Source organism: Pelophylax lessonae, assembly GCF_965119305.1.
Source record: "Pelophylax lessonae genome assembly, chromosome: 1".
Taxonomy (NCBI): Eukaryota; Metazoa; Chordata; class Amphibia; order Anura; family Ranidae; genus Pelophylax; species Pelophylax lessonae.
This window is the reverse complement of record NC_138768.1, coordinates 406893920-407113655: the sequence shown is the minus strand read 5'-3', so window position 1 is coordinate 407113655 and position 219736 is coordinate 406893920. Positions and strand designations below refer to the sequence as shown.

At 44.1% G+C, this 219736-nt stretch overlaps 1 protein-coding gene across 5 annotated transcripts; it reads left to right on the top strand.

The window, feature by feature from the left end:
* Nucleotides 1-21164: 21164 nt before the first annotated feature.
* Nucleotides 21165-174980, top strand: FSD1L (fibronectin type III and SPRY domain containing 1 like). 5 transcript variants are annotated; one of them, XR_014225833.1, is made up of 15 exons: nt 21165-21345; nt 57370-57465; nt 63566-63697; nt 71268-71369; nt 85963-85985; nt 98384-98505; nt 104876-105085; nt 110589-110687; nt 120499-120628; nt 129062-129091; nt 138497-138597; nt 140074-140325; nt 158532-158620; nt 166334-166508; nt 174627-174980. XR_014225833.1 is itself a non-coding variant. In XM_082270803.1 (14 exons), exons 1-14 carry the CDS (start codon nt 21331-21333, stop codon nt 166454-166456), a joined length of 1521 nt encoding a protein of 506 aa, XP_082126929.1. In that variant the 5' UTR covers nt 21165-21330; the 3' UTR covers nt 166457-167329. The 5 variants fall into 5 exon arrangements, 4 of the variants coding, with proteins under 4 accessions (XP_082126929.1, XP_082126928.1, XP_082126930.1 ...); XM_082270803.1 differs by lacking the exon at nt 174627-174980 and having other exon boundaries at nt 138500-138597; nt 166334-167329; XM_082270802.1 differs by lacking the exon at nt 174627-174980 and having other exon boundaries at nt 166334-167328.
* The last annotated feature ends 44756 nt before the right edge of the window (nt 174981-219736 follow it).

Genomic DNA, 219736 nt, shown 5'->3' with positions numbered 1-219736 from the left:
GGGTAAATCTTCATACTGTCGGGAAGTTTTAAGTGAAAGGTAACCAAGTTGATTTCAGCAGAAATCTGGACAGGACCCACTAACTTTTGGCACAACTTTGCAGATGGAACATTCACATTTTCGGTTGTGTAGCACCCTCTAGTGTGTGTTAGATGTAAGATAGATTTTGTAGTGTAGGTTTGTTAGTGTAGTGAAAATTTAGTTTAGCTCAGGGCTAAGTCTGAGCTGTGAATCTGGGTCAGGGTTCAATGACTGGATGACTCATCCTGACAGCTCATCTGGTGCCTCCACCTGGTTGAGAAAGTTCTAGAAACTTCTATAGCTAGTGGGTTTAGGTTAGGAGGAGCTGTTTGGAATATTTATGAGGGCCTCAGCTAATCCTCAGTTAAGGGCTGGCAGGGGGCAAGGGTTACCTCATAAATAGGCATGAGCCATGCCAGCAGGGGCAGTCGGGTGGAAGATTGCAGTAACCCTCTGGGGTACCCCCTAGTCTGGGGGGGGGGGGGATTACCTTGGGCTGGGGGTCGGGTGCTGGAAGCATCCTTCCACAACACATGGAGGAAGCCCTTCCTGGAGGCACAGGAGCAATTGAGATTGAGAGGACAGTGTGAGTAGAGCAGCACTACTGGGGACTTACAAGGGGGGAGACTGTGACATGTAGCCAGTTCTCCCTGAAGACAGCGTTGTACCAAGTCTTCATCTCTTCCCTGGAAAATCACCTGCATGGTCAGCCAGGTGGGCTGGAGGACGGTGGAAGAAAGCTAGCCAGGAGGGATGGTTAAAGAGGTAGCTGCAGCCAGGTGGGTTGGCAGTGTCTGAAGAGGTGATGCTGGGACCAGTAGCCACAGGAGGGAGAGTGCAACCTGATTACTGTGTTCTGCTGCACAACAAAGGGCTTCAAGTTCATGCCTTCAAAGGGCCATTGCTAAATCTGACTGTGCCTGTCAGATCCATTTCAGTGATTCAGCTGGAGTCTGCAAGCAAGTAAAGTGCAGGAGGAGTGTCAAGGAGGATGTATATAGACTGGACATAGACTTTGTATAGACACAGACACCACATGATGAGGAATTCCATGTAGTTAAAATACTTCTCGAATCAATACCTCTTATGTTTGTTCAGCAGAAGGTACCCCCTTAACAGGTATAACATTAGCCATCTTAGTGAGACGGTCGACGACAACCAAGATAGTGGTCATTTCTTTTGACGGAGGTAAATTTTCCACAAAGTCCATAGAAATTGACCTCCATGGTCTTGATGGAATAGGGAGTGACTTGTGCAACCCCAAAGGAGAAGCTAGGGGAGTCTTATTACATGCACAGGTCAGGCACAAGGTCACATATTGTTTGACATATTTCTTATAACCAAAAAAACATTCTTCAGTCTTAGATACCCCAAAATGCCCCGCAAGGTTTGAGTAATGTACCAACCTGAGGGCTTCAACCCGAGCAGATTTAGGACCAAAGAGACAATGTGCTTAAGTCCAAAAGCTGTTCTTGTACTCAAGGTAAATAGGAGAATGATTGAGAAGTGGGTCATTCTCATAACCCTCCTTGAGGAGTCTCAAGAATGTCTTGAAACTCGTAGGCCACTAGGGAGTTTATTTGAGGCAGGGTTGTACATTCAGAGTTGCCTTTGTGGAGAGGTTCAGTCAGAATCCTTGATAAGCTATCAGCTTTACCATTACTTGACCCAGGTCGATACAAGATAATAAAATTAAACCTAGAAAAGAACAGCGACCAACGTGCTTGTCTAAAAGAGATCCTCTGCAGAACAAATGAATTCTAGACTTTTATGATCAGTGAGAACAGTTACCGGATGTTTAGCCCCTCCATGCAGAAAAGGCTTCCTCAATTGTCAGCAACCCCTAAGGCCCCTTTCATACAGGCGGACCGTTCAGATCCACCTGTCCGTTTTTCAGGCGGATCTGAACGGATGCCCCATGCATCTCTATGGGGCATCGGATGTCAGCGGAGACATGTCCGCTGACATCCGATCCGATCCGTGAAATCTGGAACCCTATTTTCCATCCGTCCAGCGGATCGGATGGGATCGGATGAGAACGGACAGATGGTCCGTTCCCATCAGATTCCCCCATAGAGAACAGCGGGGACCTGACAGCTCTGTCTCCACACACAGCGCGGAGACAGAGCAGCTATCCGCCGATCCCCCGCTGAGAAAAACGGAGTCCACCGATGGACCCCCCTGTGTTAAAGGGGCCTTAATCCTAATGTCATAATTCCTTTCAGCTGACAACATTAAGGGAGAGAAATACGCACAAGGATGAAGCTGCATCTTTTCTCCTTTTTGCTGAGAAAGGATACAGTAGCTCCTATGGCAGAGTCTGAGGCATCCACTTCCACTTTAAAAAGAAATTTAGCATCAGGATGTACCAATATTGGTGCAGAAGTGAAAATTGTCTTTAGCTTAAAAAAGCAGCCTGTGCCTCAGGTGACCACACAAAGGGCATCCCTTTCTTTGTTAGCTGTGCAATTGGTGCTATCACCTTACAGATGTTTCTTATGAATTTTCTGAAGAATTTGGCAAATCCAACAAATCGTATTTCCTTAACATTTCTAGGGGCAGGACAATCCACCACTACTTTGATCTTCTTAGGATCCATGCTTACTCCTTTAGGAGAAATAATATATCCCAAGAACTGCATCTGGGTTCGTTCAAACTAACAATTCTCCAATTTAATATAAAGTTGTTCCTTCCTTAACCGCAACAACAGTGTAAACATGGTTGTGATGCTCCTCCAGGTTATTAGAAAAGATAAGAATATCATCCAGATAAGCAATCACAAACTGGTTTAATAGATCTAGAAAATCATCATTGATGAAGTTTTGGAAAGTTGGAGTAGCGTTGCAGAGGCCAAAAGGCTTAACAAAATGCTCATATCTGGTTCTAAAGGGGGTTTTCTATTCTTCTCCTTGACAAATTGGGATATGCACCTGTAGGTGTCACGTACCTGACGGCTGAGCCTGATGTGCAGAGGTAAGGCCTCTCCTACAACCCAGGCTCAGGGAGACCACCGATGTTGTAACAGTGGCCACGAGAGCGTAAGGGTGTATGGGTTCTTGGATCATCTTCAGTGTGGTGGATATATCACCAGGGTGGACCAGAAGGTAAACGGCAGGCATTGGCAGAATTAGCAGATTCCAGACTGGTTGCAGGAGGCAGCAGGGATCAGGCAGGTGCATGCAGAGCAGAAGAGACACAGGGTGCGAGGTGAGACAAGCCAGGGAGGTAACAGATGATCAGCTGCAGGCATAGACAGTGGCAGTGGCGGCCCGTGCATAGGGGGCGCCAGGGCTCCGCCCCCCTACCCCTAAAAAAAAAAGAAAAAAAAAAAAGAAAAGAAAAAAAAAAAAAAAAAACAAAACGAACAAATAAAGTTGTATAAAAAAAAAAAATTGGGTTCGCCGGCCTGAACCCAAGGAACTGGTGGCTAGGGGGGGGGTTGGGGTTACGTCCCAGAAGAGGCGCCAATTGGCTGCCTTCTGGGGGGTAGGGGGGTATCCTGGGCGCAAGTCTTTGCGGTTGGACACCCCCACTTTCTGATATCCTGGCTGTGATTGGTCCAGTCTACAGCCTGGACCAATCATCATCCAGGATATCGCTGACGTCGCAATGGGGGCGGTGCCGGTGCGTGCGTCAGTCACTCACCGTCACCGCCGCTCAGAGAAGAGGAGAGGCCGCCCGCCGGTTCCCGCCGCTGAGATGAGGGAGGAGGACCCGCCGCAGAAGAGGAGGAAGAAGCTGAGCCGCGCCGCCGCCAGGTAAGTTTGAACGGAGCACGCACGCTGGCACTCTGCATCGATTGGGGGACAATGCTGTGGCGCTCTGCAATCATTGGGGGACAATGCTGGCACTCTGCAATCATTGGGGGACAATGCTGGCACTCTGCATCGATTGGGGGACAATGCTGTGGCCCTCTGCAATCATTGGGGGACAATGCTGGCACTCTGCAATCATTGGGGGACAATGCTGGCACTCTGCAATAATTGGGGGACAAAGCTGGCACTCTGCAATCATTGGGGGACAATGCTGAGGCGCTCTGCAAACATTGGGGGACAATGCTGTGGCGCTCTGCAATCATTGGGGGACAATGCTGGCACTCTGCAAACATTGGGGGACAATGCTGTGGCACTCTGCAATCATTGGGGGACAAAGCTGGCGCTCTGCAATCATTGGGGGACAATGCTGTGGCGCTCTGCAATCATTGGGGGACAATGCTGGCACTCTGCAATCATTGGGGGACAATGCTGTGGCGCTCTGCAATCATTGGGGGACAATGCTGTGGCACTCTGCAATCATTGGGGGACAATGCTGTGGCGCTCTGCAATCATTGGGGGACAATGCTGTGGCGCTCTGCAATCATTGGGGGACAATGCTGGCACTCTGCAATCATTGGGGGACAATGCTGTGGCGCTCTGCAATCATTGGGGGACAATGCTGGCACTCTGCAATCATTGGGGAACAAAGCTGGCGCTCTGCAATCATTGGGGGACAAAGCTGGCGCTCTGCAATCATTGGGGGACAATGCTGGCACTCTGCAATCATTGGGGGACAATGCTGTGGCACTCTGCAATCATTGGGGGACAAAGCTGGCGCTCTGCAATCATTGGGGGACAATGCTGGCACTCTGCAATCATTGGGGGACAAAGCTGTGGCGCTCTGCAATCATTGGGGGACAATGCTGTGGCGCTCTGCAATCATTGGGGGACAATGCTGTGGCGCTCTGCAATCATTGGGGGACAATGCTGTGGCGCTCTGCAATCATTGGTGGACAATGCTGTGGCGCTCTGCAATCATTGGGGGACAATGCTGTGGTGCTCTGCAATCATTGGGGGACAATGCTGTGGCGCTCTGCAATCATTGGGGGACAATGCTGTGGTGCTCTGCAATCATTGGGGACAATGCTGTGGCGCTCTGCAATCATTGGGGGACAATGCTGTGGCACTCTGCAATCATTGGGGGACAATGCTGTGGCGCTCTGCAATCATTGGGGGACAATGCTGTGGCGCTCTGCAATCATTGGGGGACAAAGCTGGCGCTCTGCAATCATTGGGGGACAATGCTGGCACTCTGCAATCATTGGGGGACAAAGCTGTGGCGCTCTGCAATCATTGGGGGACAATGCTGTGGCGCTCTGCAATCATTGGGGGACAATGCTGTGGCGCTCTGCAATCATTGGGGGACAATGCTGTGGCGCTCTGCAATCATTGGTGGACAATGCTGTGGCGCTCTGCAATCATTGGGGGACAATGCTGTGGCGCTCTGCAATCATTGGGGGACAAAGCTGGCGCTCTGCAATCATTGGGGGACAATGCTGGCACTCTGCAATCATTGGGGGACAAAGCTGTGGCGCTCTGCAATCATTGGGGGACAATGCTGTGGCGCTCTGCAATCATTGGGGGACAATGCTGTGGCGCTCTGCAATCATTGGGGGACAATGCTGTGGCGCTCTGCAATCATTGGTGGACAATGCTGTGGCGCTCTGCAATCATTGGGGGACAATGCTGTGGTGCTCTGCAATCATTGGGGGACAATGCTGTGGCGCTCTGCAATCATTGGGGGACAATGCTGTGGTGCTCTGCAATCATTGGGGACAATGCTGTGGCGCTCTGCAATCATTGGGGGACAATGCTGTGGCACTCTGCAATCATTGGGGGACAATGCTGTGGCGCTCTGCAATCATTGGGGGACAATGCTGTGGCGCTCTGCAATCATTGGGGGACAAAGCTGGCGCTCTGCAATCATTGGGGGACAATGCTGGCACTCTGCAATCATTGGGGGACAAAGCTGTGGCGCTCTGCAATCATTGGGGGACAATGCTGTGGCGCTCTGCAATCATTGGGGGACAATGCTGTGGCGCTCTGCAATCATTGGGGGACAATGCTGTGGCGCTCTGCAATCATTGGTGGACAATGCTGTGGCGCTCTGCAATCATTGGGGGACAATGCTGTGGCGCTCTGCAATCATTGGGGGACAATGCTGTGGCGCTCTGCAATCATTGGGGGACAATGCTGTGGCGCTCTGCAATCATTGGTGGACAATGCTGTGGCGCTCTGCAATCATTGGGGGACAATGCTGTGGCGCTCTGCAATCATTGGGGGACAATGCTGTGGCGCTCTGCAATCATTGGGGGACAATGCTGTGGTGCTCTGCAATCATTGGGGACAATGCTGTGGCGCTCTGCAATCATTGGGGGACAATGCTGTGGTGCTCTGCAATCATTGGGGACAATGCTGTGGCGCTCTGCAATCATTGGGGTACAATGCTGTGGCGCTCTGCAATCATTGGGGTACAATGCTGTGGCGCTCTGCAATCATTGGGGGACAATGCTGTGGCGCTCTGCAATCATTGGGGGACAATGCTGTGGCGCTCTGCAATCATTGGGGTACAATGCTGTGGCACTCTGCAGTGATTGGGGACAATGCTGTGGCGCTCTGCAGTGATTGGGGACAATGCTGTGGCGCTCTGCATTGAAAGGGGCTCGCACGCTGAACTCTGCATTGATGGGGGCACGGAACAGTTGCATTGAAGGGGGCATGCACGCTGAACTCTGCACAGTGTTTATTGCATTGAAGGGGGCACAGCACAGTTGCATTGAAGGGGGCATGCACGCTGAACTCTGCATTGTGGGGGCACAGCACAGTGTTCATTGCATTGAAGGGGGCACAGCACAGTTGCATTGAAGGGGGCATGCACGCTGAACTCTGCATTGTTGGGGCACAGTACAGAGTTCATTGCATTGAAGGGGGCACAGTGTTTATTGCATTGAAGGGGGCACAGCACAGTGTTTATTGCATTGAAGAGGGCACAGCACAGTGTTTATTGCATTGAAGGGGGCACAGCACAGTGTTCATTGCATTGTGGGGGCACAGCACAGTGTTCATTGCATTGAAGGGGGCACAGCACAGTGTTTATTGCATTGAAGGGGGCACAGCACAGTGTTTATTGCATTGAAGGGGGCACAGCACAGTGTTTATTGCATTGAAGGGGGCACAGCACAGTGTTTATTGCATTGAAGGGGGCATGCACGCTGAACTCTACATTGTTGGGGCACAGCACAGTGTTCATTGCATTGAAGGGGGCACAGCACAGTGTTTATTGCATTGAAGGGGGCACAGCACAGTGTTTATTGCATTGAAGGGGGCATGCATGCTGAACTCTGCATTGTTGGGGCACAGCACAGTGTTCATTGCATTGAAGGGGACATAGCACAGTGTTCATTGCATTGAAGGGGGCACAGAACAGTGTTTATTGCATTGAAGGGGGCACAGCACAGTGTTTATTGCATTGAAGGGGGCACAGCACATTGTTCATTGCATTGAAGGGGGCACAGCACAGTTGCATTGAAGGGGGCATGCACGCTGAACTCTGCATTGTGGGGGCACAGCACAGTGTTTATTGCATTGAAGGGGGCATAGCACAGTGTTCATTGCATTGAAGGGGGCATAGCACAGTGTTCATTGCATTGAAGGGGGCACAGCACAATGTTCATTGCATTGAAGGGGGCACGCACGCTGAACTCTGCATTGAAGGGGGCATGTACACTGGTCTCTGCATTGAAAGGGGGCATGTACGCTGGTCACTGCATTGAAAGGGGGCATATACCATCTCCTGTACCATGACCTGTGACATGCCTATACCATATCTGTGCCATGCCTATACCATCACCTGTGCCATGCCTGTACCATCACCTATGCCATGCCTATACCATCACCTGTGCCATGCCTGTACCATGACTTCAAAGTCACGCAATTTTTTACTGCGTTTTTTGACGCGAAGCAATACCTATTACATTTTTCTTTTTGCGCCCCCCCAAAAATTTTGAGCACCAGCCGCCACTGGACAGTGGGCAAAGAATAGTCAGGGTACAGGCAGAGATTGGCAACGTGGGTTCAGGCAGATGGGCAAAAGATCACAGCAAAGTCCAGGTGCAGGCCAAGATCAAGGTGGGAGAGATTCAACAGTCAATAGCAAGCCGGGTAAAACACAGGAGTAACAGGATCAGGTGTCAGGAACACAGGTACAGCTGCAGATCAGACAGCAAAGAATTAGTGCAACTGCTGCACTTACATACGTACATATGGCACTTGGCACCAACGTCTATTGCGCACGCGAATATTTGTGCGTATGCGTGCATTCCTGTACCTGACACGATGGGAGCTTGCGGGATTGCACATGCGCATTTGCATCTGCCTTTGAGCAGTAGTAGCACTATGGCCAACATGTCCCTGACAGTAGGTCTAGTTTTGTAAAGACTTTGGCAGAACAGAGTCTGTCCAACATTACAGAGTCTAAAGGAAGTGGATAACAGTTTTTTATAGTGATTTTATTCAAGTCCCTGTAGTTAATGCAAGGACGCAAGATAGATTTTCAAAAAACAACAGGGCTACCCCTGCAGGAGATGTCGAGGGTCTAATGAAGCCCTTCTCTAAATACTCATCAAGCCACTCCCTGAGTACCTTTAATTCAGGTTCTGACAGATTGAAAAGGCAACCAAAAGGTCCTGCACCTGGGAGCAGTTCAAAGGGACAATAATATGGAAGATGAGGAGGTAACTGATCGGCATTCTTCTTATCACAAACCTCATGAGGCAGGTTGTCATATGACTTCTCCACAATATTCCTTGCAATGAGGGGATGTAAAAATTATAATCCGTGCTTCTCAGTTGATAGAGGAATTATGGGCGGAAAGCCAAGGAATGCCCAGGATGACAGGAAATTTGGGTGATGTAATCAGCTGAAAACTGATGGTTTCACAATGGTCAGCCTCAAATTGGAGTACCAGAGGAACTGTTTCATGGGTAATAGGTTGTCAGATACCATAAACCAGGCGGAGACAGAAAAATCTGTTAAAATCACACCTTTAATGAAATAGCAAAAATAAAACCGTTCAGGAACGTAGTCAAAAACAGAAGTTAGGGTTTGGATGCCAGAGTGAGTAATCAGACGAGCAGAGATCAGGAAGCCAGGAGTCAGCGAAGTGAGGAGCAAAATCAGGAACAGGTAATGGAAGTTCATACACAGGAACACAAGCAGGAACACACAGAAGATATTGACCACGCATGGGCAAGGAGAGAAGGAGATGAGCTGCTTAAAAAGCCAAAAGGGGCTGGCTGTAGGCTGGACTAATGAGGCAGGTTAATGATAACCAGGTGATTCACTGTGGAAACGAGTGGCTGGCAATTAACCAACAACTGAGCAGCTCTGAGCACTGAAAGAAAAGAGCTGCCCATAAGTAGCAGAAGCCAGCCCTGAGAATGCCCCCTCCTCAATGACTCCTCGCCCTCAGGGGGCCCCAGATCTGAGGGGAAAGCATCTATGGAAAGCACGGAAGACATCAGGGGCATGTACTTTGAGGATGAGAACCATGAGCGTTCCTCCAGACGGTAACCTCTCCAGTGAACAAGGTATTGTATGCGTCAAAAAAAAGCTATGGGAGTCAATGACAGATTGTATCTCATATTCCTCATGGTTGTTAACCTAAACCGGGTGAGGGCGTGGTGCTGAGGTTGTATAGCAGTTGCACACCAAAGGTTTTAATAAAGGAAACATGGAATGCGTTAGAAGTACACATGTTGGAAGGAAGATCTAATGCGTGGGCCACTGGGTTAAACTTACAGAGTATGAGGAAATGCCCACCTTTAGTGAGGGAACACAGAGTCGGTATTTACGGGAAGACAGCCTGACCCTCTCCCCGATTTGGTAGGAGGGCGCCTTGGTGGTCAGCATGGAGTCTGTACCTCTCTTAAGAGTGTTACAAGGATTCTTGGACCTGCACCCAAGTGGAACGAAGTTCCCAACGATGTTCCTCTAACGCAGGAATTTCCTGCAGAATGAATGTGTCAGGCAACATGGATGGCAGGAACCCATAGTTCCCCATAAATGGAGATAATCGTGATGTGGCATTGATGGCGCTATCGTGAGCAAACTCTGCCCAAGGTAACAGGTCTGACCAGTTGTTATGGTAGTAAGAAATATATCAAGATAAGAACTGCTCCAAGGCTTGGTTGGCCCGTTCTGCAGCCCCATTGGACTGCAGGTGATATGCCAAGGAGAAGGAAAGCTGAACTCCCAACTGTGCACAAAAGACTCTCCAAAACATGTACACAAACTAGCTATCTCTGTCCGAGATGATAACTTTAGGTAACCCATGTTAGCTAAAGAACTCCTGAGCGAAAATTGATGCCAGTTCTTTGGATGTAGGCAACTTCTTTAGTGGAATAAAAAAACATTGTAGAGGACGTAGACCTATAGGATAAGGCCACTGTAAGACTGCAGCTAGTTTCTCTTGGTCCATTGAAATCTGCAGTACAAATGACATAATGCAATACAGGTTGTTATATCTCAACCTCTGTAGCACATGGGAAATATCTGTGTGGTGGTTCTTTCCCTAAATTCCAGAGACCAAAGGGTATTACGAGGTATTCATAGTGTCCGGTCCTAGTATGGTATTAAATGTAGTTTTCCATTCGTCGCCCTCTTTAATCCTCACAAGATTGTATGCCCCTCTCAAATCAAGCTTAGTGAAGACCGTAGCTCCCTTGAGGCGAGTAAATAATTACGTAATCGATGGAATCGGATAAGCATTTTAACAGTAATGCGATTGAGACCCCTATAATCGATACAGGGTCTCAGTTCACCACTCTTCTTTTTCAAAAAGAAAAAGCCAGCATTAGCAGGAGAAGAGGATTTGCAGATGAACCCCCGTGATAGTGAATCCGCAACACACTCCTCCATAGCCTTATCCTCCGAGATAGGCAATGGGTAAATCTGGCCATGAGGAGGAATGGCTCCAGGTTGAAGGTCAATTGTGTAATCATAAGGCCGATGTGGCAGCAACATACCAGGCTTACCTTTGTAAAAGACATCACTGAATTCATGGTACTCTTCTGGCAATGAAGTGACTGAACACGGGCACCTTAATCACTTTCTAAAAACATATATTAGTGCATTGTGGTGACCATGACAGAACCTTTGCACTACACCAATTTAAAAGAGGGATTGTACCTTTGTAACCAAGGATAACCAATGACAACCGGGTAATGAAGAGAGGAAATAACTTGAAATTGGATTATCTCATGGTGAAGAACCCCTACAGTCATGGTCAATAGAGCAGTTTTATGGGTCCCACGAGCAGGCTGTAGAGTTCTCCCATCAATAGCCTCAATGGCAAGTGGGGAGGCATGAGGTGGGGAGGCATGTGGTTGCAGAAGTATCAAGTGTTTTGACACCAATGCACTATCTATGAACAAGCCTGCAGCCCCAGAATTGATTAGTGCCTGGATATTGATGGAAAATTCAGACCAGGAAAGGGTGACCGGAACTAGAGGCTTATCCTAAAGGATAGCTGGGGACACAAAGACGCCACCTAAGATCTGTCCCCTACAGGACCCCAGGTACTTGCCTGGCCACAGTGGCCACAGTAAAGGCACAATCTCTCCTTCCTCCTAAAGGCCCTCTCTTCAGCAGAGAGACTTGTGAAATGGGCTCTTTTTCACTGGAGGACTCAGGCCCGGGAGGCATGGGAGGTGAGGGAGGCATGGGTGGGAATGCAAAGTTCGGAGCCAAACGTACAGGAGGCTTTCCCAAGCGCTCCTTAAAAGAAGGTCTCTTTCGGACTCTGGTATCAATAAGAATGGCAAAGGAGATCAACTCCTCAAGATTCCTAGGTATATCTCAAGCTGCAATCTCATCTAATGTTATCATGCTTTTTCCATGGGAAAAAGCACCCACAAGGGCCTCATTGTTCCAACCAACCTCTGCTGTCGCAGTAGGGGATTTGTAGTTGGCAGCAGTATGAGAACTGCGTAGTTGGCAGCAATTCTCATACTCTTTAATGGGCATGAGGCTTTTGGCAGCAGAGGTGGAGCGAGCGGAATATTAAATACCCTTTTAAAGGAGGCCACAAACTCAGGGTAATCATCAAAAACCTGATTCATGGCGGTCACAAAAAAGTCTCAAAATTATTCAGAGTGGCACTGTCTTGTTCTATATAAGGGGAGGCCCAAGCTAGAGCTTCCCCATTTAGGAGGTTGATAACAAACATTACATTCTGTTTTTCAGAAGTAAATGCAGCAGGTCGCATTTGGAAATAAATGCGACGCTGGTTAGGGAAACCTCCATAAATAAATTCGACACTGGTTAGGGAAACCTCCATAATGGCGGTTGTCTCCATTGAACTAGGTTGGGTAAGGCATAAGTTCATTAGCATCATCTCGGGAGCGTACATTCAGCAATTTTCTTGGTAGGTAACACCAAACTCATGCAGCTCTGCAATTATTTTTTCCCTTAAAGGAGCCACGGCATTTGCTATAGCGGTCTCCATGTTTTGGGCCAGATGAATTTGTCATGATCAGGGGTCAGGTTTGACAACCAGTTGATATAGCAGTAGCGGGACTACCACTGACTAGCAGGATAGGTACACAGGCAGTCACCCTGGTGGATGACACAGGCTCATCTGAGGTGTGGAGTCTAAGTACTAACCAGTGTTTACCAAAGCTCCTGAAGGCAGAGATGGATTTTGCTGTGTGTTATTACCAGGTTGCGGTCCTCAGGATTGTCCCACCAGGAGGTGAGCAGGCAAGTATCCAGTATTGGATAAGCAGGTAAGGATCAAACAAATATTTAGTCAGTAAACAATCCAAAGGTCAGTAACAAGTAGTCGCAGGTTGGGATCAGGCAAAGCGTAGTTGAGGAACAAGCCTAAGGTCGATAACGAGTTGTAGCAAATTATGGACGGCAGCAGGGAAGACAAGAGCGAGATACTTTCTAAAGAGAGCACAATAATCTGGCAAACAGGAAATGCAGAGACATTAAATCAGGAAGATCGTTGGAGGAGCAAGGTTCAGCAGAAGTCAAGGCACAAGACAGGGTTGTCCAAGTGATCAGACAGGGTGCTGTTCAGCATCTCAGGTACAGTAGCTCAGCGAGAAGAGTCATTTCCAGACACAGTAGAGGTCCCAGGTTCAAGTCAAGGCCCTGACAGTAACGCTCCAGACATAATACCTGAAACTCTACTACCTGGTGTGTTATGCAAAAATGTATGCTGTTGTACTTTGCTTGTTTTAACACTATTTGACAATACAATTTGTTATCTCACCACAAAGGCGTATACTCGAGGTGCCAGGATACTAAAGCATTTGCCAAGGTTGAGGTAAGAACAGAGGACCCTACATAACCAGCAGCTTCTGCGGGGATAGCGCTACATACCACAGACAGTATAAAGTTAGTAGAATCCAAAAAAAAAGTATGGCTAAAATTAATAATTCACAGCAGGGAGAACTATATTAGAGGCCTATTGTTCTTCCTTTGTTGTAAACCAATATACTATGGCCCTAAAGTGGGTAAGTGGCATTAGGAAAAAACAACGCACTAACTGTTCCTCCTACCCCCACCCATAAACATTTATCGAAATCTGTCAGCGATCCAGTGCTGTCCCTGGCTGCAGGTCTTCTTCGTTCACATTCTGGTCTCACAGGAGACTCAAGTAACAGAGGGACCAATAGGTTCAAATCCTGTGTGGAGGAAGCAGGGGCGTGTTTGCTGACTCACACAGCACAGCTTGGGAACACACCCACACGGGTTCCCCCATAGCATATGGCTTGTTACGAGGGAACCCGCAGGAAAGGATGAGAACATTTATGGCCCCAATCTATGCTGCAGCGATGTGACTCCTGTGCGCATATGCTAGATTGACATCATCACGGCCTGGCCTATCAAACGGTCAAAAGCATGGAACCTGGAAGGAAGACCGGGTAAAGATGCAAGCACTGGGGGCCTGCTGGATCGATTCCACTGCAGTGCTTGAGGGCACTTTTTGACAGGTAAGTATGCCATATTGTACTTATATGCTGGACACATGGAGCGGGCTTGGAAGAAAGCGTTTTGCTATGAGGGCACTTGGCAAGGACGGGTGGAAAGCAGGTGCGTTGGCGGGGGACCAAAAAAGAAGTGGATCGGGATGCAAAACCATTGCACAGAGAAGGTTAGTATACTTCTTTTTCTATATAAAATAAATAAATACTATGCTTTTGCAATCACTTTAAAGTGAAGTAAACTTGTTTTTTTATTCAAATGGCTGACAGGCAGGGTATTTATGACAGAAAATACCTTGTTGGTCTCTTCTGCCATAAATGCTCCTTCTGCCTGTCAGCTGTCATGTTCACTGAGCCGCAAATGCACAGCTCAGTGAACATTTATGGCCCCGATCAGCCCCCGATCCGTGCCGCAGTGATGTGACTCCCGTGTACAAGAGCGGGAGTGGTGTCACCGCGGCCTGGTTTATCAAGTGGCTGATGGCACGGGACCCGGAAGGAAGCCTGGGCGAAGATGGAAGCACTGGGGGCCAGCTGGATCGGTCCCAGAGCTGTGCTGGGAGGACACCATATGACAGGTAAGTCTGCCATAATGTACTAATATGCTGTGCAATTAAATTATGGCATAACCCACCTGGGGGGCCTTGGAAAAAAAATACAGCAAACTTTACTTCCACTTTAAGAAAATATTTATTTTTTGTAAATCTTTATTTATAGCGTACTTCTCACAGTGGACAATATTAAAAATCAAAAGGAGAATCAAGTGAAGGAATATTTGTGACAAGGTGCATGGAAAAAAAAGACATTTTAAAAGTATAACTAAAGGCAAAATTTTGTTTTCCATTTTGGATAGAGTGGAGACAGATTAGAACCCCTGCCTATTTTTATTGATGTCTGTGTCTCTGTTAGGAAAATGTACCCTCTCTATTTGTCCTGTTTAACATTATCTTTGAAAGTGAAAGTAAGAGAAAATCCCAAATTTTGGGGACACTAGTTCTGGTGACCTGGAGGTCCCCAAGGATTTCCCTTAATTTGCATGCATTTCTTCTCACTTCCTGTTTAGCTATGGGACAGGAAGTGAAGGGAAATCTCCCCAATGGGACACAGATGGCAAAACAAAATCTGACAGGGGTTATAACCCTCCTCTGCTCTATCCAACATGAAAAAAAAAGTGCCTATAGTTATACTTTAAGAAAAGTATCTTTTCTGTTTTGTCCAAAGTCGGGCTTTTAAAGTGGTTGTAAACTCTCTATCTCAACTTTGCACTGTGCAATCCTCACTGATAAAGCTATCCATCGCAGACTGTTAAAGTTTCCTTATTTGTTTCTTCTTCTTGCAATCCGTCCCGCAATGTTCGATTACGTCACCAGCGCATGTGCTTCCCGTCCTTTGATTCTTGGCATGCAGTGTGTGCCGTCTCCCCATCAACATCATGCCATGTATGTGAGTTCAGTTGTCTGTGGCACATCTTAAAAGCCTTATGAGACTGGGCATTCATCCCCAGCTTCCTGGTTCTCCCGTTGTGACTTTTGTGACGTTACACGGGGAGTAAACCAGGGCGTCAGAGACACATCCATAGTGGCAATCTTCTGCAGCTTGCAACTACTGACAGCCGCAAAACAAAGTAAAAACGCGATTGCGCATGGAAGGGAGGAAATTACCTCCACAGGGGGAGACAGAAAACATTACTCAAGATGGCGCAGTTTAATCCCGGAAGACGATTTTATTAGAAACATATATACAATCTTTTTACATACATTACACTATGCAATGCTTGTAAATACTCTTTCAAATCGAAAAACATGAAAAGCGTGATACAGAATGCAGAGTTTACTTCCTCTTTACACTCATGCACACTGGATGTTATAAAAACCGTTAGCTGTAGAAAGCTGTAGCTGTGGAGTTTTGCAGCTTTTTTGCAGTAGCGTTTTTCAGCGTTTTTTTAGCTTTTCTTTAGCAAAACTATACTCCCATAAAAGATTATGACTCAAAAATGTTGATAAACGCTGAATAACCATTTTCAGCTTTTATCAGAGTTACAGTGTTTTTACAGCTGAAAATCCACTAGTTCTGGGGGTTTTTTTCCAGCGAGAAAACACCACTGCAAAAAAACGCTAATAACAGCCTATGTGTGCATGGACACATAGGATATCATGCTGGGGAGTTTACTGGCTGCAGAAAAAAAAACGTCTGAAGCCAAAAACAGCAGCTGTCAAAACGTCCAGTGTGCATGAGGCCTTAAAGCGTATTTCTAGTTGCTACACAAAAAGTGTAGCTGATCACTTTTTAATAAACACACACTCACCTGTCCCACAAACCAGCGATGCGGCCACCCAAACCCTCAGTTCTCTCCTTCACCTCGGCATCGCAAGTGTGGGCACCAGGCTGTGACAGCTTGTGGCGCACAATGCACTTGTGCGAGTTGCCCTTCGCCTCCATAATGGCTGGGCAATCTTCTGGGACCCGTGATGTGTACCGGAAGATTACAGGGAGGGAGGGGGAGAGGGGAACTTCCCAGGCAGCCCGAGCAGAAGTGGGAGCTGGGTACCTGTCAAAACTAGGTACCCACTCCCCCCCCAAAAAAAATGAAATGCCAAATGTGGCATGTAAGAGGTGAGAAATCCTTAAAGCTAGGGTTGCCACCTGTCCGGGATTCACCTGGACAGTCTCGGTTTTGAATCTTGTGTCCGGGTTTCAGGCAGACTGAAACCCGGACACATTATTCAGACCAGGCTGTGGCTCCCCAAATAACCAAGATGGTCACACAGAAATTTGTTGCCACCCAGGAGCTGTGGGCGGCTGTCTGGGGCCAGGTTTGGCATCCCTGGGGGGCAGGACGATGATATCAGCAAGAGCAATTTGGCTACACCCCCTTTTTGCTACGGCACACTATGCGGACTGCATTTCTGCATTACTACTCTCCTTGGGGCACCCAAGGTGTCCCAGGCCGCTAAAGTGCTTGGGTTTGGCTTAAAGAAAAGGTGGCAACTGTACTTAAAGCCGAAATTCCACTTTTGGGTAGAACTCCGCTTTAACCACTTACTGACCAGCCGCGGTGTATATACTGCGGCAAAGTAGCACTATTGTGCAAAATGACAAACCTGTGCGTCATTTTGTTCAATAGCCACTAGATGGCACGATTGCTCCACCAGAGGCATGATTGTGCAGCGATTGGCTATCAGGGATGTCCATTAACAGGCCCCCCGGGAGAGGCAGAACGACGATCTGCCTATGTAAACAAGGCAGATCACCATTCTGCAAGGGGCTAAGTAGAAACAAGAATCTCTGTCTTTCCCCAATCAGTGCCCCCACCCCACAGTTAGAAAGCACCCCCTAGGGACACACTTAACCCTTTGAAAACCGCTGATATTAGCCCCTTCCCTGCCAGTGTCATTAGTACAGTAACAGTGCATTTTTTTTAGCACTGATCACTGTATTAGTGTCACTGGTCCATAAAAAGTGTCAAAAGTGTCAGTGAGATGTCCAGTTTGTCTGCCGCAATGTTGTAGTCCCACCAAAAAACGCTGATCCCCGCCATTACTAGTAAAAAAAAAAAAAATGATATAAAAATTTCCCCTAGTTTGTAGACACTATAACTTTTGCACGAACCAATCAGTATACACTTATTGGGATTTTATTAACCAAAAATACAGTATCTCACAAAAGTGAGTACACCCCTGACATTTTTGTAAGTATTCTATTATACCTTTTCATGTGATAACACTGAAGAAATGACACTTTATATATATATATACACAGTCAGGTCCATAAATATTGGGACGTCGACACAATTATAATCTTTTTGGCTCTATACACCACCACAATTGATTTGAAATGAAACAAACAAGATGTGCTTGAGCTGCAGACTTTCAGCTTTAATTTGAGGGTATTTACATCCAAATCAGGTGAAAGGTGTAGGAATTGCAACAGTTTGTATATGTGCCTACCACTTTTTAAGGGACCAAAAGTAATGGGACAATTGGCTGCTCAGCTGTTCCATGGCCAGGTGTGTGTTATTCCCTCATTATCCCATTTACAAGGAGCAGATAAAAGGTCCAGAGTTCATTTCAAGTGTGCTATTTGCATTTGAAATCTGTTGCTGTCAACTCTCAATATGAGATCCAAAGAGCTGTCACTATCAGTGAAGCAAGCCATCATTAGGCTGAAAAAAAAAAAAAAAACCATCAGAGAGATAGCAAAAACATTAGGTGTGGCCAAATCAATTGTTTGGAACATCCTTAAAAAGAAAGACCCGGCCGGAAGACCATGGAAAACAACTGTGGTGGATGATCGAAGAATTCTTTCCCTGGTGAAGAAAACACCCTTCACAACAGTTGGCCAGATCAAGAACACTCTCCAGGAGGTAGGTGTATGTGTGTCAAAGTCAACAATCAAGAGAAGACTTCACCAGAGTGAGGGTTCACCACAAGATGTAAACCTTTGGTGAGCCTCAAAAACAGGAAGGCCAGATTAGAGTTTGCCAAACAACATCTAAAAAAGCCTTCACAGTTTTGGAACAACATCCTATGGTCAGATGAGACCAAGATCAACTTATACCAGAGTGATGGGAAGAGAAGAATATGGAGAAGGAAAGGAACTGCTCATGATCCAAAGCATACCACCTCATTAGTGAAGCATGGTGGTGGTAGTGTCATGGCGTGGGCATGTATGGCCGCCAATGGAACTGGTTCTCTTGTATTTATTGATCATGTGACTGCTGACAAAAGCAGCAGGATGAATTCTGAAGTGTTTAGGGCAATATTATCTGCTCATACTTAGCCAAATGCTTCAGAACTCATTGGACGGCGCTTCACAGTGCAGATGGACAATGACCCGAAGCATACTGTGAAAGCAACCAAAGAGTTTTTTAAGGGAAAGAAGTGGAATGTTATGCAATGGCCAAGTCAATCACCTGACCTGAATCCGATTGAGCATGCATTTCACTTGCTGAAGACAAAACTGAAGGGAAAATGCCCCAAGAACAAGCAGGAACTGAAGACAGTTGCAGTAGAGGCCTGGCAGAGCATCACCAGGAATGGAACCCAGCGTCTGGTGATATCTATGCGTTCCAGACTTCAGGCTGTAATTGACTGCAAAGGATTTGCAACCAAGTATTAAAAAGTGAAAGTTTGATTTATGATTGTAATCTGTCCCATTACTTTTGGTCCCTTAAAAAGTGGGAGGCACATATACAAACTGTTGTAATTCCTACACCTTTCATCTTATTTGGATGATACCCTCAAATTAAAGCTGAAAGTCTGCAGTTAAAGCACATCTTGTTTGTTTCATTTCAAATCCACTGTGGTGGTTTATAGAGCCAAAAAGATTAGAATTGTGTCAATGTCCCAATATTTATGGACCTGACTGTATATATATATATATATATATATATATATATATATATATATATATTTTTTTTTTTTTGTAAGATTTTAACATATAATTCTTTATTGGGTTTTTAAAGCAATACAACTATGTAAACAAGTAATATCCGTCACAGACAGGTAACATAGAAAGTTTTATCCATAGGAAAGACATACAATGTTTAATTAATCGACAGTTCAAGGAGAAAGAGTTTTTTTTTTTCTTAAACAAAGCAGCATCTGTTTGATCATGTATAGACCTGACAACTGTGGCACCTCTAAAGATGCTGACAATCGTCCCGGCCCTTGGGCACCCTAATAGGGTTCTGAGACTGTGCCCGGACGTGGGGATGGTGCTACCCAATATAGAAGAAACAATGCGTTATAATATATTAGCCGGGATGGGTTGTATTCCAGATAATCCAAGGTTGCCACATTACGTTGACATGTTTTTTTTATCAAAAATATATATTTTTGATGAATAAATTTGATTTTTTAAATTATTTTTTATTGGCTGTGTTTTATAGCAGGAAGTAAATATATATATATATATATATTTTTTTTTCCAAAATTGTCGCTCTTTTTTTGTTTATAGTGCAAAAAATAAAAGCAGCAAATGTGATCAAATACCGCCAAAAGAAAGCACTGTTTGTGGGACAAAAAGGACATCATTTTTATTTGGGTACAGCGTTGCACAACCGCGCAATTGTCAGTTAAAGTAACACAGTGCCGTATCACAAACCATGGCCTGGTCATTAAAAATGGTGTAAACCTCAGAAAAAAAATACTTACCTTAGAACAAAGCCCCTGCAGTGCCACCTGCTCGCCAGTGACACGGCCAACATATTCGGCCATCCAGCTTCCTGGTTTACGTCCTCCGACCATCTGATTGGCCAGGGGCGTGATGACATCACTCCTGTGCATGCGTGCAGGAGCCGCTGTTCACGGAACAGGGCTATGAAGGAATGGTACGGGTGCATGCAATGTAAATATCTCCTAAACGGTGCAAGTTTGGATGATATTTACAGTACAGGTAAGCCTTATTATAGGCTTACCTATAGGTACAAGTTATTAAAGTGGAGTTCCACCCTATTTTTATACTTACCTCCATCTTCTCGCTCCGGGTCACCTGAAAAAGAAATGGATAATCGCATATTTTTTTTTTTTTTTACTTACCTCGTAGCAAAGAAAATATACTTACCTTACTTCCTTCTTCCTCCTTCCTCGGCCGCGGCCCGTCGTCACTTCCTGGCTCTGCAATGATTCCTGGGAGCTGGACGTCATAGCTCCCAGGAATCATTGCGCCTGCACCGGCCCCGACGTCAGTTCCGGGTCGCGCGCGTCATCCCCTTCTAAACAGCTTCTGGGCATGCCTGTGGAGGGATGACGCGCGCGACCCGGAAGTGACGTCGGGGCCGGCGCAGAGCATCGTGGGACCAAAGAAGGCGGACGAAGACGCAGAAGAGGACGCGCTGGCTTCAAGCTGCCCACATCTGAGATGGCAGCGCTGGACAAGACGTTTGCAAGGTAAGTATTTGTCCTAACAGGTAAGTGCAACCCGGGACAGATCAGAGGCTAGCCATTGTGGAATGCACTAGCCCTGACTGTCCCGGGGGTATTAAAAAAAAAAAAAAAATCCAGGGTGGAACTCCGCTTTAAGGTGGATTTACAATCTCTTTGAGGGGGTAAATGCTTCTGGTCCAGAAGTGGTTAAGGAACAGACAAGTCAACAATGCAGTACTATCTCTGTTATCTACCCTTGCTAAAAAAAAAAAAGCATAAACAAGACTGGGTGTGTAGACGTTCATACTATTACATTCTGACACTGTCAATATTTGCAAAGCAAACAGTGCCCTCAGCTAAAATGTCTTCCTTTAGCTTCAGCAAGGGCTTTACGTCACGCCCCGGCTTGTCTCCCCACTCTATGGTCCAGTGAGAAGCCGCTCTGCTCCCCGCCCTCCCAGTCATCTCTGTGGTCGCCCTGCTTTCTGTGGTACTGCGCTGTGAGCTCTCTGCAGCAGCCGCTGAGCAGATCAGGAGGAGGAGGTGGAGCTGAGGCTGCTGGCTCATCAGCCCTAGTCTTTTCTTCTTTATCTTCTATTCCACAAAAGCTTGCGGGGGTTCCGGGGCCTGGCTATGGATACTCAAAAAGTAAGTGTTTTTCACCATTCACACCTATGAAGAAATAGAAAGTTGGCGGAGCGCAGCCCCCCTCCGCCCCTGCACGGTGAAGTGTGAGCTCGGGAATAGGCAAGGCGGGTTCGTTCATTCATTGCTGAGGAGATGCTGGCTGATGTAGAAGCGGGCGAGGCTGGCCTGTGGGGACAATAGACACCATCCTCCTCACCGCATCATGTGCATTGTGATAGATGGAGAGATGCTGGAGAGAACACTATGGGCGTGGGTCGGAGGAGGGTGAGGGATGCTTAGCATCATGTCTGCTTCTACCTGTCACTCATCCAAATCCCACTACCACAGACATCATCATACACTAGGGTTACCACCTCATCCCTTTAATTCAGGACACACATATTCATTACACAGGTTCTGGGGCTGATTAGGGAACTCACTTAGTGCCTTATGTGCATTATATCAGCCTCAGAACCTGTGTCATTCATATGTGTCCTGGATTAAAGGGATGAGGAGGCAACCCTAATATACCCCCCCCCCCCATCATACTTCTCTAAAATGATTAGATCTTTATATATAATACATTAAGTAGTATTAAAGGTGTGCAATTCAACATACACACAATGCATAGCTATGCATGCCCGCCCTTACAATGGATCACTCTGCTCCTTGCCCACTTTTATTGAATAAACCTTGTATATGAAATAGAAGACATCCAATGTTTTCATCTGGTAACCCTAATCTACACCCCAACCCATCATACTTCTCAAAAATGATTAGATCTTTATATATAATTCATTAAGTGGTATAAAAGGTGTGCAATTCAACATACACAGTGCATAGCTATGCATGCCGCCCTTACAATGGATCACTCTGCTCCTTGCCCACTTTTATTGAATAAACCTTGTATATGAAATAGAAGACATCCATTGTTTTCATCTTTGATCTGGGCGTGGAATGCCTTGTAAAAGGTTTACTGATGCTCCAGCATCATCAATGGCCTAGAAAACACCAGCCTCAACCCACTCCAGGTTCACTGTGTCCTTTTTACATCAACTGCGACAGGATGGGTAGACACATGGGTAGTATCCCATCCTGGCTTGTTGTCTCTGCACACACTGCACAGCAGGGAGCTGGTGACCTCTGCTAAAACACCAGCCTCAACCCACTCCAGGTTCACTGTGTCTTTTTTACATTAAAGCGGTAGCATTGGAGGAGTATACTTAACTGTTACCTATAGGTAAGCCTATAATAAGGCTTACCTGTAGGTGAAATGAATATCTCCTAAACCTGCACGGTTTAGGAGATATTTGCCCTGCATGCAGCCGCTGACACCAGCGACGCATGCGCTCTGAAGGTCTGACGGACCTTCAGAGCTTCTTGCCGGAAAGGGACCTCCTGCGTGCATGTGGGGAGTGATGTCATTGCGGGTCGGGCCGGAGCCGCCGAACCCGGAAGAGACGCCGAGGGAACATGACAGCACCCTCAGCGTTGTCCAGACAACCGTGTCGGGGCTTCGTTCTAAGGAAAGTATTTCATAATGAGCTAGTATGCGATGCATACTAACTCACTATGCCTTTTGTCCTGCAGGGTTTTTTTTTGTGAGGATACAACCGCTTTAACTGCGACAGGATGGGCAGACACGCCAAAATATGCTTTGGACGCCACGGTGGAGATGCTGCAGCCTGGGTGCACCTGATCAACAGTTGATTGTGTGCTTCTTGGAAACCAAGAACTATTTTTTTTTTACATCATTTGTGTTTAAAAGATACATTTGGGATTTTAACCACTTTCCTACGGGGCACTTTTACCACCTTCCTAGCCAGGCCAATTTTCAGCTTGCAGATTTGTCGCACTTTAAATGAAAATTGCGTGGTCATGCAACTCTGTACTCTTATGACATTTTTTTCACACAGATAGAGCTTTATTTTGGTGGTATTTAAACCCCCCACCACTGGGGTTTTAATCTTTTTTTTCTAAACAAACCAAAAAAGGCGGAAAACTTTTCTTATTTCTGTTAAAACATTTTGCAAATAAGGTCAATTGTCTTTGCTGATGAGGCTGCACTGATGGGCACCGATAAGCTGCACTGATGGGCACCGATAAGCTGCACTGATGGGCACCGATAAGCTGCAATGATGGGCACTGATAGGCTGCACTGATGGGCACTGACAGGCTGCGCTGATGAGGCGGTACTGATAAGCAGGGATAGGCGGCATTGATATGCAGCACTGATGGGGCTGAACTGATCATCAGGACACTGCTCTAAATATCAGTGTGAACTGTGTGCTGACATTCTTGCCAGTTATCAGCAGTCCGTTCCTCACATAGACACAGCATGGAAGGAAAGGACTGCCGATAACCAGCAAGTATGTTTACATGTGATCAGCTATGATTGAACACAACTGATGACATGGTAAAGGGCCGCTGTGATTGGCCCTTTACCCGGATTTGAAATCAGCTGTGTCAGAAAGTCACAGAGCACACACGATGCGTGCCATAGGAGGTGGGGTTCTGGAAGGACATCTATTGAAGCCCTCCCAGAACTATAATACCGCACTGTAACCATCTTTTGGCTATAGCACGTTACTAAAAAACAAGCAAATATGCTCACTAAGGTGAATATAGCATAGATCTGATACTGCATCTGTCTCCTGCCAGTTCTGCAGTGAGAACTGAGCCATCAAACACCACTGATCGCTCAGTTCTACCCTCCAGGCTGAACAGAGAGCAGTGACTGTCTGTCTGCAGCTCTCTGCTCTCCTATCCAGCTCTCACTGGAGCACAGGGCTGTGGAGGGAGCGGGAGGGGCTGGCTCAGACTATTGGCGGACCTCTGAGAAACTTAGCAAGGTGCTGGTCCAGACTTCTGGGTGGATACCAACCATATGATCGGGATTTTTCCCAAACCTAAAACAGCTGAGTGATGTCAGCCGACAGTGGACTTTAGCCCATTGGTGGCTAAAAATGGGTCAAAGGAGTGCAGAACAAACTCCACTCCTGTAATCCATAGAAGAAGCTTTGATCGTACTTCTTTAAAGCAGGTCTTCACCCTAATGCAGGGTACACACGAGAAGTTTTTAGTTCAATCCACTCCAGCTTCTATAGAACAGACAGCTGTACACATGGGCCAAAAGTCGTCTGGTTACTGCAGAACCAACGTTTTCGGCCAGATTTTAGCCCGTGTGTACACAGCCTAAGGTCTCCTGCACAGTGGATGTTTTTGCTATTGCCCCTAGACTCCTTTCCTCCTGGCAGCAGTGTTTTGGCAGAAAAAACAGTTAATACTTGTAAACGCATGTATCGCTTTTAGGCACGTCAGGTGCTTGGGTGTTAATTTTATTGGCCACAATAGTATCGTGCTCTGGACATAGAAATGAATTAACACTCAAGCACTAAATGGGCCTGGCATTCAAATGCGTTAAGATGGATTTACTCGCATCAAGCATTTTTCTGCCAAAACGCCACTGCTCCTGGATGAGCTGCCAGTGTTTTTTTTCTGCCTCCAAACTCCTCTCACCCCTGGTTCACATCCTATAAGATTTTCGGAAGCTGCGTTTGCTCGGGCACAGCAGCCCAATCATTTGAATGGGCTGCTGTACCAACAGAAATCACAGGGAAAAGGTCCGGGGAACCAGCTGCGGTTTTCAGTGCGCAGGGTTGCCTTTAGGATTAATGGTACCCCCACGCATCTCTTACGAAGCAGCGCATTTTTCTCTGTGGGTGTGGGAAGGTGTGCTATTACATGCCTTCCCACGCCTACTCAGATGTGAACCTAGCTTAAACCCCTATGCGTGCATGGACACTTGCAGGAGTGTTTAGAGGCAGAAAAAAAAAACACTAGACTCCCCTAAGAGCAGAACTAAAGAGCACATTGGGCTGCCCTGCTTCCTCCCTCTCCCTGTCTAAAAAATTATATATTCTCACCTAGGAAAGAAATTCTCCCTGCCCTCTGCATGTGCGCAAATGTGCTGCAGGGCTCAGGAGAGCCTTGTGGTACATCTGTGCGCACACAGGGTCCCCCAGGCATCTTCACAATCACAAAGACTGTAACAAGGGAAGGGTTAAAATGTCTCTGTCTTTGCACATTTTTGCTAAATCACCTGCGCATGTGCTGACGGACTCTGCCAAGACCCTAAGGCAGGGCAGAGCATTATATATATGTGCATTCACCAAAATAGTGGCATCTGAAGGGGCAGAGCCACCTTACAGGCAGACTTCACTGCCAGCAAAGTTCCACTTGAAAGTCAAAATTGCTAAGTTCACCTTTGGAACATGCTACATCCATATTTAGGGTGCAACATGTGACATGCTGCAGCTCGTGACCAGTTCACTTCTCCTCAACCTTTCCACTGTGACAGTGTGCGGGGGATCTTCTCCCCAAACCCGCTGTCACATTTTAAAAGTGGCATGGCTGTGCAGTGCTCCCACCACATAGCCATGTCATTCATTCACAGTAGTCTACAAATGAAAGAACTACAAGTCCTGTCTGCCACTGCGATGGATGGCTTGTAGTTCTCAATAAACTATGAGGACACTGAGGAACGCCTTCTTAATTCATTGACACTTCCTCCAGCTTTCTAACAGAAAGCCTGTATGGAAGTACAGGCAGAAAGCTGGAGTAAAGGCCCGTACACACGATAAGAAAATCTGAAGGGAAAATTCGTCCGACGACCGATCTGCCGATTTTCGGATTGTTAGTATGGTGCTTTCGACTTTTCGGCTGACAAAATCCTGATGTGCAGGCTATAAAATTTTTGTTGTCCGTAATACAACGTCCCATTTTTGTCTCATTAGTACAGATTTAGACAGAAAAAATCTTAAGAGCAAGACTAGGCATGCTCAGACGAAAGAACACATACAAAACAATCCAACACATGACATCACTTCTGAAGTAGAATTCTGTCGTACGGGAAAATTCGTATGAAAATAACCTCTTCACTTTCCACATCACACTATCATGCCACAAAAAACGGACGACAGATCGTTCCATAATCTGATCGTGTGTATGGGGCTTTAGTATCTGTAGGAGTCTTACATTGTACCCTGTAGGAAAAAAATAAATGCATATTTTTTTTGGCAAAAATATGTACGTCCATTATTTTTTCCCAAAATATGAACTTAGCCTTTAACATTGTGAATCATTATCCCTGATTTGACAATTAACTGCATTCACACCTAAGTGATTTTCAGACATTTCTTTATGCATTCATATGCATAGTTATGCTGAGTTGCCCAACACTCAAATAGTACTGTACATCATAAGAAGAAAATGAGGGAAAAAAAAGGAAACAAATAAAGCCACCACATTGAGCCCTGGTTCACACTGATGCGATGCAGGAAATGCACAAAATTTCCTGCGTTTCTCTGCATTGCATCGCTTAGGAATCGCACAGCGTCTATGCGATCTGCTGCAGGTGTCATTGATTGATTGACACCCCGAAACAGATCGCAAAACGCAGTGCGATTGCCAGAATTGCATTGTGTTCACATGCGATTTAGGTGCGGGGAAAAAAAGGGTCCTGCACCATTTTATGGCCTAAATCGCACTGCACAGACATGTGATGTGCACAGAAATGCAGACCATAGTTTACTGCCCCATGGCTGCCCACTTGAATTGTTACAACTGGATAGGGCTGTACCCATGCGGCCACAGCATTTTTAATTTGGGGTGCAGAGTTTGATAAGTTGCAGTGCTTGTCAACCTTGCACAGGGTTAAATCAAACGGTGAGTAGGCGATATATATATATATATATATATATATATATATATATATATGGAATATTATCAAACACAGACAATAAAATTCTTATCTGTGTAAGTTGAAGCTAGTTTAGTTAGCTCAGTAAACTGAGATAATGTGACATATCCAGCAGCTGTTCCATGAGACAGGACTTACCTGTAGCTTTTCATAGCACTTTAAAATAGAATAGGTACAATAGAGCAGGCGCTGACCCTGGAAGGATCTCCAGACTGTGTTACACATACTTTTTATAGAAGGGAAGAATGCAGTTGCATGGCCTTAGTTAAATATACATGTAGCAGTAGATTTCATACCATATGCATCAAGTTATCAGCTAGGCTTTGTTCGTGATTATTTAGACTCCACAAATTATTTTGCTGCATGGTTTAATTTATGTGATGTAGCAGAATGTATTTTATGTAGCCAGGTCTGCACTAAATGCATAGGCAGGTGTAGTTTAGGAGAAATTCACTTGTGTTTCTTATAGGTGGGGCAGGATGCTGATGAGATCATCCCTTTTGTTCCCTCTGTTCTCTATTATTTCCAGTGTTAGTACTGTCAGCACATGTGTAAGCAGCAAAATCCGATTGGTCTCTTGTGCTGACCTTCCTTCTCCCAGTGACAGTGTTGCTGTTTAGTGGGTAACAGGAGGATTGTATTAAGGCAAATTTAGGAACATGTGCTAGTAGCATTAAAGTAAATAAATGTGTTCATAATGTATACATAACTACAGTCATTGCTACTTTTTTTTATTTTTCATATCTGCCTGTGTTCAGTAATTACAAAATCTTTTAATAGAACTGACCTCTTGAATTTGGCATATACAGTATGTGCCTGTATTATACCGTATTTTCTAATTCGATTGTTGTAAAGATGGTCCCAGATACACATCATCTGGGCTTTTAGTGTGATGAACTGCTCATTTGTCTAGTGCTGTCATTAAGGATGGTCAGGATCACTTTAATTAGAAGGAATACCTTCCTCTGTCTTCTCTTCTTCCCTTGGTTTCTTTGCTTGCCATGTGGTACAAGTCAGACATAAAGCAACATCCTCAATACAGTAATATGATCTTTGCATATTATGTTCTGTACAATGTTTATAGGTAATGACGGATAGGATAGGGCCAGGCAAACTTTGGAAACTACTCCAGAGTCCAGACCACTCGGCAAGTAAGGCAGAGCCAGCCGGGTGCTGGAACCTGCTAAGAGTTCCAGAACAAGCTGGTAGAATGTGTACCCCCTCAGTTCTCTCCACCTTTTGCCAGACAATACACAAATTAAGTATTGGGTACTGTTCTAAAGAAATGAAGACAGTTCTGTAACCATCCAATGGAGATAAAAGTGTTCTCCCGAAATCATAACATGTCTTGAACCTCCTGGAATAATCATTTCATTCAATAAACAATATGTAATGACCCAAAAATTTTCAACTTTCACATTGTTTGCTTGGTTTTGCCTCACCTAATGACAACTCTGTGGAGCTCTAGGCAGACAGTCATGGACCCACTGCTACTGACTTCTCACTAGGGAAGCATAAAGTTTTACTGGCCTTTGTGGTATCATGAAGTACCAGCTGGACTCTGTTTTCAGGACAGGAATAAATCTATACAGCAAACTAAGTACATTTCTTCATCCTGTTCTGTTCCCGTTTTACCCCTTTAAGGCCTCTTGCACACGATACTCCTGTTTGAGCATCTACTTTTTCCAGACCATTTTTTTGTATGTATTTGCGTGCATTGAGGCTTAAATTACTGACCAAAAATGCAGATTTTTCTATTTTGTTCTTACTGAAGAATGCAAAGCGATTGTATACGCGCCTGTGTGCATAGGCACATTACAACTAATGGGCTGTATTTTAGCTCAAAAAGCTGTATTGAGCTTTTTCAAGCCGCGAGATGCTCAAACAGGAGTATCATGTGCAAGAGGCCTAACAACCCTGCATGTGCAGAAAAGTATGCACTCTGCTCCTGATTCCTGGTGTGGGTTGCCAAAGCACAGGATTTTGTGGACTGGGTGGTGTCAGCCCTGCCTAGTTTTTTTTTTTTCTACACTACTGAATAACACCCCTTCCTTCCATTTCCACAACATAAGCAGTAGTTGATCTCTAGTTCTAGATAAGAACTGAAAGGGCTAATCAGGCTCCTTAAGATCAACCAGTATTTTTGGCATTTATTGCACAGAAAAAATGCTTTTTAATTATATATTTAACAGACCAAAATTTTATATTCCTTGGAATATTAGCTGGATCAATGCCCTGGAACTTGCACCCTTGGGCCACTTAGGCAAAGATTCTCTTCTATTCACCAAAGCACTGGACCCTGATCTCAGGACAAAGTAAGGCTCCATGTACACTAGCGTTTTTTTAAGCTAAAAAAAAAAAATGCTGGATAAAAATGCTGGTAATAGCTTTTTGTAGCAGCGTTTTAGGAGCGCTTAGGAGATTTTGTGTTTTATTATCGTTTTTGAAGTTCCTTAAAAAAAAAAGAAGACAAAAACGCCATTAGTAGCATTTAGCAAAGTTTAGCAGCGTTTATGAGCAATTCTGCTGGAAAAACACTCCAAGAAACTCGACAAAAAAAAAGCTCAAATAAACACTAATAGCCTTAAGTAGTGTGCATGGACACATATGATAAGACTTTTTAGCTTCTAGGAGCAGAAAAAATGCTAAAAACAGCTTCTAGGAGCTTATAAAAATGCTAGTGTGCTTAAGCCCCGTATACACGCAACGATTATCGGCCGACCGGTCGTCCATCTTTTGTCCAGAGTGGTGTTTTGTTGGTTGGAATGTGCCTAGACTGCACACAAATTTTCTCGCCCGACAAAATTCTACTTCAGAAGTGATGTCATGTGTTGGTTTGCTTTCTTTGTGTTCTTTCTTCTCTGAGCATGCCCAGTCTTGCTCATAAGATTTTTCCCTGTCGAAATCTGTGCTGACTGCACGAAAATCGGCCGTGTTTTGACGGCGGACAAAAATTTTATAGCCTGCACACCAGATTTTTTTTGGCCGAAAAGTCGGAGTCGGTTGTTGGAAGCATCATACTAACAAGCCGAAAATCGGAAGATTGGTCGTCGGATGAAAATTCCCTGACGATTTTCGACGCGTGTACAAAGGCTTTAGCCTTTACAGCAGGGATGTCTGTAATACATGAAAACATCTAATTATTTCCACATGGGATGTCTTGTTTTAGCTCATGTTCACATTGGTCCAATTTGACATGTCAAATTGGAACCAATTGCTGGCAATGGCACCGTCTAAATCGGCGTGACGCTGACTTTGCGGCGCCGGACCAATTCCCAAAAGTAGTTTCTGCACTACTTTTGGCGACTTCAGGGGCATTTTCAATAGACATCTATGCAGGTACCTGCACAGATGTCTGTGAAATCGCCCTCCAAGTTGGACTGAAAATGCCAGTTTGAAATTGTGCGAGTTTAGCTGAACTCCAATGATTTCAAAGCCGCCTCTGTATGAACCTAGGCTTAATCATCCTTGTAAGATGAACTATAGCTGTTTGTTTCTATTTTTAATAAAATCTCTTAAGTTTATATACAAACACAGCTACTATCATAGGAACTCCTGGACTTTAGGAATCTTTTTGTTAAACATTTGGTCAGTTTGACACCATCCCTGGTGTGTTTTCCTACTAGCTGCTGGGGACAGAGGCACAAGACTCTACAAATCTAAAAATGACAAGCACTTAGGTTGTATGTTTAGGGTAACTGCAGACAAGTAGGTTTCTTTTCAGAACAATGGTCGAGAGAGTAATTTGCAGGACTGGCACCCTCTAAAATTCGCACCCAATGGTGACAGCAGTGTGTGAACAATACTTTGACCTAGCCCTTTTATGTAGATTCTTAAAGGGAGATTCTATAAAAAGTTAGCAAATCTCCCAGTGTGGTAAAAAGTATCTTGTTCATTATCGCTTCCAGAAAGTAAGAGATGGCCCAATTATTGTAAGCGGTGATAACTTTTATGGTCGCTCTTAACAGTTCCAGCAGTGCTGCATATGTCATCCTTATATAAGAGCTGGCCTTGCCTTACAGTGTATGCTGAGACTTCCATAGTAGTTCCATAAGCTGCATACTGCTGGTATGGTATAGGTATGCTGTCAGAAATCATAGAAATCTTTCTGGATGGAATCAATTTGATAAGCAAATTGAAGGCAAGTAAAAGAAAGTAATGTCTAGGTGCTGTTAAATTCCTTCATACGTAAAGAAGATGAACACCAGTTTGTTACAATGTTATCAGAGCAGGTAGTTGGCAAATACCACTAAACGTTATCCTAGATTTACCAAGCTGACCAGGTTAGACATTGTGACTAAACACGTAAGGAAAGCTTGGCATAATTTAATTAACTTGCTCATCTGCCATAAGGATAAAATCCATTTTAATTCTGCATGCATTAGTTAGTGTCTCTTTATAGAGCTATGAATTAGTTGTTTACAGTGTTGAGCTTTGTTGGTGACACACATTGCTTTTATTGGTCTCAGTAAACTGGACCAACCCTGTACATAGTGCTAGTTCCAGGGCATAGCAGACTTATGCAACATCATGCACAGTTCCAGCGCTAAAAGCTGCCATTGCTCATCAACCTGGAACTAATCTAAATGCAACCGTTATTTACAATGGAAGCCGTGGTTCTGACTGGGATCAGAGGATCTAACAGATCCTTTTTACAAATGCTCTTGTTCACCTTAAATGACCTAAAGTGTATTTCCACCTTTGCAGCCAAACTTGAGAAACCACCACTTTATCTTTATGTGCCCCTCTTCACAAAGCATACCTACAAATATTTCTTAAGCTTGCTATACACACATATATATATATATATATATATATATATATATATATATATATATATTTCTTTTTTTGTTCAGCTTGTGGGTTAAATGAAAGAAATCTAACAGGTCCTTGCTATACAGCGTAGATGGATGAACCTCCCCTATCATCTATTGTATTCTTACAGCCACCATGCTTGGCGATACATAGCTCAAACTTGATCCATGTATAGCCAGATTTACCTTCCTAGTTTATTTGTAGCAGGATTATACATAGAGATCTATAGGCAGCTAGTATTGTTTAGAATAACTTGCAGTGTGACAGTTCAGGGACACTAAAGCCTAGTACACACGGGCGGCAAAAGTTGGGCTGCATTTCTATTGAATCGTCCGACATTCGGCCGTGTGTACTGGAGTAGGTCCTACAGAAGCCAGCCCTTCGGCCGGCTTCTGTTGAAGGGGCATAAACGAAAAAGGCCTGCGGATTGACTCCTGATCAAACTCCCTGAACCGGTGTGTTCTACTGGGAGGGCGCCCCCCTGTCAGAACACAATAGGCCAGCAGGAGAGAATGCTGTACTAACGCGGGATAGTTAGTACTGTGAATCCTTTTTTTCGTTCAGCCCTTCTGGGTTGAGGGGAAAAAAACTACTGCTGTTTACTAGGCTTAAATGTGCATTAACATACAATGCAGAACCCAAGTCTTGATATTTTTAACACTTTGTTAGGACAGACAGGTTGAAAAGAGAAATATGGGTTTGGATTTTTTTTTTTTAAATCATACCTAGCTAGGTGGATGCTGCATCTGTCCCCTCTGTCTCTAAGGGTGAGAACTGAGTGATCAAACATTGCTGATCGCTCAGCTCTCTTCGCTGCTCTGAGCACAGAGCTGGTGACTGTCAGTTATTTTGCTCTGCTCTGAACCCCCCCCCCCCCTCCACTGGAGTGCTGGGCTATGGAGGGGACAGGAGTGGCTGGCTCAGGCTCTCAGCTGAGTCAAGGCTCCTGAGTAGATCCCGAGTGTGCATGAGCTTTGGCTGTACTTCTCCTTTAAGTATGGCAAACATTAGTGTCACTACCCCCTCCGTATCATTACATAGAAGGGTAGAGCTATGTAGGATTTTTAAGCACGTAAAATGCACGTAAAAAGGTAAGCATTTTCTTTTCAAGTTATGCAATGTTATAGGAATATATAACAAACATAAAGTAGGTGTTACATTTGGTTGCAAAAGTAGAAATACACTTTAAATTATTTTAACATCTTTGCATTATTATACAAGGAAATCCATTGTTGCTGAATGATTCAACGATAATAACACAGTGCAAGCAGAAATCTGAAATACCAAGAACAGAAAAAAGATTATTATCCTGATAGTGAATGTTGCAGTGGGGATACTATACACTTGCTGAGTTTTCTGTATCACAGAGCCTGTGGTCTGGAGTTTCTGTAACACGCTTTGTTAGCTTTAGAACTCAGAGACTTAAAGATGGATAGAATTTCATCTGAGGATTATGGTGAAGTGACTTGAACGGTCAATTTAAAGCTTCAGATGCTATGTACACTCAATTTAGTTGCTGGAATTCAGTCCTATAGTTGCTTTAATTCTGATATTCATTAGCTCGGTGGTAATTAAACACATATACTATTTGACTTAAAAAAAAAAATGGAAGCTAGATCAAATGAGGCATATAGCAAAATTAGATTGCAGCTTTACAGTCGGCTGTCCACTGTGCATGGGCGAGCCATTCTATGCTTTGTGACTGGTCCCGCAGCTTTCTGGGACATGTGATGTGTCCCAGATGACTGCGGGGAGGGAGAGTCTCCTAGGCGATCCAAGTGCAAGTGGGATCTGGTCTAAACTAGGTACCTGCCCCCCCCAAAAAAAAAAAATGACCTGCCAAATGTGGCAGAGGAGGAGGACTTAAAGTGAAACTTACCCTTTTGGGTGGAGTTTAACTTTTCACTGATGTTGGGGTTGATTTTCTAAAGACAAATAGACTGTGCTCTTTGCAAGTGCAGTTGCACTCATTTTCCTCAGAGCTTAGTGAATGTAGTGAAGCTCTGCTGATTTCCATCATCCAATCATGTGCAAACAAAAATGCTGTTTTTTAATTTTCCTTGTACCTGATTGGGTATTCTTTACAAAGTGAAGCTTCACCACATTCACTAAATTCAGGGAAAAAAGTGAAAGAGTGCAACTGCACTTCCAATGTGCACAGTCTATTTGCCTTTAGTAAATCCTCTTCAAATCAAAAAGTGAATCTGTTTTGGCTATGCAAAGCAACAGGTTCACATTAATGCAGACCTTCACAGCCATTTATACCAACACTATTTTCAATCACCTAATGCTTCATCAAGCCACTGGGAGTGAAAAGAAAGCACTGTGTAGCCTACAAATCATATCTTACATATGGCTAAGGATCCTTTGTGTGACTGTGCTGATTGGCAGAGACCCGTCTCATGGCACAGTCACTCTATACTTAGAATTAACAGGCATTTCAAGTGGATCCTGGGGATAAATGCAGCAACAGGGGTGCAAAAAGGTAAGTATATGCTGTTGGGGTGAGGGGGCAATAGACCATATATTTTTAAATACCTTCCTCTTCAGTTCTCATCAGTTCTCAGTGTGAAAACGTGCCATGCAGTATAGTTGCCTCTAGTTCCAGGCTTAGACCAGGGCTTGGGAAATTCCTGGCGTCAAGTCGCCATAGCGATTAGAAATTGTGTTCTGGCACCTGGGCTGCTGCCCGAATGCCCCCCCCCTCCCCCGCTATGTATCCCGGGCTCAGCTTGCCCATCTGCATGCCCAGGTATGGCATAGCGGGTGCCGCTGGGTAGAGGGGGGGGGGAGAGAGCAGATGCACGTCCGATCTCCTCCCCTTCTTGTTGCTGACCCGAAAGTAACGTGTATAATGTCACTTCCGTGTCCCCCTTGTAAGTTTCCACAAACATCAAGGCCTTCTTATGAAAACGTTGTTTGGGATACACATGTTACATATCGCCACGCACGCCGGTGTTCCGTGAAAAAACCATACCCGTGAGAAAACCATACCCTCGTCACTTCCGGTTCCGCTACGGAGGGTATGGATTTCTCACGGTAGTTAAACTTGCGGCGGGTACATTAAAACACTTCGGGTGCAACATAAATCATGTCCTCTCCTATCGCTGTAACTTCCCTCATCTCCGGTAATAAATATAAAAGCGGATCACGGAGCCGCGATCGCCGTCACATTTACGTCTCATACACCCGCCGCCGCTTTTATATTTATTACCGGAGATGAGGGAAGTTACAGCGATAGGAGAGGACATGATTTATGTTGCACCCGAAGTGTTTTAATGTACCCGCCGCAAGTATAACATTAGAGACAGTGCCGTGATAATTTCATGCCCACCGAGCATGCGCACTTCTCAAATTCTTTCTTCTTCAATCACGTATCCGGGGCTCTGAGCATGCGCACTACTGCGCTGCTCAGCTGTTTCAGACCGGAAGTGACGAGGGTATGGTTTCTCCACGGGGTATGGTTTTTTAACTTTACACCGGAATGAGAGCAATAATTTTAGCACCAGTCCCCCTTCATAATGCTAAATAAAGCTTTGCTAGTTAAAAAAAAAAACAGTCTCTTAACTTTTTTAGCTGGCTGCATAATTCAGAGTGAGTTTGCCAAGCCTTGGTTTTGACAATATTGTAATTTATTAGTGGATACTTTTTAACAAAAATTAAGGGATTTAGTTCAGGTTTGCTTTTGTATTAATTATTTGTATACTGCGAGTGTTCATACAAGCCTGCTCTGTGCTTGTGTCAGCTAAAGGTTATAACTGGCCTGACGCCACTGCTTATAAAACCCATGCCATATTGACAGACGATCCTCTGTACACTTCCTTCAACTCATCTGTTGGGTTATTTATAGAGGCACTGCTCAGACATTGGCTGGCCACTTGCTTCATTTCTGATGCAGAGAAATTAGAAGCTGTCTTGGGAAGGATCTGTGAATTTACATATCCTAGAAAGCTGCAAGGTTAACTTTGAGATTGTTGTGCGTGCGTTGACATAGGGAAAAGTCAAGGGGAGGCCTGCTGTATATATTTGCATTGCTCCGCATACACACCCTTATATTTCCATGTTTTGTATAGTATAATGTTAGAGCAAGCAAGTTTTGCAACACATTACAAAGCAGATAGTTGTAAAATTAGTGTTAGCCAACTTCCATTTTCGCAGGCGCTAACCCAGGACGTAGGCAAGCCATACACAGAGCAATGCTCTGTCCTGCGACCACCAGACAGTGTTGATTTGGGAATCCCTCCTGCCAGGCCATTGTCTCCTCCCAGCAGGGGCGGGGGAACTCACAAGAGAATCCAGAAGTCTGGTTTTAACCAAGTTGATTGATCGATCAATGCTGAACTGGCCGAGATTCAAACCATGTATGGCCGGCCTTACACATAAAATTACCTTTTACACCCAAGCCTTGAAAACTTAGCCTTGTTGCAAAAGAGTAGTGCAGGCAATACCTACAGTATATCAACCAATTTGGTTAGTTCCTTAATGCTTTGACTGACATTTAAAAAAAGAAAGTTGATAGAATCTGATTGGTTGCAGTGCATAACACTTTTATAGAACCCCCCCCCCCCCCTATTTGTCTTTGCATTATTCCCTCCATGTTTATTTTCACTTTGTGATTCCAACAGTAGCTATGGGATTCCCATAAGATGTGCATGTACAAGAAAAAGTATGTGAACCTGGTTTCTGCTGTAATTTACCATAAAATTAGATCTTATCCTCATCTGAGTGAACAATGGACAAACACAATGTGCTTAAGCTGGTAACACGCAAATAATTCAAATTTTTTATGTCTGTAAACACACCCAATAAATGTTCACCGGGATGGAGGAAAAAGTAAGTGAACCATTGGAGTTCATAGCTGGTCAAATCTTCTTTGGCAGCAATGAGTTCAAGCAAGCACTTTCGGTCTTCCTGGTTCAGACCTGCACAATGTTCAGTAGGAATTTTTGACCATTCCTCTTTACAGAACTGCTTCAGCTCAGATACATCTGTATGATGTCCAGCTCTCTTGAGGTATTTTCAAAGCATCTCTATTAGAGCTGCACGATTCTGGATAAAATGAGTATCACAATTTTTTCCCCAAAAAAAGTAGACCACTGCGCAAATACAGTGTGACATAAAATATTGCAACAATCACCATTTTATTCTCTAGGGCAGGGGTGTTAATCTCAATTTAATCGTGGGCTGCATCAGCATTATGATTGCCCTCAAAAGGGCCGGTTGTATCTGTAAGACTAGATGTCAAGAGCATCTCCTACCCTTGCATAAGACGTCAAGAGCCTCTCCACCATCAAAAGTTGAGTCCCCCACCCTCCCTTACATCACAGTGCACCTCCCTTACCTTGTGCTGCTGCTGGGAAGAAGCTGGAGGCATTGCTGGAAAGCAGAAAGTATAAGGTCTGGAGGAGGACTGGAGCTCTCCTGCAGCTACAGGAGAGGTGCGAGGGGCACCTAAAATGGCCTAGAAGGGCCGGATTTGGCCCGCGGGCGTTGTGTTTGACACCTGTGCTCTAGGGTCTCTGCTATATATATATATATATATATATATATATATATATATATGATGTTTGGGGGTTCTAAGTAATTTTCTAGCAAAAAAAAATACTGATTTTAACTTGTAAGCAACAAGTGTCAGAAAAGGCTAATGCTGGCCATACACTATACGAAAAATCATTCAAACTCATTTTCGAAAAACGAAAACACTCGGCTGTGAGAGCAAGCGATCGTGCCATCATGTAATGACCGATAAATCGATAAATGAATCAATTGTCTGTTAGTTTTTTCACATATACCTAGTGCAGACGAGAAACACATTAACCTTTAAATTTATCGTTCGTTCGGCAGAAAATTTCCAAACTTGTCCTTTCGGTTAAAAAGTGTCACAACCGATTACCGATTAGTGCCCATTAACTGGCCGAAAAACGAAAGAACTGTCCAAGTGACCGAATTTCGGCCAATTTGCCACATTTGTTTTTGACAGGTACTCTGTCCCCACTTCCGTCGGACCTTGCCGCGGTGAGGTACGTTAGAAGTTTGTCCCCCTCCTTCTTCCTCTGCTTCCAGGCCAGTAACCGAGCACAGCGTGCTTTGCGCATGCGTAGTAGGGACCCGGCCATGAAGTCGCAAGGCTACACTGCCAGGTTCCCATAGCGGCAATGGCGGCGGCAGCACCTGACAGCCGATGGAAACATCGGCTGCAGTGCCAACATCGCTGGATTCCAGGACAGGTAAGTGTCCTAATATTAAAAGTGTAACTACTGATTTTTCATTCTTAGAGGGGGTGGCCAGAACACCACCTTAAGAGATTAAACTGCTCTCTTTTACAGATGGAAGTTCATTCCTTTGATCTAAGGCTACGTTAACATCTAGGCGTTGCTATTTTATAGGCGTTTTTCAGGCGTTTTCCAGGTGTTTTTTATAGGCGTTTTACAAGCGTTTTTATAGGCGTTTTTTGCATGTGTTTGGAGAAAGGCATTAACATCTAACAAAAATGCCTGTAATCTGCCCAAAAAGAAGCTCATGTAGTTTTTTGGATCGTCGGGCATTTTGCTCAAGGCGTCGGAACGCTCAGATGTGAACAGGGGCCATTGAAATGAATAGGATTTGTCTTGTTGGGCGTTTTTTGAGCTGATCCTTAGAGCTGAAAAACGCCCCAAAACGCCTACATGTGAACTTAGCCTAAGGCCCCGTTCACACTGGGGCGATCCGACTTCCCGGGACGACCTCACAGGTCGCGGCGCGCAGCTCGCACCGCGACCTCGGAGTGGCCGGCAAGGACTTCATAACATTGATGTCAATGCAGGTCGCTCCAGGTCGCCCCAAAGAAGCTCCAGACCCTTTTTCTAAGTTGGAGCGACTTGTGTCGCTCCTATTAGAACGGGTCCACAGCTTCTCTATGCCAGACGACCTACGGCGACCTGTCAGGCGACCAGGTCGCCTGACAGGTCGCCCCAGTGTGAATGGGGGGCTAAAAGAACATAGTTATCTTGCAGCCTTAACAATGTTGATAAACATTTACCAGAGGCTCTTTTTTTTTTGACAGCTGTGAGTGAGCAGAAAACAGCTCTGCAATGAATCGAGGTAATGAAGTTTTAAAATCGTGAAGGGGGTGAAGCGAAATCTCAATTTTTTTAACAATTAATCGGGCAGCTCTAATCTCTATGGGTTTAAGGTCTGGCCTCTGACAGGGCCACTCCAAAAAGCACATTTCTGAAGTCAGTCTGTAGTGAATTTACTTCAATGCTTAGGGTCATTGTCCTGCTGTATCACCCAACTTCTATTAAAGTTCAGCTGGCAGGCAGCCAGCCTGTTATTATCCTGTAGGATATTTTGATATACATGGGAATTTATTTTCCCCTCATTAATGGAAAGTGGTCCAGGCCCTGAAGCAGCAAAGCCAGCCCAAATCATGATGTTTCCTCCATCATACATCACTGTTGGGATGATGATTTGAAGTTGGTAAGCTGTTCTTACCAAACAATATTTTTTTAACTTTTGTTTCATCAGTCCACAAAACATTTTGCCAGTAGCATTGCAGTTTGCCAAGGTACTCTTTGGCAAACTTCAGGTGCACAGCAATGTTTTTTTTTTTTATAGAGCAGTGGCTTCCTCTGAGGTGTTCTACCATGGACATCCTGCCTGTTCAAAGACCTACATATGGTAGACTCATTACCAGGGATGTTTGCCAGTTCCAGTGATATCTTCAAGCCTTAAGCTGTTACTTGTGGGTTCTTCTTTACCCTATTGAGGATTCTGTGTTGTTCCTTGGGAGTCATCTTGGCTGGGTGTCCACTTCTAGGAAGAGTTGCCACAGTACAAAACTGCCTCTATTTATTGGCAATTTGTCTGTCGACTGATGGATGCCTAAACACTTTGAGATTACTTTGTATCACTTTACAGTCTTATGCAGATCAACTACTCTTGATCGTATGTCTCCTTTTTGCAAGTCATAGTTCACTTCAGCTGATGCTTCTTAATAACAGCAGTCCTAAAATGTTTTAGTGTAATTTATCAATTACCTACAAACTCATTTCATTAAATGATGTGTGCAAACTGCTAACTCCAATTAGCTTTCATTAAAATAATTAGTCTATTATGTTTTCTCTAGCACTGTTGTGAACATTTATTGAGTCCCGCATCACACTTCTGCGATGCGGGAACGCTGCGAATATGCAGCGTGTTCCTGCATCACAGCCGCACCCCTGGCAGTTCACACTGCCATATGCCATATGCGATACGCAGGGGGAGTCAATTAAAAGTTAACGACACTCCCAGTTGAGATTGCATATCGCAGTGCGATCTGGCAGTTCACACTGTCATATGTGATACGCAGGGGGTGTCAATTAAAAGTTAATGACACCCCCAGTTGAGATCACATATTGCAGTGCCATCTGCAAGTTCGCGCAGAATCGGATCGCACAAGTGTCAACCACCATGCGATCCGATTCTGCTGCGGATAAAAAAAAGGGTCATGTGCGTGTTTAGTGCGATTGCGGTGTGAATTCAGCCATAAAAACTGTATGGCTGAAATTTGCACCACACAGAGATTAGGGAACCCTCGACTCTAATTACAGTACCACAAACAAGCTTTTTTTTTTTTTGTAATACCCAGTTAGCTTCCATCTTAATATATGATAATACTAGACTTCCAGAAATTCAAATTGTACATTGTGCAGTAAATGGAAGGGGGGGGGGGGGGGGGCTAGGGTGCGTTGCTGCATACAGAAGGGTTTTTTTTACCAACATGCATAGAATGCATTAGGGTTAAAAAAAAAACCTTAAGACTTTACAACCACTCTAAAGCAATGTGCAAATGAGTAAGGCCTATTCCACACTTGTGCAACCTAAAAGTCGCGCCATTTTGCACCGCGACCTCAAAACGCATCAAAGCCGGACCAAAGTAGTACAGGAACTACTCTGAAGTTGTTGCGACTTGAAGTCGCACAGATATGAGCAGTACTCATTGTAAATCATGGTACTTTGTAGTCCCAAGTTGCATGACAAGTTGCACAAGTGTGAAAGGGGCGTAATTGTATCAGATATTTTTAGATGTGGTCCTGTTCTCAGGTATGATTCTAGAGGTGGCTCAAAACATTCCTATATGACATGATGAGCTAACCTGTGCCACTGGAACAACATAACACTTCTAAACAAGTTAGAAAAGGTTTGATTGTGCGGATGACTCTATCAATCATAGTACCTGAGCTCCCTTCTTTTATGGAGCAAAAACAGTATTTATCATATAATTAATATTTCAAGCTTCCCTTTCTAAATTTAATGTAAATGGGATTCTGGTGACACCAAGTTATAACAATGTCAAACTACATGATTCCCCCATTCACACATTTGAGGTGGATGGAGGAATCCTCCCGCAGAGCTATTGTATTCTGACAGCAGGAAGTCTTCCCTGCTGTCAGAATAAACTAATCAGTGCTGCTGGCTATAGCCTGCTGATCGAGCAACAAAAAAACAACAGGGCGGTTGTACAGAAATCGATCAGTAGATCAACTTCTCTACAACCTTCTTGTCCATACATGGATCGAAATTAGGTTGAGCCCTGCGAACCTCCTCTCCTGGCTGCTCCTCCCTTTCGAGTGTGCATGCTATGGGGGCGCTTGTCTAGGCTTGATCCCGAGCCAGGATATGTGTGTGTATTGACACACAGCACAGCTGTGCTCCGCCCCCTGTTCCCTCGTCTCAGGATTTGATTGATAGCAGCAGGAGCCAATGGCTCCCACTTCTACCTCCATGCCCAGTAAGCACTGCTGCTCTCCGGCACAGCTCTAGATCAAAATCAGGTATGTATTTAGGAGGCCTGAGGGGGAAGCTGATCACAGAAGGTTTTTTACCCTAATGCAGAGAATGCATTTAAAAAAAACCTTCTGCCTTTACTTTATGGATTTAAGAGAATTACATAAAATAGAATTATCTATGGCACTAATAATATCTTACATATCCTATACACAATGTACAGTGTGCTAGTTATGGAGCTCTTCGTCTGTCTAGGTAGCACACAAATCTGTAGAGTCATGACTTTGAAAATGGAGATATACCCGTCTTTGATTGCACAGTTTTTATTGTTGCTTCTTTCTTTTGCATTGTTGCATTTATAGCAGGTCAAAGAGCTCAGCAACTTCTCATGTAATTGTATCCATCATTCAGTTCTCACTTGCACTTAGCATTGTACTCTTCGTCAATGCCAACTATCACACAACAATGCACGTGGTATTATGTTGTGCAAATGCTCTACCTGCTAGTTATCAATAACACCCCAAAAATTGAAATGTGGAACACCCTTAGGTTATGTGCAAAAATATCTAATCTGAATAATAGTACAGAGTACAAATAAAAGACTTTTATATATTCTATTCTTCACAGGTTCTTTTCACATTCATCCAGACAGATGTGATGGATGAAGGTTTTCTAAGAGCTTGCTTCATTAACATAAGAATGAAAAGTCTGGGACTCATTTTGTTGTTGGCTTTCCTTTTGTATTTCTACTAATTATGGCTTGTAGTCTAGGCATGCGTGGATAAGGGTAAGGTGAGAAATGCATCTGCCAATGCTTAATTGGATCCCTAAAGTGCCATGTTTCTCACACAACAGTGACCACTGTTCTGTGGAGGGACCTGGTTGTGTTTATTTGCTGATTTTAGGTCAGAAAATCTTTGTGCAATATTGGGAATCTCTGACAGCCAATAATGATTATTATCTCCATCTAGGAGGTCACAGATGGCTTGATTATCACAAGTTCTTTTTAGGATGGCAGCATCTGTGCTAATAATCTAAATTCTAAATCTTCAACTTTGTTTCAACTACACAGTGACCAAAGAGAAGCACCACCTTAGATGATCTGCCTAGTTAGGCTAACATCAATTTTTAATTCAAGTTTTCTACATAACCAGTATGGCCATTACAAGGGAGCTGTACTCTTCCTGCTGAAATTTTAATGTATTATTTATCATGAAGATTGCAACAGGAGTAGGAACATGCAAAAGTGACTTTACCACCGGAGGATTTTGCTGTCTTATGTTCAGGCCACTTTTTGCGATTCGGCACTGTGAGATTTTAACTGACAATTGCGCGGTCATGCAACGCTGTACCCAAACAAAATTTACGTCCTTTTTTTTCCACAAACAGAGCTTTCTTTTGGTGGTATTTGATCATCTCTGTGTTTTTTATTTTTTGCGATATTAATAAAAAAAATGCGAAAATTTTGAAAAAATAACAATATTTTTCTACTTTGACAGTTAAAAAATATCCAATATATTCAATTTTTGTCATATATTTAGGCCAAAATGTATTTCTTTTGGTGGTATTTGATCACCTGTGCGATTTTTACTTTTTGCGCTATATACAAAAAAAGAGCAACAATTTTGAAAAAATAACAATATTTTTCACATTTTTTTATATGAAATTCCCCCCCAAAAAAATGTAAAAATCAAAATTTTTTAACTTTTTTTGCCAATTTGTTTTCTGCTACATATTTTTGGTAAAAAAAATTGCAATAAGCGTATTTTGATTGGTTTGCGCAAAAGTTATCGCAGCTACTAACTACAGGAAATTGATGTCATTTTTATTGTTTTTTTTTTTAACTAGTAATGGCGGCGATCTGCGATTTTTTTTGCGGTACTGCGACATTGGGTGGACAGATCGGACCCTTGACTGACATTTTTGACACTTTTGGGGTTACCAGTGACATTTCTACAGTAATCAGTGCTATACATGTGCACTGTCACTGTAAAATGACACTGGTAGTGAAGGGGTTAACGTTTTTTGAGAGGGAGGGGTGGTGTGTGTCCCTAGGGGCGTGATTCTAACTGTGATTGGCTGTGGCTTGAGCTGTAGGAACAGTGATCAACGGTGCTACATAGTAGCACCGTATGATCACTGTTTCTACACAGGGGAGAATGACAGGGGGCTTTGTTTACACTAGCCGCCTGCCTTTCTCCCTCTCCACCGACGATCGCCGAGTGACCGGCGGACGTCGGGTCCGCCGGTCACACGCGCAGGGGGTCCGTGACCGCGCGGGAGCGTGCCGCCGGCGGCGTGCGCTCGCTCCCCAGAGCCTCACAGGCTAGTGACGTACCCATACGTCACTTTGCCTGCGAGGGGCTGACCGCCGCAGTATATGTACTTGCGGCGGTCGGCAAGTGGTTAATGCATAGAAAAACCTTCTGTGCGGCATCTGGTTATCCAGCTAGCAAGTATTTTGTTTTTGAAAGCACAAGCTCTCCAACTTTCCAGCAGAATGTATCAGTTTACATGGATAAAACAAACAACTTAACACTGGCAGGGGTGAATCAAATGATCAGCATTTATTTATCCATACAAACCCTTTATCCCAAAAAGAAAAAAAAAGCTGTTTGCTGTAACTAATTATGAAATGTGGGCTGGAGTTAGTGCTAATACTAATCTGCTAGTACATTTAACACTACCCCCCGACTGACAATGCTGATGTCTGCTGTACCTCCTCTTCTCATTCCTCCAGAGTTGTGTCTCACTAAAACAGGAGGTGTGTTACTGGCCAGATCACCAGGTGAAAAAAAAGAGGAAAAAAGAAAACTGATGCAGCCACTATATCTAATGATTTGTAAACTGCAACATAATACATTTTTGGTTTTGGGTTTAATACCGCTTTAAGGGCACTGTTAAGTGGTTGTAAATCCTTACATATATCCAGTGAAGTGACTAGCCTCAGGTGATACACATGAATACGAATACCCCTGAATAAGTTGTACCCATTTATCAGCAGCCCTCTCTTCTCTACAGCTGTTCAAAGTACAGAATTTAGGCAGCTTTTCTGGGCCTCAATAGTGAGGGAGCAGGGGTTCTCATGCCATGCGTAATCTGAGACTTGAGTGGAGGAAAATAACACACCCTCTCTACACAGTATCATAGGGAAACATGCCCAGGCTCAAACTGTCAGAAGCAACTCACGCAGATAGAGGAACGAGAGAGGGGACGAAAAACACACTTGGTGCTTTGGATTAAGGCAAGCACATACTATGGAGGGATATGCTTTGTTCTTTTTTAATTTCAGAGGTTTACAACCACTTTAAAGTGGAACTAAACCCTTCCACCCTGTACAACCAAAGACAGTGCCATGTTAACCTCTATTTAGACTACAGTTGACATGGTGCTGCACATATGATCAGCTATGACACCAGCCATCTAAGGGCTTGAAAGTTCATTTGAGAGCCAGCACAAACACACTGGCAACTGTGACAGTTATCACCAGAGGCATTTCATGAATAAAACTGTTTTAGGAAACGGTCATATCAGTGGGTTTAGTCCTGCTTCAAAGTGACCCTATGGGTACAGTACTGGCAGCCCGTATAGAAAGATTCTGTATACTCAATTTTCTGGCAGCTTGTTTGTTAAAAATACATTGTGTTTCTGATCTCTAGGTTTCCGACAAATTCTGGTTGTGTGGAATGTCTGCTCCCTTGTCTTGTGCTGTGGTTCCTCCTGCCTACTCCTATGTCAGTACAGAATGTACGTGTCAGTGAGAGGAACTACAGAACACCAATGGGGAAGCAGGTATTCCACTGTGTGGGGCAAAAACAATAGTATTCCATATATAATTGTAGTAGGAGATAAAGCTTTTTTGGACTAGACTTAAATTGTTAAGCCATAACCCTCATTATGTGCCACTACAGCCATTATTCTCAGCATTGACAGCCAATGAGAGCTGGAAACAATGATTGTTATGGAAAAAAAGGTGTTCTAGATTATTAAATGAAGCCTATTGACCTATGGATTCATTACTACAACAACAACGGACTGTTACATACAGTCCATTCAGTGGCAATCCGTCCCCATCAGCAAATCAAATCACCTCCAGGGATTTGACATTGTATTACTTAACATATTATGGTAATTTTTATCCTGATAGCTGGTTTTCTTGAAGTATTTTGGAATATCGGTGTAATTGTTTTGTACTTTATTTGGAGGTGTTTGAGAGCAGCTTTCTTTGTGTATAGCAAGCTGCTGTCTGCATTGCTGTGATATAATTCTTCAGTAATTGGTTTATAACCCGGCTACTGACTGCAGTGTGATTTTGACCCCGATCCCTCTGTTGACATCTGCTTTGGGTAGACTGGCCTACAGCTTTTTCGGTTAATACCGTAATCAAGTTGAGCAAATACCCAATCAATATTTAAAATGAGTTGTGAATTTGAAAACATTGTTTCTATAAATGTCTAACGAGGCAGGAATGTTTAAGCTGGACCCCAGGCCAACAGCTAAATACACAGATGAAATACATGTGAGAACTGTTTTATTTGCCAATGGGTTTGTATTTCTGCTCACCAAGTACTGAGCTATATAATGCCCTACTAGACTTCAGCGCCAGGTTGCTGACCTGAAATTTGTTTACTGCAGTTATGCGAAACAGCAAGGTCACCTCCCTGCCATGGGTCTGTGGTTGGACATTGAGAGAATGGCATGAGCATAGTGATGAGTCAACCTTCTTTTCACTTTCTTCTTTTCTACTACAAGAATATTCATTGCAAGCTCATACTGTTTGTCCTGCAGCACAACTTATTGGCTCCCAGTGTTGCCCTCCGTCACTCCGTCAGAGGCTCCATTGACATCTGATTGTTCTGGGAATGTATATTCCCAGAAGGCGTGAAAAGCATGCCAACACATGCATTGCGCTAGCAGTACCATTACATCTTAATGGCACCCCAAATGTGACTGCTAGCAGACACATGTTCTGTCACCTTAAAAAAAACTCACACGCCAAGCTCTGCACCCAAAAAAGGCACAGGGTTTTTTTATTTTTATTTATTGGCTGTAGGTGTGCTGTCATGTTAAAAACACAGGGAAAAAAAGTGCATTAGCACCATGTGCAGATGGTAATGGGGCCTGAGTGTTCCTGAACAGGGGACCACAAGAGGCTAATGTCAAGTCAAAAACAGGTACTTGTAGTAGCTTTAAAAATAAATGAGCACTTAACTGCCGTCATTAGTGTTTATAGCAGGGTTTCTCAACCAAGGTTCCGTAGAACCCTAGGGTTCCTCCTGAGGTTGCTAGGGGTTCCTTGAGAAATGGGCAATTTCTGCCTCTCAGATAAGTTTCCAATGACACCATTGTTCCTTTTAGCTATCTGTAAGGGGGTAATTCTTCCCAATGATGACAAGAGTAAGGAGCATTCTTCCCACTGACTATTACACTAATGTGTCATGAGTTGTAGATTTTTAATTTTTAGTAGGGGTTCCCCAAGACCAGAAATTTATTTCAAGGGTTCCTCTGTGTTGAAAAGGTTGAGAAAGGCTGCTTTACAGTTTATGTGTGCAACTAAACCCCTGTTTTTAACGCACACTGTTAGACAAGTTAATTTGGCTGGTTGCTGGCTGGTTGGTAAGTAGTGACTGGAAATGCCTTCGTTTTTGATCTGCTTTACAGTTTATATCTGGAGATAAAGGAACACTTCACCTTGGTAAAGTTATCCTTTTAAGTATAAAAGGAACTATTGGTTCCATTGGTCCTCAGCAAGCATCCATGTATATAAAATTGGGACTGTGGAGATACAGTATCTCACAAAAGTGAGTACACCCCTCACATTTTTGTAAATATTTTATATCTTTTCATGTGACAGAACTGAAGAAATGACACTTTGCTACAATGTAAAGTAGTGAGTGTACAGCTTGTATAACAGTGTAAATTTGCTGTCCCCTCAAAATAACACACAGCCACTAATGTTTAAACTGCTGGCAACAAAAGTGAGTACACCCCATAAGTGAAAATGTTCAAATTGGGCTCAATTAGTGATTTTCCCTCTCCGGAGTTATGTGACTTGTCAGTGTTACAAGGTCTCAGGTGTGAATTGGGAGAAGGTATTGTGACAGGAAGTCAGGAAAATCTATGGGTGTTGTCACTGACGGGAGATATATTTCTGCTTGGTTTAGACAATTCACTAATTGCTATCAGGTGTCGGCTGCAGAGGTAGGCAGGAAGGTGTACGGAAGTTGAGAACACTTTCAGCTGTTCAGAATGAGGCAATTAAGATCTCTATAACTGGTCCAAAGGGAGTCTATTGATTGCTGTCTCCTGAGGCTGTGTAAGCTGGGGAGAGCAGTCAGATGAGAGACTTCTAAAGGTGAGGTGTTGAATTTTTTCTGTGTAAAGAAAACACAAATGGACATTTGAGTGTCTGCTGTAGAACCAGCAGGGTCTGCCCAAAGAGTAGGTTGGGAAGACTCCTTAGATAGGTTCCGGTGTGTGAGAAGGTAGACGCCCACAGTGGCCAGGATTTATTTTGTGTTTTATTTTATTTTGATGTTTTTGCTGCATGCACTGTTTTGAAGAAATTGGAAGAATAAACCATAAACGGTTGTTTTCAACCACTCCTCGGCTATCTCCCTGTGTGACGAACCCCCCCCAAAAGGGGTTATCCACACCCGCTACCGAGCTAATCCCTCACATATGGTGGAGTGCCGCGGGCAGTTAAAGTAAACCCAAAAAAAAATGGAGGAAATACTGAAACAACTGATTATATCGAATGCAGCCCAACAGCAGGCAAATGCAGCTCAACAGCAGGCAAATGCGGATTTTCAGCGGAGCTTTGCAGCTCAACAACAAGCTCACCGAGAGGCCATTGAAGGCGTGGAACAGAGACACCAGCAGCAAATGGAGGCCATTGTGAAACAGCTTCAGAGACAGCAGACCGAGGTTGGGAGTCAGGCCAGTAACATACCGACTTTTCGGGTACACCACTTATTGCCAAAGATGACTACAGATGAGGACCCTGAGATGTTTCTGACCACGTTTGAAAGAACAGCGGAGAAAGAGAGTTGGCCTAAAGAACAGTGGGCTGGACTAGTGGCCCCCCTATTAGCTGGAGAAGCCCAAAAGGCATATTTTGACTTGGAACTTGCAGATGCAAAAAACTATGATCGATTAAAAGTGGAAATATTGGCACGTTTTGGGGTAACCTTGGATGTCCGTGCTCAGCGGGTCCACAATTGGAGTTATCAGCTGAAGAAACCACCCCGGTCGCAGATGTATGACCTCATCCATTTGGCTAAGAAATGGCTGCAGCCAGAAATTCTGTCCGGACCAGAAATTTTGGAGCGAGTAGTCATGGACAAATTTCTTAGGTCTCTTCCTAACACCCTGCAGAAATGGGTAAGCCATGGTGGTCCGGAAACCGCAGACAAATTAGTAGACCTGGTCGAAAGGTACCTAACAACTGAGAATTTGACCTCTTTTTCCAGAGATGCACAGACTTTTCACCCCAAGACCAGACCCTCCCCACCTATAAGTAAGACTGCGTCAGGGGATGGGGGTGGAGAGAGGATCCAAAGAGCAACTCGAGGTGTTAGTAGGACTACTACTAATGTTTGGCGAGAGCGACCTGGAAGACCCATCCCACAGGAGAGGACTGGAAGGTTGATTTGTTACCGTTGCCGGGAAGAGGGACATGTAGCAGCAGTTTGCCCAGCGGTTTGCCCAGTGGATGATGAACCCATGCATTGTGACTTTCTGACAGAGAGACGACAGTCTTTTTTTGCAACCACATACACTGCAGTAAAGGGGAATGAGAAACCTTTATATAGAATGTGTTTAGATGGTAAAGATGTTGTGGTATTGTTGGATTCAGGTAGCCTGGTTACCTTAGTGAGAAGTGATCTAGTGGTGAAAAAAAACGTACATCCTAGGAAAATGGCGGTAGTTTGTGTACATGGGGACACTCGAGAATATCCGGTGACTACAGTTTCCTTTGAAACCTCCCTCGGTAACTTGTGTCACCAAGTGGGTTTAGTTCCCAAACTGCCACATGACGCCATTGTGGGAAGGGATTTCCCAAAATTCTGGGAACTCTGGGATTGCCCAGATTCCCCAGTAGGTGGTTCTTCTGAGCCTGAACCATCTACTCCAGAATCCTCTAACTGTGAGGATTATCCTGAGTTTCCGTGCTCAGTCTTAGCCGGGGAAACACCAGTCCCTAGGGAGGAGCCTGCTACCTCAGAAGAGGAACAGCGGCCGTTAGGGTTGGATGACCTTAAAGTGCACCGAGAAAATTTTATCACTGAGCAATTGAGGGACCCCACATTGCTAAGAGCCCGGGAGAATGTAGTGAAGATAGATGGGGAGCTAGTTAACCCTGACGAGAGGATTGCCCTCCCTTACTTCATTATTGAGAGGGACCTCTTATATCGAGTGTCACAGAGGATAGAGGACACTGTTGAGCAACTGGTAGTACCTAAACCGTACCGCAAGATGGTTTTGGAACTGGCCCATGGGCACATTCTTGGGGGACATTTGGGAGCAGAAAAAACCCGGGAGAGAATCACCCAGAGGTTTTATTGGCCTGGGATCACTAAGGAAGTGGAATTGTACTGCTCTTCCTGTCCAGTGTGTCAGATTAATGCACCCATGCCCCATTTCCGTAGTCCTTTGGTACCCCTGCCCATTATCGAGGTTCCTTTTGAGAGGATCGCCATGGATTTGGTTGGGCCCTTACTGAAGTCCACAAGAGGGCACCAGCACATCTTGGTGATAATGGATTATGCCACCCGTTACCCAGAAGCGATTCCTCTCCGAAATACCTCTGCTAAAACCATAGCCAAGGAGTTATTTCAAGTTGTCACCCGGGTGGGTCTACCTAAGGAAATCCTAACTGACCAGGGCACCCCGTTTATGTCCAGGGTGACAAGAGAACTTTGTAAACTCCTGAAAGTGACCCAGTTACGTACCTCAGTATATCACCCTCAAACAGATGGGTTAGTGGAGAGGTTTAATAAAACGTTAAAACAAATGTTGAGGAAGGTGGTGGATAAAGACGGAAAGAATTGGGATTATCTGCTCCCTTATCTGATGTTTGCCATAAGAGAGGTTCCCCAATCATCCACAGGGTTCTCTCCGTTTGAGTTGCTGTATGGGAGGCACCCCCGGGGCCTACTTGACATTGCCAGGGAAACATGGGAGAGTGAGAGTTCCCCTCATCGAAGTGTGATTGAGCATGTTGCCCAAATGCAAGATAGAATTGCCCAAGTGATGCCGATTGTGAAGGCACATTTAGCCCAAGCCCAGTTGGCTCAACAAAGGATTTACAATCGTGGGGCCCAGGTCCGTTCTTTTGCACCTGGTGATAGGGTGTTGGTGTTGGTCCCCACGGTCGAAAGTAAATTCCTAGCCAAATGGCAAGGGCCCTATGAAGTATTGGAGAAAATAGGGATGGTGAATTATAAAATTAGCCAACCAGGAAGACGAAAACCTGAGCAGCTCTATCACGTGAACTTGTTAAAACCATGGAAGGATAGAGAGTCCTTGGTCGCTGAGACTACCCGAGTTTCTGCTCCAGTTCACCTGGCTGTCCCTGAAGTTGGGATAGCAGAGACTCTGTCCAAACTTCAGAAACAGGAGGTTAAAGAATTTGTGCTCCGTAATAGGGAGAAGTTTTCAGACCTGCCAGGTTGGGTCTCGGGAGTTAAACATGACATTATCACCACCCCAGGGGATAAGGTCAAGTTAAAGCCTTATAGAATTCCAGAAGCCCGGCGAGATGCCATTCGCCAGGAAGTAAAAAAAATGCTTGAGTTGGGGGTGATAGAAGAGTCAAATAGTGATTGGTCCAGTCCCATTGTCTTAGTGCCCAAACCAGATGGAAGTTGGCGGTTTTGTAATGATTTTCGCCGCCTGAATAAAATCACTAAGTTTGACACCTATCCTATGCCCCGCATAGATGAACTAATTGATCGCCTAGGCACTGCCCGGTACATGACCACGTTAGACCTTACCAAGGGTTATTGGCAAATTCCTCTCTCGGGGTCGGCCAGGGAAAAAACAGCATTTGTAACTCCAGACGGATCTTTCCAATATCGGAGGATGCCTTTTGGGTTACAGAATGCTCCTGCCACATTCCAACGCACCATGGATAAGACCCTTCGGCCTCATCTAGCCTATGCTGCTGCATACCTCGATGACGTGGTCATTCACAGTGAGGATTGGGACTCACACTTACCAAAAGTTCAGGCTGTGTTGGATTCCATCTGGAAAGCTGGGTTTACAGCCAATCCAAAAAAATGTACCATTGGGCTAGAAGAGGCGAAGTATCTGGGGTATACCATTGGTAGAGGTCTAATCAAGCCCCAAATAAACAAAGTTGAAGCTATTAAGGATTGGCCACGTCCCACCAGCAAGAAACAGGTTCGTGCATTTTTGGGGATTGCAGGTTATTATCGCCGTTTTATTCCCCATTTTGCCTCACAGGCTGCTTCCCTGACCAATCTGACCAAAGGGAAGGAGTCTGTCATGATCAAATGGACTCCCGAGGCAGAAACAGCTTTTCAGGCTTTAAAACAGGCCTTATGTAGCCAGCCAGTTTTAAAGTCGCCTGATTTTTCACGAGACTTTGTGGTCCAGACAGATGCATCAAATGTGGGTTTAGGAGCTGTACTGTCCCAGATTATCAATGGGGAAGAACACCCTGTTATGTACCTCAGCCGAAAGTTGAAGGCCCATGAAGAGAATTATGCCACCATTGAGAAAGAGTGTTTGGCGGTGAAATGGGCCTTGGATTCTCTCCGATACTACCTCCTGGGTAGACAGTTTGAACTGGTGACGGATCACGCCCCATTGAAGTGGATGGCACAGAACAAGGAGACCAATAGGAGAATAAATAGGTGGTTTCTGGCCCTTCAGGAATTTAGTTTTGTGGTAACGCATCGCCCCGGTGTTCAAATGGGGAATGCAGATGGTTTGTCCCTTGCACATGCGTGCCTGTCAACCTGTGTCCCAACCCTAGGGTTGAAACAAGAGGGGGGGGTATGTGACAGGAAGTCAGGAAAATCTATGGGTGTTGTCACTGACGGGAGATATATTTCTGCTTGGTTTAGACAATTCACTAATTGCTATCAGGTGTCGGCTGCAGAGGTAGGCAGGAAGGTGTACGGAAGTTGAGAACACTTTCAGCTGTTCAGAATGAGGCAATTAAGATCTCTATAACTGGTCCAAAGGGAGTCTATTGATTGCTGTCTCCTGAGGCTGTGTAAGCTGGGGAGAGCAGTCAGATGAGAGACTTCTAAAGGTGAGGTGTTGAATTTTTTCTGTGTAAAGAAAACACAAATGGACATTTGAGTGTCTGCTGTAGAACCAGCAGGGTCTGCCCAAAGAGTAGGTTGGGAAGACTCCTTAGATAGGTTCCGGTGTGTGAGAAGGTAGACGCCCACAGTGGCCAGGATTTATTTTGTGTTTTATTTTATTTTGATGTTTTTGCTGCATGCACTGTTTTGAAGAAATTGGAAGAATAAACCATAAACTGTTGTTTTCAACCACTCCTCGGCTATCTCCCTGTGTGACGAACCCCCCCCAAAAGGGGTTATCCACACCCGCTACCGAGCTAATCCCTCACAGTATGTTAAATTTGGTTTTATCACTTTCACTCTCTTATACTGGTCACTGGAAGTTCAACATGGCACCACAAAGTTACATAGTTAGTCAGGTTGAAAAAAGACACAAGTTCATCTGTCTCAACCAATAAAAAACAAAAAACAGTAAAGAAAACCCATCCATGCAATCCCATATACACAATCCTGTACCTGCAGTTGATCCAGAGGAAGGCAAAAAACCCCAACAAAGCATGATCCAATTTGCTACAGCAGGGGAAAAAAATTCCTTTCTAATCCCCCGAGAGGCAATTGGATATTCCCTGGATCAACCGTACCTATAAATGTTAGTACCCGTTTATAATATGTACACCTAGAAAAGAATCCAGGTCTTTTTTAAAGCAATCTAGTGAGCTGGCCAGAACCACCTCTGGCGGGAGTCTATTCCACATTTTCACAGCTCTTACGGTGAAGAAACCTTTCCGTATTTGGAGACGAAATCTCTTTTCCTCTAGACATAAGGAGTGCCCCCTTGTCCTTTGTGTTGAACTTAAAGTGAATAACTCAACACCAAGTTCTCTATATGGACCCCTTATGTATTTATACATGTTGATCAAAACCCACCTTAATCTCCTCTTCTCAAGAGAGAAAAAATTCAGTTCCTCTAATATTTCCTCATAGCTGAGCTCCTCCATGCCTCTTATCAGTTTGGTTGCCCTTCTCTGCACTTTCTCCAGTTCCCCGATATCCTTTTTGGGAACTGGTGACCAAAACTGAACTGCATATTCCAGATGAGGTCTTAATAATGATTTGTACGGGGCCAAAATGATATCACTCTCTCTGGAGTCTACGCCTCTGTTAATACAAGAAAGGACTTTGCTTGCTTTGGAAACCGCAGTTTGGCATTGCATGCAATTGTTAAGCTTATGATCTACCAGGACACCCAGATCCTTCTCCGCTATGGGTGCCCCCAGTTCTACTCCCCCTAGTATGTATGATGCATGCATATTCTTAGCCCCCAAGTGCAAAAAAATTACATTTATCAACATTAAACCTCGTTTGCCACATAGTTGCCCAATGAAACAGTGCACTTAGGTCGGTTTGTAAGTTGGAGACATCCTGTAAGGACGTTATTCCACTGCATAGCTTGGTGTCATCTGCAAAGACTGAAATGGTACTTTTAATCCCAGACCCTATATAATTTATAAAGGTATTAAAAAGTAAGGGTCCCAACACTGAACCTTGGGGTACAACACTGATAACCTTAGACCATTCAGAGTAAGAATCACAAACCACTACTCTCTGAATTCTATCTTTTAGCCAATTTTCTATCCATTTACAAACTGATCTTTTCAAGCCTGTAGACCTTACCTTACACATTTGCCGTGTGTGGGTAACTGTGTCAAACGCTTTTGCAGAATCCAAGTATACTACATCCACAGCCACCCCTCTGTCCAAGGTTTTACTTACCACCTCATCATAAAAAGAAATCAGGTTTGTTTGACAACTTCTGTCTTTCATGAATCCATGCCGTCTGTTGCTTAAAATATTTTTTTCCAGCAAGAACTCACCTATGTGGTCTTTTATCAAACTCTCCAGTATCTTCCTGACTATAGAACTTAAACCAACAGGTCTATAGTTACTTGGCAAAGACTTTGATCCATTTTTAAATATAGGACCGCATTGGCCCTATGCCAGTCCAGTGGTACTATTCCAGTCCTTAACAAGTCCCTAAAAATTAGAAACAAAAGCATTGAAATTACAGAGCTCAATTCTTTTAGGATGTGTGGGTGGATGACCTCATGGCAAAGAACTCTCTGAGGATCTGAAAAAGAATTGTTGCTCTACATAAAGATGGCCTAGGCTATAAGAAGATTGCCAAGATTCTGAAACTGGGCTGCAGCATGGTCGCCAAGACCATACAACAGTTTAACAGGACAGGTTCCACTCAGAACAGGCCTCGCCATGGTTGACCAAAGAGGTTGAGTACACATGCTCAGCGTCATAGCCAGAGGTTGTCTTTGGGAAATAATCGTAGGAGTGCTGCCAGCATTGCTGCAGAGGTTGAAGGGGTGGGGAGTCAGCCTGTCAGTGCTCAGACCATACGCCGCACACTGCATTAAATTGGTCTACATGGCTGTCGTCCCAGAAGGAAGCCTCTTCTGAAGATGATGCACAAGAAAGACCGCAAATAGTTTACTGAAGACAAGCAGACTAAGGACATGGATTACTGGAACCATGTCCTGTGGTCGGATGAGACCAAGATAAACTTATTTAGTTCAGATGGTGTCAAGCGTGGGTGGCGGCAACCAGGTGAGGAGTACAGAGACAAGTGTGTCTTGCTTACAGCCAAGCATGGTGGTGGGAGTGTCATGTTCTGGGGCTGCATGAGTGCTGCCAGCACTGGGGAGCTACAGTTCATTGAGGGAACCATGAATGCCAACATGTACTGTGACATACTGAAGCAGAGCATGATCCCCTCTCTTCGGAGACTGGGCCACAGGGCAGTATTCCAAATAACGACCCCAAACACACCTCCAAGACCACCACTGCCTTGCTAAAGAAGCTGAGGGTAAAGGTGATGGACTGGCCAAGCATGTCTCCAGACCTAAACCCTATTAAACATCCGTGGGGCATTCTCAAACGAAAGGTGGAGGAGCACAAGGTCTCTAACATCCAACAGCTCCGTGATGTCGTCATGGAGGAGTGGAAGAGGACTCCAGTGGCAACCTGTGAAGCTCTGGTGAACTCCATGTCCAAGAGGGTTAAGGAAGTGCTGGAAAATAATTGGTGGCCACACGAAATATTGACACTTTCGGCCCAATTTGTACATTTTCATTTAGGGGTGTACTCACTTTTGTTGCCACCGGTTTAGACATTAATGGCTGTACACTCACTACTTTACATTGTAACAAAGTGTCATTTCTTTAGAGTTGTCACATGAAAAGATATTTACAAAAATGTGGGGGGTGTACTTACTTTTGTGAGATACTGTAAATGAATGAACAAGAGACAGCACATTCATGGTGATGAACATATGCTTCTGCTTTTATACGTCCCTGTGAGATGTCTATACATCTATGGTCAGCCTTCTAGAAGATGAGTTATCCTATTTATGATGATAGTGGTGCTGATAATATAAAATTGGAGCAAAGAAAGCTGCCTGGGTTGCTAATAGTAGCCAGTCCAATCTCAGCTGTCATTTTGTAGAGCAGAAAAAAACTCTACTCTGTAAATGCTGTAGGCAGCTCTGTCACATTCCCACTTGTCAGTTTTAACACAATGCTTAGGGAACTTCATATATGAAAGTGCATCCACCAGTGTGGGATTAGAACAGACCAGTTATTGTTAGGCAGCAATGTCTGATTCTTTATTCCAGACACTTTAGTACATCTTTTTGTAAACCAGCCTTATTGTTGGCTCAGGCGATTACTTTTTGTATTTCAGATATTGCTTATACTTTATTTCTGCAGTTTATAGAAGATTGTGTTTAATCACCGTGACCAGTGTTATATCTTTCAAAAGCAAGCAATTACCTGGTAACAGCTGTTTTAAGGGGGGGAGACACAATCAAAAAATGTTCTTGCTCTTGTTATTAAAGTTTATTTCCATCCAAAACTACCGTATTTTCTTTATTTTGGGAAAGGATTAGAACCCCAGGGCGCTGAACTCCTGTGCTGCTGACATTTTATTGGTCAGGAAGTGAGGGTTGCTTCAATATGGGAACTCCAAAATAATGGCAATGCTAAAAACTTTGTTGTGCAATGGTAACTATTTTTGCACGTATGCATATACCTTGGTATCCATGAGCATATGACCACATAAACAAACACTAAAATCCCAAGGTAATGTTCTTAAATGCTTTTAATTAGGCAACTGTTCATTAGGCAAGTCCTACTTTGACCTGATGTCCTGCACTAGCACTGCCCATAGATTAAATTGTGTTCTCAGAGGGATTATTGCTTATATGGAGGAATAATGAGATTTGTTCTGTAAGCTGTGATTTCACGCTATCTCAAAAAATCTCCAGCTGCGTTGCATCACTCACTGACTTTGTTTTGTGTCTACAATAGAATAGGATATAATAAACAAAAAATATTCACTTGTCCTCATTCATATCTGCCCTGTCTTTAGGAAGCTTTGCAGAGGATCATCACAACGCTTGCCAACAAAAATGATGAAATACAGAACTTTATTGACACATTAAGTCATGTACTTAAAGGCGTGCAGGTAAGTGGCAAATCTCTATTACTTTTATTTAATGTTAATATACATATGATTTATATTATTGCTATCTTGGAAGTGCAGGACGTTTTCCAAGTATCTTAACACAATATTATGTTGTATGCAGGGCCGCTCATAAGGGGGTACCACCGGTCTTCCTGTAGGGGGCCTGACGCCATCAAGTTAACAGGGGGGCCACAGCTTTAGGTTTCTTTAAATGTGCAGGCAGACTAAGCAGTTTATACATGCTTCTCCTGCAGCTCTCAGGTAGTTCAATATATTACATTTCGCTGAGCCCCATCAGTTTATTAGAGGAGGCTGAAGTAGAGAAGGAACTTTTATTTTCAGGCGCATAGGCGGATTAACAAAAGCCGCAGATGCCAATACTAAAATCAAAGTCCCGGCCAGCAGCCTCTGTCCCGGGCAGAGTGAGATCACTACCTTCCTGTTTAGTAGGTAAGTGCTGAGGAGAGGAAAGGCAGTATCACTGGGCTCAGTGCTTTCATGAGGTGGGAGATAGACAGAGCTGTGAGAACAAATCCAGCAGTGTTACCACCAGTTCCAGCTGTAAGAGAGGGTGAACAGTGACAGGTGTTGGTCCACACCCAAAATGGTCCTCTCCCATGCGATCCGATTCCTGTCCGAATTCACAGTTCGCACTGTGATCTGCGAGTGGACCTGGGGGTGTCATAAACTTTGTATTGACATCCTCAGCGGTTCACAGAGGGCAGTGTAAACTGCCGGCGAATCAGGTGCGATGCGGGAACTCACACTGGATTTGCAGGGTTTTCCGCATGTGAACCTTCTCTAATACCGTGTTTAGGTACAATTTTTTACTTTTTTATGTGAACTGCTGCTTTTTGACATCGAGGGGGGAGGCGGGGGTGAGTCATTTTATAATAAGCAGACTTTCCATTTAGGTGCAAGGTCCACTTTAAGGTGTACCTGTGTCTAGATAATGGACTTTAAAAGATTTACATATACTTAACAAGCAGTAACAGAGGTTTTGCACAAGCCAATTCTGACATCTAAATCTGCATGGACATTGAAGCAATTCATTCTTAAAGTAGAAGTCTGGTTTAAACCTATCTTTTTTCCTAAACTTGCTCCAACCCGCATTCTAAGCTCCATACTAACTAGCCTGTAAAGGAAAGATGTGTATCGTGATCAGCTCCCAGCGCTGCCTTCAAAGCAGAGGAGGGACAGCGGACAACAGATGCCCCATAGTAAGTCTACAGGTGACATTACTGCCCAGGCATTGCAGCTGTTGTCGCTGCTTTCTTCTCTCCCCTGAAGCCGGACACTAGGGAGATCACATGACTGTTCCAGAGTGCTGTATACACATCTTTCCTTTTCAGGCTAGTTAGTGTAGGACTTAGAATAGGGGTGGGTGCAGGTGTAAACTTAGATAGGTTTAGGCTGCACTTCTACAAAACCAATTGCAAAAAAGTTGGGATATTGTATAAAGTCTACATAAAAATAGAATGCAATGATTTGCAAATCTTATTAAACTGATACTAAAGTCTCTTTTTTTTTTCTTTTTTTTAACCACTTCCCGCCCACTATATAGCAAAATGATGGCCGGGAAGCGGTTGCTCTTTCCTGACTGGCCGTCATATGACGACCAGCAGGATAGACCAGAGCAGAGCGGCGATCGGTGGTGCGGTGTGTCACTCTGTCTCACCACATCTCTGTTCCCGGTAAAGAGCCTAATGACGTAGGCTCTTACCATGTGACCAGCTGTATCCAATCACAGCTGGTCACATAGTAAATAGCAAGTGCCGTTGATCGGCTTTCCTCAGTTCGTGCCTGACAGGCATGAGTAGAGGAGAGCTGATCGGCGGCTCTCCTGAAGGGGGGTTTGTGCTGGTAATCAGAGCATTGATTACCAGTGCAGACCCTTGGGGGATGCCACTAGAGCCACCAGGGATGCCCACCCATGACCACCAGGGATGCCCACCCATGGCCACCAGGGATGCCAATCAGGGCTCAGGGAGCCTTTCAGTGCCCTTCTCATCAGAGCTGCCCATGATTGCCATCTATCAGTGCCGTCCACCAGTGCCCATCATTGCCATCTATTAGTGCCATCTACCAGTGCCCATCAGTGCCGCCTATCAGTGCCCATCAGTGCCACATATCAGTGCCCATCAGTGCCGCCTATCAGTGTCCATCAGTGCCCACCAATGCTGCATATCAGTGCTACCTATCAGTGCCACATATCAGTGCCCATCAGTGCTGCATATCAGTGCTGCCTATCAGTGCCCAACAGTGTTGCATGTTAGTGCCACCCCATCAGTGCCTCCTCATCAGTGCCTGTCAGTGCGGCCTCATCAGTGCTCATCAGTGCAGGAAAAAAACATATTTATTTACAAAATGTTATAATATAAACAAAAAAACGTTTTGTTTTTTTTAAGCTTTTCAGTCTTTTTTTATTCATGTAGCAAAAAAGAAAAAAAATTGCAGTGATCAAATACCACCAAAAGAAAGCTCTACTTGTGGGGAAAAAATGACATACATTTGGTTTAGGTACAGTGTGGCAAGACCGTGCAATTGTCATTCAAAATGCAACATCGCTAAAAGCTGAAAATTGGCCTGGGCAGAAAGGGGGTGAAAGTGCCCTATATTGAAGTGGTTAAAAGTAATAAACATGTTATACTTACCTTCTCTGTGAAGTGATAGTGCACAGAGCAGCCTGGATCCTCCTCTTCTTGGGTCCCCCCCAGTGCTCCTGGCCCCTCCTTCCCGTCAAGTGCCCCTACAGCAAGCCGAGCTGCAGCTCTGTGTGTCTATTCAGACACGGAGCTGTGGTTTTGCCCCGCCCCCTCTCTCTCCTTATTGGGTAACTGGCTTTGATTGACAGCAGTTGGAGCTGAAGGCGCCACTACTGTGTCTCAGGCAATCAGGAGGGAGAGTCCCGGAACAGCCAAGGCACGTGTGCACATAGCTGGATCGAGATGGTGCTCAGGTAAGTATTAAGGGGGCTGAGGGGGGCTGCTGCACACAGAAGGTTTAATTATATTAATTAGGAATAGGCAAGGCCGATATATATCGGTATTGGCCCCAAAACTGGCCAATATTACTGTATGTAAAATCCTAGCATCCACTTTATTAGTTTTTTATATAATGTCTAGTGTGTGTTTTTGTGATCTAATAGTGTGAATACCTTCATTACATCGCCTCTTGGCCCTTCCGTGACCCCCAGCTGTCAGTGGGGGAGGAGAGAAGGACAGCAGGGTGGGAGATTAGCTGAGCCTGAAGCGGAGATGTGACGAAAGGTATTTCACACTATTTGAATCTAATACCCGGTGCTTCTGTGTACACTGCAGAGGGGAGGGGCTGAGATCCCCATCTGACGGCTATGAGAGGAGAAAACAGCAGAGCTGGAGATTAGCTGAGTCCAGAGCAACGATGTAATTAAGGTATTTCCCACTATTCTATTACAAAAACACACACTGGAAATTATATAAAACGTTAATAAAGTGGATTCTAGGATTTTAATGACACTAAACTAGGTTCACACGGGATTTCTGGCAGGCAGGGAGGGAAGGGAAGACCGCACATTACAGCTAAAAGACCTACTCCACATGTTCAGTACCAGATTTGTGTCAAAAATTGTCTTTATTTTTCAAAACTTTAAATGTACAAAATATCGGCCGATACCGATACTCAGTGACCAAAATATTGGTATCGGCCCTGAAAAAACCATATTAGTCTAGCCATAATCTTTTTTTTTTTTAAATACTTTTTGTTGAAATCTCAACAGTACAAATTGTTTGTAAGCAGTACATTGTACAGAAACCATGATACAACAGTCAAAAACAACATCAAGAACAAAAGAGAGTAGCAGCCAGAGGAAGTGCATGCGGTTTACGGGTACAATTGTACAGGAATCAATAGCATTATGCAGTCATTTAGGAGAGCCATAAGCGTTTTAGGAGTTGGAGTGGAGAGGGAAAAGGCCCACGCTTATAGGGTAGGCGGTCGGGAGTACTGTGTCTGCTAGGATAGAGGGGGTGCAAACTGTGTCCATAGGGCCCAACCCCCCTCAACAGTGTCCCTTGTGCCGCCTCTCCCCCTGTCCACCCCCCCCCAAGGGAAATCAATATGCAACAATAAGCATTAAGTACTAGGTATCAGGATTGTGGACATCCAACTAAATAGACCATTCTTTGTTACATTTAGTGATAGACATATTAGCTGACACTAATAAGCGTTTAAAGGAGTAGCTTACGTTCGGTCTATCCCTAATCTTAGAGTGCAATAAGATAAAAAAAAACTTCTGCCTTTAGAACCACTTTAACGCAATATTTTTTTCTCAATAGAAAACATATCAAATGTTTTTATAACCCAACAAAAATGTTGTGCTTAGTGCAAAATGAAAGGAAAATCTAATAACCACTACATCGTATATAATTACAACTCATGATAGAAAACTTTATACACAATTTACATCAAAATACATGGTAACGTGCCCATCACAGAACATATTGTTGAAGCTTGTCCTTAAAAAAGTAAGCTTAAAAAAACATATTTTCAAGTTCACTTCCAGGTGCAATAGTCCCAAACATCTTGAAATCAAGTTCCCTTACCAAATGCTAATGATCTCCAAATTATAAGAGATCAGCTTAGCAGAAATCATTCCAATCAAAGGCCACCAAACAAAATACTGCAGTGCCCAGAGTATCCAGGGTCCTCCACTGGCTATCCAAAGACCACTCCTCTAAATTTGGATAAATGGAGGAAAACGTAAAGGACCATAGAGTAGTATTGCTTAAAACCACATAAATTATTTAAAGTGCTTGTAAAGGCAGAAGGTTTTTTTTTTAAGATAAAAAGCCTTCTGTGTGCAGCAGGCTGACTCAGCCCCCCTAATATCTGAGCCCATCCCTATCTAGCGATGTTGCAGGGGTGTCTGAGACTCTCCCTCCTGTTTGGCTGAGATGGCAGCACCGTGCCATTGGCTCCCGCTGCTGTCAATCAAGTTCAGTGAGCCAATTAGCAAGCTGCTTTCCTTTTGTGGCGCTCAATAGGAGGGAGGGGCCAGGAGCAGGGTAGAGGGGCCCGAGAAGAGGAGGATTCGGGCCACTGTGCAAAACCACTTCACAGAGCAGGTAGGTATATCATGATTTTTTTGTTTTTAACCAAAAAAAAAAAAAAATGAGACTTTACAATCACTTTAAGCAAATATACTTACAAATTTAAAAGCCACATAGTCAAAAAGACACTACATCAGAGAACATCAGCAGGTGTGTAAAATCATAAGCTACTGGCCTCACCCTACTCATGTTTCGTTTGTACAACAGATGTCTTCTGTCCCCTGAAGACGTCCGCTGTACGGACGGCCCCCTCCCTTCCCCATTGTGGCACCCTCCACCAGGGCGATTAGTGCCTCTTGGGCATTCCAACATCTGACATCTGTGTCTCAGGTTTGCAAGGTGGTTACCTGATTGTCTGTTTACACTTTTACCAAATTTTACAATGTTTTTGTGTTCACATCTTCAGATGTTTGTTTTGGCTGCAGGGTTTTGCAGGCTGCTCTTTAAGGTTCCTTGTTTCCCTGGAAGGGGGGGGGGGGGATTGTTTGGGTGGTTGACATGTTTTCCTTGTTACTCCTGTTTTTTGTTTGCCCTCCCCTCATTGAGGCACTGCTTTGGGACATCCATATGCTCAAGAATAGAAGAGCTGTGTCGCTGTAAAATCCCTATCTCTGAGTTCATTGACGGGCACAGCACCCAACACCTCTACTTGGTTCTTTTTTACTTGTGCTGCTTTGCGACTAATTGGCTTGCTTATAGCAGAGAGGGATATTTATATCAGCTAGGACTGCCCATAGGCGGTAATTTATTATTTTCTGCCTAGTTTCCTACGCCTGTAGGTGGCGCTAAAAACCCCTATGGTCTAGAATAGAAGAGCTGAAGAGCTGTGTTCATCAAAGAGCTCAGAGAAAAGGATTTCACGGTAAGTAACAAAAAAATCCAATTTTTATGGACAAAGTCAGCCTAGAATTTTTCATATACCTAGGCCATAACTGGATGTGTTATTCCTTTTTATTTATGAATAAATATTATTTACATTGCTGTGACATGTTATTACTATAATTTTCCAGGGAAATTCTGCCAAGGTCTTGTCTGACCTGGATGAAGAGTTTGATGGTCTCTACTCTGTGCTTGATGAGATGAAAGAGAGTATGACTAATAGAATCAAGCAGGAACAAGCTCACAAAACCCAGGAGCTACAGGTGAGGCCATGCTTTACTCTACTCCTGATTGCAGGTTACCTTATGCTTCCCTCCTAATTGCTTAGCTGTTGCTTGATGCACAAAGTACATTTCAGTTTGTATTGAAAACCAAGCCTTGAAATGCTTACTGGGAACACAGCATTCATACCCAAGAACTCTGGTTTCTCTATCGTTTGACGGACGCAGTCTCTGATCTTCATATCAGATGGGTTATACTGCCCCCTACAGGAGTAGGACACTAGGCAGAAAAAAGTTCTGGCTACGCCTATAGGCAGTCCCAGGGGTATACCCTCTCTCCCTGCTATAGGATGTCAGTTTTAATCGGCCTAGTCAGGACCTAGTTCCTTGCTGGGATCTCTGGTCCTGGCAAAGTTTTTTTTCTTGATAGTTTTTTCTAGTTAGCTTTTTTCTCTGGATATTTTTCCTGTGAGATCTACAAGCAACTAAGCCGGATCTGGGCGATGGGCTGCCTATATAGATCCAGTGGTCACTCCAGCTGGCCATTGAGCGCGTGCAGACCCCAGCAACGCACTAGGTCGGCCACGACATAGTCCCGCTGGACGGGGACTGGCCCAGTGAGTTAAACGTCTCGCCAGGTCGCATACAACTGGGTCTAGGTCCGGTTTGCAGTGTTCCTATTGGCCGACAGCCCCCCCACTTCGGCTGAGAGGGGTTCTGTCAGGAAAGAGGGCGCCCACCTGTTCCTGGTATGGTGAGTAAATGTTCCCCCCTCTTCCCCTGGCCAATTTTGGGGTGGACACGGGGCCCTCCCTAGGACGGTCGGACCCCTACAACCCCGGGTTCCCCTCTGTCCTGTCACTTACCCCCCCCTACCTGCCCCCACCCCTCACTACTGGGGATGTGGGACTGTTGTAACTACTCCCGGGGGCTGAGACCGAGCATCAGGCCGCAGGTGGGGGCGGGAAGGTGCGCAGCTGGCGACGGACGAACGATCGTGCGGGGGGGATTTACTTGTCACTCCTAGGGCCCCCTTCCTGTCGATCCCATCCAGGAGGCTTGGGGGTCCCCACGAGGGTCCTTGGTGGCTCTGCAGGCCGAGTGGGGCCGCCATTTTCTTGTAGTTCATGTGCTCTGCAAGATTTGGCGGCCATGTTGGTACACCCGGCGGCCATTTTGCTGTGGATTTCTAAAAGGAATCACTGGTGGCCATGTTTTGGGAGTTCCTGGAAGTGTTTTTTCTTGGTGGAGCCCCTCCCTATACCCTAGTGCTGCTCCTCAGATCTTTCTTTCTGTATCGAGATCGCTGCAGACACGTGCTGTGCAGACGTTCTGGGCCTCCTGGTGCATCTTTGGTCTAGGGTGGTGAGTCTGGGGGTCTCTCTCTCTCTCTCTCTGCTGGGGGTCTTCAGGGTGCTCTGCCTGACCTCTTAGGGGCGCTGTAGTGCAGTGGAACGTTTTAAAAAATAAATAAATAAATACATTTTTTGCTGACGGGTTCCCCTGGTGCAACATGGACCCTGCAGAACATGTGTCCCCACCTGACCCCCTCAAGGAGGCCGCAGGACCCTCTGGTTCCCAGCTGTCCATAGATGCACTTTTGGCGGTCCTGGAATCGTTTGTGTCCCAGGTGGAGGTGGCCTTTAAAGGGCGAGGTGCCAAAAAATGCCCTCCGCCTACCCCTGCCTCATCTGATGTGTCAGATTCTGAGTCTGATTCAGCCACCGCAGACATGGGTCTCCCCCTCCCGGGTCTACTACCTCCAGTCCTGTCTCCTCTGACAGTGAGGATGGCACCTCTACCTCCGCCACCGAGCAAGAAAAGGCACTGGTGGATGCACTGGTTGTGTTTGTGCGTGAGACCCTATAAATGGAGGACGCAGCTGTGATTGCGAATGAGGCGCAGGCTATGTTTGGTACTCACAAGCCATCCAGGGAGGCAAAGGTTTTTCCCTTTCCCGCGTATTTTGACAACATGCTCAAAAAAGAATGGGACCGCCCAAAGCATTCCCCTGGGGTGCCTAGGCGGATGGCTAGATGCTACCCCTTTGAAGAGTCCCTTATAAAGAAGTGGACTGTGCCACCTACGGTGGACCCTCTGGTCTCAAGACTGAATAAAGCTACCATGAACCCAATGGAGGATTCCCTGTCCTTTAAGGATCCGGTAGATAGAAAGGCGGAGTCTGTGGCCCGCAATATGTACTTCCTGGCGGGGTCTGCTCTAAGACCGATGTTTACGGTTGCCCTTGTCTCGCAAACATTGACTGAATGGGCTATGTTACTACGCCGTGAACTGGAGGGGAGACATCTTCCTCCTGCCTTTGAGGAGCTGTTTGACCAGCTGGTGCAGGGGCTGCAATTTGTTTGTGATGCCGCACTGGATTCTGCTTCCGTTTTGGGCAGACTGTCAGTTTCGGCAGTGGTCCTCCGGCGTATACTTTGGCTAAAGTGCTGGTCTGCAGATCAGACCTCAAACAAGGCCTTGACTTATCTGCCTTTTCAAGGAGATCGCCTGTTTGGGGCTACCCTGGATGACATTATCAAAGTCTCACAGGGGGTAAAAGCACCTTTCTCCCACAGGCTAACAAGGGTAAGGACCCACGTCGCAGATGGGGCCCCTCCTTTTCAGCACATAAGAAGTTTTTTCGTTCCTCAGGGTCAGTCGATAAGGCAAAGTCCTTCAAGGCTCCCTCGGGTGGTTCCAAGCAACCCTGGTCTGGCAAACAAAAATCGAGTTTCTCCAGACCTGAGGACAAGGCCCCTTTGGCCTAAAGGTGCACCCTCACCCATATCTGGGGTGGGGGGACATCTTTGCCGGTTCCTGGACCTGTAGTTATCCTGGATACAAGACAAATGGGTTCACAAGGTCATACAGTCCAGGTACAACATTGAGTTACGATCCGTTCCACTGGTAAAGTTCTTCTCTTCTAATGTGAGACTGTCCCCGGGTCGCTAACAGGCTCTCTTTGGTGCGGTACAGGACCTGGTACAACAAGGAGTAATAGTTCCGCTTCGGTGTGTGGAACGTTTTCAAGGCTTTTATTCAAACCTGTTTACGGTCCCCAGGAAGGAGGGAAAGGTGCGTCCAATCCTAGACCTGATGGCACTGAATTGCTTTGTGCGAGTTCAAAAATTCAAGATAGAATCCGTTCGCACAGTGGTGGCTTCCCTACTTAAGATTTCCTGGCCTCTATAGACTTCAAAGATGCCTACTTTCACATCTCAATATGTGCAGGACATCAACGTATTTTGCGTTTTGCTGTGGGAGAGGATCACTATCAATTTGTGGTGTTACCCTTTGGTCTCGCCTCTGCTCCTCGGGTCTTCACAAAGGTGTTGGCTCCGGTCCTGGCGCTGTTACGACAGCGGGGGATATCGGTCCTGGATTATTTGGGTGACCTGCTTCTCCGTGCGGTGTCTCTCATGGTGCTGGTGACAAATTTGCAGATCACCATGATAACTCTGGAGGAGTTTGGGTGGATTCTGAACCTTCATAAGTCCTCCCCGGTCCCTTCCATGAGACTGAACTATCTGGGTCTGACTTTGGACTCGTCCACAGCCAGGGTGTTTCTTCCTCCGGAAAAACTCCAAAAACTACAGACTGCGATTCAGCTGTTGCTGTCCAGCAAATGGTCGTCCCTTCGGACCTGCAAGAGAGGCCTGGGACTGATGGTGTCGTCCTTCGAGGCAGTCCCCTTCCCTCAATTCCATATGAGAATCCTCCAGAAGGAAATCCTTCTCAAATGGAACAAAAATCCAAATTCCCTGGACAATCAGATCCAGTTGAGCCAGGTGACCAGGGAGTCCCTGATCTGGTGGCTTCGGTCCCCGATGCTCAAACAAGGGAAATCCTTCCTTCTTATATATTGGACAATTGTCACCACGGATGCCAGTCTGTCCGGGTGGAGAGGGGTTTTTGTCAGGTTTTCTGCTCAAGGAGTCTGATCCCTGGAAGAATCCAGGTTACCGATAAATGTATTGGAGCTGAGAGCGATCAGGCTTTGCCTAGTCCACTGGACCGAGTACCTTTGAGATTGTCCAGTGCGTATTCAATCGGACAATGACACGTCCGTGGCTTATGTCGATCACCAAGGGGGCACCAACAGTGTCCTTGCGGCCTTGTAAGTGGCTGGCATCCTCTGATGGGCAGAATGCTTTGTTCCAGCTCTCTACACTGTTCACATTCCAGGAGTGGAAAATTGGCATGTGGATTTCCTCAGTCGACAGACCTTGGATCAAGGGGAATGGTCTCCATCCGGAGGTGTTCCAGCAGTTGTGCCTTCGTTGGGGCACTCCAGATGTAGATCTGTTGGCGTCTCGGGTCAACAGAAAAGTGCAAAGGTTTGTGGCCCGCTCTTGGGACCCTCTGGCAGACGCCACGGATGCGCTGGTGGCCCCGTGGGGTCAGTATCAGCTGATGTATGCCTTTCCTCCTCTAAAATTGCTGCCATGACTTCTTCGCAGAATAGAGGCAGAAGGGATTCCAGCCATTCTTGTGGCTCCGAACTGGCCTCGCCGAGCTTGGTACGCCGACCTGGTCAGCCTAGTCGCAGACGCTCTTTGCAGACTTCCTCTCAGAGAGGATCTACTGTTTTAAGGGCCAATCTTCTATCCTACTTTACAGTCGCTGGCTTTGACGGCTTGCCTGTCGAAAGCAAGGTGCTGAAGGACAGGGGATTGTCTGCTTCAGTGATTCCCCCTATGCTTAAGCGAGAAAAGCAACTTCTAGGAAGATCTATCATCATACATGGAAGTCGTGTAAGTCTCTTGGGGTTCCCCCTCACTCTTACTCGGTGGCTTTCCTTCAACGGAAGGTTGATCAAAAGTTAGCCTTTTGTAATATGAAGGGTTAGGTTTTGGCCTTGGCAATTTTCTTCCAAAGGCCAATGGCCGCCCATTCCCTGGTGTGTAGCTTTATCCAGGGGGTGCGGCACTTGGCGCCTCCGATGCAACCTCAGCTGTCACCTTGAGACCTTAATTTGGTGCTGTCGGTTCTCCATAAACCTCCCTTTCAAAATATTCGGGAGATTCCTCTGCTTACCCTATCCCAGAAGGTTGCCTTCTTGGTGGCTATTACTTCTACGTGCAGGGTGTCGGAACTGGCAACATTGTCCTGTCGTTCTCCCTATCTGGTGGTTCACAGGGATAAAGTCGTACTTCGTCCGGATCCGTCCTTCCTTCTGAAGGTGGTTTCTAGTTTTCACTTAAAGGAGGACATCGTGTTACCCTCTTTGTGTCCTAAGCCTAAACATCCTAAGGAAATTGCATTACATACTTTGGATGTGGTTCGGGCACTCAGGGTGTACTTAGTGACTACTGAGTCTTTTCGAAAGTCAGATTCGCTCTTTGTACTCACGGATGGCCCCAAGAAAGGGCTGCCTGCGTCTGCAGCGCCTATTTCCAAGTAGATCAGGCAGACAGTTGTGCAGACTTATTCAATTAAGGGTCAGGTTCCTCCTTTCCCTGTTAAGGCGCATTCTACTCGGGTGCTTAGTGCTTCCTGGGCTTTTCGCCATCAGGCATCTGTGCTTAAGGTTTGCAAGGCGGCTACCTGGTCTTCTGTTCATACTTTTACAAAATTTTACAAGGTGGATGTGCTGGCACCTACTGATGCCTCTTTTGGCTGCAAAGTTTTGCATGCTGCAGTTTAAGGGTGTTTCCAGTCTCTCTTGAGGGTGTTTAATGTTTTTTCAGGTGGGTCTCATCTTGTTGTTCTGATGAGTCCTATGTTGCCTGGTTGGCTATGGTTTAGCCTTGGGGAATTATTTTTCTGCTGTTCCCACCCCTCATTTTTATGGCACTGCTTTGGGACGTCCCTACGGATATGAAGATCAGAGACTGTATCCGTCAATGAACGATAGAGAAAATTGGATTTTTGTCTTACCGTAAAATCCTTTTCTCTGAGTTCATTGACGGACGTAGTACCCGCCCCTCTATTTGAGTTGGGTTGGTAATATTTTCTCTGACGCTGCTTTGATACAAAACTGACATCCTATAGCAGGGAGAGAGGGTATACCCCCTGGGACTGCCCATAGGCGTAGCCAGAACTTTTTTCTGCCTAGTGTCCTACTCCTGTAGGGGGCAGTATAAACCTACTGATATGAAGATCAGAGACTGTGTCCATCAATGAACTCAGGGAAAAGGATTTTACGGTAAGAGACAATTCCAATTTTTTATACCAGCATAGATTTAGAGCATCAGTCCTCTCAGCTCTGTTGTGTCAGTAATCTTTTGGGATGGGAACTCCATATGGGTACCAGTAATGCGAGAGAAGAATTTTCAAATATGTTTGCCACAGGCCTAGTGCTTCCTCACGCATTAGGAAAGTTTTATATTAGAGCTTACAGCAACCATTTTCTGTTTCAATATTTGTTATAAGTTTCAAGAGCGTATGATAAGTCATGACTTGCCCACACAGGGGCGATATTGAACAGGCACATACGAACAGCAACCATTTTCAACCAGGGTCCCTCCAGAGGTTGCTAGGGGTTACTTGAGCTGTGTCTCCCATATGATAGCGCTTGCAAAGTTCCAGGACCAATGGCACCTGAAAAATCCAGCAACATTCTGTCCACCACTGTAAGGCTCCTTTCACACAGACCGCCTCCGCCAGGGGACTCCGTGCTGCTCAGCGGGGATCTACCTGCCGATCCCCGCCTAAAAAACTGACAGGCGGATCTGATTGTTGGTGTGAAAGGACCCTAAGGGTTGAATTTTTCTTACTGATCACCAATTTTTACCACTGGCCCACCTGTAAATTGGTTTGTTAGGAGTCCCCAAGACCTGAAAATAATTTTAGTGGTTCCTCTGGAGTAAAATGGTTCAGAAAGGCTGGCTTACATGATCTTTAATATGCAAAAAGTTATTTCAGTTCCTGGCTTTTCCCTTTGGCATCTCATTTGGTCAATGAGGCAGTCCAACACAAAAACAGACAAAAAATAAGGATTAGAATATGGTGTGACCAGGCACAACTTGTAGGAACTGAAGTTGCTGTTTACATATTTGAGCTCCCCAAGATTTAGGAGTTTTACAAAACTGCATATGTATCTGCACCTCTAGGAGCCTGTTGTGCATGTGTATACTCTTCTCTGAATAAAAAGCGGCTGTTGGTTTAAATCAAAGATCAGTTAAAATATCCAATAAAGATTTTACCTTGTTAATATGAAAACATGTAATAGGCTCTCAAACACCCAGCATCCTCACAAACTATGCATCTTTGGCAACTTGCTCAACTACACCGTGCCAATTTTCAGAAGAGCTTACACAGTTAGTTCCATGTATTCTGTGTAGAATATATGCTTTTTTTCCATGCAGAGGGTGATGGTTTTCCTGAAATGATGATTGGGTTGTGTTGGTTGATTAATAAAGATACCTGTAGGTTTTTTTTTTTTTTTTTAGAAGTATCTAAGACTTTAAACCACTGTACCTATACCTATATACAGTATACAATTAAGACACCAGTGCACTAAAGCAAAGTAGAGCTCTTGTGTTTTTGAAGTTTTTGACAAGTGACAGAAAAGCTGTGCTATTTTTGTTACATTTCTTTTTCAATCACATAACTTTGCTCAACACTCACACATACATTGCCTCTTCTTTTCTCCATTTTGTTCTAGAATCAGCTGTCCCAGTGTACAAATGCCCTGGAGAGTTCAGAGGAGCTATTAGAATTTGCTTCACGGACCATGGACATAAAGGAGCCTGAGGAATTCACCAAGGTACAGAATATGAAATGTGACTTTAATGAGAAAGCTTTAAGACATTTTTCCTCTACCATTCTCTACATGTACAGTGGGAGGGTGCTTCCCAGAGAAGCCTAAACACCATTTATTTAAGTGTTTCCTTTATGTCTCTTGCTGGACAACATACAGTAATTAATCTATTTTCAATATTCACATCATTACAAATAGTTCTCCATTCTAAACGTCAAAACATACATAAACTGCTACTGAGTGACTTAACATAATAATAAATATAAAAGACTATATAATGTTATAAGACTTATACAATGTTAACATTGTTAAAGCTTTGTAGTGTGGTGCATGGAATTTGATTTACCTGTACTTTAATAATTTCCATTCTTCATAATTTTCTGCTTAAAACTTGAGGTGATTGTAGCCTTATAGGTGCACTTGCGACAGAGACAATTGAGTACTGCCCGCGATACTTTTTTATTTGCACTAACATACAATATTTCAGGACAAACTGAGTAGTACTGCTTGGACCTTGATGAAGGGGACATACCCCGAAAGCTTGTCCTGAAATATTGTATGTTAGTGCAAATAAAAAAAGCATCACGGACAGTCCTCAGATAGTGAAGATTATTCCTCTACATCTGCAACAGTGCACGAAAAGGCGCTGGTGGAAGCACTAATTGTATCTGCGTAAGACCTTGAAGATGGAGGAAGCAACTGCAGCTGCGACGGAGGTGCAGGTTCCCTATGGCACTCACAAGCCATCCAGAGCAAGTTTCCTTTCCCCGCCTATTTTGACAGAATTGTCGTTAAAGAGTGGGGACGACCAAAGCATCCCCCTGGGTCCCTAAGCGCTTTACTTGGCGATACCCCTATGAGGTGTCCCTTGTTAAGAAGTGGACTGTTCCACAGGTTTCCAGATTGAACAAGTCTACCATGATTCTGGTTAAAGAGTTCCTGGCCTTTAAGGATCTGGCTGACAGGTAGGCGGAGGCTGTGGCCCGCAGTATGTAAACTCTGGCTGGTTCGGCACTGAGGCCAGTATTCATCATTGCCCTGGTGTTGCAAACTCTGAGTGGGCTAAGCTTTTACGCTGTGACCTGGAGGAAGAACAGCCGAGCGAAGCTAGTGGACCAGCTGGTCCAGGGGTTGCAGTTTATCTGTGATGCCTCTTTTGATGCGACTCCTCTAGTGGCTGGGCTCTCTGTTTTGGCAGTCGTACTTAGGCGTGTCTTTTGGCTTAAATGCTGGTCTACGGACCAGACTTCTAAAAAGGCCTTGACTGAACACCTCTTTGAAGGAGTCTTTTGGAGTCTGTTTGGAGCTACCCTGGATGACATCATTAAAGATCTCGCAGGGGGAAAGAGTACCTTTCTTCTGCAGGCTACTAAGGGCAAGGAACCTCGTTGTAGACGTGGGCCCTCCTTCTCGGCTCATAAGAAGTTTTTTAGTCCCTAAGGGTCGACTGACAAGGGTTCAAAGCCTTTCAGAGCCTCCTCTGGAGGATCCAAAGAACCTGGTCTGGGAAGCCGAGAGCGGGCTTTTCCAGACCCGCGGATAAGGCTCCTTCAGCATGAAGGTGCACCCTCACCTGTACCAGGGGTGGGGGGACGTCTTCGCTGGTTTCTGGAACCATGGACTTCCCTGGTACAAGACAAGTGGGTCCACAGAGTCATTCGGTCCAGCTACAAGATCGAGTTTTGCTCTTGTCCCCTGGCAAGGTTCTTTTCTGTATCGTCCGTCGACAGACGCAGCCTCATCTCCATGAGCTGAGTGGGTTTATGCTCCTCCCATCAGTAGTAGTCTAGGCAAGAAAATTTGAATACACACGCCCACGGGGCTGTCCCTTCAGGCATAAACCCACGCTGCACAACCCAGCGCATCAGTTTGTTTTCTGCCTAGAGAAGGAGTAGACCTAGGTTTCCTGCTGGGACTCCGGTCTCAGTTTTTTTATTCTCTTCACAATATTTTCTTTTATTTCTCTTTACTCACTTGCTAGCTAGTATTCAGGGAAGAATTTCCTGGTGATTTACAAGCAATGATGCCAGCTGGGGATTGCTTCGTACTGGATAATCTAGATCCTTATGGTCCCCCCAGTCTGGCCTATGAGTGTGAGCAGGTTATAGTTCCAGCCTAGGCCTAGTCACGACGGTGCCCCCTTGTCCGGAGGGGGACAAGCTTGCTAGCGGATGCCTCGCCAGGACGCAACGACCTGGAACGCCCTCAGTCACAGCGTACTCCTTAGCTGGCAGCACCCCCATATCGGGTGGGAAGCAGTCTGCCCGAAGCGGAGCCCACCCAGTCCATGGTATGGTGAGTAATTGTGCCCCACCTTGCCGCTGCTAGCCTTGGGGGGATGTTGGATCTCCCCTGGGGATAATGGGATTCTGCCTCCCAAGAGATCCCCCTGGTCTGTCCTGTGCGCTGTCTGTGTGTCCTTCCCTCTCCCTGTCCCTGCGGGGGCTGTGCGTCTGGAGTGCTCTGGTGCTCGAGGGGGGGTGGGGGAGGGTAACATGGTACCTTGGGCTTCCTGGTCCCTGTTGTGGTTCCTGAGGCCTTCATGTGTTGGTCCCTAGCCGCATGGTGCGCCTTGGGCACCGCCATCTTAGGTGTGGGCAATTAACTTTTTTCCCCAAAGACTTGTATGGGGCTGCCATTTTCCCTGCAGCTTCCTATTTTGTATGGGCATCCATCTTTGTGTAGCCCTGGTGCTATACTTGGCAGTGTAACCCTATCAGGCGACATCACTTCCTGTGTGGTCATTTCCTGCTGTTGAGCCAAGGTCACTTCCTGCTTCTCCCTCCATGCTGTGGAAGATTCAGGAGGCTGTGTGTCTGAGGTGGTAAAGTATTGAGGGTCCCTCCGGGCATACCCTTGCACTTTCTGCTATCAGTTTGGTTTGAAGGAGCTCCCTGCAGACCGTTGTGATCGGTGGTGGATACCGCGATCGGCATTCTTAAAGCTACAATACTCAGTTTTTTGCATTTTGCACTATGGAGTCCCAAACTGGAATTTCACCCTCAGACCCACTCTGTGCGACTCCCAGACAGTCCGGATTGCAGTCGCTGGCCGCAATTTCAGCTGCCCTGGAAAGCCTTGCAAATAAAGTTGATTTAGTCATGAAAAAGGTTGATAGCTGTAAACGGCCGCTGCCTTCTCCATCTGTGGAGGTGTCCTCTGATTCAGAGGATGATGTGGTTGCCCCGGATACTCCCCTTCCTGAGGGGTCGCTGTCCTCGCAGTCCGATGGTAGAGAAGAGGTCTTCTTCAGCTGCAGCGCGGGAACGTGCTTTGGTGGAAGCCTTGGTTATTTCAGTGCGGTATACTTTAAAATTGGCTGATGAGCCCACGCCGGCAGGGAATCGGGTGGGCTTTGGCTCCCAGAATTATCCAAAAGCTGACAGGGTTTTCCCTTGTCCCGACACTTTTCACGATATTGGGAATGACCAATGGCGGCGCGTTAAGCACGTGTTAGTGGTGCCAAAATGATTTAAACGCCTGTATCCTTTTGCTGAAAAGGTTTTCAACCGTTGGACGGTGCCACCTAAAGTGGACCATCCTGTTTCCAGATTAAAAAATTCTACTCTTGTGCCTGTGGAGGATTCCCCAGTTTTTACAGATCTAGTGGACAGGAGGGTGGAATCCCTTTCCCGCCATCTTCACGTGCTGGTTCCATTTTGAAACTGTTTTTTGTGTCTTTGCTAGTCTCACAGACGGTGACGGAATGGATTAGGGGTTTGCGGGAGTCTTTGGACCCCGAGACTGTTCCCCCGGAACAGCTGGAACTGTTAGACCAGTTTATCCAGGCTCTGGTGTTCCAGTGCGATGCGTCTATGGATGCGGCTCTCCTGGTGGCCAGGGTCTCGGCCGTGGGCATTGTCTTAAGACGCATGGTCTGGTTGAAGAGCTGGTCAGCTGACCAAGCTTCTAAAAAAGCCTTAGCTGATATCCTCTTTTTGGGAGACAGGTTGTTTGGCGACTCATTGGATGAGTTGATCAAGGGCCTGACTGGCCGGAAGAGTACTCTTATTCCTCAATCCTCCAAGGGTAAGACACCCGTACTAAGCGGGGTCCCTCCTTTTATGCTCATAAATGTTTTTTTCGTGTCTGAAAGGTAAGCTGTTCAGAACTTCTGGAGGTGCTAAGAAACCCTGGGGCAAGTCCAAGGCGGTCAGTCCAGTGCTGCAGACAAGTCCTCTTCAGCATGAAGGGGCGCCCTCACCCATCTTAGGGGTGGTGGGACATCTGCACTTCTTTCAGGAACCTTGGACTTCCTTCATTCAGGACAATTGGGTTCGCGAACTGGTTTGTTTCGGGTACAAGATCGAATTCTGGTTTCCGGGCCAGGGGACAGTTATTTTCAGTCAAATCTTCACCTGTGTCCGGATCGTTTGAAGGATCTGTGGGAGGCTGTACGAGATCTCCTGGCTCAAGGGGTGATTGTGCCAGTTCTCCAACAGGAACACTCTCAATGCTTCTATTCAAACCTGTTCACCGTGCCCAGAAAGGAGGCAAAAGTGTGTCCAATCCTGGACCTTAAGGCTCTGAACCGCTTTGTGCTGGTGCAGAAATTCCGAATGGAGTCCATTCGGTCGGTGGTGGCATCTTTGAATCAGAGAGTGGCATGCGTTCCGGGTCCCGGAAGCCGTCTTCTCCAGCAGGGATGGACTTGAGGGGGTTTTCCCGGAGGTTTGGGTGTACACCTAAGGAGGGGACAAAGCAGTCTGCACTCCAATATGGTGTTGTAGTGTGGATGAAAGCCCAAATCTAGCGTGGGGATGGCCCGAAGAGACGGGGCACATATGAAACCATCAGTGACCTGGATACATCACCTGGTAAGAGAGATCATGCAATTGAAGGTTCCAGTGATAATAACCTTTAAAAGGGACAGCAGGTCACTGCACGGATGGATAGTGATGGTTACTAAACGTAGTCTATTTATGTTGTTGGCTTGCATGGATACCATTTGACCCTGCCCAGCGTACACGAAGGAGGGGGAGGGATTTGTGTAAACACATTTAGTATATAATTGGGCCTGTTGAAGGATGGACCAGCTTTGAGGAAGGGAGCATGCCTCCCGAAACGCGTTAGCGGTTCTATTACAGGGACATGTCCTTTTCCTCATAGTGGTGGACTCATTCTATGCGATTTTTGCTCTTCATGTTTGTGAGTATGTTTTTGGTATTTTAATAAACATTTTAAAGGTGTCCAAGGGTAATGCACTAGGTGCTTGCGCCTCCTTTTCTACGTTTGTAGTCTTTGGAGTTCCCCGTCTGAGGAGAGGGGCACGCCTATTATTCCCATTGGAGTAAGTGCTTGGGTCATTCAGTTGTTTGATAAATTATGGGAATTGTAGTTCCTGAACAACTGGAGGGCCATAGTTTGAAGACCCCTGCTTTAAGGGGTGATTGACCCGGTTCCGACTTCGGAACGTTTTCAGGGTTTTTACTCAAACCTGTTTACAGTTTCCAGGAAGGAAGGCAAGGTGCGTCCAATTCTGGACCTTAAGGCGCTGAACTGCTTTGTGCAGGTGCAGAAGTTCAGGGTGGAGTCTATCCACATGGTGGTGGCATCCATGCATCAGGTGGATTTTCTTGCCTCTATCGATATCACCTCTGCTCCTTGGGTCTTCAGGATTGTTACGTCAAGGGTTGATCACAATACTGGGTTACTTGGACGACCTCCTGATGCTGTGGTGGAAAACCTGGAAATCACCATAAAAACTCTGCAGGAGTTCTGCTGGATTCTGAATTTTCAGAAGTCTGCTCTGATTTGGTCCCCAAGGTGGACTATCTGGGTCTGACTCTGAACAAACTCTAGAACAGTGTTTCTTAACTCCGGTCCTCAGGGCACACTAACAAGCCAGGTTTGCAAGAAAACTGAAACACATCACAGGTGATATCATTTGCCGCTCAGTGATTGCAGTATTCTAGTCTGCATTTCCCCAAGGTAATACTTAAAATCTGGCCTGTTAGTGTGCCCTGAGGACCGGAGTTGAGAAACACTGCTCTAGAAATTGCAGGCTGCAATTCGTCTCCTGCTGTCCAGCAGACGGTCATCCCTCTGGACTTGCATGTGGGTGCTGGGCCTGATGAAGGTGTCTACCTTCAAGATGGTTCAGTTTGCACAGTTTCATACGAGTTCCTTGCAAGGGAGATTCTGGCCAAATGGGACAAGATTCTGCAGTCTCTGGACAGTCAGATCCGGCTGAGCCGGGGAATGAAGGAGTCTCTGATATGGTGGCTTTGTTCTCCGGCGCTTCGGCTGCGCAAATCCTTCCTCCCCTTGTATTGGACAGTGGTCACCACGAATGCCAGCCTGTCTGGCTGGGGAGGCGTCCTCGGGAAAAATTCTGCTCAGGGCTGGAAGAGTCCAGACTATTGATCAATGTCTTGGAACTCCGAGCGATCAGACTGTGCCTGGACCATTGGATTGATCGCCTTCAGGGATGTCCAGTGCGCATTAAATCTGACAATGCCACGGTCGTGGCTTATGTCAATCACTGGGGGGGCACAAAAAGTATCCTGGCAGCTCTTGAGGTAGCTGGCATTCTAAGGTGGGCAGAATGGTTCGTTCCAGCCCTCTCCGCCGTACACATTCCTGGCGTGGAAAACTGGCAGGTGGATTACCTCAGTTGCCAAGCGTTGGACCAAGGGGAGTGGTCCCTTCATCCTTAGGTGTTTCATCAGTTGTGTCTCTGGTGGGGCATCCCCGAGGTGGATCTGTTGGCATCTCGGCTCAACAGAAAGGTGCAGAGGTTTGTGACTCAGTCACAGGATCCCCTGGCCGACGCCACGGACACGCTGGTGGCCCCGTTAGGTCAGTAACGTCTAATTTACGCCTTCCCTCCTCTCCAGCTTCTGCCAAGACTTCTACGCAGGATCGAGACAGAAGGGAATCCGGTCATCTTAGTGGCTCTGGACTGGCCTCACCGGGCTTGGTACGCCGATCTATTGCGACTGGTCGCCGACGTTCTTTGGAAGCTTCCTCTCAGGGAGAATCTGTTGTCCCAAGGACCAATTTTCCATCCTGCCTTACAGTCACTGGCTTTGACGGCTTGGCTGTTGAACGCCAGGTGCTGATGGATAGTGTTTTGTCGGAGTTGGTGATTCCAACGCTGTTAACCTAGGAAATCCACTTCTAGGAAGATCTACCTTTGTATGTGGAAGTCATACTTTGCGTAGTGTGAGTCTCTTGGGGTTCATCTTCGCTCTTTCTCCGTGGTTCGAATCTTGACCTTCCTTCCCGGGGGGTGCGGTCTCCATTGCCGTCTTGAGACCTCAATTTGGTGCTCTTAGTCCTCCAAAAGCCTCCTTATGAGAATCTTCGGGAAATTCCTCTGCTTAAGCTGTCCCAGAAGGTAGCCTTCTTGGTGGCTATCACCTTTGTGAACAGGGTGTCGGAATTGGCAGCGTTAGCCTGTCGTTCACCTGGTTCACAGAGATAGGGGGGTTCTTCGTCCCTGTCTGTCGTTCCTTCCAAAGGTTGTCTCCGATTTTAATTTGAATGAAGACATTGTGTTGCCTTCCCTGTGTCCTAGGCCAAAACATCCAAAGGAAATTGCCTTGCATGCCTTGGATGAGGTCTGGGCAATTAGGGTGTACCTGGCAGCTACAGAATCTTTTAGGAAGTCAGACTAACTATTTGTGCTCATGGATGGGCCTCGGAAAGGGTTGTCCGCTTCTTCTGCGACCATTTCTAAATGGATCAGACAGATAGTGATCTAGGCCTATTCCCTCAGGGGTCAGGTTCCTCCTTTCCCTGTCAAGGCACACTCTTCTCAGGCGCTCAGTGCCTCTTGGGCCTTTCGTCATCAGGCGTCAGTGACACAGGTTTGCAAGGCGGCCACCTTGTCGTCGGTGCACACTTTCACAAAGTTCTATAAAGTGGATGTGTTGGCATATGCGGATGCTTCCTTTGGCCGCAAGGTTTTGCAGGTTGCTGTTTAGATGACCTGGTTCTCTTTGAGGGTGTATTGTTTTTTCCGGGTGAGCTTCAGTTTTGGTTGAGCTCGGGTTTACTGTACCTGGTTTGCTATAATTAGCCTTGGGAATATCCTTTTCGCTGTTCCCACCCATATGTTTAACACTGCTTTGGGACAACCCAATGGTTAAGAAGATCAGGAGCTTTGTCTATTAATGAACGAAAGAGAAAATGGGATTTTTGACTTACCGTAAAATCCATTTCTCTGATGTTCATTGACAGACACAGCACCCACCCCTCTGTGGAGTTGGATTTCTCCTGACACTGCTTGTAACAAAACTGAGTACCTAGAGCAGAGAGAGGGAGTATACCCCCTGGGACTGCCTATAGGCATAGCCAGACTTTTTTTTCTGCCTAGTGTATTGCTCCTGTAGGGGGCCGTATAACCCAATGATTAAGAAGATCAGGAGCTGTGTCTGTCAATGAACATTAGGGAAATGGATTTTACGGTAAGTCAAAAAATCCAATTTTTTTATATTGATTAAATAATTGTACCCTCCTCAACTCCATAAGTCCCAAAAATGCTATTTTTGACATAATGTCCAGAGCATGTTAATTATGACTGCTGGTAAAGTGTTAATAAAACTAAGCTGTTGCAGTTAAGACATAAATCTTTAAAAGGTAGAAAGATACATTTAACAATGTAGTGAGTCCTGATTCCACACACAGCTGCGTCCCATTGTAGCCTTGTTTGCTTTTAAATGTATCTGGCCGTTAATGTGATGCAGTAGAACACAGAGTGGAGAGTGAATAGATCAGTGGCATTGGGAAGCACTGGAGCATGATGGTGACATCACAAAGCAAGCAGAAGTGAGAGGACCTGTTTACAATACGTGTCACAGTAACTCACAGTCACTTGATAGAGAGCACTGTTCAGTAGCATCTTTGTAGATAATTTCTCCTACTATATAAGAAACGGCAATCCAGGCCATTGATTGTTTTGTCTTTCATCTCTGGTTTTTCAGTAAATGGTCTGAAGTTTACACGTTCTGAAATTATTTAAGCTGTGTACTCAGGGAAACTACTGGGTGAAAATATAATTTTATCCAGTTAAATACCTAAAGTAGAACTATGATTTTAAAAAATGACATACATTTCGCAGTCTTTTAAAAGTAATAACACAGTATTTTTTTTTTATCTGCGCCCTCCCTATAACATAGTTTTACTAGTTAGATTTAATCCAAAATATACAAAAGCCAAACAACCGCACTATAAATAAAATCACATACAAATATTCCCCACGTTGAATTCATACAAAATTCATAAGTGCCCCAAAAATATTTTTTTCAAAAAGGAATCCCCATGTGCAAAATTCATATATATACAGTATCTCATAAAAGCGAGTACACCTCTCACATTTTTGTAAATATTTTTTTATATCTTTTCATGTGACAACACTGAGGAAATGACACTTTGCTACAATGTAAAGTAGTGAGTGTACAGCTTGTATAACAGTGTAAATTTGCTGTCCCATCAAAATAACTCAACACAGCCATTAATGTCTAAACCGCTGGCAACAAAAGTGAGTACACCCCTAAGTCAAAATGTCCAAATTGGGCTCAATTAGCCATTTTCCCTCCCCGGTGTCATGTGATTCGTTAGTGTTACAAGGTCTCAGGTGTGAATGGGGAGCAGGTGTGTTAATTTTGGTGTTATTGCTCTCACTCTCTCATACTGGTCACTGGAAGTTCAACATGGCACCTCATGACAAACAATTTACTGAGGATCTGAAAAAAAAGAATTGTTGCTCTACATAAAGATGGCCTAGGCTATAAGAAGATTGCCAAGACCCTGAAACTGAGCTGCAACACGGTGGCCAAGACCATACAGCAGCTTAACAGGACAGATTCCACTCAGAACCGGCCTCACCATGGTCGGCCCAAAAAGATGAGTGCTCGTGCTCAGCGTCGTATCCAGAGGTTGTCTTTGGGAAATAGACGTATGAATGCTGGCAGCATTGCTGCAGAGGTTGAAGGGGTGAGGGATCAGCCTGTCAGTGCTCAGACCATACGCCGCACACTGCATTAAATTGGTCTGCATTGCTGTCGTCCCAGAAGGAAGCCTTTTCTAAAAATGATGCACAAGAAAGCCTGCAAACAGTTTGCTGAAGACAAGCAGGCTAAGGACATGGATTACTGGAAACATATCCTGTGGTCTGATGAGACCAAGATAAACGTATTTGGTTCAGATGGTGTCAAGCGTGCATGGCGGTAACCAGGTGAGGAAGACAAAGACAAGAAGTGTGTCTTGCCTACAGTCAAGCATTGTGGTGCGAGTATCATGGTCTGGGACTGCATGAGTGCTCCCAGCACTAGAGAGCTACAGTTCATTGAGGGAACCATGAATGCCAACATGTACTGTGACATACTGAAGCAAAGCATGATCCCCTCACTTCGGAGACTGGGCCTCAGGGCAGTATTCCTACATGATAAAGACCCCAAACACAGCTCCAAGACGACCACTGCCTTGATAAAGAAGCTGAGGGCAAAAGTGACGGACTGGCCAAGCATGTCTCCAGACCTAAACCCTATTGAGCATCTGTGGGGCATCCTTAAATGGAAGGTGGGGGAGCACAAGGTCTCTAACATCCACCAGCTATGTGATGTTGTCATGGAGGAGTGTAAGAGGACTCCAGTGGCAACCTGTCAAGCTCTGGTGAACTCCATGCCCAAGAGGGTTAAGGCAGTGCTGGAAAATAATGGTAGCCACACAAAAGTTTGACGCTTTGGGCCCAATTTGGACATTTTTACTTAGAGGTGTACTCACTTTTGTTGCCAGCAGTTTAGACATTAATGGTTGTGTGTTGAGTTATTTTGAAGGGACAGCAAATTTGCACTGTTATACAAGCTGTACACTCACTACTTTACATTGTAGCAAAGTGTAATTTCTTCAGTGTTGTCACATGAAAAGATGATATAAAATATTTACAAAAACGTGAGGGGTGTACTCATTTTTGTGAGATACTGTATATCATAAATATGAATATTCACATAAATAATTTCTTATGTGCAAATCATACAAATTGTACCAAATGTGAACAAATCTACGTGACCAATGTTCAAAAATGTGCAGAGTCCACTTTTCTAGTGTCTGGTGGAATGACCCCTTCTCCTTTTCTAAATGGAAAAAAAAGATCACTCCAGCCGCACCCGAATGGTAATAAACTTACCTTTTAATGTTGACCTCCTAAAGCGGAGTTCCGGCCACGGGGGTCAATTTTAGCTAAAAATACCCCCGGGACAGTCAGGGCTAGTACATTCCATAATGGATAGCCTCTGAACTGTCCCGGGTTGCACTTACCTGTAAGAAGAAATACTTACCTTGAAAAATTCTTCTCCAGCGCTGCCATCTCAGGTGTGGGCAGCTGAAGCTGCAGCGTCCCTCTTCGTGTCCTCTTCCGTGACGTCGGAGTCCCACAATGCACTGCACCGGCCCCGCTTGTCACTTCCGGTGCAGGCTCGGCATCCCTGCACAGCTTCTGGGCATGCCCAGAAGCTGTTTAGCAGGGAATGCCGCGCCTGCACCGAAAGTGACGAGCGGGCCAGTGCAGGCGCATTGACTCCTGGGAGCGATTACGTTCATCTCCCAGGAGTAATCGCAAACCGGAAGAGACGGCGTGGGCCACGGCCGCAGAGGGAGAAAGTGGAAGGAAGGTGAGTATATTTTCTTCTATAATAAGGTAAGTGACCAAAAAAAAAAAAAAATCGGCAGTATCCATTTCTTTTTCAGGTTGCACTCAACAAGCGGATGGCCCAAAATCGACTTTTTCGATTTTGAGGCCGGAGCTCCGCTTTAAGTAAAATGGCCAAAGCAGATTATATAATAATCCTCCTTGACTTCACAGAAATAAATGGCAACTGCTAAACTATTTGGATACCACACACCATCAGATCATCATAGAAGAGGGCAAACAGAAAATAATTGTGCAGTCTTCTGTATTAAAACAGAATACAGTTAAAAATAAACTTACTGATGATTTTGTGATAATTGCACTTTTAGTAAAGGTGCCTTTAAATCTTCATCCCCAACTCCTCAGTGTCACTCATTTCAATAAACTTGCTCAGAGATCTTCACTTTGGCTCTAAACTTTCTTTACAAGTAAAAAGTCCAGACGGGGCTTTGCTCCTCCTAATTTGTTCATCCCTGTAGCTGCTCTGTACCTATGGTGGCCTTATGGTGGCCATCAAAGCCATCTAGCCATCAAAAGAGTATGAACTCCGCTATAGAAATGTGTCAGCATTGTGTTGAGGCCTGGTCAGCAGCTGTATAGTCCCTTTGGACTAGTGCGATACACTCATTTCAGCTTTGGGCTTATTGACTTACAGTAGCAATTACTGTGTAATTATTTAAGATACTGAAATGATACACACAGTATGTTGCTTTTTGAGAAAGATGAGACTTTTTTTGTTCAATATTTTGGTAATGTTATGCACACTTTTTTTTAGCTCATTAGAGCTATATTAAAATACATTATAACAATATTTATAAGGAAGGTAAAAGCCATTGCACACTATTCTCAGCAGTCATTGTCAGCAAAATGGGGTCTCTTCCCTCAACCCTGCATCTTTCTGCCCAGCTTTGCCTTCCTATGCCCTGTGTGCTAGCTGTGCTAATCTATGACCTGCAGCTTGCCCAAGAGCCAAGGACACTGACAGGGAGGAATAAGTCATAGGGGTGTGCAGACTTGTGTAAATAAAAAACTGCTCCATTTCCTGGCAGCTCCTCACCCTTTGCCAGCTGTTCTAGCTCTGCAGATCAGTGCCCTGTAGCTCTTGATTGCCTAGGAGCTCAGGACATTGACAGTGCAGTGTATATTTTCAGCTAGCTTTCTTGATTGGTGACCTGTAGCTCTTTATTGCCAAGGACAACAAAAGTGATGTATGGGCTAAGCAAATTTGCTATAAACTTTTTTTCCCTAGTTAAGCTGCCACTGTTCCTCAGCAACTGGTCAAAAGTTGCTCAGTGGGTGGCCATGTCAACTGCCTTATCTTTGACAGACTTTGGTTCAAAAATTGAAGGAGACGGGCGGAAAATTGTCACCAGGGATGGCTGTCAAAATACAGTAGGCATAGCAGGAAATTTGTATAGCATGGATGGTGGAATCTGTTCGTTTTTTTCTGTTCAACATGCACGAAATTAGAGCATGACAAGTTTTAGACCTTCAAAGATCATATATACTGCTGCATAAGGAATAGTGAGTAGCAGATCCTTTAAAGTGTTACTAAACCCACAACCGTAAAATCAGTCTGTATATGCAATAAAGTATGCCTGTTATACTCACTGGGAACCTAAGGGATTTATTCTCTGCATTGTGTAAAAAGGATGTTTGATCCTGTCTTCTCTGTTCCTCCCCTTATTCCACAGCCCCTAATCCATCTCCTGATAGAGCAGAGTCTAGGGACAAGCTGCAAATGCGCAATTTGGTGTTTATTGCTAGAACGTTTTTTTTTTTTTTTTCTTGGAAGACTGCATGTGATCAGCACTGGGCCAATCAGCCCTGTCCAGACAGAGGGTCAGGGGTCTTGAATCCTCATAGGACGACCATTGGAGAATAAAAACTCCACACTGATAGAAGTCACAAGACTGCTTTAACTGCTGATCAGAAAAGGCATTTAGCAGTTTATATTTACTAAAACTATTGCATTTCTGTGTACTGTGGGGGACTAGATATAGTGAATGATGGGTCTTGGGTTTAGTAACACTTTAATTTCTGCAAAAAGAAAGTGTTCTGTTGTCTGCTGTTCGTCATACAGTGGCAACTGAAGAAAAGTTGTTAGTGAGTGTTGGCAATAACAGCGGAGTTCTCCTGTCAATAATTGGCCCACAAACTTGCCCTTGACAATGCCTCCAAGAACCAGCCCAAAACATTTTAGGAGATTTAACTCAGAAAAAGAAGCATATCTAATGTAAACAGGGTAATTGAGTTCAGGGGGAAGGAGATGCGGGGAAAATTTGGGGTTTAACAGAGCCTGCTTATATAATTAGCAAATATAGCAACTGTAATTAATTATAAACGTGATGCTTAATACGTGAATTCACACTAGTAACATTTTTTACGTTTAGATTAACATTTTTCCATGTAGGACTTGAAAACAGAAAAGAAACCTCAACGTTGCAACATGCATGCTCACATTTGGAACTGCAGTTTAGTGCATACTGTGGGGTTATACTGTGTAATAACAAACCTTTACACAAGGAAACCAGAAGTTTGGCTACTTTTTAAAACCATTTAATGCTTTTTTAAAGAAAAGTCTATTATGCTAGGTGATGTTTGCCTATACTGGCAGCATAAATTCTCCAAGCTGTATTATACTGAAATGTTCTTTCAAATGCACTCTGAAATGTTTTTCTGATTGATGTTTTATACTACAGGTAACTGTTTAATTATTTCCTTTCTTTTAATGCCTGATGATTAATGCCTGATGATTAACCACAATGCTAACAACTCATTTAACACCACCAATGTATTTCTTTTCTCCCTCAAGACCTGACTCACAATATGATCACTTGTATGTTCTATAAGGAATGGGTGCGGGTTGTGTTCATTTTACCCTTAAGTCTTGCATGGAGTTTGCTGACCTTTATACCCGCATGGAGGCACTAACTTTGCTTTCTCTCTTCTTCTTGCACCAAGGCTGCCAGACAGATCAAGGATAGGTACAGTACCAACCTCCTCTTTACCTTACTCTGTCAAATATATTTGACTCTTTCCTCTGAATGTCTTCACATTTGTCCCCTCTCCTCTTCTTGCAAAAATGATATTGTACTGTTGTGTTGTCCTTGTATTCTATGTTTGTATTCTGTCTGTTCTACAAGAAGTGTATGATTACAGTTTATAGGAATTTCTTCAGAACCTAAGAACATTTACAGAAATGTAGGCAGCTTTAGCGCTTATCAGTTATAACTTCAGAAGGAAATAAGCACAATTTATCTTATCTCATGTGTAAGAACACAAATCTTTGATTAAAAGGATATTACAGGCAGATTTTTATTTGTTTAAATATAACAAACATGTCATACCTGCTCTGTGCAGTGGTTTTGCACAGAGCAGCCCAGATCCTTTTTTTCTTGGGTCCCCTTCTGGCAGTCCTGGACCCTTCCTCCTGCCTAGTGTCCCCATAGTAAGCAACTTGCTATAGAGACACTGAACGCAGCTTGACCCCGCCCCCTCTATCTCCTCATTGACTTACTGGCTGTAATTAACAGTAGCAGGAGCCAATGCCTACCACTGCTGTCCCAGCCAGTGAGGAGGATGAGACACAGGAGAGCCGAGGCTTATGTGCACCTCGCTGGTTTGGAATTGAGCTCAGGTAAGTATTTGGGGGGGGGGGGGGGGCTGGCGGAGTACCAAGATTTAAGCCCATTCAGATTATGCGTGGCGTTAATGCAACACATTATCGTGTGTTAACCCCTTGGAGACTAAGCCTTTTTCTGACACTTGTTTCTTACAAGTTTAAAACAGTATTTCTCTTTCGTTCATTGATGGACACAGCTCCTTAGATTCTTGACCAGTGGGTTATACTGCCCCCTACAGGAGAAGGACACTAGGCAGAAAAAAGAAATCGACTACGCCCATGGCAAGTCCCAGGAGGTATACTCCCCCTCTCTGCTATAGGTACTCAGTTTTTTTCTGCCTAGTCAGGAGTAAGGACCTAGTTCCCTGCTGGGATCTCTGGTCCTGGCAAGTTTATCTTTTTAAATAGCTTTTTTTCTCACATTTTTTTTCTGTGAGATCTACAATCAACTGCCAGACTGGGCGACGGGCTGGATAATCTAGATCCAGTGGCCCCCCCAGGCTGGCCAGCGAGCATGCGCTGACCACAGCTTCCCGCTAGTTCGGCTGCGAAATAGCCCCACAGGACGGGGGCTGGCCTGTGAGTTAAACGCCTCGCAAGGTCGCATATGACTGGGCCTTGGCCTGTGTCGCAGCGTTCCTCCTGACCAACAGCCCCCCCCCCCCCATATTTTGATAGCAAGGGTTTCTCTCTGGAATGGTGCCCATCTGGTTCCCAGGATAGTGAGTAGCTGTCCCCCCTCTCCCCCTGGAGGGTTTTGGGGTGGACGTGAGCCGCTCCCTGGGATGGTCAGACCCCCGGGTTCCCCTCCTTCTCATTAGCCCCCCCCCCCTGCCTTCTGGTGGTCCCTGTGGGTCATCTAAGGGGCTGCAGTTTATCTGTGATGCCTCTTTGGATGCAGCTCTCCTGATTTCTAGCCTGTCTGTTTCAGCAGTGGTACTTAGGCACGTTTTGTGGCTTAAGTGTTCGTCTGCGGACCAGACCTCTAAAAAGGCCTTAACTGATCTACCTTTTCAGGGAGATCGCCTGTTTAGGGCTACTCTGGATGACATCATTAAGAGTCTCACAGGGTGAAGAGTACTTTTCTTCTGCAGGCTGGTAAGGGTAAGGAACCACGTTGTAGACTCACAAGAAGTTGTTTCGGCCCTTAGGGTCTGCTGACAAGGGTTCAAAGCCTTTCAAGGCCTCTTTGGTAGGATCCAAGAGACCTTGGTCTGGCAAGCCGTGAGCAGGACTCCCCAGACCCGCAGACAAGGCTCCCTCAGCATGAAGGTGCACCCTCGTCCGTGCCTGGGGTGGGGGGACATCTTTGCTGATTTCTGGGCCCGTGTATCTCCTTGGTGCAAGTCAAGTGTGTCCAGAAAGTGATACGATCCGGCTACAAGATCGAGTTTCATTCTTACCCTCCGGAAAGGTCCTTTCCTTTCAATGGGCGCCTGTCCCTGGACCGATTGCAGGCTCCTTTTGGGGAGGTGCAAAACCTGCTGCTTCAGGGTGTGATTGTCCCGGTTCCCACCTCTGAACGTTTTCAGGGTTTTTTTTCTAACCTGTTCACAGTCCCAAAGAAAGAGGGCAAGGTGCAACTAATTCTGGATCTCAAGGCCCTGAACTGCTTTGTGCGGGTACAGAAGTTCAGAATGGAGTCTTTTGGCATGGTAGTGGCATCCCTGCATCAGGGGGATTTCTTTGCTTCTATCGACATCAAGGATGCTTACTTATACATTCTAATGTGTGCCCGTCACCAGCGCTTCCTCCGCTTTGCTGTAGGAGAGGAGCATTATCAGTTTGTGGGGTTACTCATTGGTCTCGCCTCCGCTCCTTGGGTCTTCACAAAAGTGTTGGCCCCAGTTCTGGCGTTGCAGCATCAGTGAGGGATCGCAGTACTGGGCTACCTGGATGACCTCCTCCTGCAAGCGGAGTCCTCTGCTGTTCTAGTGGACGACATGGAGATCACTATACAGACTCTGAGAGAGTTCAGCTGGCTTCTGAATTACCGGAAGTCTGCTCTGGTTCCCTCCAGAAAATTGGATTATCTGGGTCTGACTCTGGACTTGACCCTAGCCAGAGTGTTCCTTCCTCTGGACAAATTCCAGAAATTGCATCATCATTGCAGTCATCCATCCGGACTTGCATGAGGGTGCTGGGCCTGATGATATCTACCTTCGAGGCAGTACCGTTTTCACAGTTCCATACAAGATCCCTGCAAAGGTAGATCCTAGCCAAATGGGACAGGTTTCCGATGTCTCTGGACAATCGGATTCGGCTGGGTAACAAAAGGGTTTCTGGTCCGGTGGATTCACTCTCCGGCTCTTCAACAGGGCAAATCCTATCTCCCCTTGTATGGGACAGTGGTCACCATGGATGCCGATGTGTCCGGGTGGGGAGGTGCCACTCAATGTCCTGAAACTCTGAGTGATCAGGCTGTGCCTGGATCACCGGACGGATCTTCTTCAAGGGGTGTCCGGCGCAAATTCAGTTGGACAATGCCACAGCCATGCTTATGTCAATCACCTGGGTGGAGCAAAAAGTGTGTTGGCAGCTCTGGAGGCAGCCGGCATTCTACGGTGTGCAGAACGCTTCGTTTTTCTTTTGGCCGCAAGGATTTGCAGGCTGCTGTTTAGAGAGCCTGTTCCCTTTTTTGGGGGAGTAATGTTTCAGGTGGGCTCCAGTTGTTTTTTTGTTGAGCTCCTGTTACCTGGTTGGCTACGGTTTAGCCTTGGGAATTTTTTTGCAGTTCCCACACCTCATGTTTGACACTGCTTTGGGATGTCCCACTGGTCAAAAATCTAAGGAGCTGTGTCCATTCAATGGACGAATGAGAAAATGGGATTTTTGACTTACCGTAAAATCTATTTCTCAGCACCCGCCCCTCTATGGAGTTGTAATACTTCTGACACTGCTTGTAATAAAACTGAGTACCTATAGCAGAGAGGGTGAGTATACCTCCTGGGACTGCCCATAGGTGTAATCAAGTTATTTTTTCTGCCTAGTGTCCTACTCCTGTAGGGGGCAGTATAATCCACTGGTTAAGAATCTAAGAAGTTGTGTCCATCAATAAACATCAGAGGAATAGATTTTACGGTAAGTCAAAAATCCAATTTTTTTGCTAAAAAATTACTTAGAACCCCCAAACATTATATATATTTTTTAGCAGAGACCCTAGAGAATAAAATGGCGATTGTTGCAATATTTTATGTCACACTCTGCATTTGCTCAGCGGTCTTTCAAACACAATTTTTTTTTTAAAAATACAAAAAAAAACTGTAAAATTAGCCCAATTTTTTTGTATAATGTGAAAGATGATGTTACGCCAAGTAAATAGATACCTAACATGTCATGCTTTAACCACTAAAGGACTGCCCCACCTACAGGAGGCCGCCCTGTACCTGTACGTGATTGTTTTAGGGGGGCACGCACGCCTGCTGTGATTGGACACAGCTGGAGCCAATCAGCAGGTCGCCGCCCATTCATGATCGTTCAGAGGAATGACAGAACGGCAGTCTGCCTATGTAAACAAGGCAGACTGTCATTCTGTCAGACAGGAAGAGAGAGATCTTGTGTTCCTACTAATCAGGAACACAGATCTCTCTCTTCCTGCAGTCAGTCCATCCCCCACACAGTTAGAAAGCACTCCCTAGGAGCACACTTAACCCTTTGATTGCCCCTTATGTTAATCCCTTCCCTTCCAGTGTCATTTATACAGTAACAGTGCATTTTTTTAGCACTGATCACTGTATTAGTGTCATTGGTCCCCTAAAAAGTGGCACTTAGTGTCAGATTTGTCCAGCGCAATGTCCCAGTCCTGATAAAAATCGCTGATCGCTGCCATTACTAAGAAAAACAATCAAAATTAAAAAGCCCATAAATCTATCCCTTAGTTTGTAGGCGTTATAACTTTTGCGCAAACCAATTAATATACGCTTTTTGGGATTTTTTTTACCAAAAATATGTAGCAGAATACAAATTGGACCAAACCGATGTGTTTTATAGCAGAAAGTAAAAAATATTGTTTTTTTTTTTTTTTTAATTGTTGGTCTTTTTTTCTCTATCGCTCATTGACAGACGTAGTCTTCTTGATTCTCAAGAGCTGGGTTATGTTGTCTCCGCAGGAGTAGGACTAGGCAGAATGACAAAACGTTCTGGCTCCACCCTAGGGGCAGTCCCTGAGGGTATATCCTCCCTCTCTCTGCTACAGGGAATCAGTTTTTTTCTGTCTAGTCAGGAGTAAGGACCTAAGTTCCTTGCTGGGATCTTTTGGTCCTGGCAAGACTTTTTTTCTTTAAGAAAAAGACATTTTTTAGGTAGTTTTCTCCAGTGTTTTTTTCCTGTGAGATCTTCAAGCAAAAATGCCGGACTGGGCGACACTTGTGGTCACCCCAGCCGATCCTACGAGCGCGCGCAGACCATGGCATTGCGCTTGGTCGGCCGCGACATATTCAAGTAAGTATGCGGGGCCGGGCGACGGACTGGATGTTGAGATCCAGTGGTCACCCCGGTTTCTGCCTAAGAGCGCGTGCAGACCAGTGCGCTGAGTCGGCCGCGACGGAGTCCCAGTAAAGGGACTGACTTTGCGAGTTAAAAGCTCGCTTGGACGCCAGGTACCAGAGAGTCGAGGCGTCCACAAACCCCCACCCCGGTGGAGAGGGTATTGTGAAGAGAGGGTGCCTGTCGGTTCGGTATGGTGAGTAAACGTTCCCTTTTTTCCTCATTATGAGGCAGTATATATTATGGGCCCCTCCATATATGGTCAGTATATATCTGATACTTACAAGTCCCCCTTGTAATACAGCATGTGTTTGTGGGAAGTGGACTTGGTTCAAGAGCTAACACTCTACCCAGCAGACTGTAACATTACAGCAGACATAGGAGGTATTATCCTACCTTATGTGCAGTGTATTTCTGTAGATCCAGATGTCACCTCTTAGCAGAGTGCAGGTGGATGTGCTGGGAAGACGATATCGGCGGTCCGCCGCCATTTTGCCGTAGACCGAATGCATGTATGTCCTCAGGTCACGCCGGCCGCCATGTTTTTGGAGTCTTATGTCTCTTCTATGGGGGCGGCCATGTTTTGTGAGCCCAGCTACCTCGTGGAGGGCTGGGAACGCCGGAAGGCGTACACAGGGGGCGGAGCCACGCCTTCTGCCCGGGAAAAAGCAAACAGCTCCTTCCAGTCTGTGTAAGACAGACGCTGACTGCAGTTTGTTGGAAACTGCACTGCATCGGTTGGTGAGCCTTGGGGGTCCCTCTCTCTCTCTCTGGGATCGAGAAGCAGGTACTCTGAGGGGCGCTATTGCGCTAGGGGGAGACACACAAAAAAAAAAAAAAAAAAGAAAAAGTTTTTTTGTTTTTGCTGGCAAAGGTGTCCTGTATTAACATGGACCCTGCCACTCATGTATCTCCTCCGGATCCCCTCGAGGGGTCTGCGGGATCCTCCAGCACCCCATTGACAATTGAATCTTTGTCAGCTATTATGGAAACTTTTGTGTCCCGGGTGGAAGTGGCTTGTCAGGGACAGGGCGCAAGAAAGCGACCCCCGCCTAACCCCTTATTATCTGAAACTTCGGATTCAGACTCTGAGCCTATTTCTGCAGTTGCAGGTACTTCATCTGGTATTGGTGTCTCGGGTCCTGTCTCTTCAGACAGTGAGGAGGATGTTTCGGCATCCGCCATAGCCCGAGAGGAAGCGTTGGTAAACGCACTCATTGTATCTGTTCAAGAGACTTTAAGGTTACAGGGTATTCCATCAGAAATAGCTGAAACTGAGATCCCTTTTGGGACTAAAAAGCGCATCAAAGTGGCGAAGGTTTTTCCATTGCCCAAATGTTTTGGCAATCCAATCGAAGAAGAATGGCGTCTGCCAAAACGCACTTTTAATATTTCTAAACGCATTGACAGGCGTTATCCGTTTGAGGAAACCCTTATTAAGAAATGGACAGAACCACCTGTGGTGGATTCACCAATTGCTAGATTGAATAAAGCCACGGTTATTCCTTTAGAAGACGCTCCGTCTTTTAAAGATCCAGTGGATCGCAAGATAGAAGCTATGTCTCGCACCATGTTTTCCTTGATTGGATCAGCTTTCAGACCAATAATTGCTATTGGACTGGTTTCGCAGGCTGTAACTGAATGGACCAAGTGGTTACGCCGGGACTTAGAAGAAGTCCCTCAGGCGGTATCAGATTTGTTGGAACAAATGATACAGGGGTTACAGTTTGTATGTGATGCGGCGTTAGACGCCACTCCATTAATGGCGCGAGCATCAGTCTCAGCAGTGGTTCTCAGGCGTACACTGTGGCTAAAAGGTTGGTTAGCCGACCAAGGTTCCAAAAAAGCATTGGCTAATATCCCCTTTTCAGGAGAGCGTCTATTTGGAGCCAACTTAGATGAGATCATTAAGGATCTCACCGGTGGAAAAAGCACCTTTTTACCGCAAAATTTTAAAGGTAGAGGAACTCGTCAAAGACGAGGGCCTTCTTTTTCTGCTCACAAGAGGTTTTTTCGTCCAGCGGGTGAAAAAACTAAGTCCTCCAAAGCTCCTGCAGGAGGCGTCAGGGGTCGTTGGTCGGGCAAGCAAAAGCCCGCCCCCTCCAGACCTGAAGATAAACCATCCAAAGCCTGAAGGTGCGCCCCCACCCATAACTGGGGTGGGGGGACGTCTTCGCCGGTTCCCGGATCCATGGCTTTCCAGAATCCCGGACAAATGGGTTTGCGAAGTCATAAGGTCAGGGTACAAGATCGAGTTTCGATCTCTCCCACCGGCGCGATTCTTCCCTTCCAATATCCGTCTATCCGCAGACCGTTTAGAAGATCTGCGGAGAGCAGTCACAGATTTACTACAACAAGGAGTGGTAGTCCACGTTCCTTGGACAGAACGGTTTCAAGGGTTTTATTCAAACCTGTTTACAATACCCAGGAAAGAGGGCAAAGTGCGTCCAATTCTGGACTTAAGAGCACTCAATTCTTTCGTCAACATAAGAAGATTCAGAATGGAGTCCATTCGCACGGTAGCAGCCTTCCTGCATCCAGGGGATGTCCTAGCGTCCATAGACATCAAGGACGCCTATCTTCACATTCCCATTTTCGCAGGACATCAGCGTTTTCTACGCTTTTCCGTAGAGGAGAACCACTATCAGTTTGTGGCGTTACCTTTTGGTCTCGCCACGGCTCCGCGGGTCTTCACAAAGGTGTTGGCCCCAATGTTGGCACTTCTGCGCCAAAGAGGTATATCGATTCTAGGTTACCTAGACGATCTTCTGCTTCATGCAGAGTCTCCTCAGACCTTGCTACAAAACATAGAGATTACTATGATTTCTTTACAGGAATTCGGGTGGCTGGTGAACCAGCAAAAGTCATTTCTGGTTCCCACCCAGAGGCTCGAATATCTGGGTCTAATTCTAGACACAGTCAGGACGAGAGTTTTCCTTCCGGTAGGGAAACTTCGAAAGATTCAATCAGCAGTCCAGTTGTTACTGTCCAACAGCTGGTCTTCCCTTCGGACGTGCATGAGGGTTCTGGGGTTGATGGTGGCTTCATTCGAAGCAGTCCCATTTGCCCAGTCCCATACCCGAATTCTTCAGCAAGAGATTCTTCTCAGATGGAATCGGAATCCGGAATCCCTGGACAATCAGATACGATTGAGCAAACAGACCAGAGAGTCTCTGGTTTGGTGGCTTCGGTCTCCAATGCTCAGCCAGGGAAAGTCATTTCTGCCAATATATTGGACGATAGTGACCACGGATGCCAGTCTATCCAGATGGGGAGGAATTCTTGGTCAGTTATCTGTCCAGGGACTTTGGTCCCCGGAAGAATCCAGGTTACCGATAAATGTATTGGAACTGAGAGCGATCAGACTTTGTCTGATTCACTGGACCGAGCAGCTCCAGGGCAGCCCGGTTCGGATCCAGTCGGACAATGCCACGGCCGTGGCTTATGTCAATCATCAGGGGGGCACCAAGAGTGTCCGAGCGGCCAAGGAAGTGGCTTGCATTCTTCGCTGGGCGGAACGATTTGTTCCAGCAATCTCTGCGGTGTTCATTCCGGGGGTGGAGAATTGGCAGGCAGATTATCTCAGCCGTCAGACCCTGGATCAGGGGGAATGGTCCCTCCATCCAGACGTTTTCCACCAGTTGTGCCTACGGTGGGGCACCCCGGATGTGGATCTGTTGGCATCACGATTCAACAGGAAAGTTCAGAGATTCGTGGCTCGCTCCCGCGATCCTCTAGCAGAAACCGCAGACGCACTGATCGCCCCGTGGGGGCAATACCAGCTAATATATGCCTTCCCTCCTCTCGCGTTACTGCCAAGACTTCTTCGCAGGGTAGAGGAGGAAGGAATCCCAGTAATCCTGGTAGCTCCGGACTGGCCTCGTCGAGCTTGGTACGCCGACATGGTCAGACTGGTGGCGGACGTCCCATGGAGACTTCCTCTCAGGGAGGATCTACTGTCTCAGGGACCGATCTTCCATCCTGCTTTACGATCGCTGGCTTTAACGGCCTGGCTATTGAGACCCAGGTGCTGAAGGACAAAGGTTTGTCAGCTTCAGTTATTCCTACTCTAGTTGAAGCAAGGAAAGCGACTTCCAGAAAGATTTATCATCGCACATGGAAGTCCTACATTGCATGGTGTGAACCTTTGGGGTTCCGTCCTCGGTCTTATTCGATTAGTCGAATATTGGCTTTTCTGCAACAAGGGGTTGAGCAGAAACTGGCCTTGAGTACTATCAAGGGTCAGGTCTCAGCATTAGCCATCTTCTTTCAGAAGCCTTTGGCTACTCATTCCTTGGTGCGGAATTTCATCCAGGGGGTGCGACATCTGGCTCCGCCAGTGCACGCGCCGTTACCCCCCTGGGATCTTAATTTAGTGTTGTCGGTTCTTCAGAAACCTCCCTTTGAAGATATTAGGGAGATTCCTCTACCCACGTTGTCCCAGAAGGTGGCCTTCTTGGTGGCTATTACTTCTGCACGCAGGGTGTCACAACTGGCCGCATTATCTTGTCGTTCACCATATCTGGTGGTTCATAGAGATAAGGTGGTTCTTCGTCCGAATCCATCCTTCCTACCAAAAGTGGTTTCAGAATTTCATCTGAATGAAGAAATTGTATTACCTTCCCTGTGTCCTAAGCCCAGTCATCCTCGGGAATTTGCTTTGCACTCCTTGGATGTGGTCCGGGCGATCAGGGTATACTTGAAAACGACAGACTCGTTTCGCAAGACGGATTCACTTTTTGTGATCCCAGATGGACCCAAAAAGGGGTTGCCTGCATCTGCCGCGACCATTTCCAGATGGATCAGACAGACGGTAGTGCAGGCTTATTCTATTAAGGGTCGGGAGCCCCCGTTCCCTGTTAAGGCGCACTCCACTCGGGCACTTAGTGCGTCATGGGCCTTTCGCCATCAGGCGTCAGTGGTCCAGGTGTGCAAGGCGGCTACCTGGTCGTCGGTGCATACCTTCTCTAAACATTATAAAGTTGATGTAATGGCATCGTCTGATGCCTCATTTGGCCGCAAGGTTTTGCAGGCCGCAATTTGAGGAGACCAGTGGTCTACCTCGAGGGTTTTTTTCCGTTGGAAAATTTTTTCTTTAGCCTCATTCTTTGTTTATAATGAGCCTTTAAAACTTCTAGTTTGGCACCAGTTGGGCCTTCTAGATTGGATTTGATTTTGTCAATCCCACCCCTCATTTGTGGCACTGCTTCTGGATGTCCCAGCTCTTGAGAATCAAGAAGACTACGTCTGTCAATGAGCGATAGAGAAAAATGGATTTTTGTAAGAACTTACCGTAAAATCCTTTTCTCTTAAGCTCATTGACAGACGTAGTACCCGCCCCTCTATCATTGAGTTGGGTTGGGTTAAATTCTCTGTACTGCTTTAAACAGAACTGATTCCCTGTAGCAGAGAGAGGGAGGATATACCCTCAGGGACTGCCCCTAGGGTGGAGCCAGAACGTTTTGTCATTCTGCCTAGTCCTACTCCTGCGGAGACAACATAACCCAGCTCTTGAGAATCAAGAAGACTACGTCTGTCAATGAGCTTAAGAGAAAAGGATTTTACGGTAAGTTCTTACAAAAATCCATTTTTGTTTATAGCGCAAAAAAAAAAAATTCCAGAGGTGATCAAATACCCTCAAAAGAAAGCTCTATTTGTGGGGAAAAAGGAAATTAATTTAAAAAGGACATTCTATTTGGGTACAGTATCGCACGAGCACGCAATTTTCAATTAAAGCAACGCAGTGCCGTATCGCAAAAAATGGCCTGGTCATTAAGGGGGTAAAACCTTCCGGGGCTGAAGTGGTTAAAATTAGGCGCATTCTTGAATGGCGACAAACTACGTCACTTAAAAATCCCGATAGGCAACGCTGTTAAAATTTTTAATGGTTACCAGTTTAGACTTACAGAAAAGGTCTAATCTCATAATTATTGCTCTCACTCGAACGATCATGGCCATACCTCACATGTGTGGTTTGAACACTGTTTACATTTGTGGGCGTGACTTACGTGTGCGTTTGTTTCTGCGCGTGAGCATGGAGGCAGGGGGCACTTTATATATATTTTTTTTCTTATTGATTTTACTTTATATTTTTAATTTTTATGCTGTCTTTTTTTTTTTATTAAAAAAATTGTAATCACTTTTATTGCTGTCAGAAGGAATGTAAACATCCTTTGTGATAGGCAGTGACAGGTATTCTTTATAAACAGATCTGGGGTCTATAATACCCCAAACCCCTCCTCTGCACTTCAAAGTGTTCAAAAGGCCAAAATATGCTTTTTTGAATACTTTTTATATTTTAAAACCGGCGCCTTTAGGACTCCAGTTAACCGAAAGTTATGTTGTAATGTTGCTTGCGGGTTACTAGATCTGAGGCTCTATCAAAGCTAATTCTGGCTTTGTTCGGGTCCCTGGCAAGCCGGCGGACATGCTGGCTGGTCGCTCAGGTCTCCCCGTGGAACGGGACCTGGCAGAACGGCGGAAGGCAGCGGGAGGGGCTTTATATAATAGCCGATTGGCTGATTAGCTGCATCAGTTGTTATTACAACAAAGCTGACCTTCGGCTCTAAAAAAGGGTACCGGGGTCATGCCTGTATCTGCAGGCATCACCTTGGTACAACCCCTTGAAGTAGAAGGTCGCATATTTGCGTTACATTGGCATCAAGGTGTTAAGCTGCAGTGCATTAAGGCAGCTCTTAAATTTTGTACACTTCTGCATTTTTTTTAGTACAGTGTGGGTATGTTAGTGCATTGCTGTGGCTTTTAAACTAAACAGCACTTCAGAACACCTAGGTTTACATGTTACCAGGCATTGCAGGTTTTATCTTATGTTACCACAACACAAACATGTAAATGCATTATGCTCTACTTTTAGATTTGATTGGGATTCATTCTGTGGTGTCTGTTTGTGAAATCGTTGCTTTTTTTTTTTTTGCTCATTTTTATCACAAAACCGTTTCTGTTTTTTTGTACTTTATGAGTTTGGCACTAACAATGTTTATGTACCAATGAATAAAAGAAATAAATTATCCATTTTAACCTCTTCTAAAGAAGCCGCATTATTTTGTCATTTACTTTGAGTGTACCTGACTATTCCCAGTGCGGTGTAACTAGTAAATTTGAGGCAAACAGGCATTGTGCTGGTAGTGCCTATGGGGAACTCTGGTAGCTGGGAAAAATGACATGAAACCAAAGAGCATATTATTTTCTGTAGCAGCAGAAACCTCATGCCTTTTCCTTTTTTTTGCTTATTCTCAGCTTACATTTCTGTTGTAGGGTCACAATGGCTGCAGCTTTTCGTCTATCATTGAAACCAAAAGTCAGTGACAACATGACGCATTTAATGGTGGATTTTTCCCAGGAAAGGCAAATGATCCAAGGCTTAAAATTCTTACCAGGTAATGTGATTTATATTGTTTTTTGCTTGTTTTCCAGAAAGTGTTGATGTACTAAAACTGGAGAGTGCAAAATCTGGTGCAGCTTTGCAAAGAAACCAATCAGCTTCCAGGTTTTATTGTCAAAGCTTAAAGAGGTTGTAAACCTCAGAAAAAAAAAAAAAACCTGAAAGACAAAGGCATAATGGGCATCGGAAATATAATAGTGCAGCGCTAATAATATAGACACATGTAAAAACACAGTGTATAAATCAAATACAGTAATAAAACTCGTAAATGATACAAAAATATTATATAATAAAGGGAAACACAGTCCACGGTAATGAAAAAAGTCCCAAGTGAGAAATGGCATCCAAATTAAAGTAAACGTGATGATAGTGACAGAATTCCCACACCAGTAAAGTAATATGAATGCGCTCACCAGAGGACATGTACCCAAATTTCTTTATAGAAAATGGGTCATGTAAAGCAGGTTATGGTAACAGGTCTCTTCATAAAGCCACAAAGTTGCCAGATGTTAAAGCCAGGATGACCAGGACACTCAGCATAAGGATACCCAGACTTCCATACCGTTGTCACATTGATGGAAATAAACCAAATAGTGCAGACATAGTGTAAAACCGCTTCACAACGTTTATTAAAAAAGAAGAAGAAGGAATACACTTACAAACATCCTGTAAAACAGCACATATAAATGGAGAGATGGCAGTACAATATGACTTACGCGTTTCATCCAAACGGATATATTCATAGGAGAATTGCCAAATTAGTATACCATAACCATATGATAAACACCAGTGCTGTCTATTACTATAATAATGAGGGTGGAGTAGAATAAAGCAAGCACGGCCAATAGCGCAGCCCATGAATATATTAAATCATGGTTTAGTAGGAGGAGTATATCCAGTCCCACCAATAGCGCAACTCAGGACAAGGTATTGTATCCGGAAGTGACCTCATAACGAGCGTTACCTCCGGGATCTCATGTGCGGTCTCAGATACTCACCGGAAACTCATTGCGTGTATGGCCTTGGATCGTTGTAACGCTGCCTCATTGGGTGTCAAAACTACATGGGAGGAGCAGACTCACAAACCCGGAAGTCTCACTGGTGACACCATAGAGGCAAATTTGAACATCCGTACATAATCAAGATGACAGAGACAAAACAAAAAATGCCGCTTCCCACGCCCACAGAGGTTGAGATAGAGGGGACTGCAGTGAAAACAACTTTGCGGCTTAACAATAAAATATGGCGCAATTAAGAGCCACTTATTAAAATAGATTAAAACATAACAAAAATTGGAGATTAAAAAGAATTGGAGATAACAAAGAGAAGGGAACAATTGTAAACAGTGATACAGGACCAAAACATTGTACAAACCCATCAAGTACAAAAAAACGCTCCAATCCATCTAATATAAGAAAAGGCTAAATACCCAACATGTATATAAACAATTAAAACGGGTCTAGATAATTGGAAATATACACAATTGCAGAGAAAGGGACATTAAGGCATGAACCAGACATAATGAGCATTGCATACTAGCTTATTATGAAATACTTACCTTAGAACGAAACCCCCGCAGTGCCGCCTGCTCACCGGTAACATGGCCGACATGTTCACCCGTCTTACTTCTCGGTTTGCGGGAGCCGCCGTTCGCGGCACAGGGCTCTGAAAGAACAGCATGGGCGGCCGTTCCTTCAGAGCGCATGCGCCAATGGTGTCATCGGCTGCATGCAATGTAAATATCTCCTAAACGTTTTAAGAGATATTTACAGTATCTATAGGTAAGCCCTATCATGGGCTTACCTATAGGTTCAAACACTTCTGGGGGTTTACAACCTCTTTAACTGAAGAAGCTGATGTTAGAAGCAGATTGGCCACCATGCACAGCTGCACCAGATTTTTCACTCTCCAGGTGTAGTAAATTAACCCCGGTATTTGTTATTCAAGCAGTAGATTGAACTGAGCATGAAGAGCAAGTAAAAAGGAAGAACGTGTTGTCGATATCTTCGCTACATGACAGCATCCACTAATTTCAATTATAGTCATGTATGAGATGAGAAATGCATATATTTATACGACACATATTTTTAAAGTTTTCACATATATTTGAACTGATTACTTTATTGGGCAGACCAAAAAAATGTTTAAAAAGGCCTAAAAAAGAATAGGATTCTTTTTAAATGGTCTCGCTTGAGCACAATTTACTACAACTCACTACAGTTCCAGTTTTTATATAATTTGCCACAATACTGTAATGATGCTCTCTTGAGAATCAGGCTTTTATCTAAGTATCGGTAATTTTGCTTGCTACAATGCAATCAAGGGCATATGTCATTCCTTACCCTTTGGCATTACTATATACTAAAAATGTTTTTGCATATTCTGTTAGTATAATGTTTTCCAGTTTAGGAATTCTCAAACCATTGATGAAAAGTAAGCTATGTAGAGTTCTGCGAGCTACCCCCCTATTCTAGATTTTTATGCTGCTGCAAACACCTCACTCCTCAGTGCACAGTGCTAATAATTAAATAAATAGTGTTGCGCAAAAATAAAAATCCCTATGAGTGTATAATTCTAGAAATATTGGTGACAATCCCAAATTATACTGTGTATAATATAAATAAATACTAATTGTTTAAAATATAAATAATGCGGTGTGTACCATATTCTATAAATACCAAATCGATAAATGATATATGTGCTAAATAAAAACAGCTCCAAATAGTGCTTATGCCTTTTAAAACTTTATTTTATGTAGAATAAAAGTATGTACACTCACATTTTAAGGTGCATACATGCACCTATGAATCGCCATAAACCGTCTGCTGGATAACCTCCGGATACCTTCCTGATGGGAGCCGCCTTGGTTATACGACCGTCCTCGCTGGTCCGCCTGACAGTCTCACCTACACTCGGTGCAACGCTCCGTCCGTCCTAGCCCCTCCCTTACGCGTGACGAGACAGGGACCTTGTGTCTTCCTCAGGGGGATTTTGGAGGTGTTTTTCCACATGACATACAACATCGCCCCCTTTGGAGAGTCGGAGGTACATGTAGGAAGGCGCTGCCAGTGAACTATCAGGGTCTGAGTGGAAGTGAGGAGAATTGTCATTGAGGAGGAACCACTGACCACGTTCTGGGTTTATATATCTCTTACTTAAGGTGAGCGCCCAATCACAAGGGGGTGCACGGAGTGAGAAGGTTTTGTGACACATCGGTCACGCACACTGGTTGGGAACACAGCCACACACTTGGTGGCCAGAGCACAATCAGAGGACTATTTATAAGCACTTGGCACTAACTATTCACTATGGACTTATAACTCTAACATTTTTCTAAGCACTTTATGGACTATATTTGATATTGACCACAATTATTATTTATATATTCTTTTTTTGCATGAGAGGACATAGTAAGCACATATTGCAATATTAAGGAATATCGATATACCGGTATCGTACCAGCACATAGCACCTTACAGTTTGATGTATTAATCCATTATTGATGTCAAGTATTTATTTAGCACTGAGTATACATCATTTATCGATTTGGTATTTATAGAATATGGTACACACCGCATTATTTATTTTTTAAACAATTAATATTTATTTATATTATACACAGTATAATTTGGGATTGTCACCAATATTTCTAGAATTATACACTCATAGGGATTTTTATTTTTGCGCTACACTATTTATTTAATTATTGGCATTGATGAAAAGTAAACCATCTGCACGTAATATATAAATAATTGATTACACTCTTGTTGTATTCTGGATCTGATGAACTGTTCATGTTCTGCAGAAGTGCTTATGCTAATGCTGCAACAGTATATAGGATTAGTCAGACGACCTTCTCTGTCCTCGTCCTTTAAAAATTAAAGATGCTGCAAATTCCACGAAACAGCATTGACTGGAATTTCTGGCAAAGATTTCTTTATATTTGTGTGTCGCACTGTTCGGTTCTTCTTTTCGAGAGTAAAGTGTAAATGAATAATTGTGTCTTCTAACAACTCTTCTTATTCGTAATACCAATTGATTACTAGGAGCAATATGGTTTGTTCATAGACAATGTCATAGCTCATAAAGTATTTTAGATGAAAACCCATGGACCCAGTTTTTGATTAAAAGGTTTATCTACCCTTAGGGCCGGTTCACACTGGTCCGACATGTGCTCCGACTTTGAGAGCACAAGTCGCATGACATGTCAAAATCAATGGTTCCCTATGAGAGCCGTCTTAACTGGTCCGACTTGCGTCGGTCTGACTTTGAAAAAGGTTCCTGTATGACTTTGGTCCGACTAGAGCACAATTTTAGCCCATTGATTTAAATGTAAGTCACATTCAAATTGGATCATCATCCTAACTGATTAGACTTGTGGAATGCGACTTATGCTCTGAGATCAAATGTATGCAATGTTAGCAATGTAAAATCCCCTTAAACACTGTGGGGTCCCCCCCAAATCCATACCAGACCCTTTAAGTCTGTTAGGGATCTTGAGAAGGAACCCCATGCCAAAACTAAAAAAAAAAAAAAAAAAAATTGGGGTCCCCCCAAGACCATACCTGAAAACTAAAAAAAATAAAAATTGGGGTCCCCCCAAGACCATACCAGATCAAAGGAAACCCCCAAAAATCCGTACCAGACCCTTTTCCAAGCATGCATACCAGCAGGTCAGGAAAGGGGGGGGGGATCAAGCAACCCCTCCTCCTAAACCATACCAGCCACATGCCCTCAACATTGAGGGGTGGGTGGCCTCTTCCCCACAACCCTGGCTGGTGGTCGTGGGGGTCTGCAGGCAGGGGGCTTATCAGAATCTGGAAGCCCCCTTTAAGAAAGGGGACCCCTGGATCCTGGCCTCCTCCTGTGTGAATGAGTACTCCTACCCTTTCACCAAAAAAGAAGCAATGTAGTGTTACAAAAAACAAGAGACCGTTTTTAACAACTCCTTTATTATAAATGAACGTCCCACATCGTAGCTCCAATGTGAATCACGATGTCTTCTTTCTCCGGCTCCTTCACCATTGTCATTTTCCTCTGCCGCTGACCCACTGAAAATAAAAAAATACTCAATCTCTGATGGGTCTGTGACCTCACAAGGGGGTGGGGGTCTCAGGGTGACGTCACCGCATGGCCAGCCACCATAGCTATATAAGAGCTGACAGACATGGGAGCTCACAGAACGGCGGTCAGCGGCGGAGGAACCAGAGGAAGGAGACATCAGTGGAGGAACCAGAGGAGGAAGACATCAGTGGAGGAACCAGAGAAAGAAGACATCGTAATTCACGTTGGAGCTACGATGGGGGACATTCTTCATTTTTAATAAAGGACTTGTCAAAAACCGTCTCTTGTTTTTTGTAACACTACACTGCTATTTTTTTTTTTTTAACGAATGGTTAGGGGTACAATGTACCCCATACTCATTCACATAGGGGGGGCTGGGATCTGGCCAGTTTTGCCAGATTCCAAAAAGCCCCCCCTGCCCACAGACCCCCACAATCCCCGGCCAGGGTTGAGGGGAATAGGCCCCTGTCCCCATCAACATGGAGACAAGGTGCTTTGGCAGAGCCCCCCCCTGCCCCAAAGCACCCCCCCCATGTTTAGGGCATGTGGCCTGGTATAGTTCAGAAAGGGGGGCGCTCGCTCCCCACCCCCCTTTTTTATAACGTACCGGGCTACATGCTCAGATAAGGGAATGGAACTTAGGGGGAACCCCACGCCATTATTTTTTTTGCATGGGGTTTCATAATCCATTTGGTCTTGCCATTTTTTAATTTTGGCGTGAGATTCCCCTCTTTAAGAGCCATACCAGACCCAAAGGGACCCTACGCGGTTTTTTTTTTTTTTTCGATTAATTTGGCGTGAGGTTTCATCCATACCAGAGCCAAAATAATTTTTTGATTGGTCAAAGTACGCAATCATCTGATCATGTCAGATCTAAAAAAGTCAGTCCTGAAGTCACAGGGCAAAGTCAGATCGGAAGTCATGCGACTTCCATGTCGGAGCAGTGTGAACCCAGCCTTAATCTAGTGTGCAGTAAAGACCAACAAAGATAGCACAACTCACAGCTCCACCCATCAACTGTTTGCCCTTTTATTCAGTGTGCAGTAAAGACCAACAAAGATAGCACAACTCACAGCTCCACCCATCAACTGTTTGAAAAGAGCCATTGGGTAGTTCTGAAGTTTTCTCATAAAAGCTGCTCGATGTTTCATTGTGTGATGCAGCCCAGCTTAAAACACTTCTTCAAAAAGCAATTATAACGAGTTAATACAGTTGTATATTTTATAAACTTGTATCCATTTCTCTATAGGTGTCACTGGTGTACATAAATGACCCTTAACATCCTGTTTTTCATCATTTAGTGCCTAAAGCACCTGAGATTGACTCAGCAGACTGTATGGTGGCTGACAATTGTGTGACAGTATCATGGCAAATGCCTGAAGAAGATAACAAAATCGACCATTATGTTCTGGAATATAGGAAAACAAACTACGATGGACTTCCAAGGGTTAAAGATGAGAGATGCTGGGAAACAGTAGATAATATAAAGGGCACAGAACATACACTTTCTGGTAGGTGTGACTTAATTTGTTTTTCGATTTAGCAGCTTGGGTGGGGGACCGTGAACTTACACCCTCAGAGGCAGTGGTCATGACATCTGCTTATACAGGAACCTGGGCGTAGATTTAAAGATGCTGAAAATGCTTAAAAACTAAGTGCTTAATATTAATTTAAGTGTACTTTTATTAGTGTTATCCTTTAAATCCAAATTGCAGCCTTTCTTTCAGTCTTCCTTAGTTGTACAGGCTCTTCTCCAGTACTGAAGTTGCTTATTCTGACTTTACTGCACTCTATAAACTTTTCGTAGTATGCATTAGAAGCTGCAACAATTAAGATAAAGCCCGTCTCATTTCCTTGCAGGATATCCAGCATCATCTAATCCTTTCCTTCCCAACCTTACTGTGCCTGGCCCACCCTTTAAAGCGGAGCTCCACCAAAAAGGGGAAAGAGACACACAGGGTAAAAACTAGGGATAGACCGATTATCGGCAAGGCCGATATATTGGTGGCCAATATGCACTTTCCCCGATATATCGGTATCGGCCCTGGAACTGGCCGATATTGCTGATATTTTTGTGACGTCATTCTGCCTTCTTAGGCCACCTCCCTCGCCTTGGACAGCCTCATCTGGAGTCGGGACTAGTCTCGTGGAAGTGTATCACAGCCATACACCCACCCACAGCTGCCCAGTGCCAGCCAGCCACCCACATCCACAGGCCCTGTACCAGCTAGCTACAGGCTCTGTACCAGCCAGCCAGCCACCCACAAGCCCTGTACCAGCCAGCCACAGGCACTGTACCAGACACCCACCAACCCACCCACAGGCCCTTTACCAGCCAGCCACCACAGGGCCTGTGCCAGCCAGCCACCCACCCACCACAGGTGCCAGCCAGCCACCCACCCACCACAGGGTGGCAGACAGCCAGCAACCCACAGACAGGGTGCCAGACAGCCAGCCACCCACAGGCCCTGTACCAGCCAGCCACAGGCACTGTACCACTCAGCCGCCCACAGGCCCTGTACCATCCAGCCACCCACAGCCCCTGTGGCATCCACCCACCTACCACAGGGTGCCAGCCAGCCACCCACCCACCACATTGTGCCAGCCAGCCACCAAAAAGGGGAAAGAGACACACAGGGTAAAAACTAGGGATAGACCGATTATCGGCAAGGCCGATATATTGGTGGCCAATATGCACTTTCCCCGATATATCGGTATCGGCCCTGGAACTGGCCGATATTGCTGATATTTTTGTGACGTCATTCTGCCTTCTTAGGCCACCTCGCTCGCCTTGGACAGCCTCATCTGGAGTCGGGACTAGTCTCGTGGAAGTGTATCACAGCCATACACCCACCCACAGCAGCCCAGTGCCAGCCAGCCAGCCACCCACATCCACAGGCCCTGTACCAGCTAGCTACAGGCACTGTACCAGCGAGCCAGCCAGCCACCCACAGGCTCTGTACCAGCCAGCCAGCCACCCACAAGCCCTGTACCAGCCAGCCACAGGCACTGTACCAGACACCCACCAACCCACCCACAGGCCCTTTACCAGCCAGCCACCCACAGGGCCTGTGCCAGCCAGCCACCCACCCACCACAGGTGCCAGCCAGCCACCCACCCACCACAGGGTAGCAGACAGCCAGCCACCCACAGACAGGGTGCCAGACAGCCAGCCACCCACAGGCCCTGTACCAGCCAGCCACAGACACTGTACCACTCAGCCGCCCACAGGCCCTGTACCATCCAGCCACCCACAGCCCCTGTGGCATCCACCCACCTACCACAGGGTGCCAGCCAGCCAGCCACCCACCCACCACATTGTGCCAGCCAGCCATCCACCATAGGGTGCCAGCCAGCCACCCACCACAGGGTGCCAGCCAGCCACCCACCCACCACAGGGTGGCAGACAGCCAGCCACCCACAGACAGGGTGCCAGACAGCCAGCCACTCACAGGCCCTGTACCAGCCAGCCACAGGCACTGTACCACTCAGCCGCTCACAGGCCCTGTACCATCCAGCCACCCACAGCCCCTGTGGCATCCACCCACCTACCACAGGGTGCCAGCCACCCACCCACCACATTGTGCCAGCCAGCCATCCACCATAGGGTGCTAGCCAGCCACCCACCACAGGGTGCCAGCCACCCACCGCAGGGAGCCAGCCATCCACCACAGGGTGCCAGCAAGCCAGCCACCCACCACAGGGAGCCAGCCAGTCAGCCACCCACCACAGGGTGCCAGCCAGTCACCCACCACAGGGTGCCAGCAAGCCAGCCATTAAGCATTAAACAATAATTAACATGTTCAGTACCAGATTTGTGTCAAAAATTGTCTTTATTTTTCAAAACTTTAAATGTACAAAATATCTGCCCATATTGGCCAATACCCATATGTTGTGACCAAAATATCGGTATCGGCCCTGAAAAAGCCATATCGGTCTGTCCCTAGTAAAAACAGCTGGGCCGAGCACAGCGCTGGATCGTGGGACAGTTAAGTGGCTGTTTATTAAAAGTCAGCAGCTACAAAAACTGTTCCTACTGACTTTTAATTTTTACATAGGAAACTGGAGCTCCTCTTTAATTTATTGGATTTCAGTTCTTTTAATCATGGAGGTTCTGCATCACGTGTGGGCCTTACTCGGGGCAAATGCAACCTACCCAGGATTGCCTACTCCTCCAGACTAATATTCACCACTTAGCGCATATTAATATACACCTACTTATCAAAATCCAGCCCAATACTTGCATTTGTGCTGAGGACTCGATAATTAAGTACTGAGGCAGGGTGCTATGATGTTTTTAGGAGGCTATGTACAGCAGCTCTATGGTATCCCAGAGCAAGGATTTTTAGGTGATTGTGTAGAAAAACCAATCAGTTAAATGAAATAACACCACATTTCTAACAGTCAAAAGAGAGTGCACAGTGTGTGATATGGGCTATTTGGGCAATGTCAGAATGAGAACAAAAGCCCTGGACAGTTGGGCTGCATGTCCTATACATAATTCCTTCCCCATCTTCAGGTCTAAGTGAAGTGTACACTTTTTTTGATTACTTATACTGTGTATAAAATGTTAATATTCCTATTAATTTCCTATCAATTGCCTTAACTGGAGCCAATTAGAAACAATGTAGCCCACATCCCTACATGAATAACCATACAAAGAGATTTCCTCAATATGGGACTTTAAAGGGCAAGAATTGCTTTGAAAAGTAATATAATAAAGGTGAAGTGAGAGAAAAAGAAGACATTTCTCAAAAGATCAATTTTATTTGACATAGAAAATTAAAATGTAACCTGCAGACTACACACCAACAGTTCAGACAAACAATTTAAAATACAATGCGGTTAACATTTTCATACAAACACTGACATTCAAAAAGCACTGCTCAAAAACGTAAGCAGCTGAGACCCAACGCTTTTCGAGATGAGGTCTTTCTCTTCCTCAGGGGTCTAGAAATGTGATTCTATATACACAAGTCTAAGAAATAAAAAAAAAAAATCTCATTAAACAGGTACCTAAATCATATATATTTAGAGGTAATAACATATTATATGGAAGATAATTATCTAACATTATCTGAGCTGTGCATACCTTAGAAAAAACAGAGCTTGTTGACTCGTAAAACCGCATACAATTAAAACCAACAGTAACAACTCATGCAAGGCTGCAGCCAATAAAGCTCCCAGGAGCACCACATACCAGGAAGGAATATCCGGGTGTCCACAAGGGGCAGAGAAGATTAAATCTTCATCAGTATATGAGATTCTAATAGGCATAAAAAGACTTAATCTAGACACTAGTCTTAAAGAGTAACTCTACTTTTGTTGAGAAAAAACATTGCCCTCTGGGTGATCTCTGTACATTGCAAGGATTGTAACAAACTTTATTGCAGATTCCTACATTTGTTATTCTGAAGAAATCTTTGTTTGTCCCTCTGTGCTGAGTGGGTCAAATGGGAGTGGTTTCATAATTATCTGTCAGCTGTGGAAGCTGCTGAGCTCTAATGAGAAAAGCTGCTGGGCCTGCATCCCTTTAGACGTGTTCCTATTGGGAGTATCTCACCAAAAATTACATTTTTGTTGCAGGGGATGCCAGAAATCTGACTTATATCTTAGGCAGACTTCTGGGAAAATTGGTGAGCCAATCACACAAGCAGGAAATTATGTTTCTGAGGTGTGGTCAGTATACATTCTGTGTACAGAACAGCTTCAGCTAGCCATATTGCATTGCATTTTCAGAAAAATATAACAGCTGCAGATTGAAAAGGAAATGTAATTTTTAATAACATTCAATTACAGTATGATTTGTGTCACAATTGTATATGCTATATTGTTTTTTCTTTATTTGCTATTTTTTTTTCCCAATGAAAGTGGAGTTACCCTTTAACTACAGAGAAAAACTCAAATTGCTGCTCACATACAAAGCAAGAAAGGTCACACTTACATATCCCCTTAGGCATGAAGTACTGATTGGAACACCAGGGCCAGACCATTCATCAAAAAGGTAGTGACTGTTGTCCCACTAGGATCTAATGTTAAACATATATCAACACTATGTATTAGTGTTATTTCAAAGGTTCTTAAACTTCAAGAGCTGGCAATATAAGCTAGATCTTGGAAGCTTGTATAAAAACAGTCCCAGGTAACCCATAAGCCCTCTCCTATAAATGGTAAAATCCTTATTTTTACCTGGTGGTGATCGGGAGTCAGGTGAGATGACCAACAGCTACCAAATAGCAGAGGTATTGGTAGTAAGGGTTCATTCGTATTTATAAGGGATTACCTCGGGTATAATTAGGAGGTGAGTATTCACAGCTGTAGGACAAAGTTAAAAAGAAACCGCCCCCTAGATACCGTGGCACCCGCCGTCACCGCAAACACCTTCATACTAGTTGGAAACATCACCCGGCGCCGCCCCGTGACGTGACCCGCCACATGAGTGCAGTGCGCATGCGCAGCATGATTGAGGTCTCGTGATCACGGCCTGCGTCACCCATCCACCCACGCTAGATGCGGATGTCATGACGACCAAGGGTAGTTGCCATTTTTGTCACTTTCAGTCGCTTTTTTGAATGCCAGTGTTTTTATAAAAATGTTAACCGCATTGTATTTTAAATTGTTTGTCCGAACCTAGCATTTCTGCAGGTTACATTTTAATTGTCTGTGTCAAAAAAAAAATGATCTTTAAAGACATTTCTTCTTTTTTTCTTTTTCTCTCACTTTACCCTTATTATATTACTTTTCAAAGAAATGTTTGCCCTTTAAAGTCCCATATTGATGGAATCTCTTTGTATGGTTATTAATTTATCAGTCTTCACAGACATGGTGAAATTCACAAACAATAGACAGAAATGTATGGGACATGACTACAATTGTTCCTTCCAGTTTAACAATATAGTCATTTATGACAATATAGTCATATTTGCAGCATGGTGAGCTATGATGAAATCAAGCAGAATTTTCCTGTACTGTTTATCTTTCTACCTACATCTTCTTTATTATGTTCACATTCAGGTTTGAAGTTTGACTCAAAATATATGAACTTTAGAGTACGAGCATGTAACAAAGCTGTAGCTGGGGAATACTCAGACCCAGTCACACTGGAAACTAAAGGTAATACCTTGTTCAATTTGGAGAATACTGGAAAAACAAATGTGTTTATATTTGACTTTATCATAACAAATATGGATGAAGGGTAGCAAGTTCTAAATTTAAATCTTATGCAGAAAAAGATTGCTAGTCTGCATACTTCCAGCTCCGGCAGCTCATTAAGGTGTAATTCACACAGGAGCATGGATCTGTACACCCATGCAGAGGGCCGTATATATCTGCCCAGAAAGCACAGGTGGTCCATGCAGCTGAGTGTGGACAACCCGTTACAGTAAACGACAGGATGACGGATACATGAATCTTCACCCACCTCCCTGTGTGTAAATCGGAGTGGGACTGATGCACGGCTTTGAACACTTTTGTTGCTTTCATAGCCGTGCATCCGTCCCACATGGTTGTACACACTGGGATGGCATCAAGATGCAGATCTATTTAGTCGTCAGCCTGTTATTGGTTTTACCAGTCTGCCTACATGTATCACCTATGCCTCCCAAGTGGATAAACACGGCAGATCCTTGCATTCATGTAAATAAGCAATTATGTCCTGTAGCCAAAAAATTTTAAATATACCAGGAATATACATAAAATATAAATACAAGTCTTTCAAATATACAAACTGACTGTCTGATGTTCATTCCAGATAGGACCAGGTCTGCAAAGAAAAAAATCTGTATTTATATGTTCACATAAGGTCTTGGTGTCCAATTTGAAATGCATCTTAGCACTTCTTATACTGGCCATACACAGCTCAAATTTCGGCTGATTCTTGCCAAATCAACCGAAATTCTAGCTGTGGGTGGCCCTATCAGCCCCACCTGGCTCACCAAACTTTGGCAAAAAATTTAAAGGAGCCAGTTGGAAAGTTGTCAGCCAAACAGTCACTTCATCCAGTCAGATGCAGTCACTGTTTGGGTAATGAATAGAATAGCTGGCAGCAGAGATTGCTCCATGAACGCTGTTTCTCTTGTTTTGGTCTCAGGCTAAATGAAAAAAATCTATGCATGTATGGCTTGCCTTAGTGAGAAACATAAGTTCTCATTCATGTTAAAACATTTAGAGGAAACGGCATGCAAACAAAATAGCAAAATGTATAGTCACTCTTGAGATACACCTTCAGGCCTAAACTATACAAGAATTTTTAGCTGCGCAGCACTTTAGAGTAACCTCTTTTAGACAGATCAGCGTGTTACAAAAGAGATTTCTAAAAGAGGTGAGTGCCAACAAGAAGTTAACCTGGCTAGTCAGCAATAACAAAATCTGCTGCGTAGTTTAGGACATGAACTGCACAAGTGACAAATAGCTATGCTTTATGTGAAGAACAGTTCAACTCACAGCACATTAACCTAATTCCTTTTGATTACATTTCAGTCTATTCTAACTGTTTACGCATCCATTGCTTGGTAATAACTGAAGACATGTTAGGTGCTTAAATGTACATACAGCAAACCCTAGTTAATTTATTCCTTTTTAAACACATTTATACATATAAAATGCACTGAAGAAACAATAATTATTAATGCAAACCTATCAGCCTTTGCTAGTTCTAGAGTTAAAAGTCTGCAAGATGCTTGCTCTTCTGTATTTCTGGGTAGCCCTAGGATACCCTGTCACTAGAACCTAGCTTTCAGAGATAAATCCTACCTGTTAGGCCAAGCCCTAGTCACACATTATCCCGCAGTCCGAGAAGTAAACTGTTATCAGTTGTTGCAGCACCAACTAATCTTAATAGAGAAACTGGCATCAGTGGCGCAATCACATTTTGGTCATATATAAACATATAGTATAACTTTTAATTACAATGGCCCATAAGCAAGTAATTGCACACAGGAGAGTGTAATGCGGAGGAAACAGTCTATCACAAAAGTGCCATCACAAAGCAGAGTCCATATCTGGATCAACTCCAAATTCAAGGTGAGGGAGAAAAAGTCCAATAGTCTCACTTGTGCAGTCCTATAAAAAGGGAACACCTTCTAAGCCTCCACCAGAGTGCTGGTCACCCCAAGGGAATTGGACACTCACCAGAGATATCTGCCCCCCCCCCCCCCCACTCTCATGGACAGGGCTTGCTCGCTTATTAAAATGGCTCTTTATTCCGGGTCAGACAAATCCTCTGCATTAAAATTATGTCCTTCCCAACAGGATACACATCCTCCTCCTCAGTACCACACCGTTATCCTCATGGGCATATGTAAACAGAATAACAACCCCGCTAGTGTGATACTGTTTATAAATAAAATCAGTCTTTATTTTGATTTTACAAAGTGTGTACTCACGAAACACATGCTTGATTAAGCCCCCGTTCACACTGGGGCGACCTGTGAGGCGACCTGGTCGCCTCACAGGTCGCCGCAGATCGCCTCCCATAGGGAAGCTGCGGACCCGTTCTGATAGGAACGACACAAGTCGCTCCGACTCAGAAAAAGGGTCCGGAGCTTCTTTGGGGCGACCAGGAGGCGACCGCCATAGACTTCAATGTTACGAAGTCCGTGGCGGCCGCTCCGAGGTAGCGGCGCGCTGCTCGCACCGCGACCTCGGAGGTCGCGGTGCGAAGTAGCGTCGCCCCCGTGTGAATGGGGGCTTAAGCCCATCAAACCAAATACATCAATCACATCAGGCTGGATGACTCCCACAACCATCCCGGGTACTCACGACCTCTCCACGCTGAAGGAGTAAACCGCAGGGATGTCCGTTCGTCACCACAATGTACTTCCGGTTGCCGTATGGTCACGCCCTGACATGTTAAGTCTATTCCGACTTTCTCAAAGGGGATGCCAGTTTCTCTATTAAGATTAGTTGGTGTTGCAATATTATTCGTTTTACTTCAAGTAGCAGCAATCCACCTTAATTTGGGAATTCAAGTGTGGATATCCCAGATAGGTGGTCCACTTTCTCTTTTTAGCGCAGGGGACCATTACAATTCATTTTTTGTCTGATATTTTACATTTGTTATCAGTTGTTGAAGTGATCTGGTTGAATATCAGGTTGGGGCTTATCTCTGGGGATACAGTTTATCAGTGAAATCAGAGTTCTGCTTTAAGATCCAGAGTGTACCCAGGGCCCCTTGGGTGTAAAGAAGAGCATTTTCCGGTTAATAAAGCCAAAACAAGCACCCTACAGAATTTTAACTCTAATACTAGTAAAGGCATATGCGTTTGCTTTAAAAATTATTTCTTTCATAGAATTTTTAATTTAAGTAGTTCAAAAGAACTGTCAGGTTTGCCTAAAATTACCTTGTCAGCACAGAGTCACTTGTATATACAACATGCCTAGTAAAAAATGAGCATGGCTTTTCAAAAAATGGTATGCTGGAAAGCTTAGTTTGTGCTGATCCTGTGTAGGGATTAATCAAAACTATAGTTAGGTGGGAACAAGACATAAACTATGCCAGAGAGATCTTGCTACTGCTGATCAACCCATTATATTCTGCTTGGAACTGTATTGCAAGTCTGAGTGTATTTACCTTTTTATTGTTCCCATAAATCTGTGGATGATATGCAACAGGCTTGTTTTATAGCTTCTTGAATGACCAGTACTGATTTTATTGATAAAGGTGCATTTTTGTTGTAAGAGTATTTTGTTGCTGAATGTTATGTTCGTGTTCAAGGCTCATTGTGTAATTGTTCAGCATTTGGGAGGGAACCATTCTATGTTAATAAATAGAAGAGCCTCAGGTAAACAGCTGATTTCCAGTTTTTCTGGAAATCTTGAAATTATTCATCATGGTTTGATCTAATTCAGTGATTTTTTTTTTCTTGTGGAATGCAATATTTTTTAAACATGCTATAAAAGTTTGAAGCAACTTCTTGCTGCAGATGAAAAAAACATGAAGGTCCTGCTTATATACACAACCAGGTTAAGTGTACTTTCTATTATTACAGGTAACCATGATAAAAAAGCTAAATAAGCAGAGTCTTTCAGTGACTTTTTACAATTTTTTTAGTGCACATTTTTACCCTAGGAACTTATATCCTAAAGTACAGTAATGAGACTGTGATACACAGTGAATTATAGAGGCTAAAGACGTCAACTTCCTCTTGAACATTCACGCAATGCAGTCACTTCACATTAGTACCAGCCAGGCCTTGGACTAACTATTGACGAGCTTTGAAGCCATGAGCAATTTTTCCTCCACAGTTTGTCACATTATGTATATTTTGCCATAGGTTGTATGGTTGTATTTATAACAAGTCATTACCATTTAAATTTGTTGCCATACTTCGTATAAGATTTGTAGGTACTAATTCCAACTGTTTATACACGTAGAATGTATTCAAGATAGTGTAGCTATATTCTTTAATCAACGAATAGGGACTGCCTAGGAGCAAAGGTGCAGGTCCAGTTCATAGTATTCTACCAGTTTACTTAATATAAAAGATAATAAAATCTTGAGAAAATTAGAGCTGTGCCCAATAGCAGCTAATTAGGTTTTATCTTTCCTTTGCTGGTAATATGGAACAGTAAACCCAATTAGTAGCTTTGGGTAAACTGTCCACTTTTTTATTTAAAATTATTATGGAAATATGGTTTGTGCATCCGATTAACCATTTATCTAGCATTAATGAGCAAGATCACTGGGCAGAATTATTCACTTATTGTTCATGTTTATATCACAAGCAAGGGGGTTTACAATATGTATGGATAGTATGTAAGATCTCATTTTAATACGTTCCTCTTCAAGTTTTCAAATGTAGTGTGCTATATCAAATCATCTTTACTCTTTCGTTCATTGACGGACACCGCTCCTGATCTTCATAACCATTGGGTTATACTGCCTCCTACAGGAATAGGACACTAGGCAGAAAAAGACTCTGGCTACGCCTATGGGCAGTCCCAGGGGGTATACACCCTCTCCCTTCTATAGTTACTCAGTGTTTTTCTGACTAGTCAGGAGTAAGGACTTAGTTCCTTGCTGGGATCTCTAGTCCTGGCAAATTTTTTCTCCTGGTTTTTCCTGTGAGATCTACAATCAACTGCCGGACTGGGCGATGGGCTGGATAATCTAGATCCAGTGGTTCAGCTCCACACTAGGTCAGCCTTCGAGTTAAACGGCTCGCAAGGTCGTATACGACCGGGGCTCGGCCTGAGTCACAGCGTTCCTCCTAGCTGACATCCCCCCATTTTGATTTTCGAGGGGTTCTGTCTGGAACGGTGCCCGTCTGGTTCCTGGTATGGTGAGTAGCTGTCCCCCCCTCCCCCTGGAGGGTTTTGGGGTGGACGTGGGCCCCTCCATGGGAAAGGCGACCCCTGGGTCCCCCTCCTTCCCATCAGGCACCCCCCTTTCATCTGTCCCCCATCCTACCCCCTTTCCATTTATGTGGGGGCTGGGTGGGTGGGTGGTCTTGTACACCACCTGGGGTGGAGGCAGGGTGCTGTGCTAGCGATGGGAGCCGGGGGGGGGGGGGTTGTACCTGGTGGAGGCTCCTGCCAGGGCTCCCCGTCCTGCCTGGGTCTGTCCTTGAGGCCTAGGGATCCCTCCAGGGACCCTGAAAACCTTGCAGTACCGCGCTGGGCCGCCATTTTGCTGTAACCTGTGTATTCCTTTGCACGGCGGCCATGTTTGTGTAGTCTGGCAGCTATTTTGCGGTGGTTTGAAAATAGCGGTGGCCATGACAGTGGAGCCCTGTGGGTGGCAATTTCGGCGGTGGAAGCCCATTCTCATCCCCTGGTGCTCACACCTGGATCTTTTCTCTTCCTGATCATCAGACGTGGAGTGTAGATTATCCTGGTGGCTGCAGGTGCCTGTTTCTGCTGGGTGGTGAGTCTGGTGGGGTTCTCTCCCTCTTTGCTGGGATCGCTTAGTGCTTCTGCCTAGCGACCGGGTGGTGCTGCCAGTGCGGTGGGGGTTGTCCCTTGCAGTGTTTTACACCTTTTGTGGGGTCCCCCTGGTGGCTCATGGAGTCTTTGGAGCACATCTCCCCACCTGACCCCCTCTCTGAGGATGCTGGGTCCGAACCATCCATCCATGCACTGACGGCAGTCCTGGAGTAATTTGTGTCCCAGGTGGAGGTGGTTTTCGAGCGATGGGATAGCAAAAAGCGCCCCCGCCTTCCCCTCCTTCATCTGTCTTATCAGATCCTGAATCTGATTCGGCAGCGGTGGACGTGGGTCACCCTGCTGTGCGACCACACGTCCAGAATCCTCAGATAGTGAGGATGATTCCTCCACATCTGCAACCACGCATGAAAAAGCATTGGTGGAAGCACTAACTGTATCTGTGCGTGAGACCATGAAGATTGAGGACGCAGCTGCGACGGAGGCGCAAGTTCCCATTGGCGCTCACAAGCCTTCCAGAGCGGCAAAGGTGTTTCCTTTCCCCACCTATTTTGACAGAATTGTCGCAAAAGAGTGGGGACGACCTAAGCGTCCCCTTGGGGTCCCTAAGCGATTTACTAGGCATTACCTGTTACTTTAAGGATCCGGCTGACAGGAAGGCAGAGGCTTTGGTCCGCAATATGTACACTCTGGCTGGTTCGGCATCTCTTTTGGCTTAAATGCTGGTCTGCAGATCAGAATTCTAAAAAGGCCTTGACTGATCTCCCCTTTCAAGGGGATCGCCTGTTTGGGGCTATCCTGGATGACATCATTAAAGGTCTCACAGGGGGAAAGAGTACTTTTCTTCCGCAGGCTACTGAGGGCAAGGAACCTCGTCGTAGATGTTGATCCTCCTTCGCGGCTCATAAGACGTTTTTTTTGTCCCTCAGGGTTGACTGACCAAGAGCTTGAAGCCTTTCAGGGCCTCTTCTGGAGGATCCAAACGAACCTGGTCTGGCAAGCCAAGAGGGGGCTTCTCCAGACCCGCGGACAAAGCTCCTTCAGCATGAAGATGCGCCCTCACCCGTATCGGGGGTGGGGGGACGTCTTCCCTGGTTTCCGGACCCATGGATTTCCCTGGTACAAGACAAGTGGGTCCACTAAGTTGTTTGGTCTGGCTACAAGAGTTTCACTCTGGTCCCCCGGTAAGGTTCTTTCCTTCCAACTTGCGCCTGTCCCCGGACCGTTTACAGGGTCTGTTTGGTGCTGTACAAGACCTGTTGCTTCAAGGGGTGATTGCCCTGGTTCCGACTTCAGAACATTTTCAGGGTTTTTACTCAAACCGGTTTTCAGTTCCCAGGAAGGAAGGCAAGGTGCGTCCAACCCTGGACCTCAAGGTTTTTAACTGCTTTGTGCGGGTACAGAAGTTAAGGATGGAGTCCATTCGCACGGTGGTGACATCCCTGCATCAGGGGGATTTTCTTGCCTCTATCGACCATCAATGATGCTTACCTTCACATTCCAATATGTACCGGTCACCAGCGCTTCCTCCGCTTTGCAGTGGAAGAGGAGCATTATCAGTTTGTGGTGTTACCCTTTGATCTCGCCTCTGCTCCTCGGGTCTTCACAAAAGTGTTAGCTCCGGTGCTAATGTTGTTACACAAACGGGGGATCGCGGTACTGGGCTACTTGGACGACCTCCTTCTGCGAGAGGAGTTCCCTTCTGCTCTGGTGGAAAACCTGGAAATCACCATATGAACTCTAAGGGAATTCGACTGGATTCTGAATTTTCAGAAGTCTGCTCTGGTTCCGTCCACATAACTGAATCTAGGTCTGACTCTGGACTCTTCCTTAGCCAGAAGGCTCCTTCCTCTGGACAAACTCCAAACATTGCAGGCTGCAGTTCGTCTCCTGCTGTCCAGCAGATGGTCCTTCCTCTCCGGCACTTCGTCTGGGCAAATCCTTTCTTCCCTTGTATTGGACAGTGGTCTCCACGAATGCCAGCCTGTGCGGCTGGGGAGGCATCCTCGGCAAAAATTCTGCTCAGGGGATCTGGACACTGGAAGAGTCCAGACTACCGATCAATATCTTAGAACTCCGAGCGATGAGACTTTGCATGGACCATTGGACAGATTGTCTTCAGAGAGGTCCGGTGCGCATTCAATCAGACAGTACCACGGCCTTGGCTTATGTCAATCACCAAGGTGGCACAAAAAGGGGGCCAGGGAGGTAGCCGGCATTCTAAGGTGGGCAGAACGATTTGTTCCAGCCCTCTCCGCCGTATACATTCCCAGGGTGGAAAACTGGATTACCTCAGTTGGCAGGCGTTGGACTAAGGGGAGTGGTCCCTTCATCCGGAGGTGTTTCATCAGTTGTGTCTCCGGTGGGGCATCCCGGAGGGTGGATCTGTTGGCGCTTTGGCTCAATAGAAAGGTGCAGAGGTTTGTGGCTCGGTCACGGAATCTTCTGGCAGATGCCACAGACGCGCTGGTGGCCCCGTGGGGTCAGTATCGTCTGATTTACGTCTTCTCTGCTCTCAAGCTTCTGCCAAGACTTCTACGCATAATCGAGGCAGAAGGGATTCCATTCATCTTAGTGGCTCTGGACTGGCCCCGCCGGGCTTGGTGGCTCCGGAGTGGCCCCTCGCCAATGTTCCTTGGAAGCTTCCCCTCAGGGAGGATCTGCTGTCCCAAGGACCAATCTTCAATCCTTCTTTACAGTCGCTGGCTTTGACGGCTCGGCTGTTGAATGCCAGGTGCTGATGGATAGAGGTTTATCTGAGTCGGTGATTCCAACGCTGTTAAAAGCTAGGAAATCTACTTCTAGGAAGATCCACCATCGTACGTGGAAGACGTACATTGCTTTGTGTGGGTCTCTTGGGGTTCAGCCTCGCTCCTTCTCGGTGGCTGGGATTTTGACCTTCCTTCAATGGAGGGTTAAACAGAAATTGGTACCATCAAGGGCCAGGTGTCGGCTTTGGCGATCTTCCAATGACCCTTGGCCAAACACTCCCTGGTGCGTACCATTCTCCAGGGTGTCCGACATTTGGTTCCTCCAGTGCAGTCCCCGTTGCCGCCTTGGGACCTCAATTTGGTGCTTTCAGTTCTCCAGAAGCCTCCTTTTGAGAATATTCGGGAGATTCCCTTGCTTATGCTGTCTCAGAAGGTGGTATTTTTGGTGACTATAACCTCTGTGTGCAGGGTGTCAGAATTGGGGGCGTTATCCTGTTATTCACCTTACTTGGTGATTCACAGAGATTTGGTCGTTCCTCCTAAGGTTGTCTCTGATTTTCATTTGAATTAAGACATTGTGTTGCCTTCCCTGTTTCCCAAGCTGAAACATCTGAGGGAACACGCCCCTAATGATGTCAGATATGATGAAACGCGTCGGGAGGAGCTTAGCCATGTGATGCAGACATACAGCTTGAGGTCGGCCATGATGTTGGTTTGAAACTTACCATAGCTTCCTTCTTTGAAACTCTGCTTGTTCTTGTAACATTATTGTGGGTAGCTTGTGCACCTTTTTTTCTGCCCATAGACGTAGCCAGATTCTTTTTCTGCCTAGTGTCCAGTATCACCCAATAGTTATGAAGATCAGGAGCTGTGTCTGTCAATGAACAGTAGAGAAATGGATTTTACGGTAAGTCAAAAATCCCATTTTTGACCACATTAACATGCCCCAAGACATTAGATATGTATTCTTCTACTGATTAATGCAGGATTGAGTTACAGTCAGGATGTCTATTGGCACCTTTACTCTTCAGCAGACACCCCTGGCCAAAAGATACCTATTCAAGGACAACCCTTGGCCAGAGGAGTCTACTGATGTAGATTATAGGGTCATGCTGCTTGAACCATATGTTTATATAGGTAACTTCAACTTGTGAATGTTGATAAGAGCTAATAAGACTAATGAGAAATCTTGTCTGGATTTTAGTTGCTGCCCTCTTTGCTAGCCTTTGCAGGTTGGGGATGGGATTTGAATAAAATAATGTTTTTAAGCAGCAGTAAGTGTTTTTTCTCAGAATTTAAACTGTTTACTATGTCCCACTGTTGTGTGACAGCCCTCATCTTTGGCCTTGACAACACATCATCCCATCTAAACCTGAAAGTGGAAGACTCATATGTAGAATGGGATCCACTAGGTGGTAAATCTCAAGAAAGCAAAGTCAAAGGAAAGGAGAACAAAGGCAGGTAGGTTGAAGTTAATGTCTGTATGTGCTGTCTGTGGTAATCACACACTAAAATTATCTGTGATTGTGGGAATATGTCAGTCTGTGCTATTTGTGTAAACAGTTGCAATTGCCAAAAAGTGTCACGTTTCAAAAATCCTGGTATTTCCTGTAAAAGAAAAGTAGGTTACTTTATTGTAGGAATCCCTGTTCCTTCTGTCAGACATCATTATTCTGTAAAATGATGATTCATATCAGTTTGTGAATTTAATTTCATAAGGCTTTTATAGCTATTTGTTCTATTTTTAATGAAGAAATGTTTTTCAGAAAAAAATTGGTAAAAAGTAAACCCAACATAAATAGGGATTTACAATCAATTGTAAACCTAGTGACAGAAAAGTATATGTTGTAGACTGCTTTTAAAAAATTCTGAAACTTTCCTTAGCACAATGGAAGTCAAGGCTGAAACAAGAAAACGCCAACACATAATCTAAAGCAAGAGTTCCCAAACTGTGGGTCGCGAGCTACATTTGAGTGGGTCGCCGGAGGATTTAGAGCAGTCGGAGCTGCCCAGACATCGGCAGCGCACGGTGTTACGAGCAGGCAGGCGGGGCTTTGAGCTCCACTGATGCTCCAACCCCGCCCCTTGCCGTGAACGCTGTTCTGTACAGGAGGCGGCGCCTCAGGGTAGGAGTCGGAGTGGAACCATTATCAGAGTGCCGTGCATTGCATCGGAGCTGAACACCAGGATCAGTCACCAGGTAGGCCAGACACTGCTTGATGGCTTATTTTAGGCCTGATTAGCGACCCACATTTGCACAGGCATAGCAGCCCATTGATTAGAATGGGCTGCTATGTCTGCATTTTCCGCTGAAAAAAGGTGCATGCAGAATTAAAAAAAATACAGTGGCCCGTGAATTCCATCCTGCTTTTGCACCATGTGACTTACCTGCAGTTCCTGCACACGCAAACTGTGTTTTTAAATGCTCAGCCAATGTATATAAAAACGCAAAAAGCTTGCCAGTGCAGGAACTGCAGGTAAGTCGCATGGTGCAAAAGCAGGATGGATTTCAAGGCCACTGGATTTTTTAAAATGCTGCATGCACCTTTTTTCTGCGGAAAACGAGGGAATAGCAGTCCATTCAAATCAGTGGGCTGCTATGCCTGCGCAAATGTGGGCCGCCAACCTGCATACTTGTGAATCAGGCCTAAAGCAGTAGTAAAGTAATTTACAAATAAAAACACTGGTCCTTCTGCAGGTTTAACCACTTCTGGACCGCAAGGATTTGTCCCCTTAATGACCAGGCCATCGGATTGGAGCTGAGCGCCAGGACAAGTCACCAGGTAGGCCAGACACTGCTTGATAGCTTATTTTAGGCCTGGTTCACATGTATGTGGGTTGGCGACCCACATTTGCACAGGCATAGCAGCCCATTGATTCGAATGGGCTGCTATGCCCATCGTTTTCCGCTGAAAAAAGGTGCATGCAGAATTTTTAAAAATGCAGTGGTCGTGAAATCCATCCTGCTTTTGTACCATGCGACTTACCTGCAGTTCCTGCACACGCAAACTGTGTTTTTAAATGCTGGGCCCACGTATATAAAAACACAGAAAGCTTGCCAGCGCAGGAACTGCAGGTAAGTCGCATGGTGCAAAAGCAGGATGGATTTCAAGGCCACTGGATTTTTTTAAAAGCTAAATGCACCTTTTTTCTGTGGAAAACGAGGGCATAGCAGCCCATTCAAATCAATGGGCTGCTATGCCTGTGCAAATGTGAACCCGCATACATGTGAACCAGCCCTAAAGCAGTAGTAAAGTGATTTACAAATAAAAACTGCGACAGGAGGTCAGGAACCAGTTAAGTCAAACCGCACTAGTATAACACTGTGCTGTGTAAAGGGGCACTATTACTTGAAAATGGCTACAGTGTAATGGGACGCTGCGATGTGTAAAGGAGAACTATGACATGAAAATGGCTGCAAGTGGGTCCCGAAAAATAACTGTATTTAGAAGTGGGTCTCGGCCCAAAAAAGTTTGGGAAGCCCTGATCTAAAGTAATCACGAACTGCATCACTTGAATATTAAGCCATACATAGGCAGTTCCTCAGAAGATACAAATGTTCACAGGAATATCTTGCTTTGTATGGAACAGCAGTATCTTAGTGGCTGGCTCCAATAGACCAGCACCAGTGTCACTAGGGATTGGGTGAAATGCTTGCCTGATATTCTCTATATGTTTGATAAAAAAAATGGGAGAATGAAACCTAATCAGAAAAAAGCTTATCTTCTGATCAGGTTTCATTCTCACTGGCACTGTCAAATCTGTGTATACAGTATGTGTGTTTAGGCTAAGTCCATACTTGTGCAGGTTGGGAAGGTTCTCAAAACTGCAAGCATTCCTGACCTATAAGCAAAATATGCTGCTTAAAGCGGAGTTCCAGCCTAACACACTCACCTGTCCAACGGTCCAGCGATGCGGCCGCCCGAAGCCTCGCTCTTCTCCCTCTCTGCTCTCCGGCATCACTGGTGTGACAGTTTGCGGCTTCACAGCCGGGTATGCACTGCGCATGCGCGAGTTGCGCTACGCGACTTGATTGGCCGGCAATCTTCTGGGACCTCTGACATGTCCCAGAAGATTGCAGGGAGGGAGGGGGAGAGGAGAACTTCCGCTCAGGGCGCTGCGGCGCTCCGAGCGGAAGTGGAAGCGGGTACCTGTCAAAACTAGGTGCCGCTCCCCCCCCCCCCCCCAAAAATGACATTTCAAATGTGGCATGTCAGGGGGTTAGCACTACCTAAAGTGGAATTTCCACTTTTGGGTGGGCTTCCGCTTTAACAAATGTGGTGCATTTTTGTGTGTGCCAGATCCCATGGTGTGACATAATTTGAAAAAGAGTAAGGGACTATTTTCCCTGCATTTCTATGAGTAGGGCATGCAGGATGGAGATGTGTGAACCCAACCTTAGAGAACATTTCTAAATGCATGTATTGATTTCTCTACCGTTCATCGACAGACGCAGCTCCTTATCTTCATGACTCATAGGGTTATGCTCTTCCTTCTAGGAATAGGCACTAGGCATAAAGAAAACTTAACCAAGCCTATGTGGGCTGTCCCTGCAGGCATAACCCCTCAGACTCTCCTATCATCAAACAGTTTTGTTCTGCCTAGTGTTAGGAATTGGTCCTAGCTCCCTGCTGGGACTTCGGTCTTAGCTGTAACAGGGAAAGTTTGTGATTTTTTATTTTATAACTAGTTAGTTCCTGAGGAGCAAGATCCAGAGGAACTAAAAGCAACAGCTGACTGCGGTTTTGCACTTGGTAATCTAGATCCTTAAGGTCTCCCAGCCTGGCCAGTAGAGCTGCACGATTAATCGTATGAAAATCGCGATCTCGATTCACCCCCCCTGACGATCTAAACCTGACATATTCTCGATTCTTTGCATAGCTGAGGGAGCAGAGAAAACAGCTGTGGAAAACTCCCAGTAACTATAAACAAAATGATTACATTGTATCTTTCCTCCCACAAACGCCTATCAGCAGTCTCCCAGTAACTATAAACAAAAATTATTACATTGTATCTTTTCCTTCCCTCTGCCAGGGATAAAGGAAGTTTAACCTCTTAAAGACTGGACCTTTCTCTGACACTTGTTGCTTGCAAGTTTAAAATCATTTTTTTTTTTGCTAGAAAAGTACTTAGAACCCCCAAACATTTTATATATTTTTTTAGCAGAGACCCTACAGAATAAAATGGCGATTGTTGTAATATTTTATGTCACACTGTATTTGCGCAGCAGTCTTTCAAACGCAATTAATAAACTTTAATGAATAAAAAAAAAAACGTAACAGTAAAGTTATCCCAATTTTTTTTGTTACACAGAGAATCGTGAGAGAATCGTGATCTTTATTCCAAGCTAAAAAATCGTGATTCTCATTTTGGCCAGAATCGTGCAGCTCTACTTGCCAGCGAGCATGAGCAGGTTATAGTCCAGAACTAGGCCTCGCCATGACAGTGCCCCCCCCCGATGGATGGGGACGAGCCTGAGAGTGGACAGTCTTGCTGGGACACATCGACCTGGAAAGCCCTGAGTCGCAGCTTCCCCTTGGCTGACAGCACCTCTATCCTGGGTGGGAGGTGATCTGTTTCGGAGTGGCGCCCACCTGACTGCGGGACCCTTCAGTTCACAGTTGCAGCCAGAAATTGCAGTTTTTTTGTTTTTTTTGCAAAGCCTGATGTCAAAAGTGTTTTTTGTAATTTCTGGTACTGCCAGCCCTCCACCCTCCCCTCCATCAGCAGGGTCTTCCAATTCTGAGACTGATATGGCCGCCGCAGACCACCTTGAGGGGTCGGTGTCTTCACATTCTGACGGTGAAGAGGACCCGTTCTCATCAGCCGCTGCGCAGGAACGCACATTGTTTTTTTGTGCAGGAAAAAAACCCAGCACAAGCCCCCCCACACCCTTCCCAAGATTCCCAGGTTGACCCCTCCGATGACTGGACAATTGTTAAGGTCTTAATGCTTGTACGGACCTGGTGACACGCAGCCATGTGTCCCCTCCCATCCATACCTTCCCAGGGGGCAACCACTCCAACATTCTGACCCAACCCTACCCGCTGGATAAATAAACCCTCCCGCCCTCTTTTCCCCGTCGCCTCCCACAGAAGGAAGATAGGGACGGGAGAAGGAGTGAGAGTATAGAGGGGCAGGGAGGAAGGACAAGAGATAACCTCACGTCCCCTCCCCCCTTCTCCCACTCACTCCCCTATCCACCCACTCGCCCCTCCCGCTTCTCTCTCCACCTGAGACTGCCACTCCTCCCTCGGCATCATTGGCACGTCCGGGGTCTCCTCCCACCACGGGAGAGCTGGGAGTGGTAGGTTCAATTTGTTGCAAAATTCTCCCAAATCTTCTGGGAATTTCAGGACCACCGTACAGCCATCTTTTTTCACTTTGAGGCAGGCTGTAAAAACCCCAACGTTAGTAGATGTTAGAGGCTCCCAGCTGATCTATTAGGGGTTTAAGAAGTCTCCTTCTTGCCAGAGTCTCAGCCGACAGATCAGCATATAGCTGTAGGTTCACTCTTTCTTAAGTAATCCCAGAGGAATTCCGGGCTTTTTCCATAATCATCGTCTTTTCTTCCACATAGTGAAACCTCACAATCACGTCCCTTGGGACACCCCCACCCTAGCTTTGATATCCTCCCACCCTGTCGATTTTTAAGATTTCTGGGGGCTCCTTCCCCACCATAGGGTTAAAGAGACCCCACACTTCTGTTCTCAGGTCTTCCTCCCCCTGTTTCTCTGACAAGCCCTTAATTCACACATTTTTTCTTCAACTTCGATTCTCCTGATCTTCTAGTTTTTATAGTAGGGAATGATTATCTCTCTGCAGTAACTTCATCTGTTTGCTCATGTCATCCAATAATCGATTATGTGCATCTAATCTCCCCTCCACTTCCGTCACACGGCCGAGTACCTGTCCGATATCCACCCGGACTACTGCTATGTCCGATTTCAGGACAATGTTTCCATTTTAGCCAGTAGTCCCGCTAATGCTTCCTTAATAAGAGGGAGGCTTGCTTGGGGATCCTCCAGGCCACCATCTACTTCTGCTAAAACTGAACTCTCCCCTTTAGAGCCTTCACTTTGCGCCTTAAGTCCCCCTTGAGAAGCCCACCCCCCCGGGGCTTTTTGGTCTAGTTGCCCCTAGGCCACTGATCTTCCTGCTGGAGCCTCCTCCATTAGGGGTCTTTGTTTTCCTATCCCAGTCCGTCCCGGGGGCCACTTGTCTACGGCTGTCAAGCCCTTCTTCCATCATACTAATCTCTGTCGACAAGAAATGCTGTATGCCCCCTGGGCTAGGGGCAGGTTGGGCTACTTTGCTGGATTTTAATTTGCCTCTCATCCTGGGCCCCAGGAGGTATCGATTGTAAGGAGAAGGGGGGAGGGCACAAAGAAAAAGCAAGATTACCTAGGCAGCAGAGAAAAAAATTATCACCCAAAAAGAGCGGTGAATTGGCAATAATGATGGACAGTTTAGTATTTGAAGCAGTATGGCACGGCCTGCAGGGGTCAAATATAAATTCAGTCCCTTTGAGTCAAAAAGAAGTAGAGCAGCTACTACTCTGGAGTAGCTATAAGGTATAGAGTAGTCAGACACAATATACAGCTGTATGAGTCTCTCTGTTATTTGTTATAGGAAAACATCTCTCTCTGAAGGAAGTCCTTCCCCCTCCACTAGTTCAGGGGTCCTCACCCTGTCTTTCTCCCCCTCTCGCATAGCCTTACATCAATAGTGATCCAACAGTCCCCTGAGGCAGGCTTACCCCTTCCAGCACTGGAGTTTGGCCTGAGCAGTGCTCCTCTCCATCTACATCTTTCGCTGATAGAGATGGAGGGGAGTCTGACGACCTGTGTGGCGAAATGGTAGTAAAGAGATCAAGTGGACCAAGACTCTTCCGGCAGCGGTGGCAGAAGAGGATTCAGAGGTCTGAAATCCAGGGCAAAGAGCTTCGTTTTAACAGCCGAACGTGATTTCTCATTGACGTAGGCCGCGGGATACATTGGGCGGCGGGATATCGGGCAGCAGCTCGTCTACTCCGAAGCGAGCACCGTCACATCATCGCGTCTGTGCTCCTCCCCCCCTTTTACTTTCGCTTTCAATGATAATGGTAAACAGGTCAAATAAAAAGGATGAATCTACTAACGGGGGCACAGACAACAATAAAAACTGACATGCGTTCTAATTGCTCTGCATTCTATCCAAAACTAAAAAAAAAAAAATGTTTTGCCTTTAGTTATACTTTAAGGGAAATGCTCACCCTGAATACCCAATATGCTTTGAGTGTTCTTCAAGCCTATTTGTGAATGACTTGTATTAACCACTTAAGCCCCGGAGGATTTGGCTGCTAAAAGACCAGGGGGTTTTTTGCGATTTTTTACTGCGTGACTTTAACGGACAATTACGCTGTACCTAAACGAATTTGACGTCCTTTTTTTCCCACAAACAGAGCTTTCTTTTGGTGGTATTTGATCACCTGTGCGATTTTTTGATCATGCGCTATAAACAAAAAAAGAGCGTCAATTTTGCAAAAATAACAATATTTTTCACATTTTTTTATATGAAATTCCCCCCAAAAAAAATGTAAAAATCAAAATTTTTTAACATTTTCAGGCAATTTGTATTATGCTACATATGTTTGGTAAAAAAAAATCGCAAAAAGCTTATTTTGATTGGTTTGCGCAAAAGTTATCGCGTTTACTAACAAAGGGAAAGATTTTTGTCATTTTTGGTGTTTTTTTTTTTAACGCGTAATGGCGGCGATCTGCGATTTTTTTTTGCGGTACTGCGACATTGCAGCGGACAGATCGGACCATTGACTGACATTTTTGACACTTTTGGGGTTACCAGTGACATTACTGCAGTAATCAGTGCTATACATATGCACTGTTACTGCAAAAATGACACTGGCAGGGAAGGGGTTAACTGTATTGGAGAGAGAGGGGTTAAGTGTGTCCTAGGGGCGTGATTCTAACTGTATAGGGACATGGCTATTGGTGTAAAAACAAAGATCAACGGTCCTACATAGTAGAACCGTCTGATCTTCATTTTTACACCAGGGAGAATGACGGACGGCTTGTTAACATAAGCCGCTCCGCCTTTCTCCCTTCACCGGAGCGATCGTAGTGTGACCGGCGGACATCGGGTCCGCCGGTCACACGCACTGACTTGTCAGTGAACGAGCCACGGCGGGCGCGCGCCCGCCCACAATTGGCTCTCAAGTCAGGGACAGGCGAGTGACGTACCCATATGTCACTCTGCCTGGCCGGGGCTGACCGCCGCAGTATATAGTCGTGCGGCGGTCGGCAACCGGTTAAAGTAAATCCAGTACTGAAGGTGTAATGTAGGCTGATCCAGTGGCATTAATTGTTGATTTAATGGTATAGAATAAGTATGCAGATTAAGCGTTCTGAACTTACTTTTTATATACATGTTTGAAAATGGTGACTGAAATTATTGAAAAATAAGACTACAAATTTTAGCAAAGTCTTAACTTTTTGTTAACCATGGTGACAGCTATCTTTAAGCACAACTTTTTATCATGCAGTGAAGTTATCTCATTTCATTTGTTCCATGTCAAAACAATTACAGAGTAGTGTCCTCGGTTGATGCTATAGTCCTTATTACAGTCAGTAGTAAACTACATTCTCAATGGGGTTAAGTTAACACCTGATCTTTTTGTATGTGCATAATGCATTAAATAATCAAATCTTCTAATGTGAAAATACCTTTAAAAATATAACATGACTTTAAAGACAAATATTTCTGATGCGGAAATGTATACTCTAGCAACATTTTAACAGACTGGCATATTCCCTGTTTTAATCATATCATCAAAGTGTTCCATTACTCTTCATTATCAAATGTCTCACCATTTTGCCTATTTCTGTTGTCTGACAGTGGCCATGTTACGTTGAAGAGCAATCCCAGGTGAAGATCATGTAGATATGATTAGCACTAGGAGTTCTTGCTGACTTGCCTGGTTTCTTTAGCATACAACTGTTTCTAACCCTAGATTATCTTCATTAACACTTCACATAAATGGTCTGGCTAGCCTCTTCTTGGATCACAGAAAGCACCCATCTAAAGACTGCTCTAATATTGCAAGATTTTGTTTCAGTTGTATAACCCGTACCAAACAGCTATATCTATGACTAAATTGTAAGTTATCTTGTTGTTACTACTGTAATAGCAGAGAAAAGAAAATGTAGAAACAACAATAAATCCTTTTAATGCTGGTTACTGTGAAAATAAACTCTAGTCATTATTTATAAGACTTAAAAGAGAATTTAGGGGTCTACATGTATGCTTGTTTTGCTCCTTCCAGGTGTACCTGTAAAAATCTTTAGGGAAGGTTAGATTGTATCTGGTAATAGGAAGAGTGCGAGAACTAGAGGAAACATTTTTGGTCATTCTGGATCAGTAGAAAATATGTTGAACAACAAATCTGTTAGAGCCGGTTCACACTACTCCGACTCAAAGTCGCCCCGACTTTGGGTGACTTTGAAGTCGCCCGTGCAGCACGACTTCTCATAATAGAAGTCAATGCAAGTCGCTCCGACTTCGCCCAAAAATAGTGCAGGAACCTTTTTCTAAGTCGGAGCGACTTGAGCCGCTCTGATTAGAACGGTTCCATTGCACAGCATGGAGAGCTACTTGTCAGGCGACCAAGTCACCTGACAAGTCGGAATAGTGTGAACCGGCTCTTAAGGATCTATGAGTAGAGTGTTTTCTTTTTACACAAAAGCAGATAGTTTATTTTTATTTTTATCTTTGTGTAGAAAACCCCAATTAATGTAGTGCTCAGAGGTGTAATGGAGACCTCCAAAAAATAAATCATAGGAGGCTACAGGAGCATTCAACTACCATCAGACAGATAGCTATGAACATACAAAATTATACTGTCATATGCAATAACTAAACCTTGCCTCAGGCTCAGTTTTATAATTACAGAGGCCCCATGAAACGCACCAAAATGTAACGTAAGACTAAAGGAAAAACTTTTTTTTTTTTTTCATTTAGATAAAGTGGTGAGGGGTTAGAACCACTTTTATTGCTGAAAATAAATATACACATACAAACATAATGAATGGTACTATGATGTGACAGACAGAAAATTCCCCTAAAAATGGTCCATGAACCATAAAGTGCAAGAAAGCACTAGTCCTTTTTACCCACCCATATTTCTCCCATTGTTCAGGGAGTTCTAGGTGCTGCTAACTGATTGTCAGGCTAGCGCTTCCTTTCCATCATTTACTCAAGTTTTTATTGCTGCCTGTGTCCCCCTTAGGGAGATTTACTCTCTCTATTTGTCCTGATTCCTGGACGATAATGAAAGTGAGAGTGAATTCAAATTTTTGATTTGCCATTAGAGCAGGAATAGAGGGGAAATCTTGCAATGGGCACATTTGTTCACATGAAAACAGTCAAGAGGGGATTTTCTGCAAAATTGAAAGATATCCTCTCACTTGCTGTTGAGTCTACAGGACAGCAAATAAAGGGAAGTCTCACTGATGGCAAAAACAATGGTTTTAACCCCACTGCTCTGTTAAAAAAAAAAAAAGCTTGTGCCTTGATAACCCTTAAGGGGGTAAGAAATCCCCTAGTTCTGTCGTCACCTTATAACATTTCAGTGTAATGTAGCATGGAAAATATAAAATAAATTTTGCAATCATCTCAGTTATTCCTACACGTACTATATACATATTTATTTATTTAGGGTCTGGTGCAGCTAGAAATACTGTATTGATGATAATTGGAAATATTCTACAAAAGTGGCCTTGCTGCACATAAGGGAAAGAGGGTTATCTTAATCATTATCATAATGTTTTTATAATGTATAGAACTGTTGCTATTGTGGGATACAAGAAAACTTTATACCTGATTAAAGGGTTAGTAGGACTTTGAGATAATGTTAGAGGATAAGTGCGGGATATGAAATAAAAAACACATACTTATGATGCTGCAGCTGTCCCCCACCAGCTCGAAGACCGAGAACTGAGTGATCACGTGACCACTGATCGCTTAGTTCTCGGTCTTCACTGAGCAGAGAGCAGTGACTTTGAGTCATCGACTCTTTGCTCTGACCCTCCCGTACTCACTGCAGCACTAGGCTGGGAAGGGCATGAGAACTGCTGGCTCAGGCTCTCAACAGCACTCTAAGAGAGTCTAAGCTAGTCACCGGTCAGACGTCTTGACATTATTTTCAGGATTCCTGCAGAGCTTGGACTGGTTCTGTTACGTCAGCCAACAGCAGGCTTTGCAGAAAAAAGTGTATTCCTGTGACCCACATGAGAAGTATGGCCGAAAAAGCTTTGGCCATACTTCTCTTTTAACCAATATTTTTTGTAATACATTATGTGCATTCACAGATGAACACATTTACATTGATCTATTTGAGGATACACATAAATAGCCGGTCACACTGCTCAAGGGCTTTCTTTTTAGAACTGACCCTTTACTTACTTTCTTTTATTCACAGAGAAGCACCACAGTGGGCAGATTGGAACTAGTTAGCCAAGAAACTAAGATTTCATAATTTATGTTTGCATTACTGAGTTAAAGCCTACCAAGATATCCCAGACTCACATGACCAAACCTTAAGCCTAAAGTAATTAATTTTCATTAAGACTGACTCAGAAGGAAGCTGCTATCCTCTGACTTCTGAACTTAACAGAACTTGTCCTCCAATATAGGCTTCCAACAAAGGTTCCCCACACTAAGGTTTTGCCTTGTAACATAGCTTGCTTTCTGCTTTATTTATAAGGAAATATGCTTTGAACAAGCCATGCACCTTTGCTAATGGCAAAAATACCAATAGTGCTTTCTTTTATCTCTGATAGGCTGCTGGATTATGTTTGCTGGAAACTGAATTGCTTTGTTTTTTCCTTTTCTTTATGTGTATGCATACATCATTTATGGACAAATGCTTTAATGTCTGGCTTAGTTTATCAGTGAAATTAAGATATTATTTCTTTATCGTACTGTACAGGACACAGGCTTTTTCAGATCATTAGCCCCAGTTTTTTTGAGGGTGCCCTTAGGTAATTAACCTCTTCTCTTTACAAAGAGAAGCTTACCTTCTTCTAGGGAGGTTTTTCTCTCACTCTGAATGATTCTATTTCAGGAGGATTCTTTCATCACCCAACTGCACCATACTACTGAGGCTCTTCCTGCAGCTACCTGGTTGGCTGACTCCTGGGCAGAGCATTGGTGGAAGATGCGGGACTGGCTTGTAACAATTCTTTGCACTGGATCCTGCTCTGGGAGCTCCCCTTTGCCCATAGTGCAACTTGTGGCGTTACCTACAGGGTGCTTTACAGGTTTAGGGCTGAAGTCTGCCTAGTGTAGTTCCCAGTCTCAGAAGACCCTTGTGGGGGGATATGCCCCTTGCGGAGATTATTATCAGTTCAGGGCTCTAGTACCCCCTCTGTTGGTTGCCCTCATTCTTACTCCCTGACTTCTTGTCATTCAGCTTCATCCTTTCTATAGAGGAATTTTCTGCCATAATGTCAGAGTTAATGGGCAAAATGTCTGTCCTTGTTGAGGCCCTAGACAGCAGGGTTCACTTTGACTTTGCCCTTGAGCCAGACACAGTGAAAGAGGAGGAGGTTCCAGCGGAGGAAGATCACCTCTCCCCCATCTGAGGTGTCGAATCAGGATGATATGCCTGCTACAGACATTTTTCCAAACGAGACGCTTGCTTGTTTAGCATTGGAGCAGCCTGAGTCTGCACGCCTGAAAGTATCTGGTATGGAGCCTCCAAAGTACACCAGCTAAGACTTTCCTAGTCTACGAGCTGGCAATTTCTTTAAAAAGACCCTCACAAAAATCACTATACATACCTTTTTTGAAGCCGGTCCGGTCCCAAGCTGAGCTGTCAGCAGCAGCTTCTCTGTGTAGGCGGGTGCAGAAGAGGCAGCAGACAAGGAAAGCCCCATAGTAATTCAATGGGTGACATCACTTGCCAGGCACTTCTTAGCCGTCGGCTGTCTCCTGCACAGTGCGCCCTGTCCCTCCGAGCTCACGCGTAGAAGCGAAGTATGCAAGTCGCGCCCACACATGTAAACTGTGGTCAAACCACACGTGAGGTATGGCCGCGATCGTTACAGCAAGAGAAATATTTCTAGCTCTAGAGCTCCTCTGTAACTCTAAATTGGTAACCTGTAGAAATTATTAAAGTGTCGCCTATGGAGATTTTTTAAGTACCAACGTTTGTCACCATTCCACGAGCGTGCACAGTTTTGAAGCATGACATGTTAGGTATTAATTTACTCAGCATAACACTATCCTTCACTTTATAGAAAAAAATTGGGCTAACTTTACTGTTTTTTTTTTAATTTAAAATTAAAAGTATTTTTTCCCAAAATATTGCATTTGTAAGACTGCTGGGCAAATACGGCGTGACATAAAGTATTGCAACTATCTCCATTTTATTCTCTAGGGTCTCTGCTAAAAAAAATATATATATATATATATATATATATATATATATATATATATATATATATATATATAAATGTTTGGGGGTTCTAAGTATTTTTCTAGCAAAAAATACTGATTTTAGCTTGTAAACAGCAAGTGTCAAAAAAAAAAAAAACCCTGCAGGACAAAGGCATAATACCTAGTATGCATCGCATACTAGCTTATTATGAAATACTTACCTTAAAACGAAGCCCCGACACGGTCACCCGATCACCGCTGAGGGAGCCATCATGTTCCCTTGGTGTCTCTTCCTGGTTCGGTGGCTCCGGCGCTGTGAGTGGCCGGAGCCGCAATGACGTCACTCCCACGCATGTGTGCTGGAGTAACATTCCGGCAAAGAGCTCTGAAGGTCCGCCGGAGCGCATGCACCGCTGGTTTCAGTGGCTGCATGCAGGATGAATATCTCCTAAACCTTGCAGGTTTAGGAGATATTAATTATACCTACAGGTAAGCCTTATTATGTTTGACCTTTTTGTTTGGTGGGCGTGTTGTTTGCTGTGCTGACCACCCCTCAGTTGTAGTTGTACTGCTTTTGGATGTCCCAGTTGTAATGACTTAACCACTTAAAGCGGAGTTCACTTAAAAATGGAACTTCCGCTTTATGTATTCTAACCCCCTGACATGCCACATTTGGCATGTCATTTTTTGGGGGGGGGAGCGGGTACCTAGTTTTGACAGGTACCTGCTCCTACTTCCGCTCGGAGCGCCGCGGTGCCCTGAACGGAAGTTCTCCTCTCCCCCTCCCTCCCTGCAATCTTCTGGGACATGTCAGAGGTCCCAGAAGATTGCCGGCCAATCAAGATGCGCAGCGCGACTCGCGCATGCCCAGTGGGTACCCGGCTGTGAAGCCGCAAACTGTCACAGCCGGGTGCCCACAGCAGTGATGCCAGCGCAGAGGGAGAGGATCGAGGCTTCGGGCGGCCGCATCGCTGGACCGTTGGACAGGTGAGTGAAATGGCTGGAACTCCGCTTTAAGGACCGAGCCCATTTTTGACACATGTTCACAAGTTAAAATCAGTATTTTTTGCTAGAAAACTACTTAGAACCCCCAAACATTATATATATATATATATATATATATATATATATATATATATATATATATATTTTTTAGCAAAAACTCTGGAGAATAAAATGGCGGTCATTGCAATATTTTTTGTCACGCGGTATTTGCGCAGCGGTCTTCCAAACGCCATTTTTTAAAAAAAAAATACGAATAATAAATTTCACTGCATTTAAAAATAACTAAACAGTAAAGTTAGCCCAATTTTTTTTTGTATATTGCGAAAGATGATGTCATGTCGAGTAAATTAGATACCCAACATGTTATGGTTTAAAATTGGGCACACCCGCGGAATGGCGACAAACTACGGTCAATAAAAATCTCCATAGTCGACGCTTTAAAATTGTTTAACGGTTACCAGTTTAGAGTTAGAGAGTAGCTCTTTTTTAATTATTTCTCTCGCTCTGGCGATTGCGGTGATACCTCACATGTGTGGTTTGAACAGCGATTTCATTTGCGGGCACGACTTCTGTATATGTTTTCTTTCATGCGCGAGCTCACGGCGACGGGGGCGGCTAAAATGTATTATTTTTTTTTCTATTTTTTTTATTTATTTATTTATTTTCATTTTAGCACCGGTTTAAAAAAAAAAAAATCTGATCACTTTTATTGCTGTCACAAGCAATGTAAACATCCCTTGTGACAGCAATAGGCAGTGACAGGTACTCTTTATGGAGGGATCGGGGGTCTAAAAGACCCTAGACCCCTCCACTACACTTCCATGTATTCAAAATGCCGAAAACTGCATTTTTGAATACTGTCACTTTTTAAATTTAGCTCCTTTAGCAGCCGAGTAACCCGGATGTGACGTCATGGACGCTGCCTCTGGGTTACGTCATCGTAGACCCGATCAAAGCCGCATCCGGCTTTGATCAGGACTCTAACCAGCCAGCGAAAGCTGCCTGGTGATGCCTCTAGCTGCAGGCTAGATGCCTCTAGCTGCAGGCATCACTCCGGTACAACCACTTAAATGCAGCCGACGTAGACCTATGTCGGTTTGCGTTAACTGGTTAAAGAAGCCTGTATTGTACGATCAGGAACCTGCCAGTAAAATCAGATTCCTTCTGTACAGTACAGGACAAAGGTTCCTCTCCTCTGCTCTAATGATCTCTTTATTGCTTGCTACAAAATCAAGGCTAGCTAGGAGTGGGAGGGATTATAGGTAAAGGCCCCTGCACCCATTGTTTTTTCCTATGTCCAAATCACCTGATGGTAGCTGCATATAAACCATTGTTACTGATTTAAAGAAGCCTGTGTCCTGTACTGTACTTCAGGAAATAGATTTTACTGGTAAGTCCAAAATCCCATCTATTACATCAGACATTTGTATCTAAACGTATGGAAAGATCTTGTCCATAATTGATCGATTTTATATATACTGTAAGGGAAATTCCTCAAGTTTCTGCCTTGTCCCAGTAGGCAGGACTTCTTTGGAAAATTCTCCCACAATAAACCAAATGTTTATTCAAGAACTTTAAAGTTTTAAGTTTGTGTTCTTAGCTTGGCTTGTCTTTATTTGGCTTTGTCTTTATTTCTTTCCCATGCTTGCATATGCAACTTTTTATTTTGGTAAGTAACCTCTGCCTACTCTTTCTGTTCTAGTTTCCCAACACTAAGCATGATTCTCTTTTTGTTATTTGAGCTGACTTTTGGGTGACCTGGTTTGCAGTTTGTTTTTTGCAGATTGTTAGTAAAAGTTAACTTTTTTATTTTTTTTATAAAAATAAAAACAGGTATTTCACAAAGTTACATGTATAATATAATTCTGCCTCTGTGAACACTTAGGACTCATTCACACAGGCACCCAGTCACATAGAGCATTAAGAGCTGTTTGTTTGCCTTTCTGTCCTAGCGCTGTGCTATATACATACATCTTTTATACATGAATGGACATGCATCGGCTGTACGGACTCATCCACACAGCCATGTTTGACAGATACGCAGGGTCAAGTGCACAGGCCTGAACACACAGGCTCTGAATCCAGATCCATGCACCCATCCATACAGCTGATCCATGTCCATTTTATAATGCACAACTCCTACAAACGATATTTATTTATACATTTTATGTATAGGTAAATTGTAATCTACAGTATCTACTTTTGATACATAAATAGACATGAAGTCAGCTTAATATATATATAGTCCTGGGTTACTGGTTTAATGTTTTAGAAACCTTGTTTCTGTCTACAATCTTGCCTGCACATTTGTCTGCCCGCTAAGACTTTGAGCCACCTTAAGCCAGCCATAGATGGATCGAAATTCCTGCTAAACTTGCTAAACTTTTGATCTATCTATGGGCAGGATGGTTGTGCTGAATTCAATCCATTGTTCGATTTCAGTACAACCAGCCTGTCTTTTCTTTTTTTTTTCTACTGATCACTGCCGGCGGCTTTGGCTGGCAGCAGTGATTATTGTATTCTGCCGATGGGGAAGGCTCCCTGCGCTCCCTGCTGCTGAACACAATAGCGCTGGGAGGGATAAAGCTTTTTTCTTTCCTTCAACTTGCGTAATTGTATATCTATGGCCTGTCTAAATAATCTGATCCCAACAAAACTAAAGCAGGGATAGTGTGGTAATCACATTATATTATATAGAGATGGTACCTAGAAGAAGCATTTTCTGTTCTGAAAATGAAGCACAATAATTACATATAGAACAGCAAGCAAAGTTACAAAAGCAAGCTAATCAAAATGTGAAAGTCATCTCCAAAATAAATTTAATAAATCTTAAAAAACATAAATAATTTAAACATCCTGAAAATACACTGTAGTTTTCTGTATCATCTTAAAGGAGAAGTGTGACATAGCCTAAATAAATAATTCATACTACCTTCAGCTTGGAACTGCTTTAGATTCTTTCCTGTGCCCTGCTGTTAGTGCTGTTGCCCCACTTGAACTCTCAGTAAGGACAGACTAACAATACACTCCTGTTTGAATGTTTAGAGGGACAGTTACAATCTAAGCGATCAGTCCCTTTGTTTTCCCAAGCAGCAGCCTAGCGTGAGTATTTCCATCGCAACGTAATGTCACGCTGAAAACAGGAAATGGAGGCAGCGTGACCAAATGGTGAGCTCTGTGGAGTCTTCTTCAGCACAAGGAGACACACAATCAGTGCTGTATTTTCAACATGTGCAGTGTTCACGGACCTCAAGTAGAATGAGCACTGCACACATTGACTATTGGATTCCATTTGGGGCCTTGACCCTGTCCTTTGAGCTACAGCCAAGCCTGTCACTAGCAGCTGTGTATCCTGGCACTGCACCCACCACTAAAGGAGTGAGGTGCAAGGTTGAGTCAGGGAAAACTCCTGTCAGACATCAATCTACATAAAGTCTGTCCACGTATTTCTTAGTGCTTGGCTGGGCTCATTCCCCTCTAATGTTTTTGCACAGAAAGGATAAGGGGGAGAGAAATTGAGCAGTCTGGAGAGAAAAACATTCTGGATTTTAAGGAATTGAATATACTGAGTCAGAGATAGCTATGGCTATTATTTTCTCTCTGTGCTTAAACTAAAAGCTAATTTGGGGCTCAGAAGGACAAAAGCACTGTGCCTGGTGTAAACAGGCTGAATAGTATAAACCTTTCAAAATAAACAAAAATATGAACTTATATGTACACCGTTCCTGTGTTGAGTGCAATGCACTAGTACACATGAATGCTTGTCACAGTCTGAACACTTGGAACTTGTACTGTACAATCCACTGCCTGTAGTTTAATGCATTAGCATGTGTAAATGTGTTTAGTTTGACCTAGTAGTTATATTTACTTTTTTCCTGTGCCCTGCAGAAGTGCAACACCATCCCCAAAAAGAACTTCCGTTACTTCTAGGCCGCCTGTTAGCAGGGGCAGCAGAGACCGATTTACAGGAGAGTCTTACACAGTTTTGGGCAAGTATTGCTGTCTTTTTCCATTTTGAATTACGTTTTTAGTTTCATGTAAACAAGGTAGCCATTCTAGTTTAGTCCCAACTTGCTTCTTTATACAACTGAGAGACATGTCCACACATGTGGGCAAGTTGTCATTTCTGCCCCTGAATACCAGGTCCGGGCTCTAACATAGGGGCATAAGCTCAGCCCTCCCTACTTTGCAACCATACAGACTGGGAGACTGTACTAGCCTGTGTGGTATCCACTGACTCCACACAAATGGACTCTGCCAGAAGCCAAAAAATCTAGTTTTAATAGTTGCATTTCTTCCGAATAGAAGAAACCTACCCATTAGCCATTTTACATTTTGAAAAGTAATAGTCCTGTCAGAGTGTTTTTGTGGCATATTGATCCTAGTGTCAGATTGTTTACTAAAACCTCATTACAAGGTCAATTTGTCCATGGTGTGGCAAGTATACTGTGAATATCTATGACCAGGAGCCCAGTTTTTTGCATACAGCCACAGACAGACAATGACAAGTTAAGAAGAAAACAGCAGCTGTCTGCCACTGTTTATATCTGCACTTCGAGCAGTTGCATGTGGTTAGGGACAAATGACCACCCAAAGACACAGACAGATTGCATCCAGGGCTAATCATTTGTCACTAACATAATGTAACTGCGCAATGTGCTGATGCCTACTTACAGCAGCAGACAGCCACACCTTCTGTCAGCCTGTCATTGACTTGTACAAGCTTCCTTGCTGTGGCTGTCTACAAACATCCAGGTAGCTGCACCACCTGTCCACAGCCGCACCATGACCCTTTTAGCCAACTGAGGCCTAAGAAACTAATGGCTGAACTTCCACAGCCTTGAGTTAAGCCCTGTCCATACACCACCCCCTTGTCCAGTGAGAGTGCATCATTGGCTAATAAGGACCACTAGACATCTTGTGGGGCCTGTTTTTAGCAGGACCTTTATTTCTAAATGTTTAAATTGACTGAGATATTAAGAAAATGTGGCATCGGGACATTTACCTACAAGCAACTGATTTTCTGTGCAATAATCCGACAGAGAAAAATGACTGCCACTTCAAAGTTTCAGGTAGCCTTAAATGTCTGATAGTATAAAATAACCTACTAAACAGAGGTACCCAAATGTCAACCATCACAGGTTCTGTCTAAGCATTGCCTTCCACATATTTTATTTTTGAAGACTTTTAGTAGTTTTTTACATAAACTATAAGAATACATTTTTTTAACCCTCTTCCAAGCCACCACTAGAAAAAAAACCTTTGTTATTGTCTGTGTGCCTTTACCATTCAAATTGTTAGGAAGTAGAGGGGTTGGTTATACCCAACAGGGATACACACAACTTGACAAGAAATGGTTCATTAGAGTTGAGCTTTAACTGTTATCAGCATAAGAGTGTGTGGAGTGAATACACCTTCAAAATGAGCCTGTGGTTTCCTAATAATTCTAATGGTTATCCAAACAGGTGATACAACAATTGAAAGTGGACAGCATTACTGGGAAGTTAAAGCTCAAAAGGACTGCAAATCCTACAGTGTGGGCGTCACATATAAGACAATTGGCAAGTTTGACCAGCTAGGGAAGACCAATACAAGCTGGTGCTTACATGTGAACAACTGGTTACAGGCAACATTTGCTGCAAAACACAACAACAAAGCAAAAGCCTTGGAAGTAGCAGTACCGGATAAAATAGGTGTATACTGTGACTTTGATGGAGGTAACTTTTTAGTAATTGCATATGATTTATTACAGAGCACCCCTATGTTATAAAGAAGAGGAGTGGGGGGGGGGGGGTGTTTATAGTTTTAACACAACTACTCTCCTAGGGTGAAAATTGGTAAAAACATCTCCCTTCGCGTAGATAGTGTTCAAATAGTGAGCATTGTAACCCTAGGATGGGATTATGTCACTGTCATGATCACCAGTTAAAAATAAAGGGAAAAAAAGCCTAAAGAAAAGAAACCTAATGCAGCTAACACATTTAAGGACTAAGCTGCAATATGCAACATGTTTATTCTTGAGTTTACATGCACTTTAAGTAATTCTGAGTCACTACACCAGAACAAGGATGCAACAAATACATTTCTGAATAAAGTCAGAATCTGTTATTGGCTCTCAAATTGTTCACAGTGAATATTGGAGTTGATTTACTAAAACTGGAGAGTGCAAAATCTGGTGCAGCTCTGCTTAGAAACTAAAGTTTTACTAAACCCAGGACCCTGCATTCACTATATCTGGTCTCCCACAGTGCACAGAACATTGAAATGCAATTATTTTAGGGAATATAAACTGTTAAATACTTTTTCTCATCAGTATATAGCAGTCTTGGGACTTCTATCAGTCTGGCTAAAGCTTGTAGGAGGAGGTTCATTCTCCTCTGACTGTCCTATGAGGCTGCATTACCCCTGACCCTCTGTCTGGACAGCGCTGATTGGCGCTGTGCCGATCACATTAACCCTCCTAGGAAAAAATAAATAAACTCTCTAGCAATACACACCAATCTGAGCATGTGCAGAGTGCCCCCAAGGCTCTGTACTTTCAGGAGTTAGATTGGAGACTGTGGAAGAAGGCGAGGATCAGATAAGACAGGATCAAATAGCCTTTTTACACAGCCTTTTAGCCCCTTAGGTTCCACAGTAAGTATAACAAGCAGGATAAGAGTTGGCGCATCACACATACCTATATAGCATCAAGGGGTATGCAGTTCATGTATAGTCATTAATCTGGTGTAGTTGATGGCTGAAATAGATTACACTCAGGGCCAGCTCAGCTGCAGAGAGAAGTCAGCTCTGAAAGTGAAAATAAAAACAAAAAGCAGAGCGCCTCTAAGTGTTATCAGTTTAATTAAAAGGGTAATGCAGGTACAGGAAAACTGCTCACATTTAAAACAGTATAAAATAGCTCATCTGTTAGGTGGTCTGCAGGAACACAGGGGTCCACGGCTGGATGTTAGTAGCTCCAAGAGATGGTGCAGGGGATGCTGAAGGAGGGAGATGTCTGGAGAGCCAAGAGACCAGATAGTCAGCAGCTTCAGGAAGGTGTTCTGTTCCTCAGGGAGACACCTGGTGAGCCGAGAGACCGTTAGGTAGAATGGCTGTCAGCTTCAGAAGGGCGCCCTGCTCCTCAGTACATCCGGCGCCAACAGATAGGGGAGCCCAGCGTGACAGATCCAGCAGCCAAACGCACAACGCGTTTCCGAGCGTGCGCAGTAGCCTCACAGGGCGTGCGCGCTCCTTTCTCAAGTGCAGTGGCATGACACAGAAGAGCTGAACAAGTTTATAGGAAGCCAGCACTCAAGCTGGGTGGATACAGATGGACTTAAAGTGGCCATTGTAAATGGGCTGGACAGTGGGACCACAATACTTAAAGCGGCAATAAGAAAATAAACACAAAAAAAAAAAAAAAAAAAAATCGCATACAAATGAAATCGCATTGAAAAAAAAAAAAACAAAAAAAAAACAAAAAAACAAAATGGTTATTTAACAAGGTAAAAAGACATACATCGGCTCTAATCATAATATGGTGTTAACATCTAGCTCTTCGTTTAAACCCTTGGGTGAAAGTGAATCCAGGGTATAGATCCAAAATGTCTCTCGTTGGCATAATTTGGCAAATCGTTCGGCCTCAGATGGAAGTTTGGGGATAGACTCTATTACCCAAACCTCCAATCCTGATGTGGACTTGTTGTGGAACTCGAGGAAATGGCGTGGTACGCTATGTTGGTCACAACCCTCCTCCACAAACCTGCGATGGCGACCAAATCGTTGCCGTAGTGGGCGGATGGTGCGACCAACATAGAGTAGTCCACAGGGACAGGTCAGGCAGTAGATCACGTAATCAGTAGAACAGTTGTAGAATTCTTCCAAACGGTAAGTCTTATTCTCATGGGTGAACTGTTTTTTACCATGTCGCACAAAGGCACATGTTTTACATAAAGGCTTGTTACATCGATACATGCCCTTTAAGGGAATGAGGCATAGTGGATTATGGACTTTTTTAGTTTTGAGACGACTGGGTGCAATTTTGTTTTTTAGGGTGGGAGCCCTACGGTAAGTAACTCTAGGTTTGTGACCTAAACTGGGTAAAAGATGGGGGTCCTGTAATAAAATGTTCCAGTGTTTCTGTAGTATGGATTCCATTTTCCTGTAGCGGCAGTGGAATCTGGTGATGAACCTCGGAGTGGATTCATCATATTTAGCTGTATTTTTGGGGGGTTTACCAGGCAGGAAGGTGGTGTAAGCTTGATTGACCAATTGGTCAGGGTAACCCTTATCCCTAAACTTGGCTCTCAAAGCATCACTCTGTGTGATGTAATCTATATCCCTGGTACAGTTCTGTCTAAGGCGACAGAACTGCCCTTTAGGTATATTGTTTACCCACTGGGGATGATGACAACTACTATAGTGTAGGTACGAGTTGCCAGCGGTGGGCTTGGTGTAGTTCCGGGCAAAAATGGAAGTTCCTTCACTACCCAGCTCGAGGTCCAGGAAGGCTAGATGAACCGCATCACAAACAGAAGTAAAGGTGAGACCGAAATCATTGGTGTTGCAGTGGATGACAAAATCATCAATCGAGGATGGAGGACCGTCCCAGATGATGATGATATCGTCTATGTAACGGCCGTAAAAAACTAGATATTGAGCAAAGGGGTTGTTGTGCCAAATGAAGGATTCTTCCCAGAAACCCATGGTCAGGTTAGCGTAGGAGGGTGCAAAGTTAGCGCCCATTGCGGTACCATGGGTCTGAAGGTAGAAGTCGCCATTAAAACAGAAGTAGTTATGCCTAAGACAAAAATCGGTGGCATCAAGGATAAAGGTGGCTTGTTGGTTATTGAGCATAGGATCTTTTAATAAAAAGTGTTGTGTCGCCCGCAGACCTATGTCATGGGGGATGGACGTATAAAGGGAATTAACGTCCAGGGACAACCAAAGATAGCTATCCGCCCAAGAGTATGGGGCTAAGAGCTCCAATAGGTGGATAGAGTCTCTGATATAAGACTGCAGGGACTGGGCGAGTGGCTGCAAAAATACATCAATGTACTGTGACAATCCGCTGGTGATGCTATCCATGGCAGCAACGATAGGTCTACCAGGTGGGCAGAGGGGGTCTTTATGTACCTTGGGAAGGTGATAGAAATAAGGTGTATGGTAGTATTCCTTTTTAAGAAAAGCGGCTTCTTTGGTATCAAGGACTTTATCTCTAACTGCGTTACAGATCAAAGACTCCACCTCTAATCTAAAGGTGGGGAGCGGATCCTTGGTTAGCTTGACGTAGGTGTTTGTGTCAGACAAGAGTCTGAGGGCTTCCCTGATGTAATCGGCCCTGTCCTGGATGACTATAGCTCCACCCTTGTCGGCCGGTTTAATGACCAAATCTGTATTGTCGGCAAATTTTTTAAGGGAAAGGGTTTCGTTGCGGGTAAGGTTGTGGTGAATTAATTTCTTAGTATTAGAGGGCTGATGACATAGCTGCTGGAGATCAGAAAACACCATTCTGTAAAAAGACTCAATATACGGGCCTTTGGACCTAGTAGGATAGAAAACTGACGGGGGATATAGATTGGTGTGCTTGACAGGGGGAGATGTCTGTAAGTGTTGTGTGTACAAGTATAGGTTGAGGTCAGGGTCATCGGGGTCAGGATCAACCTCATATAAGCTAAAAACATCATCCTCAATGGTAAGCAGTTCAGTATCAGAGGTGCTAGTGGGTATGTCCTTGTCCAGGAGGGGTGTATTGCTCAAGTCCTTCTTGGACTTAATGTTGAAGTGTCTATTGAGGGTCAATTTTCTGACAAATTGATTAAGATCTTTAAATAGGAGGAAAGAGTTGGGATATGTGGTGGGTGAAAAAGAAAGACCTCTGCTGAGTAGGGCTTCATCAGCAGGCGTGAGGGCCTGTGATGATAGATTAAATAATTTTATAGTTTGCGCACCTTGGCTCCTATTTTTGTGTTTGTGCCTTCCTCCTCTACATCCTCTTCTATGAATTTTCTTTTTAGCCTTTGCTTTAGGTGGGGGCTGATCCCTAAAAAAGACACAGAGGTGGAGTGAGGTGGTATATCACCAAGCTGGAAATCACCCACTAATATGGTTGGACCTTCAGTGGGATCCGAGCCAGTGTTCTCATTAAGTGAGTGGGGGTCTTGGCTTATATTGTCTGCAGACGGGAGAGGGACTAACTGGGTGGTGCATGGAGGGGGGCCAGTCGGAGGATTAGGTGGGATGCATTGCTGACTGGTGGGCATTGAGGATGTTTTGTTGAGGGGTGTATTCCCTCTATGGGTAGTGGCAGTAGGGGGAGAGGTGCTCACCTTGTGTGTGGCCAACCCACCTGACATGCTTGCAATATTAGTGCCTACTTTTTTCTGTTTTGGAACAAATAGACTCTTTGGAAGTCCTGGTGTTAGTTGTTTTTGTAGGGGGGTCTTTCTGGTCTTATTGTTGGGGTATGGTGGCGGGTTTCTATGAGCAGTGGATAGAGGGGGAGGGCAAATGGGAGGGTGAAGAGGACCAGGGACTGGGTGGTGGGGAGGGGGGAAAGAAGGAAGATCCATGAGGGGGGTTATTAAAGGATGTTGCTTCCAGGAAAAAACCTTATTATGTTGGTAATCACCCAGATCGCGTTTGAATTTGCCTAGCTTTGTGCGGATCATGTTGTCCTCTTTTTTCCGTGTATTCTTTTGGAGGGTGTCGGACCATGAGGAGGGAACAGATTGGTTGAAGGACAGAATATCCTCAACCAACATCTGAATGTGATGCACAGCGTCTTCATATTTGATGCAGCGTTGACTAATGATGACATTCATGAATTTGGAGGTACAGAAATCAGCAATGCCCTCCCAATCTTTGGTATGTGCTGGATCTAAGAATGAACAGGATTTTAAAATACGGAGACCTCTAGGTGTAATTTTGTCTTCTACGTATTTTTTGAGAAAAAAGCTATCCCACCAGTGAGTGTTAGCCGTATGAAAGAGTCTCTCAAGTTTCTTAAATTTACCACACAGCGTGTAACGAGTGGGTTTGGGCAATTGTACAGAATTATGAAAAAGGTCAGATGGTAACGTGGAGAACAGAGTATCTAGGATCTCATATTTATGGAGTTCCAAATTATTTAGAAAATCCATGGCAAAAAAAAAAAAAAATAATAAAAAAAAAAAAAAAAAAGTGTTTCACACACATATATATATATATATATATACATATATATATATATATATACATATATATATATATATATATATGAATTAAAATGAAAGAAACAAAAAAAAAAAAACAAATATTAGGTACAGATAGATTAAAACATTAAGTTAAAAGATCAACCGCAATAAGCATGGGTACATGAACAAATAAATACAGACTGACATGCTAGGATGTCTAAAAAGGCAAAGTGTCAGCAGCACAACAAAAACAAACTTCAATAAGCACATGAACAAGCAGGATAAGAGTTGGCGCATCACACATACCTATATAGCATCAAGGGGTATGCAGTTCATGTATAGTCATTAATCTGGTGTAGTTGATGGCTGAAATAGATTACACTCAGGGCCAGCTCAGCTGCAGAGAGAAGTCAGCTCTGAAAGTGAAAATAAAAACAAAAAGCAGAGCGCCTCTAAGTGTTATCAGTTTAATTAAAAGGGTAATGCAGGTACAGGAAAACTGCTCACATTTAAAACAGTATAAAATAGCTCATCTGTTAGGTGGTCTGCAGGAACACAGGGGTCCACGGCTGGATGTTAGTAGCTCCAAGAGATGGTGCAGGGGATGCTGAAGGAGGGAGATGTCTGGAGAGCCAAGAGACCAGATAGTCAGCAGCTTCAGGAAGGTGTTCTGTTCCTCAGGGAGACACCTGGTGAGCCGAGAGACCGTTAGGTAGAATGGCTGTCGGCTTCAGAAGGGCGCCCTGCTCCTCAGTACATCCGGCGCCAACAGATAGGGGAGCCCAGCGTGACAGATCCAGCAGCCAAACGCACAACGCGTTTCCGAGCGTGCGCAGTAGCCTCACAGGGCGTGCGCGCTCCTTTCTCAAGTGCAGTGGCATGACACAGAAGAGCTGAACAAGTTTATAGGAAGCCAGCACTCAAGCTGGGTGGATACAGATGGACTTAAAGTGGCCATTGTAAATGGGCTGGACAGTGGGACCACAATACTTAAAGCGGCAATAAGAAAATAAACACAAAAAAAAAAAAAAAAAAATCGCATACAAATGAAATCGCATTGAAAAAAAAAACAAAACAAAAAAAAACAAAAAAACAAAATGGTTATTTAACAAGGTAAAAAGACATACATCGGCTCTAATCATAATATGGTGTTAACATCTAGCTCTTCGTTTAAACCCTTGGGTGAAAGTGAATCCAGGGTATAGATCCAAAATGTCTCTCGTTGGCATAATTTGGCAAATCGTTCGGCCTCAGATGGAAGTTTGGGGATAGACTCTATTACCCAAACCTCCAATCCTGATGTGGACTTGTTGTGGAACTCGAGGAAATGGCGTGGTACGCTATGTTGGTCACAACCCTCCTCCACAAACCTGCGATGGCGACCAAATCGTTGCCGTAGTGGGCGGATGGTGCGACCAACATAGAGTAGTCCACAGGGACAGGTCAGGCAGTAGATCACGTAATCAGTAGAACAGTTGTAGAATTCTTCCAAACGGTAAGTCTTATTCTCATGGGTGAACTGTTTTTTACCATGTCGCACAAAGGCACATGTTTTACATAAAGGCTTGTTACATCGATACATGCCCTTTAAGGGAATGAGGCATAGTGGATTATGGACTTTTTTAGTTTTGAGACGACTGGGTGCAATTTTGTTTTTTAGGGTGGGAGCCCTAACTCCACCTCTGTGTCTTTTTTAGGGATCAGCCCCCACCTAAAGCAAAGGCTAAAAAGAAAATTCATAGAAGAGGATGTAGAGGAGGAAGGCACAAACACAAAAATAGGAGCCAAGGTGCGCAAACTATAAAATTATTTAATCTATCATCACAGGCCCTCACGCCTGCTGATGAAGCCCTACTCAGCAGAGGTCTTTCTTTTTCACCCACCACATATCCCAACTCTTTCCTCCTATTTAAAGATCTTAATCAATTTGTCAGAAAATTGACCCTCAATAGACACTTCAACATTAAGTCCAAGAAGGACTTGAGCAATACACCCCTCCTGGACAAGGACATACCCACTAGCACCTCTGATACTGAACTGCTTACCATTGAGGATGATGTTTTTAGCTTATATGAGGTTGATCCTGACCCCGATGACCCTGACCTCAACCTATACTTGTACACACAACACTTACAGACATCTCCCCCTGTCAAGCACACCAATCTATATCCCCGTCAGTTTTCTATCCTACTAGGTCCAAAGGCCCGTATATTGAGTCTTTTTACAGAATGGTGTTTTCTGATCTCCAGCAGCTATGTCATCAGCCCTCTAATACTAAGAAATTAATTCACCACAACCTTACCCGCAACGAAACCCTTTCCCTTAAAAAATTTGCCGACAATACAGATTTGGTCATTAAACCGGCCGACAAGGGTGGAGCTATAGTCATCCAGGACAGGGCCGATTACATCAGGGAAGCCCTCAGACTCTTGTCTGACACAAACACCTACGTCAAGCTAACCAAGGATCCGCTCCCCACCTTTAGATTAGAGGTGGAGTCTTTGATCTGTAACGCAGTTAGAGATAAAGTCCTTGATACCAAAGAAGCCGCTTTTCTTAAAAAGGAATACTACCATACACCTTATTTCTATCACCTTCCCAAGGTACATAAAGACCCCCTCTGCCCACCTGGTAGACCTATCGTTGCTGCCATGGATAGCATCACCAGCGGATTGTCACAGTACATTGATGTATTTTTGCAGCCACTCGCCCAGTCCCTGCAGTCTTATATCAGAGACTCTATCCACCTATTGGAGCTCTTAGCCCCATACTCTTGGGCGGATAGCTATCTTTGGTTGTCCCTGGACGTTAATTCCCTTTATACGTCCATCCCCCATGACATAGGTCTGCGGGCGACACAACACTTTTTATTAAAAGATCCTATGCTCAATAACCAACAAGCCACCTTTATCCTTGATGCCACCGATTTTTGTCTTAGGCATAACTACTTCTGTTTTAATGGCGACTTCTACCTTCAGACCCATGGTACCGCAATGGGCGCTAACTTTGCACCCTCCTACGCTAACCTGACCATGGGTTTCTGGGAAGAATCCTTCATTTGGCACAACAACCCCTTTGCTCAATATCTAGTTTTTTACGGCCGTTACATAGACGATATCATCATCATCTGGGACGGTCCTCCATCCTCGATTGATGATTTTGTCATCCACTGCAACACCAATGATTTCGGTCTCACCTTTACTTCTGTTTGTGATGCGGTTCATCTAGCCTTCCTGGACCTCGAGCTGGGTAGTGAAGGAACTTCCATTTTTGCCCGGAACTACACCAAGCCCACCGCTGGCAACTCGTACCTACACTATAGTAGTTGTCATCATCCCCAGTGGGTAAACAATATACCTAAAGGGCAGTTCTGTCGCCTTAGACAGAACTGTACCAGGGATATAGATTACATCACACAGAGTGATGCTTTGAGAGCCAAGTTTAGGGATAAGGGTTACCCTGACCAATTGGTCAATCAAGCTTACACCACCTTCCTGCCTGGTAAACCCCCCAAAAATACAGCTAAATATGATGAATCCACTCCGAGGTTCATCACCAGATTCCACTGCCGCTACAGGAAAATGGAATCCATACTACAGAAACACTGGAACATTTTATTACAGGACCCCCATCTTTTACCCAGTTTAGGTCACAAACCTAGAGTTACTTACCGTAGGGCTCCCACCCTAAAAAACAAAATTGCACCCAGTCGTCTCAAAACTAAAAAAGTCCATAATCCACTATGCCTCATTCCCTTAAAGGGCATGTATCGATGTAACAAGCCTTTATGTAAAACATGTGCCTTTGTGCGACATGGTAAAAAACAGTTCACCCATGAGAATAAGACTTACCGTTTGGAAGAATTCTACAACTGTTCTACTGATTACGTGATCTACTGCCTGACCTGTCCCTGTGGACTACTCTATGTTGGTCGCACCATCCGCCCACTACGGCAACGATTTGGTCGCCATCGCAGGTTTGTGGAGGAGGGTTGTGACCAACATAGCGTACCACGCCATTTCCTCGAGTTCCACAACAAGTCCACATCAGGATTGGAGGTTTGGGTAATAGAGTCTATCCCCAAACTTCCATCTGAGGCCGAACGATTTGCCAAATTATGCCAACGAGAGACATTTTGGATCTATACCCTGGATTCACTTTCACCCAAGGGTTTAAACGAAGAGCTAGATGTTAACACCATATTATGATTAGAGCCGATGTATGTCTTTTTACCTTGTTAAATAACCATTTTGTTTTTTTGTTTTTTTTTTATTTTTTTTTTTTTCAATGCGATTTCATTTGTATGCGATTTTTTTTTTTTTTTTTTTTTTTGTGTTTATTTTCTTATTGCCGCTTTAAGTATTGTGGTCCCACTGTCCAGCCCATTTACAATGGCCACTTTAAGTCCATCTGTATCCACCCAGCTTGAGTGCTGGCTTCCTATAAACTTGTTCAGCTCTTCTGTGTCATGCCACTGCACTTGAGAAAGGAGCGCGCACGCCCTGTGAGGCTACTGCGCACGCTCGGAAACGCGTTGTGCGTTTGGCTGCTGGATCTGTCACGCTGGGCTCCCCTATCTGTTGGCGCCGGATGTACTGAGGAGCAGGGCGCCCTTCTGAAGCCGACAGCCATTCTACCTAACGGTCTCTCGGCTCACCAGGTGTCTCCCTGAGGAACAGAACACCTTCCTGAAGCTGCTGACTATCTGGTCTCTTGGCTCTCCAGACATCTCCCTCCTTCAGCATCCCCTGCACCATCTCTTGGAGCTACTAACATCCAGCCGTGGACCCCTGTGTTCCTGCAGACCACCTAACAGATGAGCTATTTTATACTGTTTTAAATGTGAGCAGTTTTCCTGTACCTGCATTACCCTTTTAATTAAACTGATAACACTTAGAGGCGCTCTGCTTTTTGTTTTTATTTTCACAGTAAGTATAACAAGCATGCTTTACTGCATATACAGTGCCTTGAAAAAGTACTCATACCCCTTGAAATTTTCCACATTTTGTCATGTTACAACCAAAAACGTAAATGTATTTTATTGGGATTTTATATGATAGACCAACACAAAGTGGCACATAATTGTGAAGTGGAAGAAAAATGATAAAGTGTTTTCAAAATGTTTTACAAATATCTGAAAAGTGTGGCATGCATTTATATTCAGTCAATACTTTAAAGAACCACCTTTTGCTGCAATTATAGCTGCAAGTCTTTATGGGTATGTCTCTACCAGCTTTGCTTCTAGAGAGTGACATTTTTGCCCATTCTTCTTTGCAAAACAGCTCAAACTCTGTCAGATTTGATGGAGATTGTCTGTTAACAGCAATTTTTCAAGTCTTTCCACAGATTCTCAATTGGATTTAGGTCTGGACTTTGACTGGGCCATTCTAAAGGCCTGTACACACATACCGCTCGTCGGCCGAAAAGCTTCGGCCGACGACCGATCTGCCGATTGTAGGCTTGTTAGTATGATGCCTCCGACAGCGCACATTCGGCCGAAAAGAATCTGTCATGCAAGCATTAAAATTTTTGTATGCCGACACCAGAGCGGCCGATTGTTCGCCAGTCAGTACAGAATTCGGCCGACAGACCGCAGATTTGCAAGACTGGGCATGCTCAGAAAAGAAAAACACAGGGAAAGTTAACCATTACATGACATCACTTCTGCAGTCGGCTGTAGTCGGCAGACAAAATTCTTGTGCAGTCTTTTGCACTTTTCAACAGACACCGACAGCCCTGGACAAAAGACGGCCGATCTGTCGGCCGACGATCGGTACGTGTGTACGGGGCTTTACACATACATTTGCTTTGATCAAAACTATTCCGTTGTAACTCTGGTTGTATGTTTAGGGTCGTTGTCCTGCTGGAAGGTGAACCTCTGCCACAGTTTCAAGTCTTTTGCAGACTCTAGCAGGTTTTCTTCTAAGTCTGCCCTGTATTTGGCACTATCTATCTTCCCATTAACTCTGAGTAGCTTACCTTTCCCTGCTGAAGAAAAGCATCCCCACAACATCACGCTGCCACGACCATGTTTCACGGCTGGGAGAGTGTGTTCAGGGTATTGTGCAGTGTCAGTTTTCCTCCACACATAGAGTTTTGCTTTTAGGCCACAAAGTTCAATATTGGTCTCAACCTTCTTCCGCATGTTTGCTGTGTCCCTTACATGGCTTCTCGCAAACTGCAAACGGGACTACTTATGGCTTTCTTTCAACAATGGCTTTCTTCTTGCCACTCTTCCATAAAGGCCAGATTTGTGGAGTGCACGACTAATAGTTGTCCTGTGGACAGATTCTCCCCATCTGAGCTGTGGATCTCTGCAGCTCCTGCAGAGTTACCATGGGCCTCTTGTCTGCTTCTCTGATTAATGCTCTCCTTGCCAGGCCGTTCAGTTTAGGTCAGGGGTGGGGAACCTACGTCCCGGGGGCCGTATGCGGCCCTCAAAGTCATTTGGTCTGGCCCCCCGTGCAGCTGAGTCTGTGTCCCTCAGCTGATCTGTCAGAACGGAGCCAATGCTTCCTGTATAGTTCTGGCTCTGTTCTAAATATAATAGGCACTTTTTTAAGTTGATAATTTTGTACGGCCCCCGAATGATTTTATAAATACCCAAATGGCCCTTGGCAGAAAAAAGGTTCCCCACCCCTGGTTTAGGTGGACGGCCTTGTCTTGATAGGTTTGCAGTTGTGCCATACTCTTTCCATTTTCAGATGATAGATTGAACAGTGCTCTGTGAGATGTTCAAAGCTTAGGATATTTTTTTTTAAAACCGAACCCCGCTTCAATCTTCTCCACAACTTTATGCCTGACCTGTCTGGTGTGTTCCTTGGCCTTCATGATGCTGTTTGTGCATTAAGGTTGTCTAACAAACCTCTGAAGGCTTCAAAGAACAGCTGTATTGATACTGAGATTAAATTACACACAGGTGAACTCTATTTACTAATTATGTGACTTCTGAAGTCAACTGGTTCCACTAGATTTTAGTTAGGGGTATCAGAGTAAAGGGGCTGAATACAAATGCACGCCATGCTTTTTTTTTAGATATTTACAGGGGCATCTCATAAAATTAGAATATCCTCAAAACGTAAATTTATTTCAGTATTTCAAGGACATACTTTTCACTACGCCAACATTTTTGTATTAAAAATCCCTTTCTTTTTTTTTTTTTGGTTTTATGGAATATTCACATTTTCTGTGATACTGAATTTTGGGTTTTCAATAGCTGCAAGCCATAATCTTTAAAATTAAAATAAATAAATGCTGGAAATATATCACTCTGTCTCTAACGCATCTATTTAAAATATGAGTTTCACTTTTTGAATTAAATTACTGAAATACAATGCATCCAGAAAGTATTCACAGCGCCTTACTTTTTTCACATTGTTACAGCCTTATTCTAAAATGGATTAAATTCATTTTTTTCCCTCAAAATTCTACAAATAATACCCCATAATGACAATGCGAAAGAAGTTTGTTTGAAATCTTTGCAAATTTATTAAAAATAAAAAACAAAAAAAAAATCACATGTACATACAGTAAGTATTCACCACCTTTGCTCAATACCTTGTTGAAGCTCTTTTGGCACCAATTACAGCCTCAAGTCTTTTTGAGTATGATGCTACAGGCTTGGCACACCTATTTTTGAGCAGTTTTTCCCATTCTTCTTTGCAGGACCTCCCAAGCTCCATCAGATTCAATAGGGAACTTCGGTGCATATCAATTTTAAGGTCTCTCCAGAGATGTTTAATCGGGTTAAAAGTCTGGGCTTTGGCTGGGCCACTCAAGGACATTCATAGAATTGTACAGTAGCCACTCCTTTGTTATTTTGGCTGTGTGCTAAGGGTTGTTGTCCTGTTGGGAAGATGAACCTTCGCCCCAATCTGAAGTTCAGAGCACTCTGAAGCAGGTTTTTATCAAGCATGTCTCTGTACATTGCTGCATTTATCTTTCCCTTAATCCTGACTAGTCTCCCAGTTCCTGCTGCTGAAAAATATCCCCACAGCATGACACCATGCTTCACTGTAGGGATGGTATTGGCTAGGTGATGAGCGGTGCCCGGTTTCCTCTAGACATGACACTTGCCATTTAGGCCAAAAAGTTCAATCTTTGTTTTATCAGACCAGAGAATTTTGTTTCTTATGGTCTAAGAGTCCTTCAGGTGCCTTTTGGCCATCTCCAGGTGGGCTGTCATGTGCCTTTTATTGAGGAGTGGTATCCGTCTCGCCACTCTACCATACACGCCTGGAGTGCTGCAGAGATGGTTCTTCTTCTCGAAAGTTCTCTTCTCTCCAAAGAGAAATGCCGAAGCTCTGTCAGAGTGAACATTGGGTTCTTGGTCACCTCCCTGACTAAGGCCTTTCTTCCCTGATTGTTCAGTTTGGCCAGGCAGTCCACTATATGAAGAGACATGGCGGTTCCATTTATGGATGATGGAGGTCACTGTACTCAGTGGACCTTCAATGCTGCAGAACTTTTTCTGTATCCTTCCCTAGATCTGTGTCTCAAAACAATCCTGTCTTGGAGGTCTGCAGACAATTCCTTGGACTTCATGGCTTGGTTTCTCTTCTGACATGCACTGTTAACTGTTAGACCCTATATAGACAGGTGTGTGCCTTTCCAAACCAGGCCCAATCAATAGAATTTACCACAGGTGGACTCCAATCAAGTTTGAGAAACATCTCAAGGATGATCAGTGGAAACAGGATGCACTTGAGCTCATTTTTGAGTGTCATGGTAAAGTCTGTGAATACTTATGTACATGGTATTTTTTTATTTCTAATACATTTGCAAATAATTTAAACAAACTTTTTTCACATTGTCATTAGGGGTATTGTTTGTAGAATTTTGAAGAAAATAATGACTTACATCCATTTTGGAATAAGGAAGGCTGTAACATAACAAAATGTGGAAAAAGTGAAGCACATTGAACACTTTTGGAATGCACTGTACGTTAACTTTTTGATGATATTCCAATTTTATGAGGTGCGCATGTATTTGTAAAACATTTTGAAAACCATTTATTATTTTCCTTCCACTTCACAATTATGTGCCACTTTGTGTTTGTCTATTACATAAAATCCTAATGAAATACATTTACGTTGTAACATGACAAGATGTGGAACATTTTAATTTTTCAAAGCACTGTACAGACTGATTTTACTGTTGTGGGTTTAGTAACACTTTAAGGGTCCTTTCACTCTGACTTTCCGCCTAGCGGACTCCATTTTGCTCAGCGGGGATCAACCCGCCGATCCCCGCTGAACAGGCAGATGACAGATCTGTCTCTGCTTACTTTGCAGAGACAGACCTGTCAGATCCCCACTCTCCTCTATGGGAGATCGGATGAAAACGGACCGCCTGTCTGTTTCCGTCCGATCTGATCCTCCAGATCCTCCACTATACAACTTTCTTTAGATTTTTTTCCTTTAGATTTACCAAAACTATATAAAATGAGATCAAACCTAAACACTTTCAGTTTGTATGCAATCAGGTAGGCCCTTGCACTACATAGTTGAAGTTAAATCTAAAGGAAATCTAACAACTAAAGTTTTATAGTGTGTATCCAGCTTTAGTGTCATGCATAGCTTAAACAGTTCTTCAGTCATTATTTTCATCTTTCCATTAATTAAATCCTCTGCCCTTAAAACATTACCTTTGGATAGTAAAACATTTATTTTTCTGCCAGTAAATACCTTATACAGCCCACTTACTCTTTCTTATCTGGTAATTAGCTTAGGCTAATTACATCATTCGCAACTCTCTCTTTCTCACTCTAGTGAGAGTTTGCCTGCTAGGTTGGAGGGGTGACTCATAGGAGGGCCAATGAGATCTGCAGAGCTGGAGGGGGCTGGGTAAGGGGGGAGATAACAGGAGACTTAAGAGATCCATATGTATTCATACAGAGAGTAGAAATGTGCAGGCAAACAGTGGTTTGAGTGTGTCTGTATATATGTTTGTGTCTCTGTGTATATGTATATTATATATAGTATTTCACAAAAGTGTGTACACCCCTCACATTTTTTCAACACAGCCATTAATGTCTAAACCGCTGGCAACAAAAGTGAGTACACCCCTAAGTGAAAATGTCCAAATTGAGCTGGTGGATGTTAGAGACCTTGTGCTCTCCACCTTCCATTTGAGGATGCCCCACAGATGCTCAATAGAGTTTAGGTCTGGAGACATGCTTGGCCAGTCCATCACCTTTACCCTCAGCTTCTTTAGCAAGGCAGTGGTCGTCTTGGAGGTGGGTTTGGGGTCGTTATCTTGGAATACTGCCCTACGGCCCAGTCTCTGAAGTGAGGGGATCATGCTCTGCTTCAGTATGTCACAGTACATGTTGGCATTCATGGTTCCCTCAATGAACTGTAGCTCCCTAGTGACGGCAGCACTCATGCAGCCACAGACCATGACACTCCCACCACCATGCTTGACTGTAAGCAAGACATACTTGTCTTTGTACTCCTCACCTGGTTGCCACCACACACGCTTGACACCATCTGAACCAAATACGTTTATATTGGTCTCATCAGACTACAGGACATGGTTCCAGTAAACCACGTCCTTAGTCTGCTTTTCTTCAGCAAACGGTTTGCAGGCATTCTTGTTCATCATCTTTAGAAGAGGCTTCCTTCTGGGACAACAGCTATGCAGACTAATTTGATGCAGTGTGCGGGGTATGGTCTGAGCACTGACAGGCTGACCCCCCACCCCTTCAACCTCTGCAGCAATGTTGGCAGCACTCATATGTCTATTTCCCAAAGGCAGTCTCTGGATATGACGCTGAGCACATGCACTCAACATCTTTGGTCGAACATGGCGAGGCCCGTTCTGAGTGGAACCTGTCCTGTTAAACCGCTGTATGGTCTTGGCCACCGTGCTGTAGCTCAGTTTCAGGGTCTTCTTATAGCCTAGGCCATCTTTATGTAAAACAACAATTCTTTTTTTCAGATCCTCAGAGAGTTGTTTGCCATGAGGTGCTATGTTAATCTTCCAGTGACCAATATGAGAGAGGGAGAGCAATGGCACCAAATTTAACACACCTGCTCCCCATTCACACCTGAAACCTTGTAACACCAACGAGTCACTTGACAGCGGGGAGGGGAAAATAGCTAATTGGGCCCAATGTGGACATTTTCAATTAGGGGTGTACTCACTTTTGTTGCCAGCAGTTTAGACATTAATGGCTGTGTGTTGAGTTATTTTGAGGGGACAGCAAATTTACACCGTTATACAAGCTATACACTCACTACTTTACATTGTAGCACAGTGTCATTTCTTCAGTGGGGTCACATGAAAAGATAGAAATAAATATTTACAAAGATTTGAGGGGTGTACTCACTTTTGTGAGATGCTGCGTATATATATATATATATATATATATATATATATATGTGTGTGTGTGTGTGGTGTCTGTGTAAATCTAGGAAGTGAACAAGCAGCAGCTTCAGCTTCCCACAGTTAAAATGGCTGGAGTGCCAACGTAGTGGAGGGAGATTTCTTCAGCATACTTGGCAAGTGCAGAATCACAGTATATACAAAATAATATGTAAAGTCGTTGGAGGGAAGCTTTAGAATGGCAAATATGTTTTTATTACAAATTATGTGAGCAGACTGCACTTCCTCTTTAGTGATCATAATGAAGTAGATATAAACAAAAGGATAGCTAGTAGCCTTTCTAGTGCATATATTGTACAGTCATTTATGAGAATAGTGTTATGAACTAAACAAGTTTATTAAGTGTATAAAGCTTTTTTTTTTTTATTACTGTATTTTCTGGCGTATAAGACTACTTTTGAACCTCAAAAAAATACCCCAAAAATGGGGGGTCGTCTTATATGCAGAGTATAATATCTCCAAGGTAACCTAAGTATAAGTATTACCGGTAGATGAAAATTAGGGGGGTCGTCTTATACGCCCAGTCGTCTTATACGCCGGAAAATACGGTATTTATTTTTTTTTTTTTTACTAATCACACATGCAGTAACTATTAAGGCAATACTCGAGGCAAGCACCTAAATGCACAGCTAAAATACATATATACAATATATATATATATATATATATATCTTTTTTTTTTTTTTTTTGTTCCCTGTCAAAGAAATCAAAGAATTTGTTAATCTGTACAGCCAATCCTATGATTTACATACATTCACACTACATATAGTTCCTGATCAAGCAATTCATCTTTCTGGTTCAGCCATGAACCTTCCTACTGTATTGTCGCCTCTCTACCTTTTTCATTGGTCATTGAACAGTAAATCAGCATCATCACCTCTGTGTAGTCAACAGATAGCTGAGCCAATATTTAGCTATGGTAAACCAGTAAGTAGCACCTTATAGTGCCCTTAGTCACTAGCAGAGGTGTATATATTCCAGGAAGGGGAGACAACATTTTAAATCCTTTGGTAGTTAAAACAGCAAACATATATATAACTGTGTATTCAGGAAAAAGCAAATTATACAGTACATTACTCTTACTTTGTCAATAATATACTGATCTAATATTGTTTGTTAACAGAAACTTTGTTTTTATTTCCTATGTTTCTTCTTAAATGCTATAAAAATAGACTAGAACCTAAATTAGATTTATTTCACACCAGTATTACTTTCTATAATTTCACTGTATTATTGCCTGTTATTGCAAAGCAGTTATTTCCTATCTGCACCATGTTTTTTACTTTATTACCTCTCATGGTCTTTAAATTGGTTTTGTTATATTTATTGTTCATTAGATGTATTCTGTTTACACCAGTAATCATTTTTTTTCTTCACAGGTCAACTTTCATTTTATAATTCTGACACAAAGCAATTACTTCATAGTTTTAAAACAAAATTTACGCAGCCAGTTGTTCCTGCATTTATGGTAAGTATAAAAGGTAACATGATTATTTTCTTTTTGTTCATTATATACCATCAGTAACATATTTATCCTTGCAACCCCCCATATAAACCAAGAGTTGTTGTTAAAGTAAGGCCAGCATAAAAGATATAAAACTTCCTAAGAACAAACATAAAAATATACCCGCCAATACTCACTTCTGGGCAACTCTGGCATGTATAGATATGCTTAAATTGTACTGGAGTGGCAATACAAGGTCTGAACATTTGTCATGTCTGAAGGATTATTTTGGAAGTTAAGGCCCGTACACACGTACCGATTGTCGGCCGTAAATATTCGGCCAACGGCCGATCGGCCGATTGTCGGCTTGTTAGTACGATGCTTCTGACAACCGACTGCGACTTTTCGGCCAAACAAAATCTGGTGTACAGGCTATAAAATTTTTGTAGGCCAACAAAGAACGGCCGATTGTTCGTCAGTCAGTACAGATTTCGGCCGACCAAAAAGCAGATGAGCAAGACTGGCCATGCTCAGAGAAGAAAAAACACACTGAAAGTTAACCATCACATGACATCACTTCTGCAGTCGGTTGTTGTTGGCCGACAAAATTCATGTGCAGTCTTTAGCACTTTTCAACCTACACGACAGCACCGGACAAAAGACGGCCGAACGGTCGGCCGACAATCGGTGCGTGTGTACGGGGCTTTATTCTAGTTTTTTTTTTTTCTAATGGAAGACTCTGTCAAAATCTTTTGTGTTGTGAAAGAGGATGAGTAGCCTGTATGAAAACTATTCTTACATTTTTTTCCTCCTGCTCAGTCTAGCAAAGTGCAGTCAGCTACCCTAATTTCTCCTACTGATTATGCTTTTTTGGCTTTACTTTCATGGATCACAAGAGCTTAGATAGTTCTGCACTCTTGTGACCAGTTTTCAGCCCGTTGTCGGCTAACTTCACAGACCCAGTCCAGGCTCTAAAAAAAGATTTTGACCATATGAACGGGATCTGCCCAGAAGCCTGAATGGGCAGCTGGCTCAGCCTTTCAGCAATCAAATAAGAGCCTAAACCAGCTGCTTCTGCTCTCTCCAAATTCCAGAGCTTCAGTAAGCACTGGAGGGGAAGAGCAGAGAGCCAGTAACTGACAGCCCCCATCTCACTGAAGGCTGAAGACCGAGAGCTGAGCGATTAATGATGTTTGATTGTTCAGATCTCAGTCTTAAGGGCGGCAAGGGACAGCTGCAGCTGGGGTCGGTGCTGCAGCCATCTAGAAAAGTATGTATGTTTATTTTTTTATAATGCCATACACAACCTAGCTATCCATCACCTTTAACCCTAAATAATGAATCAATTTGCACAGATGTCTTCTTTGTTAACTAAAAAGTGCAAATTCACTAATATAATAGTGTATGGCACTTTTTAGTTGTGTATGGCATATTTTATCAGACTGCTTAGAAAATTGTTGGGAGTTTAGTGAAATCTGAAGGTCACCACAGAGACCCTTCAGATGCAACTAAAATCTTTTATTCCATACAGTTAATTTTCAGGCAGAACCAGGTACATAGTACAAAAAAAAAAAAATGAGTTCTCACATTTTTATAACATTTTGGTGTCATACACTGTATAGGGATTGTTGTCTAGTGATCTGTTGAAATGTGATTCAGAAATGATGAGCACCCATTTTTAGAAGCTAAAGCCTCAGGTAAAATTAACCTGTAGTATGGCAATACAAGTTAAAACTAAGACTGTAGCTGACTGTGGCACCCAATGGAGAAACGAGTACCCCTTCTCGCCTCTCACAACCCATTACCTGGTTCATGAGTGACCTACCTCTGAATAAGGTTCCTAAAGGTTTTACAGATACAGACTTTTAAAAAGTCAGTATTTAAATATGAAGTTGGTATAACTCTGGTGTCAATAAGGGAAGCTGGGTTGTTACAGGCATGCCGTCATAGCTTATGAATAGGTAGAAACCTTTTTGGTTACGTCCCTGGGGCAGTCCCAGAGGGTATACCATCACTTCCTGCTGGAGGACTCCAGTTTTTTTCTGCCTAGTCAGGAGTAAGGACCTGGCTCTCTGCTGGGATCTGCAGTCCTGGCATTTTTTTAAATGGAATTTTTTACTTTTCCTTTATTTTTGTTCCTGTGTGAGCTGCATTCAACTGTTCCTGTGTGTACTACAATCAACAGCCAGACTGGACGACTCACTGGATATACTAGATCCTTACAGTCCTCCCAGTTTGACCTGCGAGCGTGACCCAACTATTAGCTCTGCGCTAGGTTGGCAGCGACATAGCAGGACGGGGGCTGACCCGTGAGTGAAACACCTCGTGAGGTTGCATAGCCCTGGTCACGACAACAGTCACGATCAGAGTTGCAGCGTACCTCAGGCCGCAGCACCCCCATTCCAAGATGGTACGGTGGACTGCTGGGCGTGGCGCCCACCTGGTGCCTGTGGTATGGTGAGTAGTGTCCCCCCTCCTTTCCTGCGGAATTGCTGGGGTGGTCGCGGGCCCCCCTCATGGGGATGGTAGGCCCTCCTGTGTCCTTCCTCCCCCTTGTGTTTCTCCCCTTCTCCTTTGTGAGGTTCCCCCCTAAATTAGTGTCCTCATCTGAACCCCTGTCCCACCCCCTGGCCCCTTTTAGGGGGATGGGTGAAATTGGGTAGGGGGGCTGCATGGTGCTGAGCTGGAGGAGCGGTGGGTGATGCTGCTGTCGGCCCCCTGTAGGGGGTGTCCATACCTGGGTGCTGGGGGGGTCCCTCCTGGGGCCTGTGAATTTTTCCCTGGGGTCCAGGGTCCCATGCAGCGCCACGTGGTGCCACCATTTTTGCCGTGGTCTCTGTATTCCCGGCTTCGGCGGCCATGTTTGTGTAGTCCAGCAGCCATGTTTTTGGTTTCCCCATAGTGTTTCAATGGTGACCATTTTCCTATAGTCTGATGCAATGCTAAGGCTGCGGGGGTCTCCAGTGTCAGGTCAGCATTTCCTTTTCCTCTTTCCAGCAGTGTGGCAGACCGCTTTGGCGCTCTCCAGCTCGGGTAGTGAGTCTCTGGGGGTATCTATTCTTCCTCTGCTGTATCCAGCGCCGAGGGTGCGCTGATTCTTGTGGTACGCAGCGGTGCACAGGGTCGAGGGGCCTCCCGTTTAAGTGGTTTTTGCTCCAGTGCGGTCTCGTTTAACCCTTTATGGTCATGGAGCCTATGGAGCGCGTTTCACCACCCGATCCACTCCTGGAAGCTGCAGGACCCTCTGGGTCTCAATCTGCCCTGGTGGCCATGACGGCAGCCCTGCAGCGAAAAGTAAATATGGACCTGCAAAGGAGACCTGGCAAGAAGCGCCCCCACCTTCACCTGTATCCTCTGCTTCCTCAGATTCTGAGGTGGATTTGGCCGCCGTGGACGAGAGTCAGCCCGATGGATCTGCGTCCATGCACGCTGAGTGCTCTAATAGTGAGGATGAGTCCTCCTCCTCTGCCACGCATGAAAAGCGCTAGTGGAGGTCCCGATTGTATCAGTGCGGGAAACTTGAAAGTTGGGGTACACAGCGGCTGCTGCGTTGGCGACGCCTGTGCAATTTGGCACCCGCAAATCTTCCAAGGTGACTAAGGTGTTTCCCTTTCCTGCCTATTTTGACGAGATTGTTACTAGTCAGTGGGGTTCCCCAAAACGCATGGTTGGAATACCTAAGCATTTTGCTAGGAGATATCCCTTTGAGGATTGAAGAAACTAACGGTTCCACCAGGTTTCCAGGCTAAATAAGGCCACACTTTTGCCAGTGGAGGATTCCCCGTCTTTTAAAGACCCTGTGGACAAAAGAGCCGATGCTCTGGTCTGGTACCTCTTCACCGTGGCTGGTTCAATTTTAAGACTGGTGTTTGCTATCACCTTGGTATCCCAGACCTTAATGGAATGGGCTAAGATTTTGCACCAGGATCTGGAGGGGAGTCGACACACTTCTGAGCTGGCGGATCAATTGATTTAAGAGTTACAGTATATTTGTGATGCATCCCTGGATGCGGCCCCCTTGGCCGGCAGGGTTTCTGTGACGGTGGTGATCCTTCGTCGCATGATTTTCAATAAAGGTGCTGACTGATCTTCATTTTGTAGGTGACTGTCTGTTCGTTGCCTCTATGGAAGAGATCATTAAGGGCCTTACGGTAGGCAAGAGTACATTGCTTCCAAGGCTGCCTAGGGCAAGGAACCTCGTTGTAAGCAGGGTCCCTTCTTTTCGGCTCACAAGCGGCCCTTTTGTCCAGCTGGCTAGCTGGAAAAAGGCTCGAGATCCACCAGTAGCTATGTGGGAGGCTCCAAGAGACCCTCAAATGGTAAGTCCAAAGCAGGCACTTCTGCTTCCGCAGACAAGCCTTCCCCAGCCGGAAGAGGCGCCCTCACCCACGTTTGAGGTGGGGGGACATCTTCGCTTCTTACCAGGTCAGTGTGACCTTGCTCATTCAGGACAAATGGGTCCACAAACTAATTTGGTTCCGTTACAAGATCAAGTTTCGGTCCTTGCCTCCAGCAAGGTTCTTTCCTTCCAACTTACGCCTGTCTCCAGAGCAGTGCGGGACCTATTAGCACAAGAAGTTATTGTGCCGGTTCCAGAGTTGGAACGTTTCCAAGGTTTTTATTCAAATCTGTTTACAGTTCCCAGGAAGGAAGGCAAGGTTCGTCCGATCTTTGATCTCAAGGCTCTGAACCACTTTGTGCGGGTTCAGAAATTTTGCATGGAGTCCATCTGCACAGTAGTAGTTTTTCTTCATCAAGGAGATCTGCTAGCTTCTATCAATCTCAAGGACGCTTACCTGAATTTTCCAATATATGTCGGGCATCAGCGTTATTTCGTTTTGCCGTGGGCAAGGAGCACTTTCAATTTGTGGTATTACCCTTTGATCTCAGCTCCTTGAGTGTTCACAAAGGTTTTGGCCCCAGTGTTGGCCTTGTTACAGTTGAAGGGGGATGCGGTACTAGGTTACCTGGATGATCTGATTCTGCGTGCGGCGTCTTCCTCAGCTCCAGAAGCCGACTTGAACATTACGGTGCGAACTCTGCAGGAGTTCGGGTGGACAATGAATTTTCATAAATCTGCACTGTTTTCGTCCACAAAGCTGGACTACTTGGGTCTGACGCTGGATTAAGCATCAGCCCGGGTGTTTCTTACTCAGACAAAACTTCTGAAGCTACAGGATGCATGTTCCGCTCCTGTTGTCCAACCATCGATCGTCACTCAGGACTTGCATGCAAGTGCAGGGTCTGATGGTCTCCACCTTTGAGGCGGTTCCGTTTGCGCAGTTCCACACCATACCTTTGCAAAGGGAGATTCTGATCAAATGGATCAAGGATCCGCTGTCATTGGACAATTTGATCCTGTTGAGTCGGTGTTCAAGGGAGTCTCTCCTATGGTGGCTCCGCTCCTCGGCTCTACATCTGGGAAAATCTTTTCTTTCCCTGTACTGGACTGTAATCACCATGGATGCCAGTTTGTCCGGATGGACGGGTGTCTTGGTAGTGTGTTTGGCCCAAGGTGTCAGGACTCGTGAGGAGTCCAGGTTGCCGATCAACATCCTGGAAATTCAGGCGTTCAGACTCTGTCTGTCTCAATGGACAGATTGTCTGCAGGGACGCCCTGTACGGATACAATCAGACAATGCTACGGCTGTGGCATATGTCAATCATCAAGGGGGCATGAGTGCCCTGGTGGCCTGGGAAGTGGCCAGCATCTTGAGGTGGGCAGAACGATATGTTCCGGCCCTCTCTGCTGTGCACATTCCGAGGGTAGAGAATTGGCAAGCGTCAGAAGTTGGGTCGAGGAGATCGGTCTCCTCATCCGGAGGTATTTCATAAACTGTGTCTTCGGTGGGGGACCCCGATGTGGACCTGCTGGCTTCCCGTCTCAACAGGAAGGTGCAGAGGTTTGTGTCAAGATCTCTGGATCCTCTGGCTGATGCCGCAGACGCTCTGGTGGCCCCTTGGGGTCAGTATTGTCTGATTTACGCCTTTTCTCCAATACAACCTCTTTTAAAACTGCTGCACAGAATCGAGGTAGAAGGAATTCCAGTCATTCTGGTGCCACCAGATTGGCCTCGCCGGTCTTGGTATGCAGGCCTGGTAAGGATGGTAGCAGACGTCCTTTGAAAACTTTCTCTCAGGGACCAGTCTTCCTTCCTGCTTTACGGTCGCTGGCTTTAACGGCTTAGCTATTGAAAGCCAGGTGCTGAAAGACAGAGGGCTGTCTGAGTCGGTGATTGAAGGCTAGGAAATCTACTTCCAGGAAGGTTTATCATCGAGTTTGGAAGGCGTACATTACTTGGTGTGAGTCGGGGGGGTTTTCTCCTCGCTCCTTTTCTGTGTCTTTCCTGTTGGAGTTTCTACATTTGGGTGCAGATCAACGTTTGGCTCTGGGCACCAACAAGGGCCAGACTTCAGCCTTGGCTAATTTTTTTAAAGGCCGTTTGCGGCAAAGTTCTTGGTTCACACTTTTGTGCAGGGAGTTCGCCATTTTGCTCCATTTGGCAGTTGGCTGCGTTGTCCTGTCGGTCACCTTACTTGGTGATACATAGGGACAAAGTGGTCTTGCGACCCTGTCAGGCGTTCCTTCCTAAGGTTGTTTCCGGGTTTCATTTGAATAAATACATTGTGCTACCGTCCCTATATTCTATGCATACACATCTTAAGGAAATTGCCCTACATTCTTTAGATGTGGTAAGGGGGATTCGGGTTTACCTGGCAGTGACTGAACCGATTAGAAAATCGGATTCTTTGTTTGTTCTTCGGATGGACCTCGTAAGGGGCTGGCCTCATCTACTGCGACCATTTCCAAGTGGATAAGGCAGATGGTGGTGCAGGCCTACTCCATTAAGGGTCAGGGTCCTCCTTTCCCTATTAAAGCTCATTCTAGGAAGGCGCTTAGTGCCTCCTGGTCCTTCCGTCATCAGGCGTTAGCGGTTCAGGTGTGCAAGGCGGCTGCGTGGTCGTCTGTACACACATTCACAAAATTTTATAAGGTGGATGTACTGGGTGGATAGTTGAGCTCCTGTTGTTCCTAGTTGAGCTCCTGTTGTTACCTGGTTGGCTATGTTTAGCCTTGTTGGGAGTTCTGTGTTTGCTGTGTTTTTTCACACTCCTCATGTTGACACTGCTTTGGAACATTCCACCAGTCTGAAGAATTTAAGCTGTGTCTGTCAGTGAACGAAAGAGAAAACTGTATTTTTGTCTTACCGTAAAATCCTTTTCTCTGAGGTTCACTGATGATACAGCACCCGCCCCTATGTTGGGGTTGAGTTTTTTGTTCTTCTGACACTGCTTGTTACAAACTGGAGTCCTACAGCAGGAAGTGATGGTATGCCCTCTTGGACTGCCCCAGGGGTGTAACCAAAAAGGTTTCCGCCTAGTCCTACTCCTGAAGAGAGAGCAGCATAATCCCACTGGTCTGAAGAATTTAAGCTGTGTCTGTCAGTGAACCTCAGAGAAAAGGATGTTACGTTAATACAAAAATCCAGTTTTTTTTATGCGTAGGTGCCCCAATGCATGCGTTTACGTTTGTACATGCGTATATGTACATGTTTCCCCTGTGCTCCACTGAATGTAATGCAGTGCAGATCGCACTGCGTTACATTCTTTCCCAGCCACATGGGTTTAGAGACACTTTAAGGCTTTAGAGCTCTGCATCACATATTGCATTTGGTGTGTCTAGCAAGCATTCAATCATTATAGCCATTTTATTCTATGTGTTTATTTTCTTTCCAGGCATGGTGTGGTGGGATCACATTGTACACAGGATTACAGGTTCCAAGTGCCGTCAGGACCCTTCAGAAGGCTGAAAATGGATTGAGCGGCTCGTCTAGTAGTTTAACCAGCAATGCCCAATAACATGGCCCTTTTAACCAACAGGATGAAAAGTTTGCTCTGACCAGAGTGGATTGTTAGTTTTTTTTTTTAATTATTATTTTATTTAGTGAAATTACGGTTGCTGTTTACCAAAATTAGGAGCAAACTGATCTTTTAGGTTGTTGACCTGCTGCTGCTCTGAAGCTTGCAGTATTTTTGGTGCCTGACCATGTGCTGCTCAGATCAAATGTTAGCATCTGCTGCAAATGTTCTAACAAGAGACTGAGTGATAGGAACTAGGCAGACAAAAAAAGAACAATATGCCACATTAGTAGGTTGTTTTTATAACCATGGATGCAGCCTTGAGCTTAATTTTAATTTTTCCACAACATCATCTCTGTACTTTTTAAGTGGAAGCCAGTGTTCTGTAGAGCAATTGTGGTTTTATAAAAGACTGTCTCTTAATTTGCTAAAATGTAAATATTCCTGACAACTTCATAATGTGTTTTTATGATACAGTGTATGCAAGTCTTTGAAGTAATATTGGGTACAGAATCAGGTGCTTGTTTACCAAGAAATACTGTATAAGTAAGTATTTATGATGTGGGGCCAAAAAGAAGAACTTTTTGGCTCATGTTGGCCTTGTCAATATAATTGGAATTAATATATTATATAGCACTGCAGTCTTAAAACAGAAAGGTTCAAATAGTCCATCACATTCACCACACATCCAGAAAACAAGGTATTTACTCTTTTAAGGTAAATTATTCCTTAGAACATATTTTGGGGTATATATAATTGGAAACATATTTGAGTTATCACTAGTGTTTACCTTAAGTCATTTTTACTTTCATGTAATTTTCACACCTATGCAAGGTTTGCTTTGCCATATTTACATCATTGTATTACGTATATAGACTTGTAGATTTTTCATGTAATAGCTATCACCATTTCATTCATTCATTCATTGCCCCCCCTAACAACTGATACTTTGTCATGTTTTTTTTTTTCCACTTAAATCCCCTGGCCTTTTCCTCCCTAAACCCCCTTGAGACACAGTGTTTTTTTTTTTTCTTAATTTTAGTGAAGTCTCGTTTCCACAAATTTTACCTTTTAGCATTTGTAGTCCATCCTAATGTATTATACATTATTTTTTGGCCCAAATAATTCTTAAATTTGGTAGCAAATTTGGATACATGTATTTTTTTTTTCCTTTTTTTTGGGGGGGAAATTGTAAAAAAATTTAAGAAAATTAATTTTTTAACAGGTAAAATTTATTCAAGTTATAAAGAATGTACAAGGGGGAAGGGGAGGAAAGAACACATTTCCCAAGCACATAGAGAAAGGAATTATAATATAATACAGTCACAGCTCTCAAATGCAATCAAGCAAATCAATTTGAGGATAACATTTACAGTGCCACAGAGGAAGCATTTGCCAGTCAACAAGCTGTTCTTTTGGGTACATAATTAAGGTGTGACAAAAGATTACAACAATAACTGTAATGTAACACCACACGTTTGAATGTGGAATGTAAGAGGGGATGACATGGAGAGTGAGGAAGGTGGGTAGTGGAGGAAGAAAGGCAAGGGGGGCCAAGCATAGCAAGAAAGTGTATTATCTTTATTGGGGGAGAATCAGATCGTAACTTGTTTGTATCTAGGCAGACCAGATCATGTCAAGTTTGGTCAGGCACCAATCTCCTTCGGATGGGAGTTTCAAATTGAGCAAGATTTCTCCACTGTTTAGATATTGTGGAGTCATTATAGAAACCTAACAGAAGAGCAAGTGGGTTTGAGCCCGGGGGGGTTCCCAGGACAGCAGCCAGGAAATTTAGTTAAATTAACTTATCCCTTACTGATATCATGAGTGCAGCATATACAGACTTCGGATCTTCCTCTTGAAGATCAGAGATGTCGCTCAGACATTGACAGAACATAGTGCCTAGTTTGTCATACATGTATACAGGGAGGAGAGTGTCTTTGATATAGGGTAGGATGAAGCAGTAAAGCTTTAATAGCCTCTTTCTGTATGGGTAGCAGCTGGAGGAACTGAGTTCTCTCAGCATGCCTGACCTTAATATATCTATAAAAAGAAAACATACAGTTGGGCAGGTTAGATTTTTCTTTCAACTAGTTAAAAATGCATTGATCGCCTGTTAGAAGAAGTTGACCAAGAGTTGTGATATCTGATCTTGCCCAAACATGATGATTAGGGATAATATCAAGGTGGTGAACGGTAGGGTTGCCCTGAAGAAGCATAAGGGACCAGGAGTTGGGAGAATGGGACCAAACAGTTGTGGTCTTCCACATCTGTAAGGTTTTTTCATAGGGGGTATGGGTTTGAGGGAGAAGTGGAGACCCTTAAAGCGGCTATTCAGCCTATTTCTAAATTGTTTCTTGTTGTTGAAATCCTTTCCCTCTCATATAAAACTATTGGATAGTAAATAAAAAAAAACATTTGCTATCTACCCACCTTTGTTTTTTAAAATATTCCCAATGTAAATGTTCCTGCTCTGATCGCAAAGAAGGGTGTGCCCCATTTGACTCCTTGGATACCATCGTCAGAATTCCCAGGAGTCCTCAGGCAGGTTTTTTATGCTCTCCCTAGAGTTCGGCACTTGAGAAAGAGGAGGAGGGTTAAAAGGCATGTCCAGAGGTTCAGGAATAATGCTTGAGAGTGTGGAGGAGGGCGGAGAAGGAAGATGGAGAGGCAAGTCCAGAGGTTTAGGAATAAAGCTTGAGGGTGTGCAGGAGGGCGAAGGAGCAGCGTTAAGAGGCAAGTCCAGTGGTTTAGGATCAATGCTTGAGAGTGTGGAGGAGGGCCGAGAAGGAGGGTGGGAGGCATGTGGAGAGGTTCAGGATCAATGCTTGGGAGGGCAGAGGGGCATGTTCAGAGGCACCTGTACATGGGAGGAAGAGCGACCCCGGGACCGTTTTGATCCAGTGATTAGTTTCCACAGGGCACAGCGAGGAGGATTAGAACAGGCACAGGGCACAGCAAGGAGGAACAGAGCGGCACAAGGTGTGTGTGTGTCATCTATATCCCAGAAGAAACAGGTGCTGGTTTCATCTGCCCATACCCAATGTGATATCTATATGCCTTAATACGCATGAAACAAAATTCTGAATATCAAACTGTTGTCCAGTCTGTCCAGTCAGGATGAGAAGGTTTTTCTATTGTTCTATTATTCCTACACCCTCTACTCCTTCTTCAAGCGGAAAAACCCTTTGAGTCAAGGAAAGTAAATCTTCTCCTTGGTGGATCAATAACTCTCTGTATTATCCTGTCCCTAAAATTAGGGACATTTCTATAAATAAACCCCAGGCCACAACGAGCAAGCATTCCATTTACATTTAATTCTACATCAAATGTAAGCACAAAAGCAAATTGTAGAAGCATCAGAACCCCTAGAGCTGATTGTTTCAGCTCTTGAGCTTAGTGCTAAACCCCAGCTGTAACTGATATCCAGCGGTCCCAGAAGCCACTGAGACCTGGCGATGTTTTAAAATAATGCTGGGACGAAAAGCCTCTATTCTTGTGCCATAATAAAATGACTCAGGGGATTCCAGAGGTTGATTAGTCTGTCCTAATTGGTAGGAATAAGGAACATTAGGACACAGGGACGGACTGTACAGTACTGCATACTGTTTGCATAAGGCAGAGCTGTTTGTCAAGTTTATCTAACATATGTTAATATGTTGTTTTTTTTTTTTTGGATTCGTGACAAAAGTGGTGGCATTTAAGATCAATCTGTTTTAGGGCATCAATTCGTACCTGGTGGTGAAATTTAACATAGGACTGTTTAATAATGCAGTGTAAAGGGCAATAGTAATGTGCATTGAAGTAACCCATAGCAACCAAGTGTGAATTCTGATTGGTTGGTATCAGGTACTGCTATTCGAGGATTGCTATTGCTCTTACTAAACAAAATAGAACTGCAATTTGAAGTTATTCCAAAGGACCAAAGTGTGTTGCTGAAAAGATAGGTATACTTTTTTTTTGTTTTTTGTTTTTTTTTTTTTAATTTGTTCAGGGTTGAAAACGATCATCTTCAATGCCATTATATGCAAGATAGATAAAACATGCAGAAAGATCAAACAGCATAAACAGTCAGCTTTTTATGTTATTACCAGTGATAATTAAAGTGCTAGCAATTACTGAATGTAACCATGGTCTAAAAACTGAGGTGTACTGTATGTTGTATCACTGCTGAGAAGAAGAAAAAGCAGTCAGGTGTATCACATTTAAATACAAATAACATTTTAAACAACTCTCACACATGGGCAAGGTGGGAATCTTGGCATTAGCACTGTGTCTTAGCCAATAATCAGTGTTGCGTGGGATTTTGATATGGTTTACTGCTTTTTTCTTATCTTGGTTATATGCTGGTATGCACTAGAGTGGTCAGTCACTGCTGCAGGTCTTTTCACTATTCTTATTCTGCCTATGGTCAGATTCAAGCAGGGCATTGATGGATCAGAATTCAGCCAGTTCAGCAGGGACTGACCGATCTTTAAATAGTGTGTGGCCTTCTCTGTTTGAAAGAAGTCAGTCCTCTTCTAAAAAATGGACATGGTGGAAATCTTTTGTTGATCAGTGGCTGCAGCCACTTGACTAGGTGGTTGTGGGGGGGAGAAGAATCTGTTAAAAAGTAAAAAAAAAAAGGCTGTCTATGTTTAGCTTATCACTATCCATTTCATTGTTCCTTTTGATTACCATTGTTGGTTGAGAAGACCCTAAATTCATGTATAATTAACTGTTTCACAGCTACCAGTCCACATGTCTGCTGCCAACGAATAACTGGTAGGAGAATGCAGTGTTTTTCTACATTGAAGCTGAACTCCAGTCTTACCTTCAGTCTTGCACAGTTGCACACCTTGTACTCCTTTCCTGAACTGAAATAGCTTACTCTGATTTCACTGCACAGACAGTGTTGATGCGGGAATCCCTCCTGCCAGATCATTGTCTTCCCCTGCCGGGAGAAGACAGTGATTATTGCTAGCGGCTATAACAGGCGCTAGGGATAATTGCAAGTAAAATCCAGAATGCTGGTTGTACCCAGGTTGATCGATCAACTTGGTAGATTCAGCCTGCCCATTGGAACCCTGTATGGCCTGCCTTCCTGTCCCTGGCCTGCCATTTTATTCATTGGATTTCAATTTTACTCATGGAGGCTTAGCATTACATATGGGCATTACCTTGAGACATCTGTATAAAAATACAATCTTCCTAGGAGGAACGCCCTGAGCTCCAACTCTTAAGACATATTGATATTTGCACAATTCCTCCCAAGAGCAAGCCCACTGCTTGCATCAAGGTCCACAGCTCTTGCAAAGAGTACAGGGGCAGGAAGCTATATACAGACCCAGCTACTTAGAGACCCAGTGATGATGTAATTGGGTCTAAAATAAGGGACGTCATTAAAAAAAGAAAGGTCAGCATGTTGATGAATGTGGAGAGAAGAACCAGGGAGGCAGCTTTAAGGATGAAATTTACCAAAAATTTAGGTCCCACACTATAATGGTTTAACTCCTCCCACTCTGCTTAAAGTAGAACTATGGCTTTCAAATAAAAAATATCTGTGTTGCAACACTTGATTATAAAGGTATCTGCAGAGTTTTCCCTTAAGCCCCCTGCAAAGTCTTACAAATACAGTGCCTTGCGAAAGTATTCGGCCCCCTTGAACTTTGCAACCTTTTGCCACATTTCAGGCTTCAAACATAAAGATATAAAACTGTAATTTTTTGTGAAGAATCAACAACAAGTGGGACACAATCATGAAGTGGAACAAAATTTATTGGATATTTCAAACTTTGTTAACAAATAAAAAACTGAAAAATTGGGCGTGCAAAATTATTCAGCCCCCTCAAGTTAATACTTTGTAGCGCCACCTTTTGCTGCAATTACAGCTGTAAGTCGTCTGTCTCTATCAGTTTTGCAAATCGAGAGACTGAAATTTTTGCCCATTCCTCCTTGCAAAACAGCTCGAGCTCAGTGAGGTTGGATGGAGAGCGTTTGTGAACAGCAGTTTTCAGTTCTTTCCACAGATTCTCGATTGGATTCAGGTCTGGACTTTGACTTGGCCATTCTAACACCTGGATATGTTTATTTGTGAACCATTCCATTGTAGATTTTGCTTTATGTTTTGGATCATTGTCTTGTTGGAAGACAAATCTCCGTCCTCAGGTTTTTTGCAGACTCCATCAGATTTTCTTCCAGAATGGTCCTGTATTTGGCTCCATCCATCTTCCCATCAATTTTAACCATCTTCCCTGTCCCTGCTGAAGAAAAGCAGGCCCAAACCATGATGCTGCCACCACCATGTTTGACAGTGGGGATGGTGTGTTCAGGGTGATGAGCTGTGTTGCTTTTACGCCAAACATAAAGTTTTGCATTGTTGCCAAAAAGTTTGATTTTGGTTTCATCTGACCAGGGCACCTTTTTCCACATGTTTGGTGTGTCTCCCAGGTGGCTTGTGGCAAACTTTAAACGACACTTTTTATGGATATCTTTAAGAAATGGCTTTCTTCTTGCCACTCTTCCATAAAGACCAGATTTGTGCAGTATACGACTGATTGTTGTCCTATGGACAGAGTCTCCCATCTCGGCTGTAGATCTCTGCAGTTCATCCAGAGTGATCATGGGCCTCTTGGCTGCATCTCTGATCAGTCGTCTCCTTGTATGAGCTGAAAGTTTAGAGGGATGGCCAGGTCTTCGTAGATTTGCAGTGGTCTGATACTCCTTCCATTTCAATATTATCGCTTGCACAGTGCTCCTTGGGATGTTTAAAGCTTGTGAAATCTTTTTGTATCCAAATTCAGCTTTAAACTTCTCCACAACAGTATCCCGGACCTGCCTGGTGTGTTCCTTGTTCTTCATGATGCTCTCTGCGCTTTAAATGGACCTCTGAGACTACCAGAGTGCAGGTGCATTTATACCGAGACTTGATTACATACAGGTGGATTCTATTTATCATCATTAGTCATTTAGGTCAACATTGGATCATTCAGAGATCCTCACTGAACTTCTGGAGAGAGTTTGTTGCACTGAAAGTAAAGGGGTGAATAATTTTGCACGCCTAATTTTTCAGTTTTAACAGTTAACAAAGTTTGAAATATCCAATAAATTTCGTTCCACTTCATGATTGTGTCCCACTTGTTGTTGATCCTTAACAAAAAATTACAGTTTTATATCTTTATGTTTGAAGCCTGAAATGTGGCAAAAGGTCGCAAAGTTCAAGTGGGCCGAATACTTTCGCAAGGCACTGTACCTGTTTTTGCCTTCATTGACGTCCATCTCATGCTGTCTCCTGCGATAGAATGGAAACACTGCTGCTGCTGCTGAATTTAGAACAGTCTTTCCCCCCTCAAATAGGCTGTGGCTGCTTGCACTGCAGTGAGATGAGACATGTTACAAAGAGCATGGCTATCAGAATTGTCACTGCTGATTCACAAGTCTGTAGGTGGTCAATCAGCACCTAGCCACATCTCGTTCTGTCCATTGCATTTAGACTTGAGGGCACTGCCGCTGCTGCTGAAATCCTCCCACTCCTGCTATGGCCTGCAGAACACCTTACATATTCTTCATCCCTATAACCTATGGGGAGGTTGGTTGTAGTCCAACATAGAGAGCTGGTTAGGACTGATAACACTGCTTGGGATTTTAGAGCAGCAAATGCAAAGTACACAGAACATTAGGAGCTTACTGGATTTTTTCAGGGTCAACAGGTATTGTTCTGTACTTGCATTGTTTTTAAAGAGATGCAACACAGGGAAATAAGTATGAATTGCATATATCTACTGCATATGTGCTATTTTGTTCAGATGTGCACTTTAATTATTAATGATGTATCCACTGCATATGTGCTATTTTTGTCCAGACATACACTTTAACTATTAATGATGTAGTTCTTTAGGTATTTCTGGGTCTAAAAATATAAAAGCAGGGAACTTTTAATTATATAAGCTTGGTGAGGCTGGGAGGGGTTAGTGCCAGGTTCATTCATTTCTGAGGACCTCCAATGTTAGAAAACCCTCTGGTGTGCACTCAGAACTGTAGGATGTGTACTGTAACATAAACCTCAAAATGTCAGGGTTTATTCTTCAAAAGGGAAAAGGGAGGGCCATGACTCATACTTTTGCTATAAGAGAACGATAAACCACTAAAAACAAGAATGTTCATATTCAAACTCATGTTTTTCTTATTGCAGGCTACCATATAAGCAATGGGCTTGTAGAAACAAACCCCACCTGACTGCTAGAGGGGAACAGGGTAATGCAAGGGTGTTTATTCAGTAGTGGAAATTTCCTTTATATTCTTATTTCTTCTTACACAGGACCGACAAGAAGCAAGATTTCACTGCTGTGTATCTTAATATATGCTTTCACTGAAAAATGTGTACAAATGCGTTTTTTCACATATACTTGTCTGAAAAATGCTAAAGGAGCTTTGTAGTCCTTACTAATCTATTGCACTCAAGACTTGTTTCAAAAATCTTCTGTAAAAGAGACCATTGGCTGTAAATATTCACCTAATGCATACAGAATGTACATTTGCCTTCCTACCTGGGTGTGTAGATCCTATTATTTCACTAATTTCCTGTATTTCCTTTTAAGTTCAAACATATAGATCGTCATTACACAAAAGCTGCCTTCGAAGATAATTTAATTTTTATGTGCTGTAAATTGTTAAGATATACTGTATGCAGTGGAATCATTTTTGTTGCAAAAAGAAAGTGAATCCCTTTCAGGTAGAGCTATGTACTTTGCAAGAATCTTGAAAGCTCTATTACAGATTCTTACTTGTTTTGTTTCATATGGATGTTAGCTGTGCCAGCACTTTCATCAAACTAAATGCTAAGTGGTAGGGTGTGCCTTAAAGCTCAATTCCAGCTTTTGAAACACATAACAAAAAACAGTAGACTGGGAAAACAGCTCTGAATGCTCTGGATCCAACACTGGTCTTTTGGATTTGATGACACCCACTGTCATTCAACCCGCTTCCTATTAAGAAAGGATGGCTTAGGCCTGGAGAAGGAGGGATGGGTGGCACCATGACACCCTGCACTTATATACAATACTGCAGGGAAAAATGCTCACATTATCACATCTCTGCATTGAGGACTGCCAAGTGCCAAGGAGGAGGAGGACCCTGTGGCATCATGTGACTAGCATAAGGACGTCTGAGAAAACTACATAAAGAAATCAATAAAGGATTGTCCTCTGCAGAGGCGGGCTTTAGTTATAATCACCTGATTGGGTTGAGTGTTGTATTCCTATTGACAGTAAATTCAATTTCTCAGGTGTTCTGTATAATAGAGAACAGAATATCTGTAGAGTTGTTATCCTTGCAATGACGTGGAATTAGATTTTTGATAAAGCTGTAGTTTGTGTGTAAATGTGAAATTCCCACACAATTACTGGACATATTTTCCAATTTGCCCAGTGAATATTCCAGCCAAAGAATTGTTCCAAGATTCAACAGGATTTGCCCATCAGTTTCTGGCAACATTAACTCTAATAATTATGCAGGCAGCTGATGGTTGAATCTTGCATAAAGGAATGTTGTTGAGTCTAATTTCATTCGAATGTTGAAAGTAAAGTAGAAATTTTCCTAATTCTTAGAGGGAATGTTTGGACAAACCTTGTTAAATAATGGGAATGATATTTTAGTAATTTGTCAGCATGCTATCCACAGTGCTGAAATTGTGTGTATACACATTTTAAAGGAGAAGTATGGCCAGAGCTTTTTTGGCCATACTTCTGCTATGGATCAAAGAAGTGCGGTTGACCCTTTTTCAGCCCACTGTCGGTTGACGTCACTCTGCCGGCCCAGGCTCGGGAAAGATCTCGACAATATGGCCGTGATCCACCCAGATGCCTGGACCAGCACCTGACTCAGTCTTTCAGGAATGCGCTGAGAGACTGAGCCAGCCCCTCCTGCCCCCTCCACTGGCCAGCGTTCCATTAAGCGCTGAAGGGTAGAGCAGAGAGCCGCTGACCGACAGTCTTGGCTCTCTGCTCAAAGCAGAGGGGGAGAACTGAGCGATAAGCAGTGTTTGATCACTCAGTTCTCACTGTGGAGCCAGCGGGTGAAAGATGCAGCATCAGATCTATGCTGCATTCACCTAGGTGAGTATAATTGTTTGTTTGTTTGTTTTTTTTAATTCAAAACTTCTCTTAAACCTAGTGCTGGAATCCACCTATCAACAGAGCGGTGAGTGTTCAGTCACCATCTATTATACTTCATCTACTCTTTAGGCCATCTGAAGTTTAAATCAGCGTAATACATTTCAGGTACATTGAAACAAAATTCTTAAAGTTCATTTTTTTTAGTGTAAAAAAGCCTGTTCCCTGCCAGCATGCAGAGAAGGACCCTTTCTCTCTGTGTGAAAGTAGTGGTCTCACTGTATACATTTCACACACCTGCAAAGCTATTGTAGAAAGTAATTATAGAACTGCAGTCACTTTTCATGAAATTCATATATGAGGCTATCACATGACCACAACTATACTCTGCCTTTTAGGGTAAGTGAACTGTTATTTATTAAAAATTACATGCACAGATGCTTAGAGAGAGAGTTGGGGGAGGCTTTGTGGCATTTCTTAGTAGCTTGAATTAGATCTTCTTAGCTAAAACCTATACCTTTAACCTCCCTAGCGGTATTCCCTAGTGTGGCTCGGGGTTAATATATAGTGCCTAAAGCTGTAACCCCGAGCCACACTCGGGATTACCCAACAATAAAACTCCCCTTCCCCTGCGATCCCCCGCCGTCCTCCTGCTGTGTGCTCGGCTGATGCCGACACCTGTCTTCTGGTTCCCTTCCCTGTGAGTGTTGCGACGCAGGGGGGTGGAACCGGCAGCAAATTAAAAAATGTAAATACACCAAATGACACAATACAAAGTTGTGATCCTAACTGATCACACTGTATCATGCCATTTCACCTGGTGGTTTTTCCAGTACCATGAATGTGCTTTTCCAGTTCTTTGTGCCTGGAAAATTGAGAACGACCATGGCGTCCAAAAGCGTTCTTTTTGCGTAAAAGTGCTTTTAGACTAACATTTTTTTTCACATTTTTTTTATATGAAATTCTCAAAAAAAATGTAAAAATCAAAATTTTTTAACATTTTAGGGCAATTTGTTTTCTGCTACATATGTTTGGTAAAAACAAAAATCGCAATAAGCCTATTTTGATTGATTTGCGCAAAAGTTATTGCGTTTACTAACTACAGAAAAGATATATGTCATTTTTATTGTTTTTTTACTAGTAATGGCACGATCTGCGACTTTTTTTGTGGGACTGCGACATTGCGGCGAACAGATCGGACCCCTGACTGACATTTTTTACACTTTGGGAGTACCAGTGACATTACTACAGTAATCAGTGCTATAAATATGCACTGTTACTGTACTAATGACACTGGCAGGTAAGGGGGGTTAACTTTATTGGTGAACAAGGGGTTAAGTGTGTCCCTAGGGGCGTGATTCTAACTGTGGGGGGGCGTGGCTTGTGATGTAACCACAGAGACATACGATCCTACATAGCAGGATCGTATAGTCTCTGCACTTACATCAGGAAGAATGACAGACGGCTGTGTTTACATCAGCCGTCTCCCTCTCCTGCAGGAGATCGCGAGTGACCGGCAGACAGGCGGCTGAGCGAGTGACGTACCCCTACGTCACTTTGCCCAGCAGCGACTGCCTGCCGCAGTATATCTGCAGTGGGCGGCCGTTATGTGGTTAACAGAACAAACTGTCTTGCAAATGTGGCAGTTTGAGACAAACCATTTATCACTGACAGGGGTGCTTACAATGGTCAGCTTTTATTTATAAAAAACCTTTATCCCAAAAGAAACTGTTGCTGTAACTGCAGTGTGGGGTGGAGTTTGACTTTTATTAGTGTATCTAAATCTTCTAGTACATCTAACACTACCTTTTCCCTAGACTGACAATGCTGCTGTCTAAAGATGCCCCTGTGCTCCTTCATCCAGAGTAGGAGCACTCGAATAAAGAAGATGTTTACTGGCCAGATCACCAGGTGAAAACAGGGGGGAAAAAGCCTTTGAAAAGAAGAAAACAAATGCTGCCCCCACATTTATAAATTGTTAAGCTGCAAAATATTACAATTTTGGGTTTAATGCCGCTTAAAGGCTGAAGTGATGTGGAGGTATGCAGCTCTGCATACCTTAGAGGAAAAAGCTTGATGTAAAACAGACCAAGATGTTCCAACTGCTTTAGTACAATAAATAATGACAGAGAAAGAAGGTAACAATTTTTTTAACCTGATAAGCCTTAGCTTTTGTCAATGTATCATAGCCTTCAGGTATGGCAAACAGTGAATACAATCTGAGGAATGTCACATTCTCTGGGCTTCAAAAGCCATTGCAAATGAGTAGCAGGATGAAGAATTGATCGCTAGGAAAAAAAAGTAGTCAGGCAGAGGTTTGGGAGTACTACTTCCTAGTGCTAGGACTTTCTTGGGCAGCCCAGGGCCCTAAGAATGGTGAGTATTCATTTCCTTTTGACCTGCTTTAGGAGAACAGAATCAATCTAAATGGAGTGATTACATATATTGGTAACTAGGGAGTCTAAATATATATATGCAGGCTATGAATCTGTGAACCTGCCAACTGTGGTATGAAGCCATAAGGTCCATTTTCAGGGATACCCACTGGAGGCAAATTTGACACAAGACTTTTTTGGTACAAAGTCTATGCTCTTGGGTTCAGCTGTTCACTGCTTAGCATGTCGCCATTTAATTATCCACTTTAGGAATGTGGACCAATGTCGGAGATAGAACATGTCTTTCTGACCAGTGCAGAATGTGAGCCACCTATTTTCTAGCCATTTAATTGCTGATTCCACCTTGATGATTTATGTAAGCCTCTGTTGTAGTGTTGTTGGACTAAACCATGTCAGGATACCAGAAGCTATTATCCTGAAAATCTAGTGTGACTAGATAAACTACACAAAGAATGCCAGACACAAATTTAAGTGCACCAATACCATTTATTATAGACGCACGGACAAAAGTGACATGAAACATAAATAACATTGTTGAATGTTATACCCCGCAGGTTATCTCTATTTGTATTGTCTTACCTGGAAGCTGGAACCCCTTGTTCTCTAAAACGTCAATAAAAGTTATGTAAAAGAAACAAAAAAAATCAACCTATGCACAACCCACTGAACCACATGTGAAAAGTGAAAAATGAATTAAACTCCAACCCTAATTACAAGAAAGTTAGGACTCTGTGTAAAACTACATGAAGACAGAATGCAATGATTTGCAAATTCCAGAAATCCATATTTTATTCACAATAGAAAATAGATACAGCATACATATCAAATGTTTAAACTGAAAAAAATTACCATTTCTAAGAAACCAATATGGTCATTTGGAAAATGATGGCAGCAACACATCTCAAAAAAGTTGGGACAGGGCCATGTTTATTACAGTGTAGCATCTCTTCTTTTAATAACACTCTGGAAACTGAGACCAGTTGCTGGATTTTCAGGAGAGGAATGATGCACCAGCCTGATACAGGATTCTAACTGCTCAACAGTTTTGGGTCTTCCCTGTCCTATTTTTCATTTCAAGATGCTCTGAATATTTATAAATGGTGATAGGTACAGACTGCAGGCAGGCTAATTAAGCACCTGGACTCTTCTACTACAAAGCAATGCTGTAGTAACAGATGCAGTATGAGGTTTAGCATTGTCCTGCTGAAATATTTAAGGCCTTCCCTGAAAAAGACTTCATCTGGATGAAAACATATGCTGCTCTAAAACCTGGATATATCTTTCAGCATTGATTGTGCCCTTCCAGATGTGCAAGCTGCCCATTTCATACGCACTAATACACCCCCATACCATCAGAGATGTAGGCTTTTGAATTGAACGCTGATAACAAGCTAGAATGTCCCTATCTTCCTTAGTCTGGAGGACATAGCACCCATAGTTGCCAAAAAGAATGTCAAATTTTGATTTGTCTGACCGCAGAACAGTTTTTCACTTTGCAACAGACCATTTTAAATGAGATTTGGCACAGAGAAGACGGCTGTATTTCTGTATCATGTTCACATATGGCTTGTTCTTTACACGATAGAGCATAGGTGTCAAACTCAATTTCATTGCGGGCCGCATCAGCATTATGCTCGCCCTCAAAGGGCCGGTTATATCTGTAAGGTTAGATGTCCAGAGCCCCCCTTACACCCTTACATGAGATGTCAAGAGCCCCCCACCATCATAAGTCAAGAGTCACCCACCCTTCCTTACATCAAATTGCAGCCCCTTACCTGGTTCTACTGCCAGGAAGAAGATGCGGGTGGATCTGGGAAGAAGAAAGTGCAAGGTCTGGAGGGGGACCAGAGGAGGGCTGGAGTCTGCTTACAGAGTCTGCTAAATGCTAAGACCAGGGGAGGCAGAGAAAAGATGGTGTTGTGGCTGCACAGAGAGGTGCAGGATCTGTAGGAGGAGCTCTGCCCTCCTCTCTGACTGCTGAGAAGGGGTGGAGGGCAAAGACAGGCCTTTCTGCATTAGCATAGAGAAGCACAGGATCTGGCAAAGGAGTTCTGTTCTCTGCTGTCGACTACTGAGACAAGGTGGGGGTAGAAACAAGGGGGGTGCCACAGCTGCAGGAGAGGTGCGAGGGCCATATGAAATGGCCTGGGGGGCCGCATTTGGCCCGCGGGCCTTGTGTTTGACACCTGTGCGATAGAGCTTTAATTTGTATTTTTAGATGGCATGGCAAACTGTGTTTGCCATGCCAACTAAAGGGATGGCTTGGCAAACACAGGGATTTTTGGAAGTATTCCTGAGCCCATGCAGTGATGTCCATACCAGAATCATGCCTGTTTTTAATGCAGTGCCATCTGAGGGCCCAAAGATCAAGGACATCTATTATTGCCATTCGGCCTTTGCTTAGAGATTTCTCCAGATTCTTGGAATGATGATATATTTAAACTCTTTGCAATTATACATGGAAGAACATTATTCTAAAATCGTTCGACAATTTTTATACCCGTCTTTTTACAGATTGGTGAACCTTTGCCCATCTTTACTTCTGAGACATCTGATGCTCTAAGATGCTCTTTCCTGGCCCACCTCACATCAGCACAAAACGGGTTAACACCTCCTCTGGAGCCCACAGGACCACCTCTTTCTAGCTAAATAAAAGACAGCCCCTCCCCCAGCTGAAGTGTTCTTCTTTTTTTTGGTCATGCTCCAGGCCACCTGTGGATTGCAGTTGGTAAGTGCTTTTCTGCAAGGATATTCCCCCTGCCAAACCTACCCCTCCATGTTCAGCTTCTCATGGAGCTGGGAGACCCAGAATGCTGAAAGTGAATATTTCTAAAAACTGGGTGCCCTGTGAGCTGGGCTGTTGGCAAAATGATGCTTAAAGAACATTGATATTGTACAGGTGTGGTATTTTAAAAGCTCTGCAATGTCATCATTGCCTCTCCCTTGAGTTTTTTTTCCTGTCTTGTATATGTAGTGCCCCGCACTGCTCTCCTGGCTTTATTTTCAGCCTGAGAACAGCTGTGAATGATGTCTCAGCGAGCAGGGAGATGGGGCAGCAGGGTATGGTATCCGCCATGTGCCAAACAATGGCGTAAACACTCTTGGAGGTCTGCAGGGGAAAGGATTTCTCTCCCTTTCTCTCTGCAGTCCTGCCAGATAAGGACTTGTTGCTGTTGCTCCCCTGCTGCAGTATGTTCCTAGAGATTGGACTGTCTGACTGGTTTTGTCTCAGATTCTGACTGTCTCCTGTCTGCCTCTGGCTGTGCTGTGTACTCCTGTGGGTTTGCCAGTCTGACTGTTTTTGTCTCAGACTCTGACTGTGTCTGCTGTCTGCCACTGGAAGTGTTGCTTTGGCTCACCTTCTGCCTGCCTCAGGAAGTTTTGCTTGGGCTCACCTTCTGCCTGCCTCTGGAAGTGTTGACTGGGCTCACCTGCTGCTGCTTCTGAAGTAAGTGGATGAAGGCAAATGAGTCTTAAAAAGACAGCATACATGTTTTTTTGGTGAGAGGTAATACAGTGGGTACGGAAAGTATTCAGACCCCCTTAAATTTTTCACTCTTTGTTATATTGCAGCCATTTGCTAAAATCATTTAAGTTCATTCTTCTTCCTCATGAATGTACACATAGCACCCCATACTGACAGAAAAACACAGAATTGTTGACATTGTTGCAGATTTATTAAAAAAGAAAAAATGAAATATCACATGGTCCTTAGTATTCAGACCCTTTGCTCAGTATTGAGTAGAAGCCCCCTTTTGATCTAATACAGCCAGGAGTCTTTTTGGGAAAGATGCAACAAGTCTGTCACACCTGGATTTGGGGATCCTCTGCCATTCCTCCTTGCAGATCCTCTCCAGTTCTGTCAGGTTGGATGGTAAACGTTGGTGGACAGCCATTTTTAGGTCTCTCCAGAGATGCTCAATTGGGTTTAAGTCAGGGCTCTGGCTGGGCCATTCAAGAACAGTCACGGAGTTGTTGTGAAGCCACTCCTTCGTTATTTTAGCTGTGTGCTTAGGGTCATTGTCTTGTTGGAAGGTAAACCTTCGGCCCAGTCTGAGGTCCAGAGCACTCTGGAGAAGGTTTTTGTCCAGGATATCCCTGTACTTGGCCACATTCATCTTTCCCTCGATTGCAACCAGTCGTCCTGTCCCTTCAGCTGAAAAACACCCTCACAGCATGATGCTGCCACCACCATGCTTCACTGTTGGGACTGTATTGGACAGATGATGAGCAGTGCCTGGTTTTCTCCACACATACCGCTTAGAATTAAGGCCAAAAAGTTCTATTTTGGTCTCATCAGACCAGAGAATCTTATTTCTCACCATCTTGGAGTCCTTCAGGTGTTTTTTAGCAAACTCCATGCGGGCTTTCATGTGTCTTACACTGAGGAGAGGCTTCCGTCGGGCCACTCTGCCATAAAGCCCCGACTGGTGGAGGGCTGCAGTGATGGTTGACTTTCTACAACTTTCTCCCATCTCCTGACTGCATCTCTGGAGCTCAGCCACAGTGATCTTTGGGTTCTTTTTTACCTCTCTCACCAAGGCTCTTCTCCCCCGATAGCTCAGTTTGGCCGGACGGCCAGCTCTAGGAAGGGTTCTGGTCATCCCAAACGTCTTCCATTTGAGGATTATGGAGGCCACTGTGCTCTTAGGAACCTTAAGTGCAGCAGAAATCTTTTTGTAACCTTGGCCAGATCTGTGCCTTGCCACAATTCTGTCTCTGAGCTCTTCAGGCAGTTTCTTTGACCTCATGATTCTCATTTGCTCTGACATGCATTGTGATTTGGAAGGTCTTATATAGACAGGTGTGTGGCTTTCCTAATCAAGTCCAATCAGTATAATCAAACACAGCTGGACTCAAATGAAGGTGTAGAACCATCTCAAGGATGATCAGAAGAAATGGAAAGCACCTGAGTTAAATATATGAGTGTCACAGCAAAGGGTCTGAATACTTAGGACCATGTGATATTTCAGTTTTTCTTTTTTAATAAATCTGCAACAATGTCAACAATTCTGTGTTTTTCTGTCAGTATGGGGTGCTATGTGTACATTCATGAGGAAGAAGAATGAACTTAAATGATTTTAGCAAATGGCTGCAATATAACAAAGAGTGAAAAATTTAAGGGGGTCTGAATACTTTCCGTACCCACTGTATATATGATTTGTCTCTATATATTTTGTGCAAATATGAGCTTGCCCCTCCTGTTAGTGGCACCTAAGACGAGCAAAGGTAGGATGGGGCAACGTGGGACATGTTTTTAAAAGAGTGCTCAAGGACTGCAAAGAATGATGTTTTGCATTATTGTGGGAGCAGAGACCCTGAAAGCAAATGCTCCAAAAAAGATAAGACCCGCCAACGATCTTCTCCTGCCCAGGACAATCTGCATCCCATGGAGTCCTTCACAGGGCGGCTTTCATGCTCCCCAAGCACCCCATGTGGCACTGGCTCCCATGCGTTTGTCAGCATGATAGGAAATGCTTCGACCAGCTCAGGGTGCATTTTGGGCCTGCATGAAGCTGCAGTGGCAGATAAATGAGAATGCACAGATTGCCTCACAAGGATGTGGATGAGCAAAATTCTATGCCCTATTGAGGAGGCTATAGCAGAAAGTACGCTGCAGATGCCCTATCACTGCAAAAGCATGCAGATATTTCCAAGTACAGAAATTTGATTCCAGGTGATTGGTGCCTCAAATTGCCATCATCCCAAAAATTCGATGCTAAAAACTAACACTATGCAGTGTTGATCTCCTCTGAGAAAAGGGAGGGGATTTTTAAGGCAATAACATATGAAAAAACAAAATAAATAAAATGTGATAATTTATTGGTTAAAAAACAATATATCATGTCATGAATACAGCAGGTTCCCTGGCCAATTGTGGAAAACCACGGCAGGCCATGGATCACAAAAACATGTGACAAATATAATATTGCTATTTCTTGAAAAACGGTAGCGCCGTTCACAACCCCACTTGCACTATTTTATATATCTAAGCCATACAAGAATGGAAATAAACAAAAATGGTGAAACTGTGCAAGAAAGCAAGGGATAAATAATATCTCTCCCACACCGGGGTGCAACCCTAGGCGAAGGAGAGCATTAATCCAACGCGTTTCGAGAGAATAAACGAACTTTTATTTCCAATCTTCGTCAGGGATTTGTCTATTAGTCCCTTTATTTTCTTACCTAAAGAAGAAAATTCCACAAACAAACACAGAAAAAATATACATTAGAGGCATGAATAACTTGACCCATCCTGCACCTGTTTCCAAGGTCATGGATGTAAAAAATGAGCGAAAATGAGAATAACATGTGACTATATATATACGTTTGTATACAAATGTAAAAATATACCCACCAATGCCTCCTCATGGCAACATAATGTTGTCCTTGCTCGAGGAAAACAAGCTTCAGCGAAAAAAGTAGTAATAATAAACTCCCACTAATTTTCAAAAGGAAAAAAGGAAGCCTGAATAGCTCACAGATAGTCCTGGGCATGAGGTCTGGCACCCATCATATGTCCCTCCAGTAGACTCAAGGGGTATGTATCAACAAAAAGGTACCCTTTAACATATAGTGCCTGAAAACAAACAAATATATATGTACATAAATATATTATTGGGAGCCAAAAATATCGCAAAAAATATCACAAAAAACATATATTGTACACATGGCAGCAGCAATACAGAATGGGTCTATGACCCAATCAGCCAAACCACAAAGAAATCAAAAGAGAGGTGGGGACACAAATGGGGGCATATATCGAGCCTATGGACCCCAATGCCTAGCCAAAAGTATGGTAAACCCCCCCCCCCCCCCAAAAGAGGGGAAAACCATTGCCCAGGGATTACTTACATATAACAAAAAGGAGGGTCAAAATCCTTTGAGGGATGTGGGTTCAACCCACACCATTCCCACTGGAATTGCCGAAAGAAGCTGCTGAGTAACAGATGGACCAAAATCCGTGGCTCCCCGATAAAAGGCTACCTCCCACAACGTGGAGGAGCAAAAGGAGTGAGGCGCCATGGTGAGCCTTGGCGTCCTATGTTTAAGGAGAGGCGTGGACACGCCCTCCCTACACTCCTGGGGGTTCGCGCCACTCGAGAATGGCCGCGTTCCCGCGTCTAGACCGGAAATGACGTGCTCGGCGCACCGGAAGTGACGAAAACGTCAACATCCGGTTACCGATGGAAGCGAGAACAGAGGACTTAATTACCACCGACACATGATCGAGCGCCGCATGTGGCGGCAGAGAATATCTCCACCCCACCATGCAGCATACTCAAGCCCCCAACTGGAATCGAACCAAGTATGGGGGCCCACATGTGCCGGACCGGAAGAACAAAAGTGATGGAAAGCCAGACCACATAACCCTGTAGGTCCCAAGGGGGACATAACAATGTATGTAAAGGACAAGGAGCAATCGAAAAAGGGGGGGGAACAAAAAATATGCATCAAATATAAATATAAGTAAAGCTTGGATCCCACCAAAGAAGATGATGATAAGATATTAATATAAAAGGAAGCAAAGGGGGCATAAAGACCCTCCCTACCCCCAAAAAAAAAGGGGGGACGGAGAAACGGGGAGGGGGGAGAGATGAATGTCCCTAAAAATATATTAATAAACCACCCACACGCCCATTGTTGACCCCTGATCAAGGTGCCAGATGCTGATGGTATTACAATAGTATTCCATGCCCCAATGTATCAAAAAACATATAAAACAGAATTAGGTAACAATTGTGGTAAAAAGATATTTCCAAGGGCCGTTTTTCTTATGACACAGCATAAAACGCTCGTTGAGGTAAGATGGCAGAGACCACACCAGAAGACCAATTTACTGTAACAGATTCTCTAAGCTTTATCCAAATAGAATGTCCGATGCATGTTTATGCACTGCACTTCCAGGAGTGGATGCTGCCTTCTAACGTCTGGCACATCAAGTGTCTTTGCCTTTTTATAACTCAGTTGCCTTTATAGAATACTTAAATCCCAGAGAGAAATTGGAAAATTGTTGAAGATCCTATGGATGGGAAAGTGAACTTGTTCATACCAGATGCAGTCCAGTACATTTTTATTCTGCAGCAAGAACGTATGGACAGTGTTTAATTTGGATTCCAATGACCTAGTTCACACATGTGCAGTGCATTCTAGTGCAGTCAACAAAGTAAAAAATGTTACATTGTTTCTGTATTGAACACATCTACAAAGTGGCAAAAAACATTGGAATGCATCAAAAACACTCATGCAGAAACACATCTGCAATGCAGAAATTGTGGTGATCTGGCCATCAGGCTTGTAGAGAATCGATACAGTGACCGTTTTTCCTGTCAACCAGCAACATCGTTCACTTCAACAACATATAAAAAAAGGAGAGGGGAGAGAAACTGCAATTCAGTCACTCCACTCAAATATGAGGAAGGGGGATTTTTCAGGGTACAGTGACCGGGTATGTACCATTGTTACAGACATGTTTAGACAGAGAAATCAATCTTATAAAATATATAATCTTTATTTTATCAAAAAAAGAAAAGACAAACAAAAAATACATTGCGATATTTAAAAATTTCTGCATATTTTGTTACATGCAGGATAAAAAATCCCTATATGTTTTATATGGGGACAAACTATTCACAGATAGTTACACGTATGCTGTTCCATCATCTGAGTACTGGTATTTCTCGACATGTTTCGCAGAAATAACTGCTTCTTCAGGAGAATATAAAACAGTTAAGAAGAAATAAAAAATGTGAGACACAGTATATTATAAATCGATCATAAAGCTTTATAGATCCAATATCACCGAATAAACTTACCAATACACATACGGTGCTAGAGTATATGAATAGAAGGATCAATCCCAGGGCCCTATCAATCCCCACCCAGGCAGACAGGGGGGAGAAAATTAGACATTTCCTTGTGTATTAGGCCTATTTAAAATAGAACAACAATAGATTCATCAACATATATCGCTACTTTAGGAGGCTACACTGCATAAAGGTGTATATAAAAGGGTACATAGTATATTATAATAACTACCTTCGCAGTTACAGACACTACATATCCGAAGGAGATGCACAGTTGGAATAAGTTTATGGGTGTGGGGAAACCAATATAGGATAAAGAAACAGGAGGATGGAGCTGATTCATAGAATCCAAATCCCTTCCCAAAAATCCACTTTTTATCATCACTCGGCTGGACAGGAAACTATTGAACAAAAAGTAGTGATATTATAGTGGTAGCATTGATCATATAAACACCTCTAAGTAAAAGATATAAGTACTGCAGCATGTTAAGCATTGTCATAGAGGACAACTAGATATATGGTTCCCAATTGCTACTTACTTTTCACCAACACCCATAGCATTTTGCATCTTCCATGGATGTGTCTGCACTAAGCAGGCGAACCGCCCGCTGTTAAATATACCGCAACCCGGAAGTCCCTGCGGACAAGCCGTCTGGGTACTTCCGGGTCAGATGCGATGTCCCGCATGCGCAGAGGCATGTGTGCTATCAACCGCTGCCGCGGCCAGCATTAATGAAAAACCCCGCCCAGCACATCACCTGTCTGCCTGGGGAAGGAGAAAATCACCACCAGGGTGTCCAATCTAATCGCTCAACCGAATTACACGTGTATGGTATACAAATAACGATTGATTCAAATATACATGTCATGGTTGAATGATCTTTTGTCAAAGACAAGGATATATGTATATAGAACATTCAATACACAATTATACCGTGAATTATATATAACAATTCCTTAGTTACAGCAAAATTATAAATACAGACAAGTGAACCACAATCGGTCAATAATAATAACCAATATTCAATTAGTCATATCTAGATACACCCTCTAAGGTTTAGATTGAGTCCTATTACATGCGTCACCTCATACATTAACCTCACAGAACAGCACTCCCATCACAGATGTACTGTATACTGGGGACCTCATAGGAAAGGCTTATAAGATATCATCTCATTTAACCCCGGTGGAACAGTGGCATTGAGCCTCTCAATCCACAAGGTTTCACATTGAAGAACTAGCTTATCCCAATTACCTCCCTGAGGATCACATGGAACCACCTCCAATGCAAAGAAGCAAATCACATCGAAATTAAATCTATGACAAAGATCAACATGGCGACCAATAGTAGTGAATTTTCCTCCAGCTGTATAATATAAGTGATCACCAATGCGTTGGCGAAATTCCCTGATTGTCTTGCCAATGTAAAATGCTTTACAATCACATAACATTATATATAGATAACCCCTCTAGTACTACAGTCTGCATAGAATCGTGGGTGATGTAGTTCACCATTGGGGAATGTAAAGGATCTCCCTTCTATAATCCAAGGGCATGTAGGGTATTCACCACATTTGAAAGTCCCTTCTCTCACATGATTGTCTAAGCGTTTGTCTGTATAATGACTACTGGTCAGGCAGTCACGTAGAGAAGTAGCTCTACGGAATACCAATTCTGGTGTATCCCTTACATATTTTGAAAGGATGTGATGGTCTTTTTTTTAGTAAATGCCAGTGTTTGCCCAAGGTGTCTCGTAATTGTTGATGCTGAGCAGAATATTTAGTAATGACTTTAACTGTATTCAAATCTTTAGTCTTAAAAGATGAATACAATAACGAGGTGCGACTCTTCTCGAGGGGGCGATTAAAGGCTTTCCTCAAGATAGAGCGTGAATAACCCCTCATTAACAGTCTCTCTTGTAAAGCTTTAGCAAGCATTAGGAAATCTACCTCCTTTGTACAATTTCTCCAGAGGCGCAAGTATTGTGCATATGGTATACTGTTAATCAGGGGTTTGGGGTGAGCACTAGTTGCATGAAGCAACATATTTCCAGCTGTATTTTACAGACATGGATAAGGCAATTATGCTTGGTGTGGACCACGAGTGATCCAGTGCAGACCCTGGAAATATCTGTTCATCTCCAAGTGTATATTTGTCCATCGATCTATTAACCCTTAAAGGGAACTGCTGTATCTGACCTATTGGTGACTCTTGAGTCAGATGGGAAGGTGAGAGGCTTTAACACTTGGTGGTGGTGGATCAAGGAGCACGCTTGTCATTTGAGTTTTCACGGAGGTGTAGAATACCGGAGTTATTTCTGGATCTTATTAACATTTGGACACTTGGATTTTTTTTTTTTTGCACTATTTATTTCTATTACCAAATTATCCACATGTACCTTTATATTTTTTAATATTGCTTTGAGGACATGTCATGCCTCCAGCATAAGGAAGTAATTAATTCTATTGGAACTTGTATTACCAATCTTGTCCACAAGATGCCACTGTGACATAGACTGTTATACAGCACTTTATGGTACTTCCTGTACTCTATTGCTGGATTAGTTCAACCCTTCTCTGAGAAGAATTTCCAGTTTAAGATTTACCTCATAGAGACAGCCAGAAAGCATCTGAGGTTCCTGTGGGAAGATTTCTGAACTCCCCTTTGTAGCATCGCTGGTATGCTCAGAACTGTCAGTTATATACTCAATGCATATGTTTGTTAATGTTTGTATACTGATTGTATGCCTTTATATGTTTATTTACAGTTTCACCTATTCACAATCCTATTCGCATTTCCATCTGACATGTAACCTGTTCATGTGACTACTATTCGTTCACTGGAATAAAGATTTAAGTTACAAAAGGACTGGTTATCGCAGGATTAAGGTTTAGCTGTATGTTAAGCTGCACACGCCTGGGGCATACGTGTAGTGAGAACAGAACAGTGAAACAGCGGCTATCCAGCAAGTGGGATTTAGGACAGAGACTATACAGAGGCCTGCTACCCTGCCAGTGCAGTCATCTGCATATGCAATACAGCAGTCTCTACTCAGTCAAGCATTCCTGCAAGTGATATGTCACATAGCCAGACATCCTCACTCAAGACAAGGTCCCGAGTTTCTGGCTCCTCTAGATCTTCCTCTGCAAGCAATGCACTCGCCATAGCACGTGCGAACGCTGAAGCCGCCAAGGCGCGAGCAGCCTTTGCCGAGCAAGAAATGCAGATTAAAAAGGAGAAGGTGAGGCTAAAGGAAGAGGCCGAAGAAGCCCTCCTGGAAGTGAGGTTAAAGAAAGAGACAGAGGAAGCTCTCCTAAAAGCAAAGGCAGAGGAAGCTCGCCTAAAAGCAAAGGCAGAGGAAGCCCGCCTAAAAACGCAGAAAGAGGCAGATGAGGCCCTCCTAGAAGTTGCCCTAGAGAAACTCACTGTAGAGAAGGAAGTAGCAGCAGCCATAGCTGAAGCAGAGGCCTTAGAATTAGCTGTATACCCAAGAAGTGAATGCAGCAGACGCAGTAATGTCCTCGACCCAGCAGCCGAAACTCCAAATTCTCTACAACAAACTTCAGATTACATCAATCAACACTTTAAAACAAGCAGTGTAAAAGATGACGTCAAAGAGACAAGCCAAAGACACTCCACGGTACCGCCGCAAGTCAGTGACAAGCCTGCAAACGGGAGAAATACGTGCAAAGTGACATCTCCTGCGACAGACTCCCCATAAGTGAGATAATAGAATCACCTTCTAATCGCCCTCCAGAACCAACGTCCAAGCCAGAACGGTACATCAGAGGACAGCCTGGTGCCAGCAAAAGGTATGACTACACACAGCCATCTTACCATGACAACACACAGCAGGCTAACCAAGCCACCATAGACTTTGCAAGGTTCTTTGCACGACGCAAGTTAGTCACCAAAGGACTTGAAAAGTTTAATGACCGCCCTGAAAACTACAGAGCCTGGCAGTCATCCTTTCAAAACATTATCAGAGACTTAGGGCTATCTTGCAGCGAAGAGATAGACCTCCTGATCAAATGGCTTGGAAATGAGTCTGCCGAACATGCCAGGCGAATCAGGACAATAAATATAAACTACCCAGATACTGGTCTTAGAACAATCTGGGATAGACTTGATGAGTGTTATGGTTCAGCAGAAGTAGTAGAAAATGCATTATTCAAAAGACTTGATAACTTTCCCAGAATACCTAGCAAAGCCTACCATAAACGTAGAGAGTTAAGTGACTTGCTAATGGAACTTCAAGTAGCTAAATCTTAGGGAGACTTAAAAGGACTTGCATTCCTTGACACAGCCAGAGGTGTCAATCCCATTGTGCAAAAGTTACCCTATAACTTGCAAGAGCAGTGGATTACACATGGATCCCAATATAAAAGACAGCATGATGTTCCATTCCCTCCTTTTTCTGTTTTTGTGGACTTTGTGTGCCAGCAAGCTAAAACAAGAAATGATCCAAGTTTTGATTTTACGCTGTTGTGTGCCGCTCCTGTGGGACTTAACCCTCGCAAACCTCCAGTAGCAGAACACAAAACTAATGTGTCTCCTCCAGGTTCCTTTCACAGGTCTGCCAACTTCTCTAACTCAGAGACAAAGGTCAACAATCCTGGTAATCAGTGTCCCTTTCATCGGAAGCCACATCCTCTCCTAAAATGCAGAGCCTTCAGAGAGAAAACCCTGCAGGACCGCAAAGCCTTCCTCAAGGAGAACCACATCTGCTACAGGTGCTGCTCTTCAACATCTCATCTCGCCAAGGACTGTAAGGTCAGTTTGAAATGCACAGAATGTGACAGCTCAGATCACAACACAGGGTTACATCCTGGGCCAGCTCCATGGACTTTACAACACACCCTCAGCACTAGTGAGCACGGCGGGGAGGAAGAGCACACCACCACAACTACACCAGAGGTCACTTCACAATGTACAGAGATCTGCAAAGGAGCCATAGGTGGTAGGTCCTGCTCCAAAATCTGCCTAGTCAGAGTCTACCCAGCAGGCCAAAAAAGACAAAGCTATTAAGCTTTATGTAATCCTGGATGACCAAAGTAACAAGTCATTAGCCAGCTCAACCCTCTTTGACATGTTCAGCGTTAAAGGCCCCAGCATTCCATACTCCTTAAAAATTTGTGCAGGAATAGTGGAGACGGCTGGTAGGAGAGCATCCGGCTACCAGATCGAGTCCATCGATGGGCGATCTCGCTTGTCTTTGCCAACTCTTATAGAATGCAATCAGATCCCTGATCATAGATCTGAAATTCTTACACCAGATGTAGCTGCTCATCACCCACACTTGAAACGTATAGCACATCTGATACCAGAACTTGATCCTCAGGCTCAGATTATCCTACTCCTCGGGAGAGATATCTTACAAGCCCACAAATTAAGAGCTCAGATTAATGGTCCCAATAACGCTCCTTATGCTCAGAAGTTAGACCTCGGATGGGTCATCATAGGAGATGTCTGTCTAGGAAGCGTGCACAAACCTAACTCCGTTAGCAGCATGCTCACAAATACCCTAGAGAATGGACGTCCCTCTCTTTTCCAGACATGCCACAACAATTTCCTTGTTAAGGAATCAGCCTACGCCACCCACTCATATTGTCTCTTCACAAGCCTCACTAGTGACAACTTTGCCTGTGACAGTGACCAAGACCATTTAGGGTGCACAGTTCAAGCCGTTCAAGCCAGAGAACCAAAGATGACAATCGTGTGGCAATGTCTATCGAAGACAAACTCTTCTTAGAAATAATGGAGCAAGGTCTAGTCAAAGACAGCACAAACAGCTGGGTCGCACCTCTTCCCTTCAGAGCACAGAGACAACGCTTACCCAATAACAAAGAACAAGCTTTACAACGTTTTGCTTCCCTTAGACGTAATTTACAAAGAAAGCCAGAGATGAAGGAACATTTCTTTTCTTTCATGAGGAAGATCTTTGAGAACGGTCATGCCGAGGTGGCTCCCACCCCTAAAGACTCTGAAGAGTGTTGGTATGTCCCTATATTCGGAGTGTACCATTCCAAAAAGCCAGGTCAAATCAGAGTAGTGTTTGACTCTAGTGCCAAGTACAAGGGTATCTCCTTGAACGATGTCCTCTTGACAGGCCCAGACCTTAACAACAAACTCCTGGGAGTGCTCTTACGCTTCCGCAAAGATTCTATTGCCTTCATAGCTGACATCCAGCAGATGTTCCATTGTTTCTTGGTCAGAGAGGAAGACAGGAACTTCCTGAGGTTCCTTTGGTTCCAAGACAATGATCCTTCGAAAGACATCTCAGAGTATCGCATGAGGGTACACATCTTTGGCAATAGCCCTTCACCTGCAGTTGCTATCTACGGACTCAGACATTCCGCCCAAGAAGGTGAACTTGAGTTTGGCTCAGATGCAAGACAATTCGTATAGAAAGACTTTTATGTGGATGACTGTTTAAAATCCTTACCTTCCAGTGAGTCTGCAATCTGTCTTCTTAAAAGAGCACAGGAAATGCTCGCTTGTTCCAATCTCAGGCTTCACAAGATTGCTTCTAACAGCAAAGAGGTAATGGAAGCTTTCCCTGCTCAAGACCATTCCAGTGATCTAAAGGACTTAGATCTGGGTACAGACTCTTTACCTGTACTGCGCAGTCTAGGTCTACTTTGGGACTTGAAATCAGATTCCTTTACCTTCCAAGTAAATGGAGAAGAAAGACCCTTCACTCGCAGAGGTGTCTTGTCTACAATCAATAGCCTGTACGATCCATTAGGATTTGCGGCACCTGTTACAATTCAAGGCAAAGACTTACTTAGAGACTTGATTCGTGAAACATCCGACTGGGATGCCCCACTACCCCTTGATAAGAGAAACACTTGGGTAGAGTGGAGGGACTCTCTATCAGTCTTATCTGATCTCAATGTTTCACGCCCATATGCTCCTGTACCTTCTACAGAGATACAGAGTCAAAACCTTTGTATATTCTGTGATGCTTCTGTCAAGGCAATAGCTGCTGTGGCCTACTTAAGGACTGTTGACACTACAGCGCAATGCCACGTAGGATTCATCATGGGCAAAGCAAAGCTGGCTCCACTATATACTATATACTATACCTAGGCTAGAACTTTGTGCTGCAGTACTAGCTGTTGAATTAGCAGAGCTAATAGCCTCAGAGATGGACATTGACCTCAAGGATGTTCAACTCTACACAGACAGCAAGGTAGTTCTAGGCTACATCTACAATGAGACCAGACGTTTTTATGTTTATGTCAACAACAGAGTGTTGAGGATTAGGAGATCTACCATTCCAACACAATGGCACTATGTACCTACTGACTACAACCCTGCAGACCATGCTACAAGAGCCGTTGCTGCATGTAACCTTAAAGACACAACATGGTTTACAGGACCTGCATTCTTGTACGATGCGGAACAAACCTTTCCTAAAAGTGACACGATTGGACTAGTAGATCCAGACTCAGATACTGACATCCGTCCTGAGATCTCAACATTCCATACTACAACTTCAGATTGTCAGCTTAAATCTGACAGATTTACCAGATTCTCAAAATGGAAGACACTTGTTCGAGCTATTTCTTGTCTTATCCATATAGCTCGCTCCTTTAAAGGTGACTCAAACAGCTGTGACCGCAAGGGATGGCACCATTGTCAAAGGATCAGCTCAGTACTAGAGCTACAGCAGTCTCAGGATCTTATCATCCACACTGTACAGCATGAAGCATATGCTAAGGAGATTGACTGTACCTTGAACGGAAAACCTATCCCTAGAGACAATGCCCTGAGGAAACTTGATCCATTCCTTTGATCAAAATGGACTACTTAGGGTAGGTGGTCGTCTAAGACAAGCCAACCTAGAGTCAGAAGAAAGAAACCCTCTAACAGTTCCTGGTCACCACCACATCGCTCACTTGATTGTGTCACGTCATCACTCCCATGTAAAGTGGAAGTCAAGATCCAGAGAAACAAGGAGACCAAGTTGTTCCTCAAACCAGTTTCTGAACTAGTTTGCTGTTCTCATCTGAGGAATAAATAGTGGTATCTGACGATACCAGACGGGGAGTGTCATGCCTCCAGCATAAGGAAGTAATTAATTCTATTGGAACTTGTATTACCAATCTTGTCCACAAGATGCCACTGTGACATAGACTGTTATACAGCACTTTATGGTACTTCCTGTACTCTATTGCTGGATTAGTTCAATCCTTCTCTGAGGAGAATTTCCAGTTTAAGATTTACCTCATAGAGACAGCCAGAAAGCATCTGAGGTTCCTGTGGGAAGATTTCTGAACCCCCCTTTGTAGCATCGCTGGTATGCTCAGAACTGTCAGTTATATACTCAATGCATATGTTTGTTAATGTTTGTATACTGATTGTATGCCTTTATATGTTTATTTACAGTTTCACCTATTCACAATCCTATTCGCATTTCCATCTGACTTGTAACCTGTTCATGTGACTACTATTCGTTCACTGGAATAAAGATTTAAGTTACAAAAGGACTGGTTATTGCAGGATTAAGGTTTAGCTGTATGTTAAGCTGCACACGCCTGGGGCATACGTGTAGTGAGAACCGAACAGGACATATTTTGGGGTGTTATATTTATTTATATTTCACTCTTTATTTTTGTGTCTCAGTTATATCACTTATACTTATCTGGCACAGCAGATGTTGTTTGTTAGATCTGTTAAAGTTATTAGAAGTGAAAACCATTACCTTTTTGGCCAAAATGGGGCAATCAGGATTAGAGATGTATGTTCTGGCCTGAATTTTGACAGGACCTTTGGAATTAAGTATAGGGGTGGGAAGGCATAACATAGCCTAAAAGTCCATGCGGGCTGTAGAGCATCGACTGCCAAAGGTTGATCCTTTTGATTTAGTGAGAAAAAAACTCTGTAGTTTGGTGTTTGACTTGTTGGCAAATATGTCGATCCTTGGAAGGCCTTATTTGGATGTGATCTCTGTAAAAACTACTGGATCCTGAGACCAATCCTCTTGGGAGATTATCTGCCTGCTCAGAAAGTCAGCTAGGTTGTTCTGAATCTCCTTGAGATGTATCACTGAGAGGGATTCCAAATTCTCTTCTGCCCAGGAAAAGATTCCCTGTGCTATATTCATCAGGATAGGGCTCCTGGTCCCTCCCTGCTTGTTCAGGTATGCTACTGGCGTTATATTGTCTGACATGACTTGTACAGCCCCTGAGTTGATCTTAAAAGGCTGCGATTTCTCTCGCTACAGTCTTGAGTTCCTTGCAGTTGAAAAAGCTGTGTCTCTCTGACTGAGACCAGATTCCTTGCACCAATTGTCCCTCCAGATAGGCCCCCCCTCCCCGGCTTCTGGCATCTGTAGTCAGTATGTGGGAGATTGAAAAAGCCCATAGTAATCCCTCCCTTAGATTGGCTCAGTTTCTCCACCACCAAAGGGGTGCTTTGTTTTGGCTGGGAGGAACACCCTGTCCTCCAAGCCTTTCTTCCCCAAGTTTTGTAAGAGAAAGGATTGAAGTGGTCTCTGGTGAAACCTGGCCCATCTTACTACTGGGATTGAGGTTGTCATAAGCCCTAGGACCGACATTATCTCTCTTATGGAGACTGGGAGATTTGTTTGCATCTCTGCTGTCCTTTGACAGATGCGACTGAATTTTTCCCCTGGGGTGAAATCATTTGTTCCTTGGAGCAGATTATGTAACCCAGGAACAAAATTTCTTACGAGGGTGAGAGATTCCATTTCTCCACATTGATGATCCATCCTAGGTGGGATAACCACTGCTGTGCAACTATCAGGTCTTCCAGAAGTTTCTTTCTCATTAGTGCCATAAACAGTAGGTCAACCAAATATGGAATAATGGTTATGGACTGGAGTCTTAAAGGTGCAAGAGCTTCTGCCAGGATTTTGGTAAAGATCCTCGGGGCTGAGACCAAAGGGTAAGGCTCTGCTTTGAAAATGGTAGATTTTTTCCCCCATCTTTACTGCTAGGCAAAGATATCTCTGAGAACTTTCTCTTAGAGGGATGTGCAAATAGACATCTTTTAAATTTATCGTTACCATGAAACAATCCCTTTGGAGCAAACCCCTAACAGAGTAAATGGATTCCATATGGAATTTTTTGTACCGTATGACAGTGTTTAATGGCCTTAGATTTAGAATCAAGCGGTATTTTCTCAACGTTTCTGTACTAGAAAAGAGTGCGAGTAAAAACCCCTTCCTACATCCTGTTTTGGTACTGGTATCAGGACTTTTTGGTCTACCAATTCTCCTATGAGTTGCGGCAAGGCCTGGGCTCATGCTGGGTCCCTGGATAATTGGGTAATTAGCATTCTTGAGGGAGGCCTTTTGCTGAATTTCAAGGCATAACCCTTTTCAATTACTCCCCTGACTAAACTGTTGAAGGTTAGTTTATGCCACTGGGGAAGGAATTTCTCCAACCTTCCTTCCACTTGGCATCTGGCGTCACTGCAATTTGGAATTTTGGCCAGGAGGATTAATCACTTGCCGACTGCCTAACGACGAATTACGTTGGCAGTCAGCCCCTCACAGGCAATGCGACGTAGGTCTACGTTGCTAGCCTGTGAGGGTCTAGGGAGTGAGCGCGCGCGCGCCGCCGGAGAGGCGCGCTCCCACTCCTGCTTGGTCACAGACCCCCCCCCGCGCGAGTGACTGGCGGACCCGATGTCCGCCGGTCACTCGCGATCGTCGGTTACAGCGGGAGAAAGGCAGGCGGCTAATGTAAACAAAGCCGTCTGTCAGTCTCCCCTGTGTAACAGCACAGATCATACTGTCCTGCAATGTAGGACCGTTGATCTGTGCTGTTACACACACAGCCACATCCAATCACAGTAACAATCACGCCCCTAGGGACACACTTAACACCTCCCTCTCAAATAAAGTTAACCCCTTCACTGCTAGTGTCATTTTTAAAGTAACAGTGCATATGTATAGCACTGATTAATGTAGTAATGTCACTGGTAACCCCAAAAATGTCAGTCAAGGGTCCGATCTGTCCACCGCAATGTCGCAGTCCCGCAAAAAAAAATCGCACATCGCCGCCATTACTCGTTAAAAAAAAAACAATAAAAAATGACAAAAATCTTTCCCTTAGTTAGTAAACACAATAACTTTTGGGCAAACCAATCAAAATACGCTTTTTGCGATTTTTTTTTTTTTACCAAACATATGTAGCAGAAAACAAATTGGCCTAAAATGTTAAAAAATTTAGATTTTTACATTTTTTGGGGGGGAATTTCATATAAAAAAAATGTGAAAAATATTGTTATTTTTGCAAAATTGTCGCTTTTTGTTTATAGCGCATGATCAAAAAATCGCACAGGTGATCAAATACCACCAAAAGAAAGCTCTGTTTGTGGGAAAAAAAGGACGTAAAATTTGTTTGGGTACAGCGTCGCGTGACCGCGCAATTGTCCGTTAAAGTCACGCAGTGCCGAATCGCAAAATAGGCCCTGGTCAGGAAGGGGGTAAAATCTTCCGGGGCTTAAGTGGTTAAAGAGCATGTTTTCCCTTGGCCTCCCCTTCTGGCCAGACCAATGCTTTTTCAGTTTTCCTCTGTCCTGTTCTCTAATTTGTCCCCTATAGGGATAAAAAAAATTCTAGGAAAGGACCAATTTTTAACTGGGAAGGTTTTCTTCCTATCAGCTGTATGCTCCAGGGTTTCTTCCAACTGAGGACCAAAAAGAAAATTGCCCGAAAAAAGGAACGCTACATAAGCGCAACTTGGAGGCTGTATCCCCCGGCCTGGTTTTGAGCCAAAGTGCTCTCCTGGTTGCCACTGATAGCAAAGCTGCTCTGGCTGACAATTTCACTGACTCAGCTGAGGCTTCCGCAATAAAGCCTACTGCTTTAAAAAGTATAGGAAAAGATTTTAAAACTCCTCCCTGGGGATACCCGCCATTTTAACCTAAATTCAAAATTTCTTGCTACACAGTTTGTAGCTAAAGCCGGCCTAAGGTTGGCCATAGAGGTATCCCAAGATCTTTTTTTTAGGATTATATTGCCCCTTTTGTCCATGGGGTCCCCAGGTACCCCAAAAGACCAGATCTGAATGTTTTGAAGCCTTCGCTAGGAGGGCATCCAGCTTTGGGCACTGGTTCCAGACTGATTTTGGGTACAAATTTTTAGGCTACTTGAAATGAAGGGACTTTTCTCTGGTTCTGACCACTCCCTGAGCACCATATCTGTTATGACTTGGTGCACTGGGAATACCTTGGTCTTCTTCTTGTTCACCCCCTGTTACATTCTATCGTGCCTTGATAGCAGAGCTTCTTCTTCCTTAATCTGTAAGGTATCATATATAGCTCCGAAGAGTTCATCCACTTCCTCCAAAGAAAGTCTGAACTTGATAGATTTTGAGGCATTTTCCTGACCCTCCTCCTATCCCAAGTCTGATTGGGAGGAATCTGGGTCAGTAATCTTAGGGGGTTTCTCTCTACTCCCTGCAAGGCTCTCCTGAGCCTGAAGATACAGGAGTAGGAGAGGTGAGCAGCTGATCTGGCTGACTAGCAGCCGTACTTGGCACCTGGGCATCCACAATAAACTTTCGGAATGATTGATAAGTGGATTGCACCTCATCCTTGAAAGAGCAAAGAAATTTTGAAAATGGAGAATCTTCCTTGCTTTTTGATACTGCTGTAATGCATGTGGGACATAAGGTCTTAGTATAGCTAGATGACAGCCTTGAAGCACAGGAAGGACACTTTTTCTTTTCAGTTTTAGCAGCTGCTTTTTCTGATCTAGAAGTTTCTTTCTGAGAGGGGACAGATATAAAAAAGAAGGAATCAAAAGGGGAGTCTGTTTAATAAGAGGCCCCTTGTCCAACCCCTCCTCACAGTGACTAAGCTCAAGGTGCCCATAACAAGCTGCTAAAAGATTCCCCCAGGATCTTCAGTGCTCCCCCTGTAAGGCTAAACCACCTCCATTAAAATACATTACACAGGATAATATGGCTCTGACCACTGCCAGCCTACTGTACCTGTGATGAGCCGGTGCTTGCCTCCACGATGTCCCTCTGCTCCCGGTCGCTAGAACCTTAAGCCCGTGCTGTCGAGCCTGGCAGCCCTTGAGCAAGGGAGCTCATCCAGCCCTCTTTAAAACACAGTTCCTCCAGGCAACACGTCTCCTCCAGAGTGAAGAAGCAAAGGAAAAAAAAAAAAACTGACCAGGTGCCTGACGCCCTACCTTTTAAAGACATAATGGCAATGTGCTTCCTGTCTGGTGGGAGGAGATCCATCTCTCCAGGGCTGTCCTGAAAGATGACTGGGGGAAAAAGGAGATAAGGGTAATAAATTGAATGGGCAATTGTTTACAGTAAATTGTCAAGCTAAATATATTTTAGTTAGGATTTAAATCTACTTAAAAGTGTAGAGTTTATTACAGTAGACAGTAAAAGTAAAATTACGCTATTAGATTTATAAATGTAACTAGAAGAAATGATTAACACTGGGACATAAGAAAACTGACTGTATTGTTTTTTTTTTTTTTTGTTTTTGTGGTCAAGAGCTGCCACCAGTAAGCATGGATTAGAGTAATTCTGAAAAGGGCAAATCATGAGGTTTTGTAGACGTACAGTAGATTAAAATCCAGGCAGAGAAATCAAAACAGAAATTTTATAATCAGGAATATGTTGAGATGGGATATACAGAAGCAATACATAAGAACAAGAAGAACTAAAAAGGATTAAGAAGGCGACCCACCACGCATTTTCCATATAATGAGAATTTGGAACTAGCATTAAAACCCAGTATAACAAAAAAGGATGAGAAGGGTGACCCACTATGCATTTTCCATATAATGAAAGTCAGAAACTAGTATTAAAATCCAGTATAACCAAAAAGGATGAAGAGAGTGCTAAACTGCACAGTTTACATATAAAGAGAATAGAGAACTAGTATTAAAACCCAGTTTAAACAAAATAAATGAGAAGGGTGTCCCACCACGCATTTTCTATATAATGAGAACCTGGAATTTAGTAATAAAATCCTGTATAACCAAAAAGGATGAGAAGGGTGACCCATTAGGCATTTTCCATATAATGAGAATCTGGAACTTAGTAATAAAATCCATTATAAACAAAAAGAATGAGAAAGGTGATCCATTAGGCATTTTCCATATATGAATCTGGAACTGGTATTAAAATCCAGTATAACCAAAACAGATGAAGAGGGTGACTTACTAGGCATTTTCTATATTATAGGAATCTGGAACTAGTATTAACCTGGTATAACCAAAGGGGATGAGAAAGGTGCCAAACTGCACAGTTTTCATATAAAAAGAATACAGAATTAGTATTAAAACCCAGTATAAACAAAGAGAATGAGAATGGTGTCCCACTACGCATTTTCGATATAATGAAAATCTGGAACTTAGTAATAAAATCCAGTATAACCAAAAAGGAGGGGAACGGTGACCCATTAGGCATTTTCCATATAATAAGAATCTGGAACTGGTATTAAAACCCAGAATAACCAAAACAGATGAAGAGGGTGACTTACTAGGCATTTTCCATAGTATAAGAATCTGGAACTAGTATTAAAACCCGGTATAACCAAAAAGTTGAGAAGGGTGTTTCACTGCACAGTTTTCATATAAAGAGAATACAGAACTAGTAATAAAATCAAGTATTACTGAAATTAATGAAGAGGGTGCTCCACATTGCATTTTCAAGATAATGGGAATGCTTGCTGACTACAGCCGGTCCCCAGGTTACAAACAAGATAGGGACTGCAGGTTTGTTCTTAAGTCGAATTTGTTTGTAAGTCGGAACATGTATGTTTTTTAAGTTTAGCTCCATCCAAAAAATTCATTTTATGGATAGCATGGGGAAGGGTTAACACCCCTGTGCCATTTGTTTTGCTGTCTGTACCCCTGTTCAGAAGATTTCACCTCACTTTCTGTCCCTATGACAATTGGATTTTGAAAATTTTGGGTTGTTGTGGAGACAAGGATTAGTGATAAAGCTTCAGTGGAGACACATTTTTCCCATGAGAACTCTTACAGGAGTGAATTTCCCTTTCTACAGGTAGATTTCTCCTCACTTCCTGTTGTCTCCCTCCGTTTGTAAGTAGGAGTCGTTTGTAAGTCGGATGTTTGTAACTAGGGGACCGCCTGTAATGCAGATTATTAGGAAAATCTGACTTAGTTTTAGGGCATATGTATATCCAACACATTTTTTGTAGTTTTGGATTAAGTAGGGAAAGGTTAAAACCCCTGTCAGGTTTTCTTTTGCTCTCTGTGTACTATTGTTGAAATTTCTCCAAGCAACAGGTAGTTAGATAAAATGTCCCAAAGTGAGGGAAATTCCTTTTCTAAACAGTCATCTTGGAATAGGTGTTCCTATTTGAAAATGTTCCTTTACCTTTTTTTTTTCGTAGGGACTACTCATTTTCTTTCTCTGTGACAATGGTCACCAGTACAAAGAGAGGTGAACCTTGATAGTATGTAGACAGACTGCAATAAAACATTTGGCAGAGAATTATATCCTTCTCCACTTTATCCAAAAAAAAAAAAAATATGATAAAAATTAAACCGATAGTTTCATATTCATTGGAATGTGAAATTGGCCTCACATTATATGGGTAGAACAAAACACCTACCAATATAAGGTTGGAGTTGACTCCTGGTTTCTGCTTCTGACCTCCACCTTACTGAAGGAGAAAATAGTAACATGGCGTTCAGGAGGAGAAACCAGTAAGATCAGTAGGGTATTGGTGGGATCCACATTCCTGGAAGTGTAGTTTTCCGAGCAGACTTCAGGGGACCTGTCAGGAATCAGCAGGAGGAATGGCCAACAGGAAAGTGTGTGGCTACACTTAGGAAACTGAGACCGGACTGTGTACACTTTAACCACTTAAGCCCCAGAGGATTTGGCTGCTCAAAGACCAGGCCCTATTTTGCGATTCGGCACTGCGTGACTTTAATGGACAATTGCACGTGCGACGCTGTACCCAAATTAAATTGGCGTCCTTTTTTTCCCACAAACAGAGCTTTCTTTTGGTGGTATTTGATCACCTGTGCGATTTTTATTTTTTTGCGCTATAAACAAAAAAAGAGCGACAATTTTGAAAAAATAACAATATTTTTCACATTTTTTTATATGAAAATTAAAAAAAAAATGTAAGAATAAATTTTTTTTTAACATTTTATTGTTTTCTGCTACATATTTTTGGTAAAAAAAAATGGCAATAAGCATATTTTGATTGGTTTGCGCAAAAGTTATTGCGTTTACTAACTACGGGAAAGATTTATGTAGTTTTTATTGTTTTTTTAACTAGTAATGGCGGCGATCTGGGATTTTTTTTTTTTTGCGGGACTGCGACATTGCGGCGGACAGATTGGACCCCTGACTGACATTTTTGACACTTTTGGGAGTACCAGTGACATTACTACAGTAATCAGTGCTATAAATATGCACTGTTACTGTAAAAATTACACTGGCAGGGAAGGGGTTAACTTTATTGGTGATCAGTGGGTTAAATGTATCCCTAGTGGCGTGATTCTAACTGTGGGGGGGGGGGGGCGGCGTGGCTTTTGATGTAACCACAGAGACATACGATCCTACATAGCAGGATCACATAGCCTCTGTGCTTACATCAGGGAGAATGACAGATGGCTGTGTTTACACTTGAGGACCGCCCCACGCAGATATACTGCGGTAGTGCGGCCCTTTTGCGCATACCATCATACCTGTACATTGGCTTGTGCTCTGGGGCACGCGCATGCGCCACCGGTGACCCGCTCCCACTGTGATTGGACACTGCAGGAGTCAATGAGCAGGTTCGGTGGATGCAATGTCCACCGGGACCCGCCGATCGTTCGAAGGAGAGGCAGAACTGCGGCCAGCTTATGTAAACAAGACAAACTGCCGTTCTGTCACAGGGGAAGATGGAGATCTTGTGTTTTTGCTAAGCAGAAACATGGATCTCTGTCTTCCTTCAGTTAGGCCAACCCCCACACAGTTAGAAAACACTCCCCAGGAGCACACTTAACCCTTTGATCTCAACTGATGTTAACCCCTTCCCTGCCAGTGTCATTAGTACAGTGGCAGTGCATTTTTTTTTAGCACTGATCACTGTATTGGTGTCACTGGTCCCCCAAAAAAGTCACTTAGTGTCAGATTTGTCTGCTGCAATGTCGCAGTCCCGTTAAAAATCGCTGATCGCTGCCATTACTGGTAAAAAAATATTGTTTTTTTTTTTTTTCAAAACAGACGGTATTTTTTTGTTTATAGCGCAAACGATAAAAACCGCAGAGGTGATCAAATACCACCAAAAGAATGCTCTATTTGTGGGAAAAAAAGGACATACATTTTATTTGGGTACAGCGTTGGACATCTACGCAATTTCCAGTTAAAGTGACACAGTGCCGTATCGCAAAAAATGGCCTGGTCATTAAGGGGGAAAACCTTCTTGGGCTGAAGCGATTCATTATTATTTATTTACAGTGAAACCAAAATCCATCCGAAAAAATCAGCATAACAGGGAACACAGCAAATGTGAAGATATACGTGAACCATAACCATACAGTATAATCAAAATGCCCAACTAGCAACCTAACAATGTAACAGAAAGCCTAACTAGCAAATTTACTATATACAATATTTACAAAAATGGGGAACATGGATAAACAGGGTAATTCCGGAGATGCAAGAAGGAGGGGGGGGGGAGCAGGACTGGGATCACGAACAAAGATAGCAGAGATAAGGCAACAGGATGTAAGGCAAGAGCAAGACCAGGATAAATGGCAAGCAGTATCTGGCTAGCAAAGCAAAACATTAAAGTGAAGTGTTATAGTAGAGAAGGGAGTAAATACCCTCCCAGCAACCACCATTAGGTCGAGACAGATTACTGGAATATGCTGAGAGACACCCACTGTTGGACCCTGGAACCACAATGCCACCAGCAGGTGATCCAGGTCCTGATAGGACCATTTCTAATGAATGATGTTGAGTTTAGTGTTGTAGGCATTGGGAAAGGTAAGTGTACTTACCTGACAGTGTCACTGAATCATTCACACCATATCTGTTGAGTTTTGTTAATCTGCATAGATCAGTACAGGCTCAATGCAAGGGAATTTACATCATATTGCTGCAGTGAAGTGTGGAGTATATAAATACAGCATATCTGCATTTTTACAGAGTGCAACTCACTGCATCATGCTGTGGTGTATAGAGTTAACCGCTTGCCGACCAGCCGCCATAGTTTTACTGTGGCAGGTCGGCTTTTTCCACAAAACGACATACCTGTACATCACTTCTTGGGACCGCTAGTGGGGGCGTGCACGCAGGCCCCAATTGGCCACAGGGGTAGCCAGCCAGTGGGTTCGGTGGCCGCGATGTCTGCCGGCAGACCGCTGTTCTGTCAGTAATGAGTACAGGGATCCCGTGTTCCTCCTACTTAGGAACAAAGATCTCTAGGTCATCTATTGAGTACATCCCCCACACAGTTAGAAAGCACCCCCTAGGGACACATTTAACCCTTTGATCGCCCCTGGTGTTAACCCCTTCCCTGCCAGTCTTGCTAGTACAGTAAAAGTGCATATTTTTAGCACTGATTACTTTAGTAATGTCACTGGTTCCCCCCAAAAGTGTAAAAAATGTCAGGTGTCCGATCTGTCTGCCACAGTGTCGCAGTCCCGCTAAAAATCGCAGATCACTGTCATTACTAGTAAAAAATAAATAAATAAAAATGACATAAATCTTTCCTCTAGTTTGTAGACGCAATAGCTTTTGTGCAAACTAATCAATATACACTTATTCGGATTTTATTTACCAAAAATATGTAGCAGAATACAAATTGGCCTAAAATGATGAAAAAATTTGGTTTTTCATTTTTTTTATTGGGACTGTTATATAGCAGAAATTAAAAAATATTGTTTTTTTTTTCCAGAATTGTTGCTCTTTTTTTTATATCGCAAAAAATAAAAATCGCAGAGGCGATCAAAAGCCACCAAAGGAAAGCTCTATTTTATATTATAATTTTATTTGGGTACAGCGTCATATGACGGCGCAATTGTCTGTTAAAGTAATGCAGTGCCATATCGCAAAAAATGGCCTGATCATTAAGGGGGTAAAACCTTCCGGTCCAGAAGTGGTTAAAGTGTCAACTTGTGCCACTTCAATAAAGTGTAAGAGCAAATTCACACTATGGAGACATTAAATCGCAGAGCAGCCAGAGTGATTCACTGCTGCGGCCGCTCTGTGTTGACAGCTGCACTAGGGGGCAGTGTGGTGCGCAATTCTGCGCATCATACGTCTCCTTTTTATGTTTTGTACAAGTTTTATTTGAAGTGTACAACACATACACTTCATTCACTGCAATATCCGGCAGCACAGCAGTGCGATTTAGCCAGGTGCACTGCAATAAAATCCACCATGTCTGCATTTTATCACAGCATGCTGCAACAGAGGACTAGGCTGCGTTGCAGTGTGAATGAGACACATAAGAAACTGTTTCCTGTGTGTCCCTGCAGTGACCGCATATAGTGCAAATTGGCCCTAAAACCCAACTCCAGGCAACTAAAAATGTATCCCTTGAAGTGAGGCTGTGCCTGCGCTGCAAGGGTTAAAGCTAAATTTAGCCGTAATTCAGCCACTTTTTAGAAATGTGCAAACATACTATGATGTAAGTCCAACAAGGTGCATGCCACCTCTTGGATGTATCGATTTATTCACATCTGACAGATATACCGAGCACGGGTAGTACAGCTATCACTACACTCCTGGAGTTCTCACAGGAGAAATGCTGTTTTCTCACACACCCTCCCCTCTGGTGTCTATTCACAGAAGCTTTTGTCTTTTGTGAATTAGTTTGCATAATAGAAAGATCTCTGTGGTTGGGCAGGGGGAGGGGTGGGGCACAGTGGATAAATGACACTCTGCTGGAGCTAAGACGGAGGATCAAGCTGTACTCCTGGATCTCAGTAAAAATAAAAGAATTAATTGTAACTCATAGAGATAACTCCATGAGGATGCATGCACCTCATTCCTAAAGTACAGACTAGAACTAACTAAGCTTAAAACTGCTCCCACCCCTCTTCTGACACCTATAATAACTACCATGTGGAAGGAAGATGCTTCTACTTATCTATTCTCAGGGCACTCCAGTCCTATCACATAATTGGCTCCCAGTGGCTTGTGCGAATACTGGGGAGATTTCCCTGGAAGGTGTACTTTAACCACTTGCCGACAGCATAACGACATATACAGCAGAAAAGGGGCTCTCCTGTGCCAGATCATGTATCTAGTACATCAAGTTCCGGGAAGGGGGCACGGTCACAGCAGAAGCCGATCAGTGGATGTTGGCCAATGGATGTCCGCCGGCACCCGCTGAGAACGACAGAACAGAACTCCACCTGTGTACACAGGGCAGAGCTCTGTCCTGTCAGCGTGGATGTGCTGGAATTTGTTTCCCTGCAAAGCAGGCAGTAAAATTCAGCATATAGTAAACACAAAAACACTGGCTAGGCACACATTAAACCCTTTGATCGCCCTAGATTTTTAACTCCTTCCCAGCCAGCAGTGGCGGCCCGTTCATTAGGGGCACAGGGCCGCCGCCCCCCCCACCCCATCCATGCACCTGGCCTCCTAATCTACATGCAGGGCGCCGGATGCATGGATTCCAATAGGGGATTTTTTTTTTTTTTTTAAGCACGTGATTAGAGCCAGAGGTTCTAATAGGCTTCAAAAAAGGGTGGGCTCGGGGCACAGAGCACTTGAATGGCAATAGCGAAGAAATATTCACTATTATCACACTGATTCTCCTCCCAGCCATTCAGAAAGAGGATTGTGAGACCCCTTTCCCGATTGACCAAAAGGAGAAGCGATCTCACAGGCCACTGGCCAGGAAGAGGGAGGAAACACACGGCTGGAGGAGAAGCACAGCGGCTCAGCCATCCAGCACTCCCGGCAGGGGACAGGAGGAAGAAGGAGGTAAGGAGGCAGGTAGGCAGGCTGGCCGTTCGGGGGGATATGGTGTGTTGTTTTGCCCGCCTGACGGCAATCCGTCCTTCTGTCCATCAGGGAAAGGGGAAGGAGGAGGGGTGGTGCATTGGTTTGCCCCCCCCGAATTACCAAGCACCAGCCGCTACTGCCAGCCAGTGTCATTAGTACAGTGACAGTGCATCATTTTAGCTCTGGCTATAAGTCACTGATTGCCATCATTACTTTTATAAATGTAGCACTGCCCCCTAGAGGCCTGCTGGAAATTACACTTTCTGGATTCCCCTGGGTTACCCTTAGCAACTGATATTAGACAAATAGCATTTGAAAGTCCTTGGCTCAGTCAATAATCATTCCAGGGGATGTTGGTTTTTGTGATTTTATTTGGAACTGGGATAGGAAAAGGGATGAGTGGAATACTCCAACTATAAACTATGCACAATCCTGAGGACAACTAGCTGTAGTGTGCGGCAAGGCCGCTGCTTCACTTTGCCACTGAAATGAAGATAGATAATGTGTTCCTGCTTTAATTACTCTTCAGGGTTCTAACTTGGCACCCCCTTTCTCACTTGCTGTGTGTGCTGACACCTGTCCACTGACTCTCCACTGGAGTGGTCCCCTTCCTGGGCAGACCCCTGTCAAGCTTCCCGGTACTCACGGACACTGTTTTTCCCAAGGTTGCTCTGCCTCCGACTCCATTAGTCAGCTTTCCTGGACCTCCTGGCTCAGCTCCACACTTCTGGCTCACAAGGCTGACTGCCTGTGACCACCATCCACAGCAGCAGAAGGAGAGACAAATGTCACCCTCCTTCTGGGACCTGGCTTCCCGCCCAAAGACACCCTGTCACATGTGCCCTTGGCTTTTTATAACATATCCCAGGATGCACCACTGTCTGTGCCAACCCACTGGGATAGTTACAAAAGTCTGTGTGTCACTGGCTGGGTTTCCTCCACTGTCCAACAGGCTCCCCTATTGAATACAGTGGGGACACTCCCTCAACCCAGATGAATCACACCCTGGACACATGCAACAGGCCTAACTATTAATCAGGCTCCCCTGATAAGCAGATGGAGACACTAGGCTTTACCTACCCGGCACCTACCTAGGAGGGTGCTACATAAAAAAAAAATTAAAATTCCAGTATATATACCATAGTTTGTAGAAGCTATAACTTTTGCTCAAACCAATCAATATACACTTATTATTTTTTTTTAACCAAATTATGTAGCAGAATACATATTAGTCTAAATTTATGAAGAAATTAGATTTTTTTTTCCCCCAAAAAGTTTTATTGTGTAAAAGCATGAGTTCAAGTGATGGAACAAACATATGAACAAACCGATCAACATTCTCGGTGTTCATTGTAACTATAACGGATGAACAGAGATTACATAGGCTAAAACAGTCATGTAAGGTAGCAAAATTCAAAGTACAATCATTAACATATGCTTGACATCAAAACCAAGGTGAGGATAGGAAGTATAACGTTTTCCACTCTGTGAGGGGGAGGGTCATGGTAGTTTGACGTAGAATCGAAGAGCGGAGTTAGAACTAAATTGGGACACGCCAAGTGACCAGGGGTAGTATATAAGTGAGAGATGGGGAGAGATGGTTACCGGCACCATCTCTACCCTTGAGGGATAGGGAGGGGGGATAGGGTAAAAGGGGAAGGGTAAAGGGTGTGGAATGAGCAGTTGGAGGAAGATGTGAGAATCGTAACTCAATGTATGTAATTATGAGTATTCGTCTTACTATGGGGTATGGTAATGCTACAGGAGGAGAAATACGATAACAGGCGAATACCCTAAAATGGGCGGGGAGAGGGTAATCATTTCATAGTTATTGTATAAGTGATAGATTTTCTAAATTGAAACCAGGGATACCAAGTTGAAGCAAATTTGGATGGGGAGTCGTGGGAAATTGCTATGAGTTCTTACATTTTTACAAGTTTCTCAATTTGAATAAACCATTCTTTTAGAGAGGGAATTTGGGAGGTACCCCAGTGTCTTGGGATACAGAGTTTTGCTGCGTTTACAAGGAACATACTAAGCGATTTACAGTATTTCCTACTGGCATAGGGTAGTAAGTGGAACAAGTAAGTGAGAGGGGAGAATACAAGTAAGTGAGAGGGGATGTTTGTGATACTGTGGATAGTTTCATGGATTTGTTTCCAAAAACTCTTTATGGCGGGGCATTCTCATCAAATGCGATATAGACTCCCTTCATTTTCCTGACATCTCCAGCAATTATTATCAATATCTCTGTTCCATTTGTGAAGTAGGGATGGTGTGCGGTACCAACGTGAGAGGAGTTTAAAGTTGTTTTCTTGGATAGAAACGTTGATGGACCCTTTGTGGACAGCATAAAAGATCTTTGACCACTGATCGTCCGACACAGGGGTTTGTAAATCCTTGGACCAAGATTCACAAAAATGGCTTTCTCCATGGAAGAGATTATCACAAAGGATGGAGTAACGTTTTGAGATGAGATGTGGTTTATGTTTGAGATCAAGACACAGTTCCTCAAAGGCTGACAATTTTGACGGGTTTGGTGTTATTCCTTAAGCTATGAAGCACAAAGTTTCTTAATTGGACATAATTCCAGAATGGGAAGTTTGAAAAAAGTGGGAGGGATATCAAGTTTTCAAATGAATATATTTTCCCTTGACTAAGAAGGTGAATGATTCTGGTGTTGTCAGTGAATGAGTTGTGGGCGAATCGAGGATTGTCAAGTCCTGGTGGAAAGTCTGGGTTGTGTAAAATGGGAGGTAGGGGGCCTGGTATTGAGGCAATGTTTTGAGTTGTGGAAATGAGGTGGAAACACTTCAGGGTAGGCCCAATCAAGGGGTGCTTGAGCAGGTCTGGTGGTATTGTTTTGGACGTGCACCAAGGGGAGCTTGCTATAGGTGATTGAGAAAAGTAATTTTCTAAAATTATCCAATCTTTTTTCCCGCTTTGGGTGTTCCATTCCACAATGCACTGTAGATGACAAGCCAGAGCATATTTTTTGTAAGTCTGGATACCCAAGCCTCCTTTCAGTTTGGGTTTTGTGAGCTGGGTAAAGTTGATTCTAGGAGGTCTGCTAGCCCATATAAAGGTTCTGCATTGGGAACGGATTCTTTTGAAAAATGTTTGTGGTATATGTATTGGAAGGGTCTGGAGTAAATAGAGAAATCTAGGGAGGATGTTCATTTTAAAGATTGCAGCCCTTCCAAACCACTAAAAATTCGCTTTTTGCCAGGTATTTCGATCTTGATCAATTAATTTGATAAGGGGAATATAGTTTTTTTTCAAATAACGTGTTAAGTTTTTTAGGAAGTTGGATTCCCAGGTAGGTAATCGTGCCTGGGGTCAATTTAAAGGGGAAGTTCTTTTCGCAAGTTTTAACTTGGAGGCCAGTGAGGGTTATGTTAAGGGTTTTAGATTTTGAATAGTTAATTTTGAGATTGGACAAATCCTGGTATTCTTTGAGCGTTTGAAGGAGATTGGAGATAGAAATGTGGGGATTGGTGAGGAACAGGAGAATATCATGAGCAAAAGCTGCAATTTTAAAGTGTCTATTTTCTATGTGGATACCCTGTATGTTTTCCTTTGCACGGATGGAGTTTAGTAAAGGTTCTAATGTTAAGATAAAAAGGAGGGGGGACAGAGGACATCCCTGTCTTGTCCCATTTGTGATGGGAAAGGCGTCCGACAAGAGGCCGTTGACCCTCACTCTGGCAGTAGGATTATGGTATAGTGCCATAATGAAATTTAGGAGTCTGGAGCCCAGTCCCAAATTAGTTAAGACTGCTTCAAGATAGTCCCAGGCCAATCTGTCAAACGCCTTTTCCGCATCCAAAGAAAGGAAAAAGCCAGGTTTTTTGTTCGAGGTCAGGTAGTGGTGTATGTTAATTGCTTTCATGGTATTGTCCCTCCCCTCTCCCGGGGATGAAGCCCACTTGGTCGGGGTACAGGAGTGAGGGAATGAGGGGGAGTAATCTGTTTGCTAACATCTTTGCATACATTTTGAGATCTACATTGAGAAGGGAAATGGGTCTGAAGTTGGATGGTTGGGAATTGTCCTTGCCTGGCTTGGGAATCATGGAAATATGAGCTTCCAGTAGTGAGGGGTTATTGTATTTAGTGAAAGAGAGAGAATTGAATGCTTTGAAAAAGGGGTCTACAAGGATATTTGCAAAGGTTTTGTAGTAAACCAGTGCAAACCCGTCGGGTCCCGGGCTCTTGCCCAATTTCATCTGTTGGAGGGCTGTGTTGAACTCGTCTGCAGTGAGGGGTCCGTCAATGCGTCCGGCTTGATCTGGAGAGAGAGTGTGAAGGCCATTTTTATATAAAAAGTCCCTAAAAATGCTTGGTTTGTCTGTGGGGGGAGCTTGTTGTTTTTTTTAAATTGTACAATTTGGCATAGTATTTAGCAAACTCGTTGGCTATGTCAGTGTTCGCATTTAGTTTCCCACCCTGTGCTGAGGTTAAAGAGTGGACTGTATGATTGCTCTTTTTAGAAGCCAGGGGTTTTGCCAGGTACTTGCCACTCTTGTTACCAAATTCATAGAACAACTTTTGGGATAGGGTAAATCGTTTTCTAAATTTTTTGTTGAGCTAATTTCTTAGGATTTGGCGTGTTTTTTCTAGATCCGAGAGTGTGTTATGGGCCTTTGATTTTTTATGTAAAGTTTCTAGAGAACTTATTTTGTCTAGTAAGGAGTTGATATAATTTTGGTGGGATTTTTTTCTTTGTGCAGATAATTTCAGGAGTGTCCCTCTGATATTGCATTTATGGGATTGCCACTGTGAGAGAGGGGAGGAATCAGGGGTATCATTGAGTTGGAAGAACTCTGAGATTTGTGAAGAAATTTTTTCTGTGTTTTTAGGATCAGCTAGAAGGGTAGAATCTAACCTCCAAAATTTTGTGAAGTGAATGGTGTTCGGGAGGGTAATTTTTAATGTGATTGGGTGGTGATCGGAGATAAACATGGGTTCGATGGAAGTTGATTCAATGTAGGGGATATCCTTTTGAGAAATAAAAAAGTAGCCAATTCTGGAGTACCTATTGTGAGCGGCAGAGAAGAAAGTATAGACTTTGGTATTGGGATGAGAAATTTGCCAGGTATCGTGTAAGGTAAGGTCTTGGAGTTGCAGCTTAATTCTGCGCAAGGCCGCAAAAGGTAGTGAGGCAGTTCCCGAGGAGGTGTCCTCAAGCGGGTTCAGGGCCACGTTGAAGTCACCTCCTAAAATCACTATTCCTTCCTGGAAGGAGGCAAAAGAGGCAGATGTGTCCCTAAAAAAAGAAACCTGAGCGTGATTTGGGCTATAAATATTGGCTATTGTAATGGCGGATTGCCAGATGAGTCCTTTAATGAAAATGTATCTACCTTCTGGACCAATTAGTGAGTCAGAAATTTTCAGAGGTAGAGATTTAGATACAAGGATGGATACTCCTTTAGTTTTAGATAAAGGATTTGTTGAGTGCAGCATGGTTGGGAAATCAAATGAGTGAAATGTAGGTATTTTGTCCGCTCGAAAGTGGGTTTCCTGTAGTAGGACCACATCCGCCTTAAGTTTTTTCATATACTATAAAAGTTGGGATCTCTTCTCAGGTATGTTGAGACCTTTGACATTAATGGAGATAAGCTTCAGAGTAGCGGGTCGTGATATAGTATCCTTACTTGAAACATCCTGTAGTAGAGGTGAATGTGTATGAGCCATATTGCTGTAATGAATTGGCTTTTTTTGAGTGAAGATGATTGAGTTACTAAGGGCGTATTAAAGAAAAAGTTTGAGATGTAAGCTGATGTTACGCTTTGGAGGGAACGGGATGAAGGGAGGGGTAGAGGGTAGTATGGAAATGGAAAGGAGATACCGACTGTGCGTGTAGACCAGCTATAGCACTTAACAATGAAAGGTAAGTGTAGTTCAATACGGACTAGAACTAGTGAGGTACGTGGAAGGACTAGGGGGAGTGACACTGGTAAGTTTAACAAAGGAAAGATGTGAAACAAAACCATGCAGTGCACACCCCACCGTTCCCGTAAATATAGTATTAAATGAAGTGTATGCTGATATCAAGGTTAACGTATAAAATCAGGCAAAGGTTCAGTTGGGGATGTTTGAACTAGTTGTATAAGCTCTAGAGATTAACTACTTAAGAGAAACAAAAAAAAAAACAGATTATAAACCTATGAAAAGGAGATTCGCTGACTATGTTAACCACTTTAGGACTGGAGGATTTTCCTGCTTTACGTCCAGGCCACTTTTTGCAACTTGGCACTGTGCGACTTTAACTGACAATTGCGCGGTCATGCAACACTGTACCCAAACTAAATTTACGTCCTTTTTTCCTCACAAATAGAGCTTTCTTTTGAGATTTTAACTTTTTGCACTATAAACAAAAAAAGAGCGACAATTTTGAAAAAATAACAATATTTTTCACATTTTTTTTTATATGAAATTCCCCAAAAAAAATGTAAAAATCAGAATTGTTTAACATTTTAGGCCAATTTGTTTTCTGCTACATATGTTTGGTAAAAAAAAAAAATCGCAATAAGCGTATTTTGATTGGTTTGCGCAAAAGTTACCGCAGCTACTAACTACGTGAAATTTAATCATTTTTATTGTTTTTTTAGTAATGGCGGCGATCTGGCGGTGATCTGCTTTTTTTCTTGCGGGACTGCGACATTGACATTGTTTACACAAGCGGGCGGATCTCCTCACTCGATCCCCGATGATCGGGGAAGAGCGGCGGTGATAACCGCCTCTCCTCCCCTGGCCCGACTTCCGCTGTGTCTGAATACAGCGGGAGCGAGCCTCCGGCGGCGCGCGCATGCCGCCCACAAGGGGAGGGGTCCAGGGACGTAGGTCTACGTCGCTGGACGATATCGAGCCCCTTTGCCGCAGTACGCTCCATGTGAGCGGTCGCAAGTGGTTAATATGGATGCATTGGCAAAAGCTAGTAAAAACAAAACAAGACTTAAAAAATTGAAAAGAGTGCCATGCATCGAATCTATCAAGTCTTGTTTTCCAGTACTGCAATATGGAAACTACAGTCTGCAGAACAAGTGTTTAGATTTGTAAAAGACAAAACATATCTTTGAACAGGTTTCTCAGTGCAATCCTGAGCAATCAAGACTGTAGAGATACTAACAGTCAGCGAACCACACACGCCATCTTGTGGACAAACTTTAGATTTTTTTTTCCAAAAAAGTGAACAAAACAAGTTAGTTGTAGAAAGCAGGGAGAGAGAGAATGGTTATTAGAAAGCAGTCAATACTGAGAAAAGTGTTTTCTTGTGGGGACCTGAGTTTACATAAACGGGAAAAGTATCTGCTAGATACTTGATGAACCAAAAGATTATAAATATATTAGGTATGGGTGACTATCAACACTGAAATTAAGAAATGGCAGGAGATGTTTTGTGATGTAGGATATAAATTATTTGTGCATGGGATCCAGTACAATGGGTTCCAGCATACCAGTAACGTGTTTACTTCAGAGGAAGACACATGCGTTTGTGAGGTACACATACCTGAGTATTAAAGTAAGGAGATGGTAAAATTGGAGGGAAACTAGAGTTATCTAGAGACACTTGCCCTAACAAATATCTGAGTGGTTATACTTAAAAGTGTAGTCCAGCTATGAGCTGGAGATGGAGGAACACTGTTGTTTCCAGGGGATCTCCGATTTGTTGGAGGAGGCGAATCGTGAGGGGAACTTCTTCTTCGTCTGGAAAATCTGGGAGAGTCCTGGTGAAGGATTTCCATAGCTTCTTCATGACGAGGCCTCTGCTGGAATGGAAGAACATTCCAATCTGGGATGGGAACTGGAGGAATGTGCAGGGCATCACAAAAGGCAGGAATATCCTCTGGGTAACGCAGCTGTGCTGTGCGGCCTCTGGTACCTGCAGAGAGGCAGAAGGGAAACTTCCACTTGTAGGGTATATCCCGGTCTCTTCTGCGATAAGTCCTGGAATAATTTTATTTCAGCTCCCTGGAAAGTGATTCTGCCTCGAAGCCTGGCCTTGTTAAGGATATCCTCTTTGAGTTGGAAATTCACCACGCAACCAATTATGTCCCCGGAGGGATCTCCTTCCCTGCCTCTGGGTCAAAGGGCCCTGTGCAATCTCTCCATTTCTATTTCTGAATCGTGTGGCCTTTCAAGTAAGTCATTAAAGATAAATAGGACTGATCTTGAGAGATTGGGGGTTTCAATGGACTCTGGGAGACCTCTTATTCTGATGTTATGTCTCCTACCCCTATTTTCCAGGTCTTCAAGGTGCCTATTCATGTCTCTTAGTTGAGCTGAGTGTGAATTGAGCGCTTTCTGTGCATCATCTATCTCAGTCTCATGGCGGTCGGTAAGGTCCTCCACCTCCTCCAACCTGCTGGTGATATTTTGCATATGTCTGCGGAGATCTGCTATGGCTGCATTGAATGAGGACTTGATATCGTCAGCAACTGCTTTTAAGTCCTCTAAGCACAATCCTCTGGGAGGATGGATGGCAGTAGAGGAGGAGGGAGAGGATTCTAACTGGTATTGGGGGCTAGAAGAGGCATTCATGCTGTTACCTGAGGCCTGCATCAAGTTGTCACAGCCGGGTGCCCACAGTTGTAATGCTGGTGCCGTGGAGAGAAGAGGGAGAGAACTGAGGGTTCAGGTGGCCACTTTGCTGGATCCTGGTGAGTGTGCATTTTTTTTTTTTTTAAAGTCAGCTACTACACTTTTTGTAGCTGCTGAATTGTAATAAACACAAAAATAACCAGAACTCCGCTTTAAGTGGTCAAATTGTTGGTGTCATTACGTTGTCTGTTGTGATGTTAGAATTGCTGATTTTGTCACTGTTTTCATATACTTTTGTATATGAGCAAACATCGGACCATCAGACCCTCTCCTGAGAAGGAACTAATGGAGCTTTTCCACTGCATGGTACGGATCGGTTTGGCGCTTTTCCACTGCATGGTACCGCATGGTATGGGTTAGAACGGTTCGGTACGGTTTGGTACAGCGGCGCTTTTCCACTGCATGGTACGGCGTCGGTACGGCTCACTTAAACAGTACCACCTCAGTTGGGGTTCCAAGCAGGCCGTACCGATACCAAATCCCACAATCCTTTGCATGCAGCATTAATTGTTTGTCACTACTCGCCACTGATTGGTCAGAGAATCGTTGTAATCCCACCCACTTAGTACTAAGTACTACAACAGTGGAAAAGCAAAGTGAGCCGAGTAGAGCCTATACAGTGCTGAAAGGTGCCGACTCGTACCACGCAGTGGAAAAGCAAACTGAGCCGAGCTGGGCCAAGCAGTGCCGAGTGGAGCCGAGCCGGTACTTGCAGTGGAAAAGTGCCATAAGAAGTCCAGAGGGACAGAGGGAGCTGGTAAATGGAAATAGGAGTGAGCTGTCAGTAGAGGAGGAGTGTGGAGAGAACATACAGATAAGATTAGTATTTGTTTCTTAAAGCTGTTGTTTTTGTGCAGTATTTAGAACTTACTTTTTTCATGTACTGTAGAGCGTGGCCATCTAGAGTGTACGACATGTGAAGCCGCTGTGTCTCTCTTCCGGGATTCTGTGCATATCGCCACCTTGCATTGCATAATTTCCTGTTTGGAAATGACACGATGCTACCAGCCGGCGATGCCCATTGACTCCTGTGATTGATGACACACATCTCCCAGGAGCCAATGCACTGCCAGAAATGACGTACCTCATTGTGGTGCCATATACAGGAAGAGGAAGAAAATCCCATTATAAACAAGGTAAAAAGACAGTGCCAATGCTATTTTCACTGCTACCTTGTGGACCTGAATTGCCGGGAAGGCGTCCATGTACGTCCTCCCGTGCATGAGCTACCTCCCTGCGGAGCGCGTGCAGCTCACTCTGTGATCAGCGAGTCAATGAGACTCGGCTGACCACAGATCGGTCCCGGCCCCTTACCACATGATCAGCTGTCAGTCAATGACAGCTGATCACGTGATGTAAACAGCAGCTGTCAGCGTGAGGAGACGAAAAAGCTGATCGCCAGCTGCTGTTAGAGGAACATGGGTCCCGCAGAGTAGAGGAGCATCTGTGCCCACCAGCGCCACCTACCAGTGCCCACCAGCACCACCTACCAGTGCCCACCAGTGCCACCTACCAGTGCCACCTATAAGTGCCAATCAATGCCCCATCATCATTGCTGCTTATCAGTGTCACCTACCAGTGCCTATCAGTGTCACCTATCAGTGCCCATGAATGCCATCTATCAGTGCCACTTATTAGTGCCCTTCCGTTCCACCTACCAGAGCCCTTAAGTGCCACCTATTAGTGCCCACCAGTGCCGCCTTATCAGTGCCCATCAGTGCAGCCTATCAGTGCCGCCTCATCAGCGCACATCAATGAAGAAGAAAAATGACCTGTTTGCAAAATTTTATAACAAACTTTAAAAACTGTTTTTTTTTTTCCAACATTTTTTTTTTTTTTTTTGTTCAGCAAAAAATAAAAACCCCAGTAGTGATTAAATACCACCAAAAGAAAGCTCTATTTATTTGAAAGAAATGATAAAAATTTCATATGGGTACAGTGTTGCATGACCGACCAATTGTCATTCAAGGTGCGACAGCGCTGAAAGCTGACAATTGGCCTGGGAAGGGGGTGAAAGTGCCCAGTAGGCAAGTGGTAAAAATTAAAAACAGAACTGGAAGGGGCAACGTTTGTAAAGTTGCTAGACCTCCGCTTTAAAATGGGGCTGTGGTTTCTAAATTCTAACAAAGAGGTGCACAAAGGAAACTGCGTGTATTTATTCCTTGAATTGCACTTGAACGGATCACAAACTGAGAGAGAGCATTAAAAATACAGGATACTGGTGTGGGTGTAACGTTAAAAAACCATACCCCGTGGAGAAACCATACCCTCGTCACTTCCGGGCTGAAACAGCTGAGCAGCGCAGCAGTGCGCATGCTCAGAGGCCCGGATACGTGATTGAACATTAAAGAATTAGGCAAGTGCGCATGCTCGGTGGGCATGAAATTCTCACGGCACTGTGTCTAATGTAAAACTTGCGGCGGGTACATTAAAACAGCTA

Bases quoted from the DNA above. Each gene is read 5' to 3' on its own strand.
- FSD1L (XM_082270802.1), top strand. The intron at 57,466-63,565 runs GTAAGTGGCAAA...ATAATTTTCCAG, and splicing joins ATGTACTTAAAGGCGTGCAG to GGAAATTCTGCCAAGGTCTT. The intron at 85,986-98,383 runs GTACAGTACCAA...TTTCTGTTGTAG, and splicing joins GCCAGACAGATCAAGGATAG to GGTCACAATGGCTGCAGCTT.